This window comes from Anopheles nili, chromosome X (assembly GCF_943737925.1).
Source record: "Anopheles nili chromosome X, idAnoNiliSN_F5_01, whole genome shotgun sequence".
In the NCBI taxonomy this organism is placed as follows: Eukaryota; Metazoa; Arthropoda; class Insecta; order Diptera; family Culicidae; genus Anopheles; species Anopheles nili.
This window is the reverse complement of record NC_071293.1, coordinates 10,612,769-10,893,123: the sequence shown is the minus strand read 5'-3', so window position 1 is coordinate 10,893,123 and position 280,355 is coordinate 10,612,769. Positions and strand designations below refer to the sequence as shown.

Sequence of the window (280,355 nt, the reverse complement as noted above, 5' to 3'; positions counted from 1 at the left end):
CGGCCGGCGACCCGAGTTCGGAACGCGCCTTATTGCGTCGTCCGGTCGCATGTCGCTTCACCGGAAGGGGTTCCAGATGAAGGGGTGATGATGGTGACGCACGATGAGAGGGGGAAGATGACCCCCGAACTGTGGGGTGGAAACCCACAGCTGAAAGAAGGACGGGGGGGGAGTGGGGGGGCGCGATTTCGGCCTCAAACTTGAACCGCGATTAGTTCGGTTCGTACGATTCGCGCGCGCACGCGGCGTGTCCTTGACGAAGGTCATGTGCGGTTGTAGTTGGGGGCTTTTTTTTGTGCTTTTTTTGTTGCTGCCTTTGTGCTGGTGCCGTCGCGGGACATGAAAACCGGAGAGGTTAAGGGAATATTTGGAGCATCTTCGACGGCATCCTGGCATTCGTCGCGAGTTCTTTCGGGTTCCCTTCCCTGTTTAAGCCCCGTTTGCAATTAAACAGTTTTAAAGGGGAGGACGAGGGCATAGAAAGAGAGAGAGATAAGGAGGGCGAAAAAGGGAAGGTGCAATGGGAGGAGCAGCTGTATCCAACCGACATCTGATTCTTACTTTGTCTGGCGATACAATTGAATATATTTTGTACATTTTGTAATCTACTAAATATACTTTTTATTGATTTATTTAATGTTGGTATATTTTGTCCACTAGCGATGGTTTAACAGGCTTATAACTAGATTTTAATGTGTATAATTAGCCTGTGAATTCACTTGACAAAGAAACTCAAATAAAACAACTTATTTTTCTTACTTCACTTTCCTTTCTTAACAAGGAGATATTTCAAAATACATTTTTGAATTATTTAATTTTGTTTATAGTAGTTTCATTATCTAAGCTTGTAATTTCCACAAACCATCAATAGAATGGTACATAATGAAAAAGCTCATAAAGGTATAAAACATACATAAAGCCTTTAAAGTGGTGCAATGAGAAATAGCTCACTTTTTGAGGTTACTCCACCACGTGTCTGTGGCATTTTCTGACAGCTGTCACAAACTGAAAGAATTCGCAGCAAAAAAAAACGCAATATCTGCACACGCAAGTATCGCACTCGCTCAGCACGCCGCAGCATGTCCGAGCTCAATTTCACGGCACGGCCATTTCCCTCAGGCCCGGACTCGCGGACAGCCGAGTAAATGAGCAGACAGGCAGTTTTCCTGCCCGCGAGTGGAAATGATCGATGCCACGGCCACCGGACGGGCAAGGCCGCGCGAGCCACCGAGGCCAACAAACTCGTAAACCCATCCGAATCAATCAAAAATTAACCGCCACTGACGCGAGCCAGCCAACAGCCCCATTCCGCTGTTGGCGCTTTTCCATCGCTCCATTCGCCTGATCCTCTGAGCTTCGAGCGCAAAATTTGTGATCCCAGCGCGCGCAAAGACGTCCCCGACGTGCGCCCAGACGCTTGGGTGTATTTTATGTTTAATGCTTCCCGGCGTTCCCCGGCTCTTTTGCCTTCTTCTGACGACCTGCACCCTGGATCCTTCTTCCCTGGAACATCCTGCCCAGCGGCCCGTCATCATCATCATCATCATCTCCATCATCACGCGTCGCCCGTTAAGTGATTTTGCTCTCCACATCCCGGGCGACGTGTGTACAGATCCCGGTACGAAATCAGTCTACCATCCCCTGAGCTGCGGCAAAACTTCAAACCCTCCATCGAATCGAGGTTTAAGGCAACCAGAACTTACGAGCACTTTTCGCGGGGGTTAACTCATCGCATCGCATTCGCTACGAAATGCGCTTTCGGTGTGCATTTGCTGCGCCCCCAAAAAAGGCCCAAAAGGGACCCGAATTGCGGGTTAAATCCCGCAAAAATCAACCCCACGCCGTTGGTCGTAAACGAAAGACTTCAACGGCGTGGTAAGCGACGAACCCTCGCGCTTCGGGAGACGCTAGTGAGCGATCTTGCTTGAGCGAGATGGGTGGCTTTATGTAACACACACGGAGAGGGTGAGAGAGAGAGAGAGAGAGAGAGAGGGGGGGGGGGGAGGGAGAGAGGGGGAAGGCCCGTCCGGTCGTCGCAACACAAATTGCGGAGCAGGAGCCAGTGCCCAGTGCGGCCTTGGAAGGTCGTCATCCTTCACCGCTCGTGCCTCAACACTGGCTCAGAACGACGATGAGCCCCCCCCCCTCCCCCCACTCCTCCCTCCTTCTAAAGGAGCCTTTTTCCCGCGAGATGATGAGCTCGATTTTCTCGAGCTCGATCCGATCGCAACCCTTTTTTCCCTCGTGCCTTCTCGCGCAGCTCGTCGCGTGGAAACCTCCTCCCATTTGCAATGGTCGGTCATCGATCGCATGCGAAACGACGGGTGGGCTCTGGTGGGTAGCGAAGGGTACCGGAGAGGGGGAGTATCATCCTGTCGCTGCGAGGGACAGCCTCCCCTTCGCGCACGGATTAAGCGAAGATGATAGCGAGCGCGAGCGACATTAGGAAGCTTTCCAATCGATCATCCTCACTGCCATTAAGGGTTTCTTTTGCTCGTGTTTTGTTGTTTCCCTTCCCTCACCTTCATTTGCTTCTTCTCAGTTTTTAATTCTCTCTCTAGCCCTGGCTCCACTTTGCATTCGGGGTTTTTCTTTTAGCAATTATTTTTAGCACAGCACAGCTTCCTGCCAAAAGGCCGTTGTCGGGGTTTTTGCGCGACGAAAAGGGAAGCCAGCGAAAAGGAAAACGACCGATGTGGAAATCGAAATGTGTTTCATCCCCCCCCTCCCCCCTTCTTCACCTTCTCCTTCCACACGAGGCGTGGGGACGCAATTTACGATCGTGTGGAGGATTTTTTTTTTCGGGCATTAATAAACAACGAGCCCGCGAGTTTTTCAGCGAACCCGCGACGGATGACGCAATGCGCCGGGTTTCACGGCGGTGCCCACCCTTGGGGGGACCCTTGCCGGGAACTAAGGGCACGGTTAGCACGCGCGCACACGCGGAAGGTTACCGGTTGAAGGTTGCCACCCGACAAATCGTCCGGAAGATGCTTCCTTCAGCCGTCCAATGGCGACGTCATTTCCAGCCAGACGCGCGTGTACTTTCTTCAATAAACACAACCGCAAGAAGAAGAAGAGGAGAAAAAAAAACACGCAACGCGGGGTGAGGGATTATTATCTCCGCATCCGGCCCCGGCGGGAACCGAGGCGCGATTGATGGGTTGCGATCGGTCGTCCCCACAAGGCCCCGCTCGATCGTAATCAGCGTCAAGCGGCTGTCATCGCGGGCAGCCTCTCCCTGGTGGGGTGGGGGGGGGGGGTAGGGAAGGAGGAAGGGAGCAAGAGAGGGTGGTGCATCCTGTCGGTGGTGCAGGAAACCCCGGGTCGGGCTTTTGCCATCTGCAGGGAGCTGACCGAGCTGGGGTTCGTCGCTTGGTCGCAGCAGAAGTCTTTCGTTTTATGATGGTTTTGTTCGTTTAGCTTCTTCTTCTTTGTTTCCCCCCTGTGTCGTCCGCTTCACCGACCGTCGGGAATGTGGTGAGGAGGAGGAGGAGGAAGAGGGAGAGGGAAGAAGAGGGAGAGAGGGGGAAAAAGAACGTTAATTTAATGTGTCAGAAGGAAGAGGTAATTGATTCTTCGGATATTTCTACGCGTTTACCATAAAATTGCCACCAACCGGGTGGGAAGCAGCATGCGGGCAGAGTGGGGGTTTTCCCCTCCCGATCGCCAGACCCCTCTTCATCCCGCTTGCCCCCCCCCCCCCCCCGCCCACCGAGACGAACCATCGGTCATTCTATCCTTATGTCGTTATGGTTTTTTTGCTAGTTTTGGGATCTATCCGCAGCTCGGGAGGATATCGCTGGTTGCGGACCCGGCAAGGGGAGGGGGAGGATGGAGAAGGTGTATGGGAATCGGCGGTACACCCCCGGCGGTCCACAACCCTTCCCCATGCGTGCCCACAAAAGCGCAATGTGTCCTGCTTCGCTTCCCGCACAAACGCGCCAGGGGCTTTAACGCTTTTAATGATTCCGCAGATGAAACTGTGAGCAGCACGATGGAGTGTCGGGAGGAAGGGGGGAGAGGGTGGGGCGGGGGGGTGGATGAGGAAGAGCGGAAAGGCGGGAGACAAAGGGCGGGTTGATGGCGGGTTTCCAATAGAGCGAATCTTCTGCCCCGTTCGAACCGCTCCGTACCGCGCGCGTGTGGTGCGTATTATTTCGAGTGGGGTGGCTTTTTTTCTCACCCTTCTTCTCACCCCTCCACCCACCCCCCCCCCCTTCCACCCCCTGCTTGACGAACCCGCAGCCGGCTTGATGTGTTTGTTTCGTTTGCGTTTTCATTTTTGATCATTTCAATTTCGACGATTTCGGGTCCGTTTCCGTACCCCCTTGCACCCCCTCAGCCCTGCCAGCCCCATCGATGACGTCTTCGCGCGGACAAACCAACAAATGGTGTTGTTAGATGGCGTGTCTGTGGCGTCGTCGGATTCTGTGCGCGAGTTTTCGTTCGTAGGGTCTAATGGAGGGGGGGGGGGGAGGGTACCAAGAAGGGTGCGGAGTTGGGCAGGCGATTTTGCCTGCGTTTCTTCGTTTTTGGTTCCCAATTTTCGCGCCGCAAGCACCACCCAGCGGCAATAAGCGATTATCATCGTTGGCTGTTTATTCGCGCGGCTGGGAACGTTTCAAACATACATACGCTCACAAGCATTACATCAGAGCAGGCAGAAAGGTGGTGGCAAGGGAGGAGGGGAGGGGAACAGCGAGAGAAAAAAAGGGTCAAATAATCAAATCTATGTTACCGAAAAAAAAAAACCCCCCGCACGACTCAGCGTTACATCGACGAGCAGGCGCTTGATTTCATCACACTGTGACATTCGAGCGTGATATTTTCATCGAAATGCAGCTCGAATCGAGCCCAAATATAGCTGGCCATCAAACTGATCATCTCCCAAATGTGCGCTTTCGCAAAATCGCTCGAAATCGGCAGTGAAATCGAACGCATTTTCCCAACAACAACGGCAGCAGCAAAAAACCCCAAATCGGTTGAATCAACACGCCTAAGTTCAAGGCGGTTGCAGCGCAAAGTGACATTAAATGTGCGCTTGCGTCGTCCTCGCCTTAACGGGATGGATGAGTTTCGAGTTGGTCAGCGGCCACTAAAAGTGGTTAAATACCGTCGCGGTAAAACAAACCGCCCGATTGTGTGCCAGCTTCGGCGATTTGGCTGTCGAAAAGGGAAGAAAAAAGAGAGCACAAAAAAAACAAAGCCCAAAAGGCGGTGGAAAATTGATTCAATATGTTCCACACTCGCGGATGCAACCCGCCACCGAGTGAGCAGCAAATGCATGAGGAAGACGAGAGTATTGCACGCTCAAACCGCTCAAAAAAAAAAGGCCGAAATAAAATAAACAAATCATCGCCAAGAAAGGATTGGACGACGATTGGTGGTTTTGAATTTTTGGCCGCGTGCCTCGTGATACTCGTGGCTAATTCGATGATGCCCAGCCAACCGTTTAACGCGGGTCATGAAACAAAAAGGCCACCGCGCTCATCAACGCCGCTAATAGTTTCCTCATTGCGCTTCCCTAATCGAGCGGGATATGCGCCCGACCGGCGGATCCGATGCACTTTGGGCGAGTCATCTTTCCCGGGAGCCTTCCCGGCGTAGGGGGATGAGGAGAGGGGGGACGGGGTTTGCCGAAAAGCACCCGGTTGGTTGCTAGTTTTTAGGTTTTGCCTTATATGCCAGCTCCGAGAAGACAAAAACCGAACAAATAAGGAAGCTGACGTTACTTTGACGCATCGAGGAAGAAAATGCCAAAACGCATTACCAACGGAATGCGAGATTAGCATCATTTAATTACGTCTACGGAATATCGACATCTAGCTGCTTCGTTTGTGCTTGCTTTGGAGCCTATTATTGCGCACTACCTTTCGGATACTGTGACCAATGTGGACGCCTTTTTCTGTGTGTCTCAATGTTTTATTTATTAATTTAATCAGGCTAAGCAATGGATTTTTTTGTTGTATTTTTGTGTTTTCCTATTAATAATCCTATTACACATTCTGTTTTTCTCATCTCTCTTTCTGTCTTTCTCACTTTCTCTCTCTCTCTCTGTATTTATCTCCGTCGTCAGTCGATATGCTATGAGTCGTAGGAAGGGTGAAGGGTTTTGGAAATTACGTAAGAGAGAAGAGGGAGGGGGGGGCTTCTAAAACTGAGCAACGCAGTCGAGGTCGTTTTCGCAAGTTAACAGCTTGATCACAAAATGGTATAAACAATCAACGTAATAAGCACCACTTCTAAAGCAGACGTCAGCAGACTGACAAGGGAAAAGGGGGAAAAAAGGGATGATGGATGGAGGGAGAGGGGTGGGAGGGGGGCATTGTTCTAAGTCGCTTGCGGTTGGTTTAGATCGATAAAACTTAAAAAAAAAGGTAAAGGTAAAAAAACCATAATCGTAACTAGCGCTAGCATGAGAAAGCAAAAAAAAAAACTTAACAGTAATTAGAAAAGAATATGAAAAGGTTACAAGAAACGAAGAGATTTCCAGCGCGGAAAATATAGGTTAAAATTGAGCCTTTCATGGGGCCTCTGGTACTCATTAATTTACACATCTTTTATATATTGCAAGGTCAAATGGAGTATTATCGTAATAGTTCTCCTGTTACATCACTACGACCTGCAGGCATGCGAGTGGACTGCATGCGTGTGTGTGTGTGGGGGTTGTTTGGTTCTATATCAAGGAAGAACAACGTCCCGGTAAATGGTATTTGTGTAAATACGAACGTAAATTAATGTGCATGATTGCGATTTAAAATTATAAGAAAACCGCTTGTGCAGCAGTGCATAATAAATGGAAAGCGACTTAAAATGGAGTTCACGCGCGCGTTTAAAACATTACCTTCAGGTGCTGGCGAGGGAATTTTATTGAATATCAGAGCGTTTCCCATCGAGCACAGGATCAACGAGGGCTTATCATGCCATGAAGAAGTTTAAAGCATTAGTTAGAGATTAATGTGAGAATAAAAGAGCGGAAAAACAAACCCAGTACCCTGAACAAGGCACACTATGTGCTATCACGAGAGCCATACGCATCCGTATGTGTCGTCAGAGGCATGTGTGGGTGTGTGTGTGTGTATGTTTGCTGGTGCTACTGCTGAAGTACCGTCGCTACCGGAACGCCACCAACCAGCTGCCGCCCAAGCGACGCGACCCCATCCGTTAATCGCTCAAACCGGCCCACTTGATGAAGTCCGGTACCTCACGCACTGGCAGGTCGTTCGATATGGCCTTCACCCGCAGGTTCCGATCTGTCGTCAGCAACACCACGTCGAGCTTTATGTACCGGGTGCCGGCTGCGGATCACAAACAAGACAGGACAGACAGAAGATTAATCCAAAATGGCTCCCCAATTTCGGGCGCGTCCTTCTCAATCTCAAGAGTAGTCTCCTGCGCATGCAACCTGAACACCTACCACGCGTTTCTTCCGTGTGCTGCCGGCACAAGCTGAGCGCCGTCTCAAGGATGCGATCGTCATTCGACTTCAGCTCACCGATGTCGTCCTCCACCGTGAACGTGGACGTCTTCAGTATGGATCCTTTCGTCGTGACGCACCTGCAGTGTTGAGAGGGCAAAGAAACAAACCGCAGTGCAGCAGTGCGCGTTAGCAAATCTCGCTTGAAACTAGAGGGTGCTCTAAAGCCCCACCGGGTGGCGACGTACTTAACGGCTGGATTGCGCGATTTGATGAACAGAAGCGCACGTTTGGAGCATTCAGCAACCGCGATCTCGTTGGCGGCAGACGATGGCGTCGATTGGTGTTTCGGGGACTGATGGCGCACGCCTTTGGAGAGTCCTTCGAGCTCACTGATCACTGGGTGGGTGAAATAGTAACGGAAGAAACAGTGTAAGTGCGTGTACCAAACACCAAACCTGACGCTCATACTAACCGATGATCGGTACCATCAGCTGGTACAGCTGGTGCGCCCTCGCGATCATCTCAATTTCAGGCAGGTAGTCGACGAAACAGTTCGTGTCTGGCACCAGAAACCGCGGGTGCACCTCGATACTGACCGCGATCGTGCTCTGCGACAGGATGTCCTGGTGAGGGAAGAAACCGCGAATCGCGAATTAGCTTCAGGTTGACCCACACACGCTACCTCGCCCGATATTCCCGTGCAGGTGGCATGAACCTGACCGGAATGCCTAAAACGTGCCCTCTGCTGTTTGTCGTGCTAATTGGGTGCGACGATCAAGCAGCAACGATTTCGATCACGATGTCTCATTGCAAGACGCGCCCGCAAACACGTCGTCGGAGAGGGCCGTTCTTTTTTTTTCGTTTCTTTTTTTTTTGTGTTCTTCACAGGGCGCGTGTGTGTGTGTTTGACGCCCTGCAGAGGGTGGTATTTACATTACGGCACTTTAACATCGTCCGATCGACGACCCTTGGTGAGACAATTCGCGAAACACTCCCACCCCACGATCTGACAGGAACGGATCATGCACGCTTGATGGAATTTGACGTTTCGCGCAATGGAAGGTAAACAAACAACGGTACCCGGGTGACAAGGTGCGAAGGTGCAAATTATAGCCACGATTGTCGACCTGTTTAGGCCACGTCATGGTACGGAGGGTAAACAATGTTCTACATCCCGTGCAGATGCACGGTCAAGCGATTGTTGGCTAACTTTCATCGAAATTGCACCGCCAACTGCGGCCGATCGGATCGGTTCTTGCGGTGAAAGGCGGTATCTTTAGCGCTGCTCAAGAGCGGTTTAGGTTCATGAGCGGGCATACGATTCCCGGGCGGCCCTTTTGGGATGTGGCCCTGGGCAAGGGCTCGTCTGCATAAGCACGCACTCATTATGCGGCTTGGGTGCACATTCGCATTCTTCCACGACCTGCGATATTGGCCAGACGCAGACGGAACCATAAAACCAATCAATGAGATAAATGTGGACCTGGAAAAAGCAATTCCACGGTATGCAAAAACAAAAAACAGAGGGACAGCAGCGAGACGCAGCTTTATTTACCAATATCTGTCCATTTGGATTGAAGGCTCGAGTTCGTTAGAGAAAGGTTTGCTAAATGAAGGCATTTTTTTATCTTGTGGTTAATATTTTTAACTCAAACGTGATTGCTCGTGGAACAGCGTGGACGGAAAAGGGAATGACCATCAGCGAGGATTGCAGTCACTTTTAACAACGAAAAAAAAAAGAGTGAACCCTTTCAAAAAACGAAAAAAAAACAACCCAAACGAGACACCAAAGTGAAGCAGACAAACAAACAAAAAAAGCACACACAACTGATTCAGACAGACTGAATAATTTGGGCAGAATTTTAATCCGTCAATCGCGGTTGCGGTTTTAAATTGGCAGATATATTTCGAACCCATTCCACACGGAACGCGACACACGGGAGAATGCACACAATTGCAGGCCCGCCAAAACAGAACACAGAAAGAAAAAAGGCATCCCTAAAGGGAGGAGACACAAAAAAGGGATCGCTCTCGTGAAAGCTTCCACCACCACATTTTGCCATTTTGCCACGCCAGAAGGGAAGGCAGAAATGCACGCGCACGCGGTCATTACGAAACCCAGCGGCCCAGGCTGATTGCCCGGGCGGACCCACAGTCGAGAAAGGATGCGCGCCTTTTCCATTCCCGGTCGGTTCCATAATTGGAGCAATAAGACGGAACACGCGCAACCGGAGCTCATTGCGCTTGGTTACATTGTTGGGTGAGTTCGGTTTGCCGTTGGGAGCCGCTTTTTCGGAGTCAGTTTGGTCTCCTTCCACGACCCTGCGCGAAAGGGCCTTCCAAACGCCCCACGGGCATGATCGTGCGCGAGTGGCAAATGGCAATGGGGAAAAAAAACAGGCAGACAGGAGGGAAATGTATTCCTAAATACAATACCGCCGTGAGCGGAGGCGGGGACAGGAATGCAAATAGTCACGAAAAAGGGCCAATCGATGCCTGCCAAAGGTCACATACCGACCGGAGAAGCACCGGAAGCAGAATGTGTGAGAATGGGGGTTTCGTGACGCAAGCTCTGGGATAAACAACGAATCAGAGGAAGAAAAAAACAGCGCTTCATCGAATACTACGCGCGATAGAAATATAATGTAATTAGAGATTTTAAGTACACATTCAAATTAACACAAACAAATTGACATCTGTCAAGTGTCAAACGGAAAAGACAGTAGCGTAGTAGATATTTATAAGTGCACGTTCAATTTGACACAAACAAATCGAAAACTGCCAAGTGTCAAATGGGTATGGCAGTAGCGTCGAATTAGCTCGCAATTCGAAAGGTGGTGTGAATTAAGGCCAGCAATCAACCAACCGTGCCAAAAAAAAAAGACAAAAACCACTGCAACTGCAGGGAAGATTCCCACGCGAACCGACGTGAAAAGAATAACATTTCGGGTGATTAAGTTTTAATCTCGTGGATATTTGCTTTGCACGCCTCACCGAGATCGCCATCGATACATGTTATTCTTGTGCGTTTAGTTGTGAATTTCGCGTCCCTCGTCCTCCTGCCTGGTTTTCTCTAACAGTATGCTAAGAGTGTACGGGTGTGTGTGCTAAAAAAACCCGGTGCAACACCTCCCAAGCAACAAACCCTGCTGATGTCCCCACGGGTCGAATAAATGTCTTATGGTGATGTAAAACTGAACCGCGAACACCAGCCGGAAGGTGCGAAGGAGTAAAGCCAACAGTAAAGCGCAACTTTAACGTCGGCCTGGAGACGCGGCCAAACGATCGCTCGAGAGTGGGAGCAGAAGTAGAAACGAGCTACAAGACGCATGTCACTAAAAGCCGGAACTCGACTCCCTTTAGGTGCCTTTAGGTAAACCTTTCCGTTGTTCCACTAAGGCCACGCGGTGCGTCATTGCAAAAGGGCGCTATTTTTCCAGGCCAGCAGTTGAGAGGGAGAAAAAGGACACCTGACCCGCAAGGCGCAAGCTCTCGAGCATCCGCACATATTTGCACGGTTCGCGCACTGTTTGCGAGGCTTCGCGCGTTACCACCCGCGCCATTGGGAAGACACAGAACGGAGGATATTGTTAAATATTGCACCCAAGCGCACCGAAACCGCTTGGGCTGGGGGTGAAATGTGCAAACAAATCGCGGCCAGGCGCAAACACGCCCGCGTTGTCAGCACAACCTCTGGGCGGGTTTTTGCGAACATCGTCGGCATTCAGGTTGGTGGTGCTGATCACGTCCATTGAGCGCTCTTTCCATCGCTGTTTCCAACACCTTCCATACGGCGGGATACGGCAACATGCAACAATGTTGCAGTCATCAGACGTACTTGGGGTGCTTTCGCCAGCCGACCACGTGGTCGGCTGGTGACACGTAAAAGTCGAATAAAAACCAACGAACGGTGGACAAAACCACCGTCGGTACGAAATAAATCACGGATTTTAGCCATTCTGGACCGGTGCGTAGAATTGGGGGCCAGACATTCCGCGTGGCGATCAGCTGTGGCGATGAATCGCTGATGAAAACTGACCTTCGGCTGTAGCGCCCTCTAGCACGCTGAGATGCAATTTTGACAGCTGTCAAGTAGCGCGAATAACCTGGCTTGAGAACGCGGTTTTTGGGGTGGCGAATGAAGCGGAAACTTTTACTCTACTGCTTTGGTCTGATTTGTTCTTAGCTGTTCGAACTTCGGTGCCTTTAAACAGTGGCTTGAACGGACCGACGGAAAAATCTACCGTTGCGTTATTTTCTCCAACTCAGCTGAGTTTCGATTCGCCAGCGCTTCCAAAAACCCAAGCGTTCTATTAAACGCACGCGGGCGCCCGCACTCAGCTCCATTTGTGATTATTTCTATCCCGTTCGGCGCAGAAGGGATGCCCTTAATGCATTCCGCCAGCGATAATTATCCGCTCAGCCGGGCGGGCCCGCAAAGAACCGAGAAATCCCACACCGAAACGAAGCGATTAGCGCCAAGCGAAGCCCAAGAACGGAAGCCGCCCAGCCGGCCGCAGAACCGGCGAGAACGCATAATTCTGGACGGCATTAATTCGGTGCCTGTGCCTCACGCCGAAAGGGAGCCCCCGCTTTATTTCGCACACGCCCTTTTTCCCGCGGCAAGGATCATGGGGCCAGGAAATCGAAAACCCGCTAGCTGAGATTACACGCCCCCGGGAGCCGCGCGCGCGCGAGGTTTTGGTGTGGCGTGTGGAGTAATTCACACAATTTCTGCCCACGGGGCAGGATTTTGGGGAATGGGTGCTAAATGTCAGTTTAGTTGCGTTCGCGCGAGCACTTTGGGACGGGGTTGGGTCTCATTATCCGGGGGCTTTTTCGGGTTTCGTTTGTTTGGAAGCTTTTTGGCGGTCTCTGGAGGGTGGAGAAGTTGCTATTACGGGAGTGCGAATTGATTGCAATTTTCGTGAACCGGTACGTCAGTCGCAGATGGCAGCTTGTGGAAGAGCTTTTAACGTCCTTAACAACTGTTGCTCGTGGCTCGAAAAAGAGTGATGAAGCTGTTCAGAAAAATGTATCTCAAAAACAGACTTTTCGAGCGTCTGACATGAGCGACATTCACTCGGCTTTAAAGCGACGTTTAACGTTCAAAAACTTAATTGAATATAAAGTTATTCCTTCCCACAGATACACCACGTATGCTCGAACATACACGGTGTTCTCAAAGTTCTTTAAGCAAACAGAAAACTCAACTTTAAATCGTCCCTTTTAAAGGTACACTGTTCTAATTAAGATACAAACACGAACTAATCTGATACGCTTTAAACGCCGACTTTACCCTCCAACTACCCTCTGGGGGATTCACTCCATAGCTAATTATTATAAACCCCGTCTCCCCTCCCCCCTCCTCCCCCCTCCTACCGTCGTTCCTATATTACCTCCTACCCTGGGCTCGTGTTTATTAAATTTGCACCAAAAATTAGGCAACCACCGACGAAACACATTCCCAGAAAATCCCACCACGGACGAGCAGTTGTGATTACAATGTTACGTTTACCGATGTGCTGTGAGGGTTGCGGAGGCATTATCCACCCCCTCGCTCGCCCATTCTCAACTCCTAACCCCCACCACGCGGCCAGGGGTGGGAAATGATTTTGCCACATAAAAATGGCCAATTAATTGCGGATTTCGTTCGCGCGGCACCAAACTATCGATCAATAGTCGCTCGTTAGCAGCGGGGCAGTGGAGACGTGCCTTTTCGCCGTTGCCGGGAGAGCTGGAAAAGCCGCCGAACGGGCACCGCAACTCGCCTTTTTGAAAGGGTGGAGAACTTTAAAAAGCATCCCCTTTGGGTGAGCGAGCGCGAAGAGAAATAAAGGCGTTGGTTGGTGGTGTTTATTATTTGTGCCCCGCCGAATGCTCCGTCCAGCACGCCAGCAGTGCGAGAAACAATGGTTTGCGGTATAAAATATGTACGACGATGGATTAATACGGACGGGGCACTAATAAGGACCGCGCCGAGGAACACAATGCACGAAATTAAGGAACGTATTATGGGACGAGCCCAAGCTAACCCGCTTAGAGCGGAGCAAAAGCAGTGAAATATGCCCGCCAAAACCGCGATAAACGTCGGACAATGTGCGGTTTGGGTTTCTCCCTTTGAGCAGGTAAGATTTAAGCCCCCACCCTTGCAGGGGTTGGGGACGCCTTAAGAGCGCAGAAAGCGAAAAAAAAAATAAGGAATAAATAAAATTCTAAACGACCATATCCTTCCCAACGGTAAGGCACTTATTAGCGGGATTGGTTTAATTTTTGGCTTGTACACAACGAAATCTCGCCATTCCCGAACCATCCCGGGTTTGAGCCTTTTCGGTGTGGCACCAGCACCGCGGGCTCATTAGAATAACATCCGCCCGAAATGCCGTCGGGATCCTCGGGATTTTAATTGGGGCCCGCGCTTGCTTCCTGCGGCTAAAAGCGTTTCCCTGTCGAACGCAATGTTTTTGGGGTGCAATTAATAAATCCGCAAAAGCGATACACCGAGGGCCGGGCAAATACGCGGATTATCCCAGCTAATGAGGCTCCGGACGGTGCCTCGTCGTGGTGCGAGCCTGCACCGGGCGCCATTTTGTGCACGATAATTTAATCGCGGTCGCAAATAATCGCGATGTTTCATTCGATAAGTCGAAAAGCGAATAAACTCCGATTAGCGTACGTGAAATGAAGCGGAATATGAGAGCTAATTTCGACTTCAAATTGCATGGTAATGTTCTATTTTCTTTAGAGCAAAAAAAAAGTGTATTGGAACGCTGAACCAGGCACTGTAAACGGTACGCGAAGCGTACGGTTTTATTCGCACAAATTGTTAATGCCTGCCGGAGCACGTTCTCGGGGCCCAATAATCGGGGGGGGGGGGGAATTGCATCCTCGTTGATTTCAATTCCCGCAACCTTCCTCCTCACCCTCTCCCCTCCCCCCCTGCACCCGTAATTGCACCGCGGTCAGTAAAACGCCTGTGCGGTCTTAGAAACCCAGCTCGCACAAGATGATTCCGTCAACCACGACTCAACTCGCTGCTCTTCACCGCGAGAGTGGTTGGGTTTTATTTGCACAAAATAAACATCCTCGAATGCGGCGTTTTTTTTGTGCTTTTGCTCCTCCTTCCACTGCTGGTTTACTTCTGTTTCCCGCCAAATGACTTCGAGACCATTCGCCGTCAAACGTTCTGTTTCTGATTTGTCCGGCAGATGCAACCCGGACGGCCGAACGAAATTGCGCTTCGGTTCCGTTCGATTACGGATTGCAAACACACACACAGAGAGAGACAGCGACAAAAAATGCATCCCGAATGAAACCCATCCTCTAGAATTACACCCCAAATGACCGGGAACGGGCTCACGATTTTCATACGCCGGTCGGGAAATCGAAGACGCTGCGACGCGAGAAAGACCAAATGAAAAAAATACAAAACCATGTAAGATGGCGATTGTTGGCGGGGGGTAGGTGGGTGGTTGGGGGGAAGGAGGGAAACCGAACCCACCGCAAAGGGCTCCACCCCAATAATCGCCAGACAGAGCTGGGGCCTGCTTCTATCGCTCCCCTAAACGTATATGCTCATGTCCCATCCACTTAACACACACACACCACCACCCATCACCCCTCCTTGGCATCCCCCCCCCACCCCCTGGCACGTCCCTTTAGAGAAAATACCATACGCGCGCGCATCCTATCAAAACATCATATCTTCGTTAGTTCGAGGCACCATCGCCACCATCCATCTCCGATCGACCCGCTGTGGGCAGGTGGAGGGAGGGGTGAGGAGAGGGGAGGAGGAGGAGGGAGAGATAGGAAAGGACGGGAAGGGCCAACCGCAAACGCCCCATGGATCATCGTGCTCGCGAGAAGCCTGCTGATCGTATCACTTTCGCGAGTGTGCGTTTTTTCCACCGTTTTTTCTTTTTTTTGCTTTTTTTCGTTTGTTCCTTTTCCCCCCTCCCAAGCACCCCGCGTTTTCTTGCGCCCTTTGCGCAAACCCTAACACACGGTATCGAAAATGGGCACCACGGTGGGAAAGCCAAGACCGTGCCACAGATGGGAAGAAGGCACAGAACGACGAAAAAAAAAAAACTCCCCACCATAACGTCTCGCGTCCAGTTCGCGGATAAGAACCATCCCCGGTGGTTGGAAGGGCGTGCGAAAGCGAGAGAGAGAGAGAGAGGATGCAAGGGGAGATAAGGGTGAACGGAACAGACGGGGCGTGCTTACCTTCCCTAGCGTTTGGAGGTCCCGATCTGCGAGATCAGATCTAAATCAAACGGTTATCGTTTTACGGTACGATCAATAACCCTTAGGAGAGGGAGCTTTGTTTGCTATCCGTTTCTTCCCTTTCACTCTCTCACTCACTCTCTCTCTCTCTGTCTGGTGAGGTGTGCCACCGCTCATTTTCCACCCCACAGGATCGCAAAACCACTGACGGGGTGTCGATTGGCGGAGAGCAGAAGTTCGTTGCCACAGGGTTGATAACATCCGCCGATTCGCCCTTTCCGTCACGGTTCCCCCCTCGTTCTGGATCACTAATGAAACAATCCCGCATCAGCTCCTCCATCATCCACCACATTCCCGCGCGAGATTTGTATGGTGGGCAAAAAAAAACACCAACTCAAGCAACGAACCCAACCACCATAAACGGGACACCAAAATTCAGGCTTCTGGTTTTTCTTATTTGTACGGTTGTTTTTTTTTTCTTCTTCTTCGTGCCCGTATCGAGCTAAGGGAAGGTGAGTTTCCCTTTAGGCATCCGTCAGCGTTACGCGGGATCGATATAATGCACCCTGCCGAAAGGATCGGATGATTGGCGACGATGCAAGCAGGCGCATAAATGTTGCATTAAGCGGAAGAAAAAGGAAAAACGACCAGAAAGGGGAGGGCAAACGGAAAAAAAGAACCACCCCACGCGACGATGACGCAGTGGAGCCTAAAGCCATTGGTGGTTCGCGATATCGCGAGCGGTTGAGATAGAGATCGGTAATGGTAGCGTGTAGCAGGAAAAACTGGGCGCATGGGCCTCGGTTAAACGCAAATATTGTGTAATTTGGGGTTTGCGCGAAATTTTTAATTTTATATCTTAATATCCGACCGGCGACGCGCTTCGACACGCACGTAGGGCATCCCAACGTCGGCAAGGCAAAAGAGAGAGAGAGAGTGAGATGAAGCTTTAGAAGAGAAAAGAATCAGGCTGCAGGATAACAGCAGAAGTTGACGCTGGGTGGTGATCGATGATGGTGGTGGTGATTGAGCAGTCACGAAAGAGAGAGAAATAGAGCTGGCGTATGTGAGCCAAGGGCGCGATGTTCCCATCGTATAAAGGGCGATTGATTGTGCTTTGGGAAAACGGGCGAATGATGCTGATGGTCGCTTACAAAAGGGATGCTTCAAAAAAAAAAGGGCACTAAAAGCACTACAGCAAACGGATGCAGTAGCCATAAACAAAATGATGCAACAAGCGAAATGTAGAGAACATTTAAAATGGCAGTTTCTTCTCCTATAAGCCAGGCGGCTGGTGTTCGCTTTGGGAATGGAACAAAAAAGCATGCAAACGCGCTATCAGGCAATTATGTACCCGGTTTCGGGACATGCACGCTGCCATAAACGACCTCCCCGGAAGCGTGCCCTTTTTTTTCTATTCCAAATACCCCGCGAAAGGAAATGTGAAATAAATAGAATAGCCTCTCACACGGAGCATCGTAAAAGCATAATGAGGGAAAAAAGCTGTAAAACCTCTCGGGTTGCATCATAAATCGATCGATTGTTCCCGAGCTTCCCGAGGTTAAGGTTTAAGCCCAGGTCACACGGGTACTCGAGATCGACGAAAAGCCACCGAATTACGATCGATCTGTTCGCGGAATTAAGCCTCCAGGCGAACATCGGAGCTGCAGTTCGCCAATGTCACGTGAAGGTCAAATTATCGCCCCCACTGCTTACAGGTGCGTAAATCAACGTGTGCGAGCAACCAAAACGTCCGAGCAGCCGAGAAAAGCCTTCCTGCCATTAGCAGCACCCGTTTGAGAGCGTGCTCGCGTCGTTAGCTGCCAGGAATGTGCCCGCAGAGGCTTTTTTTTTGCTGTGGCTCATGAATACTGCCTTGTTGTACCTGGGAAACCAGGCTTCGAACAAGCTCCGGAAACAGGAGCAATCCGGAGGAGTCTATTCAGCAGCCCGTGCAGTTCCTTAGGCGTTACGCACGGACGGTTTCTTGCTTCTCCCGAGAGAGAGAGAGAGAGAGAGAAAATGCCCAAAATAAACCCACCCCTAAAAAGGAGGCCGCAGAAGTACGAGCACCTCGACGACACGCGGAGATAAATGATTTCCTCGAGCAAGAGCGCTTCGTTGGTCTCCACTTCTTCTACTGCTGCCAGCGCCGCAGTCCTGCGAACAACCGAGAGAAGTAAAAAAAAACATAACACCAGAACGCTCGGAGGCGAATTTTTCTACCAGCAACATTCCGTTACGCCATTAAAACGAAACCGAATCGGCCTTCGAAGGCATGTCGTTCAAGGTTCAACAGCTTGCGCAGTTTTTCGCTCTCTCGCTTGCTCGCACGATGCCGCTCTCGCTCGCACTCGCTATTTCGAGCCTTAGCAGCACGTGGAAAGCGTCCCGGAAAGGGTTCCCATTTTGATTGGCGCCAGCATCATTTTGCGAACCCTTTTTTAGCGCTTTTGCGAATAGAACTACCGGAGCGTTTGGGTGCGTTCTTCTAACACCTCTCCGGGGTTTTCCCAGCGCCCGAAACGCACGCTTCCTTGCAGTGGAAATTGAATTGCAAACGGAAATGTTGCACTGCACACTTTGCTGCACGTGGTGTAAAACACGATTACAAGCCGTCGCGTTCGTTGTCTTTTCTTTTTACGATCACCCTCCCAGAGTGGGCCAGAGTATAAGGGTGAATTGGGAAGCCTTCTCCTCGTCCTATTCTCCCCCCCACTCCCACCCCCTCCAACACCTCTCTTCATCAGCCTGCCCTCACGGACGCGGCAAGTGATTTGATTAACGGCACAAAAATCGACACACCTGAGAGCGCCGTTAAGCGGACCCGCCAAAGGGAGGGGGGGTTGGAAAAGGTCATTCCCACCGGGCGCCCTCACCCAGCCGGGCAAGGACGTGCGTGCGCGAGCGAGGGGTTGGGTCGTCTGCAATAAAAGAGAGAGGAGAAGGAACCAACAAAAAAAAAGAGCAAAAAAAAACCGAAGACATAAAAAAAAGCACGAGGCGCGCGCGTCAGCGACAGGATTACGCTCTAAATACGCGACCTCATCGGGCGCGCTCATTAAGCCGCGCCCCGAGAACACGACGGGGTCTAATATGGCCATGTGCACCCCCCCCCCTCCCCCGCGGCTTCTTCCCCTTACCAACCCTGCCCACTGGCCAGTCAATTGCCGCGCGAAGACAAGGGCGATGATGAGCCACGACCGCGACGACGACGATGGTTGGATTGGTTTTTCATTCGATTTTTATTAACCACGCTTTTCGACTGAACCACCGCGAGCTCGATGATGAGCATGACGATGGCCCGGGGGGGGGGGAGGTTGAGGGGCTCCACTCTTCTGCCTGAGTGTTCTTTTGGGGCTGTTTTGTTTTTTTGTCTCCCCCAAACTATTCCTACTAGCGCTCTAGCATTAGATTATTTTCGCCTGCATTCCACACCGAACCACTAGACCATCACCCTGTGTACGTGTGTGTGTGTGTGTCCTGCTCTACCACGAACGTAAAGGGCAAAAATTGGCACCCAAAAATCCTTCCTTCCACAACCGCCCGGGGAGCCCGAAATAGAAATAATAAATAAATAACGCTCACACGAGAAAAATATGCGCCTGCACCGGCGGTGGCACAAAACGAGTCGCAAGAGCAGCGAGGGTGGTGGTGGGCGCAATAAACGAAAATTGTTGATCAAAATGATGCAGGGCAACCAGCAGGCCGTCCCGTCATCCCCGAAATCGCGCAAAAGTACCGTTCCCCGCGGGGGCTGCTGGGCTGGAAAACCGGTGGCAGGAGGAGGGGGAAGGTTGGTGCGGGGACACAACCGGCTTTTTAACGGATTCTTTCTGATTTGTTTCGATTTGCTAGGCAATTTTTCGGAACCTTTCCTCGGAGCGCTGAAATTCGCTCGCAAAAGGACGAAAGACTTCACGCGCGCGCGCACAAACAAGCGACGAACCCGCGCGCGAGCGAGCGAGCGAGCTTAGGAGGGGGATTATAATATTTAATCGCCACCGGCAGGCTACCGAACATTGGGAAGGAAATTGGGTGTCATTTATTATGCAAATCGGGCTACCGCGCTACCTGTCGGCGGGGAAAAGCCAACCGAATGTTCTCTAAGTCGGAGGGGATATCTTGAAACCCGGGCGCGGGCGCGAGGTTCGTGAGTGAAAAATTAACCACCAGCGGGCCGAGACGCGGTGGTTGGAAGCATTTCGTGATCGCGCACATTTCAGTTCGCGATACCGTTGCTTTTCCTTTGCCAGAAACCGGCCAATTCATTTATCTTTTTTTTCCATCAAGCGCTTTTCCTGTCGCATCTTGCGCATCACCCCGCGGTTGCTTGATATCCGCCGATCGCTGGGAACTTTTTTCCAAAGGAGGGGGGGGGTTTTTTCGCGAATGAAACGGGAATATTGGAGTGTTCTTATCGATAATGGAGGAAATAGAACGAGAAGCGTTTGGGTTCCTTTTTAAGGGGAGGCGAAAAACATGCGATGGGAAGCAGTTGGGCGATGAATAGTTGGAATGATGCTTTATTTATCGCAAGTTCTAACCCACAACCATCAGCAATGGATACTCCTAGAGATCTTCAGCCATGATAGAGCTTTATCAATGGGGGAGAAAAAATAAAATAAAATTTCTAGCACACAACAAAAAAAGATCTCACTTCGCTTTTTGTGTTGTCGAACTTTGGCGCCATTATTGGGAAACGGATCAGCCTTCCACTCCTTCATCCCCTCCCCCCTCTCCCTCTTTACCCTCCTTCTCTAACGTCGGGAGAAATGAGGCACATTCGCCACAAATCAAGAACGTACACACGATCCAATCCAAGGATGCTCGCGTCATTATAAATGGAGGGAGCCACATTTAAAGGGTAATAGACGGCCAGTGCACACCGAAAGAAGCGCCATTGCAAGTCATTTATGATGGCTTTCCCTTCCCCCCACCCACCCCCCCCCCCTCCTCAGCCGCTACACCTCTCTCCTCTCCAGGCCCCTTGCCGAGTGCTTCCGAATGCACTCACATTTATTATTCGCTCAAGCAGTCGCGCCAGGGAGACAACAACACACGTGTAATTTGCTGCCCGTCACCCCGTCGTTCCCCATCCTGTCCTGAGGGCGGAGGGGGGGACGGGGGTCTATAAACCTGCATCGGGGTGCATCGGTGCGTTTTGCAAAGCGAAGCGAAACTCTCAAACTCAACCCCCGCCGAAGGGCGCAACATAATTAGCCTTGGCAAATCGCGCGCGCCGGTGCATCCGTTGGCGACATTTACCGCCGATTATGCGCGCTGGCGAGAAACCTCACCTCCCCTCCCCTTCAGGGTCGAAAAGCGCCCTCTATCGGCCGCCGATAATCAAACATGGCCCCATTTCTGGCGTCTGCCGGAGCAACAGGTGCCATTTAGGCAAGGACGCCGCGAAATGCGCCACAGTATTTGCGCCCTGCTTCCCCTCAAATGTCCTTCATTCCCCTCCCTCCCATCCTTTCCTCCTTTCCCAGCCACCCGGCGTGTGTTGATGGATTTTTGTTTTTGCACGGCAACCATTTTCCCGCTCCATCAGCGGGTGGCTGTTGGTTGTGTCGTTTTTTTTTTCCTCTCTTCGCTCTTTTTCGCCTTTCAACGCACCGGCCGACCGGCTGGGGCAAATATTGGTGTCCTTGTGCGGGAATGTGCTGTTAGCTCAAACCCCCCGAAGGCAACTTCCAAACGGCGTGCATCCCCCGGGGTGTGTTGCATTCAAAACGACGGCGCGCAGACTGCTTGACTCGGTTGATTAGAATTTTTGGCCTCGTGGCAAAGCGCAGCGTACACGGTGGTGTTGGGATTAAAAGTAAATAGAATTAAATGCAGGCGCAAACAACGCCCGAGACGGAGGGCTAACACACGCAATCCAGCCTAATGGATTTGGACGTGTAAAGAAGCTGTTGCAGGAAGTTCGAGCTCGAAACAAAAAAAAACGTTCCATCGTGTTTTCACGACGCATTTGGCGGTTGATCGCGAGTGCGAAAAAAAAGAAAAACAACCCGTCGATTGTTTTTTTTTTTCACCACCCGCGACATTATCATTAATGGGTGCGAAGTTTGGTTTCGTGGCTTCTTTACAGCGCGCGCTTTAATTAAAGCATTCTCCCAAAAGCATTTTCAAATTTTTCACACCACAAAACCACCCCCATCTACCACCGTTAAGAAGTCCCCGTTACATGGGGGGGGAGGTGGGTGGGTGGATTGATGGGAAGGGGGGGGGGGGGATTGCTCCCAAAAAATTGGCGATCCCTTTCGTGATGATATTCAGCCCCCCTTCAGAGGCAGAGGGCCCAGAGGGGCCCTTATTTATGCTTTTGTTTTGCACATTTTTCCACCCAAACGCCAATCAACATTTCAAATGCGCTGCGCAAACATTACTAACTGGTTCGCTAACGCGTGAGGAAGGGCCAGCGAAAGAAAGAAAGAAAGAAAAAAAGGCACATTCAAGCAAAGAACAACACAAAACCGCGTGCGCCGATGAAGGCACAAAATGGTGCAAAAAGAAGCAAAAAAAAAACAGCGAAAAAGAAAAAAATAAATCATCCCTTAAGAGGAGCATCAAAGTTGGCAACAAAGAAAATTAGAAAAGAAAAACAAAGCACACGCAAACACACACACACACACAAAGGTACGCACAGATGATGAAAGAAAGCGCAGAAAAGAGAGTGAGAAAGAGAGAAACAAAAACCGCAACCTTTACCTAGGAGGTGGAAGGGATGGTGACCACCAGCAGTGCTCGCCCGAGACCTTGCCCTAGTGGAACGGACGGTGGAAAAGAGTCGAAAGCGGAGGGAAAAGCGAAAAAGGGCGGTCACAAGCGAGGGCAACAAGCCGGATAAACGCCCGAAGAGAAGCTAACTAAACGAATTACGACATGCTATTTCTTATAACGGGATTATCGGAGAGGGCTTAAATATTTCTGTCCCCCGCGGAACGGCTCCCTCTCTCTCTCTCTCTCTCTCTCTCTCTCTCTCACACACACACACACACGCTCGTTCTTTCTTTCGCTCATTTCCTTTTAGGGCCGTTTTTCGTCCGCGAACTTGAGCTTTCTTTCGCCCGATCGCGACTCCGATGCACATCCCATCAGGTGAGCAGAATCATCCGATCTCTCTCGCTCTCTCTCGCTCTCTCTCTCTCTCGCTTTCACGCACCCCCTCTAATATCCCTGACCAAATCCCAAATTCGCACACATCCACACCACCCGTCCGTGTCGTCACATTTCGCTCTTCCAGCGAATATATTATGTTTTCCTTTTTTTTTTCATTTTCCGCGTGCGACCAAACGGTCAAGGTACGGCCCATTCGCCGCGGTTCGTCGTTGCCGTCTCGCCTTGCACTTGAAATTTACGTGCCACCCACCCTTCACCCCTGGCACTCTCGGAACACTCCCGCGAAAGAGGAAAGGTTTTTTTTTCCCTCGCCGATGTGCAACATTCCCGTGCGGGCTTTTGAAACAACGCGTGCGCGCGCGCGACGACGACGACGACTTTTTGATTGTCCACTGTGGTCACCTCTCCTTCCCCCCAACCCCTCTCATCTCTTTCCCAAGCCAACCCCCTCTGGGCAGGGGTTGAAACGATGCGCGTCCCGGTTAAAGCAACATTATGCCCCTTTCGCAAGCTCACTAGCTTCCTTCTTGCTTTCTCACGTCTCTGTCTCACGCAATGGTCTTTCTTTTCTTCGCTTCGCTCTTCCCCACATCTCCACCTCCCCCCCCCCCCCGCACAACCCGCCGAGCACACAAATTTCGTGGACCGTGGTGCCTAAGAGCCTTTCATTTCCAAACCGATTAACATAATTTCAATTCATCTAATGTGTAACAAGTGCTGCCGTAAATACTAAAACGGACAGACCAGTGGCTCCTCCACCGCCACCACCCGGTCACCTTGCGCCCACATTCCGCCCCATCCTAGCCCATTAGCACCCTTAGGTTTCCTTCCACATGCCCAACCCGCTCGCCCAAAATCGAAAGAAGCAGCGAAAAGATGGCCCGTCGGGGAACTTTCCCCCGGGTTTGGGACGCGCGCGCCTCTGACCAACCAAAAAACACACACACGCACGGCATGAGAAAAGAAAATCAAAAGCACCACACACATCTACGAACGACGAGGAGAGCAGAAAACAACAACAGCGTCAAAAGAACGAAAAAAAAAGCTGCGGAAAGAAAAACAACAACCGAGCTTTCATGCCGTCTCACATTATCTGTGGATGGAAAGGGGGGGTTTTCGGTGGTGAGGAGAAAGGCACAAATGCTTTCCCGCTCTCTCTCTCTCCCTCCCGAAGGGTCTCACTCACACATACACACGCAAAGACAAGAGAGGTCAAACCGGAGCGAAAACTATTCGCCACGGCGACTTGAATTTTTCTACTACACCCCCCCCCTTCCCGTCCACGCGTGCGCTTCTGCACATTCTCTCGTTCGATCCCCCTTCTCCGCTTTTCACCACAACCTTCTAACCACCCCCCCCCCCCCCCCGGGCCAAGGGATCTTTCGTTCGTTCACCTAAATTGCGCGCATGGAGCAGATCACACATTGCGTTTTACGCGCGGGACACGACTGCTGAATTCGACTTCAGGGGGGGGGGGGGGGGAGAAAGGGGATGCGAGACGCCCCCTCTGGGGTGGTTGTGCGTCCAAGAGGGGGTGGAAAGTGACGAACTTGAAGTAATTCTTTCTTCGCTTGTTCGCCCTTTTTTTTTTTGCTTTACTTTTGTTTGGTGTCTTCTTTTATTCGCGTGCTCGGGGCCGCGAAGAAGGAAGACGATCTACCTTCGGGCTCTGTTCTCAATCTTTTATTTTACTTTCCCCCCCCCCCCCCCAACCTCACACACCTTCCGTACCATCCCCCACCCCTAAAAAAGAGCGCCTTCTTTCGGGCGTTGTGTGTATTTTAAGAGGTTTGATCTATTCCCGTAGATTAGCGCACTTCTCGCGGCAGGGCTCCGACCTCGATTTTGGGGGGGGGGGGGGGGTGAAAAAGGGGGTGGAAATGAGCGAACACACACACACACACGCGCATGTGCCCGGAATTGGCGAGCCAGCCAGCCAGCTCGTAGGGACGCGCGGGACACCGGCAGCAAATTTGCTTTATTGTCCAGCTTTAGGGCTTCAGAGCGGTCAAGGGGTGATGGTGTAGGATCTCCCACCCCACCCGGATGGATGGGCGCATCCCTCCCCCCCCGGTGTACCAGTAACGGTGCTTTCGTCTAAGGGCGCACGCGAGTAGCGCGAGGGTAATGTTCATCGCGGACAAACGCTAAAAAGAGGCGAAAAAAAAAACGTACTTCTAACCGCGCAGGAAACGCATCACTCCCTTGGGACAGGGGGGAGGGTAGAGGGGGGAGGGGAGGTAGTGGAAATTGTACCAATTTTATTTACGGAAAGAAAAAGAACTCCCCAAAACCCTGGGCGCGCAGGATGCGCCGGCTAAGAGCACAAGAAAACACGCTAGTTCACATTAGCGCCGCCAATAAATAAAAGCTACCCCCTTCTAACACACACACACACACACACACAAGCGCGCTCAGATCGACCTCCATCGATGCGCTCAAATTATGCGCTCGTAAAGCATCAAAATGAGCCCCTCACCAAGCATCCGACATAAATCGGGGGTTTTTTTTTTGCCTCATGCCACTAAAATATCGCCCCAGCACTTATTTATGGGGGCAATCATTAGGGTATGATGCGCCCGGAAGGAGTAAACAAACAAAACGTAACCTAATTTGCCCCCCCCCCCCCCCCCTTCGCCTTCTTGTGCCTGTCAAAATAAGGCACAAATGTACGTATATCCCGTAAAAATCGAGAAAAGGCGGAACGAAAAATGGGCGAACTCGATCGAAACGATTCACTCTCATAAATCGCTCAACGATCGCGTGTGGTGCTATAATTTAATTTTTCCTTCCCGTACGATGAGGAGGGGAGAGGGAGGTGAAGAGAGGATTGGGGAAAAGGGGTGCATCTAAGCTCAACCTGCCACCTAAGGGGATATCCTTTTGATCCGTCTCAAAATCAGAAATCGATTCCATCGCACGAACCACCCTGTGCTGGTTGGGGGAAATTTTGGGAAAATGTAAAACACACGTGCATAAATTAAACACTAATAGAGCACCTTCGGGAAGTAATTTAGAGCACAGCCCCCCTCCATCCTAGCACCGGTGAAAAGAAGGCGCTTCGATTTCGAACCACGCCCGATAGAGCGATCGAGCGAATTGGCCGTAAAGAAGGTTGCAATCTTACTCCTGGGAAGCCCACCCAGGGCAGGAGGACAGGTGACCGGCACACGGTCACAACAAGAACGGCAACCCGGCGGGATGCTCGGGTCAACCACCGCTAAAGGGGTGTCCCGGTGAGCCCGCGCAAAAGCCCAAAGAACCCTCAAAAAATGGAGAGCCTTAAACAGAAAACGACAGATAATAGTTTTTCCTTTTCCGCTCTTTTCTCGCTCTTCTGTAACAATAAAATAAAGACACCATCGGCGTCGCACATCCGTTCTTCTTCCACACCGCAACCCCTCCACCCCCCCCCCCCCCCCCCCTTCGCAATCCCACCCGACCGGCACCATCAACCTCTCATTTGCCCAAACAACTCGGCGCGCGGTGTAATAAAGTGGACCCGAAAAATCCTATTAACACACTAATAAGCCACCATAACAGCGTATCATCGGCACCGCGCCTTACCCTTACCCCACTCCCTGCCCAATCACCCTCCGCCCGGTGGGCGAGCAAATTATGATTAATATTCATAAGCGCTTATGAGCCCGCGCCTGGGCCGAGGTTCAACGCGGAACATCCCAAAAAAAGCGCCCCCTAGCGGCGACCACGCAAAGCTCCTATTTTTCCTCCCTCGACCACGGCACCCAGCGGCGAGCGATTGACCCTCTTCGGGCGAAGGGACCGGCTAAGCAACAAAAGAACCACCACCGTCTCCCGGCGGCCATGTCTAATTTTTAATTTCATTCGCGCATATTTTCCGTTTTGTTCACATCTCCCCCACCAAATTTATCGGCACCGAATAAACGGCTCGTACATTGCAATCAGTGGCAGTAGAGTGGGAATAAATGCCAGCCTCCGAGGCACTCACCTGCAGGCGTTGATTGTGCTTCTCCTGCATGCGCTGCTTGCGTTCGAGTTCGTCCTTACGCCGAAGCAGCTTGCGGGTTTCGAGGCTGCTGGGGCTGTTGCTGCTGCTACCGGACAGGATGCCACTGTCGGTGGAGGAAGATGCACCACCGGTGGGTAGCGGGGCCGGCGTTGTTTCCCGCTCGTGCAGTCCTGAGCCACTCTCGAGCACGTCGTCATCCACCAGCGGTAAGTCAGTATCGCCATCGCTGAAGCTTTCCAGCAGTATGTCCATGTCGGTTAGCTGAAGTGAGAAGGAGAATGGGGAGAGAGAATAAGTTAAAGGAATCGACGTCACATCCTTATCGTTGAGTCATTATAGGAGGTTTACAATAAATGTCACCTAACGCGTTAGTTAAGCAAGGTGTTAGTAAACAAACTACGCATCTGTCAAAGTAGCTACTAGCGACAACGTATGTCGACTAATGTCGACATAAGACAGTATCTACAAGGATTAAAAAAGATGCAAAGGCCAAAAACCAGCATCAAGCGGAGGCTAATAAAGAGAAAGAAAACTAATTGATTAGTTTTATCTCTTGTTACACGTCCGGAATAATCCCAAAAAAGCGAAATTACTCCAGGTTTATCATTCTGTACAACAGCTGTGTCCTGTTTCGCGGCTTCCATCGTGACACTCACTCCTTCCAGGCGGCGCTGGACGACACTCACGAACCGAGCCGTTCCTTCCGACGTTCCCGTAGGCTCTTGACGCAACACCGGTGGCTCACAATTGCACAACCAATCCGTACCGAAGTACAACAGCTTCTGGATGCGCAGAACGTTCTGAAACGAAATAAAAAAAAAACCAGGACGAGGTAAAGACCAATCAACGTCAATACACCTTTAACCCAACACAACACCCTACCTGAGCCTCCTCCATATCGCGATCACGGTGGACAAAGATCGGTACTGGTTCGTTGTACATCAGCGGCGTAAAACCGGCCAGTGTGATGTCCTCCTGAAGGCGCACCGCTTCGAAATCTGCAACCGAAAACGAGAGAACAAAAGCGTGAAGGAAATTCGAATCCAATCGGCTCTCTTTTCTATCCCACGCGGGACCAATTTCCCACGGGAGCGGGAAAACCCTTGGCCCTTTTCCGTGCATTCGTGCTGAGGGGGCAGGTTTCACTCATTAGCGAAAACGGTGCACGAGTTTCCACGCGGTTTTCCTCCCCAACATGCAGCCATTGCAGTAATTGCAATGGGCCACCTCCCCAAAGGGGATAAATGCAACCCAGCAGGCGCAAATGACCAACCACGATCAACACGAACGGGAGGGTTGGGTTGGTTTGTTCTCGCGGGTGGAATTTTTCACATGCGAATCCCTTCACAAACAACCCTCTTCGCTTAATGATTCTCCAGCGTGCGGTTCTTAATGATGGCCAGTGTCGGTGCGTGGCGCCAGGAAAAACATAAGGGCCAACCCAGTGGATCATAAAAATCAGAGCGAAACACACACACACACACACGCGCGGAGTGACCGTTAGCGAAAGGGATGCGAAGGAAGTAAGCGCTGGTGCGTGTATTTCCAACGGGACCCTCCTCGTGATGGGCAGTTGGTCAGGTTGTTAGGTGCATTCTAGGTGCAGAAACTGCTGCAAACTGCACCGGCGCATTGTGCGGATGTTTTTCCCTCGGCACGCTCGGTTGGCGTTTGGGGGCTAAGCCTACCTTCTTCCCGCTCCACCGACAGGATGCTCCGGTTCGTGTCCAAACCCTTCAGCATGTTCATTAACACGGCCAGCTCGGAGCACGGATCGTGGGCGTTAGATTTCCTAAACGAAGTGAGTGGGAAAGAAAGAGAACAGTCAAAACCAATAAGTAAGTCGCTAGCGTGAGAGCTCGCCAAACGGACACATGTCAAAGGGCCCTACCCGATTTTGAGGTCCGTACAGAAGGGTGGCGGATTCCAGGTCTCCGTATTCGACATCATCCAATCGCACCAAACCTAGAGCCCAAATGTTGGCGGGGTGAAAGCAGAGAAGCAAAGTTTAGCTATAAAGGGTTCAAAATGTCGGTGGCCTTGGCTGCGAGTGGAAAATGGGGATTTCTTCGCTCAATTACCCTACTTTGGGCGAGCTATTAATAGATCCCGGTTAAGCTGTTTGGCAGATGATAAATGAGCATTTTTGAGCTACTCACCTTTATCGCTGGCAGAATCGCCTTGGCGTCCTCGGACAGGATGAGTTTGGAGGTGTTGCCGGGTTTACCGGTTGCGTCTTGCACCAGTCGCTTGAGTCGTTCGAGAAGGATGCCGAACATGGACAAACCGGACGCAAGGGCGCATTCCTGAAGCTCGGAACGTGGAGTCCCGGACCCTGTGGAGGTGTCATTGACGGACGGAGAAGCTGCAATAGGAACAGAGAGGTAACGAGAGAGAATGAGAGGACAAAATTAATGAACGGCGGTGCTCAAACTCGCAGGAGAGTGTTGTCAGTTGACACACCTTATCTACTGCTGTATAACACGTGGACTTTAATATCTTAAATAACTCATGAACCCTTTTGGAAGAATCCCACTTTATTCCAACCCTAACGACATCCCGGAGATAACGTTTGATGGATCTTGAAATTAGTTTCGGTAGCTGAAAATGGAGCATAACCGCAAAAAAAGCCCCTAAATCAGACGCATCTTAAAAAACCAGTGCCAAGATCTCTCTGGTGGCGTTATGCGAAATGATTTCACAACGCCGGTGGCCATCGAGTGGGATGTCTGGAACTTCTGAAAGGACGTCCAGACATAGCATAGACACATGCACCCTGGCACGATGCGTTCGAGATCCCGCGAACTCGAGCATGGACTCACGTCGGGCCCAGAATTCGGTGGAAATTCTCAATCGACCATTACTGCGTGCCCTTCCTACTGGTGGACGTGGTGAAGGGACAATGATTATCTGGATGATGACTAGCTGATGATTATGTTCGCTTTTGCTCATCCGTTTCGTTCGTTGCATTGAAGTCGCTGCAGGGATTTTTTTTTTGGCATCCTTCAGACGCAGTGCATCTAAGTCCACATCCCAGGAGGTAGTCTCAAGATTTTTTTTATGTAAATGTCAGTAACTTTACTTGACAACTATCTCAGAACGTGGACTTTGAAGGTGTACCGAAATGATTAAATCCAACATATTCCAAGTTCCCACCTGCACACAACGGATCTCTCAGATATCTTAGAGACGATCAGCAAAACGACCACAGGAAATAGCCGTCGGGAGAGTCACTAATGCCGATGGTGCGATTCTAAGACTAAATCCCAAAGAAAGGCCCATTCCCGGGACGGACGAAAAAAAAGCACCACAAATACCGGCCTCATCGTTCGAACGGTGGAAGAGATTCTACACACGGACACACGCACATACACAAATTAAAATTGCACAACCCCATCGTCGCCGTCTTGGTCTAGTGAGCAGGAAATGCTCGCTCAGTTCGCGGAAAGCGATATCACGCGGCCGAATCTCGCGCGCCCGCTAATCATTCGTGTGCCTTTTTTTTTTGCTCGCTCTTTTTCTGGGAGGGAATTTTCCCTTCCCAAGTCAGCGAAGTTCGCGTTTGTGGAGTCGCGAGTTTTGGGGGAATTCTTTGAAGCAGTTTTATTTTACGCTACCCCAACCCCGACCCCCCCCCCCGATCCCCCCCTGCTCCCCCCACCAAATGCTTGCGATTTTTGGGGGGGGTGCACTCTGTTGGTGTCTTGGGTACGATTTTTTTTTCTTTCACTGATATAAGGAGGCTTTACTTCCACTGCTTTGTTCTTAGTCTCCTTCCGGCAGACAAACCCGCAGACGTTCGTGCGTCCAGCAGCCCCCTTCCATCAAGTTTTACCAAATTCTTGCTTGATTTTTCGCAAACTTTGCTCATTTTAACTGTGCGAACCAGCGCGGGCCATTTTTCTCGTGCTCTCCCCTTCGCATTACTCGCTTGCGTGCATGTGTGTGTGTGTGTGTGTGTTCCCTCCATACTACGAATTCTTATCTCAACTCGACCACAACCCAGATCGAAAGAAAAGCCTATTAGTGGTGGCCCTTTTTAACGTTTGCACCACCAAACGGGTGATAAGAAAAGCGGGAAAAACGCCCATCGGGAGGCCAGAATAAAGGGGGCAATTTTCGCAACCCTTGCAACCCCTTTGGTTGATTGCAACACTCCTTGCATGCGACTCCACGTGGAAGGACCTCGATCAACCAACCGCACACGTTGGGCATTTTGCTGTGGGCCGACAGTTGAGCAGGATTATGGTACGAAAATAACAACAAAAAAAAGGGAAGGGCAAAGAAGAAACACTCAAGCAAATGTGTACGCAAACCTCCCAATTTCGCATCCGACACGGACCATCCCCGTCCAGTTCGCTGGCCTAAAATGGGCCCTCGTCCCGGTCCACGCACAAATCCAGCCAGTGGAGCATGAGCGCATAATAAGAAGAAGCGACACAACAACAGCAAAAAAACACGCGCCCAAAACATTAAATTAAACCAAAACCGGGCGGGGGGGAAACGATAACGAGCGCGTACAAGGGATGGTTGGAAAAATACATTATGGTTCCGTCGGTGCTTTCGTTCGCAGTTTGTTTTGCTCGTCGTTGCACCGCTGTTTTAGTTGTGATTTTCGTGTTCCGGTGTGGCTTTTTCCACCCCGTTCGTAGGACCCCCCCTTCTCTCGCAGGACGATAGGAGGAAAAGCGAGAGGGAGAGTGGGAAAAGGAGCAACTCACCCCAAAAGCAAACCCCCTCAAACAAACGGATCGGGGACGCGAATCGGAATCACTATCGCGAAGTGTCAATGGACGCTTTAAATGGACTCTCTCTCTCTCTCCCTCTCTCTCTGGTTGTGCCATTCCACATGAGAGGCTAGTGAAAAACCGCTCGAAGCTGAAGCTGGTTTATCTTTTCCACCGTGGTGTGGCATTTATTTATGCGACCCTTTTTGCGATGGAAAGCCGATATGATCGAAAGGAATTGAATCTCGTGCGATTCTGATCAGTTTGCTGACTGGAAGGGAGGCGTAGGGCACGAGCGACACCTTCACGAGCGAGGGGACCACCAACCCCCCAGGACCCACACACACACGCGTGGTTTTCCCTTTTCATTTTAGAGGCGATTCCGTTCCGATTCGCCTATCGTTCGTTTTTACGACCGCCCCGCCGATGGTCCGTTGGGTGAAGCCCGAAAACAAAAGCCACCTGCGGAAAAGGCAGGAGGGCGTGTGGGGGGAAACGAGAAAAAGCATAAAAAGAAAACCCCCAAAACGGGCTCGTCTGGGCAGGGGAAAAACTTAATTTCGAAGCCTTTGGTCCGTACAACAGGGAAAAAAGAAAGAGAGCGAGAGAGAGCGAGAGAGCAATGGCACCGAAAGGGGTGGCCAGTTTTAGTGCTCATGTTCCCCCCCCCCCCTCCCCCCTCCCCCCTTGGCGGCTCATCAACAGCCACCGGGATCGTTTATCGATGGATAAATTAAATCTCCACCCCGAGAAATACTAAATGAGTGCGCGAGCCGCCAAACTTCACCGGACCAAAGTAAACATCAGCAAGAAGAGGAGGGCGAGAAGGAGGGCGAGAAGGAGGGGGGGAGGGAAAAGAGGTGCTCCGTCACGGTTGGACCCACGGATTTTGGGTGATTTTCCCTCTCACTCAGGGGACCCTTTTGCGATGAAGGAAATTTTCGACAGCGGAAGTACACGACACACATACACACACACATACGGACGCACACACACACACACACACACGTTGGTGGCGCGAGATCGCGATCGTCGGTGACGATGACCCGCGAACGTAAGACGATATGTTTTATGCTCCGCGGATGGGCCTTCTGCCTCTATGGGTTTCTAGGAATATGTTGCGCCGTCCATTGCCGTCCTCCACGCTATCGTTCTTTAGTCCGCGCGCGCCCGTGTGTGTGTGTGTGTGTGCTTTTTCTTCTCATTTTATTTTCCCTCCCGCCCTCCCCGGCGGGGCGGGGGGGGATAATGCTTCCTGCACACCACCAAGCTGCTTCCAATCGCTTGTTTCCCGGCCGTCTTCTCTGATACGGAGGGTTTTTTTTTTATTAATATTATTTTCGCTCTCCCTTCTCTCGCCCATTGGCCGGGCGAGGTCATTGAACACGGCCAGAAGGGAATGGTTGTCGCGGTTTCTCGCTCACCCGCCCAAAGGTGGTGTGAGCATTTTTGCACGATCCGCGCGAATTTAGCTCCATTTCACCAATTTGTTCCCTTTAGCTTTTTTTTTTGTTTGTTTGTTTTATTCACCCTTCGAAATCGCACTTTCGCACGCGGTACGCCATTTTGCGGGTTGTTGCTAATTAAGATTCATTTTCCCCCCTCCCCCCGACCCCTATTAAGCCTTATTGGTGTGTGTTTCGAGTGTGTAATCGAAGGACGACTCGCGAGGGAATGTCCTGCTCCCGGAACGTCTCGCTGTTTTCGAACGGATGTGAATTTCGACACGAATTTCGACATGCATTTCGACACCTTCTTCGGCACGTATTTCAGCCTGTGTTTCGGCACGTATTTCGGCGATTCGGCCGCTACGTAAATCAACCTCACAGCCCTCACTTTGAAGGGTCTTTTTGGGGGGGCCAAAAATGCTAGTAACAAACAAAAACGAACACCCCCTGAATTTCGGGAGCAATTCTCAGGGGGAGCGAGAGAGGAGAGAGAGGTCCGAAATGGGGTAAAATTTGGCTTCCAAATGCCTTCATCCCCTGCCAGTTTGGGGGGTGGAAAATTCATAAATTTTGCTCAGCACTTTAAGGCTTTACTCAGCGCACCACCCCAACGTAAATGGAGCGAACCTGCTGAATAATGCAGCAGCGGCGCGAAAGAACGGGTTCAGGAGTCCCCTTCCATCCCCCCCCCCCCTCCCCATCACCCGCATCGGTCTGTGACACTGATGGATGGAGCCTTTCTCCTCGCTTTTTGGCAATTTTTCCTTCCTTTTTCCACCATCACGCATAAAACTGCACGAGCTCGAAGACAAAAGGCAGCGCCACTCTGACCTATACCGAGCCTTCTCCGATCCACATCCGGTAGTGTCGTTTACACCCGCCGATCGAGAGCTGCCGAGCAAAAAAAAGCATTACGATCATGCTCCAAACCGCCCAACATAAGCATCTGCATAAAAGGGTGGGCTTTTTTTTTTTTGCAGCCACGAGCCAAGACCAACCACCAGCGGCACTCGCTCGATCGTCTCATCTCATCACCCCCGGCGGCGGAAGGTCAACGAACCCGTCCCTCACGACCTTACCTCAGTGCCGCCTTTCCTGGCACATTCCCTTTCGGCACCTCGAATCCATCGAAGGCAACGTCTCCGAGGCGAGGGTGCTCCGTTTCGCTTTCGGGGAGCTTTGTGTGTGAGCTTTTAGCTTTTGTTTTTCTTTTTTTTTGCTCGTTTCGTTTCTTCTTCGTGTTGTTACGTGTGTGTTTCTTCGAGATTTTTTGCACCGTTTGGGAGTGGGGGGGTTTTTTTTTTCTTTTTGCTCACTCCCTCTCGAGAAAGCCACCGAAAGATTCGAACGGCGAAACGTGCGAACGTTGATGCGGCTTTTGGGAAGGGGGATGCGAGGGGCGTGATAATTTACCCCCCCCCCCCCAACCCCCCTTCTCTCCTCCTCCTCACGGTAAAGCACACCAAGGCAAGGATCATGCAGGTCGAAGGAAAAATCAAATATGACTCGTTTCCGTTCCGATGAAGCCTTCTGGTGCAGGAGAAGAAGCGCGCCTAATTATGTCTGCCGCCCTTTTTCGCCCTTTCCGCCAGGCCCGTGTTTGGTGGTGTTTGTTTCACCTCTCCTGCCCACGGTTCCGTCTCCGTCTTTTTGCCTTTCCCCCTCTCCGGCAGCAAAATTCAATTTGGATCCTTCCCGGGGCTGGCTATCGATCGGAGGAGTGCGATAAATTCCTACAACGCCCCCTCAGAGGCACATCAATTAAAGGGCTGGCCCTTGTGCTATAATGAATGTAATCGAAGCGAAATTTCACGATAAGAACCCCACCCCAAAGCGGGAAGAGCAAATTACCGGAGCGAAGGAAAACGAACCGAGCGAGAGTGGTGATTTAATAGGCTAATAATCTAAGCTAATAACCGATACCACCCATCGTGAAGGGTCACATGGTACCCTTTTTGGGGTGTTTGCGGTACGCTTAGACCGGTTAATCTGTCTCACAGCTCACAGGGAAGTTGACTCGCTTCGAGGGGATTGCTTCGAGAAACAAATCCAATCGACGCACCACAAAACGAATAAAACCCTTCAACGGTTCGCTCCTTCAGGGACGTCCAACGCGAAGGGTTTTCCCTCGCAGCAATGGCTCAAAACCCGTGGGTGCAAGCAATAAAAAAGGGGCACACAAAAATGACGAACCAACAAAGTCTGCAGCGCAAAACAAAAAGAATCCCCGGGCCCTTTTTCCCGAGCTGGGCTTTAATCGGAAGAAGAAAAGAAAAGCACGCGCGCTGCGAATAATCTTAATTTCATCGATTAACATTCCCCGCATCGCGATAAGGGCTTTTCGGAGCGCTGGCAAATATTTCAACCCCCCCCCCCCCCCCTTTTTTTTGCAGCCACAACGCAGGAACGCTGCTCTAAAGCTAGTTTAGCTGTCGTTTAACCACCAGACACCCAGACCCTGCACAGTTGCAACAACCCTTCGTTCCGTGCGTTTTGTAGTCCCTTTTTGTCTGCGTCATATACGTCTATTTTTTATTTCACCCTTTTTTTTTTCGTTGTTTGCCTTCTCCTCTTTGTTGTTTGCACCAGCGCCAAAGGCTTTCTCATGTATTGTGGACGCGAGCGAGTCTAGCGACGTGGATGAGACCACGCGCGGAGTTTATTCTTTTCGATTTCGCATATTTCTCTACCCCCCCTCTATGCACCCACAGACAGGGGGGGGGAGCAATTTTCACGAAACCACGGGCGAATCCTCACAAAGAAGATAAGCTGCGTGTCTTTCGCGCGATTCCTCGCGTGCAGCTTTTCTCGTGCCAGTCATAAAAGAATGGGAAGGAGGGGGGGGGGGGTTGGGTGGTGGAAGAAAACGAAGAACATCCTTTGGCCGCTTCTCGACCCTTTGGGATGAAGGGCTCTCCACGCCCTCCCCCGCCGAGAGGGTCCTCCGTTAGCCATTTGTGCGTATAATTGTCGCAAAGTGCCTCCTCCTCCATCCCCCAACCCATTGCCACCCCCCCTTTAAAGGGCCAAATCATCGAAGGAGGGGGTGGAGGACATAAAGGGTGGGTGGGGGGGGGGGGGGCAACATCAGCCACAACAAGGGATCAGTCCCATCGGCCCATCAATATTCCTCCGATTCGTGTCGGGGGCTTTTTTTTTATTTCATCCCCTTTCCCCCCCCCCTCCTCCCCCCCTCTCCCTCTCACACTCACCCCCTTTACCCTGCTCGAGCGCCCTTTTTTCCGCGGGCAATCGGCATTAAGGGTGGAAGGTGGTAGGAATTAAGGTAGGTCATCAGTATGATTGGTATTGCTATTATCACGATGTTCCTTTTTTCCTCTTGCTTCCTCTCTTTCTCACTCTCTCTCTCTCTCTCTCTTTCTCTCTCGGTTAGTTGTTGTTATTATTGCCGCTGTGTTGTTTCTGCGTCGGGGTTGTTTGCCTATTACTCGTCTATTACCGCAGCGATTATTATTACGGTGCGCGAGGGAAGGGCGACAGGGATAGAGGAAGAGCACCCCTTACGGCACGACGAGCCCTCAGACACACACACACACACACACACGCTCGCTCTGAGGCGACAGTGATGATAATGATTTTACTTGACCAGACAACGAACCCTCCGGCGGTCGAAGGGAGTCAGAATTAAAAACGCCACAAACGAATCTCGCTCTCTCACTCTCTCTCTCTCTCTCTCTCGTGGGAGATGGTTTAAGGGCACCCAAAAAGGGTGGTTGGTGGGTGGTGACACCAGCCCACGCGAGCCGGATAGCGCCGATATGCAAAGCAAACGAATAAAAAGGTGAATCTCCTTCGGCGCGTCTCGTTTAGTGCTTTATGGTTGGCTTTTTGCGTTACTTTATTACGGCCACTTCAACTGCGCCGATCATCGACCATAAAACCGAAACAGCCCTTAATGGTGGGGGAAGGATTCATAACGCACGCGTATTAAAACACTCCCAGCTTGATGATTTGCGATTATGCACCAGCCCTCCCGGGGCATTCGATTTTGTTTTAACTGCGACGCATTCCGACAACTTTATGTGACTTCTGGGGTGTGTGTGCATGTGCTTGTGTGTGTGTGTGTGTGTGTGTATGTGATATGACGTGCCACCGGTGAAGGACCTTCCCTGGTAAAGCGCTTTAACTCCGTCCTTAATCAGCCTTTTTCGCCGAAAAGGCATAAATCACGAGCTCATCGTGCTTCACCGCAAAAGAAAAACCGTTAAATCGGGCGCAAAAAATGCGCGCGAAATAAATTCCCCACAAAAAGTGGGATCTCGAACGGTCGGCAGAAGTTTAATTTGAGCTGCTATAAAAGGTGTTTCAAAGAAGCGCAAGCAAAAAAACACCAAAAACCCAACTGCCCGCTGATAAATCCCGCGTCGGTGCGAAATAAAGGAATAAAAGAAAATTAGATCGATCTCGGGTGGGTGGTCTTGGAGAAGGCCAATAAAAATACAACACCACCAAACCAAGGCGCATGTGTCACCCCGGCGAACACTAATGCGCCCATCAATCATATCGTGGTGTGGGGCTTTTTTTTTGGGGGAAGGGGGGGGGGGGTGGACCACCCGAAATAATAATAGTAATAATATAAAAACACGCCGTTGACGCAGCGTTGTAAAATTCAACGACCTGTCAAAATAGTCGTAAAATCATCAAAAGCGCCTTTCGTCGGTAAGCTCACACCCGCCCATCCATCAAGCTGATTCCCCTCCCACCCTTTCCGCTTTTCACTCCCTTCTCCCTCACCCCCTCCCCTCTTCGTCGCTCAACCCATCGCGCGTTGACGAGTTTATTATTTGACGGATTTCGCTCACCGAACGCGGCTCCACAGATCAATCAAAACCTGCCGGCGACGACTCCTTCGACCGGTTCGCTTGAGAAGTCACCTGTTTCTTCGCCTTATGGCATGCGAGGACGCGAGGGTTTTGTTTGAGATATCGTTCTTAGCTCTTGACATTTCTTTCCATCTCGCTGGCGTTCTTTTTTTTTTGTGTGTGTTTGTTGTTTTTCGACGGAAGGATGAGAAAGCACCGAAATAAGCCCCCGTCTTCTCCGTTAAAGCCGATCGTGCGGGTTTTGGGCGGACTGTGGGTGTTGCAGGAGGGAAAGCAAGGAGCGCACGGGGGTTGTAAAATTAATTTGTCCGCTACAACCGGAGCACCGAAGCCGCAAACGTTTGTCCCCGCGAGATTGGTGCCGATTCCGGCGAATGTCGTTTATGGCAAATTAATTGGACTACATCAGCTTCAGATACGCCCTGGCTTGGGGCCGTATGTGTGTGTGTGTGAACGGAGGGACGAAATGCTCCCGGAATCGAGGCGGGAAATGAGCCACAACAAATGGGAGCTATTTTAAAATGGTTTGGAACGTTCCAGATGGGTTGAGATTCGGTCGCTTTCAGGCTCACTAGCCGTGGGATATGACACCGAGATATGTACCCCCCTACGACAGAGAGAGAGAGAGAGAGCGAGAGAGAGAAAGCTCTTCTTCACACACCGGAACAGCAACTTTCACTGGAAGCGTTCCACTTTGCACTATGGGTTGTTGATAGATTTGCTTGTTTGTTTGAATAAATCACGCAAAAAGCGATCACCAAGGGTGGGCTTGCGAGTTCCCTTTTTTTGGGGGATTTTATCTAAACGCCTTACACACACACACGGATGCTATTAATTGTGCAAAATTAGCAAACAAATCCCGCTCGAGCGATTAGCATACGAGCAACGCGGGCTCATAAATCAAAATTCACCCAAACCGAGCTCGAACGCGGTTTTGAGGCGCGAAAGCGAACGGGAAAAGCCCGGAAAATCCGACCGGTGACCGATATTCGTTTCATTGGGTTCCTTTGCCTCTCTCTCCCCCTCTCTCTCTTTCTCACACACTCCGCTTCTCAGGCTGGCCGTAATTTTACGACGAAATCAAACGCGCGGTACAGCAACGATGTCCGATCGCATTTAAAATTGATAAAAACCTGCCTCCCCGGAGCCGTTTACGAGCGGCCGGGCATAAATCAAGGCCGCGGAAAATTAAACGCAACCGCGTACCCCACCACTCTCACCCTACCCAACCACTTACCCCCACCCGCAAAACGATAAGCCGCCAGAGAGAGAGAGAGAGAGAGAGAGAGAGCGAAAAAAAAAACAAACGTAAATAAAAGCTAGATTGGCAATTTTTCGACTGACCCAAATCGGCGCTAACACCACGTTTGTGTGTTCTTCGCTCGAGCACGATCACACGTTCTACACAGGTGGCGCGCGCACGTCGAGATCGAGCCGCCATTAATGGGTATAAATTTTAGAAAATGTAATAATACTAATTTCCAGCATCGATTCCGCGGCGCGAACATGAAACCGAACCGATCCGGGCGCCTAACGGGGCTTACCGGGCGGGCCAGGGAGCGTTATAAAAATGGACGACTAATTCGAAACACGACCGTTAAAACACACGATCCGGGCTAGCGGATCGGTGGTGAAAAAAAAAACAAAAAAAACCCAAAAAAAAGGATGCAACCAAACGGCCAAACGGAGACGAATTTCGCCGACGGCAGGACGGCATTATGAAAAGGGTGAACCAAGAGCCGATAAATCACCTTACGGACTTGGCTCGCGGCATCAAATCGAGGAGCAATAAAATGTAAATTAATGCCCAGTTGTGGACGTAAAATAAAACATCAAACCCGCGATCAGGGAAGATCCGAAGCTAACCCCTTCGAGGCGCACATTTGGAGGCCTTAGAACTGAGCAGAAGTTCGGTCAAGCGTTGGTGGGTGGTCGTCACCCGGCGCTATTTGAATAATATGTTTTTTCGATTTTCTCTTCTTTACACCCTCTCGCTATCTCTCTCTCTCTTTCTCTCATTATCATTATCCATCACACCACTGACCCCTATATCAGCGGCTCATCACCGAGGTGCCATAAATCCGTCGTTCAAATTTGGAAAGCCGCCAAAAGGCCCGCCGACCCGCGTGCTTTATCGTTTTAATTTGAATTTTTCGGTAAACTGGGAGGCCACAAAATATGGGAATACATTTGACTGGTTCCCTTCTCTAGCCAAGTATTACAGCTTATAAAAATCTGCCGGTGGAAAAGATGCGCTCTGACGGAGTTCGATCGACCCAGATATCAGTTGGGAGAGTCTTAAACGTAGATCAGCCTTTTTTTTTAATTAAAAATATCTCATTGATTTTAATCGAGATTCGAACCCCCTGCCATTCTGGTGAGAAATCCCGCTCTTACCCATTCGGCTATGACACCGAACCCACCCGTACTGTCAGAAATAGTTGTACATGTTTTTATGGTCCGTTTTTACTGCATTTCACTGAACGTTCCATGTCAGCCGGACCGCGTGGAAAGCCGTAAACTCAAGGAATGACGATAAAATGACGAGCAATGTGGTCTTTCCCCAAGACCCTTTGGGGAGCCGTAAAACTGTTGCGTTTAAATTGGGAGAAGAACAAAACCGGCTCACCCGCAACGTGCGCACCTTCGAGCGCTATGGGAAAGCCACAAAACCCGACAAAGAATAAATCCCCCCCCCCCCCCCGGCTGCCAGCGCAACGTTCATCCCAAGCGCTTAATTTCCCTCCGAGATTGCTAAAGATGGTTTTGATTTTCGAACTTTTTTTGCCCCTTTCCTTCGTTAATTTGTGGCTCAATAAACTCGTAAACCCGAGCCGTATGCAACGGGAAGAAAAGAACCACCCCCCCCCCCTCCTAAAAGATCCCTTTTCCACCGGCATGTGTTCCCGGGGCCTTCGAGTGCGTTCGATTTCCTCCAGTGACATCTTTACGACGGCTGATTTCCACCCGGCGTAAATCATTCGCGCATACGCGCAACAGGTGACTGCGGGGGTGGTCGAGAAGATTGAGGGGGAGGGGGGGGGGAAGGCGGGTCGATTAAGCCTCCAAATCGGCCGGGATAATATGCCCCCGGACGGGCCACGGACAACGACAAGGGGGAGAAATAAAAAAAAAAGTCCGACTGACCCCTTTTCTTTTTCGGAGCTTTGCTTTTGTAGCGGGAGGGACCTGAGTTTTTTTTTGTTTTTGGTTACTTTTCGTGTGACCTCTTTTTCCTCCCCCCCCCCCCCCCACCCAACACGGAGAACCCGCACGAGACCTTCTTCCCACGCGGACGCGCGCACGGTCTTCATGAAAGCGAAGCCCCGAACCCGGCAGCATAAATCACGGCGAACGGGAATTCGGACGTGTAACAAAAGCGTCCCCCGGAGATTGCCATCTGGTCCGAATGGATTCCGTTATTAATTCTCCATTATCAGCATTATCTGAAGAGGGATAGGGAGGGAGAGAGAGAAAGAGAGAGAGATAGCTTTTTGCTAGTGCATCAGTTGCATATCTCTCCCACACTCAAAGGAACGTCCATCAAAAAGGTGTAATGCAAAATTTGGAATCACAATGCCCGCCATTGTGGCCTACCAGTCGGGATTAATGCCGTCCAATAGACGTCACAAAAGAGCTGTTGCATTGAGTAAAAGCTACCATATTTTGTCCAACATTCGCAGGCACACATTCCCTGCACGCATTGTGAAAGATAAAAGGACATCATCGTGTTTTCTCGGACCAGCACCGAACCGCCCAAAAAATCCGCTATAAGAGGGCAAAGGTGAGAGAGCTTTTTTTTTCTCCCCCAAACTTTACCCACGAGAAACCGCGTCCCGAGCCAGGCCGCTAATGATGGCAGCGGTTCGGAACATTCCAGGTGCCAGAACACGGCGACCGGCATATGCCGGAACGGAGAGCACAGTGGGGCATAATTTATGCGAGACCTAAATATCGTCCCGGGCGGGCGCAGTCGAACGATGTGAACACTCCCCGAAAGCGAACGTCGATTTGATGCACGAGCGCGTTGGTGGAAGATCAAGCCACGTCCATCTACGTGCGGTTTCGAACGCCATGTCTTCTCCTATTGCAGAGATACCAGCGCCACAGCTCCCAGAATGTGTGCTTCGGGTTGCTTTTGCTTTCTTTTTTTTATGCTTATCTTCAAAAGCCCTCTAAGCTTTGGTTTGCCAACACCAAGCACCGTGGCGAGAGCGCATCGCGCATCACCAGAATGCTTTATCAGATGTGATTAAAGCGAAAAGAAACAACAAAAAAAAATGCACTGCACTTTTCGTGTACCTCAGGAATTCACACTTCACAAAACAGCGGTCCGGCCATCGTTTACAACCCCCAGGCTGAAGGATTCAAACGTAAAAAAACGACGCGCTGCCTTGCAAATGACCGATCAAGGTTAGATGCTCAAATGCTCAAGGGTCGGAAAAACCTTCCCCCTCTCCTCCTCCTCCTCCTCCACCACCTCTCGAACCCCAAAAAGGTGAGAGAAGAAGGGATAAAAAAAACGGCAGACGAAACAATGCAAACGGATAAAATCGCCGGTTGTGAGATAAAATTCGCACCGTAACAGCCAGGCGCCATCTTCGCCGTCGTAGCCCTTCACTCGCCCCCTACGATGCGTATGTCCCCTACTTTCCCCCTCGCCCCCTTGTTCGCCTTCTCCCCCCCCCCCCCCCCTCCATGTTACAAGAGTCCCGTTGGAGGCGAATAACAGCAAAGTGTCCGTCCGTCCCGGGTTGGCGACTCGCTGGCGTCGAGGTTTGACCATTATGGAGGCGATGCCACCGGTCAGGCTATCGGTCAGGGGGCAGCGAGAGGAGGAAGAGTGTGGAAGGAGCGGCGAGAGCGCAAGGAATGGCCGTTAAGAACGTAATTAGGCATGCTTTATGTGGTATAATTGTCATGTAATGAGCATTTAATTATTTCCACTCGGATCCGTGTCGATTCCGCGAATTGGAGCGAGCAAGTGCAGCGCCACCGCCAGAACAAGGCCGAAACGGCCATGTGTGTGTGTGTGCGTGTGTGTGTGTGTGTGAGGAGAGGGCCGATGACATGACGATGCGCCTCATCAGGCCCAGATGATGAGGATTTGTGCCCCGCGGGCCTAAAAGAAACCGGAATCAACAAAGTGACAGATTGTTTGATCTTTTTTTTTTTTTGTTTTAGCCCTTCTTCTCCTTGATTCCTCCGCCTGCCGATCAGCCTGCACTTGTTCACGCAGGACGCACGCAGTCACCTTCTACCAATTGCCTCCGGGGTTTGGAAGCGTCAATAGCACGCATCTCGAGGGAGGTTCGCAGTTTTTTTTTTCCTGTTTCAAACAAATTAAATTTTCCCCCTCACACCACGAGCCAAACTCACACACACGCCTAGGGAGGGATGGCGCACATTCCGGGCGAGCTAGAACGAACGAGAAGGATGTTCTTGGCCCGCGGCCGAGTGGCTCAAAGAAGAAGAAGAAAAAAAAGCCAGCGAAAAACGGAGCAAAACAGATCAAATAAAACAAAGAGCAAGGGCGCAAGGGCCAGACCGGGGACAATTTGCAATTGTGCGGTGGCAGGTTGCGCTTTCAGTGCCCTTTCCGTCCCTTATTGTCCTCCCCCCGCGCTTGAAAACATGGTTGTCGGGGGGGGGGGTAAAAAAAAAGCAGGAACAAAAAAAAAACAGATCATCACACGGTGGGGCACGAGAGGACGCAAGGTGGAAGGGCCCTTTTTTCCCCGACGGATTGCAGGTTGCATACATAATGCAGCGATAAAACAACCCACCGTAACCGTGGAATGCATCATGCACCGAATAATGCGTTAGAACCCTTTTACGTGAAAGAAAACACCCTTTTTGCAGGTGTTTGGGGAGTTTGCCTTCCTCTCAGGCGGGTGGGGACGATTACGAGGAAAGAAAAGCCCGAAAGGCAGCGTTCTTGAAATGAAGTTGATGAAACTCGAAATAAACCCATAAACCGATAATGGGGGGGGGGAAACATTTTCGCGATCGCCATTTCCTGCCGCCCAAACTCGCGTCCCAGCGGCACCCAGGGGGTAAAAGAAAAGCAGCAAAAGAACGCCACCAAACATCCGCACCGTCGTCAATTTAATGTCTTCATTTATCAAAACACGACAAAAAAAAATGAAATAAACACCCCGGAGCAAACCGGGAAAAAAGACGGCGTAAAACGCAGGATACACGAAATGACAAAATTAATAAAAGCGGGAGAAAAAAGACGCAAACCTGGCTACAAAAAAAAAAGGATACGAGCCGAAATCTAAAACGCAGGATCGCCGATAACATCTGGCGAGGGGTTGGAATGCAGAAGCAGAAGAGAGAGAGAGAGAGAGAGAGAGAGAGAGAGAGAAAAGGAAAGATAAAACACGAACGAACCGAATAGCTTATTTCCGCATATGGCCACGACAATTAAATAATCGAACGCCACGAACCATGCGGTCCGCGTGGCCATTCCCGCCAAAAAGGACGCGAGAAAACCTCGGCGTCAACGAACCGTCGCCGCGGGCATGAACCGTTTTAAATCGTGTCGTGTCATTTGAATAATATGTATGTTAATGTATGCGCATAAAGTCCGCACCAAATGAGATGCGCGCCGACTCGTTGGGGTTTATTTTCTTAGCTTTTTTTGTCGCTTCTTTGCCTGCTTGAATTTCTCTCTCTCTCTCTCTCTCTCTTTCTCTGGTGTGGTTTCCCCGGATGAGCGCGCCCAGCAGGAAGAAGTACAAGCGGAAGACAACCGCAGGAAGAAAACGAAAATGCACAGATTTTAGGCGGATTCCAATGGGAATAAAGCGCCCGATTCTTAGAAGCGCCTCTGGCAGAGTTCGCGAGCAACCGCGATTACTAGGTCAGTCGAGTTTAATCCATTTTTATTTCATTTTCTTACTGTTTTTCCCCGCCCGTGGGTGAACTATGGAATCTTGGGGAGCTTCTTTTTTTTTTCCTTGCTGTTTTGGCAAACCCCACAGCGCATACCGCAACTGGGGCAAGGATTTAAATTTTATTTCCCTCGGGTCTCGGTTTGGCTTCAAACATCGCTTAAGAATGGAGCGAAGAAAAAAATGCAGCGTGCGTCATCACCAGGGGGAGGTGGGTGAGAACGAAAAAAAAAAAGAAGCAACCGAACGGGAGTCTTTCAGTGATCGCAAAACCGCGAAACCAAGCGACATCCGGCATCGGGAACGATAAGGCGCGAGCAACCAAAGAAGAAAAACGAAAGACTTGAGCGATGGGAAGGCGACGAACCCCTCGAAATGTGGCTCGTGTGTCGTAAAGCGCCACGATTGATACAAGCGAACGAATGCGTAATGCGCGCGGTTAGTGTGCGCCTTTTTTTTCCTCCTTCCTGGTTATGGGCATTTGGTAAACTGTGCAATTGTGCGTTTTCCAGCGCGCTTCTTTTTAAGCAAGCGAAATTTATGACACTGCGACATTAACGGATTTAATTAAAATTTAATTAAACATTAAAACGATTACAACCGATAACTCGCCGATTGGCTGCAGATGCTTCGAGGTGGCTTCCTAAGCCTGGGAGAATAAAATCTTCTTTATCCGTTCTGTTGGTGAGGGAGAAGGAAAAAAAAAGCGGCCCTAAGGAGGAAAATAACTCACCCGGTCATTGGCACCGGGAGGCGCTCGCGCAAGAGGGACGATTCGCTGGCAGCGGGTCGTTGGGATAAATATAGTCTCAGGTGACCATACCCCTTCCCACCCCCCGACGCCACTTCCCCCTCCTTCCACCCTTTCCATGTCAAGAGGGGAATGCGTACTGTGGCCGAAGGAACGGAGCGAAGCGAAATTCTTTAGCAAATTATCATGCCCACCGGTTGAGATAGAGAAAAAAAAAACAGAGTAACCCTTCGCATCCCTCAGCAAACCCTTCCACCCGTCAACCCAGCAGCCCCTGTGGTGCGTTTTTTCACCTACTTTTGCCAATCGATCCCGCGTCGCATCAATCGCACACCCAGGCGCCCTCGACCGAGGAGGATCTCAATGCGTGACTCGTTCATTTAGGGCCGTACCGATGGCGCCACCAGGACGTGGCAGTGTGAGGGCATAATTTCCGCCCGGGGGTTGAGGGATGCAACCGGGATTGCAACCGCGAAAGGGTGCAAACACACTCACAGACACCGCGTCCAGGGCTATATTTAACCGCGCGCAATTTAACCTCCTCCGGGCAAAACGTTCGCTCATCCACGCGTCTTGCCGTGGTTTCGCTTGCCGGTAGAAGCAAAAACATAAAAAAAGCTCCCAAGGCGCATCAGGATCGACGGCACCGATCGATCGAACCGGGCGCAGCGCATAAATGAGCATGCATAACCGCGCCCGTCCTGCGCGCCGGTGAGATTACATTTATTAATTATTAATAAATTCTGTCCCCAAAGCGATGAGGGGAGGGGGGGGGGTGAGAGAAGGGAGAACGCTATTATTTCGCCTTTCCTGGTGATAACTTTTTAATCACTCCTCTCGTGGACGCGATCAAACCGATCGGGTGCAGCATCTAATTCCATTTACGCAAAGCTCGCGCAGTTATGGCATCTGATTACGGCGTGCGGTAAAAGGGTGGCCGGCATGCCGGGAAGAGTGCCGGGAGAGGCGGGGAGAGGAGGTTTAAGAAAAGAGACATAAATAATGCAACGAAGGACGAAGAAGGATAAAGCGAGAGAGAGAAACACACGCCCGGGGTGGGTAAAAATAGAAGCCACACATCCCGATGGTGTGTCCCGATTTCGTCCCTCGGGGCGAAAGGGAAGAAAGGTAGCTGGGGAAGGGAAAGGGCTAACCGGGCCTAGAATGGGGGCCGTATGTTGCCATCGGGATCCACCGATCGACAAATCATTGAGTTTCTTCACTGCCTGCGAGTCACAGAGAAAACGAGAGACGTGGAAAACCGCCAGGGAAAGGAGCGAGAAAGCTCAGGGAAGGAACGGAAAGCAAACACACACACACACACACACGCGCGTGCGCGAGCTTCTTCTACCATAATTAACAGTGACAGTGAAAGATGAAGACAAACCACAGAACAGGAAGGACTGCGGCCGGGGGCTCGCATTTTCGTGACGATTTTTGCGCTCGTTTAAAACCCTCGCAGGACGAAGGGTGACTCAAGGAGAACTTTTCAAAGAATGCTAAATTTTCCACTTATTTTAAATCTCTTTTTTGTCAAAAGTTTCAGAGAAAGATATGTGGATTAATCGCTTTGCAGAAATAAATAATGCATATGTTTTTAGATTAATTTTTGATACATATTTTAAGCATAGTTGATTATGAGCAAACGCTCGAGAAGAAGGTATTTACGGAAAGATTGAGTAGAATTCAGAGCTTGTAGTCAGTAATAAAAAATTATAAAAGCTCCAAATACTAAATATTCACTTTACGATAAAATACAAGTCACACGAATTTTAATTAGAATAATTCAACCACGCAAGCTATGTTATTTGATAGGCATTATCCCCAGGTAAATGCTAAAATAAATCTAAGAACAAACTTCAATTTTCATAGTGGGATATTGGTTTCATTTGCATAACTAGATATCAATTCTATTGTGCTATTATTGAGCATAACTTGCTTGTCGAAGATTAAGCTGCTTAAAGTTCATAAACTTTGGCTAACATATGTGATAAATTAGACCCCCCCCAGGAGGGTGATTGACAATCGAAACCGATAGAAATGCGATAAAACACGTCTCACGAAGGCTTTCCGTTCTTTTTTACTTTAAAAAATCCGTTTAAAATCGACTTGTATGTAGACAGCCAACAAAACACCACAAAACCGACCGCATTCGACCCAACTAGGTCACTTTCCTATCCACCCAAGGGTTAGCCATCAGGCACATGGGCGTAGGAAAAACGGCGGCGGTCTACCTAGGGCCTTCTGCTCCTAGAACGGGACCACGGCCGGATGAACGCAGGTGATAGCGATGCACGATGAGCCCTCCGGATGAACTGCTGCACCAGAAAACCTTCGCGCTTGGCACTCCGAAAACGGGTCCTCCCGAGAGCGATACGGGGGCTGCCGCAACGAAGCAAAGGGGGTAAGATGATAACGCCGAGAGCAAACCACGGAATGGGTAGGCACGCGAGGAGGAGGGATTGGAAAAAGTCTCCCCTTGGCAGTACTTAAGATCTGATTACACATGCGGATTTATAAATAGAAACAATTACTTATTCGCGGCCACGCCACGGAAGGAAGAGAGGACGATAATGGAGGAGATGGGGAGAGAGGGGAAAGAAGAAGAGGAAGGAGAAGTGTGGAATTGTGGTGGTGGTCAGCGGGAAGAGATGAAGGCGTAGAACCAACAGTGCGTGTACGATTGTTGCACAATCGCGACAAAGTGCAGCACTTGCGAGCGAGTTTTTAGAGCCCATTAAGATGAGGGAGGGATGGGGAGGTGAGGAATGAAAGAGCGGGAGTTAGAGGGTGGTTTGGAGGTGGAGTTGAGCACTTCTTCTTCAAGAAACTTCGTCAGGAGTTGCCGATGACGCTACCACCGTTTTGGGTTGCGCTAATTGCGAACACGCAAAGAGTCCGAGTCGGATGGCGGAAAACCTTCTTATACTCACACATACACACGCATCAAATCACACGGGGGGGGGGGGGGGGGGTGTGCAGGGTTTACATACCTACCCACCGTAAAGTACATCACAGAGCTTTAGAAAGCCCAATCGGCATAATGGCTGCGATGGTTTGTTGAGCGACTCAAACTCCAAGACGGGAGTTTGCGAGTGACAGAGAAAGAGCGAGACAGGGAGAGCATGGAAGAGATGGAAGGGGAGTGCATGGGTGCGTGGGGAAATTTATTGAAATAAGAACAAACACCGACACCGGCGAAGAAGGGCCCGACCAGGAGTTGGCAGAACTTGCGCAAGTTTGCAGCGAAGTCCCACCACGAGAGGAAGAAAAATGGACGTTTTCATCACGGGGTCGAGGAGAGATCGGAGGAAGGGGGAGGGGGGGAAGGTTTACCGGTACTGACCATCCCCTCAAGAAGCCCAGTCAGGATGGGCGGGAAGGAAAAGGCAACCCGGAGGCAGCAAAACAAGCAACCGTCGTCGTTTATTGAGCGCACACGCTCTCTCCCCGGATGCCAGATTCTGCACAGTTCGATCGTTCTGAGGTTCCAAGAGGAAGAGAAGGGTGAACAAGCAGAAGAAAGAGGGGGGGTAGGGAAGGAAAATGGGGACGGAAAAGCGATGGTGCGCTGGGTGCGCGATCACATGCAGGCATGAAATCAGTCGATCAGCGGCCAAACAAAAAAAAACGGCCAGGCGGCTAAGCAAACAAACAAACAAAACCCCGCGAGGTCCAAAGAGGGCAAGTGCGCCTGACAGTGCGTAGTTCAAAGAGGACAGTGAGAGGTGGTGGGGGGGGGGGAATAATTAAGAGGAGAAGAGAGGGTTAAGGGAGGTACAGAGAACTTGGAACACCGGCGCTGGTGCGCCACTGGCAAGTGCAGCCGAACGGGACCAAGAATGTGAAAGAAACTCCTCCACACGGAGGCTGTTTGGAGGCACTTTGGTGGAGTTCCATTTCTGAAGTAACAGCTTCCAGAGTGCGTTCGATCGATATGTCAACCTTGTCAGAGTTGGTGACGTTTGTGCGGAGCGTTGGTCTTTAATGTTTGCTGCAAAATTCACTATAGAAATCTGTAGTACTCTAGCAGGTTTAGAAGTTTTGGAGAGCCTCCATGCGGTCTTGGAGACTCACGTTGAGGTGACATATTTTGGACGTCGCCAATATCTTCCCCAAAATTATTATTATTCTATTTTATCATGTCCATCAACCTTGGAACCTTGGTTTTCCTTCTAATTCAAATGCAACGTTTGTTCTTAAATGTTTCCTCTAAAATTCTCGAAAGAAACCCCTAGTGCACGCCGGTAGTACACCCAGTAACCTTGGAGTTCTTCCAATACGTCCATTTCCCAAAATTCCACAACCCAACGTCAATGTAAACGACCTCGACAAGAAGTTCTTTCTTCCAAAAGGGGTTCGGCATCAGTTACGCCGTAGCAGCGCCAGTCGACGGTGCCATTTTCTCTATATCTGCTTGCTTATCCTGAACCCCGCTCTCCTTTCACCTTCCTCACCCCGCTTCCTTACATCACCACCATGCGCTGTCCATTCGAGTTAGTTGCGCTATACTAGCTTGGTTGAAGCAAAAAAAAAAAAAAGCTCCCCAGAACTCACCGCAAGCCTGGACTAATAACCTTACTCCATCCTCCAGCGCGCGCGTGTGCAATGTCTCAAGGGTCTCTACACCCCTACCCCTTCCCCACCTGCCCTAAGCCATTCCGGTTCTTCCCTTCCCTCCGGCCACCTTCCCCATCAAACCCTCGCCATGCATTTCATCTCATAATCAGCACCGGCAGCAGCATCGAAGGGAAAATTGCTAACGGTGCTAAATGTTACGCCACCATCGCTATGTTGCCTTCCTCCCCCCCCCCCCCCCTTCTGAGACCCTTCTCCGGTTTTCTCCCCCTTCCAAACCGGCTCCTCGTTGCCACAGGGGCAAGACGCGACTGCCAAGAAAAAAGGGCTAATAATATTTTGCTCTAAATTTAGAACCGCGTGCAGCAGAGCTTGAATTGATGAGCTACCGGTGGCGATTTATTTACCGGACCCCGCCCCGCCCGGAACCGGATTCCCCCTGCGAGCCTTTCTCCATCCCTCGGCACACACACACGCACCTCTCCCTCCTCCTGAGCTGGGGTAATTATTAGTAAGTTGGTTAATTTAAATCACCACACCACAGCTGCAGCTTCCCACGAATCCTGTTTTTCCTGCGCCATCGTCGCCAGGTAATTTCAGGTTCCTTCCCCTCTCATGCATGACAGGAGGATCGTTCATTTTTCCACATTCCATCCCCTCTCGACCTTCTTCCGCTTTTCCCTCCTCGAAGCCCTTCAGAACAAACGCAAGAAACGGGGAGGTTTCCTTTATTTCGCTCTTTGCCAGCAGATACCGCTCGAGCGCAGTATTGACACATGCTCGGGATCGGGCGAATAAGCGAATTTCCGAAGAGGAACAGGTTCTGAGGGAAGGAGGAGGAAGGGGGAGCATTATACACCCCCCCCCCCCCCGCATCGCTTTATCCAGACGGTTATGTGACGCCACAACCCGATCGAACCTCCTGAACCAAAGCCAAGCGAAGGATCGACCGGCCGTTTGGTGTTGGATGAGCACAAAAACAAAAAAAAAACAGGCAGGATAAATAATTTGAAAGAGTTGCTCCCGAGTAAGCGCAACAGAAACGATCAGGAAAACCCCTCCCCGTCGTGGTGGGACGAACGGGGACAAGGGACAACTTTACGCAACCGCCCTTCAGGCGTAGAGCGTAGAGGGGTCGAAAAACGGCCACAAACCGGCCGAACAAGGGACGCCGGCACCTTTCCTCCCCCGGGGTGGATTGTGTAATGATTGCATCAAGCTCCGAAAGGGCGCAGGATAAGGAGAAAGAGAGAGAGAGAGAGAGAGAAAAAAAGGATGGAGGAAAAAACCAACTGCTGGTGCCGCGTGTAAGAGCGAGTGTGTGGAAGCAGAGAGGGGACGGGTTTCGTGCACTGACCGCGGTCAATAATCGGAAGTTCAAGGACAAAGTTTACGCAAAACCCTCCGTCTGAAGCTGGCTCGAGCGAGACAGAAGAAACTGCTGCAAGCAGTCGGGAAGGGACTCGTGTGGAAGATGAGCACATCCCAACGAAAGAAGGAGCCAGAGATCTCGTTTTAGTGCAGCCATTTTTGCTCGAACGGAAGCAGCAACCGGAGGACTGCACAGGACAACAACACCAGCAACAAAAAAGTGGAAAGCGATAAGTCGGTGTCGGTGGAAGCTGCACGAACAAGCCCGTAAGGGAGAGCTCGTCCGCGAGAGACGACGCTTGCAGCAGCAGCAGCAGAAGCCTTTTTTTTGTTTTATTTCGGAATGCAAGCGCGCGAGCCAACACTTGCCGAAGGTATGGTGTAATCGCCGCACCACCGGACGTGATTTAAGGGTAATAACTCTCCTGCCCCCTTGCCCGCGACACCAGGCTCCCACCGCGGGTTGCAATCGGATTCGGGCGATCAGTTGCGACTCGGGCCGAAAAACCGGTTCGAGCGCGAAAAACCGGCCTCTGAGCGAAAAGGACACGCGCGCGAAGATGTCACCGAGAAATTGCAGGAACCAGGGGTGTCGTTTAGGGTGTTGGGTACGTGAGCTCAGGTAGGTCTGGGCGCGTTCGACAACAACGGTGAGGTGAATAAGCAGAGCTAAGGGCCAAATAAGTGCCCATAAATGATGTTAATGCCATCACGCATCCTCCAAACTCACCCATTTCGCCGTCAGACACCCATCGGATGTGAGAACAAAATTTGGGGAACCTGTCAAAGTTTGACAGCTGACGTCTACAGTGTCTCGTGTCGCCGTCGCGCGTGATGGATGGTTGACTGTTAATTGGCCACCCATGGCTGTCAGCAGCGGACTGGCTGGCTAGTGTGCCGCTGTGACAAAACTCTCGACACTGCCACCTGGCCGCTTTTTTTTTGTGGTTGTCACGAAGATCTTCAAGAAGGTAACAAAAAGAACCCAACACCGAGAGACGCTCGATGGGATCGCGTGCGGGTTAGCAAATATGGACGCTGGGAAGTTTGCCAGAGTTGCCAGAGTTGCTCGTAAGCTCGACGACAAAAAATATGCCCAAGCCCTAGCTGGGTTTGCGCTTTTCCTCAACGCCTCTCTCCTCCTTCCTGTCCCACGAATCCCTTCCCAAGCAAAAAGGGGGTGAGTTGAGAATATGGAAGCCGGATCGGATGCCGGACCGAGGTTCGAAGACCCCTTTAGCTCTCGGCGGCGGAAAACGCATCGTTGCTGGAAAACGAGCAAAAGAGACACTGTTTGAGCGAGCGAGCGAGCGAGCGAGCGAGAGAGAGAGAGAGAGAGAGAGAGAGAGAGAGAGGTATGAACGGCGGGATGCGAAACGAGAGCCTGGCGCCGTAAATTTAAATTCCAGCAAGGTTCCTTTGCGGTCTTTTCCATCGTCCATCCCACGGGCGTGCCTTCGAGGGGTTGCAATGTGCAACGGGTTGCGTAGTTTTTCTCGGCCTGCCAGCAATCATGGCCGCCGGGACCGTGTTCCAGTCCCCGCTAATCCTCTCCCCCCCCCCCCTCCCGCTCCACCTCATTCCCGTTGCGCCGTGTGCAAATTGTTGTTGTTTTATTTGTTGCCGTTGTTGTTTGTGCCGCTCTTCGCTCTTGCTGGAATCTCGCCATCGGCAACAAACCGTGGTCAGCCCGCTAGAACGCAATCCATACTTATCTATCTGCCCCGCGCTTCTCGGCCCGCCCCCTTTCTAACCCGTCGCCCCTTGTCCCTTTTGTCGCTTTTCCTGCGGGGCCACTAAACGGATCCGGCCCTTGGCAGGGAAGCCATCCAGGCATGCGCGCATGTTTCGCTCGAGAGTTAAGGCTTATCCCTGAGCGCAGTGTTGGGAAGCTGGCGGATTATCGCGGTTGGATCATAACGCAGCCTCGAAGGGCACATACACACACACACACGGGCGCGCGCGCGCGCGCGAATGCATCGTCGCATTCCGGGGCGGTAAATTAATCCAACCGGTGGTGTGTTTCGCGCCCGCCTAACGGCCTCTCGGACCAGGCGCTTTTTTCCCATTCCGAGACAACTGATGTCCGCGGCTATTAACATATCTTACCGCTTTTACACATCAAGATAGGGAGTCATTGTCTTCTCGGTTGTGCTCTTAAGCGGGGCTGTTGCTCGCCCTTTTGCTCGCCGGTCCGATGCGTGCGGGCCAGATAGGGATCCCTTGAGGTCCACGCCGGGTTGCATGCGTGTGTGTGTGTGTGTGTTGCAGGAAGGCGAATTATTTCACCACCCTTGTGCGCTAAATTAGCTAATCTTTAACCTTCTGGAAACGTTCTGGACGCGAAATTTATCGTCCCGTAATGGGATTCTGGGAGGCGGGAGAACAAACGAACAAAAAAATAATTTAAAGAAAAACCTCTCTCCACAAAGGGCCGCATTCTCAAAGGATCCTGATGTGCGATTTTTAAAATCCCGCCACATTAGAATCGGGGAAAGAGATTTCATTTAGATAGTTTGATGGTGCTTCTGCGCAGGGATCGCAATCTGATGAACGCACGCGCATTATCTGGGAGTTGCTCAAAGCAGGATGCAACGCAAGCGCTTTGTGGGCTCCCGAAAAGGGTGATGACGCACCGAGCGGGCCTCTGCATGACGGCATCAGCTTCTTCGGTGGCATTAATCAGCGGCAAAGCCGCGCTGTTAGTCATGAACAAATCCCATGAGCGAATCCAGGAAAGGAGAGGCAGAACGCAAACAGCACGAGGTGTTTTATTATTTTATTTCACTGCTTTTTTTCTCCTCTTTTTTATATAATTCTTGTGCGCTCTGCATGTTCGAAGTATGTTGGCAAATTTTCATACCACTTCGCTGTCTTCCGTTCGCCAATTATATGCATTCCCTGAGACCCTGGGGCTACGTCACCGGGCACACATTGGTGCATGAAAAAAGCGAACAAATGCGATAAAAGAATGCAGATACGAGAGAGCAAAAAAAAGCCACACCACCATCATCATCAACTCGTCGAAAAATGCTTACAACGCCAGGACGCCAGGAAGATGCGCAGCTTAGGTGAAGCGGCAGAATCGAGAAGCTTCCCTTTTTTTGTAATTTTTTTTGCTTACTTTGCAGACAAATTTACGGTAAAATTCTCATCTCCATCGCGCATCTCAGCTTCCCAGAAGCGACGATTGGAGCGCTAATGCGCATAGTTTTTACAATTTAAATCCATTTTTGCTACGCGTTCGCGCGGCGCTTGGGCGATGTAAAACCGCAATAAGCGGGAGATGTTTATTTTTCGCTTGCCACAAGGACGCTCGCTGACCTCAACGCGGTGGGTTGAGAATTGCACGGAATGTGAATCCACTAAAAAAAGGTACTTGAGCTTTGTCAGGACGCAACCAAGCTCGAGCACGCGTTTATAAGTGCAATAAGTGTTGGAGTTGGATTCGATAGCTAGTTCCTGCTCTAAACTTGAGCTCCCAATCGATTTGGCGCAATCTCGTTTTCACTCAACCACCCCCAGGCGAAGGGTTTGCTCCGTGCGCTTGTATCAGTGCTCCGGAATCAGAAATAGCCCAAAAGCAGCAGCAACAACAGGAAAACCCCAGTGCACATGGTTTTATCCTCGTTCCGTTGCGTTTAATTTTGTTGTTGTTGTTTCCTTCCATCCCTTGATGTAATGCGGAAGAAAGAGGAGCAAAAAGAAGCAAAACAAAGATCAAACAACAATTTCCCCCCAAACAAACACACACACAGAGAGAGACGCCCCGTAACGACGATTTCATTCTAGCTGGGGCTGAGTTTAAAATTTCCCGGGCTTTCCGTTAGGCTCACACAATTAGCCCGGGTTCATTGTGCGTTTCTGATTTGCTTTATCTTGGGGTGTGTTATTTGTTGAAATCTTCATCCGAAAGGTCTTGACCGCGGCTAATGATCGTGGATATGTATGAAAGTGCCGGTGGAGGCGAAGGTAGACTCCAGGTGTAGGTCGGACGGGAGGGTTGGGTGAAGGAAATTAAAAGCTGGGTGGAAAAAGGAAAACGAAATAAAAGCAAACCGGTGGTGCAAGCAGCAGCAGCAGCAGCAGCATCGTGAGCTAGACACGGAAAATTCTTCCCTCGTTTTCTTGCATGTATTTTTTTGTGTTGTTGTGAGCTTTCTTCCATACTCATTGTGATGATTTTTCACACACTTCCGTTATCAGCGCATCGCCATTGCCGGTTTATATCCGTCGAAAATTCTACCGTCCCTCCGAACGGAACCGTCGTTTACTTATTTTTTTTTTATTCAATTTTTTGCTCACCGGGACGCCATGAATGATGAAACATTCTCAAGCAGCTGCTGCACGCTCGCGCTGCTCACACGACGGCCCTTCAACCTTGGGCCGGCTAAACGATCTGTTTGTTTGCAGAAGCGTGGCTTTGAGCGGGATATTATTACATTTTTTTCCATATTCTTTTTAATCACCACCGACACGTACTGGAAGGGGCCTGATATCAGGCTAGGCGGCTAATAGAACATAACGGAAGGCTTTTTTATTCACTTGTGTGCATTGTAACAAAAAGGGGGAGTTTTTTTATCACGTCTTAGCACGGTATAATCAAGTGTGCATGGTAGCGTATGATTAGCGCGATCTGTTCTAATGCCAGCTGGCGCTAGTTCGAATCCCCCGGGTGCAAATTAACAAGCTTCCCCAAAATTGATCGCCCGCAGTTTTTCTTAAGCAGTGGATGAGCGATAATTTAATAACAAATTGTTAACTGTGTTGAAAAGAAATAAATGTCTGAAAGGAGGACGTATTTTTCAATGCGAGTATATGTGAAGTAAATGATTGTCGCGAAACTATATAGCTCTCTTTCATCGGCCAAAGCGAAAAATAAGGAAACTTATAGGAAAGATTTATATGTTGTGTAAAAAATAGAACGAGAGTAAAACCGAAAAACAACAAGCAAACACGCGTGTCGGTGTAACTAATTTTCTAGGTCACACCACACGCATCACTCGGACGTCGAATTCTCAACCGCGAGCTGCTCTAATTTCCCCTGCTCGTTGGACATAAACAAAACAACAACTTCAACCCAATCATGCCTTTAGCATGTCACCGCAGCAATCCGCCATCATCCCACAAATGCGCGAGATAGAGCTTCGTTTCTTATTTATTCCCGATTCACTTTTCCCTTCCATGGTGTCTGCCTCTTTATTTTCTCTCGTCTGTCCCTCCTTTAAGCCGAGCGCCTGTTTTCACCTGTTTTTTTTTTGTTTGTTTGTGGCTTCCTCGATCGCGGCCACGTGCACATTTATGATTAGCACGGCGTAGAACCGACGACACGCGCCCCGAAGAAGCACAAAACGCCTACCGAAACAAGTGAAACTGAAACTAAACCACGCCGCCAGACGAGTCACGAATCACGCGACTTAACGGCCATTTGAACCGATCGCGAAGAGAAACCGAACGCTGTCAAAGGGCAATCCTCCATCCTGAGGGAGGAGAGTGAGAGAGAAAGAGAGAGAGGACCGGAGAGGGTGGGTGTAAGGGGTGACCACAGTGGCGAAGGGCCAACGAGGCCCCAGACGATGCCGCTGGTGTACGTGACAATGGGTTTATGGGCGATTGTAAAGCCCGGTGGAAAGCAAAACCAAGAATGGAATGCACGCGGCCCGAGCGCACAATGAAAGTGGAGATGATAAAGAAAGTGCCGGCCACCTGCCGCACCTTCTCGGCCCCACCCAACCCGGCAGGGTCCAGGCAAGCGAAAGGAAAGCCAAGAAAGGCGCACGAAATCACAAATCCCAACTCGCTTCAGAATGGCCCGATAGAGAGGAGGAGGGGGGGGGGAATGAAAGAAAGTCGAATTACAATATCGAATAAACCCCCGGGGCGGATGGCAAATGTGAGGTTATAAATCCGACAAAGTGTCACAATAAAGCAAGGTGGTCATTTGCGGCACGCTTTGGAGTGAGAGAACGCTTTGTTTGTGACGTTTGACACTTGCTGTTGTTGGTTTCTGCGCAGGTATTAACGATGGCGGAAGGACGATTAGAGGAAGAAATTTGGGAAAATCCCCAGCAAGAGATGTCCACCTCAGGAAGTGAAAGCATACTACAAACTCAAATATCGCGAAGTAATGTGTCGATAGCCCAATTCTGACGTCTAGTGAGTGATGGATTCACATTCACCTCGGGATCTTGCACAACGAGCAGCAGGATGAGTGTTGAATAATTGTGGCACAATTTGCGCAACACCCATAGGCAAGCTCCGGGTGGCTGCGTCTTCAGAAAAGTAGCCGCAGAAAGAGTGCAGAAGAATTGGCGCATCTTAACACGCCAGCTCAAGAGTCCCCCCGCCGGTGCGTACTTATGCCTGGTGCTCAGCTGGTTGCATACCTTTCGCGTCAAACCACACCGAACAGCGGGGGTTTTTAGTTCGATTTTATGCCGCCTGTTGGGCCGAACGGCACGCAACATTTGTGGACTCAATTATCGCACTAAACAAGTAGCCTCTCTCGGTCTACCTCGAGCGGTTTATCCCGTGGTGAGGCTATTTGCAAATCGATGCCAATTCATTATGCACAAAACCCAAATCCCCAGAAAATCGCATTGCGCAACCTTGAGCTGTCGCTTCGCCGTGTGTCAAGCGCCATCTTGCGCCATGCAATCGATGCGTTGAGAAACACTGATCAGAAAGGAAAACATTGGCTCGGTTGACTTCATCAGACGTCATCAGAAGATACCGAATGCCGTGAGGATGTTCCTGCAGCATTGCTTCAGCAGTCGCCGCCCTATCGATCGAAGGAATTTCCTTCCAAACCCCGACACGTGTATTGGGCATTAAAACTAATTTAAAAAATTCGGTCAACCGGGACCAGATGAAGCCCAGAAGAAGCGAAAAAAAAACAGCCACTCCAAAGAATCTCCCTTCGCAAGATGGCCCCGAACAACGGCAAAGTTGGGGGTGAAAGAAATAACGTCACTTCGGCCCAGTCCGGTGGAGCGTCATAATTAAAAGTTAACAGCAAATATACACACAAAAAACAGCTCAAAAAAAACGACAAAAATAGCTAAACAACAAAGGCCTCCCTGCGGAACTTCATCTCGATGCAGCAGTTCAGCTCGGGGGGTGGCGAGTAGAAAAAACGCCAACGCCTATATCGACGTCCATTCTTCAAGCTCGCCCGTTGATAGGCAGCTACCGTGCACTCAATCAACCGCAATCGATTTGAAGGTTCGCCCTGCTGCCACTGAGCAAAACCTGATGCGATGAATTAACTCCGGACGCTCGCCGGTGTGGGTTTTTGGTGAAGGAAGCCCACTGTAATCCACGGCCGACGCCACCGCACGCCCGTTGTAATAGGTAAGACGAATCGCGGGAAAAATCCTGCTTTTCATCGCCTCCCGCCACGTGGTATTAAATTTACGTGGAGGCGGCACCCAATCTTCGTCCAATTCGGAGCGGATAAGACATCTCATTTATCTCCGTGTTTTGTTCGTCCGTTCTACTTCTGGGTTGGGGTGGGTTTAGTCAGCTTTTTTTTCTCCTCGCTTTTTCTCGCTTACCCCCACTTCTGAGGGAGCGAACTTTGAAGCGACTCATGCTGCGTAAAAAGAACGCGCGCGCCCTTCGGTGTGGCACATTTCGCTTCGCTTTCTGCATGTGCCGTTGTAGCATTCAATTCATCGCCACGAAAATGCCACCCAACGCACGTGCCCACGTGGGACATCCATTAGTGGAATCATTAGACGACGCCACTTTTTTCTCTAATCATTCTAAGTAAAACCATTCGACCCGCTTCTGCTGGCTTCAATGCTTCATTGCAATTCGAAGAGAATTTCGCATGCGGTTTGATGAATAAACCGCGCTTATGGAGTTGTTTTACGATGGGTATTTATACTTCAACTCGCTGCTAAAACGACAACCCCACCGGAACACCATCCGGGCATCATTTTTGTTTTCCTCCATCATCCGGGAACGCAAACGGTCATATTTCCCGGGCCGCCAGAGCTCGTGCCTTAAATTAAAAAGTGTGCTTCAGAAGAACGCGCGCCCCAGCCACTCGCCCGTGACGGAATTAGCTACTCATAATAGGGCTCGTGCGCGGCGCGGAATCACCAGGATGTGGCTCGATAATCATGACGATGACGCTACGAGTCTCGTTTCGATGGTGACCGCGCCGTAAAGCGAAACGCTAAGACACTGAATGAGAAACAAAACCCGTCATGCACTTCCCAAAACAAACCGACTGCAAACGGAGTAGGCTCGAGTGGGGATGAATACAAAATTTCAAACGTTCCCCAACGCTGCCGTTGGATCGTGGATCCAACACAAACGTCTGAAGAAGGAACCGTCCGTCCGTTCCGTGACAGTCGAGAATTCCAGCGAGATCACCGGTCGAGAAGTTTCCGGGGCTCGTTTCGAAGCGGTGGCCACCTTTCTTCCGGCCATGAACCACGTGCCCAAGGGCCGGAAATTGGCGCGCACACGAAACCGAAAACTCATGCCACAGGGTGACTCATCGGTGTTGGAAAATCGGTGTCTTCCTCCGGCCCCTAGCCGAACGCTAAACGGAGCGGTTTGTGTGCGAGCGAGGGTTTATGTCGGAGGAACCAAACCGCGCTCCACCAAGGAAGTGCGATCCGAGCAGCAAAACAAACAAAACCCCCTAGCACGATCGAAGGCCACACAAAAAGCCTTCCGCGGCCGAAAGGTAAGCGGCAAACTGCAAACGAAAAAACACAAATTGAAATAACCTGCGCCAACACCGCTTGTCAGTTTGAAATCGTGATCATGCTCATTAATGACGCTGACACCGTCCCGGTAACCGGCGAAGCTCAAGTCCGCGTGACATAATTTAATTCTGGAGCTACCTGACAACCTGACACCCGCGAATTGCACCCAGCCAGACGAGAGAGGCCGTCGCCTAATGAGCGCGCGTTCGTTTGCGAATTTACACGCCAAACGAAAAGTACTTCCGATCGACGCATCCTCCGCAGCGTTGATTAGCAAAGCCGATGTCCGATCGACATTTTATGCGATTACGCGCCGTTTGCTGACGTTGCGGCCTTCGAGGAGGTCGTCAGCGTGGGAATCGCGAGAGCAACCGCGTGGATGGTTGCAAATTTCGCGCCAAATGTAACGCTCTCGTACATGCCGTTACCCGTCACGGCTTATTAGACACGCGGCACGAACGAATGACAGCGCCGTTGACGAATGCTGTCAAAAGATCAAAACACACAACACCTTTGGGATCGTTTGCAGGAAGTTTTGAGAAAAGAGAAAAAAAAAAACGACACTTAAGATTACAATATATTCCCACCGCATTAATTATATCGAGCCAGCACATCTTCCTCGTTGTCGTTAACGTCGTAACATCGCCAAATGAACCGATTAAATCGAGTTGAACGGCGAAGGAAGGAAGGCGAAGCGGGGCGACCACAAATCAAGCCTCCCTCTCCCCATCCCTCGGATTGGAACCCTCGGTGGCGTTGAAAATGTAATTTGCCTAATAATCAATCAACGAACCTTTAGGGGTCACAACCACCCGAGGACCGTACATTGCGCCATTGACATTGACAGTGGCTTGACATTGCCCTCTTCCTTGAGGGTCGGACGTGCGGTGACACGCGGCTTCCTTCTCCCGGTGTCCGGTCAAGGTGAGGGCTGGGGAAGAAACCCGGACCACCGAGCCGGGCCAATCCGTGCCGCAGAATGATGGTGAAAAACAAAAAGGTATTTCCGCAGACCGGTAGCCTAAAGCTTAGTGATCAAATAAATAATCATCCACCGTAGGGTAACGAAGCAAGGCTTTGGGTCTCCCTGTGTGACCCTTCCCTTGTCGAAGCACCAGCGACGTTGGCAGGGAAAGGGCCACAAAACTACCTGCTGCCCCGATGGCACGTGCCCTTGACCTAACTGAAGCCGGCGGGGATCTGCCGGTGGTGCTGAACCTTCACTTTCCCCAAGGCCAAATAAACGAAGACCCAGGCTTCACGACGGGAAAGCTCATCTCCAGCCCGATAAGCTTGAGCGCCAGTTAAAAAAGCGGCCAGTTTTAGCTAACCGAAGCATTTAAGCCTAATCTTGATCAATGGACGCTGGGGTGCGCTCAATCAAACCGTTCGATACCGCGACCCGGTGGAAAGGGCCGGATGGTCGTCGGGCCGGATATTCGATACGGGCATTCCAAAACCCAGCGCGGATGCCGATTGAGACGATGAGACAAGACAAATGTGGGCCAACAAAAGCCTAGCGTGATAATTATGATGACAATGGAGCGAAACGCGGAACTGATCTTCGCTCCACGCCGCCGTAGGCTAAGGTTCGGGACCTCACAGCCGGCCGTCTGGTGCGTTCCCTCATCGGCTTCTCATCGCCGCACAGCCCCACCTCACGAGCGGGCAGGAAATTATTTGGAAAAATCCAAAAATATAGGCCATCCCCGCGGCCATGCCCTAAGGGTAAAGCCTGATGCTCCGAGGATGACCTCAATCCTGGCGAGACCGCTCGAAACCGTTGGCGATAAATTATGAGCCCCCAAGCAACGAGACCACACGACTCTCTTGCCGGCTACAAAACACGGCCAGGAATACGCGCATTAATCTCTTCCCAGTCCGCCATCCCGAATCTTAATCGCACGGTGACAAATTACACACCGATCGGTGGGCTTTCCTGTGCTTTCGAATGTAAAAAAAAACCGTTCTCCCCGGTGCGTGAGAAATCGCCCAGATGCGCCAATCGCCCCAGATGGCCACCGGACGCGACCTGCGCTGATACGCTGCTACGTTATCAGTGGAGGTTCATCGGCAAACCACCGTCGTAAGTAAACGCGACCAGCACTTACGGTGCGCGACTTGACCTAGTCCTCCCAGTGTCAAAAACCCTCGCGATCGAAGATCCATCAGGCTGTGAGTGCACTCATCGACCGACCCTTGGATCCTTGCGACAAGGGCTCACCGGTGACGACGCAACGAGCGCATCACCCGTATTACCCGTACATGGGGTGCAGTTTTCCCAGCATGAACCAGCAAACCGGAATCACGCGACACGGTGACCGATCGATCGGTGCAGATGGTTGCGACGTTCACCTTCGGTCACCTCCGCCGATGGGTTTGCGCATTGTCGCTCAACCTAACCTCAATTCGGTTGGTGAGCAAGAACACCCCGTCGACAATGAGCTGAGAAGCTGCGTGTAGTAAGCCGGGTAGGGTACTATGACGAAGTAACACGCCAACCCCACAATCGGTGTCGTATCGTGAGGTAGCCTTATCGGCCCTGGGGCAAAAGCTCGGGTTGATGGAGAAGGTGATCACGAGTGAATCGCTTCCGCCGTCGGTTGGACCGGTGTCATCGTGCTAGGCCGTAAGGGTTTCTGTCGCACCTGATTGATGACACGGTTGAAGGGATTGTTGGCTGACCGTGGTTCAAACGAAATGCATGGGACGGGGCCACACGATCGATCGGTATTGATCGATCGGTTGAGCGTGTCACGTTTGTGCTGGCGGTACCGGTTGTTTCCGATGCTGGCAGTACCCGCTTATCTTGCTGGCCGTGGTGAGAGCTGTCAAAGGACGCGACAAGAAGAGAAGAGAGCTAACCCTGTTTTTTGTTTCCAATCAACATCAAACAGAAATGCACTTCTCTGTTATCGGCCTGCAATCGCGCACGCAAAATCGTTCACGAGCAGTAAATGATGCCATATTTTATATGTTATAAGAACCCCCTTTACATTTCAGGCAGTTTAAAAGGGGTTTAAATAAAATTGCTTAAATAGGTGAAATGATAAAATTAGCTATGATTAAAAAATTCAATCATACCACAAATTTAATGATTTGCGCTCCAATATGAAAAGGTATGATTTGATAAGTACCACAAAAAGTACACCCTCTTTATAAGCACCCTTTGATTTGGATTTGGAATTTGTCCGCAGAAAAGTTCCTAAAAAACGTGAAGAAATGTTCCCTCCTTTCATAGAGAACCGCATGTTTAAAAATTTTGGGTGTATTTTGGAAATCATAGGTTGTTTATGATAACTTAAAAAATACAAGATATAACCGACAATGGTATAAAAATGATAATTGCTACATTCTTTAGGATTCATTGGGTAATTTTAGGAGTAAAAAAATAACATAATGTTAAGAAATTAACGTCACGTTTATATTAACGTTTATTTTATTCAACGTTAATATAAACGGTGTTCAACGTTAATATAATAACGGTTGTCAATGTTAATATAAAACAGCATCGAAAAATAGAGTTAAAAAATAAACGAAAAAAAAGCATCCGTGAACTATTCCTACCTTTGAGTTTCGTCATCTCGATGGCAAACATGTTAAGGGACATCAACTGCAGCAACCGGTAGGTGGAGACGGCAATCGGTGCACACTGCATCAAGGCCCGGAACTCGCGCAGCATCTGGTGAGCACACTGGGCAAAAGATTCCATGCTGCAGATAAGGAGTACGAACATAACGCATAAACAGATTAGGAACATTGTACTCGAAACCCATCGCTAGTCAATGTCTCGTACCCCGTCTTGGTAATCAGCTTCCCGAGGACGTGCAGGAAGCTGATGATAAAGCGCTTATTCAACTCGATCGGGCAAAGCCCACGAAGCTCTTCCTCATCGCTCGTGTCACCGGAGGAACCGCTGACGAACGGATGAAGCGGACCAGTACGGTGCACTCGCGACCCACCCTCCGGATGGATCCATATTTCGCGCCGCAGGTTACCGTCGAAGCGTTGCTCTTTTTCCTTTCGCCTTGCGCGCAGTTTTTCCTCGCGTTTTCGCTGGTTGCTTTCGAACTGTGAAAGATAGCAAGCGAAATTGTTAGGGTGGTGCATCGAGAAAGGACTAACAAATAGTAAACTCTAGCGTGATACATAGTGGCTGAAACAGTCCATGGATACGAGCATCTAAACTAAGCAAACAACCAGCACTCACCAGTAATTTGTGCTTTTAAATATCCATTAGCACGATATCAACATTAGCGATTAGCAAAGAGGAGCATTAAGAGAGAAAATAGGAATAAAATTTTGTACAATCGGTTATCTATTTTAGTATGATAGAAAAAGAAAAGTTGTCACTTTTCTACACACGAACAAAGCAAGATAAACTGTGCAACGAAATAGTTGAGGAAAAGGAAATGTTAAAGGACAAATTATAGCAGATTTCGATTAACGTAATGATAAAATGGTAAACAGCAAAGAAAAAATTTATGAAAGTAAAAGTTAATGTAATAAATTGTGCACTACCTTTTTCTTCGTTTCGTTAAACAAATCCATCAAACTTTCCCGCGCCGATTCGAACGGATTCGATGACATTAGACTGCGCATGTAGAAGTAGACGGCATCGATTTTTCGTTTCTAAAAATGTGAAACAAAACTTCATGTCAAACAAACCGTTAGAAAAACGTTGCAATCGCATCGTGCATTACCGCATAAACGGACAACAGCGCCAGTTGGTTGTAAGGTCGGCCATTCTTCGGCAGAATCTGCTGGGCTTTCACATACCACTGCTTGGCTTTGCGGTAATTGTGTCCTTCGGTGATTTGCTCCCGGTAGCGCGCAAGATCACCCAGAAAGAGAAAGATCTTTTGAGCGGACACAAGCGCGAGCGCATACCGCAGCCCTTTCACACTGGTGGCCGCGTTCGCACCGATAAACTGCTCCAAGCTGAAGCGATGCTCACATTCAAGCAGCGCTAGCAGATGTTCGAAGTACGCAGTGCCCGTTTCTACCACATCGAGGGCGTGTTCCTGCAGGAATTGCTTGTTCTGCTCGTCCGGTCTCTCCGCCAGCAATTTACGCAACATCTCAATGATGTTGTAGTAGAGCAGCTTCCAAAAGTGATATTCCAGGTTGACGTCCTGTGCGAAGCGCATTTCCTGCACCAGGAACGTGTCAAGCAGCTGCTGTAGCTGTTGCCGAACCTGCACGTATCGCTCCCACTCATCAAACAGGTTTCTATCCTCGAGCAACTCTTGCAATTGTGCGTCTGCGTCTGCTACTTGATACACGAGCTCACGCTGGCGCAAAAACCGTGCTTGACGCGCATCCGGATCATACCAGGCCGGTCCACCGGATACCTTCTGACGCCGGTTGCGAGCATCCTGCTTTCGCTCATCCCGATCGAGGCTTTCCCGGCCGTGCGGCTGATCGCCTAAGCGCGATTGCGATTGCGTGACCGCGATGGGTTGCGATGGATTCTTCGGATCGTACAGAAACTTCGTCGGACCTGAGCCAACATCCGCGCTCGTCGAAGCACCACGTGGTGGAATCACTAGCACACCCGGACCTTTCTGAATGCCAATCGAACTCTCAAACTGTTTCGTCATCTCAGCAATCGCTTGATCCGTTTTTTCCGTGCGCGCAGACCCTGCGTGATTGCTCTCCGAACCGCTACGCCAACTTGAACCGGCATCACCCTCGCGATACCGATCAGGATCCCGACCACAATCCATGCTACTGTCCCGGCTACGGTTTCCATACCGATCACGCGAGTGCCGCCGGAAGCGGCTTCCGACATTGCCATCGTAGTACCGATCATGGCTGGTGTCCCGATAGTGGCCACCACCGGTGCCACCGCCTCGGCGGGAACCTCCGGTGCGCGAATAGGCACGCTCCGAGCTGTTCTCGCGGCTTACGTTAGATGATTGGGAATTGCGCCGGCTCCGGTTTGAACCTCGTTGCGGCTGGTACGGCATCTTAAACTCATCGTAATAGTCGTTTCGCGAGCGGGAGTTGCTAAAAGATCGAAAAGCAGAACCACAATTAACCCCAAGGATGATAATACTCTTCCGGGCGATGCGAACAATCACAAACTAAAAACTAATCATTTGAAAGTACTATAAAAAGGAGTTTAATTCCACTAGTCGCTTAAACTCGACTGTCTACTTTTAGCTTCAGAGCTTACTAGACTAGCAGTTTTTAGACTTACTTCATATGTAATTCGAGTGTTCAAAAGGTATTAGATGAAACTAGTTTTAGTTTCCACTCTAAAGTCGAACGGAAATCGAACGAATGTTGCCAAAATTATTACATATAAAACAAATCAAAATCCACTTTTTTACAATTAAGCTTTTCTTAAACTTATTGTATGTTTAAGTTTCGATTTTAAAATTTAAATTTAAGCAATCTATTTAAATGAAATCTTAAGCTCATTTTAAATTAAATTAAACGAAAAAAGATAAAAGCAACAAGATGGTTTCTTCAAACACTACACTTACGAATGCCGTTTCGACTTGGTCCTGTTTTCGCGCCTTTTGCGGAAACATTCACGTTAGCAATAGAAGGAAAGTTATTTTTGAAAACGAACGCATATTAGGCGTTTCAATAACGCTCAAACCTTTTCCACTAAGCTTACCTTCGGTTTCTATGCCGATTGCGATTGTTTCCTGCGAATTGCATTGACTTTCCGGAAGGTGGAGGATGAGTCAGTTCCAAATCCACACCCCCTTGCCAACGGGGACTCGTCTGATCGTCGCCTCCAAAATCCTGCTCATCCGTCCAGTCCTGCACAGTAAGAGAGAGAGAGAAAAAACGGCTCGTTTACTTTTACGAACGATAACTTATCAAAATAATTATTTCTTGTGGCTTACATAAGATTCCCTTCGGCTCACAGATTCGTCATCGGGCATGTCGTCTATCCCGCGGTTGCTATCGGTAGAATATTGCCGGTATCGGCTTCCAGTTTTGCCTGTGTCCCCGCTGTAACCTGCCGGAGGTCCACGTGGTCGGTCCTTTCGTTCACAGCTAGAGTTCCGGCTGCTTGGTCCCGTATCAACTCGGCGCTCCCAGCTGGTCAAGTTTCTGCGTGGACCGTATCCATCCTCGGTGCCAACATCCGAAGAACGACTTCGAGGACGGTGCGAATAATCTTCACCTCCCTGACGACCCCCGATGGATCGTCCACCGTACGTGGCGTTCGAATAATAACCACCGCTTCCCATTCCGGAGCCACCACCGTTACCACCGTAACGAACGCGACCACGAACATGCCGTGCCGTGCTTCGATTGGGCAGCGTATGCGACATCACCTGATGCTCAGCGCGCATTAGCTCCACATAGTTGGGTGGCAATCCTAGATCCTGAAGTGTTTTCTTTTGCAGCCGGGGAGGGAGGTTCTCGAGATGCGACAACGACGGAATCGGCGGTTTCTTCGAGCTGGACATAAATCTTGGTTCAACGCTGCGCGTATCGCGGACCATACGTTCCGAACGGGCATCTCGTGGCCCGTGGTGGTTGATCGCGTGAGTTGACAACGTGCGAGGTTCGGATTCCTGCTTTGGATGGACCGGTTTACTATTTACCGGCGAAAGTCGGCCATCCTCCGGCCGGCGATTGCCACTTCCGCCAGGACGTGCAGCACGCTGGTCGGGCGCATTTTCCGACCAGAGCGCTTGCGGTTGATGGGGTTCGGCTGACGGCGAATGGTTCCGGTTGGTCTCCGGTGGCGTTACCGGGGCCATAGATCCTCCAGCCCTGCGCGTAGGTGGTTCTCCCGACTGAACAGAGCTTAGGGAGCGGTTGCTTGCAGTGGATTCCGTCTTGCGAAGTGGCCCACTTCCGGGACTGTACAGCTGTTGCTGACGTTTGCTGGAAGGGCCACGACTCGATCCGGCGGCTGCAGCGGCGACGATTGGTGGCGGTGCAGTCGCATTTTTCATTCTAGCTGCCCTGAAGTCCAGTATAACGGGCTGTTGGGAAGCGCCAAGCGAACGTGATGGAAATAAAAAATAAAAAAATTAATAAATATAAACCGCATAGCGTAAATTTAAAAACAATATTCAGTCACGGTTCATCACAACGTTACCGCGCGCGTAATCTATCAGCTTTTTGCCCTATTAGGTTGCAGTTGTTCGAAAATCAGCTGGAAATCTAGCCCTCCCCCACCCCCTCCAACCCAACCTATTTCACCATTCCGCAAATAATGCTTGATAATGCCCGCGCAAAAGTAAAATGGGAGCTGACAAACGTAAGCTATGCATCGCTTCAACGCACATCCTTTTTACACGCCTTTTTGGTAGCATTCTGGAGGATTTTTGTACAACTTTACAGTGATTTCATGTGGTGTAATTTATTACCTTTTTCTCGCGCGTAGGTTTATCCTGTCGAGCTGCCTTCGTTCCTATAGCTGCCGAGCTCTAGGTATTCTACGTCCTTTTTCCTCCGTTTTCCAGCTAGCCCACTGCCTTTCTTTTGCACTGTATTTTTTGCTGGTCACCGCAAACATACATTCACGTAAAAAGCGAGCGTCATGTAAAAATATTTAACTGAAGAAACGATGCGCGTTCGCGGAGTCATTAAAATAGTGCCAACTTGTGTTTTCTTCCATGAACTTGTTTTTCTTTTTCTTCTTATTTTGCTAGATGTCACTGTGCAGGTGAGGAATCAAATCCTTGAGAAATTTCCATTCCCAGGTGGTGGTTTCATAACATAACCAGATCAAAATTAATCATCAATAATCTATTTTACACTTAAACGAGTTTTAAAATAACTTTATATTAAAAAATAACAATATTCGTAGCCAGTAAAACACCGGCCAAAACAATCGGCCTTACTTTGACGTACCATACGTCACATTCATATTGCGTAGCAATTCAAATTACAGCCGTTATTAAATTTTTAAAGTTCTTTTGCGATTTGGATGAATAATATGTGTACATTCAATTGTACTACAACATTTGTACATATACGCCATTCCTTTTTGTACATCAACCAAAATAAAACATGTTCACTACTTGCTAACAGATGCTCAGTCCTTACGCTTATGTAGAACAATACAAACCAAAGCATTTGCATTTCAAAGCATTTCATTCCTATTCAAAAAGTAGTATTGTTAGGCAAAACAAAATATCAACGAATCTTAAGAATCTTGAAGTTTGTCTTTATCTGCATTTGTATTTCTTTTTAAAATTTTATGGTGATCTACATTTGTCAAGGGAAAAAAGAAACCATATTTTGATTACGCTGTTTTGGTGACCCAACTCTCGGCATAACGAAACATTATAACCTCGCCGTGATAAAGGCATAGATTTAAACAACAGGAATGACCATTATTATGAACAGTATTTTATCAACCATGATGTAACTAAAGCAAAAAATATTTAACATTCAAACTGCTCGAATCAATACGGTAAATTCACCGACTATTCCAGATCAAATAATCTACTTTCCTGCTGTAATCCAGATCCTGCTGTAATTTTGCCAATAGCATTAAATGGTTGTAAATTATGGTCATTTGACAAAACATTCGATTATTTTCAAATGAAGACATTTATTACTTAATAAATGTGCGAAGTTTCATTAAAAATGGCCTCATCTGGAAGCTGGACCCTTACCAACAACATGAAATAGTCTACGGAGGAAGAAATCAAATATAAATTATCTTTTTATTCTATGAGAAGGCTTTATTTTACATTCCAGTTTTATATATTGTCTAGGTAGTTATTTATGTGAACTGTCCACTAATATTTGTTTGCCCTCTGTCATCAACATTACACACAATAAGAGCATATAAATATTCTACAGAAGAAATATGTGAATTTATTTTTTGTACATTACTCCTTTTTCTATGAGATCAATTGTTAATGTTTTCGCATAATTTGGTTCTAGCTTCAACTAAACAAAATTTGCTTTTAATTACGACTCACTTGATAGGATATCTTCATCTTAAAACCGACGCTCAACGACAACGTTTGAACCGAAGAACGACTCCGACGACGGTGCTTATCATCATCACCTCCCTGCCGACCCCTGATAGATCGTCCATGCCGTGCCGAGCTTCGATTAGGCACCTGATTCGTTCCGACCATACGTTCCGAACGGGCATCTCGTGGCACGTGGTGGTTGATCGCTTGCGTTGACAACGTGCGAGGTTCGGAATCCTGCTTTGGATGGACCGGTTTATTATTTACCGGCAAAAGTCGGCCATCCTCCGGCCGGCGATTGCCACTTCCGCTAGGACGTGCAGCACGCTGGTCGGGCGCATTTTTCAACCGGAGCGCTTGCGGTTGATGGGGTTCGGCTGACGGCGAATGGTTCCGGTTGGTCTCCGGTGGCGTTACTGGGGCCATAGATCCTCCAGCCCTGCGCGTAGGTGGTTCTTCCGACGGAACAGAGCTTAGGGAGCGGTTGCTTGCAGTGGATTCCGTCTTGCGAAGTGGCCCACTTCCGGGACTGCACAACTGTAGCTGACGTTTGCGAGAAGAGCCACGACTCGATCCGGCGGCTGCAGCGGCGACGATCGGTGGCGGTGCAGTAGCATTTTTCATTCTAGCTGCCCTGACATTCTGCTGTATTACGGGCGGCTGGGAAGCGCCAGGCGGACGTGATGGAAATAAAAAATAAATATAAACCTCATAGCGAAAATTTAAAAACAATATTCAGTAACGGTTCATCACAACGTTACCGCGCGCGTAATCCATCAGCTTTTTGACCTATTCCTTTGCAATTGTTCAAAAATCAGCAAGAAATCTAGCCCCCAAACCCCCCCCCCCCCCCTATTTGACCATTCCGCAAATAATACTTGTAAGCTATGCATCGCTTCAACACACATCCTTTTTACACGCCATTTTGGTAGCAGTCTGGAGGATTTTTGTACAACTTCACAGTGATTTCATGTGGTGTAATTTATTACCTTTTTCTCGCGCGTAGGTTTATCCTGTCGAGCTGCCATCATTCCTATAGCTTCCGAAGTCTCCTTTTTCCACCGTTTCTACGTTCTATTCCACCGTTTTCCAGCTAGCCCACTGTCTTTCCTTTGTACTGTATGTAACGTTGCGTGTTCGCGGAATGATTCAAATAGCGCCAACTTGTGTTTTCTTCCATGAACTTGTTTATCTTTTGCTTCTTATTTTGCTAGATGTCACTGTCAAATGAGGAATCAAATCCTTGAGAAATTTCCATTCCCAGGTGGTGGTTTTATAACATTACCAGATCAAAATTAATCATCAATAATCTAGGTTACACATAAACGAGTTTTAAAATAACTTTATATTGAAAAATAACAATATTCGTAGCCAGTAAAACACCGGCCAAAACAATCGGCCTTACCATACGTCACATTCATATTGCGTAGCAATTCAAATTACAGCCGTTATTAAATTTTTAAAGTTCTTTTGCGATTTTGATGAATAATATGTGTACATTCAATTGTACTACAACATTTGTACATATACGCCATTCCTTTTTGTACATCAACCAAAATAAAACATGTTCACTACTTGCTAACAGATGCTCAGTCCTTACGCTTATGTAGAACAATACAAACCAAAGCATTTGCATTTCAAAGCATGTCATTCCCATTCAAAAAGTAGTATTGTTAGGCAAAACAAATTATCAACGAATCTTAAGAATCTTGAAGTTTGTCTTTATCTGCATTTGTATTTCTTTTTAAAATTTTATGGTGATCTACATTTGTCAAGGGAAAAAAGAAACCATATTTTGATTACGCTGTTTTGGTGACCCAACTCTCGGCATAACGAAACATTATAACCTCGCCGTGATAAAGGCATAGATTTAAACAACAGGAATGACCATTATTATGAACAGTATTTTATCAACCATGATGTAACTAAAGCAAAAAATATTTAACATTCAAACTGCTCGAATCAATACGGTAAATTCACCGACTATTCCAGATCAAATAATCTATGGACCTGCTGTAATTTTGCCAATAGTCATCTACATTACACACAATAAGAGCATATAAATATTCTACAGAAGAAATATGCGAATTTATTTTTTGTCCATTACTTCGTTTTCTATGAGAACAATTTATAATGTTTTCGCATAATTTGGTTCTAATTTCAACTAAACAAAATTTGCTATTGATTACGACTCAGTTGATAGTACATTTTCGTCTTCCAACCGACGCTCAAACTCCAGTAGTTTTAGATTAATTTTATAAACCGTTTGAAATTCTTTACCTGTCAGGAACATGCTTAGCCCAACATTAAATGCTAACAAAAACGTGATTGGCAGCATAATTGGTCCAGAAAGTTTCTTGTACAACTTCAATACATCCCGGGGTTTCTCGGTGATAGATGGGAGGCGATAAGTGAAGTGGCGCGTAGCGAACTGTAAAGTGTTAAATAAAACACATAAATAGAAGAAGAGAAAACATATAATAAAGAATTCAGTCCTGACACGTACCATAAACGAAGACAGTGGGACCAACAGCATAGGATACGCTACAGAAAAACCACCCTGAAATGCAGCAGCGCGAGTTTGTAGACAAACGGGGCAAGATTGCTGGTTCAGTATCAAGTCCGGCACCACAAACACAGAATGAAACATGGTGGCCATTATAGCCGGTAAAGCAACAGCAGGTAAATAGCTGGAAAGTCGCCCATAATTTCCAAGCTTCAACACACGCCTATAATAGTGGTTAATGTAAAATCCCGAGACCACTGTGCAGGCACCAAGAATGCCGGGGGTATAGATCATGGGCCAAACATCCGATTTGTTATCCCAACGATGTACCAACTTCAAGAAGTATTGTATTGCTTCTTCCTCGCTTAACCTCACTGCATCCTTTGGAATATCCGAGGACTTTTTATGTAACAGAGCCATCACCACAAGGCCACGAGATTGGCTTGTATATAATTATTTTTTTCTTTTTACGAATGACCGGCGATGGTTTGTGAGCCTATTGTTGATATTTGTTAACGTTTGACATTTCTGTTGAAACGAGCTCGTACGTCAAACAGAAGATAAACAGTGAAATGGAGGCTCGTATAAACGTAAATTTTTATATTGCATAGCCATGCCATATAGGGAACGGGTTTTAAATGCAAAATAGATTAGCATATTCATTTCTTTCATATAATAATGTGATCAAACTAAATCCAAACTCAGTTGTAAAAAAAGGAGAAGAAATTTACGATCGAGATCACAAATTATGCTGTAGCCTTTCGATATCGTAGACACGGATAAACGAGAACCTTGAAATCGTCAAATGACCGTTGAATATTCTGGTTATGCATATTAATGGCATAAACTCAGATAAGATACAAATCTTTATAACCGAAGATCATAACTAACCTCCACCATATCCAAATTCGGCTCTATATTGCATGCATACCGACATTTTTTCTTTTCAACAGCTTCAAATCGTATCATTTCACAGAGCCACTGTTCACGTAAAACACATTGTTTCTTGATAAAATACTTCTTTTTATTAAAAAACTGTTTCCAGTACATGTAGCTAGTCGTTTGAATACAAGATATGGCATATGGCAAACGAATCGTAGCCGACACGCTTGGGCGAAATGAGTCTCAGACCACGCAGATCAATCCTGATTTCGAAGGACCCTAACATCCGGCTCGATGGTGTCCACGGTGAATCCTTGCTCCAAGCATGCCAACCTACTTGTTCATTGGGGGCTTCTACTTGCATTCCCTTGCTTCGGTTACGCTTCACTGTTCTACTACAGCAAAAGGCCCTGCCGAGAGTTACAGAAACGTGTGAGTCGATGAGCTAAAGCGTGCCATCGCGTGACAGTGTGACTGAAGGTTTGGCACCGTGGGCATCAATTGCACCACATGTGTGGGCAACACATTAAACAACATAAAAACACTTTTGGTATTGCACAATCCACGAGGGGATTTGTTTCCCTTTGCAGGCGGAGATGGTCGGGACTAGGAATGGCGAAAGAGGGAACGGTTCGAGAGAGGCGAGGGACAGGTTGGAGTTGTGAAAAGTGGATCCCAGCAGGCAAGCCTCCTAGTGGCCGGTGCCGTGACCAACGCCGTAATGGTAACCCTCATCGGTGACCGATCCAGAGGCAACCGAGGCCGAACTGGCGCCCGAGAAGCTGACCGGGTTGTTCTGCAGGGGTAGCAGCTGAATCGGCTCGGGACGTGGCACTGGCGCACTGTAGACCGGTGGTGGTGGCGGCGGTGGTGGTGGCGGAGGTGCTGACTGGAATACAGGAGCAGGAGCAGGAGCGCTGTACACCGGTGGAGGTGCAGGAGCACTATAAACAGGCTGAGGTGCAGGAGCACTGTACACAGGCTGAGGTGCAGGGGCGCTGAACACAGGCTGAGGTGCAGGGGCGCTGAACACCGGAGCCGACTGGAATACAGGAGCAGGAGCCTGATAGACTGGAGCAGGAGCTGGGGCCTGGAACACTGGGGCCGGAGGGCCGTACACTGGACGTGGTGGTGGTGGTGGCGGTGGTGGAGGCGCATGGTGTACTGGCGGAGGTCCATACACCGGACGTGGTGGCGGTGGTGGTGGTGGCGGAGGTGCGTTATATACCGGAGGTGGGGCACTGTACACCGGACGTGGTGGCGGTGGTGGTGGTGGTGGCGGCGGTGGAGGAGCCGACTGGAAGACTGGTGCAGGGGGCGAGTAGCTCACCTGAGGCGGAGGAGGTGCGTATACTGGCGGAGGAGGGGCGTAGCTCACTGGTGGAGGTGGTGGGGGCGGCGCATGGTGCACTGGCGGAGGTCCATAGACCGGACGTGGCGGCGGTGGTGGTGGTGGTGGAGGTCCATGAGCCGGAGGACCGTACACGGGACGTGGTGGTGGTGGTGGCGGTGGCGCGTGGTGTACTGGAGGAGGTCCGTACGATGGAGGTGGAGGACCGTAGACGGGCGGGGGTGGTGGAGCGTGGTGAACCGGAGGTGGACCGTAAACGGGCCGCGGGGGTGGACCGTAGACGGGGCGAGGCGGTGGGTGGGACTTCTCGGACTCGAACAGACCGTCAAAGAGTCCTCCGAGGTCGAAGTCCTTTTTCTTGAACAACTTGTCGAAAGTGGCTGATGTGCACACCGTGAGTGCACACAGTACTAAAAAGACCTGCGAAATAGCAGAAGTAGAAAAGAAACTCCAATCAGACAAATGACGCTTACATAATGTCCCCAAAGGACACACAACCTTTCTGTTTTCCTTTCTCTAAATAAATAGGACTCCCGATGTGGAAAAAAAAACTACAACTATTTCAGGTTCCCAATGTTCAGAGCTAAACACAATGGTTTTAAATAGAACACCTATGTTAATTATGAGCCTTAAAGTGCATCATGCGAGGCCAATGATCGTGAACATCTTCAATGATCGAATTCCACAGATAAAATTGATCTATTTCGATGAAGCTTTAAAGCATTTAGCGATCAAATAAAACTGCTCTCTCGACAGTTTTGTGAGTAAAAAAGGATGCCAATTTCGCTAAGGATGGCGATGTTTTCGAACGGACATGAACACGAATGAACAATCCATTAAATCCAATAGCGAGATAACTCTACTTGACAATTTCGTGCGTAATAAAGCATGTCAGGATCGATTGAACGATCTCGAAGGATTCCAACGCTTCCGAACGGATATGTACTTAAATACACGACAAACTACTAAAGATCGGCTTTCTAGCTCGAGTGTTTGAATGTTGATGACGGGTTTGATCGATGTAGCGCGGTGTAACAGAGTTCCTTTCACTCGATCACTTCCTTTAAATTCACATGGTGATCCCTGGGGAGGATAAAACGATACATCCACCAAGCAGATGCGAGTAATCACCATAGCAAGCGTGTTTGCTGTTTGTACAATCCGGTTTTTTTTTGTTCACATAAAAGCTTCGTCCTGCACATAAGCACTCAACTACATCCTGTCGCTTTCACCACAACCAGTGTCAGTATCCCAAATGTCACTACGCATATATCTTAGTATCTCTGATGAGCACTGATAATGTTCCTCTATCTGTTTGTTTTTTTTTTTGGCACAGAACGAAGCCCACACAAACGAAGTCACAAGTCGCTACACGCCACTACCCGAGCGTCAGGACACTAACCTTCATTGTTGGCTGCGTGCTGTTTGTGATCCACGAGACACTGCCACACTGATAATTGGTAACGCATCTGCGCTCGATTTTATACCATCGCCAAGACCGACCGCTGGCTGTCAAGCCCACTCCCGTTCGCTTGAAAGAGGGGCTGTAGGTTCGCCACCACCGGCAACAGCAACAGCAACAGCAGCAGCATCTTCATCTCCGCTGACGTCTCGGCTTTCGGCGCGCGCCATTGTGTAACGCTTGGTTTCCCCACTTTTTCGCCGGTGACTGCTCTTCTCCGTTCAGGGGGAGTTGTGCTATCAGCTTTGCCATCACTGCTTCCACCACCACTGTATAGGGTTTGGTGGCGGGTAGATGGCGAGATGTAGGAGGGTGTGGAACGGACGGAATGGTTCATCATCGCCGTGTGAAGCAGGTCTTGCTGACAGGCGTGCCAGGTGAGCTTGATTTTTTTAAGACTCCCTAATCACACCCTATAGCTCAGGTGGACCTGGCGGTGGGTGATGGATGTCCTTGCAGGTGTTCTATGCTGCCAGGTGAGCGAGATCTAGCCGTACTGTGAGCTATTGGGTGCTGCCAACTTCCTGACACATTTAGAAACCTCTGAAGTCATCGAGGACATGATGATCCTTGATCCTGTAACCAGTACAACTCGCCAAGGGACGCTTTGAGACGAGCATTGATTCGGTTGTTACGAAACAGCCCTCGGACCACTTGGACCACCCTCAAATCTGACCCTTCCGAACCCGTACACCCCACCCACCTCCAGGTGCCTTCCTGTCACCTTCAAACAGCACCTCCAGGGACATCGATAATGCATTGATGACGTCCAGAGCTGGCCAGCTTACCTCGGTCTCATCACCCTGTCCAGGGCGGCCACCGGTGGCTTCCAATTGTTTGGACCACGAGGAGAGCCCCAACTCCTCCTCCCCCCCTCCCTGGTACGTGTGAATGCGTGTATGTCGTCGAATATTTCATCATCTCACGCTCGGCGCCTTTGCTGGATATCATATTTTTTCTCTCCTTTCTTTCTTGCCGGGCTGTCGTTTTTCTTTATTTTAATTTTCTCAGTTTCCAGTCCCCAAACCCAGCCCCACCGGTTGACGTTTCCTCGTTTTTGAGTGCTTTTCGAGCCCGTCGAGCTGATGCTGCCGATAGCCCTGGGAGCAGCCGACGATCAGGCGGGGGCTCTGCTGTTCGATTACTTAATGGTTGGCCTATCGCAGGCGGATGAGAGAGAAGTCGGGGCGCATTTGTTGAACTTTATGCGAACTGGTTCATTAGTGCCCCTGGCTCAAGACCGGCCAGGTGTAGGCTTTCTTTCTCACCCAAACTCAACTCAGTCTCTCTCTCTCTCTTTGTCCCTCGCTCACTTCCCGGTCGGTCCTGCGGAGTCACGGATCCCAAGAAAAGCGACAAATCGGTCGGGTTTTCGGGCGCAAAATTAATGTCGACCCCAGCGCTGGCTCGTGCGCTTGGATTTATTTTCACATGGCTTCATTTTTTTTGCTCTTTGAAGCTTCGTTTCCCATCACCTTTTATTATCCGTTACATGATGCTGCCACCTGACCGAACGGTGAGGTCTCGAAGTCGGTCGATTTGTCGGAAGCTGCGCTCTAAGCGAAGATATTTGGATGAGGGCATGACCGTTGTTGGGTTTATGATGGAGGGACATTGATGAGGATGTCGCGAAATTGATCATTACACCATTACATCGTCACTCGTGGTTTCGAGCATCCTTTCACTGTCTAGAGAGTGGCTGCGGCAGGCGAACAAACAACGCATCTAATCGACTCGTTGTCTAATTTCAAGCTCAACTAAGCACGACCAAACAAGTAGTGACGAGCGTTTACTAGTTTATAGATTCCCGACGCCAGATTCCGTGACGGGTCACTCGAGAGCCCGAGGAATACAGAAGTACTCGCACGTGTCCGGTCCGCCATCCTTAGCCCTACGCATCACGTATGCCAGGGCGCGTTCAAACAAGCCCAACCTCATCATACTACCCATCCGTAGGCTCGTGAAAATAAATATGAATCCGCATGACGCAACGCCCGGTAATGGCATGTAATAAACGTGCCTGACACCCGGCAGATGACATCTCGTGGCGGTGAAGAATACAAACGACCGCACTGTACAGATCGGCGAGCACCGCTTGATAGCTCCATTAGGCGCCAACATCGCACCATCGCGAAGTTTAGTATGGATCAATTGTCACTTGCAGCGGGTCTAGGCCGCTCCCTGGGCCCCGGGCATCCTTTTGTGCGAGAGTGATGAAGCCGTTTTGGTTCGAGATTTATGACACTAACCTGTGCCCTCCTACACCTTCGGCAAGTCTGACCCGGTGGGACTCTTTCGCGGAACTCCTGACGATATCAACGGGAGTCTCGGGAATGGGCGTAATTTATCGCCAATGTAACCCCCTTGAGCTTAGGTCGCGTAACGCTGACATCGAGTGTCCACTTCATGGTTAGTTTATCGCTATCAGATCGCCATTTATTGCTACCCGATTCGAGCGTGATTCAATAAACATCTCAATAAAAAAAGCGAGTTTTCGAATGGTTCTATTTTTATGCTACACATCTCGATCTGAACGACTCCGTGGGGTGAGTTTCAAGCTTTGCTAAGATCCTACGAAAGGCTGTCGGGTTTCAGTTTTCATTCTCCTGAGCTCACCTTTCCACACCGGCCTGATAGCCTTCTGCCAGCCAAGGACAGCCTCCGCCGGTCGAAGAAGGATATAATTTTATTGCTTTCCAAATTCACAAGCTGTATGAATAAGTAGCCGCTATAATCGAAGCCCCCAACAGGTGAGCTGCCTGAACGAGTTTGAAGTGTTTGTTCGTTAAAGATGAGCTCTGGTTGGAGGTGTTCGGAGGTGCGTTGGTAAAATTTAATTCCGTAAAATCCTTTCCCTTGCCTAGAAACGCTACTCCTTAAGGTTAGCAGGTAATAACGATGCCACCGGAGGCTTTTGTACGGGTGCAAGGGCTACCTTCGGCACACCGTAACCTAGCCGGATTAGACGCAATCAGGCTCAATGTCTGCTTTGTTTTCCTCGCCTCTCCTTCCCCCTTTCCACCACCTGAATGGGGAAAGGAAGCGACAAAGTTGCGCGGTGCATAAATATGTTAATTTGATTTTATTTCATCCCTACCGAACGGTGGTCTGTTCGCTCGGTGTGGCTTCCAGGAGGGTGACGATACTGGTTTTCGCTCTCGATGGTCACCACAGCGAAGGACGATCCAAAGCCGGCCGCTTCGGACCGCGAGGATGGGAGAAATTTCGACCGAAAGCCACCCATTCGAAGGATGCCAGTTTACGGATTCAAAAGGCGCTTCGTACAGCGCGTTTCGTTCGCTAACGAACCCCACGCCGCGCGGGCATTGTTTGCTTGACTGATTTTGTCCACCGGGAAGGTCTCCCTTAGGCCGGTTTTCAAGGGGAGAAACGACCCCCACACCGGATGTAGTAATCTTTGATATTTTCATCAACGTCATGCAGCGCTGCAAGCGCGCCCGGGCTCTATTTGCTTTACATTGCGCTACTTCGCGCCGAAATAGAGCTATTTAACCACCGTTACCAAACGTCTTGCGGAGCTGGTCAAAGGTCCGACCGTGCGTCATGACCTTCGCGGGTGGTTAGAAGCCGTATCGGCAGGTAGGTTCGGGGAGAAAATGTCACAACCGATCGGGGAAAGCGCCATCCAACGAGTGGCTGCTGCAGGCAGGTTGGGTAAATGTTTGCCAAAGATGCGCTTTTGAGTAGCGACCGACCAAACCCCCCAAAGTTCGGTCGTGCGGAAAACCTTGAGAACGTACGGAGCATCAGAGAATCCGACTGATGAGCACCGAACGGCCTTGCGGTATGGAGCACTACCTTTAATAAGTTTCGCTATTTGCACGAGCACTCCGAGATGCGCCCAACCGACGGTGATGGGCTCTTTCTCCTCTAACTATAAGTGTTTGCGCAGGTCGTGGCCGTGGCACGTACGCACGGCTGCGTGTGGCGATGCAAGGGCGGCCTTCTAACGCAGTGATAGGATGGTACGAGGTTGGATCTTCCGCCTCCGACATCATCGCTGGTGACTCGCCCAATCTGGACGTACGGGTGTGTGGAGACTCTGGAACAGGAGGTGTTACTTCGTTATATGGGTGTCGAAAACGGTGTGAAGCTCGTTAACTGTTTCGCGAATTGGGTATGATGGCTTTACGCCGATACAACACCGTCTACGTGACATGTATGTTCGAAGGAAGACCCCATGCAGATGACGTACACCGACGAGCGTATGTCTTAAGAAGCGTCAATGATTGGACTACTGAGACATCTGCTGTGAATGTATCTAATTAGTGCGAATTCAACTGCTATTCTTCCGATTGTGAAATAAATTCAAACAAAAAAGCAGTTAAGTAACGAAAAGATCGCACCTTAAGACCTTAGCTCAGGCATCTCAAACAGAAGCCGCACCAGCACAATATTGATGGCAGCGAATCCCCAAAAAAGCATATGCCGGTAGTAATCGATCTGGTTGCGCTCGATACGCAACACCTCATCCATCACGAGGGCGCGCATGCCTTTTGGAATCCGTTCCAAAACCAAACGAGTGAGTGTGACGCTAACACACATTATTTTAATGGCAACCCATTATGTCACCTGAGCTGGCGGTGTTGGGCCGGATTCTTCCGCGCACCTCACGAAGCTTCGAAGACAAAAAAAATGGTATACATCACCACCCTAGGTGCAGGTGGGCCCTCCTGTGAAGGTCTGTGACAAGCCTGGGATGAGGCACTCACGCGCCAACAAGGAACACCGTCACGCACGCACGAAAGCACGCCTTTCTTCGCAGGCATCCTCCCGAGCGGTAGGCTATAAGTAGGCTACGACGGCAGCGTTCCCTGGCCAAGGCTAATGAGGCTGTGATTTGAATAAAATTTCTCTTTCGAGCATTTCGTAACCGATCCGCACACACACGCACCCATATACCTCCTAGACCCTCTCATGATCGATGCTGAGATGCGCCTGCTGCGCTCATCCATGTCCGTGATCGTGTGGAGTTCGATTTGTTTGGATTTTCTATTTCAAGTGGGGGTTTTTTTTTTGCAATAATGCATTTCATTTTCACCTGCAACCAGGGTGTTAATTATTGCCAATTTTTCCATCCCCCCTGTTGGCTGCACGACGGTTTTACGATTTTGTGGGTCAAACCGGTGCACGTGAAGTGAATTCGATTGGTTTGCGCTGGCGTTTGTTTAGCTTGATGGTCTGAGAACGATTTTAGGGTGATTGGAGCTAGTCGCTTTGCAGAATCGATCGTCCGAGTAGCGAATCTGCTCGAGTAAACGAAACATTCCACAGCAACGGAACGCAAGCGAGCGTTACGTTTGATTCGCAGGACAGAGACTCGCCCCCATCCTCGGGTGGATCCTCGCCTGCATAACAACGCACCGGATAGCAGGCTCTCTTTTGCTCTATCTTTCTCTCTCTCTCTCTCTCTGTCTCTCAACGCTGGTGACGATCCTGCAACCGGCCTTTACCGGGGTGGTGTTGTTCAATTTACGACACCCATTGTGTAACGCCGATCCGCATCGATCCGAACGCTTGGGTACGATTTCTATCGATCCGATCGTGCCATCGTGGAATTTTTGAAACGAGAGTAAGAGACAAAGAGACAGGCCGCACCTTGGAACGCACGTGGCACAAATGCGATAGCAGGAAGCTGCGAAGACGAACAGCGAATCATTACCGGTGTCTTGTCGGGATGTTGTTCGAGACGCGCTGCAGCCTGTGCTGGTGTAATGGTATGTAAATGATGTTCTTATGCGTGTTCAACACTAATTGGCGACAAATTATAAGACCATGACGGAGAATTTGCATCGTTCTTTCAAACTTGCCGCCGATATCGTTACTAAGAATGATTGGATACTTAATATATTCCTACGCACAACTATATCATCGAGTTGGAAGTTGTCAGCAGGAGTTCTTCACTAAGCCAACCAAGACGAATGGTTTCGTGGGGTGTTGCCAACCGACACCTCCACTGACGCATGTCCTGGAACTCGCCATGCCCATAACGGGGACGCGTTGGGATGCGATCGAGATAAGAGTTCGCACGTCGTAATCCTGGCGTAGCGGTGGGCTTGTGGATTCCTACGACCACACCGTGGATGATGTAACGCAGCTGAACTACCGGCCGGAGGCTATAGGTCCACCGGTAACAAGGGAAAGCCACCGGCAGGGCTTTGTCTCCGCGCTCGGCCTCATCGATGCCGCTGACCGGTGGCATTTCGCCAATATTAATGAGCTTTGGTTCATCATTTTCAAGCCGCGATACAATGTTGCGCCTATATCTAGTGTGCGTCCGGTATTGATGATCAGAATAGATCACCTCATGATAGATGTCGACTTCACTGCATTCTGGTAGGATACATATGGATGGTTTATTATTCTTCATTTTAATTCATTTATCCCACTCGTAAGTCTCGCTGGATATTCGAAGCTCGATATCTTCTCCTTCAACTTCCAGGAACCGAGAATTTGCACGTGTTAAAGCGTACATTCCAACCTCACGCCCAGTGACAAGGCGTCAACATTCCGTACCTGCCGATATGCCGCTCCTGCCAGCACACGTAACCACCGGGCGCTATCCTAAAGCCTTCCGATATAGCGGAAAACAAAAGCAAAGAAAAACGATGAAAACATAACGAAAACAACAACGAAAAAATGCCACGCTGATCGGCAATCGACGAAGAAGCGTTACGCCTGCCACACAGGGCTCCAAATGGCGGCCGATTTCACTACGAAGCGCTCGAAAACCGCTCCAACCGCAGCAGGGAGCGGACAACAATGAAGGAAACCAAAAACCGGCCCCACCGGCAGCAGAGCCTTTGCCAAAGGCGCGGCCCACCGGCAGGAGCGATTTTTCGTGCACGCGCGCGCACGCGCAAGGAAGCTGCGGTGCGTCACCTTACGCAACAACCGGCGCACGTGGAGCCTACGCAGAGCGCTGGGTACGATGGGAAATTATGCTGCCGTTTGGATGTCTGCACTTGAAACACATATCGTTCGATTACGCATCGCATCTTCCTCGTGAGGATGGGTAATTGTTTGGCAGGCCTTCTTTTTTTTTTCTTTCACCTCTCGTGCACGAACCCGCGGTGGCTCTCGTGACCCGAATTTCGTGCCCCCAAGGGATGGTTCGATGATCGGCAAACGTAGCGTTGGCCATCCCGATCAGCCCAAAACTCTCCCCCAAAGTGGTGGCATTTCGATGACTCCCAGTGCCGCTAAGCCACTGGTTGGGTTACGTCACTGGTTCGGACGTCGCTTTAGAGATGCTGTACCTCCTGGATGGCGATGTCTTCCAGTTTTTTTTTCTTCAGCTAAACCGGTGACAAGGCGACGCAATGCCGTCCATCAACGAGGTGCACCTGCGCCACAGGGACACCTACGCGCGTCCTCTTCGAAGGGGCATCCTCCCGCAGGTTCAGCACGCTTGGACCATTGTCTTCCGGAGATCACGTGACCCCGAACACCTCCAAAGGCTGGCGGCTATCCTCGCGGGCTGTTGCGTAAGGCAGCGTCGCGAAAGGACGTGTGTTTCTGCGCCGACCGTGTAACTTTGCATAAATTGGCATTTCACACCCGGTTTGGGTCCCGCGGGGCGTATGGTGAGGAGGCGTAACCTTTGCGGATTGGGGCGGTTTAGCTCGAGGAGGTTGGAGCACTCCAAAAAAGCTACATCGGCTGACATCGGGGGCAGAGCAAATCGGTTTCGTTTGCATTCAAAACATGCCAGCCGCTCAGGGCGGAAATTGGGCGCATGGAATATGGATGACCCTTTTTTTAAGGTAAGGTTTGTAAGAAGCCGCAGCTATTATTCAAGCCAACCTGTCGGAAGCGAGAACCGATGAGAGGCTGGTCTCGTATTTGATGTTCCGGAAATGCGGAACAAATCAGGTACTACGAGCTGGATGGGTGGTGAAACATACTCCACGGTTTAACGTCAGAACGAAACTCGCCAACCCTCATTTAAAGCTAGCAACGAAAGTAAAACCCTTTATTCCCACGAAACGAATGGTGCCCATAAATAGTACGGAGGAAATGAGATCGTCCAGTTCGTGGCACCACGCGGCGGGCTCGTTGGATGTTCCGGGTGTTGCAGTAGCGATGCGTAAAAGCCCTCACAGAGCTTTTTTCCGGGCGAGGATTATGGCACCTTGGTGAGCTGGGCCGGTCCCAATTGGATCAGGTGTGCATTAGCTCATCGGTTAATGGGCCCGATCCATCGTGCAATGCACAGTTTCGCGTTCTCTTTCTCTCCAAAATCCACTACGGCAAACACCCAAACAGACAAATGATACACACGGTTACGAGAGGCTTATCGAGCGGCCCCCATCTTGGGCTGGGAATTTTGGACGAATTTTGTTTTTCTCATCCACCGGAAAAAAATAATGCGCGTACCATTTCGTAATGCTGGTGTATTTTTTCTTGTTTTTTTTTAACCGAAACCACGTGCTGCTAGTGTTACTGTGGGACAAATTTGAGAATGAACCTAGTGCATAGTAAGTTTTGTTACCAACAAGATAAGCCTGTGGGATATAGAAATAGCTTCGTCCAGAGATGGTTTTGTCACGCGACATTTAAAAAGCCAACCCTTCGCAAGCTCTCGTTTTGAGCACAATCGTTTACCGTGGGAACGCACATTTGGCAATTTGAGTGGTGTCACCAAATACAAAGCGTTCTCTGGTGCCCGTTTTGGAGCTTTATCCCAAAATTTCGTGGTGTCAGGTTCTTGGGATACATCATGAATTAATGATGGCAACCGGACCAGCTGAACTTCTGTTAGCAGTGCGCAAATATTGTTATGCAAATTATGCTCGATCCCTACAAGGTCCGGCTTTCGGGGCTCATATTTCACCGCGAATCTGCCATCGATCAAACCGTACATCGCTACTGCACCAGGGAGTGAGACCCGGCAGAGGAGCTAAGGAGCAAGGCCCCCTCATCCGAACAGGTTGGCCCTGGCTGGCCAGTATATGTACCTTTTATTTGCGAGATTTGGAATTTTTGTTTGTCGCTTAAACGATAAGCAAACACCGCCCACCTCTTCGCCAATCGCGGTTACCGAACAATTATCACCCTTCGAGATGGCGACAGCATCCTTTGGCCCATGCACGGGTGGCATCTTGAGCTGGAGGCGCTGGTACTGGGCAACCTTCAACCCCCGCCGACTTAACGCAGGTCGAGATCCAGGCTGATGTCAACTCTGGACATGGGTATCGGCAGGTCTAAGCATCCAACAGCCTTGGCACTCTAGCGTCAACGGCAAGGCGTTAGGCAACTGGCGTTACTTTGGGGCGACTTACGCGCACGAGCGAACACCCAAGGAAGCGTCAGTTGCGCCGACGTGTTTGCCGACGTTGTCGACAATCGAAACGCGTACTAGTGTCAATAGGTAATGTTTTCTGCATTAGATCACGTCTATTTAGTGGCACGATCGAGCGACGGCAAGCCGAACTCTGACGAAACCACTCCAGGTGTGTCCCAAAAGGCTCCACTGATCGATGGTGCGGCATCCTTCGCTTTCGTATGACATCTGTCATTTGAGATTAGAACGGCCCGTCTCGGGTGAGCGGTAGAGATTGGGCAGCTCTGCAGCTGGTAGTGAGATGTGTTAAATATCAATATTTGTCTATTATTTCCATTAATCCTTGGCAGCTGCTGCCGAGCAAGAAATCGACCACGAGTGGTTGGTTTCGGCCACAAAACTCAGCCGAATGACCGAAAACCGGTACCAGTCGAATCAACTGACGCTATCCTTCTCTTGCGTTCCTCCGGGCTGGTCATGATGTAGCTGATTACGTACGCAAACGAAATATGATAAATCCTCAGGAATTCCTGCAGGAATTTTGAGTCGTCGTGCTGTACCGAGTGGTAATCTGCGCCATTTTACCCATTCGAATGATGACAGCAAAAGCTGTGCCCGATTGCAACTAGCAAATGTACATTGTAGGTACTACTCGTAGCCCTTTTGGAGTGTCCATTCGTCGAAGCAACTAGCATTTTCGACTCAAACAACTTAATTGGCAATCCCCAAATAGCCCAAAATGGCTAAATTGCACGCACCGCACGAAGTAGGTCGCGGTGGTGAATGGTACCGGATAGAGATCCGGTCGCAGGGTACCGCAACAAGGGCCCCCGTAAGGTGGAGGCCCCAAAAATAGCAGCGTTAGATCTCGACTCTACCGCTTGCTTTTGACCCCATCCGTGCCGATATTACGACCACCGCATATACCTAATAGCCGCGTGTGGGCTTCGATGAGGCGAAATTTTGGAAGCCCCAACCTGGGTGTGCCGGGCGGAAAGGGGTCGGATGAAAAACCTGTTGTGGGGCAGAGGTTGGGAAACATTCCGGCTAGCCGGTTGAGACGATTGCGCAATGGGTGCATCCGCATGGGCATCGCACAATGCCGTCCGAGCAGAAGATCGGCGGAGAGAAAAGACCACGCGAACAGAGTGATCGAATGGAAGACGCAAAGGAACCTGTTTTATCGGCAACACTGCGAGGCACGGCCCACCTCGAGAGGAAGCACCCGGTGTGGCCGTGTGAACCCTTCGGTATGTCCCACCTACCTCCTTGTCCCCGCCTGGATGGATGTTGGAAGGAGAAGGTTGGAGAGTCACGGGCGTTATGCAAGTATTCGCTCACGTTGGGATCCAACGATCGATTGGTTTCGTCCCCGGACACCTCGGACAACCCTTGGGACGCTTGAACTCCCGAAAACTCCAACCAGGTGGGTGGGAAAATGCTCTCAGGGTGCAGGATTCGGAGCCAAATGGGGGTGAATTGATTGGCTGCGTGTGCTCGCGGAATGGGGTCGCGTCATGGGAAGCGATATGTCACCCTGAAGGTGGGAACTGAGGCCGGTGGGTTGGGTACAAGGGGTGGCTTATTTAGACGACGCATCCGAGCGAGGTAGGTCGAGTGGGTTCGATGGAGTATCCCACGCCTCTTCGGGCTAAGCTTCAACCATTAACCCAGTGGATGGATAAATATTTGCCGGAACTGGGAGGCGGTTATGTCAGGACATGTGCCACCATGTCGCTGTTGATATGGTGTTTGATTTTGGTTTTTGCTTTTGTTTCTCGTGTCGTTTGGCAAGCGATGTAACGTAGCCCGCGGGCCATTATGACTGCAGAGTGTATGTGTGTGGATAAATGTCAAGAACCAAGCCATGAGTTGGAAGATCTCACTACCAAATGGCGGAATCTTCGTGAGCATATCAGGTTTTACATCAAACATTGGCATTTAAAATTGACTCGATTGTTTTAGGCAGTAATGTATAGGTATTGGCCAGTGGTTTTTTTGAACAAGTAACTCTCAATTTCGGCTAATGACGTTAAGATTTCAAGCCTCTTTCGCCTGATCAATCTAGTATGAGGTATTCTAACAATGAGATAAGGAAACTTTAAGTTGAACTAATGTAGGTACAATTACTCTCGTAAGTACAATATTAGTACGTTCTTCCAGGTTGCAACGAATAAAACTTCTTTTTCTGAGGCTTTTTCTGAGTTGCATAATCGGACGTAGATCGCGTCCACATTTACGCGAGCGGTGGCATCGCACTCAAGGTCACGAAGGCCACCCAACCAAGCTGGGAACGATCCGTACGACTACCGGAACATGACATGACTCTGAACCATGATCTTGCGCACCGTGGAATGTCGTTGCGCGCCCGTACAAGTGCCAGCGTGCGCTTGTGTGCGTTCACTTTCACTTTCCATGGCGCGCACTTGGAGCTGTCAACGAACGATGCCGGCGCTTTCGCAGACGGAGTGTCGCCCGCGCTCGCTTTTCGATTTTGAGTTACGCTGTGTCACTGTCAGGTGCGCTATCGCTTGAAATTGGAGAACCCAGGTCAACTACCTGCTCGGTTCTTGCTGCGCTTCGGTAGATGCTCCTGGCTTTCACTGACACGTGCATTGGCTTGCGTTTCGGTACCTGAACAAGAAAGAGTGGACAATTTCCGCGCTCACGAATGCGCCCGTTTTAGCTGGCTCATTCCACGATTGATTGACGGGCTTTGCTTGAGGATGTGCAGCTCGACGGAACAAGGAACCGAGCGGGTGAAGGTGGACCGACGTTTATTAGGCTGTTTCTTCAGCCGCCATTCGACACCCTGTCAATAGCTCGTCTTAACTCCTCCAGCGAGCGGTGATGTAAGAGCGCCACGTTCATCTTCCGGCAGCGTTCGATGAATCTTTTCAGCGCTTTGCGTGTGACCTTTACATATTGATAGCTAAAGCAACATCTTCGTGCACGTAAGGCGCAGGTTATAAGGTGGTGGAGGGGGAGGAAGGAGAGGGGGGGGGGAATGAACAATATAACAAAAAATTACGAACATAATTGCATCCAACAAAGTCTACCAGCTTTCTGCATTCGAAACGAAACAGGCTTCGTGAGTAATCGATACAGATTGAAAGTTACATCTTGTTTTTTTCAAGTTCACTTAAAAGAGCTTCAACTTTTGTCCAGCAAGCGTGAAGTTTCACCGAGTGCTTTACATAATCCTTAACATTGCGCCTCAAAATATGCAACTGAAAACTTGAGCTCAAATTCTATAAAATAAATTCATTTTGAAAAATATTATATTAAATTATACTACTTCAAGATAAAAACTATTTTTTAATTAATTATAAGGCTAAACAAAAATTAAAAAACGAATCACAAACCGCCTATCTATATGCAACGTTCCGATTCATTTTCAAAATTATAACGGCTTTTAACGGGAGAAAACCGTTCACCGCGTTAAGTTTTGATGATATTGAATAATATTATCTAAAATAACTTATTAAAAGAAAAAAATGCAATGGCCCGGTATATGCCTAACAAGGCATGAAATTTATGTAAAATTGTATGATTGATGAATATGGAAAATAAAACTATTGAAGAACTTGATATTTTTCGAAACGCCAAATAAAGAACGTAACACACCACCTATTACAATAAAAGCCACTGTTACTCACAAAAGGAAAATGACCTTATTAGGATTTAGGAGAAAACCGAATTTGAAACTTCGTTATTATCTAGATGACGCGTCGCCTAGTTTATTTAACAAATCATGATGGAATACAACATTCTTATAGAACTATGTTTTCTCAACATTCAGTTTATATTAAATATAATTGATTCTCAATGTACATCTATATTCATGGTCTTATTACGAAACCATGATAAGATCATCTCCCTATCCGGAGTCTCAAAGTTTAATTTCCATTTTCAGAAATATAAAATACTAAACCAGTCATACTGCAGCCAACACTTTCTGTGGAGGATGAAATTGGTGCAATTCTACCTTGGATGGTAGTTTTTTTTTTCAAGTTTTTGAGTTTACTGCCGTGCCACCCTGCTGTATCCGCCTTGTGGATCAATTTCCACCGATTTAAATAATCGAATGCCGCTATTTGAAACGAATTCGCCGCTCAGCTGATTATCACCGTTGTTCACGAGCTCGTGTAGCAACTCCTGCACCTCTGGGAAGCTGAGTGCATTAACTGCGTCGGTTCCCAGCACTGTTGTCACCGGCTCAGAAACTCCTGCATTGGCGTTTCCAGTGGCTTGGAAAGCCTCACCGTTGGTTGATGCCAAGTTTGCGTCGTTGAGTACAGCAGGAACTTCATCAAGCCTTATTCCAAGACCTGAGTTCTCCTGCGCAGAGCTCTGCGCGGACACAAAGCTGCTTACCACTGGAGCTGCGGTGACCTGTACTTGTCCATCCGAGACATCAACTTGATCGAATGACCCCAGGGAGCCAACGTTCTCCACATAAGATGATGCCGTATCCGCTTGACTAGAAGCGCTACTACTGACCTGCTGTTGAGCGACATCTATAACCGGGGCAACATCCACTTCAGAATACGTGGAAGGGACATCCAAAACGGCGGGTATGATGTTACCGGTCACCTGCGTTACCGGACTAGCTGCGATTCCGACATCATCAGTGCGAATGAACTCCGGTGGCAGCTCAATGTACTGTCCTTCCGATTTGTGAATCTCGATGATATCGGTCGTGGTTCCCATTTGATAGCCAATCGATGGCACTATCTCGACATTTGCGCCCGTATTAAACGTCTGAGAGGCATCCTGGAAAGCAGCTGGTTCGAAGGCGGGTAGTGCCTGCTGGCTGGTAGTTGCTGGAACATAGTGCTTGTCAGGTAACGGCACCCATTGAGATTGCTGAGGCGCATGTACGTGGTGGTTTGATGGAAGTGCCGCAGGTGCTTTGTAAACTGGAGGTGGTCTAATTGCCGCCGAAGTATCCGATTGGTATTGTACTGACGGTTGTTGCGAATGCTGACAGGTTGCGTGAGAATGGGGTGCCGGTGGAAGATCCTGGAAATGTGACGGGGCAGCTGGGGCCGATGGAAGAGCCTGGAACTGTGCCTGGGCAACAGGGGTCGGTGGAAGAGGTGCCGGAGGAAGAGCCTGGAACTGTACCGGGGCAACAGGAGCCGATGGAAGTGGTGCAGATGCAAGTGGTGGCGATGCAAGAGGTGCTACTGCCAGAGGTGCCGATGCAACTGGAGCCGGTGGTAGAGGAGCTGGTGGAAGAGGCTGATACTGTACCGGTGGTAGAGGTGCCGGTGGAAGAGGTGCAGGTGGTAGAGGTGCTGGTGGAAGTGATGGAGTTAGAGCCGGAAGTAGAGGAGCCTGTGGAATAGGAGCAGGTGGCAAAGGTGCTGCAACAGGAGCGCTATAGCCGGCGTCGTAGGAGTATGGAGCCGATTGATAGTAGTTGTAGCTATATGGGTAAGGCTCAGCATAGGGCTGATACGACGGGGCAGGATGATGGACGATCACTTTTTTCTTCTTTTTGAAGAAAAACCCGGTGCTCAGGTTCACTACGAGTAGCACCACAAGTAGCACTTTCAGGATCTAACGGAAACAGAGAGGAAGAAAAGCAGAAGATACGGGCATCAGGCTTGTGAGGCTCACGTCCGATCAGACACTGACGTTCGACGTCCAGCAGTAGTCGGTAGCGTCCTCCAACTATCGATCTTATTAGCTATCACTTTTCCTTTGTCCACTTCACCGATCGAATCCCAACACGCGTACCTGCATTGTCACGAAAATCCACCCGACACACTCGATGTTTGAAACGAACTGAGAAGCACCACGCACGTCGAAAGCCGTTTTATATCAGACATCTAGTTTCTGGTTTTTTAATCGCCTAATTTATTCCCTCACACATCCCTCCATGGCTCCATCGCCATTTGCTTCTCAGCTCTTCCCGGGCAGCGGAAGAGGCCGCTGGCCGAGGAAGATGTCACCGCCGAGGGAACGAAATGGGCCTTTGACGGAACTGTGGTGAAATTTTTGATCCGATGACCCTCGGCCTTACGCAAGTTAAATGTTTTGGCAAACTCGACATTTGAGCCACCTGATCACGTGCAACCGGAAACAGTGCCAGGAGGTGAGGTAGTTTAGGTAACACACTCGCAGCCTCACCGCTCAGAATTGGGGTTTCATGCATCAGGTGGCAGGTTTGGGATTTAAGAGATCCTAGCAGAAGTGCGTGTCCTTTGGGAATGCTCGGACATCTATTTGAAGTACACCAAGCGTCGACCTCAACATGATGTTTAAAATTAATTGCTGCATCAATTAGACTACTAAGGACCTGGCCAATTTACATATAGGTATATCACATCAGATTACCGTACAGAAGACGAAAGTCCATCATAAAAATAGATATATTAAAATCATCAAAAGTCAAGATCACTGCCAAATGGATAGCAATCGGTTTGCTAATCAAAATGGAAAATAAACCCTACCTAAGGTGATGTTTCGGCAGATGTGGTCGTCGCTAGAAAGACCACACGAACGAGCATCATAAATCACCCATGTCGAACGGTCGCTCGTATCCCAGCATTACAAACCGGTCAGTAGTTCAGCAGTGCCTGGAAAAGTTCTCAAGGTAGGTATAACATACTACATCACTCGGCCGCGAGGCTCATCAGTATGCTAAGAGGTACTGGTAGGGGTATATTATCACCTGCACCCTCCGATGGCAAAAAGATGCCAAACAAGCTGAGCGAAACCATTCCACCTCAAGAAGATACCACACGCTGTCAAACTCATTCTTAGCGGAATGCCGATGGCCTTGATGGCCGTTTGAAAGAGGCTGTTTTTACGAACGATACCGAAGCATCCAGGAAACAAGCTCAGCTGGATCCACGGATCGCCTTCGGTGCTCAGGGGCGCGATAAGCTAAGATAAGCGCCTAGACCTATAGCTGGGCACCCGCAAAAACCCATCGCCTTGAGCCATATCCCAATATCGATCGAACTCCCCGCATGCTCGATCGTCGATCCGGAACTGGTTTACATCTTTGCTAACTTTCGTTTCAAATTATACTTTCATGTGTTTTCCGTTTTCGCCTCACCATCGCATACACCCGCTTCACGGCGAAAGACCACCTGCTGCAGGATTCCACCAGGGTAGAGGTCCCCAAAGGGGTGTCGCGAAAAAAAAACTAACCGAAATCTAACGCACGGAGCTCATCCTCGCTGCCGTAGCAAACGTTGGCGATGGGGAAGCTTTCGCTGTTGCGATTTTTTTTTTATTTTCGGAATCTTTTCCAGCACACTTTCACTGGATTCAGCTGGGTGAATATTACAAAGCTTTTGATATTTTTTTGCTTTGCACAGCAGGATGCACGAATGATAAATGGTCGTTAGATCACCGCTTTATGGTGACAAGAACGAAATAAGAGTAGGATGTTGAGTAACCATGAGCAAACAGGCTTTTCCGTAATCAAGCTACTTTTTAACATATATCGGCCCGGATGTGTTGCTAGACAATTATTTTACTAGAAAAATTAGACAATTTTATTGGCTAAGAACATATTCACACACTTTTCATAACATTTAGAAACTGGTTTTTCATGTAAATCATTATTTACACGATTTATACCTCATGAATGCACATGTGTAGAGATGATTAGATGCTGTTGGTGTATCGATGTTTGGAAGAAAAGGAAATTTGTATGTTTTCGTTACTTTTTCGGCAACAATGGATTAAGTTGCAAGGATATTCGATAATAATATTTCTCCCATGTATTTTCAACTCCAGAAAGTCTTAATAAATAATATACGGATGATCTGATATACTGATCGATCCACTGAATTTCAGTAATCTAACGTTTGAAATTTATGCAGAGCCTAAAATTCGCAGGCTCCGAAAATATACCTATTCAAGTTTGACCATAACCTTTTGTTCTGGATAATGCTTTAGATATCAAAAAATGCAGTCTTATATTGTTAATGGGATCTCCTATGATTTTGGATTGATTTCGTTAACGCACAGCTAGAAAATCAAGACTCAGCAAACTGGGAACCCAAGTTGGCATCGTTTTAGCAGGAACCTGTTTGCCATATGTTTCAATTATGGCAACTGGTTTTGATAATTTGTATTTGATTGATCGGTTTGATATTCTATGAGAATTCTACATCTGCACTTAAACTCAATAACAACTTGAACGAACAATTTAAGTTTTTAAGATTTTTCTTTATTTCGGAATTTTTAGTCATGTTCTCAGAAAGAAACTTAAAACATAATTAATTCAGAATCATTTTCTATTGTATTCATCACTTTTATGGGGCTTGCGTTTTGTGTGTTTAAACTTAAGTTCAATTACATATATCTTTAAATATCAATGACCAATAACATGCTAACGAAGGGTACACTCTTTACTGGGTTGAAACAAACATTAATAACAATTATATTTTCATAATTTTATGATATTGCAAATTAGCTCATTATAACTTCTAAAAACATCTTGTCCCTTTTACATTTTTCTGTATTTTTGGTTATCATAATTTACTAAAAAAACCACATAGAAAAAAAAACCTTGCTAAAAATTTAAAATGTAAGACTGAACCGGCCAATGCTACTCTGTAAAAGAAACCTAAGAATATGCAGTAACTGATAGTTGTGGTTGCGCATGATAGCTTCGCATCTGGGTGAATTATTTAACTAGTTTGCAAGTCGTCATCTAATTTTGCAGAAATTTCTATGATTTGAACGTTTATCTAGTAGCGTAGTAGGTTAAAAAGGATTGGAGTACTGGACACAATTGAAAAGAATGTATATGACGGAGGAATGTTTATAAATAGCAAGAGTGTTTCAGGATACTCTATTCGCCGACTGCTAGTTTCAAAGGTCGCACCATAATTTAAACTGTACAATTTGAAAATTGAATATACTACTTATGATTTCGGTACGATACTCTCAATTGACGTAGTGCTGCATCTACAATCAATGGAATCGATGTATTAAGGACATGCTCCCATAAGTCAACAGATACGAATTTCTGCTACTACAACTACAACCGTGCTTCTGCTTGATCCAGTTTAGTACGAACGAAAAAAAAGTCCTGTCAGTTGGGATGTATTAGGCACATCGACGAATTTAGGTTGCTTAGAAATACACTCGTACCAGCTTTGAAAACCCTAACAGCCCATTTCATTAAAAGTTGCTCGAATAGCGCTAAAAAAAATGTGGAATCTAAATCATATAAATCTATACTTGCTAAAAAGCTTCCTGTCGCGCTTATCTCGCTGCGCTCAGCAATAGAAAGATTATTACTAACATAATTGCTTGCAAGAATCACTGGAACACTGTTGCCCTTCAACACTTAATAAACAAAAATCAAAACCATGCGGTTCATAAACAATACAATAATAACTCCATAACCCGTACACGTAGCCGTGTTGTAGCATGGAATTATGGCCGGTCATTCGTTGCCTTGTTTCGTTCCATCCCGGCTGCACATCGCATCACACGATCGTGTAATAAGAGCTCAGATCGTGCGCTTCCAGATGGACGGATAAAGGCCCCCGCCGGCTAGTTACTTTTTTGGCAGCAACTTTGGCAAATCAACAAAGTCGTTCCGATGCTTCACGCAGAACCGCTTGGTCAAGCCAACCATCATGCCCCATACCATCAGTAGAACACCCGTTTTAAAGGTGTACTCCTGCGGGTAGAGCATCACCACGAAAAACATAGCTATTTCGAATAGCACCGTGGCCAAAATCTGCAAGTAAACGAAAGCGTTTATTCTATGGTTCCATCGTCCGGGATGGTACTCGTTTGCTAAACTCACCGTTCGTTTCCGCCAATCCACGGTGGTATTGGTGTTGGCCAGTGGCGAAGGGAAAGCCAATCCTTCGCCTTCCCGCACGCTATAGCTACCTAGAAATAGTTCGATACTGTCCTGGCGGAATCCGTCGTTGAAATTGTTCTTTATGTACCGAGTAAGAGAGTTCAGACCGTCGCGTAACAAGCCCTTGAATGTACGCTTGCCGGTACGGGTGAAGTCGGTTTTCAACGCACCTGTGCCGGAATATTGCACCGAAATGAGGTCGGCGTTATCTGCCCACACCTGCGAAAAACGAAGAACGACCATGCAGATACAAACTGTACAAAATGCTTGCACATTTTTTCAACTTACCGCCTTAAAGATACTCTCGAATTGTGAGGAAGGATCTATTCGTTTTACACCAAATTTAAAAATACCAAGTAGCTCGAGCGCTTGCTCTAGGCTACGTTTTGCGATCAAACTCTGGACCACGTTCGTACGGTCAAGACAGTCGATGCAGTTCGTACGGAAGACACCTCTCTGGAGAGAACGCACCGTCCCGTCCTCGTTGGCGTGGAACATGCCGAAGTTGTCCTGGTCTTTGGCAATGCGCGAAATAAGCAAGCTGAGCCGATCGTACCTCATCTTCTTACACTCCTGGTGGAAGTCGAACGACACGTATGTCAGATTCGGATTATCCAGCGTAGAGATGGTCGCATCGTACGCTTTCTCCAACACATCCTCAGCTCCCTTATGGTCGATCAAGTTGATCAACACTTGCGGACCGTACCGTTTGCATTGCTCGTCGAAATGTCGCGAGCACGCGATCAAATGGTCCCGACCAGTCAGCAGTTGAGGTCGTGGTTTGTACTGCAAGTTTGGCGTTTGGTGCCAAAACAGCGGAATGCTGCCACGCGTTTGAACGAACGACACCCGGTCCTGACTAGAGATCAGGATCTGCTCCGTCTCCACATAGTTGGCTACCTCGCCGTTGCTATTGATGCCGCGACAGAACAGCCGTGTGCCGGCATGCTGTATCGAGCGACGAGAGATCAAAATCCAAGTGAGCGGTTGTCCGTTAATCGTCACGTCATTGATGGATACGACTAAAACAAAAGCAGCACAAAAAAAACAAGATCAGTCCGATGCCTTACGTAAGGTAGATTAGTTGCGAGCAGCACTTACATCCGTGGATAATCGGTAGCACATATCTTTGCAGATCAATCACGAAAATTTTATCCAATAATCCTTCGTTCCAAACGAAGCGTTTGTCACTCTTCGCGTAGAAATTTCCATTTTCTCCGCCGCCACTAGTTTTGCCGCGCTGTAATGAATTGGTCAGATCGTACCCGTACGAGAAGTAGAAAAAGGGAGTCTCCAACACCTGTCGCATCATCGACAAGTAGGTGCTGTTCTGTTCCTTCTGCTCCTCACTCAAATGAGTCAAAGTGGGCGATAGCGGAATTAGATCAGAACCAGCCATCTGCCAAACCGGCTCGTTATCGATCAACCCTACGAAAATACGATGCGTTACCACCACAAGATGCAGACCACTGATCAGTCTGATCATGCCGAGGACACCACATATTTTCCGCAGCTCGTACCCATGAATCGGGAGTTGTTCCTTGCTCTCTGCTGCTACTGAAACAGAAAAATCCAAACAAGTAATTAAATGCTAAATGTTAGTAACTTTTCCTATAAATTCAAACAGTTTTTCAAACAAATGTGCCGGTACATACTGTGTAAAGATGTAGCTCCATCCGGACGTTCGATGATAACGTATTGTTCCGATTCGACAGGCTGAATGTACAATCTGCTCGGCGTAATGTAACTAAAATAGAGACGAATAAAAAAAATAAAGTAATTAGTTATTCTTACTAACTAATAGAGAGTAAATAATGTTCAACAAAGTCATTCCGATACACCAAATAAAGGTCAATGATCATTATGATAGTGTTTTCGGTTCATTCAACTATGCCCCCACTTTCCCAGCGGCATTAAGACAATTTTTCGAGAAACAAAACCTGCAGATCGGTTACACGAATAGCGTAGTATTTACACAAAACAATCAAATGTATGAAATTTCACTTACAGATTCATATCATCGAAAATTCGGAGCTCCATCTTGACCCTTTTGTACGACAACGAAACGAAGAAAATCGATGACGTTACTCGAGGCAGGAAAATAAAGTAAAAAATGATGTTTCTATCCAGTGACTCTGACAGCTTCAATTCAGTTCACACTTTCTGAAAACTGAGTTGTTTATGATGTACTTGTCATTTTAAAATTCTGCCTAAATTATGAATTATAGGATTTACTTTTATTTTGGGCAATTCACAACATTTTTGCTACAATAGCTCATGATTTGCCTGCACGAATCATAATAAATTGAAATGCGAGCCATAATCATTTATAGTTTGCAGCAACCCTGAAATAAAGTCATCTAAACAAATCAAGCGGTGACAGTAAATCACAGTGTATTCTAGTAACGACATATTTTTACAATTATAATTATATGATACTTGTAATAAAAATAAAAAAATAAAAATCAAATAAATATCTTGTTTGATGGTTCAACAGTCAAACAAAAAATGTAAATGAGAAATTTTGCATATGTACATAAAAATCACTGATTAACTTTCTACTAAAGCACTACATCCCTTTAGAAGTCCTAGGTTGACATTCTACATCTGCCTGCACATAAGAAACCATCTATAAAGCTTCATAAAATTGTTTTATCATCCTGAAATGTTTTTAAAAAATTACCATAAAGTAATCCATAGTTGTAACCAGCAAAACCATGTGTCAGGGTTGCGGCAAAACTTACTCCAAGAGTCAAATGTGTTTTGTTATGGAATGTTTGGTGTGCTTTTAATGACAACAGTTTGGATTTATAATATACAAAACATACTTTCGCAGGAAGAAGTCGACACTGACACTTACGTAATAAACATAGTAAATCGAGAAACGTTTCGCCGGTATAATCAGTAATAACGTTGCCAAATTAACATGAACAATAAGATATGGCATGCTGCGAATCGGGTGTGGTGTGGAGAATTTGCGCGGAACATTTCGCTTTACGCGTCGGATTATAACATTAGCACCGCCTTGAAAGTACCACCGAAGCTCGAAGAATTCCGCACAATTCAGCCAGTGGTCAAACACAGACGTGAGACCTGCGGTCGATTTTACACAATACCGGCCACTGACAAAAAGCAACTTTTCAACCATGGAGGGCTGCCGAAAAACTACGAGAAGCTAGCCAAAACCTGGAATGAGTTTTGCCTCATGGTGCGACCTCCGGCGGTGGAAATCATGGAGTACATCGAACAGACCAATTTTAACCGTGGAATTAACCGGTTCGTGTTATACGGCGAAGACGGTGCAGGAAAATCACTCACTTTGGCGCATCTGATGCACTACGGCTACCAGCAGGAATACATGTTGTTGCACGTGCCATGGGTGCCCAACTGGATGAAGCGTGCGAAGGAAACTGCCAATTCAACCACGAACGAGGGCACTCTGGATTTGCCATTGGACGGTGCCGCCTGGTTGACTCACTTTAAAAACCAAAACACACCACTACTGGCCAAGCTCGGTCTCACCGTGAGCCGTGACTACGTTTGGTCAAAGCGCGAAACGACACCGGCCGGTGCGCCCTTAATGGCTCTGATCGAGCACGGTATTAGCCGGGCAAAGTTTTCCTGCGACGCCATTGCGGCCTTGCTGCAGGAGCTGAAACAGCACTCGTGCGCTGGCCGCACCCGGACGATGGTCCTGATCGATGGCTTTAATGCGTTTTTCCACCCTCACACGCGTATATTGACCGAGAATAAGATGCGCATCTCGCCGGATAGGATCAGCCTGACCAAGGCGTTCCTTGACATCACCCGTAACGACTGGACGAATGGCGTATGTGTGCTGACGGTGGACAGGTTAGCGGTAACCGAAGATCGCATGGCCTCCTGTCTGCCGATGTATTTGCTTTACCGTGAGGGTTTCGAGCACCTTGATCCGTTTATACCGGTGCGCGTCAACAACTACGATGAGGCGGAATTTCACAGCTGCATCCAGTACTACCTTGACCGGAAATGGATCCAGACAACCATGCCGGGCTTTGAGGAGGAGCTGAAGATGCTGAGCTGCCGAAACCCATACCAATTGATGCAGCTGAGCGCATCGCTGTAGGAGGTCGCGAGAGAGCATTACTACAATAGCTACAATAGTCTCCTTTCTGTAACATTACAAATCAATGATTAAAGGCTTACTCTTCGATTGTTTGTGACATTTAGGGTTCCGCACCCTAACATGTTTTAAACCGTCAAGTATTAAGCAATTGTAAAAAAATGAAACAACACTTTCGTTATTTATTTTAGGTTTTACAACTTTATTTCTTTAATTCCAACACATCGTCGCAATAATGGGCTCACATCGGTGACGATATGAATAGAAGTAGATTCTCAGCTATACGCCGTCGGTAATAACATATGTTTTGAAGAAACCGTGCGTTTGAATTGGTAGGGTGGCCAATTGCATCGATACAATCACGTGCGTTCCCGTCCTTACTAAGCGCGGTACGCTGTATCTCGACCGAAAGAAGGTTTAATTCGTTGCAACACGTTTTACTGAACAATCGAAAGAAGTAATGGAAATTTCGATAAACTTATGAAATTTAGCGACGCACTGCGAGAAGAGCAAAAACACACTGAAAATGGCATCCGATCTACAAAACACCGATTGTCTTTGCTAGTCGGAACTAAAGTTAAGAAATGATCGTTACATTTATCTTCTTTATATCTTATGTTTTTCGTTATTCCTAGTTCATCAACTGCGAAGCGAAAAAAAAAGAAACAGCACCACAACGAGGAAATATAGCAATCGCTAGTAGTATGTTAAATACGAATGCTTTGCGCGATCGGGGAAATTTGCAACGGTTGACGCGTACTATCAGGAATGGTAGTAATATTTACTTGATTAGTAACCTATGCCGATTTTACGGTCAGGCTTTACATAAAACGCTAAAATATGTTGAACACAAAAACTCCAGGAAAACAGCATGGGAAGTGCTTTGTTTTAAACGCAATAACTACATCAGAATTTTGTCCTCAAAAATGGACTCTAGATGTAGTCATTGTACACATTTTGAACAAAACTAGTGCTAACCGAACCAGAAGAACAATCTACTTCATTGATAAAAACAACCAAAACTCGCATCGAAAATTAGCTAACGAAATCTGATTTTTTTTTTGAATAACCATTTTCATTTGTTCGACATTTTTATCCAATTTTCTTACTTTCTTGCTTTTTTGCTTAACGAAAATGATGACAGAAACACAAGCAACGGTTTAAATGTGACCCCGACAGTTTGGCTTAGGTTGCTAATCACCATTCTGTTGTACATCCTGTCCTATAGAACAAGTTACTTTACCGCGCTTAACACTGCATCCCTCTTTCGCCCTACGTTTGAAAAACATCCCGTTGTTTTGCAATAATAAGTGATATATAGTTAATTGTTTAATACGCATATACCGTCGGCTTCCCATTCTCCGTGTTTCCTTGTTAGATGACACGTTAAACCTACTGCTGTACCCGATTCTTCTTCCTTTGGCCATTGGCTGTTGGCCACGAATGTACTATCCCCTTCTTTGAATATATTGCGGGATCTGCAATCGCGCCCAAAATTTACTCTCGCCAACCTTGCTCCAGAAAACAAGATAATTTAGATAATATATTTAGGAACAAATTAGCAACAACAAAATGAAAAATCCGAATACCGAATGTTGTTATGAAACGCAATTCTCGATAGTAGCGCAATTTTCGCTCTTAAATAGTCTAGTTAAGACGGACACGCCTAGCAAATCACAGGCACGCCGCCTGCCTGCGCCGAACCGGTAGCTGGAAACGGAGAACACGTGCACGGTGGCCGTTACTTGGAGCATGCCGGCCTCGGGTAAGAGCAGAGGGTTGTTAAATAAATGAAGTTTGCTTTAAACACGGTCATACTACATCCTAAGGGGGGGGGGGGGGTTGGTTGGTTGTGTCGCGGCAGCGGAACACGAGCGACCGGGGTTGCCAGGACCTCGGCACTGAAAGGCACGAAAAGCGTTACGTTGCGGTTGACATCCGTTGGTGTGTTTGTGTATTTGTCTGCGTGTGTATGTGTCCACCTGTCCTGGGTTCATCCCCGGACGCTCGGTTACCGCCACGTCGTTGTTCTCGTGGAACTCCGGAGCCAGCAACCTTACAGGTCCCGCACGCCAGTTCCATAGTTAGCTCCACCGGCTTTGTTCAGGTGTGCCTTAAACATCTCCAGATCCAGATCCGCGCTCGTCTCGACCTGCAGCTCCACGGCGAAGTTCTGTAAAGGTTCAGGAAAACACGCATTAGCCAGATGCCAACAGTTTATCCCGGCCGTAGAAAGGAACGTACATTGATCACGTCCTTGATGATCGACTTGTCGGTGGACATCTTGGCGCGCTGCATCACGCCCACTTCCGGTCCGATCCAAGTGAGGAAGAGAAATTTGCTGCGCTTCGACATCTCGTCGCCCATCTGTATCCGGATGTAGCCGAAGGCGCGCTCGTCGTTCTGGAACTCGCCACAGAACTCCTGGAAACCCTGGCCCTTGGCTGAGCAGACGATCTTAAGGCCGTCGAACTTGAACACGGCCCATTCGTGGTCGCTCAGGTTCGAGCGGACGTCCTCGTATGCCTCCCGGATTGCATCCTTGTCCAGCGACGTTGGCAGCGCCATCTAGGTGAGAAGGTACAAAGGTTTAATGTTAGTCAAGTGTTCATAGCCACGGCTGAGGAGGTATCTTTTGCCGATATGAAGCGGATCTCAGCTATTACACACTGTGACCAGTGCAGAAAAGCTTCATTTTACTTCTTTTTTATAGAGCGAACCGTAAAGATGGAGCATACTGATAATTCAGACCATGAGTGTCTACATTGCGTTTGTTTTATGAGCTTCAGGAGGTGCGCCGGAATCTTGAATACCGGACGCACTTCGGAAGTCAATCCACGTACGTCCGGAGAACGTGTTCTAAGGGCCAAGAGATGATTATTACGTGCTATCCCCCCATCCACCAGATTCGAAGCTGTCCAAACGAAGCAAACAAAAAGCCATTTCGCAGAGACAAACGATGACATGTGAGGCGTTGACAGGGGAACTACCTCTTCTGTGGATCACTTACACCGGTAATTCTAGAGGTGGCTACCGACGGCTCCACACCACAAACGTAGATCCATTCTCGAAGGGCCTCGAGGGTGATGTAAGCTCCCTCTTCTTGGCTGAGAATAGAGTTCCAAGCACTCTACCCAGGCTCTACCCAGGCTCTACCCAAGCTCTGAAGGCTTGGCCACCTCGGGCCTGCCGTGCGTGGTTGGGAGTGCAGTATGTGCAGCCTGGAAATGCAGCCGTGTGCGCCTTTCTCTATTGTTTTCGTTTTCTAACCTTCGCATTCCATCTCGTAATTGCAAATGCGCGCCCGTTTTGTTTGGTTTGCGGTTCGGTTTTCGCTTTCCCTTCCCGGGTGCTGCTATTTATCTTTTCGTCCCGTTTATGTGTGTAATTAGCGGGAGCTGTGGAGCGCGTGAGGGAGGGGGAGGGGGGAGGAGTGAAAAGAGGGTGGCATAACGGCGAGCCCCGATGAATAACACCCCTCCTAGCCTAGCCACAACTTAGACGGTCGCCGACGCCGTCTCGAGGACTGCTAGACACCCGCAGCCGGGGAAAACTCCCGCAGGGGAGGGGAGGTGTGAATGGGGCGTACAGGGGGTGAGGAAAGTTGCATCGTGATGTGTGCATTATATGCATTTCTCCCGGTTAGCGCCCGGTGCCGGTAATCGGCTGCACAAATCGCACGCGCGCTTTGAATTTTCCAGCACGCAACGTCAGAAAGGAAAACGGGGGCGGCCATTTTCCGGACGAGGAAGCGCCCCACGCTAGCGGGTCCGAAATGGTCGGATTACGGGGCAAGGGAGAAACAAGCGAACAAGCGAATTTGCAAAACACAAACAAACCTGTTGATTAGTTCCGAGTGAATTCAACAAAATAAAACATCAAACCAAACAACAGCGACGCCTCCGTCCTGTTCCTGGGGCCCTTTCTGGCCGGGCCGGCCAGTGTGGAGGGCAGGAATGGCGTGAGCATGCTCGAGCATAAATGCGGCAATGTTTGCTTCGGTTGTTTTACGCTCCCCTTCTTCGGCACCCAGCAGAGAGGTTTCGACTTTTCCGACGACTGTCTCAAGTGGACCTTTCCGCTTGCTACTTGAGCCTGGCTCGATGGCTGGCAACACGGATGCGAATTCCGAATTGGCGTACAGGGATTGCCACTAATTACCGGTGGCAGTACTGTGGGGTTGCTGAGCATGCGGGAACTACCGGTACTTGATGCAGGAGTGCCAGAAGTAAACCCAGAGCGACAAAAGCCCTAGAATACGGTCACAAATAGTCGAGTTTCAAGGCTCACTGGGTTGCAAAGTTGATTATCTACACCCGTTCGTTTTCTTTTTGCTTTCCTTCCTTTAAACTCTCCCTGCTGGATTCATTTTAAGCGTACGAATTTAGTCAAGAGAATTCACGGAATAAAAATTGAAATGTCATTAAGAGCTTCAGGGATGTCTGACGTATCTATGCGGAATCATTCCGATAAATAATAAATAATTGCCAGTAATTATTTGTTGGAATTCTAGATAACATAACTCCCCTAAATTTACCCTCATGACATCATGTTCATAAAATACCTCATTTTGCAAGGCAAAATTTTGATAGAAATATGAGTAATATGTGTTTATCAGGCGATAAGAACGATTAAATTGCACCAACCCTCAGGAAATGGATAAAGCCCAATAATTGGAAAAATACGCCTTCTTATCGATACACAGGATAAGCAATATTTAAAGTAAAGCAGCATTGCTCTGTACTCTCGACTGCACAACTAAATAGGTCTTGGATTTACTTTAGAAAAAGGCACTGGAGCACATAATGCACAACGTTTCTTGGTCATTTCTGAACGTAACAAATGACTACGGAACCTGTTTAATTCTAGAGCAGAACCTGTCTAATTGCACTATCGGTTCGTCACCGCCAGGATGTAACTAGAAGCAGGTCAGCAGACTACAGACGTCTGCAGGAATGGCGTACAATGTCCGAATAGCGGTGGTAGCCTCGAACACGCATACGACAGCTCGCAGACGGCATTCCCTGCTGGCAACAGCTCCAACAACCCATGTCTCTCGATCTCGCTCTATTCCCTCTACTTCTGCTCGCTGTCCCGATTTCGCGGCAACCGGTTCGCCAAAGGCGATAAATCAGGGAAGCAGCCCAGATTGAAGAGCACTTTCTTGACGGACCTAAATAGCAGTAGTACCCACATTAATCGATCCGTCCCGACCGGTGCCATTCGGCGGCACATTCGCGACAGATTGTATGTGAGTTCCCATTTTCCCTGGCTTTTTCGTGCTTTCTTCTCCTCGCTCTTCGTCACTTTCAGCACCATTATTTTTTTTTTGTTGTTGCTTCTTTCCTCAGCAAGTTTATTTGTGCAGCGTATGTAGGTTATCGTCCGTTAGCCGGTACTGTTACTTGCCGCCAAGGTTGCCCCGGCCATCTCTCGAACATTCTCCTCCAGACAAGGGTGTGCGATTTTTTATTCATGCATTGCCGCGTGCGCCGTGCGAGCTGCCCAGGGAGAAAGGGCTTCGCATTCCCATCCTATCGAGGGCTTATCGAAGGCAGACTGCTCCACTAAAGCAGCTGGGAAATTTAGCCTTATGGATGCTAATCAAATAAAGCATAAACGTGTATCTCGCTCGTTTGAATGCAGCTCATCCGTCTGCAGCAATCAAATCGCAATCGACCGGCTTTGATAGCTCTTTTCCCCCCACATACACACACACGCACACACACACACACACACACACACACACACACACGTACAACCTCCAGCCCAGACATCAATATTCGCAGCTTAATATTGCAAATCGCACCGGTACACGTAATGCAATTGAGGCGTTTTTGCGATAGAACCAAGAGCAACGCCGCCGCTTGGGTCGATGCCAGCAGGCCTTGGACGTGGAGGAGGATATTTGCAACGACCCCCGAACGAGATAAAGGGCCCGCCAGCCACCCTGTGCACACACCCTGGGAAACCATCACGCGGGCGTATTGGCGCTTAGTCATCGCATCGGACGTGATAAGCGAGCTGACTCCGTGCGGCCTCAATGGAAGGCGATTCGTTTTGAGTTTCCTCTTTTTGTTTTTTCTGTTACGTTTTATTCCTCACCCGTCGGTACATGAATCGATAACCTCCCTCAGTGGGTGTGGAGGGTGCAAAAAAGGGAGCCCTTCACAATCTATATATACACCCCGGGAGTCATTTCCACGCCATCCGTGTGCTGAGTCAGCTGCATCTGTGCACGCGCGGTCACGCGAAGGTTTTTTTCTTTCTTTTTTGGTTGTTCCGTGGTTGGGAAACTGCTTCCTAGACGCTTGTTAGAAAAATAAATGGGGTGAATGTGCAGGTTGATGATGCCGGATGGGGCCGAGATGAAGCTGAATCACTTTCACTTGGAACCAATTTGGCGTTTAAAAAACCCTATAAAGGTTCTTATGAACATTCGCCGAGCGATATGGCGAGTTGCTCAATTTAGGTGTGCATTATCGCGCGGTGCACTTAAACGTCGTATCAGTAGATTGGCACACCTCGCTCGACCCTTCGACAGGTAGATAAAAACTCTGGTCGACTTGTGAGACGACGTTGTTTCGCAACGAAACTGCCATAAATTGCTCACCAACTCCTGCGAACTAGGGACGCCATGAACCGATGTAAAGGATGTCTCGCGGTTTTTGTTTTCTTGTTGTCTCGAACTTTGCATGACTCACGGAGGCGTGAATGATGTCAAGTTAACACACATGCTGCCCGCCCTTGGGAGCAGGAGCTGGAGTATGCGCGATTGAGCATAAATACATTCCGACGAAAATATCCCCTTGATGGTGGAATGTGCATTTTTATAGCACTCGCAAAACCAAATGTGATAGCTGTTCCCGCGACAACACGCCGGAAACAAGCGGAGTTGGTGTGACCGGGCATATAGGGATGACTAATTCTACCGGCGTACAGAAACGCACGTTGATGATCCAAACCCGGGTTCATGAAGCAGCGGGACACAAAGAAACCGCAACCGTATTGTTCTCACCCGGCTCCAAAGGACTCGTAAAATAAAAAAAGAACACACGAACTGCATCTCGATAATAAATAAACGCCATGCAAATTGCGAAAGTATGAAACCAATGTCACAAAACGGGCTACAAAAAGCAAAATTGAACGCCAACACAGGGTGCGAAGAGCTCGTTGGCGTACTTTTACCGGCCGGTTTACGGTTTCTTGAAGGTCCGGCCGTTTATTGCCGGCTAGCACTCGAATCAAGCAGGCTTATGAGCACCAGTTAAGGGTTATTGAAAATCTCATTTCCAGCGCGGATCCATAGAGGCGTGTTTAAACGGTTGTAACCGAGAAAACAATCGAATTGCCCGCTTATGGAGCTGAAAATAACGATATTATTTATGGGAGTTAAAGACACGGGGTCGTCTAAAGAAAGTCATAAATGACAGCGTTTGGCGGAATTGCAATCGATGCACATTATTTTTCAAATCAATTGCACTTCCTACAGCTTTTTTTTTGCGAGATGGTGCAATAAAAGACAAACTGGATTCGAATGAGGTCATTGAGGCAGTACAACAATCGATTACGTTAGTTTTTATGAGTTGTGATAAAAATATTCAATTATCATACGTTAGCAATACTTCATATAAGTACGGTTTTATATTCGTTACCCAAGGGCTTTTTGTTACACTGCGGTGAGTCATTATTCCGAGCAAGCAAATCAGAAAGTCCGCCAACAGAAGTTCCTGCTAAATGATGCAGTTGACTCGCGTAAAGGTACAGAAATTGGAATTTATCTTCCTTATACACAAATATCTGTCACATATTACGTGCTCCAAAATCATTTCTTTCTGTGCTCCAAAATTAGATCCTCGTGCTGTTTAAAAAAGCTGAACTCGCATGATCGCGATCCCATGCAACCGAGCCACCGAAGATCGGTATGTTTGCTTCACATAACTCCTCCAGGTCGCGGTCATCTGACGTCATCAGCAGCATCACACCACCCCGGCAAAAAGCAAAAGCGAAAAAAAAAAGACCAAGCCGGCAAAAATCGAAACGTCCACGGTTCGCATGCACACACTCCCAAATGGAGGTGTCTGCAGTCGCATTCGGCTGCAGGCGTGTGTGTCCTGATTCGCTGACATCTCCAGAACACGCTGGCCCACTGCACATGCACACTCGTGCGTGCTCTGCTGCATGCACTTTTATGCATGATGCATTCGCGAACGGCGCGCGCACTTGCATTTTATGCCGGATGAATCATTTTTTTTTCGCTGCTTTTATTTTCCCGACCACGAGGGAGATTTACATTTCTCCCATGTGGCCATATGTGCGCGTTGATGGGAATGTATTTTGTGTGTGTGTGTTTGGTGTCACGGATCTAACGCCGGGATCCGTCGAGAAACAAAGAACCATCAAACAGCTGCATTAGCATTTGCTGAAGAAAAGAAAGATCCGGCGTGTTGCTTGAGAAGGAACCACACCCCAACTTTAATGGAGAAGTTTTGGACATACGACACGATGGCCCTGACCAGCAGGTGCATTCAATGCAGCTGAGGTTTGTGCCTTGACGAGCGAAAAATGCATTTTCACCAACACAACGCACCATTTGCGAATTATGCTCCCAAACACACAATTTCGATCGCCGTGCTGCAGATCCTGTCCCTTTTGTAGGTCACATCCGTCGTCACTCTCCCCATCGTGCTATGTGTGGGTGTATGTGTGTGTGACAAGGATGTAGACGGACACGCGAGAACGAAAGCAATGATCATTGCGAAGGTTTTATCTCTCTCTCTCTCTTTCTTCCTTCAGAGATCTGGTTTACTGTCGTTCGTCTTCGCGGCTCCTTACTGCCATTCTTCCTACTCACCTACTGCCGCTTGACCATTTACGGCCACCGACAGGCCCCTGTGCGAGACATTCAGCTCCATATAAGGCAATCGTGGACCACAACAGGGTTCCAGCGCTCTCACTCGCCATCTCGCACACACGCCAATCTCGAACGTCCTGGCGGCAGAGAGACGCGAGTTGCCTCTCTTCTGACCTCCAACCGTGCCTCCTTCACCAGGGGAACGATCCCAACCCACACCAACGCGTTCACGGCCGGCCGGCGTCACCAGCAAAATGGCCGATCGCGTCCTTCAGGCTTACTTCATCTTCTACGGTGTCTGATCGCTGCGAACCGGGCCGATTTGGCGCACTTTCGCCTTCTACCGACAAACGAGAACCTCTCTCACACCCACACACACACAGTTTCGGTGTCATGGCCACCCACAAGCCTGTCCACGTCCCTGTCCCCATATCAGTCGGTTAACCTGTCAAACGGGCCGCTTCCAGGATGCCGACCCCAAAAATGACACCCACATTAAGCCTCGATGTCTCGAACGAACGCGTGGAAGCAAATGCGCTAACGAACTACACTTCCAATCGGTCACGCTTGACGCACGATCGACCGTCGCGGTGGAATTCCTGCCCGGAGGGTGCTGCCTGCCGTACTAATTGCTCCAAATTTTGGCCCAACCAGCACGGGAAGGTATCGCATTCGACGACCTGTTGGAGAAAGGCGCGAAGTCGTAATTGCTTCGCTTCGATGATCGAAGTGCCGTTTTTTTGGAACCGGCTTCATCGGGTCACTACTTTGGGTGCTTTTTTGAGGTTTGATTTTACGGGGGAGGGGAGTTTTCCGGGAGCTTCGTACCGGTTGGGGTTGCGCAACTGACATTGACAGCAAATCTGCGCTTTTGGGGTCGAAGGAAATCCGTTTTTCTAATTAATATTTCCCGGAAATTTCCTAACCGTTCCAGACAAACAAAAAAGAGCGCCAATTATCCGTCTCTGTACACTCAACGCAAACGGATACTTGTCTGGAACGAAAGACGTTCACAGAGACAGACGGTGTTGGTTTCTATCAGAAGTAGATTCATAAATTACACAAACGTTACTGCAACCACGTGGAAGGGATTGAGAGTGTAGGGTTTACTAAAAACAACCACATGGTTTCATTAGACACACTGTCAAAAACACACTAAAATGACAAGCAGCAAATAAAATACATGTGTCAGAAATAGGAACTTAACTACATCCAGAATTTTATAACCGCTTTTACTCCATCGAACAACGCACAATTGGACTGCAACCGTAAAATATTGCTCGTAAATATTCAATTAGTTGCAACCCAAGGATTGGCTCGTAAAACCGTGTAACATTCCGGAACTAGAGAAAATCAAATTGTCCACGGTATAAACACAAGAAGCCGGCGTTTAAGAAGTTGATAAGAGAACGAACCGGAACAAAGCCACGAAAACCAGCTTGTTTGAAGAAGGGGGAAAAGAGAGCACAAATGCCATTTAATCTCACGTTACGCGTGGAAACCCAATCCCCCGCTTTGCGTGGGAAATCGTCGGTTGATTCGACATGCTGCGGGCTGGCGAAGTAATTACAAATTAAAACCAAACCAAACGCTCCCGGAAGCCCGCCATATGTTGAAGTGCCTTTATCGGGTGTGCACGTGACAAAGTGTGTAAAACCCCCCAATCCCGCACGCTCGCTTGCTTCCGCTTTCTCAGCTCAGCTTTCCATGCGCTTCAGCGTCAACGTTCGGAGTTGTAATCTAAGATATCCCGCGACACGATCTGCCCGTGCGATATCGGTCAACACTGGTAATGAAAAGATGCCTGTAAACACACACGTGCGCCTTCTAGCACCCTTTAAAAAAAAAGGGTAAACGCTTTATAATGTGAAAAGAGACCCAACAAAACATACTTCCTTTTTCTACCCTCCCAAAAGGCACGTACAATAGCGAGCTGACAAGTGATCGTGCGCGCATTTTGCGATCTCACATTTTGAAGGGCGGTTTGATAGGACTACATTCACCCTTGCTTATCACACGCAAAAGAAAGAAGGAAAAAAACACACACAAGAAAAAACAAACAACCGGGCGCGTAAACAAAACCATGGAGCATATTTTGAAATGCAATATTTACGGCTCGAACAGTGGCGGTATTGAAATAGGGCACGATCCTCCTACTTGCGGAGTGGTGTTTATTGTATGAGCTGGCACCAGTGCGAAGGTACGCCATTTTGAACATGACACATTGCGCGAAAATGTGCCTCTATCGGCAATATGATTGAGCAAACGCTTCCTACCAGGGCGTTGGACGTTACAAATATAACACCGGCTATTTATTTCCTTCATCCTACGTGCAGTTCGTTCACTCGGGATGTGTTTTTCATTTTCTTTCTTTCTTTTTTTCTGCTGCATGTTTCGTGCTCGAACCCTCAGTGCCAAAGGAAGCAGCGCGGTTCGATGGAAAACCATAGCCAGCCTCCCAACAACCATCCCGAGATGCTCGGAATGCGCTCCCGAAGACCGTGAAGTGTGGCCAATTCGTGGGCAAGCCTACTCCCATTTGCCCGGGGAAAAACCCCCCCGTCCGATTTTGTACGCCTCCAATTGTGCCGAATTTTCCCGCACAGTGGCAGAGAAAATTCGAGAACCCTTAGAAAATGCGCCGTTCATGATTCTGGCAACAGCATCCATTGCAGCGTCCTTGTAACGTCAGAACGCAAGAGCTCTTGACGAACTCCCAGATTCTGACGTACTCCATTGCAGGGTTCGTCCTCCTGTCGTTCGGTGGAATCCCCGTGGCAGCGTTTCCCGGCTCGAATGACGAACACTACGCTTCCCTCGCGTCACAAGGTTTACCCTTTAGAACCTACCCAAAAGCATGATTCATCCAAACATCCCAGTCCAGCCAGTGGGTTTCGCTAACATACCGGCGTGTTGGCGTTAGAAACCAACTCACACAGGCGAATACGCGCGTGCGCGAGCGGCGAATGATCGCAAAAAAAACGTCACTTCTCTCGCTCGCGCGTCCAGAAATTCCAACACCAAATTCTGGCGTTTGCCGTCCGACATTCGGACTCCCGGATTTGCCGGTTTTCTCCCGGGGTGCATTTATTTTCCATCGCCCGTTCTTTTTTTTTTTTTGGGAATCGCCCAAACGAAGAAGAACGAGAGAAGGGGGGTGGGAGGAGAGGGGCACTTCTCAGCCTCTCAACCATTGCGAGGTCAACGAACTCCACGCGGGGGCTCGAGTGCGTCAACGGGAACGATCGCAAGACGCTCATGGGCACGCAACAGCAGCTTCGAAAACGCCGTTTCTGAGCGCAGCCCGGTTTTGTGCCTCACTGAGAGAGAGAGAGAGAGAGATAGGGAGAGAACCCCACGAGAGAGAGACACACACCAGACTGTAGCAAAATTTCTGCCCACAGACTCGCTCCAATCTCGTAGTTCTAGAGCTCAGTTCCTGAGTGCCCTGCGGAGATGAGAATCTCTCGCCCGGAGCCTGCTAAGCTTCATTTCGGAGGCTGACTTCAGCTCGTTTCAGCGTTATCCAGGATCGGGATCTGCATTGGCTCTATCTCGGGTTCGTTCGCATCGCTGAAAGACGAGAAAAAGTGTGCAAAAACACACCCGAACCCCAAATTTGCCAATTGTTTGTCATTTGATCTTGTACAGCTCCCTTTTCTCTGGTATCGCGTGCAACGAAAGAAAAACTAACCCAAACCTTCATTTATCACGTGTGAAAGCCGCTCCCTAATCGATCGCGCGTTGCGTGGGGAAAGGCAAGGGGGCGTTACAAATGCCTAAACGAAGGCAACAATGAGTGGATGATGGAGAGAAGCTAGAAAAAAAAGGGGGCAACAAAAACGAAAAGATGCAGTGCAGCAAAAAATGGCACGAGGTTTGCGCAGTTTAAAAAGAAAGCGCACAAAACCGAAAAAGAAAATTTCAACATCAAACAACCAACAACAGCAGCAATAACCGAAAAGCCCCACACACAAACAAACCCCCTCCCCCTCCCCCTCCTCCCCCCATCTCCCATCATCCCCTCCCTTCCTTCTCTTCACGTGAAAACGTCTTCTGCCGGTGCTCTATTTCTTTCTTGCGTGTGTGTGAGTGTGTGTGTGTGTGTACTCATTATTTTCTCCCGCACCGCGCCCCATATGCATGCAGGTGGAATCGCATTTCCACCCCACCCCCCTCCCCTACTCGTTCACCCTAAGGGGGAGGGGAAACCCTTTCTCCCGGATCGCGTTGGGTCCGGAAATTTGCAAATTGTGCCACGGAGGGTGTGAACGGGAAGGGCAACGGAGAAGGCGGGCGGCGGGGGCAATGGGCCGCGATCGTGCCGAAACGTGCGCCCCAAAAGAGAGGATAAATCTTCAGCTCAGGCTCGCGAGATGGGCTCTTCTTTGTTGCCGTTTAAGTTCATTTCTTTTCCTGCGTTTTTTTTCTTCTGGCTTCTTTTTTGGACTCTCTCTCTCTCTCTCTCTCTTTCTCTCCACCGCTGCTTAAGGACGGTAGGGAGGGAAAATGGTGTGCTACCGCGGCGGGTAAGAAAAACGGGCGAGCTGGAAGACACTCCAACCCGGGTGCGTGTGTGTGTTTCGGCAGAGTTTTCTGTTGGCGAACCGGTTCTTTTTTTTTTTTTTTGGGGAAAGGGTGTTACTATTTTTATGTATTATTTTAGCTTCCTTTCGGTGGGGAATTTCGCGAACACGCCATGGGGAATCGAAGAAGTGTATGCGGGGGAGTGGTAGGGTGAAGGGGAGGGGGGGGGGGTAAAAAAGGAGAAGATAGCTGTGTGCGAAAAGGGAGATAAATAATAAATAAAATCACCACCAAAAAAAAGCATCGCGAGACAAACGCGAAAGGGGCAAACGAAATGCGAACAAACCTGACGGAACAAGAGGTTGGAAAAAACAAACTCGACCCGGAGCAGGTGTCGAATGCATCCTTCCAGTGGTTCCAAAAAAAGATGGGGTCGTTTCCACTCCTTTCCTCCTCCCCCCCCCCCCCCTTGTTCACCCGATGGCGCATCTTTCCACGGGCATTACATGTGTCAGAATGTATAAATCAATTGTGAAAATATTTTTTCCCTCCAACCTCCCAAACAGACCAATTTCTTCTTTATGGTTGGGGCGGTGGTTGGTTCCGACACGGCCCGCGGCACACTCCCTCCCTTCCCACTCACTATCTCTCTCTCATCCTCCCCCGTAATAAAGTGAAGAAGTCGCCATCGTAAAATCCGGAGCGCCGTGGCCCGGATTCCGGCCTAATGAAATGCGCATTTTAAACGCCGCGAGTCCCGCGTGCAACGGTCATCCGGGTAATTATCGAATAAACGGAAAAAAGGGGAACACTAAGCCTACGGGGGAGGATGGGGGGAATGGAGGATGCCGCGTGCAACGCCTGGATGGGTGAATGCGCCGGTAAAGGTGGGGGAGGTCACTGGTGCGTCTCCGGTGGCCGGAAGGGATGAACCGTGGTGTGCCCGCGGTCTCGGAGAGATTGATCGACAAAATCGACGTTAACTCGAGCCTGACCACCGACCCCAGGGGGTTTGAAGGTAGCGGGCAGTCGAGGTCCCCTCGCAGGCCTAGTGGGTTTTCTTTCCCAACCACCCTGTTCGAGATAGTGCGAGCTTGAGAGCTTCTGGAACGTGAACCTCCGAGAGATCATTCCGCTAACGGAGCTACTGCTGGGAAGCTGCCGGAAGTAACTGTTCAACTCCGTCCGATGGGTTGGGAGGTACTACCTCCAGGGAATCATCTTCTTTCGCTCCCGAAACATCGATTGAGCGAAGTTCCGTGAGGATCTTTCAGCTTTTCGACTGGAATTCCAAAGAACTAACCTCTAACTCCATTCTGGAATCTCTGAGAAGAGTTCACTTCAGAAATGCAGACTAAAGATCAACTCCAGCAACCTCTGCAGTGTCGTCTGTGCACTACGGCATGTCATCGAGTGTTCTCTTCCTGTCCCGAGGTCCAGTTCAAGCTGCAGCCTTGAATATCTACAGCTTTCTTCTTATCAGCGGTGAGGTTTCGTGACGTCTCTTATCTATGAAGTGATGGCACCATCGCCTCAGTAAATGCACCAGAGATTACCTTCCCGTCCAGCTGTCGCTAGGCTGAGCTGTCAGCGTCAAGAACCAATGTGCTCACTCAGCGCACAATTCGCACAACTTCCAACTCCGCGAGGTTGCGAAGTCTATGCCCCTCCTATCTCGCAGAACGTCGGCTCACTTGCCGCAAACGATGGTACCCCATTAACTGATCAGTAATTAAGCCTACCCTTCTTCTCGCAATCAACGCTCGTTTGATGCGCAAAACGGCCAGTGCAACACATCGGGTGCCAGTGATTGGTTTTTGATTCGATCAGATTCGGACACCTCGTGAGGGGTTTGGCATACGGAAACGGTAGTCCCAACCGGCCAGTAGAGGCAATAAATCTTCTCTCCCTCTCTCTCTATCTCTCTTTCATCGTTCACAAAATCAAATGCGAACTTTAACAAACGCGGCCCAATCGAGAGGGTGAAAATGGCAACAACAAAAAAAAAACCCAACCGAAACCACGCGAAACAGTTGTCTCTAAGTTTTGCTTCCTGCCCGAAGGGTGTGTGTGTGTGTGTGGTTCCCTCACTTGCTCTCTTTCGCTTCCTCCTCATGCAAGCAACACCAGCAATACGAGAGCAAAAAAAAATCGAGAAAATGGAAAACTCATAACCCAAACATGGGCGAGCAAAAAATTGGGGAAAAAAAGAAACCTTCCTAAAACGGTTCGTCCCGTTGTCGGATCAATTACCTCGGAGGGGTGTTTCTATTTTTTTTTTTCGTTATATTTTCCTACCCACCACCATCTGCTACCCTGCGCCGCTTCTTTCACTTGCACCCTCTCCCTGCCCCTGCAACCCTCGTGCACCCGTTCAATCGTGTGTGGGGACGTTCCATTTACCCAGCCTGCCATCAAGCGGCCTAATGGCTAATTTTCGAAAACACGAGTTTTCCTTTCACTTTAACAGCCGCCACCATGTATCACGCCACATTATTTACACGTGGATTACAAACACCCCAACCCCGGCTGGGCGACAAGGCACGGAAGCCGTGGGCGAAAAACAAGCTAGATCAATAAAAGGAAATCAATCGATGCCTGTACCGCGAGGTGAAGTGTGAGCAGGGAGGGAGGGAGAGAGGTGGAGGGAAAGTGCTTTATGAAGGAGCCGCTAGCTGACATCCGGTGTGCAATAACCATTTTCAGGCGCGATATCAGCTAGAGCTAGAGGTAGAGATGTGGCGTTAGAAAACGAGACCAAAAAAGCCCTTCTTGCGTACCTTTTCGATGAGCTGGGAATGAATCGCATGGTGCCAGTAGAGTTTAGTGAGCCAAAAGAAGAGAGTGCCATTTGGAATTGGATCTATCACCTCTTGAAACAGGAACTCAATCGCATGATCGTCTGATGTTGCTCATAATCTCGCGTTCATGCACACATGAGGACCTTTTCTGGAGGGCTTTTTTCTTATCGGTCTAACAAGGTCAGCAGCTTTGCTGGACGAGGCAAGGAATTGCTGCCAACACCTGCGAAGTTGGCGGAAGACTCCAACACCGCCAAATGGCACTTCACTCAACACCGAGACAGGAAACACTCGAGCGTTGTAGAGCGATTGCGCATGCGTGTTTTTTTTCCGAGTTAACTTCCCTGCCAAGTTTTCCAAACCCACAGGCCCTCACATGTGGGCACGTCGCGAAAACTCCGCGAAAAACGTCTCCTCGCGCGGCCACGATCCCATTCCGGCCCGCCCTTACCTGAGGGCGCTGCTTTTTCATTATTCAATGCACCGAACGGGCGCAATTTTTCGCAATGTATGCTCCATTCGGTTGCGCGTGTAACGAGCGGTGCGAAAGCCACCTCAAACGCTCAACCCTTCGGGCTTAAATCGCGTGCACCCACGCTGGCTAGCCGGGCGTTAATCGGGGCAAACCGTAATCGGCGTATCCTTACGAGTCCAAAAAAAAAAGGGCAGCACGCCACGGGAAAACGGATACGAACGGTGAAGGAGAAAGCCCGAACGGACCTTTTCGTGTGTGGGACAGGATTACCATTGCGCACGATTCACGCACGTCTGGGTGGCACGCGTTTATACGGTGGATGGATGCGCGAGCGAAAACCGCAACCTTACTGGCTGCGTGCGTGCCCGCAACGGTCCGGCAAAGTGGCTGCGTTCGGAGATTTGAAAATACGAGCACGTGCCGGCTGGGGAGGATGATTTCGCTTCTTTCTAACGAGTGTACGCTTAATGTCTCCGATGGGCGTTTGAGAGGAAGCTAAGAGAAAGATGGCCTTGCAGTTGAAATGCAAAAAAAAGATCGATGCACAATAAAAAGCGCAGTGATTATTTATTTGACTGCTATTTATACGCCGTGTGTACGCTTTTCCGCTGGGCCGTTTTTTTTTCCCTCAGCCAACTGTTTCCCACCTACACGTGAACGTCGGTAGGTGGTTTTGGAGAATAAAAGGAAACACACATACGTACACACGCACACATACAGCGGTTGCGAGAAAAAGCAAGAAATTCCCGCTGGTGGTGCTCGAGTGGGTTTTGGTTCCTATTTTTCGGTTGCGATGTGAATTTAGGGGCTGGAGGATGGGGTGCATTTCTCGATGCCCCCAACCCTCCTCAACCCCCCCCTCCTCCCACCGTCTGACGAGGGTGCGCGGTGCTCCATATTTTCGTAACACCATTTTACCAGCGTCGGGCGTTTTTCCTGTGCACGGTGGGCGATAGTGTAGTGGGAATGTTAACCCTTTCTCGCCGTCCGTGGCGGGTGAAATGGGAAATTATCCACCGCACATACCGCACGTACGAGCGCGGAATGAGCGCGGAAGCGTGGGCGGCGGAGCGTCGTGGGTTATGAGCAACCCGCGTCCAGCGAGCCATTGCCCCCAATTAGGCACCGAAAACGGAACCAAAATGAAGCACAAGAGGGTAGGGTTGATTGAAGTACAACAGGGTAGCGGTGTGTGTGTGTGTGGGGGGGGGGAGGAGGAAATCAGTCGAGTGAAGGGAGGAAGGGTGCCCATCTTAAGGCGCATCGTGGCCAGTGGCTGCCTTCTGCTGCTCAAATTTCAGTATGCATTCAGGGCATCATCCCTTCTATTCGCTTTACATTTCACCCGTCTCGCCCTGCTGTATGCCCTTCCGGTTTTCCTTCTACACACAAACGGATGATTGCCCCTCACCCCCCCTTCAATCCCTTTCCCTGTTCTGACTAATTCACCCATGAATCATTCGGTGACAAATGGCGCAGGGGTGGGTTTTTTTTCTGCCTCAAAACCGACCTCCAAAGATGGCGCCCTTCCGAATGCATCTCGACATCCGAACGCAACGAGGATTGGCTCGCGGATAAGCGTGACCTTTGCTCAAGGGCACAGGTTTTTCTCGCTCCCTTCCGAAGTGCGTCCGAAAGGAAACACCTGCCCAGCATCGGCAGTAATTGAAACCGATGGTGAGCAAGTGCGAATGAGCGCAGGGTTGCGTTGGAAGTTGGGGTGGGATATGATTTCACCACCCAACCACCCACCCACCCTAGACAATCAAGCCCCCCGGGAATCAAGCAAGTGATGAAACCCGGAACGGAAATTGAAGAAGCCCAAAAATCCCCGACTCGGGCTGGGTAAAGCATGCGCGAAACCAAAGGGAAAGGCCTCCGGGAAGCAGGGAGGGAGGGAGGGGCGAACGAGAGGCACCGAGCCACCCAATTTCATCGTCCGCATTTTTCAACCCCACACCGAAACCGGCCACATTAGGGGAGGAAAAATGCACGCCTCGGGTTCTACCCGGGCGGGTGTAATATGGAGCGTGGAAGAGAACGACCGGGTGAAGCGCCGGCGGGGTGGATGGGTAATAAAAATAAAATAATAAAGCGCACACCGACCACATAAGAGGTGCAGAACGGGACCGGGAACGGGGGTGGTGGGTTTCCGAAATTTTCCCAATCCCAAAACCCATCCACGAGGCAGGAAGCAGGAAAGAGCACGAAAGAGAGAGACAGAGAGAGAGAGAGAGCGATCACAAAAAGGAAAGGGGGTGAATAGAGGGAGAAACGCACACAGGAAGTGAGGCTGTGCGGGTAAGAATCCGTTCCAACTTCTTCCTCCAGTCCGCGCCCACAGTTCCGATTCCCTATCTTTGATTTCTCGACCACGAAAAACGAACTTCGTTCTTCACAGCCTACAGTTCCTCGAAAAAATTCATGCTCAAGATGTGTGTGTGTGTGTGTGTGTGTGGGTGTGCCCTCCACCCACCAATCTCGGGTCAACGCAACAGCCTTAAGGTCCGAGAAAGGCGCAACGAAACCCGCAAAACCCGCTACTACCAACAGCAATGGCCGGCAATCGGTTGCATTGACATTTGTCACGATCAATGTCACGATCCCGAAGCCGATCGTCAGCCGGGTTTGCTGCCGGTGTGTGTGTGGGTGCGCGTGTGTGTGTGTGTGTGTGGTGTAAACCAGGAGCCTAACCATCCACGGGAAGCATCCAGAGGGCAAAAAGGCAAACGCACCGGGGCCCTGCACACACGTCCACAATCGCCACAATGGCTTTCCTTCGATTCGACACACGCATACGGTGGAAGAATTTTGGACGCAAAAGTGCACGGAGACCACGATCGGTGGATGCAGCGAAGGGCTCGGAAAAACCGGTTCTTCCCGTTCACGTACGGCGCCACTAGCGCCCTCTACCGGTGGCTCCGTTTCGTTGCCGGTTACGCGCGCGCACACGTGTGATTTTTGAAGCGCACACAATTTCTCGTAGATCCCAGCAAGCCTGCAATTCGTGGTAATTCGCCAATATGCGACACGCACACACACGAAAAATGTGGGTTAGCGCACGAGAATGTGTAGCAAATGCACGAGATGCAGACTGAAATGCGAGTCATTTGACGGTTGGAAAAATGGATTTGAATATGGCCACACGTTGGCGCACGCAAGGATCCCGCGGGTTGCCTTGCAGACTGCTGAAAGTGATGTTAACAGCGACCACAATTCCCCGTTTATCGCTTACCTTTCGCGGCTTCGCCTCAGCCATTTGCTCAACCTCAACCGAATCGGACATGCTGTTGCTTGGGTGGTGGCGGTGGTAGCTGCTGCTCGCGGCGAACCGAAAGATTGATGGTGGTCAAGAGAGTGGTGATTGAAAGCCGGATGAAAGGGCTAGTTTCGTGTTAGCCTCGCGGCAAGCAACGGCCAAAGGATCGTGGTCCTTTTTTACCACCGACAACCGACAACCGGCCACTCGCTCTTGCTTTGCGAACCCGCGATTTGTGGCAGCACAATCACAGCCCCCGGGGGGATAAAAAAAAACACCGGTTAGGACGCACCGGTTTGACAGAGCGAGATGGGCCTAAAGGGTGAACACACGCGCGCACAATCAGGATACGTACGCGCACGCACGCACTCGCTCACGGTTCGATGTCACCGATTTGAGGGTTGAAACTGAGATGGGCAACGTTAGCCTGGGGTGTTAGACTGTGTGTACGGAGACGGACTGGTAACGTCGCGAATGCTTTGAAGTACGAGCAACTTGTGCCGAAAGTACGTCCGCACACTTTGGGAGGAAACTTGGAAATGAGCGCTGGTTATCGCGACTGGAGCTGAAGTAAGAAATGCTCTCCAATGAATGTCCCAATGAACAGTTTGGCCCCTCCTACGTGTATTTGAACCGCTAGCACAGTGGTGGCTTTGAACAAGCCACGGACATAAATATGTTGCACACAGAAAGTTGTTTATATGCATAAAGAACATGATTCTTTCTTTTTTTTTAAATTCAGATTTTCCATCTTTTACTTGCTGTTCTTATATAAAATTAAGAAGTTATAAATTGCGTCAAATTACTAATGTTTAGCTTGGAATTGAATGACCATGTTTTATAGTCTTCTTATAAGTAAAAATAGTTTCATAAACAAAAACTTATCATTGTTTCTACTCCCCCAATGGGAAACAAAGGGAAGCTCTCCTACAATCCCCTTGGTTGATTGGTTGAAATTTGAAATACATGTTTTCTTTTACTTTTTGCAAGAGAAACCACACACCTCCTGCGTCGAAAAAAACTATAATATTCGCTCAAAAGTACACATAACATTTAATTAGTCAGGAATAGGGTATAAGAAGATTTCCCATGCAACCCTTTATCTAAAAAGTCTATAACATTCGTATTAAAAATACAAATGATGATCGATTTGGCCGAAATTTGCTATCCATATATTTTTGTTTACTATTTCTAAATAAAACAAAAGATTCAGCTACCTCTATGAGGGTAAAAGGACGGATCCAATATATCCCCTTCCTTCTTCCAAAAATCAATAATGTTTACTTAAAAAAAAAAATATATATATATATATATATATATATATATATATATATATATATATATATATATATTTATATATATATATATATATATATATATATATATATATATATATATATATATATATATATATATATATATATATATATATATATATATATATATATATATATATATATATATATATATATATATATATATAAATATATATATATATATATATATATATATATATATATATATATATATATATATATATATAAATATACCTTACTGCTAGCCATTACAGACCTTTCATGAATATCGTACAAGTATAATTGATGTTATTTTTTAGTATAAACTATTGCCAGCAAACAATTTCAGCTAAAATAATCGCTGTAACATAATTTAAATTTTTTTAAATGATATTTGTTTCATTAGGCTTGAAATATAAAACCCATAAGGTAACCCGCGAATGGTACCCGCAAAAAATTAAATAGCACGAAAGTTGTCACCCAGGGTTTCTTACATGGGTAACCTAGTCTGTATGGAATGTTGCTGTGTCACCCAAAATAGACCACGTTCTAGAATACGACGTTTTTTTTATCTTCAGGCTGGGAGAGTTTCGATACAAATAAAGAAATACTTTTGCTAGCAGAGTCGAACGAGGTGGATGCAAATTTCTTCGTTCAAAAAAACTTCACCTTAAACCCGATTCAGCTCGGATCCGTGCGCCCGTTTGAGTTTGAATCGGTAGATCTTGTGAGTTCATATAGCGAGCTGGAGCTTCAAGAGGGAAGCCTACAGCAGAAGCTGATAGAATTTACTGACAAGCGAGTAGAAGCGTTAACCGACCAAGCGCACAAAAAGGAGAGCGTGCACCCTTGGCAACCTAAGCAGCCGATAATTCGAATTTAGCTTAAAATTGCAAAACCCCTGAGGCCATTTAACACCGTGTGTTTTGGAGCGCGCTTCGAAGGACTCTTAGCTAATCCAAAGGAGTTGGTATCTTTAAAGGTGCATGAACTACGAGCTGCTCTACAATACGTATCGACTGGGCCAAGACAGCCCACTCAGCTTGTGGAAGAGATCGTCTTTCACTATTTGTGCAAGTCAATAGCAGAGCAGTTGAAGATGATGCGTACTAACTTGGCAAGTAACTTGACTCCAATAATTTCTTCATATTTGTTTTTTATTTTGTTAGTGTTGTTTGTTATGAGTATCGAGGATGTTAAGATCCTTAGAATAATATTGGAAGAATATCCTTTACACTTTATTTTAACCTTTTCTACTGCTTTTGTCCCATTGTGCCTTTAATGCATGAAGGAAATAAACGATAGAGACCGAACTGAATCATTCAACCAACGTATAAGCAAACCTCAAATAGAAGATATTCTTCATATACGTTGTGAAAACCGCTCAGCTAAGATAAAATCACCAACATAGACAATCTATTTTCACACTATCCACAGTTAATCAGAGTTTCCGCTCCCTTAAAAAAATCAGTAATTATTCCTTTAAAAATTATGCCCTTCTACATTGGGATTGAAATATCGTTGCATGCAAAGATTTTTTATTCTTTTTCTTTTTTACAACTCTACATAATATTTTATTGTTCTTCTATTAATCAACGTTTCTATTCCGAAAATGGTCTGTTGGACACGTTCAATAATGATAATTCACCAAATTACACTTTAAAAACTTGATTTTGAAATAATACTTCATATGTTTTTTGGGCATGGATTTGACATTTGTAAAGTGAACTATGATGTCAACATTCTAAACATTCAAAACAAACTTAAATTGGGTACTAGAACCTCAACGTAAGACTAAGTGCAATTGTCTCGTAAGTAAGCCTAAAACATTGTTATTATTTTTTCTGTTATAGTAAATAAATCAAGGTTTGTTTAACACTGGCTCGGGAAAGCTTTAAGCCGTGACTGAGCTTGGCAGGAAAAGAAAAGCGAAGCGACAAGCCTTTCATTTCTGCATAATTGACCTTATCAGTTCTGACTGCAAAACGCACAATAGTGCTAGTTCTAAACCGGAAAAGCCAAAACGACAATGACTGATGATGTGAAACGCTTTTTCCACAACATTCTCAAACGGTAAAAATTGCGGTGCAGTAACAGTGCATTTTTTTGCGTTCACTAACGATTGTTTTTTGTCTCGGCTCTCTACTATGCAGTGTAACCGGATTGAACTGCATCATCATAACGGATCGAGATGGCGTACCGCTGATGAAGATCGGTGACGATAAATCAGCCGGCATGATCATGAAGCCCACGTTTCACACCACATTCACTATGGCGACGGAGCAGTCAAACAAGCTTGGCCTAGGCCGAAACCGCAATATCATCTCCATCTACACTGGCTATCAGGTGGTGCAGATGAACAAACTCCCGCTGCTGGTCACTTTCATCGGCAACGAAACCTGCAATATTGGACACATCCTGGCCCTCGATCAACAGATCGAGTTGGTGCTAGACGACGTGAAGGTAGCCGTTACAGAAACTTGAACAAGGTTAACTGAGCAGTAGTGTTTTAATTTTGTTATAAAAAAAGAACGAAATTCGTTGGCATTGTTTTACACTTATGCTAAATGATACATTTTTATGTGATGTCAAAAGATGATTAACCTTAATACGAGATAAGCAAAAACAAAAAAAACCTTTCATTAACAGTGTTTTACCTCTCCGCTACTGATGAGATCCGCCGGAACGTCTAAATTTAAACATACTGTTGTTTGCGTTTTTTCTCCTCTTCGGCAATGATCCGATCTAGCGTTTTCTCGATTTGTTTCGTAGAGCGGGCCAGCTCGACGTTATCGCAGTACGAATCGTCGATGATTTCGCGCACCTTAAGCAGCAGATCCCGAAAATTCGTCATTTGCGTGTCCATTTTCAGCCGCTCGATACGGTACGACAGTTCGTCCTCTGATTCTCCTGGATTAATTTGCTCTTTTGGCTTCACTACTTCAGTGGTAGCATCGCTTGCGGCTGGTTTCTTTGTTTCCATCGTAGTCTTCGATGGATGAGGGTTTACTGGCCCACCCGGTGCCGGCACATCTATGTGGAACCAAGTGCTGATGTCCCGCACGGACAGGTTGGATTGTTCATACGGCGCAGACGGTGTGTACGATTTGTTGGCATCGTTTTCCGGTTCTGCAATAGCGTTCATAAAAAAAAAGTTATTCCTAGAAACTGAGGCAATATGGACGATCCCGCCTACTTGATGTTGTGGAATGATTTGTGCATTCGGCACTGCGGTAGGGTGTGCTGGAACATTGCGGCATACCCTGCCCCATCTGCGTGTTGATGTCTTTTAGCTGGCCAAGGTGGTCCGCAAACTTCTTCAAGTAGTCTGCGAACAGCGTGTGCATTGTGCTCATTGAAGTGCGCTCCTCAGCAGAAAGCTGCTTCAAGCATGCAGCCAGCTGTTCTCGGCCAGATTCATAATGCTCCTCCAACGCCTCCGTCGCGGTTGCCAGCTTAACGAGCAGCTGCTTCTGCTGCGTGTTGTTAAATGCGTTGTACTCTACATTGCTGAACAGGCTCATGTTACGCTTCATCGTCGAGCTGGTGGTGCGGGAAAGTGTGCCGGGAAGGGTCGATTCTTTGATGCGCGGTTCGTGTGATTCCACCGGATTACTGTTGCCTTCCGACATCAGCTCGACCGCTTTCGTGTCGATCAGTTTAGCTTCCAGATTTTCGTACGTGGACGGCGACGGCATGTCACGAGGGTAACCACTCGTTTTGAGCCATTGCCACATTTTTGAGAGCCATGTGGTGCAGCTTGATCTTTCGACGTCGCCGCTGCTAATTTCGTACATCTTGTGTGTCATATTGTGCCGCTTATTGCCGTATCCGGTCGTGAAGCAATCGATGCACAGAGAAACATCCCGGCACCGTTGGCATTTGAATCGCAGACCTCGTATAACGCTGCGGCAACCGATGCACATGGCGCAGTGCGTGACTTGTTCCGTATCGTGAAGTCGCTTGTTTAGCGACACCACGTTAGAGTAATAAGAAAAGAGCGACGACAACTTCCAAAGGCACGAAAACTGATACTCCGTCATGCCTACCAATCCGGGATAGTTGGCGAAGCATTCGTGCGTTATTTGTTGCACCATGGAGGATCGCAGGTGGTCAGGCTCACCGAGGAATGTCAACAGTTTCGACAACACTAGCAGCATCGCATCGAATCGGTGTCGTGACACGCACATATTGTGATCGCAAGTTAGACGAAAATGTTCCCACACCATCTGAGCGTGTGTGGCGTGTTCGCACAACAGGACAAACGTCTGACGAAGCTCGAGCACCGAAATTGCAGTGGTGCGTTTTGGATCGAAAACGGCCCATAACAGCCCGGCCAAAAGGGCACTTATGGCTTCGAGATTTGGACGAATTGTTAAGTCGTCGAAATAACCCAGCCGGGTGGCCGCAAAGTATACATCGTGCACGAAGCCGGTTAACTGAGATGGTTTAATTGATGGTGTGCTGTCGATGAGGTTGAGTTGGTGACGATTGAGAATTGAGTTGACCACCTCGAACGGAATGTAGAACGCTGTAACAACAGAAAACGAATCAAACAAATGCACCAGCACGACATACTTAAACTTACTGTATAACGCTTTTTGTAGCGCGTACAGCTTACCGGCACACCGGTATGTGCTGTAGCGTGAGCCTGCATATTTCTCATTTATCGTAAACAAAATGTACAGCAAATTGGGATTGTCCTGTTCTGCATTGTCGTTGTAGCGATTTTTATACACCAAATAACCACGACTGTCGATCTGTTGATCGTACATCATCTTGCTGGCATATAAGCACGTTTTTGCACTAACCGGTAGTCAATAAGAGTATAGCGAAATATAAAATTAACTTCAGTCTTCAAAGTCTGTGCGGGGCTTCGCTTGTGATTTTCTACTTGTGTTGGCTTCGTTTGAATCAAAAGACCGTTTACTCAAACGTAAAGTGATCTGGGTTTGACAGTGTTGACGGTTTCAAATCCGTTTGCGCTTCGTAGAGCTTGTTACACCCTCGAGACAGCGATTGCGGAAATGATTGCATATAATTGAGCACATTGGATAAGCGAAATAAGCATGAAACTGAACATATTTTGAATAGATCATCTTAATTGAGTATTTTTGAATATCTTATGCAGCAAGCGAACATCAACAAGAGATTTAAAGTGATTTAATCAAATGATTTGTCCTTGTAAGCATTTGCAGCAGCCCTGAATAGAAAATAGATCAACGGAGTCAACGCATGCTATTGTTACCATGAAAGATGGGATTATTGCTAACAACCTTAAAATACAATATATTTTGGAGCAGAAAAGGTCGTTGTTATACAATTTTAAACCTCATCCTTCTTTTAAAAAAGTCAGTAATTTTTTTTAATATTTCATCGATTCTAAAACCATAACAAAAGTTTGATCGACAGAATGGGCTTTTGACATTTACAGCCAGAAAATCATTCAGACATCAAACTGCACATCAACGCACCATTGCAAAACATTGAAACAAATCACGGATAAATTAGGCTGTAAATGTAAAAAATTTCCACCAGTTTACGTAAAACGAGTGCGTCAGCCCAATAGATTCCGGTAAAGGTAAGATTGTCTCCTCATTTTCATAACACGGAAAATACACTAAGGAAGCCCTTGAAACTGGACACAAGTCTCTTAGCATGGTGCAACTTCGCAAAAAGAAGAACAAAAAGAAGCATGCGTAAATTGTGCACAAGCGTAACAAAAGCCAGTTCCGAAAAGAGAAAACTTCTGTGTCAAAGTGTTTAGTTGAAAATTTTTGCCTACATTTGTTGATTTCAGCGAATTACCATTTCCCGAGCGAATCCACTCATTCTGCCGTCGCTCGACGCCGTCATCGTGAAGATGAGCTGCAACGATAAAAACGACGGCATTTCCAAGGAAGAATGGCAGAGCCGACTCGAAACCTTTCCTTTCAAACAGGACGACATTAACAAGCTGATCATGAACTATTTAGTAACAGGTGAGTAAAAGAATAGATTATTTGCGTTGCAACATGGATGGAAGCCGTTAGACAGAGCTGGATGCGATACAAACGAACTGCGTTTTGCTTTGTTTGGTTTTGTCCTATTAGGTGTCAAGCGCTTTTTTGATTAGGTATTACCCAGTCTATGGAATGTTTATGCAAAGTTAGTACTTAAATTCTGTATCACTAATCACCGCTGTTATACTGCAGAGGGTTTCAAGGAGGCGGCTGAGAAATTTCAAGCAGAGTCTGGCGTTCAACCGTCAGTCGATCTCAACTCGCTTGACGACAGAATACTGATCAGGGAAGCGGTACAAAATGGCTTTATCAAGGAGGCAACACATCTAGTGAATCAGCTGCACCCGGAACTGCTTGATAACGACCGTTACCTGTACTTCCACCTGCAGCAGCTCCACCTGATTGAACTCATCCGGTAGCGTTTGGAAGTCTTCATAGCATTACACCACCTAGAGACTTCTCTTTGTGTGCTCCCTTCTCATAAGATCTTTGTCTCTATCAACCAATCTCACAGGGCCGGCAATATCGAGGAAGCGCTGACGTTCGCCCAAACACAGATCTCCGAAGCGGGCGAGACCAATCCGGAAGTGTTGAATGAACTCGAACGCACTCTGGCACTGCTCGCGTTCGAGAAGCCCCAACACAGCCCGTTTGCCGATCTGCTAGATCAGACCCATCGACAGAAGGTGGCGAGCGAGCTGAATGCTGCTATCCTGAAGATGGAGCAGCAAGAGCAGTCCAGCCCGCGGATGATCAACATTCTCAAGCTGATCCTGTGGGCGCAAACAGAGCTGGACAAGAAGAATGTTAAGTACCCGAAGATGAACGACCTGGCATCGGCCGCGATCGAACCTAAGTAAGTTCAGTTTAGATACAGAGTGTTTGAGGTTGCGTGAAAGGATGTGCGTGAATGAAGGATTCTTCTCAAGCAGTTCTATTAAGAATAAACGCTAGGATTCGCTGAGTAGATTCCATGCGAGGGTATGGGAAGTTTTTTAAGAAACCTCTTCAAGGTTCTGTCAGTATGACTCTTTTTGGGATGCGTGTTCCGCGCATACATAATTGGGGGAGTAAATGCTTCAGCACATACTTAAGAGAACATTACGCGAGTAGATTGGAACAGGTTTAGGACCTTGAGTCGGGGGTAATTTGTAAAAGTGTATAATACTTGAAAGAGAAACGTTACACGGCCTCCTGAGCCGGTGGTATAGTTAGAGTGGCTCTGGAGCAAGTTAAAAATTTTGGACGGAATTTTTTTTTGTACTAGTTATATTTTGTTTCCATAATTTCGATGTACATCTTATTTAATCAACAGTGTGACTTTGCAGCACAGATCCAATAAGAAGTTATAAAATGAAACATCTTTCATTGTTTGCGTTTTCTTTCTCTTCTACTCTAAGAACCAAAATGATCGTGCACATGTTCGTTTACGTTGTTTTGCAAAGCATGGACTTTTATTCAACATCTCCGATTACTGTTACACACCCACAAACGGTAACCTCGCTATCAGCAAATAGAATATCTTGGAGAAGATATTGTTACTTCATCTGATAGATAGCACATCAGTGTGACATTCGTTGGCCCGCCAGTCGCATGAAGTTACAATAGCAACGTTTTATGAATTCCTCCCCGGACGGTAGGGATAACACTTTAGTAGACCCGCCCCCCTTTCTCTCTCGTTTGTTTAAGCGGCAGCCTTGCGTGGTTTCGCCACCTGGCCCTCACGGAAACCGTTGCGGAAGCGGCGACGCACAACCTTCAGATAACGCATGCGGCCAGTACCAGTGGTCTTCCTGCGCTTGGCTTTCTCCGACCAGTTATCTGAAAGAAATTCATTCGAAGCACTGTTAGTTTTGAACCGCGCATAGAAAATCTGTGAAGTGTGCCAATTGCTGGCGCGGTTAAATGTAATCTTATTTTCTTAATGCAATGCCGTTTGAGCTAAGCACCGCATTCTGTTTTAAGATTGATAATATACGCCCTATTCCATATAGTTATTGCCGTTGAAATGGCAGATAATATTACACAATTAGGGCGCACAAGCCAAGCCAAACAACGTATAATTCTAAAATTTAAAAATAATGATACCCTACTTAAGATCTTAAATCATTTGGTGAATGGCTTTCATAAACGATGAAAACAAACTACGAAAACAAACATGACATTTGAAAAAGCAAAAAATGATAGTAGTACAGATTGATTGATCACAAATGTTGCTAAAGTTTGTCTAATACTTAAGTTAACCGTGTGGTAAACTAAGCGCAATACTTACATGACCGGATTTTGGCTGCGGGATAGCCACATCGCGAACAGGTGTGTTTCTGGATGTGGTAGGACGATCTACCACAACGGCGGCACAACGTGTGGGTTTTGTTGTGCCGCTTTCCAAAGCTGGACGTACCCTTCGTCTGGAAGATTGTAAAAAGAGGGAAGTTGATCGATGAATAGGTGATGCTTTCAGCAATACGAACAGGCCGGCGACATTGAACAAATCAACACGGGAATCGCCACACACTCGCAAGCGCACAAATCCGGAGATGAAACGTTGCAAATTATTCGCGACTCGTTAGCGGTTCCGCTGGCCGGCCAACTAAATAGGCACATTTTCAGAAATCTCATGGCGTGCTGTGGCATTTGAACGACGACGTACGGTGGTAGAACATTTCGTCAAACTACACAACCGCAACGCACACCAACTTCTACCAGCTAGATTGATTGAGGACGCCCGCAAGGACTCAGTTGCTGAGGTATTGTGGTTTCTACAAAAAAGATTCACGATAATCTGGAATACTAACCATCTCACTTTAGTTGGACCGCAATCTGTGATCTGCCTTCAAAGACCACGCAAGACCAAAAGAAAGTCTAAGCCCGGAACTGGCGTTGACAATTGGTTGCGAGTCTCCTGGGGAGGAGTTGTCAGCGTTTTCAAGCAAACTTACACAAGGTATTTGTTGGCAAGTAAACACGTGGTCACAAAACTTCACATTGATAAATAATGAACAATAACCATAATTTTATTATAACTAATACGGTTCTGTTTTGAAGGACATTTCATTTAAGACGTTTACTCACATAAATTAAGTGCTTTGATTCGAATTGTTCCCAATATGAGATTATTTTTACGGAAGACTCTCGAACGTTATTTTTGCTATAATCCGTACCGTAATGTCAACCGCGTTACAGTAGTGCCATCATTGCAAGCGTAAACCGGATGAAGTGTCGCTGTCATTTTCAGTGTCATTAGCGGAAACTCTCTTTTCAACACGGAGCTTCACTAAGTGAACACCCATCGGTGTGCTTCGCCAGGTAAGATTTCATCGTGTTTCCTGAATTTCAGCTTGATTTCTCCAGATGCCGAACCATAACTACAGGGGAAATACAATCCAATCAATCGCAACATCAATCAATCAACTGGGTCGCAGAATGTAGCCATTAAGCGTCATTATATTCTGCCGTCTTCTCAAGTCACGCTCAATTGGTGTACGTGGAAAGAGATCACATTTTCTATTTCGGCATCTATATGGTTAAAGAACGGGCATTCTATCATTATCAACATCTTTAATAGTTGAATTACGTTAACTTAGTTAAATCAACCTTAAATTAATATTCTTTTCTTTTATTTCCTTTCAGCGCAAGATGGGTCGTCGTCCCGCAAGATGGTATGTATATATCGTTTGCAACATAAAACTTGGTTATGTTTCAAACCTTCGTTTATAAGCAGATAAAACATGTTATTAAGTTTTGTACCTGCACCAGCGCGCTTTTGCAGTAATTTTGTGCGGTTGTGACCCTTCCGAGAAAAAAAAATGTGTCGATGTTTTTCGTTTGAATATTGACCAATATGTTCAGAAGGGAGATTAAATTCATGTATCCAAGGGTGAGATCCATTCTTCAGTTATATATTAAGATGGCATCTCAAAGATACTTGAAACACGTAGCCATTATTAATGATCATACTGGTGGCCATATCCCTACTATGCGCCATTTTTGCGCCTACGATCTTCGTTCGCATACGTTGATTAAGTTAAATTAGCAGGGAAAAGCGTTACCGAGTCAAAAAGGGTGAGAATCATCTTTAGACATTTCCATACGATGGTTTCTCAGTTTTTCACGGAACATGGAAATATTAAATGTGATCATGTTGCGGGCGATCCCTTCGTTTTTTTTATACCGTCAGCTTTCCCATCGTCTGAATGTTGACAAATTGAACCAGAAGGTATATCAAACTTCGAAGCACATAGGGTGAGATGTCTGCCAAATCCATGGTATGATATCTCAATATGCTTGAAACAATACGCTTAAAGTTTAGTGGTTTATAGATGATGTTCTTCAGATCTAGACAAAAAATCTAGAAATTTTCTCTTCTAAAAGGGTTTGTCTCTTTCTTTACTTCCAGTTATCGCTATTGCAAGAACAAGCCCTATCCGAAATCGCGCTTCTGTCGAGGTGTGCCGGATGCTAAGATCCGTATCTTCGATCTGGGCCGCAAGAAGGCATTGGTGGAGGATTTCCCGCTGTGTGTCCATCTTGTCTCAGATGAGTACGAGCAGCTGAGTTCAGAGGCGCTGGAAGCCGGTCGAATCTGCTGTAACAAATACCTGGTCAAGTTCTGTGGTAAGGATCAGTTCCATATCCGCATGCGTCTGCATCCGTTCCACGTGATCCGCATCAATAAGATGTTGTCCTGTGCCGGAGCTGATAGGTAAGTCAAACGCAAAATTTATCGGATCTCACTGTGTGATACCTCTTTCTATGATGAAACGCTTATTTCAGAGCATTGGGTTATGAATTTTAAAGCCATGATTACTCATAACACGTTGACAATTACTGACCGTTATTTCGCACCATCGCAGTCGCTTTTGGAAAGACGACGTATGATATTAATTGTTTTCATTCTCCTTCCCTCATTTGTTCAGGCTCCAAACTGGAATGCGAGGTGCGTTCGGCAAACCGCAGGGTACAGTGGCACGCGTCCACATCGGCCAGCCAATCATGTCGGTGCGCTCGAGCGATCGCTTCAAGGCCCAGGTGATCGAAGCACTGCGTCGTGCCAAGTTCAAGTTCCCGGGTCGTCAGAAGATCTTCGTCTCCAAAAAATGGGGCTTTACCAAGTACGACCGCGATGTGTATCAGAAGCATGCGGATGAGGGCCGTCTTGTGCCGGACGGTTGCGGTGTCCAGTTCCGCAATGACCATGGACCATTGGTTAAATGGGAACAGCACCAGCTGAATCGGCTTTCGGCCTAAGGATTGACGCAGGATAGCGTTGAAAAAAATACAATTGCACATAAACTCAATTCTTAAGCTTAATTTTATTTTTGTTGTCAAGACGGTACAGCATGTCGGTTTAGTGGTTGAAAATGAGAAACAAGCGATATTGTTTTCATGGTATCCGATAGATTTTACAAGCATTTGAATGAGCTTATGTGGGATTTATATAAAATTGAGAACTCGAATTAAGGGCAAGTGAATCAGATGTGAAATAAATTCTATCAACCATTGATTTGAAAAACACTGGGTTCATCCATGCATGAACTCTACTGTATACTCTATGTATATTATGTATGTATGCGCTTTACACTCATGAGCTGAATTTAAATTAATTATATTAAGTATATCTATATTTTGACTACACTTCGCTTTGTTCCTGTAATATGATCCTGGAAAAGTACTCGTAAAGAAATCTACAAGATTGTACTAGATATTAAAATATAATATATCTCCAAACGGACCAGCAGCCCTTACACTTGACGTAAAACATTTTGTAACATGACAGCTAGAATTGACACAAAGCAGATGACGTATTAATAGACCTTTGTTGTTTTTCTGCGTCTCGAAGAAACACAAAGAAAAAATTTTATGTACGAACCAAAACAAACTGGAACGGGTGCATTAATCAAGCAACGTTATATACAATTATCCTAACACTTGAGCTCGAAAATGGGAAAAGTATTTCTCGATCATATTGGTGGCCAGAAACTGTACAATTGTGCCGCATGCGAAACTAATCTGACCAACAAGCGTGAGTTAATCAGTACTCGATTCACAGGGGCTACAGGTAGGGAAAAGTGCAGTAATACACTCTAGGTGGTGATGCGGTTGTTGGCCAATGCACTCATTTATTTAATCGTTGCAGGTCGAGCATACCTGTTCAAACGTGTCGTCAATCTCACGTACTCACAGGTGCAAGACCGCATCATGCTCACTGGACGCCATATGGTGCGCGATGTTATGTGCAAAAATTGCAAAGCCAAGTTGGGTTGGATGTACGAATTTGCTACAGAGGAAACACAAAAGTAACCATTTCATGTTTTTCTTCTCTGCTATTGTACGTCATTAGTATATTGTGTCCATTACTTGCAGATACAAGGAGGGACGGGTGATTCTGGAGCATGCACTCATCACAGAGTCCGAAGGTTTTCCAGATGCCTAACAATAAACCATTAAACGACGTTCGAGAAGCGCGCAGCATATATATAAGTTACTGTAGAAGGTAGGAGCAACTGTAAGTGAACTTATATCCTGATTGGTGTAAGCCGCATCGAACAATAACCACTAGACTATAGCGTCAAATTGAATCTTTTATTTCACTAATAATAAAACAAATGCATCGCCTGTAAGGGTGCACGGAATCATTTACCGCTCAATTTTTGTGCCGCGGCAATGGCGTTCTCGTTCGCCAGCATCTGGAATTCCTGGAACCGCTGCGAAATGCGCTGGTTCATCTTCAGAAACTTTTCCATGCAGTTTAGGGCGCACTTATCCTAAAGTTCAGTGAAAAGAAGCATTCGGGTAGGAGTAAATGCGCACGTGTGGCAAAACAAACCCGTCGTAATACTCACTTCCTTGTCGCTAACTGTCCGTCCGGTAAACTCGGTAACACAATCGACGAAACAGAGCTCGGACAGTTTGTTGTACGAGAGCAGGAAATCCGAAAACTGCAACAAACAGTCGTAACCACATTATCGTTTCAAAGTATTGGACATTTGATAATCAAAATTTACCGATTTTATCTGATCCTTGTCGAGCTGATCAATCGTAATTTGAGTGGCCATCGCGGAGCTGCCGTCTTGGTGGGTGTTATATGTAATCAATAGTCCCAGAAAAATTTATGTATCCTGACATCGTGTTGATTTGTTTGACAGCATTCCCTAGTAAGCTGTCAAAGCTACACAATTACTGCAGCGCTTCACCATTTTCATATGGTGATTTTAAGTTATTTTCGTAATTTGTTAAAAGGCAAATGATTGAATTTAATAAAGCTTTTATTGCTTTTACTTACGCAGTTTTTTTTGCAATTCTATAAAAGCCAAATTTTCAACTCGATTAACTTCGTGGCTACTCACCACCAGATGGCGCTGAAGTCATCATGCCTACTTCTCATCTGTGGAGAGAAACGAGGTGCAAATGACTACTGCATCGTTCTTTTTAGTTAAACAACAAATTGAGATTCAACAAAAACTTGTACAATACCCAATTAAATACTAGTTCCCTTTATTTTCATCTGAGAATTCCTTGAACGCACACGTCAGATATATTCAGAGCGAGGGTGTCGAAAAGACATCTTCCTTGTACTGAAGGGTTTTTACATTTTTTTTACACACAAATAACACTCGCGCGCGCTTTCGGCCCCCGCAGTATACAACGCAACCTGCGGTTGAAGTGATACACTGTAACTCTGATAGAGGATGGATGATTTTCGTTCATTATACTGTTTTACAATGTTTCGTCACGATTTCTGTGCGCGGAACTCGTGCTCGAAACCTCGACGACACTTTCGAAACTCCACATCAATGGCACTAGCACGATTGCTGCAATCTTGGCCAGTTTACTGTAAATCTCACGGAATGCTTCAAAGTAGAGCATGTTTTTTCACTTGCTCTACGAAAGAGCATCCACGTGGTCGTTCGTATTTTATACTAGGTGTTACGTCAATGCTAACGCTACATAAGCATTTATTACAAAGTCCGTTTAAAGATGTACACTAAATATCAGTTGATTGTTTTTTTTGTCATTTTTATACATTGCCTTATCTTCATTACATAATAATATACAATGCCGTTTTACTATATTGTACTTCTATTTTCATCCATTCATTCTACAGTTATTCTAAGCATACTTAAAGGGCCCTAATTCTCCTATTTACAACTCACATGAAATCAACATATCATACATACTCTCCTTCCATCATCGAGACATGAAACTTATTGATTTTCCCTATCTACGTTTATTTGAATCTGCAGGGAAATTGATTGAAAACCTAGGTATCGCAAGCAGACTGCGAAGAAGAAACGTACTGAGACAACCGATTTTTGATAAAGTTTTCAGAAACTATCGTCATATAATGAGGTATAGCAACTTATCAATCATACTTCTCTGCCCACAACGCTTAAATTAATGAATTACTTCTCTGCCGATAACGCTCTGGTCGTGTTAGTCTTGTTCTTGAAAGCAAATGTATGAAACGATACGTTTCTATATCAAAAACTGATAAATGTTGCTCTGTTTATCGCATTTTTATCACCTTTCGTTACTCCCTGTTACAGCGATGTTCTTTGCTGATTTTTTCAAACTCTTTTCAACTCTTCTCTCCTCATTTTTCCCGACAACTATAGTCCACAGCTTTTCACATACTTTCATTGTTTGTTGCTAACTATACTTAATACTTCAGAAAGTATCTCGAAACGGTGCTTTAGAAGAGTTTACCATGACAGCAAGTCAGTTCAAAAGTAGCTATGGTAAAATTATTTCAATTGAACAGAAACGTCGACGAATATTGCAACACGCATTGGCCTCGTTATCAACATTAGTGTTCGATACGAGAAATCGTATAATTGCACCGGAATTGCTCCTACACCTGTGTAATGCCGTTATCTGGCTTGAGCCTGACATATCTTTGATACGGCCCCCCCTTGAAGTCTTTTAATCCTGCTCACACAGGAGTGTTTATTTCGATTCGAAAAACATTACAATAGCGCAACATCAATTCAAGAAAGCCTAACAAGACAAACCCTAACTGATAGCGGTTATAGCGCCATTAAAGAAGACAATTGTTTGGAAGTAAACGAGAGGCAGACCTCCCATTTATGACAAGCAGCCGGAACAAAGCATGGAACTGCAATACAAACAGGTATGGAAAAGGTTTTTTTCTTCCTCGGTTCCAGGATCCTAACCAAAAGCCGGTGGTACGAGCTAATGTATTTGCAGTAGTACTAGCTTGTTTCGAAAATTTGTCCTGATTCTCGCTTATGCATATTTAGCATAGATAGCATTTTGGGAACACGATTCGTTACTGTCACCAATTAACACGGGGTACGACTCCCCGAAGCTAATTTAGATAAAATCCTGCTCAACAGAATTGAGCCATCCTGACTGGGTTGAACCTGGTTGTAGGCGCTCGCAAATGATGTCTAACAAAAATTTAAGTTAAAATCATTTGGTAAAATAACGTTTTGAAGTGTACCTGAAGGTAACGAGATCTCAGTTTTATAAATCCTACCATTGCAAATAGACATGTTACATGGTTTCACTACCTCAGCACTGTCCAGTAATACCGTGCTGGGTTTTCTACTTGTTTCATTTCTGTTCCATCGCAGGATCCTATCCACACCTCAACCAACAGCAAATCCATTGTGATTTTAATGGTGCAATACTTCTTCAACGTTAACAAATACCTCTTCTCATACCAACATTCGAAAGTAGTAGTAGCTCATCAGTTATTACAGTTTTGGCCCCGTACATGACCAAACACGTGTAATATGTTGCCGTTTACTAAATGGATAATGCCAATGTACGAAATAACACTTGTTTATTTGCTGATTTTTGAATGACAGTTGAAACAGTCGACAAATTAAAGAAGAAAAAAACGATAAATTGAAAGGGATCAAATATTGCGACAAGTGCCTCTTAAAAGCCGATTTCGGCGTACAGATTGGAAGCAATATAACCAGAAGGGAACACTTTGAAAAAGGTCTCTCAAGCATTGTTAAAACAAATGATCGTTGAAGTAAAATAGTTGTGTTGGGAAAAATTAGCCGCCTCGACGAGAGACTCAAGAAAGCACTTAAGCAAATGGCGCTTGCAACTTGCGTAAAATGCATTAAATGAAGAAACTATTTTACAACAAGAAGACAATTCGCACCTTTTCCCCCGGGGGTTACGGTTGATCTGGAAAATTGACGCACAGGAGCTTTCCAAACAAACAATGTTATCTAAGGCTCACCACCGTCGCTATAACGGTTCGCGGGACGGAACCCTCTCCATCTGCTGTTCCGTGTCTTCGTCGGATGTTTTACTGGCAGAGCGAGGCAGTCATCGCGTCACTGCTGGCACCACGCGTAACACCCGCCTCACATCCATCCAGCCGGTTCAGGTAGTCGATGGCTTCCTTCGTTTGTCGCTTGTGTGTGGTACTTTCCGCGTCCGCCTGAGGGGGAATAAAAAATAAACGCATATTAATCTTGATGTCCTGCTGTGGTGTAGTTGGGTCTGCTGCTTAAACGCAAAACCGTACGTTGGTCGTGAGATTCAAAAACTCGTAGTATCGGCTAAGCGCCACGACCATGCGCTTGAAGTTGTTGTTCTTCAAGTGCATCCGGGCGATCTGCTCGTATCCCGGTTCGTCCACAACCAGCTGGCAAATCAGCATGCAAACGTGGCTACCCATGTAGGTGTGCTCCATATGATGTTCGGCTTTTTGTATTACTGCAATGGCAATGGAGAGCGGTTAGGGATGCGTTACGGGAACTTCAAAAAACGGTAGCGCCTACATTTCGTTTCTGCGTCCTCGGCGTCAACGGTGCGGGCAGGCGTCTCAAGAATAGCGTTCGTTTTCGCTTCCGCGTGACTAGCGATCGCGAGAAAATGGAGCAAAAAAAGGAAAGGATTAAAACAAATCGTCACCACAAGCCAGCACGTAACGCGGATGAAAGTCCTGCCTACCTAGCCATTTCCTCTTGCTGCTCGAAATACTCCACCAGCGCCTTAATGCCCCCGCGATTGGTTTCCGGATCCATGTAGCGTAGTACCTGTTGCCGGTTCAGTTGGCTAGGACGAGCTAGGTGCAGCAGCAACGTCAACGCGAGCAGGTGTAAATCAAACACGAAACGATGCGGCACGTACTCAGCGATCCGCAACAGCAGATGCATCGTTATATTGATCACGTCCGGTTGCTTCCCAACGAGATGGGCTCCATGTGCTGGAAACGAGAGCCAAAAAGCAAGCACAACGATAAGCACACATGAGAGACAAACCTTCCCGCACCCTTTTAGTGGCCAACTTACCTTCCTCGTCGAACGAGTGCGTTAGGGTGATGAGCATGTGCAGCATCGGTTGCAGCAGTTCACGCAACAACACACCGATGCTCTCTTTGGGCGACGTGTCGTCAGTAGGATAATGCATCAGATCGCTATCCACCTGCCGGTACAGCTTAACGAGTATCTGCACCAACAAACCCGCCCGGTGCTCCAACAGGAAGGACTGATTTTGTGGGTTAAACAGCGTGACGTTGTTAAGGACACGCAGACAGCGTTCGATCTTGCGCAATTTTGCCACAGCCGGTTCAGTCCAGTCACGGGCTCGTGAAGGTACTTGCTCGTAGCACTCGTTGACCGTTTTGATGAGATGCTCGATTCCACCGAGTACCCGCAGTTCGTCCTTAAACCACTCGCCAGCTCGCTGTGATGTGAGCGATAGCAACGATTCCATCGCGAGTGAACCCGCCGTCACACGATCCGTGTCGATGTGTTTCGCTTTACCAGCGCTCTTGATCTCCTCGCACAGCTCCTTTACACGCTGGCGGATCTTCTGCAGCTGTCCTTGCTGCTGAGCCCCATCCAGCTTGTGATCCGTATCGAGCAGGTTCAGCATCAGCTCAAGTGAGTCCCGATCGAGATCCATATTCAGTTTGTCCTGCGAGAACACGTACATGATAGCGGCAGTGCAGAGTCCTAGACTCGCGTCCTCATGTGCGTCGGAAAGCGCCCGGAAGAAGCGCGTCACGACACCGTGCGCTCGTACGTGCATTTTAAACGCCGGCTTCATGCACTTGGTCGCAAGCTGCAGCGCCGAAAGGCATCGGGTCGAGCAGGGATTGTCCGGATGCAGCGCGCTCAGTATGTAGTCAACATCGTCGTCCATCTCCTGGAACTCGCCAATCTCCTGCATCTGGTGGGAGTTCTTTACGTTGCGCACGATCGTGTAGAAGGGTTTTTCGGCTCGATCACACCGCATCCGTGCCGGTCCGTACTCGTCGCTGCCATTTTCATCATCAAAACCATCCTCCCCGTCGTATCCATCCGCGGCTGATCGATGGTGTCCTCGGAGTGGGCCAACTCCACCACCAAAACTACCGAAATGGCTTGCTCCAGAACCACTGCCAGCACCGGAACCGGCGCCAAAAGCGATTCCGCTACTACCGCTAGCGCCGCTCACTACACTCGAGATCATTTTGACGCGTTTCGAGCGTAAAGGAATCCCGCCCACGGAAGGAGCTTCTCCGTCAAAATCACCATCGTAATCAAGCAAATTAACACCCGATCCTCCCGGTCCAAGACCACCGCCGGAACTGGTTCCGGAACCATCAACACCTTCTCCCGTGCCATCATCACGACCATCCGCCAGTCCACTCGACAGACCATCAAGAACCTTACCAGCACCAGCTCCACCCCCGGCGGTACCACTCGCTCCGTTACCCACGATGCCAGCGTCTCCACCTGCACCGACACCACCGGCTCCAACCGGTTGCTCTTCCTGATCCATCATGCCGTTACCGTTGTCGTTGTCCCACTTGTGCTTGTAAACGTGCCGCTTTTTCGTATCCGTCGCCCCATCTGACGTGCCAACCATCGGTCGGCTCTTAAAAATGGTGCCCTTCTTCTGCAGAACCAACCGCATCGGTGGTGGCGGTCCAGCGGATGTCCCCACCGTTGCCTGCCCTGTCGATGCAACCGTTTGTGTTATGCTTTCATCGCCGGGAACGATTAGACCACTGCAGGACGTAACCTGCTGATCCAGCACACTCGCACCACTTCCGTAATCCCCGTTATGCTTCATCCTTCCCTCGGGCGTTGTCTCCTGACTCACGCCAGGTTTACTCTCACCGGAATCTACCGTTTGTTCGCTTCCGGCATAATCCGGCGGCACGACGTTCTTCTTCCGGCGGCTGTACTGGCGCGTAATGTTCGGTTTTTGTCCAATAGCCGGCGGTTCCGGTAGCGTTGGTTCCGGTTTGCTATGTTGCGGAAGAGCTGGCACACCATCATCGGCGGTTTGCTGCCTTATGCTATTCTTCGTGTCTTCCTCCAGCGTTGGGGTCGCTTGTTCCATCTGCAGGACCTTACGGGGTCGCTTTTCACTCACGGTGCTTTCTACCACGTTGTTGTTGTTGTTAGCGGTGGTGTTCGCAGAACGGTTCCGTGCGTTACGACCCACCCTCAAAAGCAGCTGCCGAGTGGAAGGTGATTCCGTTTCCGGTGCTGTTGACTGATCAGCTTTTCCAGCAGTCGGCTGCTGCTCGTCAGAACCCGTGTGCTTCATCTTGTTTCTGGTCACGCGCGTACCGACATTTTTCAAATTCAATTTCAGCACCTCCACACGCTCTCCCCCGGCTTGTTCGTGTTGGGCGGAGGAAACCGGTGCAATAGAAGCGGCCTCGTTCGCATACGACGACGAAGGCGTTGTAGAGGACGCAAACGAGCGGTTCGGTACCGGTTGCTGCGAGTAATCACTCACCAGCCGGCGGTTGTTATCCTGCGTGTTTTCACTCTCCGAGTACACGTCCGATGGTGGAGCCGCCGCCGTCGAGCTGTTCTGGGACAACTCCAGATCACTGCCACAATCGCTCGAACCGCGGCTATGGATGATCTGGCAGTCTTCACCAGGCGCTAGCGTATGCTTCGGGGTGTTGTCCGAAGATGCACTGCCCAGGATTGAGCTCTGGGAATCAAAATCGTCCCCACCGGAGAGTGACGAGAGCGTACGGAACACCTCGTACGTGTCGGTACCGGGTAGCGGAAAGCTGGGCCGGGCCACAGATGGGCACGGTTTGTCCGTTACCGACGTTGTGGACAGCTGATGCTGCTTCTGGTTAGGTGCTAGCTTTGGCACCGTCGATGAAACGGGTGCGGACACACCATGTCCCGGTGATTGCGCGTCTCGTCCTTCCGGGTTTCCCTCCGAAAGGTCCGCCTTGGTGCGCTTCGACGGTAGATGTGAGCGGGCTCGTTCGCGTTCGATGGCGCGCTTTTTAAAATTATACCGCGTGCCCTTGGTGCCCTTCGTGAGGCCACTCGGTGTGGTAGACCGGGCGCTGCTTGTCGTGCTACTTATCAACGGCTTGCCAACGAGCGAGATCTTAATCTTCAGTTCCGTTTTGGGTGGTTGCTGCGTGACGTCAACGGACGGTGCCGGTTCAACCTGCGTGGTGTGTAGCGAGGACTCAGCTACGTCCTGCTGCTGCAGCTGTTCGAGATATTGCCGGTACGGTAGCTTTTGGGCCGTGTCGGAGTGGTCCACGCTGGAGGATTCGCTTCCTGCTAGGAGCAGGCGTGGTGGCAACTGGTCACATTCGAAATCATCTTCGTCCTCTTCCTGTGGCCTTTGATCCGGGACGCATAAGGGCTGACTGTGTACGGCCGTTGGTGGTGTGCTGTTGGTGGACACTTCTTCACTGTCGGTACTAATCAGCATAGACGTGCCCTGGAAATGTACCAACCATGGGTGCAATTAATACCTGTCACTTGAATCTGATCTGGAAAACTAAACTAAGCGATGGCTTTTGCGAAGGGATCTACATCAATTTTACAGTTTGACAACCATTGCAGGTAGCCGTAGACGTACGCTTGAAGCTATTCGGACAAGCAAATGAATGTATTGAGCTTCTTCTGTGTAATGTCACACAGAACAACAAAAAATGTAATGTCATTCGCTGGCATTGAAACTGATATGGCGCCTCATGATAACGTTGATTTGCCGCCATTTTTTTACCGAAACAACCCGCCTCAAAGCAACGGCTGCTAGGATGGTAAGGATGGCAAGGATGTTCGGGAAACATCTGCCCATCGACCACCGGGAAAAGCAGCGCAACGAACATACACACACACGCACACTAAGCCACGAGCAATAGAAAGAAAACATCCACACAGTAGGTCATGTGTGCAGCCACACCGAACCGGACCATGACACACTTTGGCGAAAAATGGCGCGACCGACCGTGAGACGGAGCTGGCAGCAAATTGGGCTCACTCGGAAAACATTTCATCCCTCACCTAGCAGTACCCAGCACACACCCGTTCATCCTTCTATCCAGCATCGGGGAAAAAGCGCGGGCAAACGCAGGCACTATGGGTCCGGATCGGGACGGTAGAAAAAAGAAGGCACAGGAAATACGCGCGCACACACACACAACCCGCAAACAACGGACACTCCCCGGGTGGCGCTAGAAAAAGCCCGATCTTGTCTCACGCACCAAAGAAGCCAGAATGAGCCATCGGAGAGTGTTGACGAATTTTCTTCCAGCACAGCATTACGGAAGGGCGCACGGTACGTACTCACTACCACTGCAATAGCTCAGTGCATGCGACCGATTCATTGGGCGGCACGCACACATGCCCACGGCTAGTGAGCGCTCGTTGGGTCGGAGGGGGGGAGGGTTTGGCCATGTGCAGTTCGATTGTTCCACCAACACATGCACGCACACTGATGATTGCGTTAGTTTTTCAACGCACATGCCCGCACGCTATTCGCTATGTCGCAACACACACATACGGCGAAAGCGCGTGAAGTGGTGTGGGAAGGAAAATTGAAACAATCGAAGAAATGTTGCAAGGGGGCAGGATAACAGGATGTTCCGTAAGCACGTAATCCTTTTTTTGTAAACATTGTCCCAGCTTTCCGATCCATAATAACCTGCTTATTCATGTCGAACGACAAGCAATCTCTATTTTTGATCTCTTATCACACTCATATCACCAAGTGTAAAAGCACAAATGTGCTCTATACTAAACAGCATTTTGAGAAAATCTATCTCCCTCGACCCATTTCAATGTTGTAACATATCTTAATTTTCATTTTGATGTAAAATCTCGATAAATACAGCTTTTCGTGTGGATGTGCAAAGGACGCTGAAAAGAGCAAAAGCTCGAATGCTTACCTTCGAAATACGCAGTAAGATAGGCCGATGTTCGCTGATGGTTGGAGATGGCAGGGGTGTCACGACGGTGGTTGTGCTCGGCTTCATATTTGATCGTCCTTCGCCACCGGATTCAACGCCACTACATCCGGCAGCAACCGGCGAAGACGCCTGACCATGTGTGCTATGGAAAGCGGCCGTCGTAACAAGCGGATCCTGATGCTGATGAAGCAACATCTGCTGCTGTTGCTGGCCGAGCATACCCGCGAACGAGGTATCAACCGGCAGCGCAATTCCGGAGTATTCCGGTGTACTCGCAGGCGGAAGATGATGGTTACCGGCGGCATGCCTCGCCACTGACCGCTCGTCGTCATTACTATCCTCTTCCTCGTTGTAATTGACCACGCGGTTGCGGATGCGGGATGAATTGCGCTTCGGTTGCTCCAGCGCCTCCGTCCCACCCACGGGAGTGTCCTTTTTCGTCTTCTTGGTCCGTTTCTCTTTCTTTTCCTTTTTCGCCGCCTTGTTGGTAGCTTTGCGGCCCGTTGGCACATCCACTCCGGCGAAAGGCACCGAAGGATCCATCACCAGAGTCGCAGCAACCGCGGTGCGCTTCTTTTTCCGGCCCGTCTTCTCTTTGGACGTGCCAAGTGGCAGCTGCGGGTGCAACTGAACGGCGTAGGCCATCCCGTCGTGGGCACCGGCCGGTATTAGACCCACGTTTGCGGATTGCGGTCCGGTGGGTGAGAACTGCGGGGTTGCGGCCCCGGCCGATAGCGGCTGGTAGAAGTTTTGTGCTGCCTGGGGTGGAGTCGTGGTGGTGGCACTTCCACCTCTGTTCCACAGTTCCGCTCCACTCGGTGGCCCTCCGTACACCATCCCCGCACCAATCCCACCCGCGTACGGTGAGTGTTGCTGGCCGGCATGGTCCGCGGAAAGCATTTGCGGTGGCGGTGGTGGTGGCAACGTGTTGCGGCTTTTGAAAAATTTCCTTGGCCGAGCCGGCTCCGAGGCGTTCGAGCCCAACAGATTCACCATGCTCTCTGGTGAATCACCGGAACCGAGCTCCAGCCCGGTTGGGTCCTTCAGATCAACATTATTGTACTCCGCGACTGTGTGTGAGCATTAGAGAAAACCATATGGTTGTGTTAATTCGGCTTGCCGACTACGATAAACAAATTAATCAAATTAACGGCCCCACGACGCTCCATTTACAGGCTGAAAAAGCAAACGAAAACATTTATCGATGTAAAATACCTACCGTAATTTCGGCTACGGATCGATGTAAAGCTCGTAATGCCCCAACGGCCTACCAGACCGGCGGAACGGCGTGGTGCGGGGCAGTTTTCTTTGCGGCGCTCTTTTATGAGCGATTCGAGCGGCACAATCACTCCCTGGGATTTATTCCACTTCGACATGGCGAACACGTGGCTTTGCTGACCTAAGCCGTAACAAACTAGCTGCTTCCTTTGCCCTTAGCCCCTTCACGAACACTTTCACCACTCGGTCCAACGCAGGGCACCCGGTGCTCCCTTACGTAGAATATGCAGCACAACCGCAAGATTACTACGCCTTTGTACCGGCGCCTTCGTGCGTGTTAATTTTTAACAATCCGTTTTTCCAATCTACCCTAACGCTCGGCAATCGCAGGACAGAAAAGTTGCAGTACATTGTGCGCTACTCTCGAGGTTGCACTGCAACACCTTCGAGGAAACTGGCCCGTTATTTCCGGCTTCCACCAGTAAGTTCACCTTTCGCGGTTCACACTCGTCTCGAAAGGATACGTTTCTTCGTTTTCCACTCAACACACCGCGGCTTAGGTTGGTCGCACTCGTTCACCTAAAAGGCAGAAGAATATGAGCAGTATGTGAGAAAATGCAACCGATCGGGACCTGAAAGCGGTGTATGGGAATCTCCGGCTAAGCGAAAGACGTTGGTCCGCGCGAATTAACGATCGCTTTAATTTGTTTTCATTCTTCGCCATCAACTGACACGTTTGAATTTGACATACCGCGATGGTTCAGGCATGTCTGTATTGCAGCATCAGTTAATACGTGCATTTAAACTGATTGAAGACTGGAGCGGGTTGATAGGTTAGGTTGTGGGGACATGTGCCGCATTTTCGCGGACAATTGATTGTAGACTCGAATACCGTTCTGATCGGTGCCGCTGCACTGGGTTGATTTTGCATCGCTTTTGAGTGTTCGTTGCTAGCCATTGCTCTCGTTTCTCGATCACTTTTCACCGCTTCGCAACGAATTAAACAAACGTTCCTTCACTGCGTAAGAGTTACTTCTTTTTTTGATTGCCCAAAGAATGCCGGGAATGCAGCATCATAATACACCACAGTAGATGACTTAGAGGCACGCATAACCACACACCAGCATATACGCGCAAGAGACAGTCTGCGGGTGATGGTACGAACCGAAATTATCGCACTGCCGTCTGTCAAAAATAACGCACAAGTGATACCGTTGGATTTCCCGAAACAATTCTCAAAAATCTCAATTGCAATGCACGATGGAACTAATTTTGGCACGAGTACGTGGCCCATCGGTCAGCCCCGTTGGGCTCGTTTGTTGTATGCTAAATGTCGCCTAATATTCGATCTCTGCCGCCATCTTTTTTGGTCTTCCCACGTTACTCGCCTCGTCGTCTGCTAACGAAAAAATATGTTGACCATCTGTGTGAGATGATGTGCGGGGGTCAGCCCGAGAGGTGAGCTGGTTTTGAGGTTTCATTACAACAACACTGCACTCACACGCATCTCGCCCGCGCTCGCACACACTCTCGTTCATTAGTTAGACGTGAGAAATAATGCTAATGATGCTGCAACGGGAAGAGCTCCAGACAATCAACAAAAGAAAAGCGGTACGGCACTTTGTTGAATGCATATTGCATTTCCGCCGAACAGTGCTTATTTTTCTTGCAAGCGTGATTACAACCGGTGCCTCCAGATTAGGCTTCTTGCGCGGACATGCATACGATCATGGGTCATAAACGTACCAAAGCGTCTGTTGGCCGCGTCTGCAGATGTCTCGATCCCCCCAGGGAAGTGGAATCGCGCGGTCAGAAAATGATTGCAGCGAATTCAACTGGCAGGGGAATAATAAAAACACCTCCCGCTGCGCAAGCTGGAGCGAGCGTGCGAGAGAGAGAGAGAGAGAGAGAGAGGGGGGGGGAGAGGGAAGGAAAAGTGGTATGTCGGAAAGCGAGAGAATGAGAAAGGGAAACGTCTAGCGGATGAGCGTTTCAGCAGGTCCACCACAGAGTCTGTGGTATAAAGGACAGCCTCAGCAACGCGAAGTCTACGCATACACACGCACCTTGCTAGCATGGCTACGACAATGTATTCACCTACACAGCCCTCGACGGGCACAGGACGTCGTCGGGAAAGAAATACAACAGTTGAACACACGAACGCACACACGCACATTACCACGCAAGAACCAAAAATGGACGAACCGGATGACGAAAAATTACCGAGAGAGGAAAATTAATGAATCCTTCTTCGCAATCGAACCGCAAATTCTAGCTCGCTCGCATAATCCATATCACAATGGTGCGTGAAAAAAAGAAACAATAAGCGAGGCTACAAATGTTCGTAGCCAAAGTAAGGAGAATGTGACGCGACCCAAAGTCGCCTGCTAAAACTGAGAGAAAATATAAACAACGTAGCGAGAATTGGCCTTCGGTTGCAAATTTTCAATCAAATAGGGCTTTTAATGCCAGCATCACTGAAAACACTGTTGCTATAACCGATCCAAATGAAACCAAAACTGCGAAGCTTTTTCGTGATTGAGAGAACCAACATAGAGGCAGAATCGTATTCTAAATTTACCTTTTATAACCAAATAAAACTGGAATGTGAAGCCGACGCCAAGGAAGCAGTGCCGTCACTCGGGAATAGCTCGCTCCACTGCTGCTGCTGTTAATACTGGATGCAATTCTTGACCAGAGAAGAAAAAAATCACAATGGCTGCCTCTCGCACTTTTTTACGGGCACTATTTGGTTGGATCTTAACGATTCCGTTCGCGACGGTTTTTGCGCGTGTAGAACAAAAACATTGACCGACGAAGAGTAATATCGTTTTCAGCGCTCTACCCCCACACACTGGCGAGCAATTTTAATGTGTACGCGATAGCGGGCTTCCCCTACTACACACGTTCACGGCAAGCACTGCGATTTGCTCGACGGAATCGAATGAACTCGCTAGCGATGGATGTATGACGTCGTGAACGGTGCGTTCGCCGAAACATCGTCGCTCTCCGGAGGCTCATGTGCGTGAATTGGAAAGAGAAAGTGTACGCGTTGGGAGAGCTAGAGTGAGAGAAAAAGGGTGATTTTTGGGTTTGAGATTTGCGGAATATTTACTGTTTTGATGTTACCCTTATTTGCTGTAGCTGTAGTTTTAGTCGTTAAAAGGATGGAAAATGCAAACCTTTGTGTTTAATTTTTCCAACAATCAATTTAGAAGCAGTTTTGTGTGAACTGTTGGATCAACGAGGAAAAGGAAGAGAAAAGTGAAATTACACACACACCGTCGTAGGATACACGCAATGGATTACTGCATTGATAGCACTTACACATGTTCGCCTAATGTCAGAGCTGACGATTGGGTTTGATGAATGAATGAACCTTTTTGCAAATACAATCACCAGAAGTGCTTGGTGTCCTTTTCTTCCAGCTATCTACGTTGAGTCGATGTCAACAACTTTCTATCCATAAAAATCCTATTTGAATTGCATAGGTAGAATTGCATATCTAGAAATTGATTTTTAGCATCTCGAATGCGTATTAATCTGCATTAGTAACGTTTTTTGAGAAACAGTTGAAAATGAGAGTAGATTTATAGTTGTATTGAACAATATTTTGGTTAGAAAATTAGATTAAGAACCGCAACAAATTGGATGTAAGCGAGAGTTTGCTGTACTAATAATTTGTTACATTTAACGCTTTAAATATCGAAATATACACTAAACTTGCTTTGTATCCCAACTAACCTCTTAAAGAAAAATCTACTATTTTGGAGTTTTCAAATGTAACTTTTAATAAAAATTTAAGTAATGAGTCAACTCGAAGATATTTTGTTTGCCGTCATGATAAGCATGCAGCAATTTTGTTATTTGCAATTTTTCAAGGCACACTGTGACGTTGTTATTTTTGACAGTTTTCAAAACAGGGCTGCTGTAGAGTTCATCTTAATGTGAGTTCATCCAGTTTGTTTTGGGTTGCTGCCTTTGCCGGTGTGTTTGCTAATGTTACATATTTTCCATAAACAGTTGTACATTTTACGGATTTCTCATCATTATACAGAAAACGAAATAAGTGATATATTGTGTAAGTGAATCCTTTAAAGATTTCTAATTTACTTCTAATCGTAAGTTTAATATTTCATCATCTACTGAATCAAGTAGCAAGTACCAATAAAAAAAAGTACCATACAGTCATCTTCCAAAATTTCTCCGTACGTGCAAATAAATCCATCTGTATATGTTTAAAGCATTTTTTCCCATAAACTATATGAACACGTGATTATTTCATGCTACACGTGATAAGCATAAAATATCTTAAATCATAACTTTGGGTTAACCTTTATTTTTATCTTTTCCGTTTATATTTCATGAACACAATCCTTTCAGATTGGATCGATTGATGCAATACTTTGCCAAACAAAACATTAAATTATCCGTACTAGAAGCACTGTAGCGTTATAAAGCATTAGAAAAACAAACTGTCACTGATTTTTGAAGCTGCCAAGCAGGCTAAGTCGAGCGCCTACTGTATTGCGTCGTACGTATCGGTCGCAGGCTAGATTTTAGCGTACAGATCAGCATCATGAAGAGCCGAGTTTCATAACATTTGGAAACGTCGTGAGAAGCGGGTGTGCGGTGATCAAACCAAAAGTGATTGGCAATGGCAGCAGAAGCAACAACGACGACATTGGACAATCAGACAAATAGCGGCGATTCTTCTCGTTGCTCCAAAGACAGAAGGTATGTGCTATTATTTTTAAATTTCTTTACGTTGCATTGGAAGCATGGTGTTCGGTTTGTGATATTTTGTACATCTCTGCGGTCCTAAATTCGGTTGTTTGCTACTTTCAGCTGGTCACACTGGTGGACGGGCACATCTTTCGACATGCTACGTACCCTGGAACGGCGTATTCTTTCCTGTAAGTATACGCTTGGTGCTGATTATCTCTGGTGAACGTAATTCGATGACTCATGCAACCTGCTCGTATCAAACATTCTAGATCTGAAAACGCCATATCGCGGAAGCTTCGTTGACGTTGGACATTGCGTTGGAGAGGCGGACAAAATATGGACCCTTTCACTGAACACGGAATCTCCCAACGTTCCGCTGGTGCTCGTGCATGGACTCGGCGCGGGCGTGGCTTTATGGGTACTCAATCTTGACGCACTTGCAAAGGACCGGCCGGTGTACGCAATAGATGTGCTTGGGTTTGGTCGAAGCTCTAGACCACGGTTCTCATCAGATCCGGCCGTGGTCGAGAAGCAGTTGGTCAAATCGATCGACGAATGGCGCCGCGAAATGAACCTCAAGGAGATAATCTTGCTGGGACACTCGATGGGTGGATATATTGCGGCGAGTTATGCCCTCTCGTACCCGGACCGGTTGCGTCATCTCATCCTGGCTGACCCGTGGGGTTTACCCGAGAAACCGAAGGACTTCGAGAGCACGGTAAAGATTCGCTTCTGGCTCAAGCCCGTGTTCGCCATCTCAAAAATGCTAAATCCGCTGTGGCCGATACGAATGGCGGGACCGTACGGGCCGTCGCTGGTTAACCGATTCCGGCAGGACATTGTGCAAAAGTTCACCCCCATGATTGCGGACGGGACGGACATTTCGAACTACATCCATCAGTGCAACTCGCAGAATCCAACGTAAGTATAACGCTACCTTATCGAAAGTAAGCATACAATCTCACGAGGATCCTTCTAAACTGTTCCAGCGGGGAAGGTGCCTTCCACTCCATGATGCACGATTTTGCGTGGGCGAAAAACCCAATGCTTAGCCGGATCGGTGAGATCAAGAGCACCGTCCCGGTGACCGTGCTGTATGGGTCGAAATCCTGGCTCCTTCTTACCAGTCCAGCCGACACAATCAAGCAACTCAACGATCACTCGTTCGTGAGCGTGAAAATCATCGAAGGTTCCGGTCACCACATCTACGCAGATGATGCGGAAGCCTTCAACGAGATGGTCAACGAAGCCTGTGACACTGTAGATGGCAAGCAGCAGTAGAAATGCAATGCTCTACTACTTCTGCTGCTCGTCTAGGAGCTGTCTCATCTTACCTTCTCGCACAATCAAACCAGCTCGCGATGCACCTCATGTGGTATAATGGGCTATCTCAAATAGCCAACGTGGTGACGATGGTGGTGAGAAGCAACCAAAATCGATTCGTCACTGTACGATGACGAATCCCACCTCCCCATAACCCAACCATGCGGCAAAGAGCCACCAGATTGCCGAGTCACGATGATCTGCGATTTTTTTTGTTTCGCGACGTCAGTGAGCTGATGGGGGATAGTGTGGAAACTCCAACCCTCATGGGGATGTAACTCTCCGGTCTACACATCAGTGAGATTACACGCTATCTTGGATGTGCCAGGGTTTGCTTGGAGATACCGACAAGATAACATTACAGTATGCCTTCGTGTACCACAATCGCGTAGGCGTATCAATCGTTTTCAGCAGTTGGATTCCGATTGGATGGTTTCTCGTGGTGTAAAACATACAGGAGTCGTTTTAAATACTTGATTTGTTTTATGTAAATGTTTAGATAGTTGAAAACCGTTGGCAAACCGATGGCAAGCCGTGATGACGGTAAAAAAAATGAAAGCAAATTAAAACAAAAATGTGACTCGTTAATAACGCTTCGGGGGTTTGTTTGTGGCGATGACAATCGGTCGAATCCCATCACATTTAGGAAACCTGATATTAAAAATTGGAAATATATCAAAAGAACGCATGTTGTAAAAAGCTCTATGCTTGCTATTTGAACTAATATCATTTTTGTTTCCAGCGATGGATTTAATACACGCTTTTGCAGTAGAGCAGCTTACAAAGGGGACAAATAAGTTATCACGAACATTTGATAACGGCTAACATTGCTGGCAATAATCAAAAAACGATAAGAGCAGTTAGCAGACTCCTGAAGGCATTACCTACGATCCAGCTCGATAATGATGTTTTCCCTCCATCACGCTAAATGTTGACTGCAACTGTAATTATTACCCTTTCTTATCGACAATTCAAATCGATTCCATCCAGCAGCAAAAATATGAGTGCTTTTCACGGGCAATTGCGCGAGTCGCCGGCCAAGCAACACATGCTTGCTAGTAAAATTCGAAACATGACCAAACCGGAACGTTACTAATAGTGCATTAAGCTAATTAATACGACCATCGCCATGTGAACGCGGCTTCTAGGCGGCTGGATCGACGGGAGTGTTGACCGCATTCCGATCCTTTCCAATCCACCAGCGGCGTACCAAACCGTGGGGACTTTTATCTCCATGGCTTACAGCGCGACAGACTCGCGACAGAAGCCCAGACAAACCGGAATGTTTTATGCTCCGTCGTAGACAGCATCCATCATAATCAACCTGCACGCCGCCGCGTGGATGAGAAAGGGTGCAATTAGGCTTGTGTGCGTGACACACCACTATAAGCCTCATATGCTGTCAGGGTGGATCGTCGTATCGTATTGCTTTTAAATGCTTAATCGCGACGGCGTTTGGCTTGCATGAGAATGAAAGCCGTCAATAGAAGTTGATGCAGTTGCAGCAAACGGCTTTTTACATCCGCCAATGGAATGTCAAATGACAGTCTGAAAACACAAAAAATAGCGACAAACGAGCAGGAAAAACGATGGGTTTATTACACTGGCACATTTATTAGATCCTGCCACACACAAGCGCACAGATTTGGGGGGCTTTTCTTGCCATCCTCACACCCTCCATCCCCCCCCCCCCCCCCCTCGGGGGCTCGATTGCTACTTTGTTGAGCTTAAATGCTACATTGCACGGGGCTTTCCACGAACCCGTACAGTACGGGCCCGATTGATGGCTAATTTTCTCGACGATCGGCACAGAAACGAACCCACCGGACCGGTTCGCGTGGTGGCAGTAAACCTGCAAACCGGGTGCATGCTGGTTGCAGTAGAGCTTTGTTTGTTTTTCCCCATTTCCCCCTCCCCTCCCCCCTTCTCCTCCCCCTCAAGGGGTGCCCGGTGCGTGTTTTCCCGCCGAGAGTCGCGCCGATTTCTCGTTACGGACCGGGCAAGTACACCGGGATGTCCTTAAATAGCTAATTTATGTATACTCATGTGTGTGTGCGGGTGCATTTTCATATTTAGTGTTCTCATTAACGGCTCCGGGAGGAGGGGGGCTCTGGAAAATGGGCTGCATCCACCGTACGGCAGCGGTTCAGCATTTTTGGAATAGTTTTCTGTCACGTTTCCGTTAAGGTTGCTCCAATTAGAGCGCAAACTGTAGTGATGTGGTGTGGCGTCGATTAGAGGGTGTATTTTTTTTTGTTTTATTAGTACGGCAGGTTGCGGGTTGATGGGGCGAGGGTTATGACCATCCAGTTTTCCGGGCATGGTGCGAGCAACAGAAAAAAAAGAGAAAGAGAGACACGAAACATTGATAATGAAAAAAAAAAAACTGTACAGTAGGAATAAATACGAGACGAAAGAAAAAGCAAAGAAAAAAAACCAGCGTATCGCAAAGACGCCTTCGGGTGCAGCCACCTGAAGGTTATTAGTATGAGCCTCGTAACCGACTCCGGCCACCTTCGAGCGGTCAGTTTTCGTACCCGGCAAGCCGCGGGAAACCGCGGAAAAAGGGTGAGAGTTGATTTGAAATTGTAACGGCACCTAACCCGCTGGCTATCGGCTCCAGTGGCCACATCCGCGGGTTTTGCTCGCATTTTTTTTCGGGGCCATAACTGGTACCGGTGCGTGACGAGGCCACGATCGCTCCTTCCCCGGGTGGAATGACGCTAAAAGATTGGCCAAACAAATCCCCCGAAAAAACGACCCCAAAAGAGGACGAACGCGAGACGGACATATGGTGCAAAGGATATTTACCTAAGAGCGAGCCACCGAACAGGATGAAGATCAGATTGCAGTTGTAGGTGAGCAGATAGGCGATAATGTTGCTGCCGGCCATCGCACCAAACCGGCCCGTCATCAGTATGAGACACATCGCCATCGCCCTAGTTGGATCGTGCCGGAAGTCGTGGATATCGGGCGGCAGGTGGAGGAGGCGTGTTGACGCGTTGACCGTTGTTGGTTGATGAATTAAAGATGGCGCGCAAGGTGGATTCGATCGTGGTGTATAAACCGGGAAGAGAGATAAAGAAGCGAGCAGCTATTGAGATGGGGTTGGTGAAACATTTCGGTGTGTATCTTTGGTGCGGGTGATGAACATAATGGCAAGGGAGGTTGAGTGAAATTTAACCCTATACTCGACTGATTTTTACAACCGATGGGTAAAGGAAGTCTGCTGGTTGTTGTTGAGACTAGATCTTGTTTTTATCTCTTAATTTGAATATCCAAAATACGTTCGACTTTAAGTTTGAGCTTTCCCGTCGAATATTTCAAAGTAAGGTGTGAATTGTCGAGTCTTCCTAGACTTACTAGAGCGTTATAGATCTACTTCATGCAGCAGAAATGTACACCTTTATTCCCTATGATGATAAGCCTGCAATGCCCAAAAGCTAGCAAGTAAAATTAGGTGACGGTGCTGTTCGACAACATCCGAGATTTTCAATTATTTCAATTACCTTGTCAAACGCCACACAATACAATTTTCACGGGAAGCGTTTTTTTTTCAAACGTGCAATAAAATTAGATCCCACAGCAACGTAAAATTGCTGCTCACTGCTGAAAGTGGTCGAATTTTCGCATCAAACACACGCCCGCTTGGCAGACTTTCGATTCAAGACGATGCGTGCGATTGTGGGAAGCATCGGAAAATTCACATAAGGCACCATTCCCTTCCTGCCTCCCCTTTTACCCGGGGGATGTGAGGGAAAATCCAAACTGGCACAAAAAAGAAACCCAACGGAACCGATGATTAATATTACAATTTTGGCTCCTCTGCTGCCTCTTTTCCACGCGCTCTTCCTGGGGAGGGGATGATGTTTGTCGCGAAATGTGGCCCCCTTTCGGCACACACACGCACACATGCGCACACACACACACGCGCGTATTAGCTAAGGGCGTGATGTGATGTGTAGCGGCCGAGAGTCAAGAGGTAGGCTTAATCGGAAGCAGCACGACCCAATCGACACCTCGTCCGTGCCTCGCGCAAAAGGGAGAGAAAATGGTACAACACCAGGCAACAACGGCAGCAGCAACACAAACGGAATGGAGAGAAAAAGAAAGAAAGAAAAAAAAAAGACGGAAGGGAAAAACTTACCGGTAATTAGTCGGAAATAGGTCGACCGATATTGCACTTAGGACGCCACCGAGGCAGCCAGATGAGACGAAGGCGGCAATCAGTACCAGCGTTAGATAGAAATCGGAAGTCCACAGCACGGCGAGCCCGCAGAGGCCGCACACCACGAACCAACCGTCTGCGTGAGTGGGGAAAACGGAGAAAAGCGTATCCAAACGTGAGCACATGAAGAAGTGGACGAGAGAAAGAGAGGGGCGGGTGAGGGTAGGGGGGGGGGGTGCAGGAAAAATGGAAAATGAATCGTGCACCGGTCGGCGCAGGTTCGGCTTTGGGAAAAAAAAAACCGGAGCACTCGTATGTGCCGGATTCCATCTGTGTGTATAATTAAAGCGCGTTCAAAGCAACCCCTAAAGAAGGGTGAGGCTTTTTGGTGGGGAAGAGGGGGGAGGGGGTGAGTGAGGGTGGATAAGGGTGAGTAGGATAGAAGAGCCACACACACACACACACACACACGCAAATAATTGTTCGATTTTGATGGCTCACAGAGAGGTTGAGACAACCCTCAACCGCCCATTCTACTTCAGGTGGTCACTTACTCAGCAACGCCTTCTTGCCGACACGGTTGATGATGAAACCGTTGAGGATGTAGCACGCCAGAAAGACGACACCCATGGCGGTGGTGATCATGAAGACATTCGCATCGACCGGCATCGGGCAGGTGTTGGCGTGATCCCGACCGGTTGTCTTGTTCGCGTGCATCAGCGCGATCACCTCGCAGAGGGGTAGCTCCTCGTGCTGGACGTACGTGTTGAGGATGTCCGGTACCCAGAGAAACAGGCCGGATGAGGTGGCGAACAGGCCGAACATCAGCACGGAAGCCTTGAGCGTGTGGAGCAGTAAGGGTGCCCGGAACAGTGGTACCGTTTGCTGCCAGAGGTACCGTAGGCCTAGGTTAGAGCGGCGTTGCATCTCGTCGGCGTACGCGCTATCTATCGCGTCCAGGGTGATCGCTTTGACGGGGAACGTCTGCTAGACGTCACGGTGACGCGAGGGAGCAAAGGAAGCGTTGGCGAATTAGTGGCATGAAATGTGCGATTCGCTGGTATAGGAGTAGTACCGGCAACGGGGAAACAATGGTGCTCATTAGTTGTAACCCTTGTGAAAAGGGGAAATGGTACCAGAGCAGGGGGACGAAGGTGTGTTTGGCAGGTGTTTAGATGAAGGACCCCCCTCACCCTGCTTGGTCGCTTTCCCATTTTCCCATGTCCAATTACCGGCAGCTCATCATTGGGGTTTTTCACCCCACCTTGGGCTCTTCTCTCGCGGGAAACTGGGCCCCTCACAGCAACTTCGCGGCCCAGTTCCCACCCCTGCGTACCACCCCTGCATTCATCCACCCACCCACCAACCCACCCGACGGATCAATACCGGCTAACTTACGTGCTCGGGTTTGCCCCGGTTGAGGTGATAGATTTTGGCCAAAATTTGCACCACTTTCTCCTGCTGACCGCTGGTGAGCAGAAACTTTCCACTCTCGGGCAGGTACAGCAGCCCGGCGATGATGAGAATCAGATCGAGCGAGCAGAGAAGAAGATAGACGCGCCACATCGAGTACCGCATGCCGAACAGGTACAGCTCGAGCTCGGTATCGAGTGGTATCACTACCCATGCAAGAACCGGCAGGAAGATCAACCCAATCGCCATAAACATGGCTGCCCATGAAATGACCTTGGCCCGGGATGACTCTCCGTGGAACTCCGCCAGGTACGCGTACGATGTTGCCGCATTGCCCGAAACACTGTTAAAGGACGAGATCGAGTAGGTGTTAGCAGTAGTTGCCTCTGAAGCCGAGCTGATGTTTCTTGCTGAGGTAGCACACTTACAATACACCTACGATGAAGCGAGCAGGGATTAGTACCCACACATGCGGTGAGAAGGTGGACAACACCGATGTGATGAGAGCACCAACCGATGCGAGCAGTAGTACTCGTCGACGACCCCAGGTGTCGGAGAGGAACCCCCAGACGTACGAACTTGACACAACACCTAAGAACCCGGCCCCATTCAGCAGTCCCTTGTCACTGAAGCTCAGCCCAAGATCACATTCCGCCGCCGAGATGATGAAGCCAACGTTCACGGTTTCGTTGACAACGCTCATCAGGCAGCAGCCGGTGACAAGCAGTAGTACTGTGTGGAACCAACCCTGTCCGGCTACGCCCAGTGCTTCGGTGTAGGTGTGCGATGCCACCGTAGGTCCACCATTTGTGGACACTTGCGATGGGTCAATCACGATTTCGGGTGCCTTCTGCTTCTCCGTTGCAGTAGCTGGAAAGAGGGAAGACATATTTACAGCTATGAGTGCGATCTTGCAAACATGGGGCTATTGTCTTCCGGCACAGGTCAATGTTCTGATGGTTTCGGAGAAGATCCGGATTGATTGGTGTTATAGGACGTTGTGCGGGTGTTCTGTTTGATGTTGATAGACGGCCCGGGTGGCTCGTGAGCTGCCCACCTGATAAGCTGATCAAATTGTACCAAAATGTTTGTGTGAATCAAAAGAACCTCGTTGATCTTTGATTACGCTTATCATTTACATTTAGAACCGGTAGTTCGCTACTGCAGGTGGTTAATTGTTCATCCAAGTATCACAATCACGATATAACATGCGTTGGAATTTAAATCACGCACCAATCGGGATAGCTACTCAAAAAGCTTAATGTACCAGATGGTAGAAAACAGGAATGCTCTTTTTACCAAGTAGCAACAACTAAAGATAAGACCGGAGCCAGAGCGCTATCTACAGCCGCCGTGTGGTAAATAATTCCTTTACAGATTCAAGCATTGCTTTAGCAAACTACACACCACGTGCATTTCAAGATTTCACCCGCTCGAGAGGCCGATCGCTGGTAATTCCAATAATCCGCCATCCTTGAAGTCAATAAATCCCTACACTATAGTGATGTGTACTTAGTACATGCTTTAGATTCTACCCGCTCGCGATTCACACTTTTGCAGACAATTTTAACCCTACCGTTCGCTTCATTTCGCCCCTCATCCGGTTGTTGCATCGTGCCGGCGGTAAGAAAAAAATTATGCACACTTTCCCGTCAGTTCGTCACTGCTGGCAGGATGTCTCGGATACACTTTTGCGGTGTTGGTAGCTCACCGGACGTGGCAGGGTCTCGGTAGGTCCCGGACGGTGCTGTTCGTGTCAACGTCCCGTGCCAAACTGGCTCGCGGCACCCCGGAAAGTTACAGTATAAAGGATGACATTCGCGTTCTAAGAGTTCCCCGTGGGGTATTCCTGACCCTGCGCTCCGACAACCTCGCGATGTTCCCGCCTTTCTACCGTCCGTTAAGAGCCGCTGACAAGTGGGAACGCGCACGATTCTGCCCTACAACGGTGGGAGGTAACAGTAGGTGCCGCACCGAGTGAAGGTGAAGTGTGCAATTTGGAAGCACGGATCGTTAAATTGCAAGATCTTCAAGGTGACCACATAAGCTGCTGCTCCTGCTTGCACACAAATTCGTTAAATTCGTGCGAAATGTTTCGATTCTTTCCCAGCGAGCGTTGCCGTTTTGCGGCACACAGTGTAATTAGGCGTACAGATCGTGTGACGGTGCGAGCAACAGGGTTCTAGCGTCTCCGATCTGACAGAGTGTAGAAGAGTGAAAGCGATGGCCCCTATTGTAGCGACGCAAATGCTTGCATGACGTTATCAAGCGATCCATCATCAGCGACCGGATTAATAGGGCAACGATCGAGTCTTCGACCGAGCGGAAAACGCGGAAACCATCGCAAACCGGGCGTATCCGGCGATGGTTCGCGTCCTCTAACACAGTGCCTGATGGCTGACCAACCGATAGAGGCGACAGAGGTAGCATTCTACAGCGTTATACGCTCCAATCAATCGGTCAGCGAGCATGTAGGGCAACTCCTGCTAATGGGCTGAACGTTATCGAAAAAGCGGTTGTTGCACGACAAATCATGCGCCACACTTCGTTAACTCTCATTTTACTAACGATGCCGATCGATGTTGGGGAAGAGTGGGTGCACGTTGGAGCTGTAAATTCTGAGGCAAGTGTTCGATTGACGAATCACTTACCTCCTAAGGTAGCACGAGAAAAAGAGCATTTGAAAGCACAACAGAAGGGCTGAACGGCAACCGCTTCTAGTTCTGGCGTCTCATGTGGTACAATCTGTTCTATTTTTGTACAACTCACTGCTGGTGGTTGCTTTCTTTTGCTTAACCTTGTCGTATAGCAAGTCGCCACTTCGAATAGACGTACGCATGCGCGCCCAGGGTAACAGGCAACAGCAGCAGGCAGAGTAGAGTAGGAAATGCTGCTGGATTGGCAACAGTTGAGCACAAAACGTGGAACAACTATAAAACAACCACACGGTAGCAGCAGTACTTGCGCAGCGGCGTTATAGCGTTATCTATAAATGGGCAATAAATCAAAAAGTCTGCATCCAATCCGGAACATATATCCCCACATAACGAGCTCGTTTCGTGTTGATATCTGATGATTTCATCCAGTTTGCCATTCTCCGTTGATTCAAATCGCTGTTTGTTATATTTTCTTTTAAGACAAGCCGCAACGCATGTCTTGCAAGTAAAGGTTGTTTGGTATAAAATAGGGTAGATAAAAATATTATTACATAGAAACTTTTTTCTAATATCACTTCAATATAACTTCTAATCTCTGCTGGCTAATATTCGAGCACTTGATCGTCTTATTTCCATTTACTTTTAAACGATCATAGTTTGCTGATTTCTGCATGCTACATGACAAGCCTCCAACCTCCTTAATCCGAGTGGCCAAGTCAAGTAAGTCAAGTTTGAGCTAACACCAAGCCTAGAGTGTTGACATTCACAGCGCACTTTACATCATAATAGGGATTAGCATTATGTGATACGCTGCATCAAAAGATAAGCGTTGCAATCAGTCTAGGTATTTATTTTTGTCCAACAACTTGCCGAGAACAATCCTAAGAAAAGAAAGAGTCAACTCTGATACGTGATAATACCTGCAGACTAGTGACATTACTCCGGATCCATCAATAAAGAAAAGATCTTACGCTAAGGTGTCAAATGATGCGAGATTTGATTTTTCGAGCACCACGCAGTCAGTGCCATAAAATAAAAGTGTTATAAAAAATGGGGAGCTGATTGCGTTCATTTATTCCAGGCACCTGCGATGGTTGGGCAATCGACAAGATGTTCCGGAACCGTTAGCGTATATGAGCCTTTGGTGCGTAAAAAGGCGATCGAACGCACGCACGCGCATTCGCAGGCGTAGCTTGCTTGCCGCAGTTCCGAAAGACTGACCCAGAGGAGCCCACAATCCGCCCGTCTCGTAACGGCGTGTCGATGAGTCTTGGTCTTGCGCCCGATTAGGATGGATAGAAGAACCAGTCAGCGACACAATTAGATACAGCCGGCGTGGGGCAGTAGAACGGCTGGTTAGAGCAATATTCACACGGTCGGCTAGTTTTGCTCAGATGGCCGTGGGCATGGACTTTGATGGTCCAGTAATCAGCGGCCGGTTTTCCAGCTTCGTGCAAGGGACCGAGCAACAAACCCAGTGAGCAACGGCACCGGTTATAATGGGAAGAATTGTGAGAGATGATGTGGATTTGATAAAACATGAGTAAATGCTCTAGGGCAATCGAAGATTTGTACATTCGTCGGGAGGTTGAGTACATTAATTTTGAAAGAGTATCTTAACAAAGCGTGATTATCACAGTCTCAAAACGTGACCGTGAACTACGACGTCTGACGATCAACACCTGCAGCATTTTTGGTCTCTTCCCTTAGCACGAAGTTGTCGCGCATAAGTGGAGCAACCTGTTGGGGAGAAAAATGAGTCCGCCACCTGTTACAACAGGTCCTGTGGTTCGAACCGCAACTGCTGTTCTAGTTGACTGCCTTAGCTCTTCTGCTGTCTCATTAACGCTCTCCAATCCAGGCATGTTAGAGAGATCTTCAGCAAGAGGTCTATCAGCATTCTAGCAGCATTCTCGATATCTCTCGAACGTCAGGTGGTTGTTTACACAGCAACATGCCATGCCATCTGGACAGGGCAAAAGGTACTCCCAGCGATGCGAATGGCAACGCGAAGAAGTCTGCGCTTTCGGTGACTTTCTTCCAACATCGCGACCACGAAAGAGCAAACTTTACAGTTTCCTTTCCAAGCTGCCCACTCACACACAAACGGGCCGGTGAGCGGAAAAGCCCCAGAGAGAAAGCTGGGCGCGTGGCTCTGGGTCCTGGCCCATTCCGCGAGGCTTCCACGGTGCTATCAACCACGCACACACACACACACACACACGAGCTGAAAACCCACACAAACCCATGGCGTGATGTGAGAAGAAAAGCGATTGAACGAAGAAGCAAAAAAAAAAAACAAAAAAAAAGCCCCCACACACGGCCGCGAGCTTTCGTCGCTCCTTCATTATCGCCACTGCCGATCTTCCGTTCGAGTTCCCGCGAGATGAGGTTTCCCGGTTAGTGTGAGCGAGACACCACGATCGGGTGTACCGCGTTCCCGTTGAGTGCGGTCTCGTCCGGTTCGGCGAGTTTGGACCCCTTTCGGTCTGGAGGCCAGCTTCTGATCCACTACGTCGTGTTGGTTGGGCTGCTCGGCTGGACACTTCTCAGTTGACTCTGCGCGCGATCGCACGTGCTGGGCTCCTTTCCAGCGGGTTTGGTTCGTTTTTTTTGTTGGCCAGCCAGGTACCGCGAATACCAGGTTGTTTGGTGTTAGCTAGAGCTTCCTGCTAGAGACCCGCTAGAGGGGGCTTTTTTTTTCTTAACCTCCGACAGGTTGTGGTGTGTGATTTTTTTTGTTTTCGATCGGTTTTATTTCTCCAAACGGGGGTTTACATTCAGTTCTGTGTTCAGCGAGAGGGCTGATTCCCGACCGGTTGGGGTCTCTCCTGAGTAGGTGTAGTGCTGCTTCTGTAACGTCCGTAATCGTGTGAAACGTCGGACAGAACGCATCGTGGTATCCGGCCCGAGATCCGGAAGCTTAAGTGTGCTGAAGTTGTGTGTGATTGCGCGCGTTTCGCTCAGTAACGGTTGGTGTGCTGTCCCTTTGATCGTTAGTCCTTTCGCCGTGTGATCGAATGGCGCAAATTGGCGCCGAGTTCTGCAGCTAGGACGCTTCAAGCTTTCGCACGATCGTACAATCAATTCTTCACTCAACCGAGCTCCAATATCCCGGCGCCCAAAGCAACCTCCCAACCGGTTGCGAGATTCGGTGCAATTTTGGACGGATCTTCAGGTACGTAACTCATCCCAGGATGGGGAGATCTCAGGAATCAGCCGTTAATTAGCCCTTATTAGGGGTTGCCCTTGAAGCGTGCCTTTCTGGCGGTCTACCGATCGGTATCTAGGCTACATAGGCCAGCTTCTGGACGCGGTCCGGTTCACGTTCAGCTGGTTCGAGTTGCGTGTGTCGTCGCTCTTCCGGACCATCGCCTGTTCCAGGCGGTCAAGCTGCCCACCATTGTATCGAGACGAAACGCGATATCTTCACTCCGCTCACTTTCTCGCTCGACTTTTTTTTCTCTCTTTCCCTGCCCGAGATCCCCGAGACCGGGGATAGCTCATGTGGGAACAGGGAGTTGCATTCCTTGCACCCAAGAATGCATCCCATCGGATCCCTACGGTGCATTCAGCTGCGCGCGTGCTCGATCGCTGCGCTGTCACGATACCATATTTGCACCTTTTTCGCCACTGCTGGCCGGTGGTATTTGTGCCAGGTGGAAGCGAGAGACTGCGAGGGACGCCGAGAGGGAAAAAGAGAACGAGAGAAAGAGAGAGAGAGAGAGATGCAAACATTTAGCAGGAATGGGACGCCGTCGAAACGTTGAAGCTTTTTACGTTCGCTGCAAGTGCAGCAGAAGATGCTGCTGGCATGCGTGTTGCTTTTTTTTTCTCTCCATTTTCCCCGTTCTTTCGTCCCCTTTTTGGTGTGCCTTCACTCGGGCTGCGGTTCGAGAAAGGACCGGGAAACGAGCAAACAGGCAAGCTAAAACGTTCCCAACCTGCTAAGAGAGCCCGAGAAGCCGGAGAGCGAACGTGCACGGGTCCGGAACACCGTGAAACATGGCGTTAATGTTGCGTGAGCCAAAACACGATAATGGCCGGTGAAGGAAATGAAAAGAAAAAAAAGGCGCTTTCCACCATGGCAGGGGGAAAAGCGGCTTGTGGCTTCCATTCGGGTGAATCTTCCACCCGTCGCAAATTGGCTTTGCGAGCAGTACGCGCCATAACGCAGCGCCGATTTGTGTCAGTGAGCAAGTAGTGCTTATGGTAGTGCTCCAGTTTTCGCTGGTTTATACCGTGTGGTTGGGGTGTTGTGGGTAGTCTACTGAGTGGTTGTCAGGAAGAACCACACGCTGGGAGTATTGGGAAGGACACAAGCACGCGCCAAAGGTCAAACATCCTGCTCCAGAGGTCAAACATCCCGCTCCAGAGGCCAACCACATGATGTATACGTCCACCTGCAGCTAAGGTCATGCGCGCCATTGAGCACGTGGCCCGCAACCATGTGCCACAAGCCGTTAAACCCACAACGCGCGCGTGTGGTCGGGAGGTTGTAACAAAAAAAAAGCGATTAGCGGAATGGAAAGCCGTGATTGCACGGCTCTGTACACCGGCACCAGCCGCTCGCAACCACAAAACCCACCTCGTACACCTTCTCGAGGGTGCACTCGGCAGTAAGGCAACAAAACTAACCGATTGATAGCCCAACCCCAGCCGCCAGCTCGCCAGCAAGCGGTGAAAATAGCCCGCCCCTGAAAATGGGGTTGGTGAAACTCATCTCCTGCTCATAGGCGGCACTCTCTCTTTCCGTTTTGTCCGCCAAACCCAGCAGCTCTTGCAACCGCTGGCATGCTGCCGTAGCGATTGTTAACCCTGTTGGTGCTCTCACGCGCGCGTACCTTGCTCGCTCTCTCACCATCCGACGTCCTGCTCTTGCCCATCCATCACTTCCTTAACGGGCGAGCGAAATCGGTCAGCAGGTGATGAGCACAGACACGGCCAGCCAATCGGTTCGGTGGAGCCGATGAATCGCTAATATCGGGGTTAATATCAGGTCCGTCAGGTCCGTCCGTTCCGTCAGTTCCGTCAGCTCCGTCAGCTCCGTCAGCTTCGGACGGATTTGCGCTCATTGCGTGCCCGCGTGCTCGCGCGCGCGCGCCAACCGCTGTAGAGCCACATGTTTAATTCATATCATTTCCACCTCGTGCCGAGATTGGGTAATTTGTGCCGGTGCTCTTCCCGCAACGGGACCACGCGCTGGGTGGAAGAATTGGAAAATTGGACCAAATGGGAAATTGACCTCCCTCGAGGTGGATGGGGAGAGTTTGGTTTTGTCGTAGTTGCCGTTTTCTTGCTGCGTTGAACACGACAACCCTCGCCTCGCTCTAGTACACCCTCCTCACGAGGTCGTTCAAGCCGTGTGCGTGTGTCTGTTGAAGGTGAATTAAAACAATTGCTCGCATCTAATAACATTTGGCGGAGGACGTCAACGGTCCCCGGGAACTACTGGAGCGATTACCAGCCCTTCGGGGTTTCGTCTTCACCGCGGCACGGTATCAAACCGAACCGATTTTGCTTTCACCAATTACTCGCGCTTTCCCGCTCCCTCCCCCCCCTCCTCCTTCCCCCGTTTGGTCGGGAAAATGGTGGGGAAAATAGCGAAAACGACAGGAAAATAAACTCCCTGGTGAAACCGTCCCGATAACGATAAACCGCAGCGTTATTAGTTGTCATTATCTAATGACTACTTGCGGTGCGGTTTCTCGTCCCGTTTCCCTCGGATGGGTTTGTTTTTTTTTTTCTCGGCTCGGACCGTTTAAATGGTTTTTCTTCCCCCCCCCCCCCCCGCTCAAAGCCCGCGGGGCTCCCGCGGTCTTGGTGTCCCTTCTCACAGAGAGCGAGAAAGCGGTCTGAAACAATGTCAATTATCAATCGGCACAGGCTCGGGGAGCCAATGATTTGATTTGGCCACCATGGTGGCGCCCGAACGGTGTCGATGAGCGGTGATTTTTTTTTCTTCTGCTCAAGAGGGAAGGAGGGAGGGGGGAGGGTGAGTCCATCTTGCCTCCCTCTCCTCCCTCCCCACCCTGCATTTGTCCAGCAGCTTTATTGCGCGCCCGCCCAGGCGGCTTTGTCGTGGGTCTCGCCGGTGACAGCTGCGAGTGACAGCCGTGAAGCCGTTTCGGATTGACATACTCTCGAAGGGGGGGCTCGCAAACAGCCCCCACTTGACATAGGGGGGAGGGGGACTTGCCGGCTGAGATCCACTTGTGCGCTTCCAGATCGAAGGCGCGAGATATCTCGTGGTGCTGGAGGGAGATCTACCCCGTAACGGTGTGTCTTTTTATTATAGCTCATTTCACCGCTTGCAAAAATTGAACGAACCTCGCGCAGAATACGCGGCTTTTGCAGCGAGAAAGGGAGGGAAAGGCGCTATGGCAGATGGGGCGCTTGTGGGTAGTTTTATCTTTCCCCGTTTAGACCACGCGGGAGGGAGGGAAAACGGAAAGAGGGAGAGAGAGAGAGAGAAAATCAGAGCAGTTGAGCCGCGGGGAAAACGACACCGGCGATACCGTTCGTCGTCCGAGTTTTCTCTTTGCCGGCGCGTTTGGTCCGATTAGTCGAATTTCTAGCAATCGTAATCAAGATCCGCTAGACAGTAGGTCTAGGCTCGTAAACGAGGGGGTGAAGGCCAAGAAGAAGAGAAGATAGAGATTAGAGAAAAAAAAGCAAAAAATAACTTCAAAACCGATCCCCCGTGGGTTGCAATTATGTACTGCCTCGAGTACTGTCAGATTGGGTCGGGATCACATCGCCGATCGGCACGTGTCTCAGTAGCTGCCCTCCTCCCCTCCTTCCCCTTCTTCTTCCTCTGTCCTTCCAGGTGACAGGTCCTGCCCGAGATCCTGGCATCCTGCCTCGTAACGCACGGCGTGCGGCCTCTTGTTGACTAATTAAAAATCCATTAGGGGCGATCTTCCCCTTTTGGTGGATGCTGTGCGGGAGAGAGGGGTTGTGAATCGAAGAAGGGGGTTGCAACTCGAGCATGCCACTTCACCCTCCGAGGCATACCTCCCCTGCAACCTGAGGCCAAGTTTGCCGTTTTGACAGGCCAGCCGCATTCCTGCGCTAGGTGCGGCGCAGTCCTCCTCAAAGAGCGAAAGAGCGAGAGAGAGAGAGAGAGAGAGAGAGAGAAAGAGAGAGAACAGACGAACGAGAGGAAAGTAAAATAAACTTTCTTTTTCTCATAGTGTGCCCTCCTTTACCGGGCGGCCTCCTAAGGCTTTCTCTCTTGGTTCGCCTCTTCTTTGCGACGATTTGCCAGCTCTAGGCGGCAGGCGGCCTGTTGGAAGTGTACAACCTGCCAGAGCCAGGTCAACCTCTGGGCTGGCCAGCTTACACCATGGGCTGATAGTGGAACAGCGGCTTCCACCCCCCCCCCCCCCCCCCCACCACCACTCCCTTTTTTCCTTTTTTTTGCTCCCTCGGATGGCTTTCTCGCGGTAGTGCTGGCTGATAAATGGTAATTTCTGATCAGCAACAACCGTTTCGAGGGCCATTTTTCATTAGCGCGTTTGTTTCCCACAAATTCGGTGTCGGAACCACCTGCAGGTGGAAGGTGCCGGTGTCGCAGTCGGTGCCATTTCTGGACGTTCCATACACACTGCGCCATGTTTGGGATCGTGAGACTTGTCAAACGGTGGCTGACAAATGGCGCCATTTCCGGTTGTTTCACAGCGACACGCTGGGATAGCGAGAGGGGTGCATTGCTGAGATTTTTCGAACACCTTCGCACACCAGTCTGCAGGCTTCAGAGGCTTATTTTTGAGTCAGTGTGACTGAGCTGTGAGGTATTCTTGCGGTCAATCCAGGTGTGTCAGGTGTGTTCTTCGCAAGCTGGGCTGTAAATTAAATTCTGCCCTCACGCCTCTTGAATCTGCTGCTCGCAATGTGCTTTTCTTTTCGTTCTTTTTCGCTTCGTATACCTTCACTACCTCTTCTGCGAGGTGTTCGCACCTCATCCCCCATTCAGCTCCATCCGAGGCAGTGAAAGCGCCACAGAACGGCATTCCATTCGCGATGGAACGGATTCTCCATCGCGATAACGAGCTGGTTTCGCGCTGGTTGCAGAAAAAAAAAGAAGAAATAAAAAAACCACCACCACCGCCATTTTGGAGCGTCATCTCTGACCGATGAACCAACGCGAGGTGGGTTTTGGGCCGCCACGTTCCAAGCGGAAATGACCGTTTTCTAACGGTTTCATCGGCACCGAAGCTTCCGTTGGTCGCGATCGAGAGGATTTATGAGTTTTGTGGTTGAATTATTCATCTGTGGTGAGAAACGGCCTGATTAGGGCACCCGTGCGTTGGTCCGATGAACCTTAGCGCTTGATCTGCTGCTCACTGAAGCCGTGAGCGAGTAATTTTCGGTGAACTCCAAGCCAGATGTAATGAGCTGGAAGCCTTCAATCACTCTACCAACAGCGCGCATCGGGGCATCGCTCTACCAGATACCGGTTTGCGAGAGTCACATTAGCGGGACATCCCCCCGGTGACTTGTCGAATTTAGCACTTTCGGTGCCGTTAAATGCCGCCATCGTGAATCCCGCCAGCTGTCAGATTGCACTCGTCACAAGCCGGCCGCCGTGTTTAATGAGAGGCTTCCCCGTCATTTGCAGCTATTACCGGTTGGGCGGCAGAAGTTTATGGGGATTCTTCCCTTTTTTTATCACCTCCAATCACCGGCACGTCCGACGTTTGTCAGTAGGTCACTCAAGACCGCCGGCAGCCATTGTTGGTTGGCTGTAATCGTGTGTAATGGAGGAGAAAACGATAGTACCAATGTTGGCGCAATGAACGGGCCCTTTGGTGGATGGATGCGAACCACTCGGGTATGGGGGGTTTTTTTTTCTTCGCAAACACCTGTACAACGAGCGCAACAAAGGAGGTCCGTGTAAGGTATTACGGCAAATCTTGCAACCTTGTTTGTTCTCATCCCTCAACTGACGAATGGGCCGTGTAAAAGAAACCGCTAAACAGCTTCATCTTTGACGTAGAGATGCTAATGCATACCCCAACGGGTTCCGTTGCACTCTACTTCTTCCACGGTATTTTCTCTCTCTCTCTCTCTCTGTCTCTCTTGCTCTCCCTCTTTTTCTCGTCCCAAAAGCGAGCCTAGGCTTCCTCAATCCGTTCCCCAAGGTGAGAGCCACAGCGCTCGGAATGTAAAGCATGAGAAAAACTGTCCAATCACCATACAAACAAATAAATCAACTCTTTTTCATCGGCCGTCACCAATACGGCAGGTGTGGTGACTGCCGGGCGCCTGGTGGAGGTGTAGGTAGCTCAAGTGAAAGTGACCACGATCGTCACGGTGGCACGGTTTGCCAGAAAGTGAAGCGTCATGGCGGCAGAATCGAGATGCGATCGAGTTCGATCGCTCAAAACGAGGCGCATCATTTTCTCCTCCAGTTTTTCTTCATCTTCTTCTGTTGTGTGGCTCCACTCGACATGTCGTGAGATTCGCTCTTCTCATGTAATGGAAACCACGCCGAATGGGGGCTGTGCAGCCGGAGAAGAATCAATTTTCTCACCCAACGTCAAGCGCAAGAACCGAAGCCGTTGCGTTTCACCTGCACGGTACGGTTGATCGGGCATTATAATATGCGCCAGCCACCTATTTTCACATGTTTCAGTGTTTCCGTTTTTCCGCTCAAACAACACCGATCGTGGGCCAATTAACTAACCACTTTCTCGTCTCCTCTTTGCGCAGGTCGTCCCATCTCTAAAGGCGTAGCGTTCGACGCGTCAACCCGTCACTACAAACAGCTCCTGCCATGTGGCGCTCCGGGAGGGGTCCTACCCCGATGGGGGCCCATCGAGTCGTTCTGATCGCGTTCTGCTACCTGGTGAGTAACTGCCAAATTGAAAACCCCCCTAAATGTGCTCCCCCACGCACATGACACAGACGTCAGTGAGGGGCGCAAATATTTATACACCAAGCATTACAGCGTGGAGAACACGCAAGCACATGCTAATTCCCCATCAGGGGGCTTCCGGGGCAGCCTCAAATTACATAGTATTCGTTAATGTTTTTTTTTTCGTGCCGCTCGCCTTCCACACCTTCCTGTTCGGCCAGTTCGCCTTGCGTACTTTGATTTCTCGCAATATTGCGCCAGCCCAGAAGGGGGCTGTACAATGGAGAAATGAATTAAAATTCCGACATCCCGATAATGATATGTGTAGGCATTTTCGAATGCTCTCACCACGCCTCGTGTAGCCCCTTGCTCTTGTCCTTTCTCACTTTGCCACGGTTATTCGGCTGCTGAGTAAGGAACCTAGAAAGCAGTGCCACCACTGCTGACTGCTGCTGGTAGCGGGATGGAAGCGGATTAAAAAACAATAACACCAGCAGCACACGATCGAAGCCGTATCGAGAGAATGATTGGCGTGTAAATGTGTGCATGCGGTAGGTGTTCGTGTGCGTGCTTGGCCCTTTTTTTTGGGGAGGTCTACGTCCGAGCAAACGAGATGCTGGAGGAAACCGAAGCAATCGAATCCCATTAGTAATGAAAAATGAAAGTATAATTAAAACGGCGGCCTACAATAAATTTTCGTTTCGTGGGATCCACCACCACCAAAGGAATGGTGGCAGAGCCCGCAAACATGCTCGTTTTTACCCGCCTTGAATGAGGGGGCTGATTTGCTTCGTCTTCCGTTTTCTTTCGTTCCGATGTCGCTGGAACCGGCCAATCTCAGGAGAACATTTTTACTGTCCCTGTTACCCGGCGCAATGGTAGTGGCGAGGGCCTAAAATGTTGCATGCAGAGGTGCGTGATTCAAGCTCCACAGCGAGCAAAAGTAAAAAGAAAGAAAGAAAGAAAGAGATAAAGCGAGGTAGAAAGAGGAAATGGTCCAGGCAGCGGGGACTACCGACGATACAATGTTCGGGAGACACGGAAGCACTAAGCACTCTCACTGCGGCGAGCCTATCACTTTACGCCTGAGTCGTCAGAACCAGACTAGGGAAGGAAACCCACTTGTTAATGACAGCAACTCAACCTACTTTTTGTAGTCCGGTTTTGGCCTGTGTGTTGGCGAGTTAGTACTTTTTTAGGGAGCTCATTGGAATGTCCAATATAGAGAGTGATAGCTTTTTATATATAAACTGTTAAACATTGCATTTTGTTAGAGCCTTGTCTCTAAACATTAACTGTTATAGTTTATTGATTCGTCAACATTAACATTATGTATGTTTGAAGATACAGTGACTCTAGGATATTTGTCGAATACCTTTTTGTTTGCTGCAACAATGATTCAAACAGGAAAATGGCTTTTCTTGTGACCAACTTTCCATTTACCGACCACCCTGCAGAAAGCACGATCAGCAGAGGTTACATACATTTCAAAAAGATGCATGCGAAAGAGATTGTACATCTATCATAAAACAATTCCATTTCTTTATGGTCACATTAGATCCGATTAGCAACACCGACAAATGAGATATGGCCCGTCGAACGCCCCGATGGAATGCCTTCCATAACAGCACTAGAGGTGATGTGCGGTAAAGATCACATGGACGTTCACCTGTCATTCTCGGCGCCATTCGAAGGAATTGTCAGCTCGAAAGGTGAGTGGTGAAATGGTGACGAATCGCAAGCGCAAACCCTCTGCTGCAGGTGACGAATTGTGGGAGCGGTGTGTACCATCTTGTCGCATTCTCTTTCGTTCCAGGCCAACACAGCGATCCGAGATGCATCTACGTGCCACCCTCGACGGGGAAAACCTTCTTCACCTTTCGTATCTCGTACTCGCGCTGCGGCACCAAACCGGATTTGAATGGGCAGTTTTACGAAAACACCGTTGTCGTGCAGTACGACAAGGACCTGCTTGAGGTGTGGGATGAAGCGAAGCGGTTGCGGTGCGAGTGGTTCAACGACTACGAGAAGACAGCTTCCAAGCCACCCATGGTGATTGCTGATCTTGATGTGATTCAGCTGGATTTTAGAGGTAAGGATAAAAATTCGACGAACAATGGCACGTAGGGTTTGATCTGATGACGTTTTGCCCCCGTTTAGGTGACAATGTGGACTGTTGGATGGAGATCCAGCAGGGCAAGGGACCCTGGGCACCTGCAGTGAGTGGTATTGTGCCACTCGGATCCACTATGACGCTGGTAGTGGCGATCAACGATTTCCGCGGTGAGTTTGATATGCGTGTCAAGTCCTGCGTGGCGTCTGACGGAGCGGGCCATGTGATCAAGCTGTCCGATGAGTACGGTTGCGTGCTGCGGCCCAAGATGATCTCCCGCTTCTTGAAGGCTCGTGCGCCCGATGACAAGGCGTCTGTCATCACGTACGCGTTCTTCCATGCGTTCAAGTTCCCGGATGCGCTCAGTGTTCACATCAAGTGTAAGGTAGAGATTTGCCGCCATGGTTGTCTGGATCACTGCCAGCACAGTGGAGTTCCAGTTGGAGGCACCCCAGGTGTTCCTGTGGGAGGAAAGCAGCACGAAGTACTAGAACGCAAGGACACACTTGTCAATCACAACAGCAATGACATCCTGGCCGGAGAATCCGGAGAGGATCTCGATTCGGGAATGAACGGGCAGGACGTGTACTACGACGATATCATCCACTCAGAGAAGCATCTCAACCAGTACAAGAAACCACCACCAGCTCAGCCGGCTAAGAAAAAGGACAACTATCTGCAGTATCACCACCACAACCGGGAACCGATGGATGATATCGAGTCGCTGTTCCTGAGCGATCACTCCGCGCTCTCGGCTGATATGATGAAGAAGCAGTCTCCACCGATGACACAGGGAGCTGGACCTGCTCCGGGAATGCCGGGTATGCCTGGAATGCCGGGAATGCCAGGTCTACCGGGCATGCCAGGTGTCGGAATGGGTCCAGGAAAGTACCCACCACAGTCACTGCAACAGATGTCCCAAAAGACCATGCCCGGTCCGGGAACACCAATGGATGACGACAAGTTCCCACATGGACCACGCCAGATGGACGCAGAAAAGCGCATGGGTCTACCAGCTGTTGCAGGTCCACGAGCACTCAACCTTGACGCAGAGGACGTGCAGAACCAGAGCTACAACCAAGCTGGAGTTCGATCTCGCCAACGACGGTCTGTGCGTGTCACAGATCGCAAGGCACGATCTGCGGACATCGGTGTGAGTGGTATCTACGAAGTCATCTCGGAGGCAGACCTTGCCTTCAACCCAGACAGCAAGCAGGAAGCCGTGACGGTGTTCCAGGGCAAGATCACGGAAGAGGTGGTTTACGGCATCTGCATGCCGGTGCCAGGCTTCAGCATCCTGTTCATTCTGGTCATCTCGGCGACCATCATTTCCGCACTGATTGCCGGTTCGCTGCTGTACAGATACCAGCTGCAGAAGGAGATGATCGCGAATCGATCGCAGGGTCCAAACGCACCGATCAACTCGATCGCCACGTGGATGACGTTACGTTTGTTCCGTTCGCGGCCCAACGGTCCTGTGGTCGGTGGGGCCGGTGTTCGTCCAATGGAGCTGAATGCCAGCAACCAGTGAAGAAAGGGTAGTCACAGCGACCAACTGTGCAGCTGGTTTCGGCGCCTTCAGTCGTAACATTTCCTAAGTCTCTCTATGCAAAAACGCGACGGTTTGCTTGCGTTGGTGTTTATTTTAGTAATGTTCCCTCTCATACAGCATTTTCATCCTACGTGATGTGAGGTTGTCGCCGATGGCGGCGTGCGAATTAGTTGTTGACTTTATGCTTCCATCCATACATTCCACACACACGCTCCCTTCATCTGTCATCATTTTCTCGGGTTTATTGCAATATTTATTAATCAATAATTTACTGTTGGAGAAGAGGAAATCGTGGATTGATGCGGTTGTTTGATGCGGATAGCGAGGAAGACGAGCGTAAGCGTATCATTCGGCTGTCGACAGCCGCGCTTTGTCATAAACTAGGGTGGTAGTTAAATTATTTTTGGTGTGCGTGTTTTCTAGTATCTTGAATGAATGTTCACCGTCTATGATGTATGTTATTCCCGGTGATTATCGTTATATTTAATCAAATGATTATTATTATCGGAATATTTGTCAAGTTATTCTACACTATAGTTATCAGCGGCTGCGCTTGCCGTACACCCAAGCGTACCGTCTTGTGACACTAACAAAGATTAAACTAAATCCGTTTTAGAGTTTATTTATTTAATCTAAACGAGTAGGAAAAGTATGCTAGAGTGCTTGACACGAGCGAGCCCTAATGCCAAGGAAGAACAAAACGCTGCTAGAGGAAGAGGAGGTACGTTTTACCTCAGTTCTGGCGCATAGGAGTAGACTGACCTGCAACGCATTGCTAGGAGCGACAATTTTGAATTAGTCCATGATCCACACGAGCATCTCGTAGAACGGTAAAACACATGCTAGGGTAGGCGAACGCAATCGGCAAATTGTCAATAACGAAATTTTGCTGAAATTAGTACTCGTTGTTTAGAGGTGCGCGGCCAAACGCGCAGGAATGTATTTATTTATTGCAAATTGCTCCGCTAGTTGATACTCCTCCGTGCAATGTTTATACCCGTTGACTTGATATTTCAAGAAGCATGTATATTTAGCTGACCACATGTGCTCCAAAATTAGTGTACCGTCCGAATATCAACTGGTGGAACAAATAAAAACCTTATTATTTACTTTGGCTCGTGTTGCTGTTTTTGTTCTATTTTTGAATATGAAACCAACGGTTTTGCGACGGGCCAGCTGGAAAGTGACGTTCCCACGTGTACGGAACAAGCGAAACATTCATGCAGTAGATACAAAAAAATCAGAAATAAACTCTCCGAAAGCTTTTATAGTGACTGTGTACTTTTAAATGTTTTATTTGTCAGCGAAATTGCGAAACGCACAAATCATTAGGCAGTATAATGATCATTTAATCTGGAGCACTCTCGCAGTTAAGCGGAACATTACAACAGCTACTTTCACTTTACCACTCTTTTCACGGGCATTCTGTCAAGAGTGTTTTTCTTATGCAAACGTCAAACATCCATGTTGACTGGCCATCTGCACTGAACACTTCAGTTTGTTTCAAGCAAAGTACTTTAGTTAAATTCCTCCCTCTAGACCACCGTGCCGGTTTTATTATCGTTTTTCGTGTTACTTGCGTGTAATATAACGCATTGAAATTATTCGATTTCATCTCACTGACATTTTATCGACGTTTGATTTCGCTTCAAATATCGCCAAGGCTAGCCTACACTGGCTATGCTACGTGTGCGTGAGCGGTAAGCGTGCGACCGAGCCGTAGCAGGTGCAGTTAGTGAGCGCTCGGGCCTCGCAGTGTTTATTAGATTAGAAGCGAAATTCCGTGCGATTTATACACAAGCAGCGTTTTATTTCCGTTGTGTTTGAGAGTCAACCGGGGGCGTTCCGGGTTTCGGGCTGCAAGCGTGGCGACACCACCGACCACCGTGCACTGTGTGTGAAAAAAAGAAAATACAAAACAAAAGAAAACGAGCCATCGACGCGCAAGATTTCCCTTCAGGTGATGCTGCGGAACGAAACCAGCTCGGGCATGCGGCTGTCAATTGCAGTTGCATGTTGTTGACGATGCGATCGCGAAGACCCTAATCGTAGTGCAGCCTATACCCTTATTTACCGTAGTGCAGTGCAATAAGCCAGCAACACCCGCGGGTCCGGTGGGTTTTTTTTGCCGCGAGTGTGGTCACCTGGGCGGGCTAGGACCCGACACCGCGCGCAAGGCAACAATCAACCATCAAACGTGGCCTCCACTGGCGGTGGTCGGCGTGGAGCGTAGGAAAACTCAACCCACCCACCCACCCCTCCCCCCTCCATCAACCCAGGCTCCAGGCTAAAGGATCGCCATCTTCCCGGCCATGGCACAGAGCGACGAAAATGGCTTCGTCGGCGCTGGCACCGACGGATTGCACGTAAGTGTGATAGGGATTGGGGCAGGGGAGGGAGGGGGGGGGAGGGTGCGTTTATCCACCCCCTTAAAGACAACCCCTTATCGATTCGAATGGAACCCCCTTCCAAGCAACGGCGACGGCGACGGCGAAATGTGCCGCCTTTGCGTCTCGATAACGGTTCGTGCTCAGGAGTTGGCTCAGGTTCACCGTTGGTAGCAGAAATTGCTACACCATGAGTCACTTTTTCCTTCATGCACCACGCAATAACAACATCACGGGCCCCGTGGTGTGTGTAGGTTTTTCGTTGCTACACATGCCTACAGGGCGGTGAGCCGAGAAGCCGCGGCTAAAATCGATTGACCATTCACATTTGACATTTGCCAGCGAGCCACTGGCTGCACAAATAATAATAAAAGCAAAACGCGAATAGACCAAGAGAGAGAGAGAGAGAGACAGAGAGAATGGGAGAGTGAGCGAGCGAGCGAAGGAGAAAGAAGAAAGCACGCGCATCCAAACAAGGGCTCACGGCATCTTGGCAGAAGCACGCAGGCCCAATGTGCCGTGTTGTTTGTTGGTTTGAATCCAACATCGAAGCAGCCGTTGGAAAAGGGCCATGGAAAAGCGTGTCGAGCGAGGTTTTCCCTTTTGAACTGCAGGTGAAATAACACACCCACACTGGTCAACGGGTCGGCGGCATGCAAGGCATCCAAAGGCATGCTGTTTCCGGTTGAAAGGAACCACAATCTGGAGCAGACTTGCTTAGCTCGCGTCAGCACATTTGCGCAGAAGATCAGAAACGTCAGCGGCACGTGCACCGCGTTCAGAAATGGAACCATTGTTTTTTGGTTTTTTTTCTCACCCACTTCCCTTCCACTTCCAGGCCATGGACGGAACGTACGCGCTGCGGATTAAGGTTGTCGCTGGGCTGCAGCTCGCAAAAAAGGACATTTTCGGCGCAAGGTAAATGGCCGAGTGACGCGACCGCCGTGTTGTGCGCCCTGGCACGAAATCTAATTAATCGGTGTTTTTTTTGCGTTTTTGTTTTCATTTTGCGCCCCGGGTTGCCACGCTCACCCCGCTACGCCTGCGGCCATCAGCGACCCGTACGTGCGCATCGACCTGAACATGGTCAGCGGCGACGTCAACGTGCAGTCGGTGCTGACGAAGACGAAGAAAAAAACGCTCCACCCCAAGTGGAATGAGGAGTTTATCTTTCGCGTCAAACCCACCGAGCATAAGCTCGTCTTCCAGGTGTTTGATGAGAACCGGCTCACGCGGGATGACTTCCTGGGTATGGTGGAGTTGCCACTCGAACAGCTGCCCCGGGAGCGGCCCGGTGTTGAGATTCCGGCCCGTAGCTACCCACTGCGGCCACGCAGGTCAGTTCGGTATGGTTGATTTTGATTTTATGATTTCTCAAGCAAGCTTTCGTTTGTCCGGGTCACGCGTGCTTTATCTGTTGATAGCTGAGCTTAACGCTAGATACGGCCATCTAACTCTTTTGCTTTCTCTTCAACTCCTTCGCAATAGCGCCCGCTCGAACGTACGTGGAGAGCTGCAGCTGTATCATGCGTACATCGTGGATCAGGACACCAACGAAACCGATTGGGAAATGATCGAATCCAGCCCTGTTCCAACCGTAAGGGACTCACACGTCTCAACCGCAGCGTATAAGCAGCTCTAAACACCTTCATTTTTTTCCTGTAGGTCACCAGTGTGCCACGAGCATCGACCAACGCGCTCGAACTGCCCCAAGGTTGGGAGGAACGTCAGGATGCGAATGGGCGGACTTACTACGTGAATCACGTTGCCCGATCTACCCAGTGGGAGCGGCCCACGGCAGTGTAAGTTGCAGACCGAGGAGGTCCTTTTTGAGGCTCCACATCTAACTCGAACTCCTCCACCTTCACTCGCAGGCCTATGGAGACGATCGCGGAGAGCGACATGGATGTCGCATTTCAGCGCCGAGTGCACATTAGCGTTGATGATAGTGCGACGGTAAGTATGCTGCGTCCCTTTGGTTCCCTCATCCTGCCCACGAGGTTCCCGTGGTTTTGGGTGTGCGCAGATTGTGCTCGCGCAGTTCGACCCGAGCGAAATGCGCCCTCTTTATTGTGGTTTTTGTGCGTGTGCCACTTGCTCTGATCTTGTCCGCGTTGGGGTGTACTTGAACACGAACCCGTGGTTGTTTCTTCCCTTCGCTGCGGCACACACATCGAAAGGACATGGACAACATAAGCATCGATAACGAGTCGTTCGACACGATGGAAGAGGAAGAGCTGGTGCCAAACTGCACCGGGCATGTGTACGAGGCGCAACCGGGCACGGTTGATGTTACCAGCGCTGTGCCACCGGATAACGACGAGGTGGGCCTGGATGCGCTCGTCCTTGGAACGCCCGTACCCGCTTCGACGCCAGAACGCAGCCCACCGGTGTCCATCATGGAGTATCTGCTTTCGGCCGGCAGATTAGAGGTTACTGTCACTCCACAAAACCCGCACTCGGTTGTTTTCTAGCCGCAAACACTCCTGTCTCAGCTGGGGGATTTTTTTCTTTCTTTTGCGTGTGTGTTTGTGTGTGTGTGTTTTGCGTAGGGTTTTCGTTTTCACTCCCCCCCTCCCTCCTGTTGGCTCGCGGGTGACGCGGAATCCAGAAGGAATCCCGTCATGTCCACCAATACATACGCTAGTTGTCCTTCGTTTTCCCCCGAACGTGTTCGAGTAGGCTTGGCTTGTACAGACACCGATCTGCTCTGATCCTCACGCACCTTTGCCAGCCGGAAACAGGTAGCCTGGGGTCCGAACTGGCCGCCCTGCAGTTGAACGGTTCGCGAAGCAATTCCATCGCTTCATCCTCAATCGCCAGCCTTTCGGAGCGACCCGCTAGCGAGCTGATGGAGCCGGATGTGGTAGTGCTTCGCACGGACTCATGCCAATCCCTGCGAACGCTTCGGCTCAGTGCTCCACCGAAGCTTCCGGCCGCGCTTGTCCGTGCTAGCACCAACCGGAATGTGGCCACTTCCGGTGAACGACGGGTGACGACTCTGGAGCGACGCTCAAGGTGCGTTCTTGTTTTTCTCTCTCTCTCCCGGTATTCCCTGCATCGGACACTCGTTTTCTGAACATTTCACACCACTTTCTCTTGGTTTCCGTGGTTCGGGTTGTTTCGCGCCTTTTCCACCCTGGCCCCCCCCCCCTTTTTCGATGGTGATCATCGTTAGGTCTGCCTTAGTTCCGCCACCGTGGAGGTTAACCGTTGCGGACCGGTGCACGATGGGAACCGGATTACGGCATCGGGCCCTTGCCCTGGAACCGCTGTCCGATAGCGAGGAGGTAACGTTTGTTTCGGGCGAACATAAAAAAAACCCTCAGCAGCTCTGTGGGTGGCTTCTTTTTGTGGTGGGTTTGGTGCGATGTTGGTGATGCTTTGCAGGTGTCCTTGAAGCGCATTTCGGTTTCTATGATCAAAGGAATGGTCAAAGAAAAAAAATGCTCAAAAATTTGTACAATCTACCAATGTAGGAATGTCAAAAAGGAAAAAAAGGAACCGCTTTGCACCGTGTAATATGTTTCGCTTCTTGTACGTATGTGGTTGTTGATGGTTGGGTAGTGTGTTCCATAGTAGCTAGCTTGTGGTCCTGGTTAGATTTTTCGTCGCTGTATGTGTGTGTGTGTGTGTGTGTGTGTGGTGATTTAGGGCTAGAAAAATGCAGAGCCTCCTTTGTATAAAGCAAACGTTTTCCACCTAAACAGTGTGGTTTGTCCTTAAGCGCGCGCGTGTGTATGTGTGTGTTTGGCTAGGTATCGAAGATGTTAATGCTTGTCGTCCTTCTTAACCATATCCCTGTTGTTTAACCTCTCATTTCGGTGGTCGCTTTCCCCACCGTATAGGACGGTGAAAATGGCGGTGTTCCGCTTCGAGCGGCACCACACCTGAGTGAGAGTGGCCGTCGATCCTCCAGCCGGTCATCGATCGGCAGTGACAGCAGTTTGCGTGCTCAGCAACACCGCATCGACGCTCTCGAGGACGAACTGGACAGTGGGCCCACACGAGCGGTCGTACGCAGTGGCAGCAACAGCAGCAGCAGCAATGGCAGTGCTTGTGGTCCTTTGAACGGTGATGGACGTCCTTCGACCAGCACCGGAAGCAGCAACAACAACAATAATGGTGGAACCGGTGCGGCCCATCCGGCGAGTAATGGCAGCAACAGCATCAACAATAACGACACGAGCGATGATCGTTCCTCGACGCGTTCGTCTACTTCGAACGAGAATGACTCGTCTGGTAGCAGTCCGTCTGGTGGAGGAGGTCCTGGTTCGATGTTACCAGCCGGCTGGTCGATGCAGCTTGCCCCGAACGGGCGCGTGTTCTTCATCGATCACAATGAGCGGAAGACGTCGTGGGTAGATCCGCGTACGGGCCGAGCTAGTCCAATGCCATCCAGCCAGGGTGCTGTAGCGTCCAACGATGTACGCCGGCCGGAGGAGGGTTTGGCCCCGCTACCCGAGGGTTGGGAGGAACGCGTCCACAGCGACGGTCGCATCTTTTTCATCGACCACAGTGAGTCCACGACCACGTGACAGGCAGGTTTTGCTAAAGGTGTACTAACTCACAGCTCACGTTTTGTTTCAGACACCCGGACTACGCAGTGGGAGGATCCGCGACTGTCCATTCCCAACATAGCCGGGCAGGCGGTGCCCTACTCCCGCGATTACAAGCGAAAGTACGAGTACCTAAAGACGCAGCTACGAAAACCGGTACGTATGCACGTTGGAGAGCACACACATTTACCGTTCGGTTCTAATGCGTATCCTTTCTGTTCCGGTACACGCTGGCACACCAGCAAAACGTGCCAAACAAGATCGAAATCAAGGTGCGACGCGCGTCCATCATGGAGGACTCGTACCGGATCATCAACTCCGTGACACGGTTGGATTTGCTGAAGACGAAGCTGTGGATTGAGTTTGAGGGCGAAGCTGGACTGGATTATGGTGGGTTAGCTCGTGAATGGTTCTACCTGCTGTCGAAGGAGATGTTCAATCCGTACTACGGGCTTTTCGAGTACTCGGCCATGGACAACTACACGCTGCAGATCAACCCGTACAGCGAGCTGTGCAATGAGGACCATCTGCTCTACTTCAGGTAGTGTTTGCTGTTGTCCCATCCTGCGTTTCGTTAACTGGTTCGGTTGGTTCAACACCGGTACAGGTTCATCGGGCGCATTGCTGGTATGGCCGTGTACCACGGTAAGCTGCTGGACGCGTTCTTTATCCGCCCGTTCTACAAGATGATGCTGCAGAAGCCCATCGACCTGAAGGACATGGAAGCGGTAGATACCGAGTACTACAACTCGCTCGTCTGGATCAAGGAGAACGACCCGAGCGAGCTGATGCTGACATTCTGCGTGGATGAGGAAACGTTCGGGCAGACGACACAGCACGAGCTGCTACCAAATGGTGCCGATATTGACGTGACCAACGAGAACAAGGACGAGTACATCCGGCTCGTCATCCAGTGGCGGTTTGTGTCACGCGTTCAGGTCCAGATGCAAGCCTTCCTGGATGGGTTCGGTTCACTCGTGCCGCTTAATCTGCTTAAGATATTCGACGAACACGAGCTCGAGCTGCTGATGTGCGGCATCCAGTGTATCGATTTGCGCGATTGGAAGCGTAACACGCTGTATAAGGGCGATTACTACCCGAACCACCTCGTCATCCAGTGGTTCTGGCGTGCGGTGTTGTCGTTCTCCACCGAGATGCGCGCCCGGTTGCTGCAGTTCGTCACTGGCACGTCTCGGGTGCCCATGAACGGGTTCAAGGAGCTGTACGGATCGAATGGACCGCAAATGTTCACCATCGAAAAGTGGGGCACTCCGGAGAATTACCCACGGGCTCATACTTGGTGAGTTGGACACTCTCACGTGTGTGTTTTTGGGTGTGCTATACCTCTAGCACCTGTTTTAATCCTTTTCCCCTGTTTCGACAGCTTCAACCGGTTGGATCTGCCACCATACGAGAACTACCACCAGCTAAAGGAGCGGCTCGTACAGGCCGTCGAAGGCAGCCAGGGCTTTTCGGGTGTAGACTAGACGTACCCGGTGGCCGGTACGAGAGCCCGGCGAGTGGTCGATTATCCGAAGCACGCCGTCCACAGCACGCTCTCAGCAACATCGTGCATCAGGTCACCACCCGGTTGCGGTCGCAGCCATCATACCCGCGGTTGTTGGCCACCGGAACCGGGGTCAGGTTGGCTCATGACAATCAGCGCGATGCGCGAGTGTGGTTAGGTAGGTTAGAGTAGCGTAGCTAGCGTAGATAGATAGAGCGGCAGGTACCATGAAAGGACACGACCGGGCTTATGCGGATAACTTAAACAACGTGATATTTGATACCAGCTGCCAAAAACAAATCCCCCGTACATAAACGTCAACCGAGCTATACAAGCTATACAAGCGAGAGAGAGAGAGAGAGAGAGAGAGAAAAACCTATACGAACAAAGTGAACTCCCGCATGCTGTGCGAGGAGAACGAAACCTTGCCGACTGTGTGCGCGTCCGCCTTAACCGGGGACGTTTAGACACCAATCTACGCCGCTCTGGATTACAAAATTAAATCTGTTCAAGCGAAACAAAAGGAAGGAAATCCAAAGAAATCGCTCATTTGCTACCATATTACAGACTATTGGCTAGATGACTGAGAGAAATAGTAATCAAGAGAATAAGAGCTAGGGAAAGAGAGAGAGAGAGTGAAATGTGTACCTCCTTCACTTGCTTTAGTATATTATTATAGTATTTATCTATCGACGCCGCGCAATGCCTAAATGCCTGAATTTTAGCCGTTAACCATGCAACGCCTATATGTTCCCAGCAACACCAGGGCGAAGCAGCACCTATATGTGTTTTTATTTAAATCTTATCTTTTTTTTTTCTATTCCTTACTATTGTTCTAGACATGTGCTGAACATCACCGGATATGTGCAATCTTATCTATTTTTAAAGCTATCACGTTACACTGTTGGAGCTAATCGTGAACCATTCGTGGTCACCCCGATTGGCTATTTAACTGAATGGCTACGTGGATAAAATGTGTGTTATTGCTTTTTTTGTGTTCGTAAAATTGACGTTAGTCAGTTGTTATATGTTTCGGGTTTTTATTCATATGTGTACGAAGCTGTTATTGGTGTCAACATCTGTATCTGTATAAAAACGTAATTAGAGACAAAGGAAGTGATGCGTTCAAGTTAGGTTTGAATTTATTATTATGAAATAATATGAAACTTTCCATGTCAAAGTCATATTTGGGCATTTTGAGCACTTACACTGTTGCTACTACTACTTTTACTGTTTCTATTAAGGCGGTGTTCTAGTCTAGAAATTTCAAAAATTGTTTTTATTTTTTTTTAAACTGGACAATCGAAAAAGGCTCAAAAAGGATCAATTTAAAATTTGGCTCGTTCAAAATTCAAATTACTAATTAGTTCTTATAATTTTTATTGCAAGCTGTGTGCTGCAGTTTACAACAATATTGTAAACTCACTCATTAATTCTTGTTTCGACAGACAATAACGGCATATAGCTGATAAATAATGCAATTCGTATTTTTTAAACTATTTTTTGTTTCAATTTCCCTACATGATAAATCAAGTAGTCATGGCCCTGTTTGTTTGAATTTTGTTTTGTAAATGTTCTCTATACAGGTCGTAAACTTAAACTAACTAAAACGATTTTATTATTAAAAACAAAATGGATTGTTACATAAACGTGAACACTTTTTCTTCATATGTTTGCCATTCGTGAAATAAAATTTGTGTTACTTTTCCCATTTTCATTCCATAGCGGCAAGAAGGATTATAATGATGCACATCGGGAGACCTTTCTTTCGAAGATTGAGATCATAAAACATATAAAAAACCTATCAATTTTAGTATGTGATACTAAAATTTAAAGCAAATCTCAAGAAAATTCAAAATTGATGAAATATCTTTGTTTCAGGCCCGATCCAGATCGTTAGTTCCACAATAGGTCGTTGCTACGGTAATCGTGAAGAGTGTTGTTTCGAAAACAAATAGTAAATCAAATGCAACATCTGTTTCCGAAAGCAGTTGATATGAGAACATCAACCACCGGCAGAAAAACATGCCACTAGACTAGAAAGCCCACTTAATGCTATATTGTGATCGTAGGATTGTAAAGAAGAAAAACAAATCCAGTTTTTTACATAATGTTGTTACAATCGACCTACTTAAAATGGGTTTGCTGCATTAAAGTCGTAGAAAGCGGCTTCATTTCGTTAAAGAGTTTAAAAAAGAAGATAGTTAAAGCCTCATACTGGCATAAATGCGAGCCGAAAATCTACATTATACAGGTCGTGGACAGCTCGCAAACAGGCGATGTTAGCGAATGGTACATCACGGAGCAAATACAGGCTGTTGTGCTGTGGTTTGTTTGAGTAACACCTCCACGAAGGTTCTGTGCTAGGTGAATATTTGGAGATCCTCCTAGCACCCCCTTCCCCGCACCTTATTCACCCTGCCCCTCCTCCACCCCTTGTTCCCGTTTTCCTGTACATTTGTTGGCGTTTATTGATACCGCCGTGGAAGGGCCACTAGGTGATAGGCAGGAAAAGGAAAAACACTGCGCCTGTGTCCGTAAGATAAAATAGTATATTTATATAAGATGGGAAGCCCGTTTCAGGCAGGCGAGTAAGAGGGACGCATGTGGGAGAGAAAAAAAATTATATTTATTGTTCATCAAAGCAAGGACAAATGCGGCAAACAAACAGCGTAAGGAGCGCGAACACGTGCGGCAGTTACAGTGGCGCCAGCGAGGCGACCGATCGTGTTACAATTTAGCATTTGGAGAGGAAAGAAGAGGAACGACTTTCTAGCAAGCGGAAGAAAAAGAAAATCAAAACAAGCTCTATTAATGTTTCAGTTGAATTTGTCTGTTAGAGTTTAATGCAACAAGTTTTTAACGAAATTAACAGCTGCCATCCCCAGGGCAGCTTGGGCGGCAGAATGTGAAGCAAAGAAAGAGAAGGGCGAGTGAGAGAGCGAACTATTTGGAAATGGAAAACTTTACGGTGGAAAAGATAGGACGGACGAGTCGGCACGTTCCTTAAGGCGCGGATGGATGTCAGGCTTACTGCGTTCGAGTTTGCTGAAAAACAAATGCGACGAAACCATCAACCAACGGAAAAAAGATATTAAATAGAACAATTTCCAGATCGATTCCAGGGCGTTTTTCTTTTTTGTATCCTTGTAAAGAAATTCTTCCAAACTGTCGTATATCTTTTGGCCTCTTTGAACACCGTTTGATGCATCTAATACTCGCTCTATGTGCGTGAAATCCAGAGCATTTTATTATAGACACCACTCGTCGTTAACTGCAATCTTATATGGAACCCTATTGCAGTTGCATAATTCTACGAAACAGGCGGCGATTTGCAGGACGTCCCTGAACCGGCACACTAATTGCACAGCTTGCGGACTATTTTCCGTTGTTGGGCAAGCCCCACAGAATGCGTCTTATTATTGAAAGGTCTCAGCAGAAGACTGGTGTAAATGCTGAGCCCCGAACCCTGTGGCATTTGTTGAAACAGCATGTTCCGTCCAGCTCCAGCTTGTTGCTCCAAAGTTTTGCTTGCCGTTCTTATGTCACGCTTCGTACACGTTCCTGAGCGCGGTTTAGCCTGAAAACATATGCTTTTTGTTTGAAAGTACGAAATCATTGTCTGCTTGAGTTCGTTTTTTGTTCGGGTAAACCTTTCAAGCAATACCTTTTCAAGCTGTGTTCGTCTTCAGGAGCTTTCTTTCGCAAATTCAACCGCCAATAAACACGAGACTTGAAACAAGTTTTTCTTCTCTTTAATTGCCATTAGAAAGTCTTTATTTTGCTCAGTTGCCTACACGATATAAGAGGGGTTTAAAATTAGGGCAGCACTAGCGCTACACCGGGTAGCTCGCATCACCCTCAGGATACGTTCGAGCGCTCGTATCCTGACAGGATTCGAGCAACCGGTGTGCCCGCCGCCGGGGTTCCATCTGGCGCCTGTAATATGATACATTTTACACAGCTAAATTACGCCTACGTCTACCTCGCTGTACGTGCACTATACGAGCGCGTTACTAATCTCATTAGAATTGTTACACTTCCGCTACACCGGCCGCGCTGCATCTTCATGCTCGCCCACTCGGTGGACTCAGTGACACGGGTCGTAAAAGAATATAAATAAATAAACGCACACACACGTAGAAGTCGTATTTATATCTAGCGACGCGTGCCACACGCCAGCTTCCGGAGGCTTTCGCGGGAAATGCAACCCTCGCGATTAGCGGTGTAGCGTAAATGGTGAGTAAAATAAATAAAAACCAACAAATCGTTCATGCATTCCTGCAGCTGCTGCTCTTGCTACGTGCACGTGTGTGTGTGTGTCTGTGAGGTTGTGTGTATGGTCGCTTAAAGTACGCGCGCTAAAGCACTGCCAACGCGACAGGCCACGTGTCTGAGCGGCCACGTGGCAGCGCGTTTGAAAATAAAATGGCGGAAGCTGTCGAGTTTGCTGTCATAGTATTAAACAATAAAGCCCCGCCCGTTGCCGTTTGTGCCTGTCTGCTCTGGAGCTGGGAGGAGGATTCACAGGAGTCACCCATCCCTTGCACCTTCCCTTATCCCTCCTCCTCGTCCTCCTTCCTGTCTTCCATCATCCGGGAGACAACCGCAAACGTCCACGTGGCAGGCGAAGGAAGCCCATTTAGGCAGCAGGGTGGAGCACGAGCTCGAGGTGTCAGTGGTCAGCATTTTTAAAATGTCAACTCAACTGTCAGCCCCACGCGCAAGGAGGCAGATCGAAGAGGAGCACTTAAGGACGAGAGAGGGACACCGCCCGTATGACGGGGGTGGTTCGTTGTGTTTCTTCTTTTTTTTATTATTATTGCTGCTGCTCCTTCTTCTTTATCTTCTTTATCTTTTTCTTATGCTTGCGGTTACAAGTATACATAGCCACCCGATCCCCGCTTCCTCCCCGCCAACACTCGGTACCATAACACTCGGGGCTCGGGTGCGAGCGGGTGGAACTGGGAGGGTCAGTGAGGCTGGGGGTGAAGGGAGAAGGGCGTATCTAATTCAACGTGTCAATAAATAATGCGCTTCGACTAGCAGCCGTGCCGTGCGTAGCAAATAAAATCGATTAAATAAATAAATAAATAAGTCAGTAAATAAATAGTTCAATAAATTAATGGGCGCCATTAGATAAATCGTAAGTATAAGCACGGCAGGGTGAGGGATGGTGGCCGCACAGTCGGCTCCTCCACCCGCACCTACCATATGCCATGTGTTTGAGTGTGTGTGTGTGTGTCTGTTTGAGTTCGTTTTACCTGCAGAAGTGTGTGAGTCTGTCCTGTTTAGGCACTCTGCGCACTCTGACACCTGTTTAAGTGTCAGCTGTCAGGTGTGACCTTGCGCTGCGTGCGTGTAAATCGGTCTCCGTAGTATTCTAATCCTAAGCTCTTACAACATACCAACTAAATACTGCCCTCGAATAACGATCATCATTGACGCAAGAAGCCAGAAAGGAGCATGAAGAGAGCAGAAGAGAGAAAAGGTGCGAGAGAGAGAGAGAGAGAGAGAGAGAGAGATTGAGAGAGGCTTTGGAAGCGTTGCGAAAGCAGAAGTGTAACAGACACCGCTCAGGTGTAGAACATGCGCGCTTTAGAGGCCGTACTGGCCGCCTTTGCCGGTTTAAGCGTGCCCGCGATCGATCCAGACCCACTCGCAAGGACACTAGCAGGTCCTGGTGGAGCCAAATGTGGGTTGGTGAATGCCACCGACCGCTCCTTGGCGAGTGAAAGCGAGAACGGCTTCAGACGTACGCACAGGAACGCGGACGTGACGCACGAAGCGAGCAAAATCGACAGCAGCACTACGATGGTGACGGTGAAGCCAGGCGTCGTCATACAGATGAGTCCTTCCTCGCGAGCGGAGAACACCATCGTGGCAGCCGCGTCAGTGTCGTTCGATGTACCGGGTCCAATTGGGAAGGTGAGGTCTCCGGGAGATACCACACGGATCACACGGTTCAATCCGACGTCTTCCTTCTGCTCAGTTCCGGTGGCACGCGTGCGACGAATCCTCCGATCATCCCGCTTCCGGTTTGAGGCGAAAACGTGCGCGTCTAGGGACTGTGCGGGTGGCGGTGGCGGTGGAGGCCCGTACTGCTGGTGTTCAGGTCCACCCGAGAGGTGATGGACGTCAAGGACACCTGGGTCGGTGCACTGGTCCGGGCACTGGTAGCGGCAGATCTGAATCGTACACTGGAAGTGCACCTCCATGGAGTCGGGGAACTTGAATGCCTGGAAGTGCGCGTACGACAGCACCGAGGCTGACGCACCGAAGTTCTTGATCTTGGTGAAGCGGGACATCAACTTCGGGCGGGTTACGCAACCGCGCTGATCGACCAGCTGGATGGGGGCACGCTTGCCATCATGTGCCATGCAGTTGCGCACCAGCATGTCAAACTTGCTATCGTCGTCCTTGATCGCGAGCACCATCGTCATTGTCTGGCCGATTTTGACAAGTCCCGACACCTCGGACGCCCACGGACCCTTGCCGACTTGGATCTGCATCCAACAGCCGACATTGTCACCCGCAAAGTCCGCCCGGATCACGTCCAGCATGTCCACCGGGAATGGGCGGAATGTCACCGACTTCTCGTACTGATCGTGCCAGGTGCAGCGGAGTTTACGCGCCTGATCCCACACCTCCTGTACCTGTGGGTCGTACTGCAGCACGATGATGTTCTCGAAGTACGAGCCCGCGTTCGTGTCCGTGCCCGAGTAGCCGTTGTACAGGACGTTGTCGGTGTTGCCGGCGGTACCACACTCGTGGATGCCGATGTCGAAGGATGCGGACGTCTTGCCGAGACCGGCCGGCAGGTGGACGCAGTTCACGTTGCTGTAGTGCCCCTTCGAGAAGACGATGCCAAAGAATGGCTTGTCAAACTGGACGAACACCTTCATGCCCTGCTTCTCGCACTTCACGTCCAGCGATACGATCTTCGGCATGTCCTGTAGCGGTGAGGACCACAGTTCGTTGCCGGCAGGTGGCGCTCCGTACAGCTTCTCCGGGATCAGCTCGCTGGCCTGGGCCTTCAAGGTACCGGGTGGTGGAGGAGGTGGTGGTCCGTGGTATGCGTGGGCCACTGGAAGAGCCTGCGGCGGCGGTGGTGGTGGTGGTGGCCCAAACGGTTGCCCAAGACCCAGGGATGCTGGAGAGTGGAATACGGAACCACGAATCGAGAGAGGTGTGTTAGAACCACGCAGTATAGCTGGAACTGCAGAACGCACCTGGCTTACCTCTGCTCGGTCCGTGCGGCATCGGAGGTCCATGATGTGGGAGTGGACCATGTTGCGGACCAGGACCATGTTTGGCCAGAACCGGACCACCCAAGCCTCCAGGTCCGTGCCCGAGGGGTGGCGGGATGTGCTGTGGGTAAGACTGTACCGGTGTTGACCCCTGTAGATCCTGGTCGACGGATTCCAGCGCCACCTGATCTGAATCGTTGTCACGCTTCGTCGCCTCATCACCGGGACTGACTGACTTCACTACCTCGACTTGGTCCTCTGCCATCGTTAGCTGGGCGTTGATTGAGAGTGGTGCAGATCAAAAAAGAAATGGAAGTAAATAGATGCATGAGTAACTCGCAGATTTCAGGTTCGTGCAGCGGTAAACCCTTGAGAAATTGCAATCGGTTGAAGAAATCGCAGAACATGTATCATGGTCGACCTTGAAAGACTCTGTGTAGAGGGATCTAGTGCTTTTTGAAACCTGCTCACAACCGTGCTAAACCGGATCGTGCCAATTGACCTCATTAGATCTCATTGGAACACGTATGGGACGTTGAAAAATCGAATAACGCCACCGGCGAATTGTATTTCGATAACATGAAGCAATACTGGACAACTGTACTACAAATTTCAACGTGCAACGCAAGGTGACTAAACGTTTCCTCATGTGCAGCTGTGCACATACATCGGTTGCCGGCTAATGAGTGGAAACTTGAGCCAGATAGGCCTTCATTGCGAATCGGGACAATATTTTGGTACATACAGTCCCAGGGTTTTGGCTCCCACTTTGCGAATGTTTGACTTTTTTTATTCCTTTCATTTGTGTATGTTGCTTAGACTGGAAAAGACTCTTGTCTTCTCTAAACTGGATGCGCTAGAGTGTAGATAAAAACCCATGCACTTATGCCATTCCAGCACATTCGCCGCACCGTTCTGGTGGGATGATCAGTTCGTGATAAAGTGACATTCAACATCTGGAGAGTGCCTATTGGTGTGCGACAGTAGCAGGCAAGAATGACGAGCTTGATAGACGCTCAAGCTAAGCTTGCGCTGGTGGTGCTGCTAGCACTATCATTTGGTGGTAAGTTGAAACAGATACCAGAAGCGTAGTGTTTCGAAAGTACTGCCAGTGTGCTTGTCCCTGTGTTCTGTGATCTGTGGTTTATAGTGTATTTCAATCTGTTTGACTTCCAGCCAAGCTCATCCAATCAAACCCCGCCAAAACCGGTAAGTATCGTAAACCATAGTCATGGTGGATCAATGGCTACTGTTCTGCAATAAACCTGTGCCCGGATTTCCAGAATCGCGAGTATGCTTCGCAGCTGTAGCCGACTACTCTAGCAACACCGCGATCGGGCTGTGCTCGCAAGCGGTAATACAAACTCTAAAAGTTGGTGCTAGTGGTTCGGTTGCTTATGCTACAACTGCTACGATATCTCAAACAACGCTGCTCAGTGAGTAGGAATCTCCATTAATTGGTCGGTGTTCGGCGTTCGGATTGTTAGTAACCGTGGACAATTTTATTGTGCTCAACTGATTCACGCAGGTTACTTGACCTCGTTCTGCAATCGGAGAACAGCGTTTCCTTATCTGGAACCTTACATTGCTGTCGTAGGAGATGGAACCGACACATCGGTGGCAAGCATGCTCTCTAGCGCGACTTTTAGAGCTAACTTCATCAAGGCACTGGTCAACTTCATGAGATCCTACTCCGGCTGTGTTGGCATTTACATTGAATTCACAAATCTGAGCACTTCACAGGCGGTACGTGGATTGCTGTGGATATTTGCAAACGTGCGACATTTATTATTTCGCTCGTTCTAGGCTAGTTACTCATCCTTCATGTCAGCGCTGTACGTGTCGGTTGGTTCAGCTTCGCTTAAATTGGCGTCTGGATTACCGTGGGATTCGAGTCGGTATGCTGACATATACTATAATCCAACGCTCCCAACTCTGTCGTTTAATGTATTAAGAAGTTATGAAGACTTCTACAACACCCTAACAACAACAGTGCATCCGTTAAATCCGCTTTTCAGTATGGCTGAACCGTTTGCAGATAGCACAAAAACTATAGTACGTCCGATACTAGCTAAAGCTACGTAATTCTCAGTACAAGATACAAATTTTCCTTCTTTCTATAGTATAATAATCTTTTCCGATGGGTCATCAAAGGATTTAGCCCTGGGAATATCATTCTTGGCATTTCAATGTATGCTCGGTTATTTTCAGTCACATCTGTTGCTCAGTTTGGAGCAACTGGAACTGCAAGCGCTACTTCAGCTTCCTACTGTGAGGTGATTATGAAAAAAAAGGTGCAGCAAAAAAAAGAACTACACTAATGAACACATAATACATATATTTCAGGCATTGTTATTTTCAACGCAAAATGGCATTGATACGAACAGTGCAGGAGAAAGTATTACCTCAAGCACTAGTGTAGCATACGTGTTCAATTCGTTTGCTGCGGTTGATATAAAATTAAATTTTGCTAAATCAAATAGTTTGGGTGGCATTGCATTATTTTCGTTGACTAGTGCTGAAAATAATGCTGAGCTTCTCCGCTATGTAACCAGCGTCATAGCACCAACACCACCAACTGGATTTAGTTATCCATCAGCATCAAATCCAAAATGTGGCATATCAGTACTATTTCCAGATAATGTAGTTACAACAACGACAGCTCCGGCTGTAACAACAGCAGCTGGAGGAGTAACTACTGCTGCTGGTGGAGTAACAACTGCTGCTGGTGGAGTAACGACTGCTGCTGGAGGAGTGACAACTGCTGCTGGTGGAGTAACAACTGCTGCTGGTGGAGTAACGACTGCTGCTGGAGGAGTTACAACTGCTGCTGGAGGTGTAACAACTGCTGCTGGAGGATCTACTACTAAAGCAGGAGCAGTCACAACTGCTGCTGGAGGTGTAACGACTGCTGCCGGAGGAGTAACAACTGCTGCTGGAGGAGTAACTACTGCTGCTGGTGGAGTAACGACTGCTGCTGGTGGAGTTACAACTGCTGCTGGAGGTGTAACAACTGTTGCTGGAGGATCTACTACTAAAGCAGGAGCAGTCACAACTGCTGCTGGAGGTGTAACGACTGCTGCCGGAGGAGTAACAACTGCTGCTGGAGGAGTAACTACTGCTGCTGGTGGAGTAACGACTGCTGCTGGTGGAGTAACGACTGCTGCTGGAGGAGTCACAACTGCTGCTGGAGGTGTAACAACTGCTGCTGGAGGATCTACTACTAAAGCAGGTGCAGTCACAACTGCTGCTGGAGGTGTAACGACTGCTGCCGGAGGAGTTACAACTGCTGCTGGAGGAGTAACTACTGCTGCTGGTGGAGTAACGACTGCTGTTGGTGGAGTAACGACTGCTGCTGGAGGAGTTACAACTGCTGCTGGAGGTGTAACAACTGCTGCTGGAGGATCTACGACTAAAGCAGGTGCAGTCACAACTGCTGCAGGAGGAGTTACAACTGCTGCTGGAGGAGTCACTACTGCTGCTGGAGGTGTGACGACTGTTGCAGGAGGATCTACTACAAAAGCCGGTGCAGTAACGACTGCTGCTGGTGGAGTCACTACAGCTGCTGGTGGAGTCACTACTGCTGCTGGAGGAGTTACAACAGCTGCTGGAGGAGTCACTACTGCTGCTGGAGGTGTGACGACCGCTGCAGGAGGATCAACTACTAAAGGAGGTGCAGTCACAACTGCTGCTGGCGGTGTGACGACTGCTGCTGGAGGAGTTACAACTGCTGCTGGTGGAGTCACAACTGCTGCTGGAGGAGTTACAACTGCTGCTGGAGGAGTCACTACTGCTGCTGGAGGTGTGACGACTGTTGCAGGAGGATCTACTACAAAAGCCGGTGCAGTAACGACTGCTGCTGGTGTAGTCACTACAGCAGCTGGTGGAGTAACAACTGCTGCTGGTGGAGTCACTACAGCTGCTGGTGGAGTAACGACTGCTGCTGGAGGTGTAACAACTGCTGCTGGAGGATCTACTACTAAAGCAGGTGCAGTAACGACTGCTGCTGGTGGAGTCACCACAGCTGCTGGTGGAGTCACAACAGCTGCTGGTGGAGTTACAACTGCTGCTGGTGGTGTAACGACTGCTGCCGGAGGAGTTACAACTGCTGCTGGTGGAGTCACAACTGCTGCAGGAGGCATTACGACTGCTGCTGGAGGAGTCACTACTGCTGCTGGAGGTGTGACGACTGCTGCAGGAGGATCTACTACAAAAGCTGGTGCAGTAACGACTGCTGCTGGTGGAGTCACTACAGCTGCTGGTGGAGTAACAACTGCTGCTGGAGGAGTTACAACTGCTGCTGGAGGAGTTACAACTGCTGCTGGTGGAGTTACAACTGCTGCTGGAGGTGTAACAACTGCTGCTGGAGGATCTACTACTAAAGCTGGTGCAGTAACGACTGCTGCTGGTGGAGTCACCACAGCTGCTGGTGGAGTCACTACAGCTGCTGGTGGAGTTACAACTGCTGCTGGTGGTGTAACGACTGCTGCTGGAGGATCTACTACTAAAGCAGGTGCAGTAACGACTGCTGCTGGTGGAGTCACTACAGCTGCTGGAGGAGTTACAACTGTTGCTGGAGGAGTTACAACTGCTGCTGGAGGAGTTACAACTGCTGTTGGAGGAGTTACAACAGCTGCTGGAGGAGTTACAACTGCTGCTGGAGGAGTTACAACTGCTGCTGGTGGAGTCACTACAGCTGCTGGAGGAGTTACAACTGCTGCTGGAGGTGTAACTACTGCTGCTGGTGGCGTCACTACTGCTGCTGGTGGAGTTACAACAGCTGCTGGTGGAGTTACAACTGCTGTTGGAGGAGTTACAACAGCTGCTGGTGGAGTTACAACTGCTGCTGGAGGTGTAACAACTGCTGCTGGAGGATCTACTACTAAAGCAGGTGCAGTAACGACTGCTGCTGGTGGAGTCACTACAGCTGCTGGTGGAGTAACGACTGCTGCTGGTGGAGTGACAACTGCTGCTGGAGGTGTAACGACTGCTGCTGGTGGAGTAACTACAGCTGCTGGAGGAGTTACAACTGCTGCTGGAGGTGTAACTACTGCTGCTGGTGGAGTCACTACAGCTGCTGGTGGAGTCACAACTGCTGCTGGAGGAGTTACAACAGCTCCTGGTGGAGTTACAACTGCTGCTGGAGGAGTTACAACAGCTGCTGGAGGAGTTACAACTGCTGCTGGAGGAGTTACAACTGCTGCTGGTGGAGTCACTACAGCTGCTGGAGGAGTTACAACTGCTGCTGGAGGTGTAACTACTGCTGCTGGTGGAGTCACTACAGCTGCTGGTGGAGTCACAACTGCTGCTGGAGGAGTTACAACAGCTCCTGGTGGAGTTACAACTGCTGCTGGAGGAGTTACAACAGCTGCTGGTGGAGTGACAACTGCTGCTGGAGGATCTACTACTAAAGCAGGTGCAGTAACGACTGCTGCTGGTGGAGTCACCACAGCTGCTGGTGGAGTCACAACTGCTGCTGGTGGAGTTACAACAGCTCCTGGTGGAGTGACAACTGCTGCTGGAGGTGTAACAACTGCTGCTGGAGGATCTACTACTAAAGCAGGTGCAGTAACGACTGCTGCTGGTGGAGTCACTACAGCTGCTGGAGGAGTTACAACTGTTGCTGGAGGAGTTACAACTGCTGCTGGAGGAGTTACAACTGCTGTTGGAGGAGTTACAACAGCTGCTGGAGGAGTTACAACTGCTGCTGGAGGAGTTACAACTGCTGCTGGTGGAGTCACTACAGCTGCTGGAGGAGTTACAACTGCTGCTGGAGGTGTAACTACTGCTGCTGGTGGCGTCACTACTGCTGCTGGTGGAGTTACAACAGCTGCTGGTGGAGTTACAACTGCTGTTGGAGGAGTTACAACAGCTGCTGGTGGAGTTACAACTGCTGCTGGAGGTGTAACAACTGCTGCTGGAGGATCTACTACTAAAGCAGGTGCAGTAACGACTGCTGCTGGTGGAGTCACTACAGCTGCTGGTGGAGTAACGACTGCTGCTGGTGGAGTGACAACTGCTGCTGGAGGTGTAACGACTGCTGCCGGAGGAGTTACAACTGCTGCTGGTGGAGTCACAACTGCTGCAGGAGGCATTACGACTGCTGCTGGAGGAGTCACTACTGCTGCTGGAGGTGTGACGACTGCTGCAGGAGGATCTACTACAAAAGCTGGTGCAGTAACGACTGCTGCTGGTGGAGTCACTACAGCTGCTGGTGGAGTAACAACTGCTGCTGGAGGAGTAACTACTGCTGCTGGAGGAGTTACAACTGCTGCTGGTGGAGTCACTACTGCTGCAGGAGGAGTTACAACAGCTGCTGGAGGAGTCACTACTGCTGCTGGAGGAGTTACAACAGCTGCTGGTGGAGTCACCACTGCTGCTGGAGGTGTAACAACTGCTGCTGGAGGAGTTACAACTGCTGCTGGAGGTGTAACAACTGCTGCAGGAGGATCCACTACAAAAGCTGGTGCAGTAACGACTGCTGCTGGTGGAGTAACAACTGCTGCCGGAGGAGTTACAACAGCTGCTGGTGGAGTAACGACTGCTGCTGGAGGAGTTACAACTGCTGCTGGTGGAGTCACTACTGCTGCTGGAGGAGTTACAACAGCTGCTGGAGGAGTCACTACTGCTGCTGGAGGAATTACAACAGCTGCTGGAGGAGTCACTACTGCTGCTGGAGGAGTTACAACAGCTGCTGGTGGAGTCACCACTGCTGCTGGAGGTGTAACAACTGCTGCTGGAGGAGTTACAACTGCTGCTGGAGGAGTAACTACTGCTGCTGGAGGAGTTACAACTGCTGCTGGAGGTGTGACGACTGCTGCTGGTGCAGTAACGACTGCTGCTGGAGGAGTTACAACTGCTGCTGGAGGAGTCACTACTGCTGCTGGAGGAGTTACAACTGCTGCTGGTGGAGTCACCACTGCTGCTGGAGGTGTAACAACTGCTGCTGGAGGAGTTACAACAGCTGCTGGAGGAGTAACAACTGCTGCTGGTGGAGTTACAACTGCTGCTGGAGGTGTAACGACTGCTGCTGGTGGAGTAACGACTGCTGCTGGAGGAGTTACAACAGCTGCTGGAGGAGTAACTACTGCTGCTGGTGGAGTTACAACTGCTGCTGGAGGTGTAACGACTGCTGCTGGTGGAGTTACAACTGCTGCTGGAGGAGTTACAACAGCTGCTGGAGGAGTAACTACTGCTGCTGGTGGAGTTACAACTGCTGCTGGAGGAGTAACAACAGCTGCTGGTGGAGTAACGACTGCTGCTGGTGGAGTTACAACTGCTGCTGGAGGAGTAACAACAGCTGCTGGTGGAGTTACAACTGCTGCTGGAGGAGTAACGACTGCTGCTGGAGGAGTTACAACAGCTGCTGGTGGAGTTACAACTGCTGCTGGAGGAGTAACAACAGCTGCTGGTGGAGTAACGACTGCTGCTGGCGGAGTTACAACTGCTGCTGGAGGAGTAACAACAGCTGCTGGTGGAGTTACAACTGCTGCTGGAGGTGTAACGCCTGCTGCAGGAGGAGTAACGACTGCTGCTGGTGCAGTTACAACTGCTGCTGGTGGAGTCACTACTGCTGATGGAGGAGTTACAACAGCTGCTGGAGGAGTAACTACTGCTGCTGGTGGAGTTACAACTGCTGCTGGAGGTGTAACGACTGCTGCTGGTGGAATAACAACTGCTGCTGGAGGAGTTACAACAGCTGCTGGAGGAGTAACTACTGCTGCTGGTGGAGTTACAACTGCTGCTGGAGGAGTAACAACAGCTGCTGGTGGAGTAACGACTGCTGCTGGCGGAGTTACAACTGCTGCTGGAGGAGTAACAACAGCTGCTGGTGGAGTTACAACTGCTGCTGGAGGTGTAACGACTGCTGCAGGAGGAGTAACGACTGCTGCTGGTGGAGTTACAACTGCTGCTGGTGGAGTCACTACAGCTGCTGGTGGAGTTACAACTGCTGCTGGTGGAGTCACTACTGCTGCTGGAGGAGTTACAACAGCTGCTGGTGGACTCACTACTGCTGCTGGAGGAGTTACAACTGCTGCTGGTGGAGTCACCACTGCTGCTGGAGGTGTAACAACAGCTGCTGGAGGAGTTACAACAGCTGCTGGAGGAGTAACGACTGCTGCTGGAGGAGTTACAACAGCTGCTAGTGGAGTTACAACAGCTGCTGGAGGAGTAACAACTGCTGCTGGAGGTGTAACTACTGCTGCTGGAGGTGTAACAACTGCTGCTGGTGGAGTTACAACTGCTGCTGGAGGAGTTACAACTGCTGCTGGTGGAGTTACAACTGCTGCAGGTGGAGTGACAACTGATGCTGGTGGAGTTACAACAGCTGCTGGTGGAGTATCTACTGCTGCTGGAGGAGTTACAACAGCCGCTGGTGTAGTCACTACTGCTGCCGGAGGAGTTACAACTGCTGCTGGAGGTGTAACAACTGCTGCAGGAGGAGTTACAACTGCTGCTGGAGGTGTAACTACTGCTGCTGGAGGAGTTACAACAGCTGCTGGTGGAGTCACCACTGCTGCTGGAGGTGTAACAACAACTGCTGGAGGAGTTACAACAGCTGCTGGAGGAGTAACTACTGCTGCTGGAGGAGTTACAACTGCTGCTGGAGGCGTAACTACTGCTGCTGGTGGAGTTACAACTGCTGCTGGAGGTGTAACGACTGCTGCAGGAGGAGTAACAACTGCTGCTGGAGGAGTTACAACAGCTGCTGGAGGTGTAACTACTGCTGCTGGAGAAGTTACAACTGCTGCTGGAGGAGTTACAACAGCTGCTGGTGGAATCACTACTGCTGCTGGAGGAGTTACAACAGCCGCTGGTGGAGTCACTACTGCTGCTGGAGGAGTTACAACTGCTGCTGGAGGAGCAACTACTGCTGCTGGTGGAGTTACAACTGCTGCTGGAGGAGTAACAACAGCTGCTGGTGGAGTTACAACTGCTGCTGGAGGTGTAACGACTGCTGCAGGAGGAGTTACAACTGCTGCTGCAGAAGTTACAACAGCCGCTGGAGGAGTTACAACAGCTGCTGCTGGTGGAGTCACTACTGCTGCTGGAGGAGTTACAACAGCTGCTGGTGGAGTAACGACTGCTGCTGGCGGAGTTACAACTGCTGCTGGAGGCGTAACTACTGCTGCTGGTGGAGTTACAACTGCTGCTGGAGGTGTAACGACTGCTGCAGGAGGAGTAACAACTGCTGCTGGTGGAGTTACAACAGCTGCTGGAGGTGTAACAACTGCTGCTGGAGAAGTTACAACTGCTGCTGGAGGAGTTACAACAGCTGCTGGTGGAGTCACTACTGCTGCTGGAGGAGTTACAACAGCTGCTGGTGGAGTCACTACTGCTGCTGGAGGAGTTACAACTGCTGCTGGAGGAGTTACAACTGCTGCTGGAGGAGTTACAACAGCTGCTGGAGGAGTTACAACTGCTGCTGGAGGAGTTACAACTGCTGCTGGTGGAGTCACTACAGCTGCTGGAGGAGTTACAACTGCTGCTGGAGGTGTAACTACTGCTGCTGGTGGCGTCACTACTGCTGCTGGAGGTGTAACTACAGCTGTTGGTGGAGTTACAACTGCTGCTGGTGGAGTCACCACAGCCGCAGTTGGATCGACTACTACTGCTCCCACACCTACCGTTCTCTGTGGTATAACGGTTGAGGATCAGTTTGGTAGTCTTGTGCAAGGTTTTTGCGATACTCTCACTGAAATCAATTTGTACATTACAGCAGGGAGCAGTTGTGGTGTTGTGAACTAGGTTGGAAATAATTTGTTTTTGTTTTATAATGTTTAATATTGGACATAAAATATGTGAATATATTGTAATTAATTTTCGTGTGCATATGAAAGTTTATTGCTATTGGTGATGATGGGACATTCTTTCAACTGTATCATTGACGTTTTCTAAACATGAAATCCGTTAAATAAATATCTAAAGTCTATATTGACTGTGAAATACTTGCCTACTCAAACATTCTCTAAACCGCATGCAGTGTCATGATGCCGTGCTGTTTTATGAAATCGGCATCTGTAGAGTTCAAAATTTGTCAACTCCACTAAAATATGCCTTATAATGGTTAACGTTGATATTTGAGCTCCTAATGGTTAAACAACTAATATATGAGCTTAAAACCATGATACAATGCTTTCAACATGCTACAATTTACTTATATGTATTTGTGAAAACATTTGTAAAAACTGCAGCATATCGTCATCATTGAAATACAGTTTTGTTTTAAATTAATAATATTGCCTTATTGTCTACTATTGCAAGTTAAGCACTTGTAAATTGACAACAAAACTCTGCTCAAAAACAATTATTTCTACCATTTCTTCATTTTATTGATACTAATTAACATCTAGTAACGCTGCTTTGGATAAGTATCTGGCTTGGAATTGGAACAGCAACCCGTACAAAGCTAAACTGCTGGCTCATTATTTGATTGTTCTGGCATGTTTGGCTCCAGTAGCAGACAATGGCACCTAGGCGCTGTTTGCGATTGGGATAGCATTTTTGGGGTAGCAACTGTGCAAACATTGGCCTGCCCGGAGATGGTCTATTGCAATCAGTCGCTACCGGAGTGGGGCTTAGTTGAGAGGTAGATTCGGCGATTCGACATAACGCTTTGACGTGATGTTCCATTATTTCAGCAAAATGACTCAATGTCCTGCCTGCCCGGATGGGTCCTTCCCGGAGCTTCTGCCGCCCAATCAATGCTGGATCTCGCAATCAAGCAGTGCCACAATAGAGCAACACCTGTGATCTGATTTCGCTGAGCCGAGTGACGTAGTGACCGAAATGATCCGAAACGATCAGTTTTACAATGAAGCTATGCTGCCAAAATGTCAAGCATCAGCTATTCTTGAGCCAGAAGATACATTCTGTACGTTTCAGTCACCTGGCAGTACTTTTTTGTAAGCTTGAATGTCACAGATCCCAGACGTAATGCCAGATAAATACTAGTGATTGGCAAGTTGCCACGGAATCAAGCCCCAATCAGATGTTTGCTACGGTTCCAAAAGTCACAGCTCGTCAATTGTTTTTGATGAGGATGGTTCAGAAACAATATGTGAAGCAGATGGGATGTTATGCGCAATTGCAAATTGAGAAAACATTTAAACAAACCAAGCGTTCTGCTGGAGGTGTTATTATGTCAAATTAATTACATACTTCACCTTCGTCTGGTACGCGGTTAGTTCAAGGTAAATCACACTTGTCGTGGTGGAATACGTTTGTGCTATGTAAGATTTGGTTGACTATAAGTAGCGAATGTTATGATATTTTTGGGCTTGACATTAAAGTTAACCATAAAAACACATGCTTTGAATGTTGAAAATACATTAGTACCACGGAAGGTCTTTTAGCTTCTTGAATCACACAAGATATACACATAAATGCTACTTTCTGTATACTACATATTGATATACGACTCTATATTGAGTTGCCGTTTGTTGTTTTTTTCTGGAATTTTTTGTATGATAAACAACAGTTTTGTAAGCTGTGTATTACTTTTATCATGAAAGAAACAGTAAAAATAAGTCTAAACAATATAGCCGCATATGTCTAAAAAAATAATGAGTTCAGAATATTGGCTGTCATCCTGCTGGTTGCGCTGCATGTGTGTAATGCTAGCTGCCAACGTGAGCGCTACTGTAACACGGGTATGTACCTATTTTTACAGCTATGGCAGCAGTAGGCCTTCAACGAGTTCGTCGTAGCTTGATTGCGCCAGAAGTACATCTGAATACACAATTGCGAAATGTTCTATCCTGTGTTCGATACGTCCCAGAGGCACTGTATTTTCGTTCGCAACTGTTTCAACAAATAAACGCACGGAAATCGACGGCCGAGACTATTAAGCCACAGAATGTATATAAAGTTGAAATTCGAAAACCAGGAAATCTGTTCCAGCTACGATAGTGTAGTTGATGAGACACTGCAGGTGCGATACGAGCAATGGGAGGATTTAGACTGCCGAAATGGTTGGTAGCGCTGCTGGTGTACGGTAAGGAATACTCGATATTAGTAGCGAATCACACGGCATGACTACATTCACTATATTCATCTATCTGCAGGCTTCGCTCGCGAAACGGCAGCGCAGAGTAAGTGCATCGAATTGAATTCTATAGCAAGAGCCACGCGAAAGGCACATTTCTAACCTTATCTATTTCACAGACTTTCGCGTTTGTTTAGCGCAATCGGCCGACTACTCTACGGCTACATCGATCGGTTTTTGCTCCCACGCAATTTACATTGCGCTTTCTGTTACTAGTAACGCCAATATAGGATTAATCAACCCCGCCAATGATGCCGATAATCTCTTAGGTGAGAATGCCAGCATCGATGATTTTTTTTTTAAACTAACCTCATGGATCTTGCCTTTTCTTCATCGTATCATAGCTGGAATCTCGAAATTCGCGAACCGGAAAAGCACGTATTCGTATGTTGAGATGTACCTGGGTATTATTGGAACTGCTGCTACTTTTTCAACCTGGCTCAATGCACCCAATCAAAGAACATCTTTCATAAATGCGTTAGTTGCAAAGGTGCAACAATATCCAAACTTTTCTGGTGTTTACTTAGATTTCGATGGTGTTACCGCTTCAAACTACGTAAGTGTATAGCCCTGCATATTTATAAAACGAATTATAAGATTAGTTATGCTGGTATGTTGACAGAAAGGATACGAAGCTCTGGTAGCGGATTTGTATACTAAGGTCATTGGTAGCAATTTGAAACTCATCACTTCTCTTCCTTGGGATGCCGCAACATACGCGAGCTTGTACTATAACCCTACACTGCCGCTATTACCGTTCAACGTGATTAAAACCTATGAAGACATGTACAGTGCAAGTACCACACTGACCCATCCAATGAACCCACTGTTCCCTATGGCTGCACCGTTTGATAAGGATACATCATCGATCGTAAGTAGCTAATCAGCTCTTCATTCATGAATCATGAACAGCTGATTAACCATAATGCTGTTTTTGGTTTTAGTACAATAACGTCTTCCAATGGATTGTAAAAGGACTTAAACCAGCTAAAATTGTAATGGGGTTGTCAATGTACAGTCTTAAGTTCACTGCATCAAATGCGGCACAATTTGGTGCTACCGCAACTGCTGTTGCAAGAGATACTTATTGTAACGTAAGTATAATATAGATTTAAAAGAGTTTAAAGATTAAAATCATCGAATATGACATTTAATTTAATTTACAGGCTTTGATTTTTGCTTCTACTAATACAGCACAATCTACCGATGCAGGAGAAGCATATGCGTATAGCTCGAGTCAATTTTATACTTACACTTCACTTACAGTACTGGGAGATAAACTCCAATTTGCTATAACTAACAAATTAGCTGGAGTTGCATTATTCTCATTAGACCAAGCAGGCAGCACTAATGCTGAAATGTTGCGCCAGGTGACTAGTGTGCTAGCTCCAACGCCTCCGGCTGGATCTACTTACCCAGCTGCGGAAACTCAAACTTGTGCAGTACCGATAACATTCCCTGCACCGCCGACTACTACAACAGTTGCAACTACAGCTGCTGCTACAACTGCCGCTGCTACAACAGCAGCAGCTACAACAGCAGCAGCTACAACAGCTGCTGGTGGAGCAACAACCGCTGCTGGAGGAGCTACAACCGCTGCTGGAGGCGCAACAACTGCTGCCGGAGGAGCTACAACAGCAGCCGGAGGTGCAACTACTGCTGCAGGAGGAGCTACAACTGCTGCTGGAGGAGCAACCACTGCTGCAGGAGGTGCAACTACCGCTGCTGGAGGAGCTACTACTGCTGCAGGAGGAGCAACAACCGCTGCTGGAGGAGCTACAACCGCTGCTGGAGGAGCAACTACTGCTGCTGGAGGTGCAACTACTGCTGCAGGAGGAGCAACAACCGCTGCTGGAGGAGCAACTACTGCTGCTGGAGGAGCAACAACCGCTGCTGGAGGTGCAACTACTGCTGCTGGAGGAGCTACTACCGCCGCTGGAGGAGCAACTACTGCTGCTGGAGGAGCAACAACCGCTGCTGGAGGAGCAACAACCGCTGCCGGAGGAGCTACAACAGCTGCCGGAGGTGCAACTACTGCTGCAGGAGGAGCAACAACTGCTGCTGGAGGAGCAACAACCGCTGCCGGAGGAGCTACAACAGCTGCAGGAGGTGCAACTACTGCTGCAGGAGGAGCAACAACTGCTGCTGGAGGAGCTACAACCGCTGCTGGAGGAGCAACCACTGCTGCAGGAGGTGCAACTACTGCTGCAGGAGGAGCAACAACCGCTGCTGGAGGAGCTACTACCGCTGCTGGAGGAGCAACAACCGCTGCCGGAGGAGCTACAACAGCTGCCGGAGGTGCAACTACTGCTGCAGGAGGAGCAACAACTGCTGCTGGAGGAGCAACAACCGCTGCCGGAGGAGCTACAACAGCTGCAGGAGGTGCAACTACTGCTGCAGGAGGAGCAACAACTGCTGCTGGAGGAGCTACAACCGCTGCTGGAGGAGCAACCACTGCTGCAGGAGGTGCAACTACTGCTGCAGGAGGAGCAACAACCGCTGCTGGAGGAGCTACTACCGCTGCTGGAGGAGCAACAACCGCTGCCGGAGGAGCTACAACAGCTGCCGGAGGTGCAACTACTGCTGCAGGAGGAGCAACAACTGCTGCTGGAGGAGCAACTACTGCTGCAGGAGGAGCTACAACTGCTGCTGGAGGAGCAACCACTGCTGCAGGAGGTGCAACTACCGCTGCTGGAGGAGCTACTACTGCTGCCGGAGGAGCTACAACCGCTGCTGGAGGAGCTACAACCGCTGCTGGAGGAGCAACTACTGCTGCAGGAGGTGCAACTACTGCTGCTGGAGGAGCAACAACCGCTGCTGGAGGAGCTACAACCGCTGCTGGAGGAGCAACTACTGCTGCTGGAGGAGCAACAACCGCTGCTGGAGGAGCTACAACCGCTGCTGGAGGAGCAACCACTGCTGCAGGAGGTGCAACTACTGCTGCAGGAGGAGCAACAACCGCTGCTGGAGGTGCAACTACTGCTGCTGGAGGAGCTACTACCGCCGCTGGAGGAGCAACTACTGCTGCTGGAGGAGCAACAACCGCTGCTGGAGGAGCTACTACTGCTGCTGGAGGAGCTACAACAGCTGCTGGAGGAGCAACAACAGCTGCTGGAGGAGCAACAACCGCTGCCGGAGGAGCTACAACAGCTGCCGGAGGTGCAACTACTGCTGCAGGAGGAGCAACAACTGCTGCTGGAGGAGCTACAACCGCTGCTGGAGGAGCAACCACTGCTGCAGGAGGTGCAACTACTGCTGCAGGAGGAGCAACAACCGCTGTTGGAGGAGCTACTACCGCTGCTGGAGGAGCAACAACAGCTGCTGGAGGAGCAACAACAGCTGCTGGAGGAGCAACAACCGCTGCCGGAGGAGCTACAACAGCTGCCGGAGGTGCAACTACTGCTGCTGGAGGAGCAACAACTGCTGCTGGAGGAGCAACGACTGCTGCAGGAGGTGCAACTACCGCTGCTGGAGGAGCAACCACTGCTGCAGGAGGAGCAACAACCGCTGCAGGAGGAGCAACAACCGCTGCTGGAGGAGCAACCACTGCTGCAGGAGGTGCAACTACTGCTGCCGGAGGAGCAACAACAGCTGCTGGAGGAGCAACAACAGCTGCTGGAGGAGCTACAACAGCTGCTGGAGGTGCAACTACTGCTGCTGGAGGAGCAACAACCGCTGCTGGAGGAGCAACAACCGCTGCTGGAGGAGCTACTACTGCTGCAGGAGGAGCAACAACCGCTGCTGGAGGAGCAACCACTGCTGCAGGAGGTGCAACTACTGCTGCCGGAGGAGCAACAACAGCTGCTGGAGGAGCAACAACAGCTGCTGGAGGAGCTACAACAGCTGCTGGAGGTGCAACTACTGCTGCTGGAGGAGCAACAACCGCTGCTGGAGGAGCAACAACCGCTGCTGGAGGAGCAACTACTGCCGCTGGTGGAGCAACAACTACAGCTGGAGCAACAACAACTGTTGCCCCAGAAGTTGCTTGTGGTATCACTGTCAAGCCAGAGTATGGCAATCTTGTGAAAGGTTTCTGTGATACTCTATCAGATATCAGTAAGTTTGTAACTAGTGGAGGCAGTTGCGGTGTTGTTCAATAAGCTCCACTAATAAGCTTTGGATAACGATTTTATGATACTTCCATTGAATGTTGAAATAAAAATTTAAACTTAGAAGAACCCTCAACCAACGCAGCAGGAGACATGCGAAATCTGTGCATTACAGATATGCCTCCTCGATCATTGGGGAATGTACGCGCATTCGATTAGTCTGGAATACGCTTTAATGCGGAGTTAAAATATCACTTCTTTGGATAACTCTGTTTCAAAGTCGTTCACAGGTCATATAAGCTACAAGCGCAAATACGCCAAATGTGATAAATATTTGGAAGTGCAATGTAAATTCTCCTATTGAAACCCTAAACGAGGCATGGTAAAAATTCCAACCGCAAACAATATAAACGCAGTACAAAAAAGCTACTATGTATAATTACGTAATCGTTTTCCGAGAATGTAGCCATTACGGCAATTAAATTAGGCTGCTGCGCAGTAGATGTTGGTAATTGATTGGTTGGTAAAACTGTTGATAATTTGTATTTAGTATTTGTTGATGATTTGTCTTAAGGTCGTTCTAGACCCAATTACAGTATTTAAGAACCGGTTAAACGCATTGAGCTAGGTATATCTGTACATATACTTATCGGTATGACGTTTTCTGTGAGTGGCGAAGTATTGTGACGCAGATTGCGTGGCTTACCTGAAACGAAAAGAAAAGGAATTGCTGGTAAGCGACGGCCCAAACAACAACAGGAAAACGTCAAGTCGAAGCACCAAAAACACGTTCGAGTCAATCCCTGTGTTGGGTTAGTATGAGTGCAACGTGACAGCGCAAGGAGGATTGCGAGGAGCCGGATAGAACATGACCAACAGCACGAGCTTAGCGGGTTTGAGGGAAAAATGAAGATGGAGACAGTGAATGGTAGGTATTATGGTGTGACTACATGACATTAGGCTCAACAATGGCAGAGGCATTCCGGCTGCGACAGCTGGCGCGAAACGGAAACGGAAGCGGATGGCAGAACGGGCGCACAGGGGGAAAGACGCCGCGCGGCGTTAATGTAAGGTACGGTACGGCTTCTTACCTGCATCGCCTTCCTGCACTTAAGCCGAGCCGATTTTTCACAGTAAGCAAATGACATAAAAGGATGATTGATCTGCAAAAACAGTGAGCGAAATTGAGTCGTGAAAATGATAATGGATGATGGTGCTGCTGCGGGCTGGACGGCGAGCGGGGGGGGCTTGGGCGAGGGTGTTTGTGTACGGTTGAAGACCGAAACGAAAATTGAACAATAAAAACTGCTGACCTGACGCTGGTAGAACCAAACCCGAACTGGCGACTCAGGTGGAATCAAAGAGTGTCTATATAAAAGAGTTGACGGCTCCAGCTCGGTTCTATTTAAGAATACCGGAAACAGAACGAAAGGAGTAAAACCGATCAAAATTCAAGGACAATCAGCTCACAAGCACTAATCTGCCACTTCCTTTCCCACTTAGATAGGTGAGACAAATAAAGATGATCACTAGCAGTACGAAAAAATCATTTGTTCTGTTTGTTTGGAGTTTGAAGAACAGAACCGAAAAAGCGCATCAAAAATCCGAACATTTTCCAGAGTGGATCCCAATACCGTTTCGTGTCACTCATCTGAGGTCAGTCTCAAGGACAGTGAGGGCACGAGAACATTCCTTCAGAACCCCACACAGCGAGACTACCCTTCCACTATCCCATCATTCACATTATTCACCTCCAGCGAGTTGTGGACGTGAATAATTGGAAAGCTCAGCTTCCCATTTGTGGAAAATCGTGGTGAAGACGTGCACAGGTATGCAATGGAGAGGAATCGGCGGAGAAAGGGGAGGAGGATGGTACGAGTGGAGAAGGCAAAAAAAAGTGACCACACGCACGCATACCCCTACCCGCCGTCCGGTGCGTGCTGACGAAAATGAAAAGGAAAGAAAATGAAATCGTGTGAAAATGGGTCAATCACATACGCAACGGCGACAATGGCCGTAGCCGTCCTCGGGTGGTGATAATGGCCGGCCCTTTTCCTTCTCTTTCCCCCCCCCCCCCCCTCTCTCTCTCTCTCTCCCTCTCTCTCTATCTCTTACAGACACTCTCTACCTATCTTTCGGTGTCGAGTACACCGCCTGGAGCGTCGAAATCGTCCGCCCTTCGGATGGCTCGCGGAGAAAGCGCACCCCGAAAGGGAATTTCGCGACCCCTCCCGGGTTGCCGAAAATGGGCCTTGCTCCACCTCTAGCTCCCACCTACAGGAACCGCTCCGCGAGCCTTTGGATCTTGCCCAAAAAAGGGGCACGACCAGAAGTCTGAACACGCGAATGTGATCACAGAGCTACCAACCGTGCCGGTACGAGGAGTCTTCCGCAGCAGCATTCTGAGGAGTAGCAGCTGGAACTATGGGAGGTGTTTATCGTCAAGATGGAAGTTTGAACCTTTCCTATGCAGGTAGTTAGATGGACCACCGACGTCGATGGAACATCAGCTCTAACAGGGACGAAAGATGCACTGCGTGTGATTCAACCGCGAGCAGGAAATAAACTCACTTCCGCGAGACGTCACAACCGCCAATCAGCTAGCCCTACACCCTCTGGCTCTGGTCTGCCTGAGCAACATTTCGTACATTTCCGGTCCCACGTGGCTAGGGGAGGGATCATAAACCGCTCGCTCTCTCGTACGCGAGGTGTTTTGAGGTCAACCGCGTCGGAAATCTGAACTGATCGATCTCCCACCTTGTGCTCGCGTCTCGACCGAAGAGTTCTACCCCTTTCCCGGCGGGATGGGAAAAAGAAGAAGACACGGTGTCCGAAACTCCTAACCTCTACACCTGGAAGCGAACCTCAGCACAGGTTAGTTGGCAGAACAAGGCGAAAGATCTCACCAAACCGCTCGATCAGCGTTTCCCTCGGGCCTGTTTCGATGGACCAATTTTTAGGCACCCTTCCGCTACTCCCAGCCCAAACCCCTCCACGTCACACCGACCGGCATATTTGATAGCTCGCGGCTAGGAAGCTAGATTCCGGCGAAAGCTAGCGCCCGGCAGCTTGTTTCGTTTGGCGTTGTTGTTTGGCATGCCTTTCATGCCGTCCGTCCATCCGCCATGATGCGTACGGTTGTGAAGGGAAGGAGCGGAGAAGGAAGAGGAGGAGGAGGAGGAGGAGGGGGGGTGGTCCAATCTCCTCTACCTTGCTCATTCCCCTCTTCCACCTGCACTGGCCAGTTGGCCGTTGTCTGTCATATCGCTTTCCCCTAAAGCTTGTCAACCAGTGCCAGGTTCGCACTAACCGGGCCACCGGCATAGCATCATAAACCGCGCGCGCTCGCACTTTCTCGGCGTCGTCCCTTCCCTTTCCACCCTTCGCCCTCTCCCCCCCCCCCCCCCCCCCTCCCACTTACTCCATTCCCTGTGAACGCGGCTTCCCGTTTCCCGAGGGGGGCCGGTTTCCGACCGGTGGCGGCGAAAAAAAAAGTGAGAGGGAACCACCGCGGCGCGGGTTACAAACGAACGTGGAGGACGCAACCGGATGGAAGGGTTGAAAAGGGGAGGGGAGAGGGGGGCACAAGAAGAACCAGAGGCCGCTTCTGCTCGGGATGCTTTTGGAAAGCGACGAAGCGGAGCGGGTTCGAAAAGAAAGTGGCAAGAAAAGGGCCTTCAGCCGACCATCTGCCGCTTGGACCATGGCGCAGTGACGAATCTGGGAGGTGAAGGGTGAAAGAGGAGCAGGAGGGAGTGGATGCAGAGTTAACCCGTGATAAGTAGAGTGATCCCGCCAGGTTCCCGCTCCTGCCCAACGTCCGAGAACCCATTCTACCCTGCTGCGAATCTCGCCATCACCTCCTTGCGAATTCTGGGGCTGAAGGTGAAAGCTCTAGAGCTCTAGTCTGAAGCGAAGAACTTGCCAACACCTTCACTAGACTGGTTGGTTGCGTGTTTCCGTTCCATCGCCAGGTGTTAATTAATATGAGAGGATGTCGTTAGAGGTTGAATGGATGCAGAACCTTCACCGGGAACGCTCAGAAGCGGAACGAAGGGTGAACAGAAGCTAGATGGGGTGTTCATTTGTGAGGTTAGGATGCAGAATGGGAGACTGTGCTGTGTTGAACGCCGCGAGTGTCTGGATCCACCTACCTGCAGTATTCCTATCAGTAACGTCGAGTAGAATAATCTCGTCAGCCGCATGCTCAATCTTTAACGGTCCGGCTGTGGATAGAGAGAGAGAGAGAGAATAAGAGAGAATTTGTTACTTCTTGAGGTAGCAGGAATTAACGTCGTAGATGGAGGTGATTAGAGATAGCGTTGGGTTCTTTGACACTTTTAGAGGAACTGTAGTTCGTTCAACCGCCACAATTTTCCTTCTCGTTCGCGCTCGATGTGACGAGTTCTGCACAGTTGGTGCACGAGTTGTGCCCAATTTCGGCACAATTTACGCCATTTTGTACGCGACTGGGAGCATTTTGGTGTTCTCTCCGCAGCGAGAATAGACCAGCCAGCTTCAGCATCCGCACGTGACATTAATGGACAAGCAGGGCAGGTTGGTTCCAGCGAATGGAAAGCCCTCGCTCGCTAATCGAACGCTAATCGATTATTCATTGGCCCAAGCCTCGGGCGTTGGAGATTTGCATAAATGGAAAGGGCGCCTCGAGGGCTGGCGAGTATGGTGGAAGAGTTCGCAACGGGCTGCTTGGCATCTGCCTCAGGGCTCTGGGGTGTTAGTGCGTCGAGTTGTTCGTTTCGACCATTCGATGGCATTTCGGGCGTTCCGGTGGCTTTCTACGTGCGCCGGGAGCTGCACGGTGCGGAATGTGACCCTTCCCAAACAACAGCAACAACAACAAAACTACCCTCTACACCCCTATCGTGGTCACTTCCCGCTGCCCTGTGGGAAGCCGGCCCGTTTCTTCGCGCCAAACCCCGAAAGGTGAAAGGGATTGTCATCTACTCTCACCCCAAAACCCACACAAACCGCGTACGCCAGCAACCCCTACCCTTGCGCCTTTTTTGGAATGCACACCCGACCCACCGTACCGCGCAAGGCGCCGGACTTGGGAGGCTGCGAATGCCGATTCCGAAACAACTTGTATCGATGTCGCCGCTTGGGAAGCATCTTCGGTAGTTTGGGAATTTTTTCACGCTCCAACATGGAGTGGTGGGTGAGGGGGAGGGAGAGGAAGACAGGAGAGAGGTGAAATGCTTCCCTTGGCCATAGGGGTGGGTTACATCGAGTGGGCTGGCTTAGATTGATCCCGCACCCAAGCAAGGTTCGTCGCTTGTTCGGTGGTTGAAGTCTTTTGTTTTCATATGCACTCTGCACACGGAAGGTGTACTTTTTTGGTATTTTTTTGTGTTTTAGCGCCACCGGGAGTGTGCTGAAATGGCAAAAAAAAGCCCACAACCACTCACATTTGCTGCGATAACTCGTATTTGTCATAAGCGACGAACCACCGCGACGCGAGCGACGAATAGGGTGCTGAGATTGTTTAACCCTTAATCACGTTGCACCACACAAAGGGGTCACAAATCGTGCCGGGTGTTTTATGGGCCAGCGAGAAACCACTGCACCCGAAGCCTGTTGTTCCCCGAAGCCACCCATTATGGCCGATATAGCGGGCATGTCCGGCGATATCGCCAATCCCAGCCCATCTTGGGACGACCACCGGTACGTCATCGCACCCCACGTACGTGCCCATCCGTTTGCGGGTTTTCGATGCGCACGCAGGGCTCCTTCTAGGGTCGCCCCAGGAAGTCTCGCTTCCCTGCCCACCACAACCCGGTCGCATCGACCCTCCGCAAGGTGCGCTGCATGCTAATCAACGGCGCGCGGGCTTCAACTCATCCGGCCGTCAAACCGAAAATGGCCGGCAGCTCTCGAGCCGCGTCGCGCTTTGCGCTTGCGCTCGACGCTGGCTGCATGCGTAACGAGCGCCCTGCGGCCGAAAATCGCTGGACCTTTTTTATTATTCATTCAATTCATTCTTTTCTATCGACGTTCTCGGCGGCAGTGGTGGCGGTTGAGTCGGGGCAGTTCTTCGGTCTTGCTCGTCGCTTTACATACACCCGTCGCCCCCGGGATCCGGTGGTTCTGTGCGGGGCGTGCGTTTCGGTTCCACCCGCACGGGGTTTCCTGCCCAAATGGAGGGAACGTGACACGGGTGCATAAAATGGCCACCGAAGCTTGCCAGAACCGTGAGCGGTGTCTTGCTGCGGAGCAATGCTACCACGGTACGATCAGTTTCTAGCGAGCAGCGAACCGTGCAGCACCAGTGCTAGGGTCTAGGATCCACCCTACGGGGACATCATTCAAAATCAGCCCAACGGCCGCGCTTCAAATTGGCAACTTGGCAAGATGTTGGCATAGCTAAAAGATTTGGATTTAGCTATTCAACTTCTTGTTTATTTTTCCAATTTACTACCATCGATGCGACAGCCACGTATGTGTGCGTATGTGAGTCTGTGTGAGGGGTGTGTGAAAGTGTGTGCGTGTGGGTGTGTGTTTGTGTGTGCCCAAATACCTCCAGCTCCAATCAACACCGTGTCAACCAAAACGCGCAAAGACGGAGCCATTAGTAGCGCCATCTATCAGCCGCTAGCATGAATCTCGCGCATTTGGCAGAGGCTTGTACGCGGATGGTGGCGACTCTTGAAGGATTAGCCTGGCTGAAGGTCACCTTGGTTCGTCCACATTGCTAAAAGGACACCCAAGAGGACGCTAAGCCCAATTTGGGTTGGGAAAACAGCTGCAACGCGCTCGCAGACACTAACGGTAGCTTGTTCGCTCAAACCGAGCACGTCAGAGGCTGCACAGGTGGAGGCGGTGACACGTACGCGAGTGCGAACTACCGTGAAATACCGTATGCTGCCCAGCTCGCCAGCTAACGGCTCGAGGGACGGTATCTCGAGCGACCAAACCGCTGCATGGAGGCAAGCTCTTGAACGCCAAAAAAAAAAAAGAACTCCAACGCAAACTACATCCACCCGAAAAAAAAAAGAAATAGCGCTAATGTGTTGCAGATCGTGCGGTTTTCCCCCACCCACCTTGCCTTCCGCCTCGCCCTACACATAATATATTATTTATGATTCCCATACAGCTCCCCGAGGAGGGCCGTTACAGTGAAAGGTAATGGGCGCGGCGTCTCGTCACGATCTGGCCGGCTTCCAGCTGGGGAATGAGACGCACGGGCAGGAAAAAAAAGGCGGCCCAAAGGAAGGAAGAAAAAAATTGAAACGCCGATTTTAATCAACGATTTCGGATGAGCAGGTAATGTGCCGGTGCAACCGAATCGGCGCGGGCTTATTAGCCCCATTTTTCGCATAGCTTCAGTAGTGGCCGAAATTTTCGCCCATCGTGGAAAACAGGGGGGGGGGGAGGGTTTTCCGTATTTGTTACGTCTTTTTTTCTCTTTTTTTTCAAACACCTACAGCTGGCCGGAGAGAAGGATGCCGTTGTCACAACCGACACACCGGAACCGCGAAGGCAACCCGTTTCAAGGCCCCAAATTTCCCCACCAATAACGGTAAGGAGCCGCGTGTACGCGTGTGTGTTTGCGTGTGTGTGTGTGTGCGCATGTGAAGGAGATGGGATGGAAGTCAATCATAAGAATAAAGCACACAAAAAAACCTCATAAACCCCGTTGAAACCATCGAACATTCACCCCGTGCCGGTTCAGCCCTGGAGGGTGAGTTTTCCGCACCTGAATGGGGGTGGCATTCGCACGTTCCTTCGATAACAGCGGCACCCGGTAGGAACGTGACCGATTACGCTCGCCTGCCTTACGTGCCTCTCGTTGTTCTCTTGTTTTCGAAAGAAAGAAAAAAAAGGGCCACACCCTCACATCATTGAAGGGTCGTTTTCTTAAGGGTTGGTTGGTATATTAAACGCCCCCTCTTCCCACGTGATGAAACCGTGCGACTGTTGCACGTGTGACTACGTCACTCTCTCTTTCCTTCGCACACTTCCTGTCCCGATGACAGGCGATCGACAGCGCCCCCAAGCGGCCCGTTCGGGAAGCTTCAAAGATCAAAGAGGATCCCACGGGCGATCGATTCTAGCGGGTTTTCCTCGAGCAGGAGGCGCACATCGGCACGAATCTCGGGGCCACTCGAGAGCGAACCGCAGGCTTTTTGGTTGAAGGCAGAATCGGCTGCTACCGGTTTGCAGAACACCGGTTCGGAGTTTTTACTCGTTTTTTTGATTGTTGATCGATCGGAGGGGCGCCGGACTTCCGGCCCCGTGAGGGAGGAAGGAACGAGGGAAAGGCTTTCCACGCTGACGCACGTACTCACACACACACGCGCGCACGCGTTCACACACACACGTTCGTACACGTTTCCAAGCACTCCGGTGGCCTCCTGTTTAAGGCGCTTTTCGCAGGGCTGGCACACGAGAATACACACATGGACACGCGAACACGTCACCGTATCCTTCCCCAGCAAAGGGAAGGGAGGAGAAGAAGGACGAGAGGGTGAAGAAACGAAGTGGGAAACGAATCCAGTGCTCACCTTGCTATTATTTCACTGGTGGGTCGCACTAAACGACGGACTGAAGCTTCTCCGGCTGGCTGCGTACACACCCGACTGGCTGCGTGCTGCACAAACGCGTTGACGGTGGCTGCGTTCAAACTGCACGATCGGTAATTTGGCGCAATTGGCGCAATTGGCGCAATTTGGCACAATTAGCGTCTCCGAAAATTGCACCTAGCTTGGTCTGTTCAGGCCACAAAGGACTCCACACTAACACGTTTCGCGGGCACACGCGCTCTTGCCAAAATTCGACGCCGTCCACGCGAAAAAGGACGCCACGTGCACACGCGCACACTAAACACTCGCGCACGCGGAAAACCGCGTGAATGTCCGGCCGTCCGTTTCCGGTTCGCGAACGAGGAAAAAACGCAAAGAAAACAAATACCCACTCGGTGGAAAAATCACGCCCGCTGCGATGAAAACTAACGCTCGATCCTTTGGGATCGCTGGAAAAAAACGCCAACACCGCCGGCTGATAGGCTGATAAGCGCTCCGAAAAAGGGCACTGAGCGTTACAAGGGCACCGCAATTAGTGACCGCGCGTCCGAACACCACGGTTGTCTATGGCAGAATGTTTAATTCACCTGTTGGCTTGCAGCGTTATAGTTGAACCGAACGCAACCAGCACGCGTTTGCTTGCGAGCGCCGAGCCGGTGGCTCTCCGGTGGAGATGATGATGTATGGGACCCCACCTTCTTCGGCTGCTGCTGCTGCTGCTGCTGCTGCGTCGACTCCTCCACCAGCAGTTCGCTCTCGCATCCTCCGCTTTCGACTTTCTTCGTCGCGCCTTCAGGGCTGGTCGGCGCGTTTGGGGTTGATAAAAAAAAAGCACACGAAGCTTGCGATCAAATGAATGAGAGAGAGAGAGAGCGCGTGTGTGCGTGAGAGAGAGAAAAAGCAAGTGAGAAGAGAAGAAGAGACATAGTAGTCGGTCTCACTGTCATCTGTCCCACCGGATCGCCTTTTTTTTCGAGCTTCAGAGTCCGAAAGAAAGCAAAACCGCGCGCTCTCGTATTCGCCATTTCGCTTGTGCGTCTGTTTCGCATCGTGCGTCTCGCTCCAGAGCCCCATCACATCGCACTTCTTCTCTCACTCACCCTCCCAACCCTCCTGGGTGGCTTTCTCCATCCCAACACCGGTGCGGTCAACGCTGTGGTCCCGAAAGAAGCTGCCATGTGTGTAAAAGCCCGTCTCGGAGGCTTTTTACTCGGCCACGGTGCCAAACCCGGCGAGCCTCCGGTTTAGAGTGAGACGGCGCGAGAGAGAGCGCGAGAAGGAGACACGCGTACGCAGGCTGACCTCGTGGTTCGATGTTCGCTCTCACCTGCAGCGGCGGAAAAGAAAGCCACCGGTGCGAAAGTTCTCCCATTCTGACTGGAGACGAGTTCTGGCTGGTTAGGTCTCAAGAACCGGTCTTCCAGAACGGAACAGCTGCCCTTTCAAGGTCAGGCGTTTCTGAAGCGGAACCTAAAGGACCGGGGAACACGAACAAGAAACTGGGTCACGAGTGTCGACAGCGAGAAGTCGGTGACCTCTAGATGCCTAGAGGCGATCTGTGAGAGCTTCTGTGATGGAACGTGCGCTGGGAAGAAGTTCAATGACAGAACCTCACAGAGGGATTGTTGGGATATGTTTAGACGACACAAAACGTCTGTCACTTGACACTAGCAGAGGTCACATAGCTGAACATCGGCGTCAAATTTGCGAAAACATCTGACACCTGACCTACCTCGCTGTCAAACTCCCGTGCTCGATGTTCCACTGGGCGGAACGGAGTTGTCGCCTTCATGTCTGGGCGGGTTTTCTCACGCGTATCAATCCATTTGGGCAGGATTATCGCGCAGAATGTTGGCGCTTAATGTGGCTAGTGCGCAAAAGCGGCATCAATTAGAGGTAATTGCCGCACAAAATAGGCTTATCGTCATAATCCCGCCCGATTAATTGAGCCATAAAGCGGTAAAGCGGATATGCGCGACCGGCCGCCAGTCGTCTACCGTTCCGTGGACAACCGGCTGCTGTTTAACGGGTGATATTTACACGCTTGTCGTCCGGCACGGTTTCGGAATTCGAAATGTGCAAGGTGACCTGATTGTGCGACCTGCTCGAGTGTGTCCTGCACCTCGGTGGACCTGAACCGGACTTAACCTCGATGCCGCTCTTTCAGGGTGACGGTTTTAGGCGATCTGTTTTTTTTTTGTTACTGCTTCTTCCTATATTAATTTGAACCCCCTGCTAGCTGGAACAACGTGTGCTCTCGTTTTAGGTGCCGTTTTTTTGTGTAACTTCGCCAATTTTTGCCCAAAACACGTCGTTAACGGAAACGGTCCAGAAAACGGGGTGGTCCGTTAAAATCAATGACGACGTGAACCCTCTTTCGGAAGATGGCCTCTCATCTCTCGGTGTCTAGCGGAACCGCAAAGATCCACCAGCGTGTGTGTGTGTGTGTGTGTGTAATTTGCTTCTTCTCCAAACCACCCAATTCCATAGGTCGGCGGAAACTGTCCACCCTGTGTGGACCACTTTCGACCAATTAGAATTCCACTGGGTCGCTCACCGAACCGCGTGGTTTTTCGCTTTTGTTTCAACACTCCCTTCCACCCCGTCTACCTTCCCTTCTCACCCCGCCAAACGGATTCCACGATGCAGAGATAACAGCCGTTGCCGGTGGTCCACCCGGTGCCAGATGGGCTTCGTTCCAGGTTGATGGAATGCATATTTTGAGGCCACTGCATAATCTGGCGCGCCTCGGATTCGAGATCCGCTTCGTTTTTGGTGAAGATCCATCTGGTACGTGTGTCAGACAGGTGGATCCGGGACATGTCTCACGACATGTTTGGAATTTTGGAGCATACATCCAGTGACTGGGGAACTTCTCAGGTGTGGGAAGCCTCAGCATATGGCAAAGGTAGAATTAGCACGGATTACTACGGTTGGAAAGCTCTTGCTATACTAATTGCGAGCTAGCTCACATCACATGCGTGGAAAGGACTCTAGAACCGCCAGCTGTCAGCTTCCTGGAGGTCGTCACACCATCTAGGCGACCAACCAGATGTGGCAGGTAGGGCCCGGTCGTTTTGGAAAGTGCCAATTTTGAGTGATAGTGTTATTTTCGTGTTTTATATATCTTTATTCAGTTCACAAGCTTTCTGTTCGGGGCCGTCGCTGCTTTGGCGACTTTCTTCCCGTGGTGCAAATGTTTTTTTTTTTTGCAATTTTTTTGTTTCTTCCTCCCGCTCGTTCCTTCTCACTCTCGCCCTCCCATTCGACCGATTATCTCGTGCCATTTCGTTGCCGTTTTTTTTTTGTTTTTCGTACTTTCTGCCGAATCTCTCCTCACGTCTTCTTTCCCATTCTCATCCCTCTTGATCGTTTTGTTTTTTTTTTTCATCTCTCCATACACCTCCCTTTCTTTCGCCTTGGCAGGGTGACAACCACGTGTCTCCTTCTCTTTCTTTCCCCATCCCTACCGGCAAAGTTTTTAAGGAGGGGAGCCTGCTATTTTGCCCATGTGAATGTTTTCCCTCCAACGCTGCGTTTTTTTATCTTCTCTGCTTCTCGCTTCTGGTTTCTTTCTTGTCAGGTTTTCTTTCGCACATTCCAGACCTTCATTTCCCTTTTCGGCCAGCTTTCTGCAATTTTCTTGCTGTTATTTTCGGCGTTCTTTTGTTTCGTATTCTGTCTTTCTCTTTCTTTTGCTCTCTCTCTCTCTCTCTCTGGTATCTGTATTATCCCTTTTTTGCTGTTGTTGGTCTTGTCTTCTAATTTTCGATTCCTGTCTTTCGTGTTTCTTCTTCGGCTGAATATCGCTTCCTGAGGCTTCTACTCTCGTTTGCTCGTGTGCCCCCAGGCTTATCCTGTACCGCCCTCCCTTCTCCAGTTTTCCCCCCAAGACTTCCTCTTGATTGGGTCACGACGACGTTGGAGCGAGTTTGGAACATTTTCGACACCACGCTGCAAGTCCTTGAGCCGAATTCCGGTCAAATTTCACGGGACGCCTTATCACACCTATCAGCAGCCAAGCGCAGGAATGTCCTTGTCATTAGCACGAACTACTGTCAGACAGCAGGTTGAAAACTAGAACGCTTTCATGAGACCCGCCCATGCGGAAAGCGACCCTTAGCAGCTTCTTTAGGGCAGGTTATCGACCCAGCAGCCTGCTGCGACGACCTTACTGGGTCACGATTGCTGAGCAAGCGTTACGTAGCCTGCAGCTGTTAATGAGTTTGTCAAACGCTCGGTGAGGTCGTGGAACTGAGCGTTAATGTAGAAAGCTCACGGACGGATACTACGCTCAGGTTCCAGGTCTTCTGGACATTCTGACGCGATCTTTATGAATGTGCTCATTCTCTAGCTAAAGAAGCTTTCATATGCGAATGATTGTGTGAATGGCATCCAAGGGAACATGTGCCGCGACGTACATCAGCAGATCACCTCGTATCAATCGCGATCCCTCGTCACCTGCTCGGGCTCCTTTTTTGGTCCAATTCCGGGTCGGTCGGGAGCGAGTTGGAAAGCGGCACGAACAAAAACAAAACAACAAAGCTAAAGGAAAGAGCGGAAAAAAGAAAATCAAACAAACAAACACAAATAGACAAAGAAAAAGAGGAGAAAAAAAAACGAAGAAAAAGATGGCACGCGTGCGTCCGGAAGAGAAAACAGAAGCGCACCTGAAGTAGAACCTGGCGAGATGTCTAGATGTCGGTGGGCTCTGGTGAATGCGCTCCGGTGAAAATGCCGCACTTGCTCCTCACACATTGCTGTGGGCATGGAGGGGAGTGGGAGGGAGGTTGGAGGGGGGTGGGGGGTCCGTGATTCGAAACCCATTAGTCAAGTGCAGAAGCCGTACCGGAGGCTGTGCATCTTCGCTGGCTGGCTGAGACACACCAGATGTAGGCATCCGGCGGGGGCTTCACGTGCTGATTGGGGAGTCGGCCGACCGGTTTCCCCCTCCCCTCCCCCTGCTTCCTCCTCTTACCCTGCCAGTAAGGGGGCTTCTTTCCCACCCCGGGGGCCACGGTGTGGTGAAACGGAACGAAAGGGAAAGAAAATAACATTAGGAAAAAAGAAATCAGTCACAAATATTTTCCTTCTGCCCTTTCCCTCCCGCTCCATTCTCCTTTGTCGGGGGGGAGGGGAGGGGGGGGTTGAAGTTGTCGCCCTTCACACCGAGGGTCTACCGCAGTGTCCAGCCCAGTCGTCCGGACTCCGGAGCCTATCGGGGCAAGAGAAAGCGAGAGAGAGCGAGCTAGAGAGACGGAGAGACGGTGGCACGAGACGAGACCTCCTGGAATGGGGGGGAAGGGGGGAAGGAATGTCACTGTGAGATACGGCGCTATGTGTGTGTGTGCGTGTGTGTGTGTGCGATGCGCGGCCTGCCCAGCCTGTCAGCACCCGGGCCTTCGAAGAGTGAGAGTGAGAGCTGAATGCTGGCTAGACAGGTCCATCCGGGGGGCAAGGGGCCAAGGGTGGCCAAGGGTTGGAGGGTGGGGAGAGTGGACGTTAAGTGGATTCCACCGAATGAGGTCAGAGTTTCCCGAGAGCTCGTTGGGACGCGAAATAAAAGTGTCGAAACACGACCTCGGGCATGAATGGCGGGACATCGACGGTCAGTGCGTGTGTCATTCCATCGGAGGGAGGGGGGGGGGGGATGAGGGAAGGCGGGATGAGGAGAGAGAAGGCTGCACCTGAATCCAACCCACCACCCCCCCTCCATCCCCTCCACCAAAAGTCCAGAGAAATTCGTGCGATTTCATCTGCAAATTCGCGTTTGAAATGCAACGACTCAAAGACGCCACGTGCGTGAGCCGTTTGATAATGCGTGCTCGCCGTATCCATGGCCCTCGTGCATCAAGAACAATACACACACACACACGCACACATGCTCGCATACACACCACCCAAATATAGGTTAAGAGGTCTGTCGCTTTCGAGCCGCTTCTCTTCCGCGACTTCATTAACAAAAAAGCAAAACAGCTAATAGCTAATAAAACGCACCCGATCTCTCGATCCATATCGGGCAGGTAGGGGGACCCTTCCCCCCCTCCCCCCATTTCCACCATTTCCCACGGCGTGCGCACCTGACATTAATACCCCCCCCCCCCCTCTCCACTGCCCCCCCCCCGGCCACCCACCGGTACGATCAGGATGAGCTTTCGGGTGCGTTTTTCCCTCGAAAGCCGTCTCGCTGACGTTTGACTTGTACGTCAATCGGTGGTAGCTGTCACAGGACCGGCCGGCCGCAAAAACACAAACAAACCGTTGGTGGTGGGGGGGCTAATGCAAGCCCCCCCTTTCAAACGGAACTTGCCCTCACGGAGCAGATCCGGGACGGAAAGGTGGCTGGAAAAATGGTCATTCGGCGTTGCGGCCTGGGAAAGGACTTACCTGTCCCACCCCCCCCCCCCCCCCCCCACCAACACCTCTCCGTGGGTGAGCGAGAGTTTGTTATATTATTTTATTTTTATCGATAAGCCCCCCCCCCCTCCCCTTCCTTTTCTCCTCTACGTCCCCTTGTGGGCTAGTTTGGGGACCGCTTTTTCTTCGCCGCCTTCAATGAACGAAAAGGGACGGCATCAGAGGGTGGGGTTGGGTTTTCCGTCGGACGGGATGCGCACTCGAGAAAGGGCTCCACGCCACGCTTCCCCCCCCCCCTCCCCTCTCCTCCTTTTCCCAACAAACACTACGCGGTGCATTTCATTTCCCTTCACACACGCGCTCCCTTTCTCGTTTGACGGCTTTTTTGTTGTTGTTGCTGTTGTTGTTGCAAACCCGAACCGGCCAAGGGGGGGGAGGGTGAGCATACCGGGTCTACCGAAGGGTTCCCCTCCCCCGCCCCCCCTTCTACCCATCCATCGGCACTCGTCAGTGCGCTATGTCCGTTTTTTTTTTTTTGCTTTCTTCCCTTTTTTTTCTTTCTTTCACAACCCCCTAGCTCCCGAAGGCGACCGGTTAAGAATGGAGCCCCATGCGCAAAAACGGCCCGCGTGATGGAGTACCTGTTTGACTTATATCTTATGACGCTTTTGCGTCTTCCTTCAGCCCCTCTGCCACGCAAAAAAAAAAACCCCTATCGACCCCGGCCACCGAGCACGGCCGTCGGATTCGGTGCCTTTGGTGCGCGCATTTCTTCTCGCGCGACTTTCCTTTCTCGCGGTTCGATGCGACTTTCTCGCCATATCCCGAGATAGCGCTAGGGGGGGGGGGGGGGGGGGGGAAGAGCTGTTGAAAGAGCGAACGGAGAAGGGGGTGGTGGAGGAAGGAGGAGGAGGAGGAGGAGGACGAGGAGGAGAAGGATTCGGACGTGTGCAAAACCCGCGCCGATACTGGTGAAACTCCTTGTCTGAGCCGGGTTGCTTCGAGCCTACCACCACCCGCGTGCCCCTTGACCTGAGGAGGAGATGTCAGGGGCGGGAGGGGTGAGGATGAGGAGGGAGCTGGTGGTGGCGATAGGCATCAATTGATTTCTAATCATGCGACTTTCAGAAGGCAAAAAGATACCCATATCGTCCCGAAGGTTACCCGAGGCTCATTCAAGCCGTTACCGAGCCTGTACTGCTGCAGGTGGTTGAAGCTTAGTCCTCCCCTTCTCCCTAACCAACGAAAGCAATCAGTGTGGATGTGCGCTACTTTTATTCGCACCCAAACGACAGTACGAGACCTGTTTAACTAAATATCGGGAGTCCTAAAAAAAAAAGGGACAAACTGTCTCACTTGACACCTGTCACAACAAGAAGTAAGACGCATTGGCGCGCTACGGGGCGTGGTTCACCATTTGGTAGGCGTACGCTTCCGGATTCATCCCGGTGCAGTTCTCCTGTGGAATCGGGTACATGTTCTCAACGTCGATGTCATACCGGGGTAGCTTCTCGCTGTTGGGAATCGTAACGCGTGGGAAATTAGCAAAAGGGTGAGTGCTAGCTGTCACTACTTTGACAGCTTACGACGACCTTACCGTAAGAAGTTGACCACATTCTGACCGAGCGTTGGCTCACGGGACAGCATCAGCGCAGACAGGTACTTCTGGGATTTGGTCTTCTCCGCACAATGCATGATGAGCGCCCACGAGCGGTAGTCCGTGTCGATCACGTACGTGTTGTAGATTTCCTCATCTGTGGAAGAAAATGCGAAGCCAATAAGCTGCTCCATGTCTGCAAGGAAGGGGCTTCAAAAGGGTGTTGTCTCACAGCTGCTCTCTGCGTGCACCCAGTGCGCTGGTTGGCTGTAGTCTGGGATGATCCACGTGATGTTACCCTGCTGAAAGGTGGCCAACGGGTCGTCCAAGAACACGTACGTGAAGTTCATCGTTACGAACCCATCCGAGGTGACGAACGAACCGCGCATGCAGCCGTACTCAGGTGACAGCTCGGTCGAGGCGAAGTACTGCATCACGTACCAGGGGCCCATCATCGCGTTCAGCCCAAAGTTTCGCATGGCACGGACCTGCAATAGAAGGTGGAGAACACCTTCGAAAAGGCTAGAACACCGGACACACGCCTAATCAGGTGTACCTACCCTCGGACAGCGGTTGTCATTGCGTGTACGCCTTCGTGGGACCTGCAAGCTTGCATCATCCACCATCAAGGTCAACAGCAGCAGTATCACCAGCTCTAAGACCAGCACGACCCTACCTCGACCCATATCTAGACCTTTTTTTCCGGATGCTTCCTGCAAGCAAGTACAACACCATGACAACAGGTGTCGGTTTTACATCAAGGGTATCAGATTGCCGCCACAATCAGGCTTCTAATTGAACTTCATGCTTTACCCTGCCGAAGGGCTCGAAGCAGAAGTAACAAAGGGACAACAAGAAAAAAAAAAAAGGGAAAAAAGGGAGAAAAAGATGGCACAGGGCACGTTTTCGGGGAAAGGGACTCGAAATTGAGAGACCAGGAAGAAGGAAGAGGTGGGGAGCGGGAGGCTGATGCGGGGAGCCAGAAAGGCTCTGGTGAGGCAGAAGGGAAAAAGGGAGACCAAACACCAACAACAACAACAACAGCAACAGTAGCAACAACAACAACCAAAAAAGCACGGCTCACACTTCTTTTCCATCGAGCGAGAAAGGGAACTTTCGCCGGCGGATGGCGAGACGATTTTCAAGGGCTATTTTGTTGCCCTTCACCCCCCCCCCCCCACCCACCCACTCTCCTCTCTCTCTCTCCCTTGCCTACTCCTCCATCGCGATGTGGCGCGCGATCGGAAATGTTTGTGTACAGTTTTATTTGATTGGCGAAAACAAATGAAGCAAATCATTTTCGATTTTTGGAACCCCGGGAGTTTCTCCCGCGATTTCGGCAGTCGCCCTCGGCGGGTGTGCGTGTGTGTGTGTGTGATGCTTCTCTTGATTGCTCTTTCTCTTCTCCTTTCTTTCTTTCTACCCCAGCTTCCTTCACTCTCTCTCTCTCTCTCGCTCTCACTCTCGTTAATTTATTGGCCCGATCGTATCGCTAAATTCGGTTCGAAAGCAACCGAAAACCTTCCGCGGCGCGATAAAGCCACGGGGAGGCTACGGAACAAAACGGTAAAGAAATAGAAATAAAGGGAAAATTCGAATGAGAGAAAAAAGAATGGAAATACACACACACTCGCGAACGAAGCTGCAAATCAAAGCACAAACGGGAAGCCGAAATGCTCGAAATGCCGCAGCAAAGACCGCCCTGGCGAGGCACGCGGGCTCGTGGAAAATGAGGAAAATTGATCTCTAGCATCCGGCGGGTGGGTTTTGTTGTTTGCATGCCGTGCTCACTACCGGAGTGGAAATTGGTTGGAAAATGTGCGATTAATTGGGTTAACGCCCTGCCTTAGTTAATTTCGGGGCTTTCAATGAACGCGCCCATGCCATGGCGTGGCTTTCCCCAACGGTTGGTGGGCGCTTTTTTTGTTTTGTTTCCAAGGGCGATAAACGTCACGTTTTCACGTTTGACAAAACCACTAGCCACAAAATGCACTCAGCTGAAGGAAGTGGTGTTGAAACCGTTGCTCGATGGAGCGTTTCTGATCGTAGATTCTGATCGTTTGGTTGATTGTTTGGCAGGTACTTACAGAGGGTTGAGAAGGGAAAATAACCTTCAAGACGATCACCAACAACGCTGATGAGGGTAGCGCACAGACTGGCAATGTTTGCGTTATCAGAGCTCAAAGTGTGTGCTCGCAAGCGGTTAGAAGAACTCGATAAAAGAATGGTTCTGACTGGAGGAATAGCAAAACGGGAAACAACAGCTCGAGAACTAACGATAAGCGAGTTGATATGAACGCTGAGGGCGTTTTTTTTAGCCAGAGAGACCAGCGAGCACAAAGATCTTAGTTTGGCCTTCATCTTATGAGCAGGAACTAGTGACACGAGGTTCTGAAGATCCACATAGGGAAGTGCTGCGAAGATATCATAAAAATAGTACAGATTCTCCAAAAAGAAGACACATGAGTCACACTCGTTCAATGTTGACTCCGGAGTTGGTCGAAAACAAACCTCCCAAAGACCTGACGTGACGCGAACATCGACAGATGGCTCTGGCCCTGAGGGCCCCCGGGAATCAAACATCCGGTTGGCCCCGAAACCGACCCGTGAGCCGGTCAGGTCGAAAAAGGGCAACCCAAGCCGCCGGATCCGGCCACGAGGAAGATGCCCTCGAGAGTCCGGTGTTGGAGTTTCGGCTTTTGCCGCGGGCACGGATTTCATCGCAACTATTTCAGAAGCCCGGCCGATGGAGCCGATCGATCGATACCATCGCAGAAAAGGGCCACACGACGGGTGCCGGAAGGGTAGAAGAAGGGTGGAACAACACCCAATGGAGGCAAAAAAAAAAGCGCATGAAGCCGACGAAGCGCTTGCCAAACCGGGTGGAACCGGACTCTGGCGGATCTGGATCACTTTTTCTAAAACGGGCAGCATCGTTAACCCCAACGGCAGGGCCTGTTTCGTCCGAGCCCTGCAAGAACCCGCGCAAGTGAGCGAAGAAATCCGCACAGAAATAGCACACGGTTGCGGCAAGGTCCGAAAAAGGGGTTGATCATTGCGCCGGCCAGTCACGTCTAGGTCTGGTGGTGGGTTTCACCCCCGTTTTGACGGCACATGACGTGTGTACCGACCGTTTCTGGACACCTGGAGGACCAGCTGGTGCCGCCAATGGGTCAATGGGGCTTTGGCTGGGCTTCTCTACCGGACAGGGTGTCCGTTTTTGGAGGCTGATCTCGTGAAGGAGCTGAGCGTTTCTAACAAAATCTGAAGTGCTTCTACCAACCAACAGGATAGAAGCTACCTTCGCAACTCCTAAAAAGGTTCTACACAACGAAGATCCTGTGCTCAGGCAATGCGGATGTGTCACTGACGTAGTAGTTTCGAAGTTCCCCGCTGAGGGATGACTCACGATCCGCGCATAATCTTCGCCGTGCGTGGAGAATTTCGCGAGCGTGACAAAGGAGCAAAGCGAAGTACGGGAAGAGACACTGGGAAAGCGACAAAACTAACGCAATTCCATCAAACATTCCGTGGTGAAGGATGAGCAGGTTGAGGGGTCCTTAGACCTCCCCCTACCTACGGAGAAAAGAAGATGGGCGAGACTTATTCACGGTCACGTCAGAGTTGGGTGGTGATGCAAATTTTCGCAGCAACTTTCTCGTTTGACCAATTGCCCCAAAAGGTCCCGCCCTGTTTCCAGCGCTGCTAGCCATCGTCTGCTGGCTCATTTATTCATACATTCACACGAGGGCGTGGATCTCGCCCAGGAATGGCGCGACTGAGACGCACAATGGAACAGCCCCTTCTTGGAAAGCAAATCATGCAAAGCGTAGAGAAAAGCGGGTGGAAAATTAAGTCAAAAAAAAACGGCACACACCACGTGGCTTGGCATTGTATGTGACACTTTTGAATTTAATTTTTCCCATCTTTTTTTTTTTGCTGCGGCACTTGTTTCAGTTCGACACCAACACCACTACACGGCAGCGACCACGCAGGCAGCGCGAGATGAAAGGTGGAATGGAAAGGCGAAAGAACGATAGGGAAAGTGCGTGATAGGCGGCGCGGTGTAGAGGGAAACCCGCAAGGTGGTGCAAGCCTCACCGGGGACCGGAAATGGGGCTCAAGAAAAAGCGAAGCAATAGCAAAAAGAAAAGTTCAAAAAAACACATTTGCCCACTCAAGAATGAGTACAAAAAGGGTCCCATTTGGGAGGTGACATAGTGACAAAGATCGAGCAATTCTAATTTTCGCACAGAACGGGAAGGGAAATCCGGAGCTGGGAAAACAGCGCTAAAAGGGCGAAGAAGCGAAAGAAAGTAGAAAAGCACCCGCGAGAAAAAGCCTGCGCTAGAATCGAAGCAACTGCAGCGAGGCTAAAAACTAGCGACCCCAAGAAGTGGCCCAAAATGGCCGAAACACACACCCAAATACACACACACACACACGCAATGGGTCGGTGGGTCGAGCCGGACGGCATGTCATGTGGCCCGAGATTAGGCTGCGGGTCATAAAAATGTCCGTCCGGCTTTCTAATTTGATTTCGATCCCAAGCGCTGAAGCCCTGCAACGTTGGGTGTTAAACGGGCGAGCCGCGCTTATCGGCCATTGTGGTTTGGGGCTCAAAACTCGAAGCGTTCAAACATTTCCTGCAGCCCCCCCCCCCCCCCTTACCACCCCATAACACCGTCCGAAGTGCCTTTTGTTGTGCCCTGGAATGTCACTGGCAGCGGCTTCCGACTTTTGCGGTGAAGGTTTTAGCTGCTTTGTTTCTTTTCCTTTTTTGTTTTCTCTTTCCGTGGAATTTCTTCGCAAGGAATCACGTCCCGCGGATTCGGCGTGCGTGGATTGACAGATCGAGAAAGCCCACCTTGCGAAGGGTTTTTAAGCCCATCCATGCGAGTGGATCCAACCCTTCGTTGGGGCTCTTTCCATGGCATATCGGTCTACCGGACAGTGTGCCATTGTTTGGAAGTGCGCCATTCTGTACGTTCCCCAGCCATTCCCCGCATCCCGGAAGCCACCTTCTCACGCCCCACCCCCCCCCCCCTCCCCCCCACAATTCAATCGGCAGATAAATCATCACCCTGGGAGGGAGGCAAAATAACACAAACTGGCCGCAGGTGGTCAGCAGAGTTGGCTTATCACCAGCATCCGGTGGTTTGTTGCCTGCTGTTTCGTTATGCGAAAGCATCTTTTGTGTTTCGTGGAGAAGGGGCGAGTGGGAAGGGGTAACAACGGGGGAGGGGAGGTGAAGAAAAGAAAAGAAGTAAAACAAAACCGAAAAACCCCCGAGACAAGCAGCAAATCGCGAACAAAATGAAATTTCCTCCCCAAAAGAAAAACAAAAAAAGCACCCTCCTCCTCCCCCCCCTTCGCCACCACCTCACCCCCCTCCCCTGAAACCCGTAGTACGCGGCCACTGAAACAATCAGCCCTGATTAGTGCACACACTTTCACGCGGTGGCCCTTTTGTTTGCTCGGTGGGAGCGTGCCGCGGGAATTGTCCTCGGAATTGTCCGCGATAGATTAGCGCTTAAAGCTCCCGAAAGCCCACCTCTCTCTCTCTCTCTCTCACACACACACACACACACACTAAACGGTGGGAACCGGTAATTATGAGCCACTTCAATGCCCTTTTCCTCCAGCTGCATGGTTGCCCTTCCAGTGTTAGGAAAAACAGCGGATTATTGTGCTGCATTGAAATATATATATTCATTCTTTTTTTTTTTGCTTAATTTTTTGAAAGCAACCTACGCCGCGTTTTGTCGCCACCCTTGGCCCAGGGGCTGGTGGTGAGGGTGTGAGGGCGTCGCCACAAATTGGACACACCCCCCTTTCCCCATCCATCCTCTAGGAAACCCATTGAGGCGTGGGTGAATTGGAGCGAACCCACCACAAAACCGCACCACCGAGCTTTCCGAACTTTCCGAAAGAAAGTGAAAATTTTCGGCGAAGGCCACCGAACTCTCGAGAGCACCCGTGCCCCGCCTGCCTCGCGCACAACCCCTTACGCCCACACCATCCCCAATCGGGTAATCGAAATCGGAAACCGCGGGATCACCGATTTTCCGCGGCCATTCACCCCGTGCTTTTTCGCTCGGGCTTTTGCTCCGCCATTAATGGGCTTTTAATGGGCGCATCATGCGAGCTTTTGAGCGGGGGGGGGGGGGTGTGGGGGAGGGAGAGAGAGGCACCAACCACCACCCCCAATCAGCACCTCCCAAACCGCCCTCTCGACCGGATGTGGCTGATTGCGCGATAAAACCGGCGAAGGGCGCTCGAAAAGGCGGAATTCGGCACAGTGGCGCCCTCCCACGGTGGATCTTATCGTGGAAGGTAGAGCGATCTACTGCGGAAGTGCTCTTCTGGCTCTTCGGTTCGCAAGGACACCACACCCCGGGCAGAACCGAACCCCCGGGGGGCGTTTTGGGGCGAGGCGTTTCATCAACATTCCTTTCGCTTCCTTTCACCCACCCCAAAACCAGAACGGTTCGCTTTTATCACCCTCCCTGTGGACCAATGCCCACCTTCCTCCCTCCATCCCACCCCCCGGGGACGCCACCGATCAATCAACTGGCCGGTTGAGCGGCGCGCGGACGTCATAGCCCGGGGGCTACTTTCGCTTCGGTCGCAGCGCGAAACACACGCCGGATTAATGGATTAATTAGCGGAATCGGGCATCCCGATGCGGGACCATCCCGAAACAGGGTCACCGAAACACGGACACGCAACCCAGTGGCCCCAGGGCGTGACCCCAAAAGCGAACCGTCATCGGCGCAAGTCGTGATTTCGGCACATGGTGGCAGCAATAAGCTAGGGATGAAAGAAGCAAAAAAAAATTAACGAAAAAAAAAATGGCGACCAATGGCGCGCGCGATCGAGCTGTCAAAACGGAACCCTTACCACCCTGCGGGACATTTCGTGTCATTTCGGGCTTCCGTGGGGTACGAAGATCGATCGGTGGTGTTGTCGCCCCGATGGCAGACACAATGGGCCAGCTATCGATCATGCAGGTCGACGTCCGCCATTGCGGTGACGTTGAGTAGTTAGAACCTTGCCTCAAGGTCACCTTGGAAGGGCAGGGATCGTGTCTCTAGCGGCCATCTTTATTCCACCATCAGCATCCGCCCGAGAGGTACAATAACGCACCAACCGAGGAGGGGGAAGAAGAGCAACACCCTGCTGAGGTAGCGATTTCCCCCCTCCCCACCCCCCCAACACACACACACACCGATGCGCGTCTCTTTCCAATTTTCCGACCACTTTCACACGCTCACACGCGGTGGCGGCTTATTAACGCACCACACTCTAATGGTGGAGACGCAAAACTCCGACCTCTAATAGTCCCCCCATCGGTGTCGAGGGTCGAGAAGGGAGCGGAGGAGGGGGGGGGGGGGCAATTGACGGCCGCAATTACGGTGGTCGTCCACCTGATGAGCTGGCGAACACCTCGGGATCGGTGGTGCTGATCGCATCGAAAGTGAAAATCATACGCTCGCGTTCGGGGTTTTCCCTTTTTAAATTCCTCCGCGCGTGAATTTCTTATGACGCGACCCCGCTGTGGGGTTGAAGGGTGGAGGAAGGCGAATGAGAGAAGAAACCTGCGAAATCAATCACACACTCACACAGGGCCCGGCGCAGAGATCTGGGGTGGATACGTTTGCAGCACTTCCTGTGTCGGGGTTAGAGATATTGTACAGGACATTGGACAGGCGCGTTTGTTGTACATTTGATTTTATTAGAAAAAAAAACACCGCTCTATATTACAGCACAATTTGTTAGGTATGCACAGCGAGCCGAATCAGGTTCGCCACGACACACGGTTTTGTCGGCATTCATCACACGGCCGGTACTATTCTACGGTACTATGCGCGTTTTACTAAAACGTCTCATTAGCCTATACTGCCTAAAGCACCAATGGGAGATCTGAAACTCGTTCGCGCCAATTACAATTACGTCTGCTCGCAAAAGGGTAGCATTTACAGGGCATCCGCTCATCCTATCGATTTGAACCACGATTCTGCACGACCGGGCTGGCTGCTGCTACTGCAGGAAAAGATAGCGAGCAGGTCGGAATGGATCGTTACGAGCAAATCAGCCGGTTTAAAAGGACATGAAAACGTGAGCTAGCGTACAGTAATGAGCGATCTTAAGCCGAGCGTAAGTTTTCGAGCACTTAAAGTATAACTTTCTTTTGCTAATGTGCAGAGTTGGACCGTTGAAAAGGCTTACAGGATCAACGAAAACCGTTGGCATGTAAAGTCCTAACGGTACAACAGTATACTAAAGCCCAGCATCATACTGCCTCTAATAAATTAATCAAATTACATTAATGTGGTTAATTATCTAACGTAGCTTCTGGCTCCGTAAGAAAGCCGCAAATTGTTTTTACGTAATTTTCTTGTATATTTAAACTAAACACTGTATGAACGTGAAACGAGAACCAGTACAACTGGTAGATAAAATAAGTCGATGATCGCTGATGTATAACATTACTATAGTATAAACAAACAAGCCCTGTTTACGAAAATAATGTTTTATTCCTGCAACATTGGCTTTTATATTTGGCGAGTTATTATAAAAGAAAAATATGTTTAGCTGTTAATGTTAACAATATTGTAACTGGCACTTATGCTTCATCATCACACTGCGACTATGTTAGTGATGGAATATAAGTTTGCTTTAAACTAAAACCTAGTAATCATTCCACAAATATTAAGCCCACCGTTACAAATCTAGCGGTTTCAATCACCCGTTTGCATCATTTTCTTAACAAGGTTTTAACATTTTCAAGTAGTTTTTTTTTTGGTATAGACATCCACGCTGCTTTTGCTTTTTCTATAGTTCTGACATAAGAAGAGATAACACCGTATTTTCCCCTGTATGAGGCCTGTCCGTAAACCAAGATCTTCTGGCACTGTCGTGTTCCTAACATATCCTTCCACAATTCCTACTGATGATGCTGATCTGTAAAGTGCGATCTGTTAATCGAATGTTGCATTGAAAAAACACTTTTAAACATCGAAATTCGTAGCCATCTGCTGTACTAGAGGTTGTCTGGAATCTTCCCTTATCACTTCGGGTGCACTCCCAATATTGTGAGTAAACGTGATCCAGATGTGTTATAGAGTTCAGCCAGATCGAACGAAATTAGTATTTTTAAAAGTACTGCACATGGTGCTAAAATGGAACCCCCCCTCTCTTGGTGGTTAATCTAAAATGCAAACCCATAGCACAGAAAATTAGTGTCAGTACGACGTGCTCAAATGTGAGCGGGCCAGTGAAGGAGATATGTTAGATGTGATGTAAAAAAAAGCCCAATGAATACCGAGTGATAAGCGCAAAATGTTATCATAACGCTTAGAATACTATAAGGTCTGCGGGATTTGGCTACCGCTTATGTTAACCGATGAATACAAACGCAACCGTGTTGTATTGTCTACATCAGAGGTTGGCAAAGTCCGGCCTGCTAGCTGATTTGATCCGGCCCGAGAGAAAATTTTTGTAGGTCTTATGAAGAACACAAAACCTAATTATAACAATATCAGATTATTTTTTGACCTTCGAATCTGAAATCAACACCAACGTAATCGTATCTATCTACATTTTTTTCGAAAAAAATCGTATTCCATCCCACATTTTAGTGAAATAGAAACTAGTCAAAGTGTTAATTTGTAGTTGTGCTGAATTGTTCATTTTGCCTCGTCTTATTCACATGTTTAAAGATTTGTTTCATATGGCCCGCAGTTTCTGGCTAATTTTCACTGTCTGGACCCCACAGTAAAAACTGTGCCAACCCCTGGTCTACATAATTTGTGTGCCAATTCGAGGAATAGGGGAACCAATTTTGCTAATTACATTGTGACTATAGGTTACACAATAGTCCTTGTAAATTTTGTTTTAAGTTTTTTTCGGCCAACACCTGCGGGAGATGGCCGGAGACTAGTATGACGCAGGTATAAAGACACTCACCCTCGAGTGAACAATGACGAAAAGATTGCGCTGCAATTTCGTACACTATAAAATATCATTTCTTATTAAAAATAAGGTATCTTAATTTACGGACACGACCTATACAGATAACCCGGTTGACGACATCTACGTCGATGGCATCTGTTTGTTGTATTAGCGTCCGGCAGTAAAGAAGGATTGTTATAATAAACCGTTAATGGCCCAAATATTAATATTTCAGTAATATTTATGCATGATTATATTTTAGGATTTATATGCGTTAAATTTTAACATCGAAATAATGTTCCAACAATTTAATGGAACGAAAAATTAAAAATTCAAATTAAAATCGAAACGTTCGGATCACAACCCGAACAGTAATCGTGTCGATCTTGGATCTTTTTATGATTCCTTCAGGACCAAAATTTGTTTAAACCATTTAGTATCAGCGACAACAATAGATGTTCAAAAACAATAAGATGAAAAGAAGGCCGATCGAAGTAAAGGGGGATAACGCAACTATGGAAATGGAACAAAGTACTGCCTTGAATTACCGGGAACGCCTTATACTCAGAATACCACCTCAGTTTTGATGTTTATAATCACTTCAAAACACGTTTAATATATCGATTTGAAACATCACCCTACTTTTACTTTTTGGCATACATACAACGCCATTGTTCTATCTCAATTTGCTACTGACTCAGTATGTACCTCTGATCATGGGTAGATGATGTTTTGCTGATGATGTAATCAACCCTGCTTGTAAACACAAACCATGTTAAAATGATGGTATTATAGGCGCGAAAGTACGATCATTTTTCCGCCATATAATTTACCTAGTGACTAGGCCCTAATCTAAACACTACATCTGCCTTATTCATGCGTCACATGCATACAAGAATTAGTAAGATAAACCCAATAATTAGAGCGTGTAGAATCTAGACGAATTAGCTTCAAGCCAATTGAAATATATAGCTAATTTTGAGCTAATAGTGAAGGTATGTACAAATATGTACACAACAAAAAATGATGTATCCTTGAACATCATTCTCACATTTCAGGCATTCCCCAGGAAGATAACCCTCAAATGTGAATCAATACCATTTTGTGTTCGCAATGAAACAAAAGACTATCATCAGCTTTTCATAGTGATGTTACCGCTTCTGAAAAGGAAGGGCGATAGGGCTGAGTTACGAATGTATTATACAAGGATTACGTTACTAGTCGGTATGCGAAAAAATGCTATACAAATTGCGATATTAAAATCCATCAGAAGCAACTAGCCTCGCGCTGCCTTAGAAGGCAGGTTCTACTCCAACGGTGGAGCGAACACGTTCGAGAACGGGTTCAGTGGCACGATTACCACTTTAATCTTAATCGTGTCTAGATGCTCACCCACCAGATAGTGACTCAAGCTTTGGCCACCCAGCTGGAGCTCATCGAATGGAATTAGATTATCTATATTTAATACACGCTGATCGTTGGAGAAGTAAGCCATGCGTACGAGCGAATTATGCACGTACTCCTCGTCGTTCATCATGCCGCATATCAGCACCCCGATCTGTGAGGAGATATTGGAAAAGGTTAGAAAAGTAATGTGACGCAATATTCGTTCTTATGCTGCAAGGGAGACGGTTAACCTACCATATAACGGCTTTCACAGCGCATCGTGGCCTGGGTGGTGACCCGTAACCGCACCGTACGGATGATACTCTCCGGGATCTCGCGGCTCGTGGCCGCACTATAGACGCCAATGAGCTGGGCCGGTTTGTACCGCACGCCAAGCGGAAAAAACTCGACATCCCATCCATTGCTTTCCTCTAGAAGCGCAGATAAAATAACGCTTTTGTATAACGCCCCTTTATAACGCTCGACAATCGCCGACTTACCGTCCACATCGCTGAAGTTCGTCGGGGAAAAGAACACCGACGCCACGCTCGAGTACTTGTCTAGTTTGTCAAAGTAGTTGACCGCAATTTCGAGGCTCCACAGATCGCTGGTGTACAGCCGGGGCGTAAACAGCAGCTCACCATGCTCCGTCTGGCGGATCGCGCTCACCACCTCCAAATGGCGCGAGTGGAAGTTCATTCCGTCGGCGACCCGCGCCACAAAGAACTCCTTCAGCGTGCGCACCGAGGTGCTCATCAGCACGTTCGCCATTTGCGGAAGACTCATCATTGAAAAGCGTATGTGAACCAGCACACCGTAGATTAGCTTGTTGATCGCACCCTCCCGGTCCTGGGCGCGCATGTCCGAGCGGATCTCGAGCTGCCGCTTCTGGTAGCTGAACCAGCTCTCGACCAGCTCGTACAGGCGGAACTCGCTGCGCACGACCAGATCGTTCTGCTGCAGCAGCCAATTCATGACACCGAGGCTCAGGTTCTCCCAGCCCGGGTAGAGCACGATGCGCTCAAGGTTCCACTTGAGGTAGTTCTCCAGCAGGGAGATTAAATCCTTACGTCCCGGGCATATCAGCAGCACGTTGTGCAGCCACTCCACGAAGTAGCCCTTTGCCGTCGCCTTGTTGATGTGCTTTTTCATGTAATCGATGCACATCTGCACAAGATCGTGGATGTTGTATTTGTCCGCCAGCTTCAGGATGTAGACGGCTGTGTCCACCGATATCGTCATCTTGCCGATGTACATGTAGCGCAGGAACTGCGGGAACACACCGTGGCACTTCTCTTCTTCCTGCAGCGTGATGACCGCATCGCCAAACTCGCGCCATGTTGCATTCATTAGCATCACCTGGAATACGTCACTGCTGGCGCAAAGGATGATACGATGCGCAGGATATCGATTATCACCGACCACGAGGGTCACATCGGACATCAGACGCTCGGCATAGAGGTTCGCAATCTTTTGCAGTACGCTGTTGGTGTTGTGCAGCTGTCGAGTCGAAGGCAGTACCATTTATGCAAGTATAAAAGCAGTAAATAAACAAAATTATTTACAAAAACGGACTATTTTTTACATCAACCATTTTTATGCACCATGTTAAAACAAACAAAACATGATATTTTCCTCATTCTCTCCATAGCTTATTGCTAACCATAGGTTGAATGTCGACTCCATCTTAATTTTAGTCTACTAGGGTTTCAGCTCTTTAGATTGTCAACAAGGACTTTTCGTGCTGTGTTGTCCTGTGTCATTTTAATAACTTGTACAACTTATTTTCTAATTTTCGTCAACTTTGTACAGACTCTGTGTCTCAGAAGCATGTGTTAGTACTGGAACAGCTTCGATCGTCGCGCCAAGACGTTTGAGAAGAGAAGTTTCATCAGGTTGTAGTATATTCGTACAGCTGCTAAACCTCGAGCACGTCGATAATTCCTGTCGGTACTGCATTTTGATCAAATCCAGAGGATTATTATTACAGCTGCAAATGTATGGTTATCTATCTGATCTTCACCCCTATTTACAGTAACATTTTTAGCAAAGCTGCACGTATAATATAAAGCTATTTTCCGCTCTTCGATATTATTGTTTCGAATTGTTTGTTTTTAAACTGACCATCAGAAAATATAACTTATCGTTACGATTACCCTCTTCCGTTAAACTTTCCTAACCCGTCACCCCCTGAAGGCTGAAACTTCGCAAGACTTACCATCTTTTGGCCACAATCCAGCTTATCACCGACGTCCGTCATAGAACAATCCTGCTGTTCGTCACAATCTGAGCCCAATTCCATTATTTAGTATCCAGCGAACCCAGCATGGTTGCCCAACGAAACCTAGCAGTGAAAAACAGCTCGCAACTCGATTGGACGAGCTGGATGAGTACGATAAAGAACGCAGCGTTTTTCACTTTACTACGTGCTGCAGGTGTGTAAAATTTGTGTTTTGCCCCAAATGGCGGATGTACTGATGAGAGCACAGAAATATTTGGCTGCTGAAAATCACGAACAGCCGCTCAATTTGACTAGTGCCATGCACCCAACGAGGCGTCAATCATTTCCTGCTCCAACAATATGGTCGTGAGATAGTTAAATAGTTGGATTGCGAGCAGCATCGCGCATATCCTTCAGTGCCTATTTCATGCTTTTCTATTGCGTTGTCTTGTTGAGTTCTATGGAATGGCACGGGGATCCTGCCTACGTTGGAATTTCTTCACTAGGCTACCAATACAATAGCGGAGAACACCAGTACGTCGTGTCTATTCGAGAATCTTTGTATGGATTACTGTGCACCAAAACTTCTCAATTCTTTTTTAGCTCCTTTCTTCTAATCCCATCCATGTTTTGACAGTTCAATGATAAACAGTTACATCGAGCTCTACACCCGTCGAACTCTGTGTTTATAGGATACACTTGACAGATAACAATGCACGCTGGGCAACTGCCGGAATAAAAATAAAGGTAAACACTCAACACATACCCCACTCACAATTTTTTCACAGGACCCTGACAGTTTGAATGCTGTTATGTATACGTCACCCATGGTTGGTGACATATATAAACAAATGGGTTAGCTCAAAAATGTCTTGTTTACATGGTAAAGTGAAATACTGTCAAATTAATTTCACCGTTAATATAGTTTTTCCCAAAAAAATATTTGGGTAAAAATGTATGTAATTGGGAGATGGGGGGGGGGGGAATGTTAAGTGTGTTGGGTTGTTGGAGGGGGAGGGGGTTGTTGGATGGGGGTTGACATTTTGTATAAACATCTCTCCCCAATCACTGAATCCTCAATCAGCGGATTGCAAATCGGGTTATTGGGAGAGTCGAGGGAGATTTTGGGTGGGGGAGGGGTTGATATTTTGCGTAAATCCCCCCCACCCCACATCAACCAACCAATCAGTTTGCAAACCAACAATGCTGTGTGACGAGGGCATAAATATATGAAAGCCAAGGAAAGTTTCCCAAAGACACAAGACTAGATTTGTAAAAAAGCGCCTGTTTGAATACTGATAGGCATTCTCGAAATAACGTTTGGTTAAAATAAAAATGTAGAAACTTTATAACTCTAATTTCTAGTGATTTCTATGTTTTTGAAACTCATATGATTTTGTTTAATAGATGAATAAAAGTAAACAAGACACTTTTGAGCTAACCCATTTGTTTATACATAACACCGATCCATGGGTGACGTATATATGACGGCGCTCCTATTTTCAGGGTCCTGTCAAAAAAGAGGGAGGGGGGGTTTATATTACGTTTTTACCGAAAATTTTAGTTTTTTTGGTAAAAATGTATTTATGCCCTCGTCCGAAAGCATGGGTTGTTATCTGAGGAAATTAGCATTGACAGCACTTAGATTGACAGCATTTAGCCGATATTTTTTGTTTTCAACTAGATCAATTATGCTATAGATCATTTATTCAAATACACATTATTCAATTTGACCGTTGAAAGTAAAAATTAATTGTAAGAAGAGGAAGGGTGTTGTTGAATGTGTGGAGTTGGTGGGTGGGGGGGGTGGACTCATACAAAATATCAACCCCTCCGCCCACCCAACAAACCCCTCACCCACCCAAACCCCCCACCATTCATCGAACAACCTGATTGGTGGTTGGGGAGGGAAGTTTATGCAAAATATCCACCCCCCCCCCCCACCCAACAATTCCACACACGCAAAAACCCCCCTCCCTCCTCACAGTTTATTTTTATTTTCAACGGTCAAATTGAAAAATGTGTATTTGAATAAATGATCTATAGCATGTTTGATCTAGTTGAAAACAAAAAAATATCGGCTAAATGCTGTCAATCTAAGTGCTGTCAATGCTAATTTCCTCAGACACCAACCCATGCTGTCGGACGAGGGCTTAAATACATTTTTACCATTTTTACCATTTCTTCTTCTTCTTCTTCTTCTTCTTCTTCATCATCTTCATCATCATCATCATCAACTTCTTCCTCGTCTTCTTCTTCTTCTTCTCCTCCTTTTTTGCGAAATGGGATATAGCCTTCTATATTTAAATACTGTAGAGTCACTTCTAATATATTTAAAGCTTTACTTCTTTTTTATAGGCTCAACTATCTAGAGTCATATGCCTTACAATGAAATACACTGGATGCTACCGTCCACTTCGAGCAGCAACGATTGTATGAGCATATGTTATGAGTATGTTATGAGTCTTGTATAACAAATACACTTTCCATGAAAAATTGTTGCATTTGTGATGCAACGCCTAACGGCCATAAGAAATATTTTTATTATTAGGGCCATTATATAAGTTCTTTTTCAAGTGATAAGCATTTGAGAGCAAAGAAACAAAATATACTTCTTTGTATTATCAGTGTCATTTTTGTATATAATATAAAACTAGCAAAGGTTTTAGCACCAGTCAATACAGCTGAATCGGAGATAAATACCTTGTCAAACAAGTGATAGTTTTTCAAATGGGTCGAATACAATAGTAAGTTGTTACAATATTCAATCAATTCTTGGCAATTTAAGTATTTGTTTTGAACCAGCTTAAAATATTACTAGACCCTTATAGAACTGCAATGATATAATCGCACCTAAATTCATATTCGTATCGTAAGTTCAGGCTTGGGATTTTTTCTCAACTGACATGTAACGCTATTCTTTTTCTTTCTACTATATTATTTGAATTATTTTGTGATTCCTTCATCAAAAATGATAAAAATTACCCGATAAATTCGTTTTAATATAGGCATTAAAATATATGAAATTTTTTTTAGGGATTTTTAACATGCAAAAGTGTAAGAATCACCAAAAACATATTATATATCGTTTTAAGTAATACCAAATTGGCCGTTTAATTAAATTCTTCGGTAAATTATAGCGCTAGACTTTTATCCCAGTATTTTTATAGGAGCACATGTCAATCAGTATATGCACCGAGTCTGCAAAAATGTTCGAACAAATTGTTACTATAAAGTTTGTTTTAGGCTTCTTAAATGTCCCATTACTAAGGATCCTGATCCATGAGCTGTGTTATCTCAACTACGCAGGAAAAAAAATAAAATTATTCCATTCACAAATGTACAGATGAAGGGCTAGGATAAAAAGAAATGTTAAAGTTTTCCCGTTTGAAACCTAATTGCCTATCAACAAAAAAACGAAACCGTAAAGCCGGCTTGACATTAGTTGAAGCTCAAGGAAAATATAGAAAACGCGTTTGTTGAACCTAGTATGCGCTTTTAAACTAGCTAATGTAAACTAAACGATTCAGTTTGTTTCAAATAACGCGCGTTCTTGGACCGTTGTGGCATCAAAGATAGCATAGTCCGCGCATTTCAAGAGGGAAGTTCAACGCTGACGGTGGTCTTTTTCATTTCCGCTCCCGAGATCGAAGTTAAACGTGCAAACATGAGTAATTTTACCCAATTTATTGACAAAGAAACCGATAGTTTCTACGGTGTGGATTTATCGTATAATAATAATGTTATAAAATGCATTTTGTTCGATATGCAACATGTCTGGATAGAGGAAATAAATAAGGAGGAAATGTTACAGCGTCAAAAGGTATGAAGCTAGCATGCAACCGAATTAAATATCTAGTTGCTAAACTGAACTTAAATTGCGTAAATATCTAGTTGCTGAACTCGAGCATCAATTATAATGAAGAGCTCATCAAAAGCACCCTGCTCTCGGGAGGTGCTACGATTGATAAGTTAACAAAAGAACCAGACGCAGTGCAACTCGTGGTAAAGTATTACGTGAAGGAGTACCCTGTTCTTTTCCATTTTAATTTGAAGTTAGGTACACCAGAGCAGCTTTCCTCGTGCATTATAATGCCGTTGTGGCGCACTGCTCTGTTATTGAGCGCTAAGAATAAAGCGTTGAGAGAAGAACTGGAATTGAAGGATATTGAGATTGCCCAATACTGTACCGAAGGGGCTATATTGAAAAGAAGTACGTATTATTTACCATTAACCTATGCCATTTGTTCTCGTTGAAATTAGATAGCTTTTATTCTTTCCAATCTACAGCCTCCATTAGAACGGCTAAGTTCGATGCGAAAAAATTCGATGAAGAATTTCCTATGCAAATCAACAATCAAAATGTGAATGTTCAGCATCTGCTCGATAATCAGGAAATGCGCACTATGACTATGAAGGCCGTGGGCATTCCCATAATCCCAAGGCCAAAACCTGGACCCAAGAACCGCAACTCCAAACCCAATAACTCGGCTGTAGCAAGCCCTGCTAAACCGAAAAGCCCAGTATGGATCGGAAAACGCAAAATGGTTTTGTAAGTAAATGAACGCTAACTAAAGAGAGCACCATAATATTTATAGTAATTTATTTACAGGAATTTGAAACGTCTTCAGAAAGGCGTCGATTACGATGTTGATGAAAGCGAGTAGTAACGGCTTGTACTTTAAAAACGTTCCAGAAAAGCATCGATCCAATGGATACGATCATTCCTTCTGCCTTAACGCAGCGCTTACCAAGCGTGTTGCTTGATTTCCAGTTTCGTTTATAGTATTAACATTGTTCAAACTAACACATATATTGATACTACCCTTTCAACAAACATGTTCGCGCCAGGACGTAATCGTCCCGCCGGTTTGTGGGTACACTTTATTGCAATAAAAATTAAACATTAACACAAAACCGCAGCTTCGATTCAATTGGTTGCCGAAAGGGGGTGGGAGAAAAGGTTCTAAGAAACGCAAAACGGGATAAATGCGTCTTTCGGGGAGGGAACAGAAGAGTGCGGACCTTACAGCTCATCATGCTGCTGCCCATCATCCTGCTGGTGTTGCATGACAAACTCATGCAAATCCTCCAGCGAACGACGTCCATAGTACTCGGTGATTTTCTCCCCATTCCGGTAGAGAAACACGGTCGGATAACCGCTGATCTCCTGCTCGCCGCACAGCTCCTTATTCGTGTCCACCGTGCAGTCCACCTTGGCGATCGTGACGTCACCCCGGGACGCTAGCTTCTCCGCCAGCTGCTCCCAGGTCGGTGCCAGACGCATACAGTGACCACACCAGGGTGCGTAAAACTTCACCACCGTGACACCGCGAGCGATCGCATTCGCGAAATCACTCTCCCCAAGCTGCACCACCGCCGATTTGTTGTCGTCCCGTTCCGCCGCCTCAAGCGTCCCACCCGCCGCCTCACCCTGCCCAGCACCCTCCTCAACCGTGGCCGCTCGCAGCCCACCGGCCATCTTGGCGACGTACTGCTTCAGATCGGCGTGTGTCCGCGGTCCGGTGTACTTTTCGATCTTCTTGCCATCCTCGATCCACAGTAAGGTCGGGTAGCCCTTCACCTCGAAATCGGTGCAGATAGGGCGATACTGCGTGCAGTCGATCTTTGACACCCGGATGTCCTGCTCCTGCTCGAGACTACGCGCCAGCTCCTCCCACGTCGGTGCGAGCTTGGTGCAGTGGCCGCACCAGGGTGCGAAGAATTTTACGAAATGCTTGCCACTGGACACGTGCTTTGCGAACGTGTCCTCCGTGAGCTCGGTTAGCGGGGACACCGGCACAGCGGGAGCGTCCGGACCGTCACCGTGTTGCGAGGATTCATCATCCGCACCAGCCGGTTCGCCTGCCACCTCAAGCTGCTCGCTAATGAATGCGTTAAACTGAGCGAGATCGCGACCCCCGCGATACTTGGTGCCACTCTCGCTACCGGAAGATCCCTTCCGGAATAGCTTTAGCATCGGGTAGCCGGTGATGTCGTGCTCCGTGCAGAGATCTCCATCGGTGGTGCAATCGACGCGTCCGATACGCACCGGACTGTCCGGTGCTACATTCCGGGCTTCGGCCAGCGAGGCCCAGGTTGGGGCTAACTTCTTACAGTAGTCGCACCTACCGCCATCATCGATTCATGGAAAAAGCAGGGAAGAAAACAAGCAAAACATAATGGCGCGGGTATAGAAAGCGATTTTAAAAATAACTCCCAGCACCCGCCACAGATGCCGGTTACGCACGGAACATGTGCGTGCGTGTGTGTGTTGCGTTGTGGGAGATCGAAACCGGTCTTACTTACCATGGTGCGTAGAACATAACGAAGTAGTTGCTGCCATCAATCTCGGTCTCGAAGTTTTCCTTCGTCAGCTGGACGCTGCTCGTGTCGGAGTGGCCATTAGCCAGCGTGGCCAGGACTGCCACCACCACGGTGAACGTTCGTACGCTGCTAGATGGCCCCATTTGTGGGTGCTTTCGTGACGGGCAACGGTGGCGTTTTTACACTGCGCGTGGTTTGCTTTGGGCGAACGAATCGGCTGGAAACCTTATCTTTAGATACGCTTCGTTTTCCGTTGAGTGGCACCACTTATCAGCGTCACTACCAGCAAACACCAAGGGACACCGGACACGCTTTTACACCCCTGTGGCCTCTTTCATCAAAGTTCGCCTCAAAGATGGGGGGGAGGGTGGTTATGCGACCTGGTGCGGCTTCTTTTTCTTATAAATTTCACAGGAGATATCCGGGATGACCATTCGATTCGGAAGATTCACTCGGTCGTGCTTTCTCGCTCTTTCGCGCGGTCTGGTGCGTGCCTGTTGCTAGTTTTCTCTGTTACACTTGCCCGCACGACATGATGTTTATGATCGTCTGTCTCGCTTTAACGCAGCGCTGAGATATTTTATTCGTATTTCTTCTTGTTTTTTCTGCGCTTGAAGCTCGAACAGTTTGACGTTTATCGAAAAGCTGTCACATGTGACAGCTTGAAATGTTCCAATCTCGAATCCTCGCGTTAAATGATCCTGTTGCAAAGAAAGGACACTCATTTACATCCTTGAAATATTAACTATAGGTAAATCACTCAGCCGTCGTGATGCAAAAACACATTTCATTCATATTTTAAAAATCTTTACTTAGCTTCATTTGTTTATAGCTTGTGTCATGCGCTTTATTACTAGCATGCTTGCTGTAACACGCTTAACTGCTTCGTAAAACGCTCCTAAAGAACGTTAAATATAGAATACCAATTTAAATTTATCAAACCAGTAAATGGAATAAAAGTACGTTAATAAATATCCATCCCTTTAAATCTTATCAATAAATCAAAGAAACTATCACTTTTACTATTCGACAGATTTCATCTTTTGTTCGCATGGTATTTTTTAAATATTTATTTTTTTATTTAAATTTTTTAATAATTATTACATATAGAAGATTTCCATATCTTAAATAATTTATTATAATTATTTATCTGCATCGTTTTTCCTTGTTCATTAATCAATAATTCTTTTTAATAGTTATTATTTTAAATTTATTAAATGTTTTATTCCTCCACTTCCACACTATATCCGCCCCTTTCCCTCGTTTACCCCTTTGCTTTCATTCTTGCATTTCTTAGATGCAAATGCCTTTCGCCCTCTAATCCGCCTCGGGGTCCTCTTGTTTTGTGTTATATCATTAACATCCTAGGGCGGTCGCGAGTGTTCCCATCGCGCCCCCGAACGTAGTAGATGCTACACTAATATTTTATTTATCATTATCATAATTTCTTTAGCCTTTTTATTTCATTCGTTTCTGCTTCTCACTGCAATTTGCCCGCCGCTCTGCGTCTCGATCGAACAGTGCTCTATCATCAATGATGCCACGCTGCCCTTCAATCATGCTGCAATTATGCACGCTCGAAAACTTGCTACGCTACTACTTATCGGCAATGCTGGCTTTTTCATAGTTTTTCTTCTGTCAACGTGTGAATGTGCATGAGTGTACTGTTTTGTTTCTATTCCGCTACGCCAAGGATCTCCGAAATAGTTAGCCAAAGGCCCGTATTGATGAAAAAGTACCATAATTTGGGCTATTCACGTTGCATGTGAATATGACATCAAAAATGCAAATAACGATCGTTTCACTGTGCGCATCTGGCCCACGGTTGTATGTGCGGTTACGAGAGAACCACAGAAACTAGCGTTACTTTATATAGATTCCTTCAAGCAAATGAGAATTAAATGTTTCTATGTTTTACCATCAACTTTAAACTCATCGCGAGCCTTGTCCTTCTTGCTTCGGCACTGAAGGACTTAGCCATAGGTTGGAGACCTCTCTCGCTTACGCTTGCGCAATACCTGACTCGAAATGTTCTTGCAAGGACCTCGCTTGAAAAAAAACTAGACTCGTATCGCTTCAGGATCTTTCATCCAGGATATCTCATATAATACCCAAAAATATAATTTTTACAAAAGGATCGCACATACAGCGACTCTTTTTTGCATCGATGCGAGATAGTTCTAGCTTGATCCTTCCTTCTTGTCGTCGATCGTTTACCGTTCCAACGCGTTCATGGATGTGTGTGTATGTGTGTGTGTTGACTGTGCGATTTTTTAGTTTTCTAAAAGGTTTTTTCACCTACCTTGCTACTTCATCCTTGAACCCTTACCTAATCTAACTCGAGAGATGAAACATCTCGTATGTTTAGGGCGCCTTTTCTCATCTCTTGTGTGGATGTGTGTGTGTGAATGTGTGTGGGTGTGAGTATATGCTTTTGTCCCTTTCGTATCTGCCTAGTAACTCCTTGTTCCGCTACATTTATATATATATATATTTTTTTTTTCCATTGAATTGTTTTAGTTTGCGTTTGTTTATTTCCCACTATGTGTTGTATTTGTTTTTAAATCACTAAATTTGATAATTTATTCGCTAAGGTAAATGAGCATATTCCCCCTTCATCGCTCTCTTCCTCTTCGTCCTTACGGCTAGCGCCGTTGGGGTAATAAGCTGCGTTTGAATGATGGGTTTGCATTACTCCTAAATTTTAGCATCGTTCGCCCAGTGAAACCCCAAAATCGTTGGTGTCACACACACATCATATTAAATTGCCCTTCTACCTCTTTCCTGCCGTCCTCAAGATGAGCGCTGCTCATACTTTACGTAATAAGAGGAATTAGCTCTGATAATTCTTGCCACACTATCCGTCTGTACGAAGGAATTTACTATTCGATGTGCTCCCCCGTCCGCTTCCATTTGGAACAAGCTATGTACAACACATTGCACGACGACTCTAAGCTTCACATATTTTCCCGGCCAGTGACATCGATTGCTAGTCGTCATTTCACTTCCCATTTTCGATCGCATTACGTCCCAGAACCAGCACCAAGCAGGGCTAGATATAGCACGATTTGTACGCTGAATGATATAATTGAGCAACAGCAATGAAACAATGATAGCAATGGAGTCAGCTATCAGGACACCTATCTTGCTCGATTGAGTAACTGCGAAAGATCGGCGCGGAGAAGCAAATTATTTCTGAAGAAAAGGCAACGGAACTAACTGGATGTCGTCTTCGCAGGTCGGTTGGTTTTGGAATTTTGAAGGACACTAAAATGAACGCACCTTGAAAAAAAAAAGCAGAACAAGTAAGACCAAAAGTAGAACCACAATATTACAAAGCAATACTGCTCCAGCATTAAATGGGATGTTACTGTATCATCACTCTGTGAATCGATTATCTATTGATTTTGCTAAGCGCTTGAGCTAAGCAAGTGAACGGCATTCGAATAAGCTCAAAACAACAAAAAGTTTCTTCTAATTCTGTAGCTCAGTTTGGGCCTAAAACGCCTCCTCTGTAATATTGTGGGCTCTCCATGTGGGCAGCCTAAAAGGACTATAGGGACTGGGTCGTCCGGTGCCATTCTAATGAAATGACCGGCCCACCGGAGCCTGACGAGTGTAATTCGCTGAACGCCAGTGAGACTATCGTACAGTTCGTAGAGCTCATCGTTGTATTGGCTCCTCCATTGTCCTTCCACACATACGGGACCAAAGATCCTTCTTATCATCTTCCTCTCGAACGCAGCTAAAAGGGTTCTCGCAAACAACAAATACAAGAAAATTGTTAAAATATCAAACAAATTTGTTTTGAAAATAAATTAACCATAACATGGTAAAATTGGGATCAAAATGCATACACAGATTATTGCAATACGATGGGTTTCCAATGATTCGAGCCCATTAAATAAGGATTCGTAAAGAATTCTTTGCCATTTTTATGGGTCATGCTGATTGTGAAACTAATGATGTTAGAAAGGTTTCCAATTTGCTCAACAACCGTACTTCAACAATGAATGAGCCGAAGATTGCCGACCACAGAGTCGCATCGTGCTCTTCAGTTATCAGGCTCTAATTATATTGCTTGCGTTTTCTTATGACTTATTTCCTTTTTGCCTGCCTACCTTCTTGTTTCCTTTCTACGTGAGGCTTTTGCCTGTAAAATCTTTCTTTTTTAAAATTCCAATGTTAGTGGATTCATACGTTCCACACGACTGTACATAGCAGACGTTTACAAGCTGGCTATATAGTTCACGCAGCCAAAAGTTCGACATCCTTGAGCAAAACGATACAATAGCTGCATGAGGAAAGAGTAGTAAAAATAGTAGTAGCAAAGAGTAATATGCTTTCATTCGTGGATTGCAACTGAATGAGCTAAAACCGATTTCGACAGAAGTTCGTTAAGGACCAAGAACAATATCGGTTTGTATTTATCTCATCAAACACATCTCTGAATGAAGATAATTATGCTATCAGTTGGCAGAAAAATTATGCCAATCTTGATTACACGTTCAAGCGACTATGGAGATGATAGCCTCAACGTAAGTGGTGGCTGATTTCTTCATGTCATAGACATAGTAGCCCCGATTTACTTACTTACTTATCAGGCGCTACAACCGCTTGGCGGTCTTGGCCTGCTCCAGGAGAAACCGGAACCGCTCGCGGTCGAGCGCCGTCGTCTGCCAATCGTTGATCCCGGCCTTTTTGGCGGACGCATCCACGCCATCACTCCATCTCAGTTTGGGCCTACCACGCCTCCTCTGTCCATGTGGGCAGCCTAAAAGGACTTTACGGGCTGGGTCGTCCGGTGCCCCGATTTACCAACCCTTATTGTTTGTTAAAAGCCTTCCGGTGTATCTTGCTCAACTCGTTCGATCGTTTGCTTTTATACCCTTACTTGCTTTGTAATTCGTTTTCTGTACATACGTTTTTGGGAGCCAGGTTTAAATTGTCTTGCTACGCCTCACTGCTGTCGCGTACATTTTTACAAAACCCCAAAGTTTTACGATTTTCTGTGAGTTTTGTTTTTAACTTGCTGCTTAAAACTATTCCATTTTTCGTCTGTACAATTGTATGAGTATATTGACACACACACATACACACATGCCACCAAATGGGTCCTGATTTAACGCACCTGTTCCTTCTCTTCGCGTAGGAAATTCTACGCGCAATGTTATGTGATTCACTCTCGCTTTTCCCCGGCACTAAACAAATACTCTACTACCTTTGTCATTACATTTCGTGAGCGTTTTGAAACTGCGATATGTTATGCGAAATTGAATTGAAATTGCGATATGAACATATTGCAAAAAAAAATTGACCTTTGGCAAACCATTATTGCTAGAACCTCCCAAAATTCGTATCACCTTTCATGAACCTCAGTGCTACAATGCGTTTACGATGTTCGCAGGATTGATTGAGGAGGAAATTCTGGATATTCAAGACATAGAAAGCCTCAACAAGGAAGGCATTGTGACCACAAAACGCTTATTTAGCCATTTACGAAGAAGTAGTGGCGTTACGTTTTGGGAGCCTCGATAGCCGAAACTTTAGCGTGCGGCACAAACACATGATAGTATCTGAGTCGAATCTCGTCTGAGCCGCCTCGCCCGAACGCTGATTATCCAGCTACGTGAAATTTCCAAGTCACAGGAAACCTTAGCTTAGTTAGCCCAATGTAGGCCTTGACCCTACCACCGGTTGTAGAGCTATTAAAGAAGTGGCGTTACGCGATGTTTACAAAACATGTCAAAACATTTTACAATGGTCTTCATACTATATGCTACGAAAAACAATGATCGATCAGCATTAATTTGCACCAAAAAGGATCCGTCAAAATTCAATTATCCACTTACATTCTTCGGAATGATTTTGAAAATATAGAGCTATCCGACTCCAAGGATTCCAAAGAGCAAATACACGCAAGAGATATTGTGCACCGTCACTAATATCAGCCTTATTGGCAGGCGGATGTTGTTCGCTCAAACAAAATAAAAAAAACACAAATACAACTCTTTTGCCTAAGCGAATCCATGTTGAAAACCCCTTTGAAATTGGCAGTTCGTGTATTTTGCAGCAGAACTGACAAATATTTTGTTAATCTCATTGCTGGTCTCGACCTTCTAGAACAAGAAGAGTCTGTTTGCTGTAATCGACCCACGTTACAGTGAATTTGGCGTTAATCGAAACCGCGTTGAGCGGGGTTTACCAGCAACAGTTCAAACCAATCGGGACTTTCACATGCTTTACCGAGGGTCAGGGGAGCTACAAAACGTGGAATGATACATATATTAAAAAATACAGTGCCTAGATAAAAAGCATACAGAGAGAAGTAATCACGCAAAACAGCGATTGTACCGCATTCGATTGCATTTATATATATACAGAGCCTTACGAGAGCCTATGTGTGTAGCTTTCCTTATAAGGGCAGGCGAACTGCACATCTAGTTCGATCGTGACTGCGATGGGAACTAGCTAATTCTAGCGGTTAATGAGGCGAGGGGCATACAAAATGGTATAACAAATAGAAACAAAAACCACTGACAGACTGGGTAGTAGCATTTGCCACGCGCATCTCAACCAACAGCTCTGCCGGAAGCCGACAACAGGATGCGACGGAACGCTCGATTTTTGCATTTTTTTTGTTACTCTCCTCCCCCTTCTTCCCCCCTTCTGGGGGGCCTGCACTTATACAGCGACAGATGCGAAGTGATTTTTGAGGGGTTTTTTTTTGTTTAGATAAAGTTATGGGGCGGTTTAAAAACAAACTTCGTGTAGAAATAGAGGAATCTGCTGTTCACGCATTGCAACGCGGTGCGGCCCCTCTCCTACCCCTTCCCCCCTACCGACACCGCACACAAATGCTTTTAATATACAATTTTATAAATTCACATTATATCGTACAATCCTTAAATTGTAGTGGTGTCGGCCGGCATATACGATAAAAGGATGATAATGATAAGAATTATAATAATTATTTGCGGCCCCAAAAGAACGTGGCCTAGGTCATGCAGGAGAGAAAAAAAAACCGGAAGTCTGTACAAAAATTAAAACGAAAAGGAATCCAACCGAGCAGCGGAACCTCCTATTAGTCTAGCAGTAGAATTTTTGATACTGTTTTTCCTTCTTCTTGAACCTTCTTGAACGCCTCTCCCGAAGTAGAGCTATCCTACTTCCGGTCGGTGCTGGCCCTACACCCTTCTCCTACTCCTTTTCCCCTCTCCCCTCTCCCGATGGGCTGACATCGTATTACTGCAATTGGGAATGTGTGTGTGTGTGTGTGTGCGCGCTCGCGCACGTTCATGAACTCTAGCACCATCTAGCGTGTCAGTACGCCAACCACGAGCGCCAAACATCGGCAGGACCTTAAGCGTTTGAGTGCAAGGATCTGGCAGCTTGTGGCGGTACGCCCTGCCCGCATCCTTCCGACATCCTTCGACCGGAAATTGACGGCACAACACGTCAACCGACCGCCGGGGCACGTGCGCTAATCAGTCCGCCAATGATGCCGCCCAGCCAGCAGGGCATGAGCCGCCGCCGCAGCTGCCGCAGCCGCCGTGGCCGCCACCACCGACGAGGAAGACGACGAGGACGATGGTGGGGGTGATGAGGCGGACGCAACCGGCCCTCCACCGACCACCACCGGTGCCGGGAGCTGATTGTTGAGAGCACCGTATCCGCCGGCAACACCGCCTCCGCCGCCACCACCAAAAATGCCAACACCGGAACCGGAAGCGCGCAGCAGCAGCAGCGGTTGTTGCTTTTTCCCGCCACCACCAGCGTCGAGTTGATTGATGCCGTTGCACTGCAGCAACACGCTCGCGTTGCTGCAACCGTTGCGCGTGGCCGGCAGAAACCCATTGCCGGTGGAAAGCGCCTCCTGCAGCGGTGGAAACTGCAACAGTTGATGCTGATACGGTGCCGGTTTGCTGGCGTCCTGTTGACGGCGTAGCAGCAGCGGTTGATTGGTGTCGTTGAGCGGATGCGTCGGATGTTCGAGCGCCGGGTGTTGCTGCTGGTGCTGCTTCACGATGATGCTGCGCCGGCCAAACCGGTGCGGTGGCAGTTTGTGGTTGAAGGATGGCACGGTGGCGGGAGAAGTTCCGGCCGTCGGTAACAGCCGGCGCCCGCCATTCGCTCGACCGACGAGTGGTGACGGAATGATGATGCCCTTTTTGGGTTGCACGCCAAAAAACCCACCACCAGTGGCCACGGGCGGCGCCGTGGGAGTGCTGGCGGGAGTCGTCGTGGTACTGGCCGTGAGGCTGCTCGGTCGCAGCACGATGCGGTTCTTTCTTTGGGCAGCAGCTGGGGAACTTCCGGCCGGGATCGGTGGTGTTTCGATCGCAGCAACCGACCCGACGATGGGGTTGTTCCCGCCAGTCCGGGTACCGCCGGTTCCAAGCACCGTTGGCAGCAGGATTGAGCGGTGCCCACCGATGAGCTTCGGTGTGGGTACCTTCGGAAGATGCGCAACCGTGGCACCGATGGCCAACGGCAATGACCCACCGGTGACGGCACACGTGGCGGTTATCGTCGTGATCGTAGCGGCGCTGGTGCACGTGCTGGTGGTGGTGGTGGAGGTTTTGCTGGAGATGGGTGAGATCGAGGAGACGGTGTTCGCGGGTGATGTCACCGTGGCGGTGGGTCCTGCTGGCGGTGTGCCACCCCCCTTCTTGCCACCCGTACCGCCGCTGCTCGGGAAAACTAGCTACGACGAGCTGGACTGGTTCATGTTACCGAACATGCCAGTGGAGAAGGACGTTTGCTGGCCGATCTGGTTGCCACCGGCACCGCCGGAACCACCGGAACCGCCACCACCGCCACCGCCTCCACCACCGCCTCCACCGGCACCGCTGGTGCCGGTGCTACTGTTCTGCCCACCGACATGCTGGTTCTGGGCGTTCGACGAACGGTTGTGCTTCGACACCGGTGGTTGCAGGTACTCGTGCTTTGCCAGCGCGAACACATCCATCCGGTCTTCTTTCCGGTACGCGAGACACCCCCGTATGAAGCTCTACGAGTAGTGAGAGAGTGAGAGAGAAAAAAACAAAATCAGCACACGTGATCTACAACACACCCCCGGCGGTTGATTTAGGAAACACTCTACCTTCGCCTCGTTCGACACGGTCGGTTTGTTGGCGAACTGCACCTCGGTCGCTTTGAGGATCGTGTTCTCCTCCAGGATCGTCGCCTGGGACTGGTTGTGGCCGAACGGTTTCTTACCGTACAGACACTGGTAGAAGATGACGCCGACACTCCACACGTCCACTTTGGAGGATATTTTCGGTGGATTCTTACCGACAACGAAGCACTCCGGTGGCAGATACCTGACCCCAGCGGTGCAACAACGCAAGGATAACGCAATTCGTAGAGAAAGAAAGGAAGAAGAAGAAAAAAACACGAGAATTAGCATGCTTAATGGTGTTGCGAGAGCACGTTGAGGGTTTGGAGAAGGAGCCCAAATCTCGATCAGCTCCCAGTTCCCCATCACGCTAAGAAGCGCTCACACACGTTGGTTTCTGTCAGCAAGGACACAGAAGCAGGAAGGGCGTATAAAGGAAGGTCTACTATCGCTTGAACAGTGTTCGCTTTTTGAAAATGGGGAGGACTGCCATCACACATCAAAAATTCACACGCCGGCTCTCACTGCGCTTCGTTGCTCACCAATAAGTTCCAGCACCTTGTGACGTAAGGTCCATACCATGGTCGGGGTTATAGTTCTCTTCGTCCATCACCTTCGACAGACCGAAGTCGGTAATCTTGATCTCACCGCACACGTTACCCTCGGTCAGCAGGATGTTGCCCGGCTTCAGGTCGTAGTGTATGATGGGCGGTTTGATCTCGTTCAGATACTTGAGGGCCGACACGACCTGCGGGAAAGGGCAGAATGTTTTTGGAGGTTAGATCCTGCGTCAACTCCTCCTGAAGACAGCAACACCACACGCACCTGCATGATGATCGATCGGGCCTCTTTCTCCGGGATGGTTTTGTGCTGCTTCAGGTAAAAGTCCAGATCGTGCCCGTCGCAGTACTCCAGCACGGTGCAGAATGAGTTGGCATCGATTTCGAACACGTCGTACAGCTTCACCACCCGCGGATGATCGAGCGCCTTGTGGATGTTGTACTCCCTGAGCGCGTGCCTGTAATTGGACGTGGAAAAAAGGAAATCGATGTTGAAAGTCCTCGAAATACGTTCAACTCAACTCGCGCAGTATACTCACTTGATGTAGTTCGCCTTCTTGTCCTCCTTCCAGTCTTTGTTTAGCTGGTGCACTTTGCAAGCCACATAGCGTTGCTCCTTCAGGTCGAACGCCTTGTGCACTTCGGAAAAGCCACCCTTACCGAGCAGCATGAGTAGCAGGTATCGATCGTTCAGCACCGGATGATTGTTAAAGCGCGACTGCAGTGAGAAGTGGATATGAGAATGTAAAAAAAAGGACCATTCATGCCCCCCTCCCCCCCTCCATCCTTTTGGGAGCCAAAAAAGCGAGTCTTCCCCTTTGACAGGATCCCTCTTCTTGCGCACCTGATCCTCGTTGTGTATCCGTTTCAGCTCGCGGATGTGCAGATTGCGCTCCCGTTCGAGCTTCTCCATCTCGAGCTGCAGATCGGCGTCCTCCTTTTTGAGCGCATTCTGGCGCAGCTTCAGAATCTCATCACACTCGTAGTACTCCTGCAGCGTGAACGTGGTATTGCTGTTCACCACCGGGTCCGGCTTCAGGAACGTGCTGTCGTTGCCGTTGTGCAGGGCCGAGCCGGTTCCACCACTGCCAACGTTGCCGGTGTTGCTGCCGACAACACCACCGCCACCGAGGGAACCGGCACCACCGGCACCACTTCCCGTTCCGCCCGGGCCACTGCCACCGCGGTCAACCGTACCACCGGTGCCACTTGCACCGCCACCCGTCGCTGACGAGTTGTTGCGCTTTCGGCCTCCCTCGCTGTTCGTGGGTCGCTTCTTCATCAGCAACTTCTTCTGACGATCGATCTCTTCCCGCTCGGCAGTGATCTCCTCCTGGCGTCTGTGAAATTGTGAAAGAACAAACAAAAAAAAACCCGATTAGATAGATCCTTTTTCAAACATCTCGCCGATGAGGGGGCTTACTTTGCAAGCTCCTGAAAGGCGTAACCATCGGTCCAGTTCTCCTGGAAGGTGGCACCGACACGCTGCGTCACAAACTGCCCAAGCCGCAACCTATTCTGCATGCACTTCTGCCGCGCCTCCTTCTTCTCGATGTTGCTCTTCTGCTTCAGCAGCTTCTTCACCACCTCAACGCACTTGCTGATCTGGCTTTTGTGCTGCTCGATCGCCTTCTGGTGCACGCTCAGCTGACACTTCTGTTCATCCGACAACCGCGACAGCTCGTCCACCCGCGTCCGGCTGGTCTCGAAGTCGTGATCCCGCTCGGTAATGTCCGCCTGCGTTAGGTCAGTCTGCACAAACTTCGTCAGCATGAGGGTCGCCGTCGAGGAGACGCCCGATTGCGGTTGCTGTTGCGGTTGCTGCCCGAACTTGCTGCTGCCGAAGGTGCCGCCATTGTTGCTGCTACCTCCGGTTTCACTCTGCACACCCCCACCACCACCAGCCGCCGTCGACGATGGTGTGGAGCTTTGCTGCATCTGCAACTTCTGCGCAATCGATTTGGCGGGTGTCGTCGTCACGACGGCACCACCAGGAAGTTGTAGAATGGAATTGTTGTTGTTGTTGTTGTTGCTGCTGCTACTGCTGCTTGTCGTCGAGGTTGCCACCGACGTTGTGTGGGGTGCGTTGTTGCCCCCAACACCGCTTGGTAGCTCACCAGTTGGGGAGTTCGCAACCGGTAAAGGTCCTCCAGCAGCTCCACCATTACTGCTGCTGTTGCTGCTCGTGTTGCTGCACGATACCAGCGTCACGCGCTGGTGATGATGATCGCTCACGGTGCCAGAGTTGCAGTTGCTTCCAGCCGAGGTGGCTGTCGTCGGGGTGGCTCCATTACCCTGCTGTTGTTGCTGTTGCTGAATATTGCTGGCCGCAACAAGCGTAGAGTTTTGCGCAGCTTGTCCTCCCGTTTGCTGCGACGCTAACGCCGTCTGGGATTGTGAATCTCGTTGCTGTTGCTGCTGAGTGACTCCAGCTGGCGAAGGTTGCTGCTGTTGCTGCTGCTGCTGCTGCTGGTTTGCTTGATTTTGATGGTTGATCGACTGTTGTTGCTGTTGCTTCTGCTGACTGCTAGCCGAGGTGATCGCGCCCGTTTGCTTCTGGTGCACGCTTGACGACGTGCTGCAATTGGCCACTACTACGATAGGGTGATACTGTTGTTGCTGCTGCTGTTGCTGTTGCTGCTGGTGCTGCTGTTGCTGCATCGACACGCCCGATATCGTCGTCGTCGTGGCCGGCGACGAGCTGACGATGGGTGTGGTGATAGGTGACAGCACAGTGGTGGCGGAGGGTGACGATGTGGCCGCAGCCGCCGCCGCTGCCGCTATCGCCGCCGCCGCTGCAGCAGCCGCCGAAACGGCCGGAGGAACTAGTACGGAAGCGTTGCTGGGCGACCCCGGCGGCAATGGTGCTGCAACGGAGGCCGCCGCCCCTGCCACCGCCCCACCACCCACCACCACCTGCTGCCGCTGACCCCGACCGCTTCCACCGGTGGCGAACAGCTCGGTACTGCTGCCATTGCTGCCAAGATTCGCAGCACTCGTGGCGGCCACCGGAAGATGGGGCGTTTGCGGACTAGGAGGAAACATCGGGTACTGGCCGGTCGGGTGGGGTGACTGCTGCTGCGGGTTGGGGCTCTTCCGGTTGGGACCCGTCGTCACGGTTACGGTCCCGGTGCCACCACCACCACCCGGATCCACGTGCGGGCTACTCGTTATTGCTCCTAACGCTCCAACACCGGTGGCACCGGATGCGGCCCCATTGTTGCCGCCACTTCCGGCCGACGGGATGGTGGTGGTGGTGGTCGGGGACACTATACCACCGGCTAACGCGCTACTACTACTACTGCTAACGGTGGTGCCACCGCCATGGTGCGAGGGCACGCGGAGCGACGAAGCAGCCGCCGCCGCCGCCGCCATCACCGTGTGTTTAGAAAAATATTCATTAATTTTCTTAGTATCACTGAGCGACGGCATCGACAGCCGCAGGCCCTTAATATTATCTCTACTATCACGAAAATGACCCCCGGCGCCACTGCCCGCCCCACCGCACCCCATTCCCCCGCCACCGCCACCTCCTGGACCGCCGTTGTCGTCCGGAGCTTTCCGCTTCCGTTTGCGCTCGGACGCCGCCCGGGGGACCTTCTCGGGGGTGGGGGCCACCGCAACCGCCAGCGCCGCGGCCACCGCCGACGCCATCGCGCTGCTCACGATCGTATCCGCCTCCTTATCACTGTGCGACGAACCGGTGCTCATGTTCGAGTCCTGATCCTTGTTGTTGTTATGGTGGAGGTGCGTATGATGGGGATGGTGTTGTTGCTGCTGCTGCTGCTGCTGTTGTTGCTGTTGCTGCTGGAGGCTGCCACCATGAACCGTGGGATGTCCGGCATTCGCTGCCGCCGTCGTTGTTGTCGTGGTCGTCGTCGATTGCGCCGAAACCGGCAACGAGATGCAGTTGCTGCTGACGGTGCCGGTGTTGTTGTTGTTGTTGCTGCTGCTGTTGCCGCCGCTACCACCACCACTCGTGCCGCTGCCACCAACACCCACACCACCGCCGAGAGCAGCAGCAATGGCTGCCGTTGTAGCAGCGGGTGACGTTTGCTGCTGGTGCGTGGTCAGCACCGTCGCCACCTGCTGTTGATGATGCGGTTGATTGTTGCTGCTGAAGTGCTGCGGATGATGATGCGTTTGTTGCTGCTGCTGCTGCTGTTGCTGCTGCTGCTGCTGCTGCTGCAGATGATGCGATGAGTGGTGATGGTGCGACGCGGTTTGATCGACTTGGCCAACTTGTTGTACTATTGTTGTCTGCGGTGCCATCTGCAGCTGCGTACCGGCCGACATCTGTTTTCAGCCCGACCGGCGGATGGAAACGGTCCGGAAAATGAAGAAGAAACCCCGGGGTGGGGGGGGAAGAAAAGGTAACGGGAAAATTAGACGAGAATAGGCAAAAAAAAGCACAGGTAATAACGCATTAAAGAGCGCGCATGGAGGCACGCCACCAATACGCGAGCGCTAGTTGTTGTCCGTTTCGTGTAACACACGTGGTGGTGTGTGCGTCTATCGATAATTTCACAGCCGTAGCACATGAGGAGAATGAACCGTTGGGAACAAGTGATAATGTACTACGAGAGCGATGTGTAACCGTATGAAGAATATAACCTAACTTTAGATCTTCCTCTTCTTGCATTACAATTGCTTAAGCGCAACTATTAGAATAGCGTTGTACCAGGCATTTCTTGTGCACATAGAGTGCACATAAATGGGAAAAAGTTAAACTTAAACACTTTACTTCCATCGAGAATGTACAATGCAGGTTAGTCAGTTGTACATATTGAAATTGCAACATGGCCGCTAGATGCAATGCAAGATGGGATGTGAGGTTAAGGTCTTGTTTCTACATTATTTAGCTTTTGCCCACCAATAGTGCCATTTACGTAATGGAAATCACGGCACATTATTAGCCGATCAAAGCCGCTATTGATTTCGAGTATTGTACTTGCAACACAGAAAGATATCAAGCAAACATGGAGAATTCTAGCTACGCATCTGCAACGCAACACGAGCCTTTTCACATGACAGTAAGAATAACAATCGGAGCGTCCTTGTATTGGTGGAGACATACAATTGACACAAAACGCCCTTGTTTTCGTCTATATTTGCATCTTTTCTTTTTCAGAAAACCTATCGAGTTGTTAAAATTTTAATTTCCACACCATAAACCAGCTGATTGAACTGATTGATCGATCGAGAGCAATTATACTAGCGATAAAGAGAGAAGTACTCTACAACTCGCATAATGAACAAATTTCTTCAAATTCACGAGTTCTTAGTTATTTTAATCATTTTACTGCCTAACACCTCGAGTACTTAATATAGGCTAAGATAATCTTTACTGATGGAATTAGGCGTAAATACACTGTATAACGAATCCAAAAATCACCATTTACGAAACAAAGGCATACATTGAAAAATGTTGTTGAAGCAAACAGCCGTATACCGAAGAGCCCATACTAAACCGAGATAAAAGTGTATTCATTAGCAGATTCATGACGTCCGAAGCACAAATGACTATGTATTAGGTTCACAATCTACGTATTTAGTCACGCACTATGTTCTACCAGCGCAACTACGTTTGCGCCCATTTTATCAAGGAAATTATTCATCAATTTTGACAAACAATTGTTACTCGTTTTATAGAAATTACCTCGAGAGGTAAAATTTCTCATATGATTATTTCTAAGGAGGTTTTTAAAGAGTTTTGTTACGTGATACCAGCTATTATTATGCTGCAAAATCACGCTTTTGCATTCGATTGTATTTTGGTAAATATGGATCGATTTTGGGTTATTGAGTTCCATTAAGTTCAGATAACACTATTATCAGATCAAGAGCATTATCTTACTGACATTAACTTCATCATTTTAACACTATCCTTTTTTTGTATAAATATAAAAGTTTAAGAAAGGCTACAGAACTTTAAAATGAGGTTTATAACACATTTAGTTATACAGAAGGTTCGAAAAAAATCGAAAACTGCTCCGTTTTTATGGTACATGTTTCGTTTCGTTTGTGGATTTTCCCGGCATCAACAATTTTCTCCAATGTATGTTTACATGTCTTTGATATTTTACTAGTTTTTCTAATTTCAGGTAGATTGCTACATCAACATTCAGGTAGATTGCTACAGATTGGTACATTGCTAAGCGCTTTGTCCACTTTGTTGTTTTATGTAATAAAAAACTATAATACGACAAATCCTTATCGGGCCGATCTACTCTTTTCATGTATTTGTTAAAATCGATCAAAGCATTTTTGGCTGTATAATTTTGTGTCCACGATCACGATAAATGTTGCAACTTGCTTTCATTTCCGCCGAACGGTTAAAAGGTGATGAGACTGACCTCTTTCATTGATTGTCAAACATTGGCCATTATATCATTCTTTCTACGAAAGATTGTTTCTCCTTTTTTCAAATTAGGATTTTTTTCAGGCACTCTGCTAAAGCTCTGGTAAATACTTTCTGAGTGTTCCGAAAACTAGTATTTTTTTTGTAAAAGGACTTTCATGTTATCAACGCTGGTTTTAGTAATCTCCCATATATTTCGTACGTACGTGAATACCCGTTAACCACCACAAATCTTGTAAACCAGGAGACAGAAAAACGTAAAAATACGTTACCCGCATGCGAACTGTTAAAAGGCTCAGCATTCTCGTACGGTCAAAGTGTCTGTTGTTAAGGTTTCCTATGATTTGAAATTCTAAACAGTTAGTCTCTTTTCACGTTAACGGTCATCAACGTCGATATCGTTATTTTGAAACGATGCAACATATTTCGTGACAACGTTTCACTTAGGATGGCACATTCGCACACATTTTTCAGCTACGGATAAACGTCAGGCTGCGTGCGATTTGCAAAGGAAAATCAATACTCTCCTGCAAAACGGCGCTTATTTGGCAGCAAATCGCTCATTTTCAATCAACCATGAGTGTATAATGCAAAACCCCGTAATCAGTAATGAGCTCTAAGAACATGTATACAACATGCGATATGTGACCGTCTGTTCTACATTATGGCCTCCCGTGCCGTCAGTAGCGAACTTAGTGGCGCACCTAATACTTGCTGTTGTCAGGGCGAATATTTACTTCCGGTTCTTATGTAACCGATAAATGCACACGATGCAGTGTGTGTCTATGGCCCTTTACGTGCCCTTGTCGCTAGGCCACCAGTTACGCGCTTATTCTCAACCCAAACGCAGCTTTTGACGGATGTATACGTACTCTGTCGGTGTTGAAAACTCGGAAAACTCTCCTGTACACTGGGAACCGTGCAATCTCCAAGCGAGAGAAGGCTAGTCCTTGGGTCGGCCAAAAATCACACAACCAGGTTACTCATCCCTGCTCTAAAGCCCGTTATCTAGGCAACATTACACGCACACCACATTATAATCAGCGCACTTGGCGTGGGAGGGGGGCATTGATTTTTGATCGAGGTTGCAGAAAGCCCCCGGAACGGCTTGCCCAAAAACTAAAACGCAGGATTTGATGGCCACAATCACAAAAAAAAAGAAGGACAGGACCCTGCCAAACACAGGACACCTCCCGAAGTTTGGTGGAGTACAACCAACAGCAGCAACAACCAAAAACCAACAACCACAGACAGAGCGAGAGCGCGTAATTGTACACTTTTATTACCGTACGAACGACAACATGCTGCTGTTTCCCCTCGTGTTGCACCACTGGCTCCTCTCGTAGTGGTTCACCCACTGAGACGCGCTTTAATTGCCAAACGGTAGGCACTGTGCTTCTCCGTCACTCTCTCTCTCTCTCTCGTACACATACACGCTAGCGCGACCGGTTGCACCGTACGTTGCACGAGAGCGGCAGCACTCACGCTTGTATGCGTGCGCTTTTACGACCGCCCCAAATGGCGATCGGTAGTGATTGGTAAGCAATCCGGAGTAAGATGATAGTGGGCAAGAGCCACACACTGCACTCGGCGGGCAGGTTGGGTTTTTTGGTGGTGTTGGTTGGCGCCAAGGGCCACGAGAGGGGGCGTCGTGAGTGTGCGCGCCTCGGTGAGGCTCGGGAGCGCTTGGCCGCTTGCTTGTTTTATTGTTTCTTCTCTTTTTTTTTGTTGTTTATGGACGTACTTTCGTTCCCTCGCTTTTCCGATGGGCAGTTAAATTTAATAATTGCCCACCGAAGGTCCCGTTTAGGTGTGTTTGCTTTGTTTTACAAAGCAGCTCCTTAGCACTGCCAGCAGACCCACGCACACGCTGCCGGGCGTACGTGGGCTTTACGAACACACTTATGCGCTCAAAAGCCGCGAGTGTTCGAGCCACACATGGGCTTGAACTGAAAATGTTGCCGCGGAACGTGCGTTGTTGTTGGCTGTTTGCTTGCCTAAGGAGCAATAGAGAGCGCACCTTGGTGTTGGTGTTGGTGTCGCCCGAGGCAGAAGGGAAAGGAGTGCAAGGGAGACGTACACACACAGAGATACATACACACAAACACGCAAGGTAGGATAGGTTGAAGCCAGACGCAGGCGTACGCGGCACCATTCACGCATACTACCGTAACGCCGACGAGACGGGCCCAAGGAGGTGACGGTGGTGCGCGCAGCGGGCACTGGATCACAATATCCTCTACACCCGCGCTCGCACGCGCACACACACACACACACACACACACACACACCAACACCAATCGACTCGAGGGCGGACGGGCAAGTAGACTTGAAAACATATTGAACGGTGAATGCACACAGAAGCAAATGCGAAGGCGCCGGTTTTTGTGGCGGGTTGCGCGCGTCCCGGGTTCCCAAACCCCCACACGAGAGCGAGAGAGAGATAGTGAGAAGAGGGGGTGGGGAAAAGAGGGGAAGGGTAAAGGCAGCTGAGGCAAGCATACGCATCGCAGATGATACACGTCGGCGGCATACGAAGGGCGCACTATCGCGAGGTTTTCGCGGTTGTTCTTCTTCCTCTTCTTGCGCAATTGCGCCGCTCCGCCATCTTGCCCCCCCCCCCTCTTCCCCCTATCCATCATTACGCCGAGAAAACCGTGGGAAAGCTCGAACACCAACAGCAAACAGGGAGCGAGAACTAAACCAAAAAAAACGCTGCCAGGATCTCAACAGAAAAACGACGAAGGACTCAGTGGCGAGTTGATAATGAGACACCAATCAAAAAAAAAAAAAACAGGCTCATTCTAGCCGCGTCTCGCTCTGACACACGCAGGAATGGCGCAAGAGTAACTCATCTTCAATCCCGTCTGGTGGAGCGATTTTTTATCTTCTCTCTTACGTTTCGTATCGTATAATGTATGCAGATATAACACACCGCAGGAAGGCAGGCAAGAACATGGGCCCGTTTCTCGATTTTCTTGATCCCTCCCTCCCTTCCCCCCCTGTTTCCTGGGCACACAACCTCCACCCCTTGCTAGGGGCACATTCCACCCTTAGCGTGCATTATACACAAACACACCGACACTGGCGCGCGCGCTAAAGCACACAGCGTGGAGAAGAAGAAAAAAAAAGGTGGAAAAGGAAGACAGCAACAACGGGCAAACAAAATCATACAAAAAACGGAAAGAAACGGACCGTGTACACACCACCAGGTCGCAACAATCGAATCAATATGGCTGACGGTGGCAAACGTCAGCGGGCAAACATGGCGGCCCGATTCGTCGACAACGACGACGACTACGATGATGGTGTGGTGTGCGCTTTCTTTTCGGTCGATTTGCGGCCTCCACCCCATGCTCCACCCAGCTGTCTCCCCTTCCCCCCCACCCCCGGCCAACCAACCCTATGAGTGTGCAATGCACGTTCATTACTCTTTCATACCCCCTTTTTGAGGTTAGGCGAGAAGGGCCCGAAGGTGGAGGTGAAATGGGAGCATTGAAAAGGATAGGTCGGAAAAGAAGCACGGGAGGAGAAGGAGGAGGAGGAGATGGCTCGGTTGATGTGCATGGTTGCCGCATCACCAGCATGTCCACTTCTCGCTTTGCTTCAATCCCCCAACCCAACTACTGCTTCTCGCTGAGCCCACGAGAAATCCCAACACGCGATGTTGAGACTTAAATTCTGCACTGCTTCTAATGACGACGTCAAGACGCTGTTTGGCCTCACTGACTCAGGTCCGACTCGCCGGTGATGATTGGTGGACGGGTGGGGAGGGGAGGGGGGGTGAGGAGGAGGAGAGGTGAAGAAGGGAACAGATTGAGTGTGCAAGAAGCGAACCACCGCGCGTTGATTCACAGGAAGCATGACAGAGCGAGAAAGATAGAGAGAAAGAGAAAGAGGCTTCACTTTCGTTCCCTCTTTTTTCGTTTTTTAATTCACTTCTTTTCAGATTTTCCCCTCACGTACGTTGTGCTTTCGGAATTCTTGAAGATCACAAATAAGGGGTGGCTCCTATTGACTGGTGACCTCGTGTTCATCGCTTTTCCACTCTCCCTCTCTCTCTCTTTCTCTTTCTTATCACCTGACGTTGGGAGGTGTTGAGACCCAACCCAACAGACCCAAAAACCCCCCACGACATAGAGTACTTGTCCACCCCTTATGGGACACGCTCGAAATATGCCCGCCCGATAACACACCGTGCTCAATAGGCTACCGGGACGAATCGACAGATGGCGCTGCTGATGTACAACACCGCGGGGAGTCATCGCAAGTCAGCAGTAGGTTCTGTTCCTCTCTTTTTTTATCGCAGTATTGATTGACTGACAGATTTAGCAACGGCAAAAGGGGCGAGGTGTAATTTGCCTCAAAACAGGACCTGTAGTACAACGTCGTGGTATAAGCAAGGCGAGGGCATTCTAAAAAGAGACTACTTCTCCCCTCGTGTGTCTGGGTGTCTCAGTAGCTCTCGGGTGGCTGTGGGCCGCAAAAATTTGGTCTATTTTTGCGCTGGCTTGCATCATTGGCGTTGCTGCGCTGCAACACCGCACGGTTTGTCTGTTGAAAACGAAAAAAACAAATGTCCGGATCGGACAATCGGATAAACACCGGCGCCTATCCACGCTTGACGGCGTGACTACATATATCTAAGAACCTCTACGCGCGAGTATCGATCCATTGGCGTCCCTGACAAAAGCCGTTCCTGTCCTTCGGTGTCGTATTCACTTACACGTTCTGGATTTGTAGGTTCTTGCGATGCTCGGGCAGAATGGGCTGCGAATTCACTCATATACCGCGGCAGGCAGGCGTCATATGCTCATCCGTACTGGAGATGGTAGAATTATGCATCGCTAATGTGACACAGCCTTTTTGGTGGCTTCGCTATTTTTGCTTATCGGTAAATTATTTTCCACAATACCACCGATGAGAAAGCGGATGGTATTTTGCGGGCCATCAATGGTCATTGTTGTATTTTGTGAGAGACCATAAAAGCATGATACCATCGGATCAATTGACGGTTCATGCGCCGACATTAGCCCTTGTTAGAAGGCACGCGTAGGAAGAGCGAAACCGGGAAAATCACGGAAAAAGAACAAGAAAGCGAGTGTGTGTGAGAGAGAAAGAGAGCGAGAGAGATAGCGACAAAGAAAGATGCCGTCCCTGGGCCGGAAGGTAGTCTGCCGTTTTCATACAATTTCGCGCTTTCCTTCTCCTTTCAACGTCACACGCTCGTGTCTGTGTGTTCGTGTGAAGGAAGGAAAAACCACGGATGCGGTGAGAGCTCGTAGGCTTTTCCGACTGCGTTTACGGCGCACTCGTGAGCCCCCTCCTCCCTTGTGAGGGGCAAGAGCAAGGAAAAAGGGAGGCGGTTTGGTTGGAGCTGGTTGCACACATAACCTACAACTCGCCCGTACAAGGACTACCTTCTCCGAGAGCGTGGTGTTGATGGGAGCGCATTTTCTACGCCAATGTTTCGCTCGACTCTCTGGATATGCTTGTTCTTTTTTTTTATGCGCTATGTATCTCGATTTCCTTCGATTTCCCTTTCGCTATCTTGCGGAATCAATGATCTCGGACACTGGGTGCCTTGGCGTATCGATTTACGGCAAGACGTGGGACCGGGAGTAAGTCGACAAGCGAAGCTGAGCAAACCGCGAGGAAGGCATAGAAGATTACATCAAGTATTTGTAGCTACCTTTATATAGACGAGCGAACCGTTATGATCGAAGCAAACGCTACACGTTGACCCGGAGTGGGATTTAGATGACACTTGAATAAACACATCGTTTGATCCGAAAGCAAACTACACAACTAGACTGGCTGTGCTCTGGTGGGATGAGTCCAACGGGCAACATACAGGCGTCAGCTGCGTAACAGTCTATTATTGTAACTGCTAGCCGCAACACAACACACGTGTACTCAGTTTTGTAATGTACTCGAGCGATCCCCACACAGCCATGCGAAGTCGTCAACTCCCTCTGGAGCTTTGGAACCCGACCAGGAATGTCAAACACATGCGTGTCAGTAGAAGTAGGCTCTCTGACGTTGTGGGAAAAGTCAATAAACCGGCTAGTCGGTTCCACGAGGACTGCACATTTGACATCCCTGATTCCTAGCCAAGCGACTCCGAAAGCATGGAATCAGGTAACGTCTCCATCAGACTAACCTCAAATTATGTCGACTTGGTTAGAAAGAGTTCTTTGCCCATGTTCTTAACCATGTTTTGTGTAGGTTCCTGAGAGCCCACGAATGCAGAATTGCTCCCAAATTTTCCCAGCACCCACAGGGTGGCTTCGGCCGTTGGAAACACACCCTAACCGTGGTGGTCAAACCAGGGAAGATGGCGGTTACGATTGCCCTCTGCACATATGACCTCCTCCACGAGGTGGTGGTTACTGCCAATTTGCGTACAACATTCTTTCCGGTGCCGAAACGGCACACAACCGCAAAACGGCGCCGGGAGAGCGCACACGTATATATAGAACCCGCAATGTTGTATTAGGTGTTCTGCGAGTCCGTGTTTGCTGAGAAGCCACGAGGAAGTGCCCAGAGATATAGGTAGGCAAGAACGTATTGGGCTAGGGAGCAGCAGCAGCAGCAGCAGCACCAGCAACAGCGGTAGTAGCAACACGAGGAAAAAAAAAAGTCCATCACACGCACACACACACACACACCCGCGCTCAACTCGAGCTCTACCCCATGCTCTTTCAGCAACGTCGGCATGTGACGTGCGCTGCATGACAAGCAGAAGAGGGTGTGCGCACGTTTGGGAGCCAATTCCCAACCCCTTTAAGAGGCAATGGGGGGGGGGGGGGTGAATCAGGACAGAAACACACCTAGCCACGGGGCGAAAGAAAAAAAAAACCAACACCAGCCCAACCAGCGTATTAGCATAGTGACGGACCTGGGGGGAGGGGTTGGTGCCAGCCCCGGGTTCCCGCCGAATGGACCAATGTCTGCGTCGCATATACCGACCCTATTTCTATGGCTATATGACCAACGAGGGCCCCTCTGTTTTTTGTTTCATTTTTTTTTCCTTCGATTCCTCTCTAATTAAAGCGCGGCTCTACACACGATGTGCATTCAACCGGCTGTTGCGTGCGTATTGGTGTGCACCGTGATTTGGTACGAGAGCTCCACAAAAGGAAGGCAGGGGCGGGTGGGTGAGTGCGATGGGGTGGGGGGGGAGGTTGGGCGTAATCCGATCCCCTTTACCTTGTGTCTTCCCCCTTGTGACCGCTCTCCACCCACCAAACTACTCCACAAATTCCCATTCCATTCGCAACTATGGCTTGTGGACGTGGTGGAATTTTGTCATACACGAGCGTCGTACACGATGATGTTTGTCCCCCCCTCTCTCTCTCTCTCTTTCCCCCCTCCACCTCCACCTACAGGAAGTTCGATTAGTTGCTTTTATGCGGGGCGGGGGAGGGGGGGAGGTTCGTAGAGATCATCTCCATTTTTTTTTCCGCGATGCCAAAACTTACTCTCGCCCCTCCGATGTGCGGCTTTTCCAAAAATACAGCATGACGTATTGGTGGGCATTTCCGCGCGCACCGATTGGCCGGCCCGGCGGGGAAAAAGGCGGAAAATGGACGCCACGGCACGCCTGGGGCGGTGCAAAAGCAAAACGCCGGCCGGAATGAATGTGCTCGCTTCGGTCTGTTTATTGTTCTGCTGCAGACAGCGAGAAGCTGAGCGGCCAAGTCTCACCACCCGTGCGTTATTAGACACCTTCTTGGCCGCAAGGGGGCGCCACCGGGCGCACCAATCAACATGAACGGGTCTAATAATATCCGCGGGACGACGTCGTGTGGGTGTGTGTGTGTGTGGGGGGGGGGGGGGGGGGGGTGCGAGAGCGAGATCAAAACAAATCATAACGCGAACGGGTGTGTGGGTGGAAAAGTCGGAAAACTACCGCACTCTGTTTCGCGTCGCCAGGACGATTGTGTGGTGTTTTTTCTCGCGAGACAATGCGTGTATTGGTGTTCGGGCTGTCATCCTCGAGAAGGTTCCGCATTCTAAACGCTGTATTGAAAGTTTGATGTTAGACAAGACTGCAATGCTTGGAGCAATGAATGCAATCGACACGAATCGGTGCTGTCGAAAAGGACTTCTTTACGTGTCCCACTGCACACTGACACACTACACAGCTCACAGTGGTGAGCGAATTGTGTGGTAGTAACAGAGAACTACCCACAAACGGGCCCGCAAATTGACCACACGAGGCAGATGAGGCGTCGATTAAAATACGCCGCAATTTATCGCCACCCGGCCAATAAACAGAGCAATAAAACAAAAAAAAAACAGCACACCACACAATGGCGTCAACTTCAAGGATAATTTGCCCACCACCACACACCATTGCAAACACTCACGCACACACGGCTTTACGCACGCGTTATGGAAGCATCAGCAGCATCGATAATCGATGTGCGAAATAATAATCCTCACCCGCGGAGGTTCGCCTCATGTACACAGCAAACCCTTCACACGACATCGAGGTACGCGTGTGTGTGTGTGTGTGTTGTGCTTCTAAGAAGAAGCTGTACAGCAGCAGGACAGACCGGTCCAGGGTTGAATGATTAAAGCAAGCAGGGGCGAAGCCATGGTTGAGTTCCATTCCCAATAGCAATGTGTGCTCTGGAGCGTACACACACACGCGTCTTTAGCCCACATTAGCAGTCCTGGCAGGCGACAGAAATTGGTTCAGCTGCGTAATAAGAGGCTAACCTGGCAGGTCGGTCGGTGAAGAGGACCCGCAGATGCTGCAAAACTGCGCGACAAATGCGATGGAAAAGCAGCCGAGAGTGTGAAGGTTTTCATGCGCAAAATGCGACGTACAGTTTCCTCGGGTAGTTCTCCAGACATACGGGAGGTTCCCCGGCGTGTGTTTGAAGGCCACACGCAGCTGCAGCAGTTGCTTATCTTTCGGGAAAATTTTGAGGAAGGTCCCGTTAGTGGAGCTTCTCGAATTCCAGCACCAGTGAAAAATTGGGCCATTTCGACGTGGCAACTATAGCGCAGACCTAACTACGAGGTTGGCAACTTCGAGAGGCTTCAATTTCTCCCAAACACACACACACGCGCACACACGTAGAGGAAAAAGGAAAAGAAAACTTTCCTCCAACTTCAGCAGGATGGCACGCAACAGAAACGAAATGGAAAGTTGAGAGCATCCGCCTAAGGGTTGTGTGTTTTTGCTCGCCTGCGTGTGTGTGTGTGTATGTGTTCGGTTTTGTTTAATGCCATCCTTCACGCACGACGCATTACCCCCCCCCCCCACCTCTAGCTCACCCGAAAACCATGCACACTTCCTTGCTAACTAGGGGTTCCGGTTGTGGCGCGACCTTCTTGATTTGGTCGAAAACGATGGCTACTCTTTAAAGATGCCATGCGAGAGCGAAAGAGATGCAAAACGTGATAGGAAGGAGGAAGCGGGTGTCCGTGAAGGGAATGGGAGGTGAATTTTGTTTTTCGTGACTGCGCAAGTGTGTTGCAAAAGCCGCCGCCGCCGTTGTTTTATTTTAGCGCTACTCTCGGCGTTGTTGAGTGGCCATTATTGTTGCTGTTATTTTTTTTTCCAAGCACCCCCCCCCTCCCCTCCCCCCCGTTGGCCTTCCAACATCGCAACAGTCCGTAATCTGGCCACCGCCATCTTCCAGAAATGGCCTTCGCAACGCGCCGACGACGACGACGACGATTATGCCACGGGGGTTGTTATCGCGACCCGCAAATGCGCGAAAAGAAGAAGAGAGGGAAGAGAGGGGGGGGGGGTGGTAGACGAGGAAGAAGAAAATAAGCAAACGGAAAATAAACACAACCCCCCCGGCGGGTGGGGTGAAGAGTGCTGCGAGAAGAAGTTCTCCGCTCTCGCCTTTTTTCTCAATGTGCTTCCGAAGACGACTGAGATGATAAAGGCTCATGGAGTAAGAGAGTAAAAGAGAGAGAGGATGAGAGTGAGTGAGAGAGAGATGGAAGGAGTCGCACGACCCGCCGGATGACCGGTATGTGTGTCAAAAACCACCCACTCAAACTCGAAACCCACCCACCCAATTGTGAACCTTTGAAGGGCCAACGCCTTGTTTGCTTCCATTTTTTTATACTCTCTCTCTCTTTTCATCACCCGATAGAAGAAGGAAAATTCGCAATTCGCCTTGTCTTTTCGCGCCCCGGGAAAAAGCTTCACGGTCCTGCGGATCCTTTTTCACACGATCTAGCATCTAGAGCAGGCATCTAGCATGGATCTAGCGATCCAGAGGAGGCCTTCGCCCTGATTTGAAGTTCGTTTAGCGAAAAATGAGCTTGCGTTCCCAGTCTCTAAACAAAGCGAGTCTCTAATTGAAGGACATCGCAGTTGGTCCCTAGCGAGGATTGGTCTCTTAACGATGACGCAGGACAACGAACAGCTGAAAATGGGCACGGAAATTACGTTTTTCTTCTCTCGTTCCCGGAAAACGAAAGAGAGAATTAGGCCACCGTCCGTTACGTAGCGTCTCATTATGGTGCACGTGCGTGTGTGTGTGTGTGTGTGGTTTTTTCCCTTCATTTCAGGATCCTCTTCCTTTTCGGAGGTCCTTGAGCTAGTTGCTACCCGGCATGGGTTTGGTTGGTGAAAATGTGCAGAAAATAACCATCACCCCATCTCGCTCTCTCTCTCTCTCTCTCGCATCTCTATTTCCATCGTCCCAGCGAGCATACACACGCACACACACACACACGCGTGCACACACAAAACGCAATGACGCATTCGAGCGACGAATTAGGCTCTCTCGGAGGCGCCTTCCTTGCGGGAAAATCGAACGTTTTTTGCCACATCCGGCAGGATCCGGCGATCTCGAGGCCGCTTTGTTTGCACCAGACCAGATGTCGCAACGGTGCCGACCTTCCTCCGCCCTTGGTCAACCCCTCTCTTCCTTCCCTTCCTCGATTCCTCACCCCCTCGCCCCATCCTCGCTTCTTCGAGCAAAGCAGCCGATGATTTGTGCGTCGAGGGACGGTGTTTTTTCCATTTTCTAACTTCAAACGCCGCACGCACACACACACACACACATACATGTCCACGGCTGGGGTGTGTAGGATTTTCGAATTCGATTCCTTTTCTTTGATATTAAAAACGACAAACAAAAACCACACACACAAACACACACCATCAGTTGGATGGAAAGCGGAGAGAAAAAGGACACCGAAAGGTGAACCTCCGGCGGGCGTCCGCTTTTAGGATCCCGGGAAAAAGGAAAGCTCTCGTGAGCTCAGGTAAGAACGCAACGAGAGAAAAAGAGAGAGCGAGAGAGAGAGAGAGAGAAACGGTGAAAAGGAAGAGAAAATTGTAAAAAAAACACACACAAATCCTGCCACATGTTTTGCTGCTGGTACAACGGCACATGAATAGTGCAGAGACGTGATGGGACTTCGTGTGTGTGTGTGTGTGTGTGGGAAAATGAGCATGAGAAAGGCAAAGCGAGAGAACAGCCGGCACGCCAGGGATCAGCCGGGCAACAAACTGGGGAAACCCCTGAAAAAGGACCCTTTTGCAGGCGGCTTCACTTTTTCCTCACACACACACACACACCGAAGCTCGGGAACCATGACCCGGCCTTACTCGCCGGGTATACACACCTACACACACCAACACCCACAACAAGAGAAAACGAACGAATGAAATGGATGGGCTGGCAAAAAAAAAGGACGTCGGAGGGAGACAAATTCTATGGGTTTGCTCTAATTTCTATTCAAATCCACCGTTTCTCGTTGTCTCTCACTTTCTCTTAGGGATTGCTTTCTCTCTCTCTCTCGCTCGTTCTCTCTCTTGCACGCTTACACCGCACACATGTTTGTCGAGTATCCTTTGTGTCGTCGCAAACGGCAAGGACGAGGTTCGCCACTTCCTTGCTGTCGTCCTTTCGACAATTTCGCTCGCGTGTGTGCGCGTCTGAGAGCGAGAGCGAAAGTTTAAGAGAGAACGAAAGAAAGAAAGAGAGAGAGAGAGAAGAGCTGACACGGGAAGAAAAACTGTCCCTTCGGCAGGATCCCGACGACAGCCGGTTTTTCTTTCCACGCAACGGCTTTGTATATCCTTTTTTTCTGCCATTTTTTTTTCCATTTTCCCTTCTCGTTTTCCTCTTCGATCCTCACCCGTTACACTCGTGATGGGAACGAAACGGGGGGAAGGGGATTGAGACGGGTTTAGAGAACAAAAAAAGAAGGGTTTTCACCTCAGCGCTGAATCTGATTAGGATACACGCGCGAGTCTCGTATGCATACAACACGAGGATCCGGGGCTCGATTGGAGGTATCTGGTTGAATATGTTAACCAACAAAAAATTGTGCGCATAACCACACACACACACGCATTCACAAGGACACGCGGCGCACATATGTATATAATCGTTTTTCGAGCACAAGGACACGTCGTTCGCTCCTTGCGGGAAAGGACATTCGCGGGATGGTAGAGGCAGGCGGGGGAAGAAGAGAAAGAAAAAAGAGCAGAACAAGATATTGAAGTGAAGAGTGTAGAGCTCACGACAAAATAAAAAGGGCACAAAAAGGACGAAGAACTCGGCGAAGGCTCTTTCAAGCAGGGCAGCATGAAAAGAGCCTTTTCCCGGGGGCTTCATATTCTTCCCATGATGAAAATCAGCCGTCCTCCAGGCGCAGCATAAAACGAGACAAACACACACACACATACAAACACGCACACATCCATTCGTTTTGAACACGTGCGCGGTTCGTTCGAAGAGCCTCTCGCTCGATTATTCCTTGCAATTGCAGCGATTTCTTCTACATTTTCACCACCGGATGGGCCTCACCGGCGAAGGAACATGCAGATGTGTGCCCGTACACGTGTGTGTGTGTGTGATCGAATGGAACCGTAACCGTCGACGGGAAAGGAAATTAAGCCAACGCAAACAGCAGATGGAGGTGTTTTGTGGGGAGCTTTTATTTTTCGTGTTGAGAACCAAATTAACAAAAAAATGAAATGAAAAGAGAAGAGACGTAAAAAATAGCCCAACAAGCACGCAACCCCGCACACACACACACGCACACAGCTAAAGCGTAGCGGGAGCATAAAATAGAATGAAAATGCTTGGCGGAGGGAGTTCTTCCAAAACGGCACCAACGCTATGCTGCTGGGGCTTGGGGCACGATTGTCCGAATCGACTAAAGGAGCTCTCTCTCTCACTCTCACTCTTGTTCTCTCTTTTCATCACCCATTTAAACCGTTGCCAGGCCACACGCTAGGGTTGACTGGCGAACGAGAGCGACAGTGGTTGGCGAAGGGAACGAGATAGCGGTCCGTTGGATGGGAAAAAGGGAGCTGGACGGGGCGGGGGAGGGGGGGGGGAATTACGGTGGGTTGGTGGGAGGAAAATAACAACAGCACAAAAAAGGCGATAAAGAAAAAAAAAACAGCACATCGCATCAAATGCTCTCGAAAATATGCAATCTACGCTCGAGCGCGAAACGAAGAAAAAAAAAAGGAAGGAAAGAATCGAATGACAAAAGAGAGGCGCGGAACGGGGAGGAGTAGAGGGAAGGGAGATAGGTCTGAAGAAGGGTGGAGAGAAGGGGTGCCTGGGAAGGTTCATTCTTCGATTCGGCAGCTCCTCTTCTACCCAGCCTGTCGAGAGTTTGTCCGGGGGTCTTTTGGCTGTTGTGCTTTTTGCTTCTTCTTTCTCTCTCTCTCTCTCTCTCTCTCTTTTCCATTCTTTCTCTCTTCGTTTTGTGCCTTTTCTTTATTTTTCTTTTCGATTTTTATTTCGTTTTGACGATATCGGACCTAAAACCTTCTTTGGTGTTTTTTTTTGTTCTGTTTTGTTTTGTTTGCTTTGCTTTCGTTTGGCATTTCATTCGCCCATGTTTTCCGAACGCGCCCCACTGCCTCTCCCTCTCTTTTCTTCCTTCTCCTTCTCCCTCTCGTCCTCCTTCCCAGCCTTCTTCCTTCAACATTCGCGGCCACGTGAATTATTTCTTTTTTTTTCTCGTTGCATCCGTTTCTCGAACGGGAGTGGGGGGTTCAATTTTCTACCCCTTGCGAATCCATTTTATTCGCAACCAACGCACACACACACACTACCTCTCTTCCTCGCTGGCTCGTTAATCTCCACGGGCTTTCCCTCCTAGAGCGAATTTAAATAATGCAAAAGCATCATCGCAAGGAAAACCTGTGAACGGTCGCTTTTCGTCGCGCGTCGATAGGAAGCAAGGATTTTGTTTTTGCTGGGCAAGAGGCGAAACCTGTCACCAAGTGGCCGATCGATGCCCACCCCCCCCCCTTCCCCCTCTCCCCCTCATGCCGTTTTCACCCTTCGTCCCAGTCACCCATCGACAACGGCAGATAGGCAGATATTTCGCTCGGTGTTGAACGTCTCCTCCCCTCACCGTGGGGGATCGCAATCCACCGGGTACGTAGTAGTGTGTGAGACCTCTTCTTCTACTTCCAATGCACCTACCTCCCACCTTCCCCTCATCACCATTCATTATGTCTACCTAAACCGGACACGAAACCGGGTCGAGGAGTCGCAAGGGCAGCAAAGTGGTCAACAAATGGTGAAGGGGGAGAGAGGGGGGGGGGAGGTGCCGTTGGTGGTGAATTTATTTATTTGCGTTCCACCACGAGCCCCACCCCCCGCCTCTTTCCCCTTTTACCCTCACTCGTGTGCCTTCCTTTCCCTTCCGGCTGCCAGACGAGCCGAACACGATTGAGGAGTCATGGCGGGAGGCGAGAAAGAGAGAGGAAGGAGAAGAAAACAAAACGAAGACATCTCTGCGCACCCCTTCCACACCCTTTTACCCACATTTCCCGCTTGAAGTGATAGCTTGGTAACGAGAGACCCTTTTTTTTGTGCTTTGACGCGATAAAACGCGACCAAAGAGCCAGCGGAATGATGACGCGTCACAGCCCCAGGGTGATGGGGTTGAGGGGGTTAGATAGTATGCACTGCCTCCCCCCCCCACCCCCTCGCACGTACCTATAAATATTAACATTCGCTTGAAGTTTTGTGTACACGCGCGAGCCGCTCGTCGCCCCGTTTTGCTATTCCATTTCCGACCGATTTTGTGTCTCTCTCTCTCGCACTCATACCTCATTTGGAGAGTGGCTTTCCACCATCCGCCCTTTCGCAGAAACCACCACCTGGCGGACAATGCCAAAACTCTCTTCTTGCACCCGGAAGACAGCGGCAAATGCCCCGGGACGGAGGTTCGCAAAATGGCAAAAGCTAAATGGGCAGCGGAGAGAGAAGCGCGCGCGCGCGATCGCAAACACACACAAAATGGCCGACCGGTGGCGCTTATAACCTCCCCGGGGGGGGGGGGGAGGGGGGCGAGTTCATCTTCCCCCCCCCATGCGATGCCTACACACACACACGTGCCGTTGGCGGGCAGCAGAAGGACCAACCAACCGACCGATAAGCTTGCCCTCTTCCGGGGGTTGGGAAAGAGTGGTGGGGAGAGTAGGGAGGTGGGGGAGGGTGATGGAACGTGCAAAGAAAAGCGCAAACAAAGCGGGGCTGTTGAACCACCACCCCAGCGCCCGCGGGGAGGCAGAAAAAAAAGAAAGAAAATAAAACTAACCTCACAAACGAAAACCGCACGTTTAAACATTGAAATGTAAGGCAAAAACATCAAACCTTGGGGAGGGGAGACCCTCTAGCCTTATCTTAAATTTCGTAAGGCTGCCTCACCACACACACACGCACACATGGCAGGCCGCATATGCCTTCTTTTCCCACCATCGCCGGGTGGGAAATTAATAATCGACCGAACGGAAGAAGAAGCACAAAACGAAGCAAAAGAAGAAGAAAAAGGGCATCTCCAAGGGGGCATCTTCGAGGGCCGCATCCACCAGCACACATATATGCGTACGCGTGCGATCACCTCTCTCTCTCTCTCTCTCTCTCTCACTCTCTCTCTCTCTCTCACTCTCTCTCTCTCACTCACTCACTCTGTGTGACTTGGAGGGATGATTTATGCGGCTTTTCACCTTCCAGTGGCTTGTTTCTGGGGTCACTGGCTCGAGAGGGGGGGTGGTGAGGAGACGGGCCCTTACACTCGGCCCCCTACTCTCCTCGCTCTCCTCTTCCCACCCCAACGAACACCCATCGTGAAGGGCAGCAAGGGTCCAGACGCGACCAAAAACCGGATAATTCCAAACGGGATATGCCCCGCGTTCAAGGACAGGGTCTCTCGGTCCCATTATTTCCCCAAGGGGGGGGGACAGGTGTACACCGGTGGGGAGGGGGAAAGGGACAAGGGTATTTAAACCTCCCCCTCCCCCCCACCCTCCTTTTTGATAAAAGAGTAATATTGTTTTCGACGTTTCAGACGAACATTCCACAAAAAGTGCAATCGAAGTGGAAATTATTTGTACCCCCATTTTATGTTGCCCCTTTAAATGTACTCCCCCCCCCCCCCAACCCGTTTATATGCAACACCAAATTATCACAGCAACCCTTCAGCTTACATTTAACGATCCCCGCTAGGGGGATCTGTTGTCGAATCGGTTACAAATTCGCTTTTTTTTCTCTTTCGGCGACCGAATTTCACACCAATTGCCCCTGCAGGCGGCCGAGTTTTTCTCACCCCCCCACCCTTCTCTTTTCTATTCCTCCTTTCACTCTCCCAACCCTTCCTCCACCAGCTGCATCCCCTGGCCCTTCCAGCCAACGTAAAACAGACGCACAATCACGGGAGCAGCGCGCGAGAATTTGGCCTCTTCGTTGGGACCGACAAAGCCAATCATTTCCCCCCCTCCTCCCCCCGGCAAAGGGCGATGAAAGGGGAAGGGGTTTACGAGCCGCATGTAAAGAGCTTAAATTTATGAACCATCTCCTCCCTCCCCTTCTTAAACCCTCATCAATGAGCAGCGCACCAACAAGCGCATCCTCCAGGCCACAGAACACCGCTTCGTGGGGATGAAAGGGGGCGGTGGGGAGGGGGAGTTACAGGGGGGGGGGGATGTGAAAGGAAAAACCTGCTCGCCAGCGATCGAACGAGACAGCACATTTGCACAACGAGCGAGAGAGAGAGAGAGAGAGAGAGCTTCCATTCGCGTCACGGATCTGAAAAGGGCTCCCCTTCATGTGTGTGCGTGCGTGTGTGTGTGTGTGTGTGAAGAGAATGAGTAAAGGAGAGAAAACAGGATGAGAAAGGGGAGTGCGGGATGCCGGAAAGAGAACTCACAATGTCGCGAGAACGCGAGCCATAAAACGGGGTGGGGGATGCATAAATAATGCGCCCATTCTCACCCATTTAACCCCCACCCCTCTGGGCGTGTGTGTGTGTGCATTGGTTTGTCGTCTGCTGTTTGCTTTCTATTTTTCTTTACCGCCTTTACCGGCGTTTAGGTCGCTTTTACACACGCACAAAAAAAAAACCCGCCTCTCCCAGGAGGCACATACATTATCGAACACACACACGCACACGCACACACCCCTTCTCCTCCTGCCCCCACACTCATTCATCGGAATTTTCCATCCCACCTTTCGGTGTGCTGTCTCGTTCCCACACACACACAACGGAAGGCTTTCTCGAACGAGACGTCGAATTTCAATTCTCTCTACGCGCGGGTTTATGCTTCACAGGGGGAGGTTGGGGAGGGGAGGGGACTTTAAAGGGTTGCGAGACTCTGCCGCCACGGAGTCTCATTACATCCATTGCCACCCCTCACGCCCCCCTCCCCTCCCGCTTCCTTCGCCCTTTTCCAGAGTTGGACCTTTCGGGCAATAATTAATTCAAACCCTTTTGCCGAATTGGCGACCGATTACCCGGTGAGGGGAGGGGAGGGAGGATGGAAGGGGAGGGACAGTAGACGAAAAGGGCCGAAGACCCTCACCAGCCCCCTCGACCGCCCCCTTCCAACCCCTCCACACCGAATCCATGCTCCATATCCATCCCTTTGGGGAGGGTGGTGAAAAGAAAGGTGGTGTGGGTTCATGGCGGGGGGGGGAGGGTGGGAGCCGAGAAGAGCACGTATTTAATTTGCCTCCCCCCTGATCCACCCCCTTTTCCCTTTTCCCCCTTCCCACCAACCAAACAACTTACTCACGAAACGGGAGCTTCATGCTGTGCCGAAGGCAACCACCGCTAGGGGGCAGCAGCATAATTCGCCCGGGTTCCATTCCCCCCCCCCTCCCACCTTCCCTCAATCCCCATCCATCCAATCACCCTCTCTCTCTCTCTTTTGCACATTCCAATTCAACTTCCCGACGATGCGACCAAAGAGGAATGTAGGGCGCGACGGTGGGCGCACTCGGCGTACTTCCGCTTTCCCAAACTCCCCCCCCCTTCTTGGTGTGAGAGGAGACCATTCCCCTTCCTCTCTTCCACCCTCCCTGCCTCGCTCACCACCCGTCGACTGCATCAGATAATCAGGGCAAATTGTGTTGCGAAAACGTAGGCGCGCGCGTGTGACGTCTCTCTCGCGGTTTCGGGCTTTTCTTCTCCTTTCCAACGTGCGCGAGTGAGTGAGAGAAAGAGAGAGAGAGAGAGAGAGAGAGAGAGAGAGAGAAAGACCCTCAGGTCAGATCCACGGGACGCATCACAAATTATCTCATCCACCCTCCAGCCCACCCATCCTTTCGGTGGGTAAGAGAACCCCAAAAGAGAGAGAGAGAGAGAGAGAGAAGGAGAAAGGGAGAGAGAGAGAGAGAGAAAGAGCGACGTTAGAAGGCTCATTCTCGTGGCGATCTCGGGGCGAAAATATGTACACCCGTGGGAGAAGCACAAAATGAAAGGAAAAAAAAAACACGGTGTGCTTGTGAGGTGGAGATCATCCACAATCCCCTCCCCCCCCCCCCCTCCTTCCTACCACCTTCCCGCCCCTCCTTCCATCCCTTGCCATTCACCCTTACGCATCCAGCTCGGCGGAAACGGCGCGAGTCCCAAAAAAAAAACGCCTGAGACTCGACCATCGAAAAATCCACTTCCCTCCACCGATCGGGGCAGGTATGTGGTGTGTGGAAAACAGTGGGAAGGGAGAAGGGGGAGGGGATGGAGGGAGGGCGATGGAGGAACTGCAGATGAAATATGTTCCGAAAATGCGAGAAATCGAGGCCCGTCCGTGTGATTAGGCTTTCGGTCACCAAAAGTGCGGTTAACTCCACAAAAGGCCTCTGTATATGTGTGGATGTGTGTGTGTGTGTTCCCATTAGAGATTGCATATACGAGAAAGGCAACAACCGCGATGAGGTTGCCGAGGCACGATTTTCTGAGCCATCGCAGTTTGGCAGCTCCTTTCGTTTCTCTGCGTGGGGAAAGTCCCCTGAAAGGGGGAGGTACGAGGAAGAGAGAAGGGGGTAATACACACACACACACAGACACCGCTGGGGGAGGGACGCGCACTCATGCGCACTCCGTATCGGTTGCAAGTGCAGTTATTAAAAGCCCCAAATCCGGTGAATCTTCATCTCGCACATGATACAACCAGCAGTAGTTGAGGTGGAGGACACCAGGGGGTGAGAGGGCTGGCGAGGGGTGGGTTTTTCAGAGAGAAGCGAAAGCTTCTCCACGAGCTGGACCTTGCAGACCAGAAGTGCAACTGAAACTTCGATGAACAAATGAACAGAAAAAGAAAAACGACAAACAACGCAACCTCAACGAACGCCTTTTCTCAATCACCTGCGACTACTCTTCCCCTACTACCAAGGTGTTTCCCCGTGCACGGTGTGGAAGCGAGGAATTCCACAGATTATCTAACGATAAATGCAACCCACAAATGGCGAGCTTCGAGCAATCTGGAGAAGACGAACATGTACAGAGGCGAGCGCAGATGAGCAGCTGTTAATGAGTGAGATGAGTCTACTACTGCAGCGTGAAGCTCATCCCCCGGACGACGTGAAACTCTCATCCACGCCCGCACCCACCCCACATTTGCAACTTCCAATCGAGGACTCGTGCGATTCGTCACACGCATAAAAGGCGAACACCGTTCGACCAGCAGGTGTAGAGGGGTAGTAGCCTCTATTCGGCTTTCTCTTCTTCTCACCACCATCGCAACTGCTGCACAACACGAGCAGCAAGGGGTTGGGGGTACATGAACCACCTCTCTGATAACGGACCATCACCACCCACCCACCAGCAGTACTATGCCACCAAGGGAGGCCATTCCACTGCTAATGCCGTTGCTTGCCTCACCCTGGAGGTGGAGGAGCTGAGCAACCGAAACGAAACTGCTGCCGTGGACACTAATTGAATATCGCACCCGATGCCGCCATCTTCCACACCCACGTGCTGACGTCAGAGACGCACCGAGGGAGTCCTATTTTTGGACTGCGCGGCTTTGGTTCAGCTTTTGGGTTGCAGGAGATTGAAGCAGGACATTGGAGGTACCGAGCAGAGTACTCTGCGTCTGTGGGGGTCTTTCGACAAATTCTCTCCGGACGTTAGGTCAGCATTAATAAGCAAAAAAAACAGACATTAGGAGGAAGGCAAGACCAAGCAGACATAAGCTCATGTGCGCTTTGGTTGCAGGAGTTGCTACTTCTCTGGACAACTCCTGTCAGGTAGAGTAGCTCCAGCGATTCACATGACAGACTTAATCGTGCGACGTGCGACTTAATCAAAAGAAGAAACGAGAGATAGAAGAGACAGATACGAGAGAGAGAGAGAGATATATAAAGCCATAGAGTCGAAGAGATTCCCGTTGTGTGCTGTTTCATGTACTTTTTCGACTCCTCTTTAGGCACCATCTCCGTAACGTAACACCTATTCTGCGCCTATTGCCAACTGGGCATGAATGGTAGGTAACGCTCTCACTACGCTTCCGTCTCGTTTACGCAAACGTCCAAATCTTCGCTCCCATTTGACGTGACATTCCTTGCAGAAAATACCGATCGACCATCGCCTCTCGCTCAGTACACCTTCCTTTCTCACCACGCTTGTTGCTGCTGCTGTTGCTCCACAAATGTCACCCGACTATTGTTTGTTACCGCTCTCGCGAATCTATTCTTATCGCCACTAACCCACCATCAGTGTCACATACACCCGCGCACAAGGCGAGCAGTAGACGTCACCCGAGGTAAAAAATAAGGGAAACGTTGGTTGGAGATAACCCGCTAGAGACAGAGGGAATAATGACGCTAGATGGTAGAGAGGGTCGCGCTTGAAGTGAACATGTATAGCCTCCCAGAACCGTGAGGAGGGTAAGAGAACCCACTCCTAAGCTGCAGGATGTTGTTGGGTCGACTACTCACGTAGATGTAGTACGAGCTCAGCATGATATCGCTCAGGCTCTTTTTCTGCTGCGGTTCTTGATACGGTTGCTGATTGTAGCGTGGTGGTGATGAACGTTGCCACAGCTGCGGATGTTCTGGTTGCGGTTGTTGCTGCTGTTGCTGTTGCTGCTGCTGTTGCGGCTTCTTCTGCTTCTTTGGGGCCGGCTGTTGCGGCTGCTTGTTCTTCATCGAAAGCACAGACGGGGAGGAGAGCAAATCTTGACACTTGGGGTGCTCTCCTCCTCTACCTACCTACTCACCGCAACCACCTACCCCCGGTACACTCACATACACACGCACGCGGAGTCACTAACACTGCACCTTCCTGAGCACTATCCGTCAAGCAAAGCGCAACACCCGAGAGCCCTACCTTCTGGCCACAGGTCACAGGAGGTGTTTGTTGGCAGCCTGAGGTTAAGAGAGGGCTATATTCAGGCGCTGTTTGATAGTTGACCAGCAAAAACGGGTGCTGTGGTGGTCGTGTTCGTGAGACCCACCCACGAACACCGAGAGAAGCTTTTGAAACGGTTGATGACGCGGATTGCCGCCACTTCCTCTCCACCTTTCGGGTGTCCACTAGCTGGCTTTCTACCTCCCAAGAAGAAGAAGAGGAAGAAGAAGAAGAAGAAGCAGACTAACATTCACGGTTTCCCTCTACGCTTCCTCACACACTCTCGTCTGCTCACCTTCAAGCCTTTCACTGATGTGAGCAAATTTTTCTTTGTCTATTGCACCCAAAACGATTTCTCACAGGGTGGGCGATCACCTCTCCTTGGCACCCCTCCCACCCCGTCTCTGACCACCACAGAGCACACACTTTGTAGGGTGTTGATCACAACGATCACGTCCGCTCGAGGGCCCCCTCCCCCCCTTTTGCCCGCTCCACCACCTCCACTGTCACTACAGCCCCATCACCAGACCACCGTCGGCCACCGTCTAGACTCTAGAGCAAGATGCAAACGTCAAGTCAGTAACACACCACACACACCGTTTGCATGTTGCGGAACGCACGACGAAGTCGTAATGCGGCCCCGGACCGGAATGGGCCAAATCGGTGGCTCAGGAAATTCGAAAAACCCACCCACTCCCCCCCCCCCCCCAAGACCCGAGAGCCCTAGACGACCCCAAGCTAGGCGCCCGTGAGACAGCCCGCGAGAGCGAGAGCGAGAGAGAGAGAGAGACGAGAACGTGAGGAACTCACAGAGTGAAAAGCTCCCTTTACCGGTGCGATTTCCAGGCGCTTATTCGGGTCACTCAGTCAGGGCCAGCTGCGGGCATTCATTCATGCATTTAACCGGCGATCTGCTCTCTCGCTCTCTCTCTCTCTCTCTTTCTCTCACTCACTCGCTCTCTCTCTCTCTCTTACGTGCGCGCGCGCGCGCGTCGTATCTCTCGTGTGGGGCGTGTAATCGGTCGCAGGTCTTTTGGGGCTAACCAGACTGGAGCAGTAGAGCCCCAATGACGTCGGCACTCACGGCACTCAGCGCACGGTTGATAACGGAGTGAGAATGGTGACGCTCACACAGGTGCCGTCTGTCTTCCGAAATAGCGACGTTTAACTATGCTTTTTTATGTAGCTCCCCCCTCCCCCCTCCCTCTTTCAAGCTGTCAGTAGCAACATGGCGTACTCAGACACATACACACTCAGCTAGAAGCAGTTAGAGGGGGGGTAGGGGGAAGGAACAGGCGCGTGGGGCACTTATCACAGTGATGATTCAATGCGTGAAGTCGCCCACCAGATGAGTTGGTGAGGTTCTAACGAACCTCTAATAGCTAGGTGATGGAGATGAACAATGCCGTTTGCGGGAACATCCCCCAGGCCACGCTGCTATATTCGGCGGTACAATGCTCGATATTCGTCTCTACTTCTGTGTGTACGAAAAACCTTCAACCAACCACCCGAGCTACAGCTCAACTTCTGCTGTTTTTTCCTCGCTATGCGCCACGGCTACTAATTAAAATTACTATAAAATGGCGTCCATCCGATGTTCCGCGAGGGAACGCACTGTTTTCACAAGTCTGCACGCAACGACCAATCGGGAGAAGATCCGAATAAGGCAATACCGGTAGGAAAATGTGTAGCAAAGCCCCTCGAGACACTCCCAGCACTATGGGCAGCGTATAATGGCGGTCGGACCGATGGCAAGCAAACAAACAAAATACTAGCAAGAAAGGAAAATGAGTCGCACCACGAAGGAACGCATCCAGAACCATGCCGTCTGGACGTGGGCCTTACATCTCACGAGTTACCCACGTTTGTGTTCTCAGCCTTCCGCCTGTTTTATTTTTCTACGCCTAAAGCGAAATGTTACCAACGCGCTCGGAAAGAGAATCAGGGCGGCGCGGTTGATTATACACGCCTGGGATGAAATTTTCAAACCAAAGGCCCCATGTGTTCAAGACGCCGTGTTTCGGACACTCGCTGGGTATATGCTATATATATATATAAAGGTATTTCATGACGCAACGGTCCTATGGCGATGGAAGCCATTTGTTTCTCTCTTTCTCTCTCTTTCTTTCTCCCTGGCTCTCTTTTTCTCGCAGAAACGCGCCGTAGTCCTTTGCTCCGTTCACAATTTGTACGGTGACCTCCCAAAGCCGCCGCGGTTTAATGCTGCTGGACGGGAGAGCAAGAACACAAGAGCCCACTGGCAAGGCGAGAAGTGAAATAAAATTGACGGCTAGCTCTTCTCCCCCTTTAGCCAACATTCACCTTCCCCAAGATGGGCACAGGAGCGAGAGGTTAGGTGAAAGCCCACCAGCGATAGGAATCTGCCCTGATCGTCTCCAAATTTAACCAAAACAGCGCTTTCTATTATCGTGCCCGCTCGAAGACCTTTTATCGTAGACCTTTAGACCTTTTCGTTTTGCGGCACCGAGCGATCTCAACACGTCCATAACCAGATCAATCCAGTACCTCCAGTGGAGTTGACTTCGGAACAATATCCAACCTCTAGTAGACAGCGTTCCCCCCGGTCACGGAGAGATGAGTGTCAGGT

At 49.1% G+C, this 280,355-nt stretch overlaps 24 protein-coding genes across 24 annotated transcripts; 9 read left to right on the top strand and 15 right to left on the bottom strand.

Moving 5' to 3' along the window:
* Positions 1-7,167: 7,167 nt before the first annotated feature.
* Positions 7,168-68,049, bottom strand: LOC128728961 (telomerase-binding protein EST1A). Its single transcript, XM_053822612.1, has 17 exons — positions 66,982-68,049; positions 66,747-66,895; positions 66,610-66,630; positions 64,819-66,127; positions 64,637-64,747; positions 63,912-64,186; positions 63,674-63,828; positions 28,931-29,106; positions 28,663-28,736; positions 28,460-28,563; positions 27,654-27,769; positions 27,428-27,571; positions 26,751-27,032; positions 7,896-8,046; positions 7,669-7,819; positions 7,421-7,560; positions 7,168-7,301 (listed from the first exon to the last, which is right to left on the bottom strand). The coding sequence occupies exons 1-17, from the start codon at positions 68,047-68,049 to the stop codon at positions 7,168-7,170; spliced, it is 4,560 nt and encodes a 1,519-aa protein (XP_053678587.1).
* A 4,168-nt stretch (positions 68,050-72,217) lies between these two features.
* Positions 72,218-72,958, bottom strand: LOC128728960 (uncharacterized). Its single transcript, XM_053822611.1, has 2 exons — positions 72,539-72,958; positions 72,218-72,463 (listed from the first exon to the last, which is right to left on the bottom strand). Exons 1-2 carry the CDS (start codon positions 72,956-72,958, stop codon positions 72,218-72,220), a joined length of 666 nt encoding a protein of 221 aa, XP_053678586.1.
* A 588-nt stretch (positions 72,959-73,546) lies between these two features.
* On the bottom strand, positions 73,547-76,211 carry LOC128728655 (uncharacterized). Its single transcript, XM_053822288.1, has 2 exons — positions 76,174-76,211; positions 73,547-75,191 (listed from the first exon to the last, which is right to left on the bottom strand). The coding sequence occupies exons 1-2, from the start codon at positions 76,177-76,179 to the stop codon at positions 74,112-74,114; spliced, it is 1,086 nt and encodes a 361-aa protein (XP_053678263.1). The 5' UTR covers positions 76,180-76,211; the 3' UTR covers positions 73,547-74,111.
* Positions 76,212-94,978: 18,767 nt separating this feature from the next.
* Positions 94,979-97,436, bottom strand: LOC128728746 (phosphatidylinositol-3-phosphatase SAC1). Its single transcript, XM_053822390.1, has 6 exons — positions 97,405-97,436; positions 97,052-97,143; positions 96,498-96,950; positions 95,685-96,418; positions 95,337-95,615; positions 94,979-95,267 (listed from the first exon to the last, which is right to left on the bottom strand). Exons 1-6 carry the CDS (start codon positions 97,434-97,436, stop codon positions 95,082-95,084), a joined length of 1,776 nt encoding a protein of 591 aa, XP_053678365.1. The 3' UTR covers positions 94,979-95,081.
* Positions 97,437-98,246: 810 nt separating this feature from the next.
* LOC128729100 (28S ribosomal protein S29, mitochondrial) lies at positions 98,247-99,627 on the top strand. Its single transcript, XM_053822751.1, has one exon. It carries the CDS (start codon positions 98,323-98,325, stop codon positions 99,499-99,501), a length of 1,179 nt encoding a protein of 392 aa, XP_053678726.1. The 5' UTR covers positions 98,247-98,322; the 3' UTR covers positions 99,502-99,627.
* Positions 99,628-99,691: 64 nt separating this feature from the next.
* LOC128729310 (coactosin-like protein) lies at positions 99,692-119,629 on the bottom strand. The gene is made up of 3 exons (XM_053822981.1): positions 119,391-119,629; positions 101,743-102,066; positions 99,692-101,671 (listed from the first exon to the last, which is right to left on the bottom strand). Exons 1-3 carry the CDS (start codon positions 119,439-119,441, stop codon positions 101,555-101,557), a joined length of 492 nt encoding a protein of 163 aa, XP_053678956.1. The 5' UTR covers positions 119,442-119,629; the 3' UTR covers positions 99,692-101,554.
* Positions 119,630-122,738: 3,109 nt separating this feature from the next.
* Positions 122,739-123,325, top strand: LOC128729124 (ragulator complex protein LAMTOR3 homolog). Its single transcript, XM_053822774.1, has 2 exons — positions 122,739-122,782; positions 122,863-123,325. Exons 1-2 carry the CDS (start codon positions 122,739-122,741, stop codon positions 123,191-123,193), a joined length of 375 nt encoding a protein of 124 aa, XP_053678749.1. The 3' UTR covers positions 123,194-123,325.
* Positions 123,326-123,404: 79 nt separating this feature from the next.
* On the bottom strand, positions 123,405-125,487 carry LOC128728959 (dystrophin). The gene is made up of 3 exons (XM_053822610.1): positions 125,298-125,487; positions 123,906-125,240; positions 123,405-123,838 (listed from the first exon to the last, which is right to left on the bottom strand). The coding sequence occupies exons 1-3, from the start codon at positions 125,485-125,487 to the stop codon at positions 123,405-123,407; spliced, it is 1,959 nt and encodes a 652-aa protein (XP_053678585.1).
* A 689-nt stretch (positions 125,488-126,176) lies between these two features.
* Positions 126,177-128,055, top strand: LOC128728663 (glucose-induced degradation protein 8 homolog). Its single transcript, XM_053822297.1, has 4 exons — positions 126,177-126,290; positions 126,510-126,690; positions 126,904-127,126; positions 127,226-128,055. The coding sequence occupies exons 2-4, from the start codon at positions 126,573-126,575 to the stop codon at positions 127,569-127,571; spliced, it is 687 nt and encodes a 228-aa protein (XP_053678272.1). The 5' UTR covers positions 126,177-126,290; positions 126,510-126,572; the 3' UTR covers positions 127,572-128,055.
* Positions 128,056-128,137: 82 nt separating this feature from the next.
* LOC128728254 (probable 60S ribosomal protein L37-A) lies at positions 128,138-129,591 on the bottom strand. Its single transcript, XM_053821873.1, has 3 exons — positions 129,507-129,591; positions 128,984-129,119; positions 128,138-128,532 (listed from the first exon to the last, which is right to left on the bottom strand). Exons 1-3 carry the CDS (start codon positions 129,507-129,509, stop codon positions 128,396-128,398), a joined length of 276 nt encoding a protein of 91 aa, XP_053677848.1. The 5' UTR covers positions 129,510-129,591; the 3' UTR covers positions 128,138-128,395.
* A 382-nt stretch (positions 129,592-129,973) lies between these two features.
* On the top strand, positions 129,974-132,088 carry LOC128729069 (60S ribosomal protein L10-like). Its single transcript, XM_053822720.1, has 4 exons — positions 129,974-130,017; positions 130,342-130,370; positions 131,108-131,413; positions 131,628-132,088. Exons 2-4 carry the CDS (start codon positions 130,348-130,350, stop codon positions 131,956-131,958), a joined length of 660 nt encoding a protein of 219 aa, XP_053678695.1. The 5' UTR covers positions 129,974-130,017; positions 130,342-130,347; the 3' UTR covers positions 131,959-132,088.
* Positions 132,089-132,631: 543 nt separating this feature from the next.
* LOC128728644 (protein yippee) lies at positions 132,632-133,298 on the top strand. Its single transcript, XM_053822275.1, has 3 exons — positions 132,632-132,769; positions 132,848-133,007; positions 133,075-133,298. Exons 1-3 carry the CDS (start codon positions 132,652-132,654, stop codon positions 133,142-133,144), a joined length of 348 nt encoding a protein of 115 aa, XP_053678250.1. The 5' UTR covers positions 132,632-132,651; the 3' UTR covers positions 133,145-133,298.
* Positions 133,259-133,778, bottom strand: LOC128728646 (mitochondrial import inner membrane translocase subunit Tim9). Its single transcript, XM_053822276.1, has 3 exons — positions 133,716-133,778; positions 133,554-133,649; positions 133,259-133,475 (listed from the first exon to the last, which is right to left on the bottom strand). Exons 1-3 carry the CDS (start codon positions 133,764-133,766, stop codon positions 133,344-133,346), a joined length of 279 nt encoding a protein of 92 aa, XP_053678251.1. The 5' UTR covers positions 133,767-133,778; the 3' UTR covers positions 133,259-133,343.
* Positions 133,779-136,564: 2,786 nt separating this feature from the next.
* On the bottom strand, positions 136,565-144,258 carry LOC128728343 (protein wings apart-like). The gene is made up of 7 exons (XM_053821966.1): positions 144,102-144,258; positions 142,862-143,952; positions 137,994-141,408; positions 137,653-137,908; positions 137,481-137,557; positions 137,225-137,415; positions 136,565-137,137 (listed from the first exon to the last, which is right to left on the bottom strand). The coding sequence occupies exons 1-7, from the start codon at positions 144,256-144,258 to the stop codon at positions 137,003-137,005; spliced, it is 5,322 nt and encodes a 1,773-aa protein (XP_053677941.1). The 3' UTR covers positions 136,565-137,002.
* Positions 144,259-148,705: 4,447 nt separating this feature from the next.
* LOC128728309 ((Lyso)-N-acylphosphatidylethanolamine lipase-like) lies at positions 148,706-150,747 on the top strand. Its single transcript, XM_053821929.1, has 4 exons — positions 148,706-148,837; positions 148,949-149,016; positions 149,098-149,749; positions 149,818-150,747. Exons 1-4 carry the CDS (start codon positions 148,758-148,760, stop codon positions 150,107-150,109), a joined length of 1,092 nt encoding a protein of 363 aa, XP_053677904.1. The 5' UTR covers positions 148,706-148,757; the 3' UTR covers positions 150,110-150,747.
* Positions 150,748-152,322: 1,575 nt separating this feature from the next.
* On the bottom strand, positions 152,323-157,345 carry LOC128728958 (synaptic vesicle glycoprotein 2B). The gene is made up of 7 exons (XM_053822609.1): positions 157,309-157,345; positions 156,161-156,602; positions 155,718-156,075; positions 154,874-155,303; positions 154,299-154,455; positions 152,963-153,090; positions 152,323-152,360 (listed from the first exon to the last, which is right to left on the bottom strand). Exons 1-7 carry the CDS (start codon positions 157,343-157,345, stop codon positions 152,323-152,325), a joined length of 1,590 nt encoding a protein of 529 aa, XP_053678584.1.
* A 10,825-nt stretch (positions 157,346-168,170) lies between these two features.
* Positions 168,171-171,895, top strand: LOC128729143 (uncharacterized). The gene is made up of 4 exons (XM_053822795.1): positions 168,171-168,242; positions 169,810-169,963; positions 170,068-170,343; positions 170,412-171,895. The coding sequence occupies exons 1-4, from the start codon at positions 168,171-168,173 to the stop codon at positions 171,893-171,895; spliced, it is 1,986 nt and encodes a 661-aa protein (XP_053678770.1).
* A 2,333-nt stretch (positions 171,896-174,228) lies between these two features.
* LOC128728957 (E3 ubiquitin-protein ligase Nedd-4-like) lies at positions 174,229-180,367 on the top strand. The gene is made up of 13 exons (XM_053822608.1): positions 174,229-174,282; positions 175,142-175,221; positions 175,359-175,649; positions 175,792-175,900; positions 175,969-176,105; positions 176,178-176,259; positions 177,080-177,321; positions 177,482-177,593; positions 178,152-178,821; positions 178,894-179,018; positions 179,105-179,403; positions 179,470-180,162; positions 180,247-180,367. The coding sequence occupies exons 1-13, from the start codon at positions 174,229-174,231 to the stop codon at positions 180,347-180,349; spliced, it is 2,997 nt and encodes a 998-aa protein (XP_053678583.1). The 3' UTR covers positions 180,350-180,367.
* Positions 180,368-185,945: 5,578 nt separating this feature from the next.
* On the bottom strand, positions 185,946-207,922 carry LOC128728486 (uncharacterized). The gene is made up of 4 exons (XM_053822112.1): positions 207,872-207,922; positions 204,809-204,880; positions 187,611-187,890; positions 185,946-187,522 (listed from the first exon to the last, which is right to left on the bottom strand). The coding sequence occupies exons 1-4, from the start codon at positions 207,920-207,922 to the stop codon at positions 185,946-185,948; spliced, it is 1,980 nt and encodes a 659-aa protein (XP_053678087.1).
* Positions 207,923-220,010: 12,088 nt separating this feature from the next.
* Positions 220,011-220,900, bottom strand: LOC128728855 (lopap). The gene is made up of 4 exons (XM_053822503.1): positions 220,772-220,900; positions 220,444-220,699; positions 220,212-220,368; positions 220,011-220,128 (listed from the first exon to the last, which is right to left on the bottom strand). Exons 1-4 carry the CDS (start codon positions 220,895-220,897, stop codon positions 220,011-220,013), a joined length of 657 nt encoding a protein of 218 aa, XP_053678478.1. The 5' UTR covers positions 220,898-220,900.
* A 10,574-nt stretch (positions 220,901-231,474) lies between these two features.
* Positions 231,475-233,856, bottom strand: LOC128729169 (BTB/POZ domain-containing protein 17). The gene is made up of 4 exons (XM_053822824.1): positions 233,773-233,856; positions 232,055-233,054; positions 231,810-231,985; positions 231,475-231,726 (listed from the first exon to the last, which is right to left on the bottom strand). The coding sequence occupies exons 1-4, from the start codon at positions 233,854-233,856 to the stop codon at positions 231,475-231,477; spliced, it is 1,512 nt and encodes a 503-aa protein (XP_053678799.1).
* Positions 233,857-237,442: 3,586 nt separating this feature from the next.
* On the top strand, positions 237,443-238,639 carry LOC128729167 (non-homologous end-joining factor 1-like). The gene is made up of 4 exons (XM_053822821.1): positions 237,443-237,598; positions 237,670-237,988; positions 238,066-238,327; positions 238,388-238,639. The coding sequence occupies exons 1-4, from the start codon at positions 237,443-237,445 to the stop codon at positions 238,440-238,442; spliced, it is 792 nt and encodes a 263-aa protein (XP_053678796.1). The 3' UTR covers positions 238,443-238,639.
* LOC128729166 (thioredoxin domain-containing protein 5 homolog) lies at positions 238,405-240,469 on the bottom strand. Its single transcript, XM_053822820.1, has 2 exons — positions 240,085-240,469; positions 238,405-239,903 (listed from the first exon to the last, which is right to left on the bottom strand). Exons 1-2 carry the CDS (start codon positions 240,243-240,245, stop codon positions 238,802-238,804), a joined length of 1,263 nt encoding a protein of 420 aa, XP_053678795.1. The 5' UTR covers positions 240,246-240,469; the 3' UTR covers positions 238,405-238,801.
* Positions 240,470-248,809: 8,340 nt separating this feature from the next.
* LOC128729164 (serine/threonine-protein kinase tousled-like 1) lies at positions 248,810-277,545 on the bottom strand. The gene is made up of 8 exons (XM_053822819.1): positions 277,336-277,545; positions 251,207-254,079; positions 250,628-251,123; positions 250,323-250,501; positions 250,049-250,241; positions 249,766-249,971; positions 249,209-249,428; positions 248,810-249,115 (listed from the first exon to the last, which is right to left on the bottom strand). The coding sequence occupies exons 1-8, from the start codon at positions 277,543-277,545 to the stop codon at positions 248,810-248,812; spliced, it is 4,683 nt and encodes a 1,560-aa protein (XP_053678794.1).
* Between the last annotated feature and the right edge of the window lie 2,810 nt (positions 277,546-280,355).

Excerpts from the sequence above, each read along its gene's own strand:
- LOC128728309 (XM_053821929.1), top strand. The coding sequence starts at position 148,758 with ATGGCAGCAGAAGCAACAACGACGACATTGGACAATCAGACAAATAGC. Across the intron at positions 148,838-148,948 it reads CGTTGCTCCAAAGACAGAAG|CTGGTCACACTGGTGGACGG; the intron begins GTATGTGCTATT and ends TGCTACTTTCAG. Across the intron at positions 149,750-149,817 it reads TGCAACTCGCAGAATCCAAC|CGGGGAAGGTGCCTTCCACT; the intron begins GTAAGTATAACG and ends AAACTGTTCCAG.
- LOC128729143 (XM_053822795.1), top strand. The coding sequence starts at position 168,171 with ATGTGGCGCTCCGGGAGGGGTCCTACCCCGATGGGGGCCCATCGAGTC. Across the intron at positions 169,964-170,067 it reads AGGAATTGTCAGCTCGAAAG|GCCAACACAGCGATCCGAGA; the intron begins GTGAGTGGTGAA and ends CTTTCGTTCCAG. Across the intron at positions 170,344-170,411 it reads GATTCAGCTGGATTTTAGAG|GTGACAATGTGGACTGTTGG; the intron begins GTAAGGATAAAA and ends GCCCCCGTTTAG.
- LOC128728254 (XM_053821873.1), bottom strand. Across the intron at positions 128,533-128,983 it reads CGCAGCCAAAATCCGGTCAT|ATAACTGGTCGGAGAAAGCC; the intron begins GTAAGTATTGCG and ends AATTTCTTTCAG.
- LOC128728663 (XM_053822297.1), top strand. The coding sequence starts at position 126,573 with ATGAGCTGCAACGATAAAAACGACGGCATTTCCAAGGAAGAATGGCAG. Across the intron at positions 126,691-126,903 it reads CATGAACTATTTAGTAACAG|AGGGTTTCAAGGAGGCGGCT; the intron begins GTGAGTAAAAGA and ends GTTATACTGCAG. Across the intron at positions 127,127-127,225 it reads CACCTGATTGAACTCATCCG|GGCCGGCAATATCGAGGAAG; the intron begins GTAGCGTTTGGA and ends CCAATCTCACAG.
- LOC128729164 (XM_053822819.1), bottom strand. The coding sequence starts at position 277,545 with ATGAAGAACAAGCAGCCGCAACAGCCGGCCCCAAAGAAGCAGAAGAAG. Across the intron at positions 250,242-250,322 it reads AAGAAGGCGAACTACATCAA|GCACGCGCTCAGGGAGTACA; the intron begins GTGAGTATACTG and ends GTCCAATTACAG. Across the intron at positions 249,429-249,765 it reads CAAGGTGCTGGAACTTATTG|GTATCTGCCACCGGAGTGCT; the intron begins GTGAGCAACGAA and ends CGCTGGGGTCAG.
- LOC128728957 (XM_053822608.1), top strand. The coding sequence starts at position 174,229 with ATGGCACAGAGCGACGAAAATGGCTTCGTCGGCGCTGGCACCGACGGA. Across the intron at positions 175,650-175,791 it reads CGGCCACGCAGGTCAGTTCG|CGCCCGCTCGAACGTACGTG; the intron begins GTATGGTTGATT and ends CCTTCGCAATAG. Across the intron at positions 178,822-178,893 it reads CATCTTTTTCATCGACCACA|ACACCCGGACTACGCAGTGG; the intron begins GTGAGTCCACGA and ends GTTTTGTTTCAG.
- LOC128729124 (XM_053822774.1), top strand. The coding sequence starts at position 122,739 with ATGACTGATGATGTGAAACGCTTTTTCCACAACATTCTCAAACG. Across the intron at positions 122,783-122,862 it reads TTCCACAACATTCTCAAACG|TGTAACCGGATTGAACTGCA; the intron begins GTAAAAATTGCG and ends TCTACTATGCAG.
- LOC128728960 (XM_053822611.1), bottom strand. The coding sequence starts at position 72,958 with ATGGCTCTGTTACATAAAAAGTCCTCGGATATTCCAAAGGATGCAGTG. Across the intron at positions 72,464-72,538 it reads TCCCACTGTCTTCGTTTATG|TTCGCTACGCGCCACTTCAC; the intron begins GTACGTGTCAGG and ends AACACTTTACAG.
- LOC128728961 (XM_053822612.1), bottom strand. The coding sequence starts at position 68,049 with ATGAAAAATGCGACTGCACCGCCACCAATCGTCGCCGCTGCAGCCGCC. Across the intron at positions 66,631-66,746 it reads AATCGGCATAGAAACCGAAG|GACCAAGTCGAAACGGCATT; the intron begins GTAAGCTTAGTG and ends GCGCGAAAACAG. Across the intron at positions 8,047-26,750 it reads AGCACAATCAACGCCTGCAG|GACATCCTGTCGCAGAGCAC; the intron begins GTGAGTGCCTCG and ends TTCCCTCACCAG.
- LOC128728959 (XM_053822610.1), bottom strand. The coding sequence starts at position 125,487 with ATGATGTACGATCAACAGATCGACAGTCGTGGTTATTTGGTGTATAAA. Across the intron at positions 125,241-125,297 it reads GCTACAAAAAGCGTTATACA|CGTTCTACATTCCGTTCGAG; the intron begins GTAAGTTTAAGT and ends CTGTTGTTACAG. Across the intron at positions 123,839-123,905 it reads AAATCATTCCACAACATCAA|AACCGGAAAACGATGCCAAC; the intron begins GTAGGCGGGATC and ends ACGCTATTGCAG.
- LOC128729167 (XM_053822821.1), top strand. The coding sequence starts at position 237,443 with ATGAGTAATTTTACCCAATTTATTGACAAAGAAACCGATAGTTTCTAC. Across the intron at positions 237,599-237,669 it reads AAATGTTACAGCGTCAAAAG|TTGCTGAACTCGAGCATCAA; the intron begins GTATGAAGCTAG and ends GTAAATATCTAG. Across the intron at positions 238,328-238,387 it reads GGAAAACGCAAAATGGTTTT|GAATTTGAAACGTCTTCAGA; the intron begins GTAAGTAAATGA and ends ATTTATTTACAG.
- LOC128728746 (XM_053822390.1), bottom strand. The coding sequence starts at position 97,436 with ATGGAGCTCCGAATTTTCGATGATATGAATCT. Across the intron at positions 97,144-97,404 it reads ATTTTCGATGATATGAATCT|TTACATTACGCCGAGCAGAT; the intron begins GTAAGTGAAATT and ends TCTCTATTTTAG. Across the intron at positions 96,419-96,497 it reads GCTACCGATTATCCACGGAT|TCGTATCCATCAATGACGTG; the intron begins GTAAGTGCTGCT and ends CTTTTGTTTTAG.
- LOC128729166 (XM_053822820.1), bottom strand. The coding sequence starts at position 240,245 with ATGGGGCCATCTAGCAGCGTACGAACGTTCACCGTGGTGGTGGCAGTC. Across the intron at positions 239,904-240,084 it reads GTTATGTTCTACGCACCATG|GTGCGACTACTGTAAGAAGT; the intron begins GTAAGTAAGACC and ends TGATGGCGGTAG.
- LOC128729100 (XM_053822751.1), top strand. The coding sequence starts at position 98,323 with ATGAACAATAAGATATGGCATGCTGCGAATCGGGTGTGGTGTGGAGAA.
- LOC128728486 (XM_053822112.1), bottom strand. The coding sequence starts at position 207,922 with ATGCGGCTGACGAGATTATTCTACTCGACGTTACTGATAGGAATACTG. Across the intron at positions 204,881-207,871 it reads TACTGATAGGAATACTGCAG|ATCAATCATCCTTTTATGTC; the intron begins GTAGGTGGATCC and ends CTGTTTTTGCAG. Across the intron at positions 187,523-187,610 it reads GCCGCACGGACCGAGCAGAG|CATCCCTGGGTCTTGGGCAA; the intron begins GTAAGCCAGGTG and ends TCCACTCTCCAG.
- LOC128728958 (XM_053822609.1), bottom strand. The coding sequence starts at position 157,345 with ATGCAACAACCGGATGAGGGGCGAAATGAAGCGAACG. Across the intron at positions 156,076-156,160 it reads CGCTTCATCGTAGGTGTATT|TGTTTCGGGCAATGCGGCAA; the intron begins GTAAGTGTGCTA and ends GTCCTTTAACAG. Across the intron at positions 155,304-155,717 it reads ACCGGGGCAAACCCGAGCAC|ACGTTCCCCGTCAAAGCGAT; the intron begins GTAAGTTAGCCG and ends GACGTCTAGCAG.
- LOC128728855 (XM_053822503.1), bottom strand. The coding sequence starts at position 220,897 with ATGGGTCGAGGTAGGGTCGTGCTGGTCTTAGAGCTGGTGATACTGCTG. Across the intron at positions 220,700-220,771 it reads ATGACAACCGCTGTCCGAGG|GTCCGTGCCATGCGAAACTT; the intron begins GTAGGTACACCT and ends CTTCTATTGCAG. Across the intron at positions 220,129-220,211 it reads AATGTGGTCAACTTCTTACG|CGAGAAGCTACCCCGGTATG; the intron begins GTAAGGTCGTCG and ends GATTCCCAACAG.
- LOC128728646 (XM_053822276.1), bottom strand. The coding sequence starts at position 133,766 with ATGGCCACTCAAATTACGATTGATCAGCTCGACAAGGATCAGATAAAA. Across the intron at positions 133,650-133,715 it reads ACAAGGATCAGATAAAATCG|TTTTCGGATTTCCTGCTCTC; the intron begins GTAAATTTTGAT and ends TGTTTGTTGCAG. Across the intron at positions 133,476-133,553 it reads GGACAGTTAGCGACAAGGAA|GATAAGTGCGCCCTAAACTG; the intron begins GTGAGTATTACG and ends ACTGAACTTTAG.
- LOC128729310 (XM_053822981.1), bottom strand. The coding sequence starts at position 119,441 with ATGTCCGATTCGGTTGAGGTTGAGCAAATGGCTGAGGCGAAGCCGCGA. Across the intron at positions 102,067-119,390 it reads CTGAGGCGAAGCCGCGAAAG|ATGGCGCTGCCAACGTCGCT; the intron begins GTAAGCGATAAA and ends CTTCTCACCTAG. Across the intron at positions 101,672-101,742 it reads TCATCAAGGACGTGATCAAT|AACTTCGCCGTGGAGCTGCA; the intron begins GTACGTTCCTTT and ends GAACCTTTACAG.
- LOC128728343 (XM_053821966.1), bottom strand. The coding sequence starts at position 144,258 with ATGTCGAAGTGGAATAAATCCCAGGGAGTGATTGTGCCGCTCGAATCG. Across the intron at positions 143,953-144,101 it reads GATCCGTAGCCGAAATTACG|TCGCGGAGTACAATAATGTT; the intron begins GTAGGTATTTTA and ends GCTCACACACAG. Across the intron at positions 137,138-137,224 it reads TTTTGAATCTCACGACCAAC|GCGGACGCGGAAAGTACCAC; the intron begins GTACGGTTTTGC and ends ATTCCCCCTCAG.
- LOC128729169 (XM_053822824.1), bottom strand. The coding sequence starts at position 233,856 with ATGGAATTGGGCTCAGATTGTGACGAACAGCAGGATTGTTCTATGACG. Across the intron at positions 233,055-233,772 it reads TGGATTGTGGCCAAAAGATG|CTGCACAACACCAACAGCGT; the intron begins GTAAGTCTTGCG and ends TCGACTCGACAG. Across the intron at positions 231,986-232,054 it reads GAACTTCAGCGATGTGGACG|AGGAAAGCAATGGATGGGAT; the intron begins GTAAGTCGGCGA and ends CTGCGCTTCTAG.
- LOC128729069 (XM_053822720.1), top strand. The coding sequence starts at position 130,348 with ATGGGTCGTCGTCCCGCAAGATG. Across the intron at positions 130,371-131,107 it reads GGTCGTCGTCCCGCAAGATG|TTATCGCTATTGCAAGAACA; the intron begins GTATGTATATAT and ends CTTTACTTCCAG. Across the intron at positions 131,414-131,627 it reads TCCTGTGCCGGAGCTGATAG|GCTCCAAACTGGAATGCGAG; the intron begins GTAAGTCAAACG and ends TCATTTGTTCAG.
- LOC128728644 (XM_053822275.1), top strand. The coding sequence starts at position 132,652 with ATGGGAAAAGTATTTCTCGATCATATTGGTGGCCAGAAACTGTACAAT. Across the intron at positions 132,770-132,847 it reads TCGATTCACAGGGGCTACAG|GTCGAGCATACCTGTTCAAA; the intron begins GTAGGGAAAAGT and ends TAATCGTTGCAG. Across the intron at positions 133,008-133,074 it reads GCTACAGAGGAAACACAAAA|ATACAAGGAGGGACGGGTGA; the intron begins GTAACCATTTCA and ends CATTACTTGCAG.